This window comes from Balearica regulorum, chromosome 12 (genome assembly GCF_011004875.1).
Source record: "Balearica regulorum gibbericeps isolate bBalReg1 chromosome 12, bBalReg1.pri, whole genome shotgun sequence".
In the NCBI taxonomy this organism is placed as follows: domain Eukaryota; kingdom Metazoa; phylum Chordata; class Aves; order Gruiformes; family Gruidae; genus Balearica; species Balearica regulorum.
Genome location: NC_046195.1, coordinates 14,290,659 through 14,562,602, shown reverse-complemented (window position 1 = coordinate 14,562,602; position 271,944 = coordinate 14,290,659). Strand labels below are relative to the sequence as shown.

At 42.4% G+C, this 271,944-nt stretch overlaps 4 protein-coding genes and 2 long non-coding RNA genes across 26 annotated transcripts; 5 read left to right on the top strand and 1 right to left on the bottom strand.

The window, feature by feature from the left end:
- Nucleotides 1-11,523: 11,523 nt before the first annotated feature.
- ZFAND6 (zinc finger AN1-type containing 6) lies at nt 11,524-49,319 on the top strand. Of its 6 annotated transcripts, XM_075765002.1 has the most exons (8): nt 11,524-11,656; nt 14,569-14,661; nt 37,057-37,227; nt 38,442-38,553; nt 40,716-40,816; nt 47,640-47,753; nt 48,234-48,280; nt 48,363-49,319. In XM_075765002.1, exons 3-7 carry the CDS (start codon nt 37,077-37,079, stop codon nt 48,266-48,268), a joined length of 513 nt encoding a protein of 170 aa, XP_075621117.1. In that variant the 5' UTR covers nt 11,524-11,656; nt 14,569-14,661; nt 37,057-37,076; the 3' UTR covers nt 48,269-48,280; nt 48,363-49,319. The 6 variants fall into 6 exon arrangements, with proteins under 6 accessions (XP_075621117.1, XP_075621112.1, XP_075621113.1 ...); XM_075764997.1 differs by lacking the exon at nt 48,234-48,280 and having other exon boundaries at nt 11,525-11,656; XM_075764998.1 differs by lacking the exon at nt 48,234-48,280 and having other exon boundaries at nt 11,540-11,652.
- Nucleotides 49,320-52,442: 3,123 nt separating this feature from the next.
- Nucleotides 52,443-69,537, top strand: FAH (fumarylacetoacetate hydrolase). The gene is made up of 14 exons (XM_010304097.2): nt 52,443-52,612; nt 55,061-55,171; nt 55,820-55,941; nt 57,037-57,086; nt 58,563-58,653; nt 59,181-59,278; nt 59,532-59,584; nt 60,991-61,090; nt 61,805-61,935; nt 62,710-62,785; nt 63,385-63,431; nt 64,414-64,515; nt 65,507-65,624; nt 69,315-69,537. Exons 1-14 carry the CDS (start codon nt 52,532-52,534, stop codon nt 69,392-69,394), a joined length of 1,260 nt encoding a protein of 419 aa, XP_010302399.1. The 5' UTR covers nt 52,443-52,531; the 3' UTR covers nt 69,395-69,537.
- A 7,324-nt stretch (nt 69,538-76,861) lies between these two features.
- CTXND1 (cortexin domain containing 1) lies at nt 76,862-112,983 on the bottom strand. 3 transcript variants are annotated; one of them, XM_075764292.1, is made up of 4 exons: nt 112,729-112,978; nt 88,497-88,619; nt 85,399-85,576; nt 76,862-80,449 (listed from the first exon to the last, which is right to left on the bottom strand). In XM_075764292.1, exon 4 carries the CDS (start codon nt 80,393-80,395, stop codon nt 80,216-80,218), a length of 180 nt encoding a protein of 59 aa, XP_075620407.1. In that variant the 5' UTR covers nt 80,396-80,449; nt 85,399-85,576; nt 88,497-88,619; nt 112,729-112,978; the 3' UTR covers nt 76,862-80,215. The 3 variants fall into 3 exon arrangements, with proteins under 3 accessions (XP_075620407.1, XP_075620408.1, XP_075620406.1); XM_075764293.1 differs by lacking the exon at nt 88,497-88,619 and having other exon boundaries at nt 85,408-85,576; nt 112,729-112,983; XM_075764291.1 differs by lacking the exon at nt 88,497-88,619.
- An 8,998-nt stretch (nt 112,984-121,981) lies between these two features.
- Nucleotides 121,982-133,042, top strand: LOC142603470 (uncharacterized). 2 transcript variants are annotated; one of them, XR_012837408.1, is made up of 6 exons: nt 121,982-122,379; nt 124,620-124,791; nt 125,952-126,078; nt 128,910-129,024; nt 130,686-130,731; nt 131,630-133,042. It is a non-coding gene; the product is annotated as an uncharacterized LOC142603470 (long non-coding RNA). The 2 variants fall into 2 exon arrangements; XR_012837407.1 differs by having other exon boundaries at nt 121,982-124,477.
- Nucleotides 133,043-140,922: 7,880 nt separating this feature from the next.
- On the top strand, nt 140,923-246,100 carry ARNT2 (aryl hydrocarbon receptor nuclear translocator 2). 13 transcript variants are annotated; one of them, XM_075764139.1, is made up of 21 exons: nt 140,938-141,167; nt 166,830-166,941; nt 173,657-173,704; nt 176,810-176,854; nt 176,966-177,010; nt 179,481-179,694; nt 181,883-182,096; nt 201,239-201,341; nt 203,313-203,378; nt 203,839-203,924; nt 212,898-212,974; nt 214,879-215,013; nt 215,871-215,945; nt 220,003-220,154; nt 226,760-226,832; nt 226,972-227,095; nt 231,236-231,335; nt 233,926-234,064; nt 236,146-236,311; nt 238,904-239,040; nt 241,466-246,100. In XM_075764139.1, exons 1-21 carry the CDS (start codon nt 141,137-141,139, stop codon nt 241,562-241,564), a joined length of 2,241 nt encoding a protein of 746 aa, XP_075620254.1. In that variant the 5' UTR covers nt 140,938-141,136; the 3' UTR covers nt 241,565-246,100. The 13 variants fall into 13 exon arrangements, with proteins under 13 accessions (XP_075620259.1, XP_075620254.1, XP_075620261.1 ...); XM_075764137.1 differs by lacking the exon at nt 140,938-141,167 and adding an exon at nt 157,510-157,577; XM_075764142.1 differs by lacking the exon at nt 140,938-141,167 and adding an exon at nt 160,704-160,840.
- Nucleotides 246,101-250,549: 4,449 nt separating this feature from the next.
- Nucleotides 250,550-262,593, top strand: LOC142603425 (uncharacterized). The gene is made up of 3 exons (XR_012837351.1): nt 250,550-254,006; nt 257,154-257,317; nt 257,943-262,593. It is a non-coding gene; the product is annotated as an uncharacterized LOC142603425 (long non-coding RNA).
- Nucleotides 262,594-271,944: the final 9,351 nt, after the last annotated feature.

Sequence of the window (271,944 nt, the reverse complement as noted above, 5' to 3'; positions counted from 1 at the left end):
TTTTTTTTAAAAAAAATTGTATGAATGGGTTGGTGTTGGATGAAAGTCACAGTAGAGCGGGCTGTCCCCTGAGACTGCACTTCCAGCCTATGGCTGACTGTGCCACTGATTTGGCTTGGGCTTGGCATATTCATTTCATCTCTTCACCTTCACACAGCTTGGTACAGTTACACTGAATTTTCTTCTTCCAAACCTTCCCTCCTTTTTTCTTTTCTTGGTGTAAATTTTGAGCGTTACAGTGAGATGCTGGACTTTGCATACCCCATCTCCCAGACCTTCAGACTAAACACCTAGCTGGCAGCCATGTCCCTCAGATAAATGGGATTCTGCAAAATGATGGTGAAGCTTGTCTGGGTAGGGGATGGGCCCCATGCCCAAGTAAATAATGAATCCCCTCAGGGGCGCATGGCCATCACAAACATCACCATCTTCTGCTTCCTGTGCTAGATGCAATTCCTAGAGCTTGTGCTCTTGGATACAAAGAGAGCGCTAATAGTACCTGCCAAGACATGCGGTCCTTCCCTTGGAAAAAAGGACAAGAAAACAAACTACATATGATAGATGTTAGTCATGTTGCTTATTGCACTGTTGGCACAATCTCCACCTGGGGCTCCTACACTCACATCCAGGATCTGGGGATGAGTCACATACTGCCTATGTACTTATAGGCGATCTGAGCATATACAGAACATAATGGGAATTTCATGATGTCCCAACTTGCTTTTTCTTCCCTTTGTGCAAGATGATGTCTGTACATCCTAGATAGAGCCCTTTTTCTCTGAGACAAGGTTGCTGGATGGAAAAACATAGCATGCCTATAGGGATCTGATGTGCGAGAACATCAGTTAGTTTGCTAGAATTGACTAGACTAATGATGCTAAATCTTACAACGTAACTGCTGGCTGTGTGGCCTTGGTGGTGATTTTCTGAAATCTCTCAATTCTGGAGTCATGTTATCACTCAAGAATATCTATTAAACTTCCAACCTCCATATATGTAAAATAAAGCTGGTTTCATGTGATTCCCCAGCGCATCAAAAGTGAAGACGCATAAGAACACACTGAACTTGTATTTTGAAAACTCAAAGTCTGTAAGCCAGTCATGTGGCTTTGGGGGACCTGAAAATTTATTTCTGAACAGCTTGTGTCAGCAACTTTCTAATTTTCCTTTAATAGCTTTGTGCGATTTGGCTTCCTACACCTTCTGTAATAAAACTATCAATGTTATTTTGTATATATTAAAATTTGTTTTATTTTTCCTTCTGGTTCCTGAGTCACTAACAGGAGAGATAATGTTATATGCAAGGCAATTATTCAGGCATTACAAGATTAAAACGTGGAATATATTTCACTGGGAAATAAACTTTTCAGACGGCCTTTTCCACATATGGAAAAGGGATGAAAGCTTCCATACTGTCTGTTCTGGTTCCCTGCTTCTAGCAAGAGAAAGGGGCTTTTTTTTTTGTTTTCTTTCTTGAAAGCAGAAAGATTGTTAAAAACAAGGATCCAAAACTGGAAGGATAAAAAAAGGCATGGAGCTAACATAACATGTTGAAGGGAGAATGTTTGTTAGCCCTCAGTGGTAGTGTCTCACTGCCATGAGGCTGTTTTACTGCAGGCAAAACACAACAACACAGCAATGAATAAAATATTAAATGCTGCTGAGGCTCTTATAAGGACATTTTTATAGCTCTACCAGGTGCAGTGGCATTCTTTTAATTACCTGGACATGACGAAGGCTGCTGCAAAGCTGAAGTGTCGATTCTCTGGTATACATAAGGCAATAAAGGTAACAGCCAGGGAAGGGAACTCGACTGCAGGTGGGAGATTCTTCTCTGTGCACGGAAGTGGTTGGTGGTGGTGTTCTGCTCTGTTCACTGTTATTACAGGTGGAAATCATTTTAAAGGGTATAAAGCCCACTCATAAAACATGTCACTTGATTTAGCCATCAAATGAATTCAAAGTACTGGTGCCTTCCTAAATGCTGGCACTCTCCAGTGTCTCCCATTGTGCCTTCTTCAATTTAATACAATAACGCTGTAAGGTCTAGCATGCCCGGCCATCTGCTAATGCTCACCCCATCTTCTTCCATCTTTGTCACTATGTGCTTGAACTCTTCACCACCAAGGACCCCTATGCTGTTGCAGCCCCTGCACGTTTAATAACTACTCTGCTTTGCTAGACAAGCAAAGCTTGTGCAGTATTGTCCTTCATCACCCCATCATTGACAGGGCCTGGCACATTAGAAAATTTACTCAAATATTTCCCAGGACCTTACTAGGAACTCGTTCCTCAGGAGAAGAATCAGTCCTGACTTCACTGAAATATTTTCTACGAGTAGTGCCAATGAGAAATCAAACAATGGGGTTTTTTTTTTTGCAATTAATCAATTAGTCCACTGAGTATTAAGAGAGTAAATACCGTATACTGGTTAGGGAAAAGCCTCTTTATCAAGAGGCTGAGCCTGAGGACGTCTGAGCATCTGCCATGCTCTCGGCTCCCACTGACTCCAAGAACAACTGAATTCATCCCATTTCTGCCTGCCTTTTGCAGGCCCTCTCCCTTCTTCAGGGCCTGATATAATCCTATCTACTGAGTGCTCTTTCACACTCAGGAACCCACAACACAAGCTGTTATAAGGTAGGGAAGTATTATCTACCACCACGGCAGAGAGAAATCGCGCATCTTGACCAAGACCATGCAACAAATCTGTTGTAGCACTGGAGAAAAAAAAAATCCTGGATAAGAAGTAACTTTTTTGTGTTAGATATGGACTAATACATAGGTCTTCAATGTTTATTATTTTCTCTGCTTTCTCTGATTTACTCAAGGCTTAATATTGATTTTAAACTACACTGGAATGTTTTGTTAGTAGATAACCCTCCGTTTTATGGTTTGTATTTCTCCCAATTCCTCTCTTCCAAGAGCAAGGGCTCTGGCAGATCAGCTCCTGCACATTCAGCAGTTGTGTTGAGTGTTGTAACTGATCACTGCTTCTCCCAGTATTTTCTGCTGGACATTATTGACACCAGCATAAAAGTAGCACAAAAGGTTGTGTGTCTGTGCCGCAGTTCATAGTCCAGCACCTCCACCACTGCTTTATGCTGTGAACTGGGCCAGCTGAATTATAAGCTAGGTTACCGTCCCTTTCTCCCATCCCTGCTGTGACGATGGAAACTTCTCACGGAGAAGACAGACGGAGAGAGAGGGGGATGATGAACCTTACCCTTCTGCGGCTAAGCCCACCAGTCCTCATCCGCCAGAGCCGTGGCTCAAGGCTGTGATCACCGCTGTGTAAGTAGACACGTTGGGCAGGGTCTTTGTGAGCTGGCTTGATTACCAGTAGTATTCTAGTTGTTAAAAACGGAGTTTGGCACAGGCTAGTGACTCTAATATTTATTGAGTTACTCTGATTTTGCAGTCCGTGTGGCTCAATGGCTACACTGGTAGCAGTGTCTGAGTTTCGTTGTAAGGTGGTTTGAGTACATCTACATTACATAACAGCCACATCAATGCCTCTCATTTAGACATAACTTAATGTTGACATATTCAATATATAATTAGGTATGTCAGCAAATTAACAGCAGTATATTAAGCACTATTCTTTGCAAGTAAGCTTGGTGTGGTGCGTGTAAAAATTATTTTATACCAGTAAGGACAAGAAAATAGGTAAGATGAATATTCCTGAGCAGATTCTAGCGAATGCTACATAAGAAAGCAAAGCACAATGTAAAGTAGATTTTATTAAAGCAGTGTTTATGAAGAACTTGAATTACTTACACACCCCAACTTTCTCATGACTGAAGTGCACAGGAACCCATTGTATCTTCGCAGGTGGGACACTATATTCTAGGAGGTGCGACTTTCAGAAATACCAGGGTTTTGCTAAGCAAAGAAAAATAATCAACTGCAGTCTGGAGCTCTGTACAGTGATATGTTGCTCTCTTTCTGCAGAACTTGTTTATTGTGGCAAGTCTGATAATTACCAATTTCCCAAAGGAGGGAAAATTTTGCAAGCTTGGAAAATGTCAGAATATTTTCAAATGGCCATTACTGTGAAAATATCTGTATCATGTATTCATTTTGAAGATTGAGAGGGCATAAATTTATTATCACATATTCTAGAGATGGTTAAACAAAAGGATAAAATCACCCCCTCCAAGAGAGGTGATTGGGAGAAGATGCTTCTTTCTAATGTCACGATTTCCCTCTTTCTTTTAGGAGACTAGTAGAAAAGGAAGAAAGAAGCAGGGAGAAGAAAGCCGGGAGGGAGGTGTGATTTATTGCTTGGATGTCATAAGTTCCCTGTTTATCAACTATGTCATAATCCCACCAGTCAGTAGTAAGTACTTCATAGGGCAGCAGCAGAGAGGAATGTGAAGAGCAAAGAGGGAGAAAGATGAAGAGGGGAAAGGGTCATGGGGAAGAAAGGAGAAATCAGAGACCTCTGAAGTTCCAAGTCAACTGGTGTGCATTAAGAAACATTAGCTAAGCCATTTACAGCAGGATCCCAAATGTGCCTGTGAGTGTGATGTTAAGACAAAACTTCTCTTCAACCATAGACCTGTCAATGATCCAAACCCTCAACTTTGTTCTGCGTGTACTTTTGCTCAGGAAGTCCACCAGGCATTTACTATGCGTAACTGATAAGTTGCTAGTATGTGTTTTTAATGTGTCCTGTACAGTGTACAAGATGTTAAAAGATAGCATAGGGAATCGGGCTCCAGACTTTCTTCAGATTAACTTAAACAGTATGTGAGCAGGACCAGATCTGGGTTTATAAAATGTAGCAGGGATTGGGTGGGAATGAGATGAGGATGGGCAGGCCTTTGCTGTTCCTCGATTCTCTGTGTCACTGTGGTCGGTCCTCACGTAGGCTACAGCTGCGTAGGAGCTGCTCACATGTGATGGTTCCCACGGGATTTCCATCTGTTAGAGGAAAGCAGGAACACGATGCCTCTCTTTTCCTGGCCCTTCCTTCTCCCTACGTAGAGAGCACAGGCGGTGTGGTCTGTAACCTGTGTTCACTAGCAATTCCCTGGGAAACTGCCAGCATGGAAGTAAAAGATGGACTCTGCCCCTCCTGGTGCCATACAACAATGAGTAAAGTACACTTCAGAGAAGCAGTAAGGCTGCGTCATATTTCTGGCTAGGAAGATTTAGGGATTTCTATGACTGCTTTAGGATCCTTGAACGAAAGGAACTACCCAAAAGCAGACGCAGCAATCAATCTTCCAACAGGCTTCTTTCCGAAGGTAGAATACCAGGACAGCAGTCATCCCATTTCAGCTTGATGTCCTCTGCCAAAGTTTATGAGAGACCTCAGAGCTGATCGTGACAAAATACTTGGATGTTATTGGGCAAAAATATGTGCTCTAGGTATATTAAAAGTCTCAGCTCCAAATTTCCTAAAGCAAGCATACAAAATCTCAAATGCATTATGAACATCTGTGAAGCTATGGAAATGTCCTCTTTTATTATTTTCTCCAGTAAAACATTTTATTGTTTTTAAATCCACCAAAATCTGATGACATTTTGACAGAGAAGATTAATTGTCTCACTTAAGGAAACACTGATCAGATCTGGTTTGCTGTAAAACTTTTTATTGGCTGCAAATTTCAAGTCATTCCAGTATTCAAGACTGCTTTAGAAAAAAGACTTCAGGCATTATAATTTTACAAGAAGTGAATAACTGCTTGGAGATTTTTGCAAAACAAATGGCTTGCTTCTAAGCAATCAAAGCGACGTTTTAGCTTCTCTAATGAGGTAGTTCCCTCAAGGAGCTGGAGAACACTGACACCAGATATTCCCTCTGTTGCTGCAGCAGATTTCTCTGGCATTGACAAATAGCCTGTCTGAAATAGCAAGGTCAGATGGACAGTAACAGAACAAACAAGAGCGTCAAACCCGTAGTAGTCCGGTGCTCTCGGCATTCCTAAGCAGGCAGGTAGACGGATGAACAGACATTTTTGTCATTTGGAACATTTGTATCTAGATCCTTGACGGACGCTTTGAGCATACTGTTTGCTTTCTAGACACCAGGATGTGCCCAGGCACCACGATTATTTACACAGAACAGCCTGCTAAATCCAAGAATCCAGCGACACAGTATGAGCCGAGAGCTCTGCTACATGCAGTGGAGGCAACAGAAAGCTGCAAAAGCAAAAATTGGCCCCGAGCACCCTCAGGGATGCACTAAATTCTGCTGCCTTTTAAAGAGCTGGGAAGGAGTGCTGCTATTAAGGGATCACCAAGCAGGGCTGCCCTGACAACAGGATCTTTGCTCCCCTTAAATTGCAAGGGCTAGAGCAGAGTCAGGTAGGGCCAGCTTTCTGGTGAGCATGGAGACTTTTCAGTGGCCGAGGGAATATTGCTGTCCTGTTAGAGTATCTCTGCTCCCTTTATACTCACAATTTAGCACTTGGTTGCCAGAGCAGCTGGTAGCCCCTGAGCTTTCTGTACAGTGACCTATTTGTGCAAGGGTTTATGCAAGCATGGTATATGGATACTTTAATGTTACAGAATTTAGGACTCCAGATTATTGTTTTATATAGTCATTAATCCTAAACCCCCTTTTCTACAGCAGGGTGAAAGGCAAGCACATACAGAGGCCGACGTGTTAAGATGCTACTGTTAGGAGCACAGAGAGGCTCTCAGTGAGACTGGAGTTGGCTGTGTTGATGACTAGACACGCATAGTGTGAGCCACTCCTTCCCTGAAAGACTTTACTATCTACACAGACAAAGCAGATGCAGGAGAAGAAAAGGCACAGAGGTACAAAATAATTCCTTTGCCTAAAGTTACTCATCGGTGGACAATGGCACACTGTTCTCCTGAATACCAGGCCATGCTCAATGAACTATTTAACATGGATATTAAAAGCTTAAGTAGGGAGTCGTTAAGGCTTTAAAAGGCCCCAGCCCAGATTTCTAAACAAGGCTATCTAGAAGGAAGCTCCCAGATTTGTAACCGTGTGGCAAAATAATCTGCCTCATTTTGAATGATGCTGAGCAGCCCAATAGCTCCAACTAGAACCAGACCGGAGCTCTGCTCTGTGGAGGACTTCCATCCTACGCTGCTCCTTGCTCCAGAAAGATGCCGAGCAGCTGGTTTGCTCTCGGGTCCCTTTTGTAGCTCCAAGGGTATCAGTGAGCTGCTGGCTCTGAAGCAGGTGCCATCGCCCTGGACAGGGCAGCTCTGGCCGCTCGATGCTCTCAGGCAGCAGCGGGCGCTGTCCCGCGTGCTCTGCCTGGCATCCCACTTACCCGCTTTGACAGTTCTGATCCATTCACTCTTAACCTCTATCTGTGTTCTTACCCCTTGTCCTTGGTCATCACTCAGCTTTACCCAGATCTCCTTTCTCTTCTCCCACCCTTTGAGAGGCAGAAAAACATTCATTATTTTTAGGGACAGACTCGCGCCTCTAACTGGGAAACCAGTATACAGAAAATAAAAGCAGAGTATTGAACTTTTTGTATATTACGAGGCTTTTTTATTCTGACCATTTTCACAGCAGACTTGATGAATAAGACTCCAGAATGCCATACATAAATGCCAAGAAATGGGATTTTCATTTCTGCATTTATGATGAGAAATAGTCCCTGGGTTGTTTTCAAAAATGAATGCTGAAAGCTGGAAATACTAATGGTAATCAGTGTTTTTTCATTTCCATATGTGCATCTTTCTTGCAAACTATGTAGCGCCGGCACAGTAAATATCCTTTATGTAATTTAAAAGTAAAATGCATCATGAAGCACGCTGTTAGTTCTTGATGCTAACATCATATAAACAGAAGCATGAGGGAATCTGAAAAGATCCTGGGCCAATTTCTGCTCTTGGCTAAAATCCTACAACCCCCTTGAAGTCAGTGGCGTTCTGGGTTTGCAAATACAAGCAGAATTTGGACTCTAATGCTACAGATCTCTGACTGTGGGCATTGCAATAGAGAGCTGGCATTGCTGCTCTTGAAAGGCCACTGCCAAATGACTGCTGGGCACCATTTCCAGTAGGCCTGGGTAACTGAAACTCCAGCTTATCCTGTTAGGATAAGGCACAGAACAGAGGTCAAAGTGGCTGTGGAAAAAAAATCTGTGAGATTCAGAATCAAATCAAATTTAAGACTTGGTTGTTCAAGAAAGTCTTATGCTTATTTCTTTTGGATTTTTATAGGCTGTCTCTGAGGAAGTAGGGGCTGATTCTGCTCTCATTAAAGCCTATGGTGAAAATCTCAGCAGTCTCAGGGGCTGCATGCTGGGCCCCAAACAACTAGATTAGAAGAACTGAAATGATGTTAACACTAAACACCTGATCCAAAACCCACTGAAATGAAGAAAAGACTTTCTATTTACCAGCACTGAAGATAAATCTACCTCAAAATGAATACATTACTAAGATTCCTCAAGTGATTTCTAAAGCTTTAGCAAAAGATATAACAAGCGACTACAGCAGAGCAAACATAAAAGGAACCAAAGAAAAAGGTCCTCGGTGTTAGCAGATAGATTAAATGGATTTGGGAGAAGGGAGTACAAATTAGAAGAAAATCCTTTCAGAAAATTTGTGCCAAAGTTTTCTAGAGATATATGAATAGATGGCTCTTAAAATATGAAAAGAAGTTGTGCTGTGATATCAGGGTGATAGGAGTCTTAAAATATGACAGGCAGATCTAAATAATGCAGGTCAAGGAGAATAAAGACTGTTTCAGTTGTGATGTTATAAATGAGGAAGTCATGTTCACCGGTTGTTCCCTTTTGCCATACATCATCAAATCACTGGCACAGCTGGGAAACCTTTCACCTCCCTCTTGGGTGTTTCAGCTTGTACCAGGATCTCCTACTTAATCATCTGGAGCTTCTCTTGGACTGCTCTGTCGAAGCAAAATCATGCCTGGTAGAATGAAGTTGTTCCATGAGGATGAACATCCCATTGCTTATCAGGCTACATGTGGTTCTGGTGATCCTACGTTCTGCTGAACATTTGCGTACTCTTAAAAATCAAAACTATTCCTATCAACTTAAGGTGGACAAATAGTCTCTAAAGCCTTCTCTGCAGTGGTCTACAGAAAACAGGCTTCTGTTCTCACCTGCTGGCTCAGGGTCACTTTTGACTTCCCGTCTTCTTTAGATCATTTCTGACCCTTTCGCGGAGTGAAGGATGCCCTTCTCTGGGTGGTTAGCAGTTTAGTCATTTCTCCGATTAGACACTTCCCTCCTTCCTTATCCTACTTGAGTTCAGCAAGGTGGGGGGTTTTTTTAGCCTATCAGGTCCTCAAATGAGAAAACTGAATGCTATTTCTTCAATATTATGTCTTCCATTCACAGTGGCTCAAGATGTACATTTAATTTTTAACTGTGTCCTTTGTTCTACCCCAAGAATAAGCCTGGCCGTCTTGTTTATGAATTTTCTCTCTCGGAGACAGTTTGACTACTGGCTCTTCTTCTGCAGATGGCATAAAGCTTTGTGTTCCCTATTTCCCAGTTTTTTGCCCTTTTTGAGTTGTGGCAGCTTCTGACCATACCAAACATACTGATTCTGAATGCTTCAAGAAATCTACTTACTCCAGCATTATTGTAACTGAGTTTTCTCATTTTGGCACATCAGAAAACTGACGAGCTTCATATACAACTTGAGCAAGATCACATCTGAACATTCTGCTGCCACCCCCTTGACATTTGATGCCATAACTTAACATTTGTTCCACCATGTGTTGCTGGTCAATAACTCCTGGCAGGAGGTGTCCGTCTTGTTCACTGTTTGCATTTCCCTTTTTCTTCCTGCTGCTGTACTGCCAGCTGTTTCGCTGGTTCCTCACAACTGCAAAAGAATCAGTTGGCCTTTTTCTAAACAGACACCATGAATGTTCCACCCCACTATTCTGCATCTATATTTCTAATCATGAGATGAAACCTGGCACAAAGAAAGCAGTCTGAGATGAACCAAAGGGAATTTAAGGTTTTAAAAAAATCATATAAAAAAAGATGATCATCGAGAGGCTTGGAGGAATGTGATCATCACTCCCCACAGCTCTTTATGATTACTGCCAAGACCATGAAAGCACTCCAAATAATGTTGTGGGGAATGCTGTGATACCCACATGCAATGCAGGTCATCTTCTGTTCATGCAGCCTGGCATTTGGAAGACTTATTGCATCAGCAAAGACAGCCAAGAGTGAATAATCTCTACCAAAATAGCTGTAAAGCCATGTTAGCACTTCCATGCTGGTTGCACCAGCATTTTCTGGTGTTTATCCAAGCTTATATATTCAAAGAAAAAAAAAAAAAAAAGGGCCTTCATCTCATTAAGTTCTTTTGCCAGGTTTATGGATCTACCTACTTGGCTCACAACATTGGTGATAGTGAGCTCTTACCAATGGAAGATGTCTGCTTGGACTTTATCTTTGCTGAAATCTTTGTGTGTCCTCTTGCAATGCCTTCCTTAGGATAGTCTTGAGTTCCTCTGCTCAATAAAAGACCAAAAATTTTAAAATCTGTTCAGTGTTCCCCTAGGAAATGGAAACATGTTTTACCAATCTTCAGTTTCTCTGAGCAGTTGTGAAGCTCAAGGGGGGCCACTTTCTTTTCCTCCTCCAAAACTCAGCTCACCTCCTGGCAGCTCCTCCAGTCTTGACGTGCTCCTCTCCACTACCAAGAGATAAAATTCCTCTTTTATTTGGCTTGTTTCATCTCTCTGGAATCCTGTCCTCCTTTCCTATCTCTTTCGAGCTACCAAGTCACTCATCATCCTTAAATCTCACCTTTAAAACCTTCCTTCATGGTATAGGTTACAGCTGCCTGTGACATCAGGTGAGACTGCCTATAGCAGGTACAACGTGCAAACGTTCTGTATGAAAAAAAGCTGTGGTGTATTGTCTCAGAGTCCACAATGAAAAAAACCCAACCAAAAGCACCCACAAACAGAAACAAGTCATGTGACATATTGTAGATAACAAGAGATTAAAGATCAGCAGCTGACTTTTTACAGGGGATGTAAAGCAGGTGACCGGCAAGGGGCCCGCGGGTGAGGCGCAGACCTCCACAGAGCCCACCCAAGAAAGACCCGCTCTGCCAGGAAACCTTTTCCTTCACGGATTTAAAACACCTCCCCCGGGCAGAGGGGGAAGCAGTGGGCAGCCACACAGGATTTTTACAGCAAAATTAATTTATTTGTGGAGGGAGAAGGGCGGACGACGTGTCGAGAGACCGCGCGGGTGCCAGGGGGCCATCTCCTCACGGGCTGCCCCCCAACGGCCACCGCAGGCCCTGGTCCCCAGCCTGAGGGGAGCAGCCCCCCCACACCGGCCGGACCCCCTCGGGGCTCGCCCGCTCACCCTGCCCGGTGGTGGCGGCAGACTGCCCACGTTCCTCCCCTCCGTTCACCTCAATTATTTTTGGGGGTGGGGGGGGTGGAATATAGCATGGGCCGCTGTCCCTTTAAATAGCATTCTGTGGTTCACGTCGCCGCCGTCTCCGGATGGTAATTAGTCGCGGGCTGTAGCACCGCCTCCTTTTCCTCGCGGCCTCCCTTCCTCGGCTCCGCCAATCAGCGCCCGCCCGCGTCACTCTGAGGTGCAACGAAACACGGAGAAAGGGAAAAAAAAGTTTGGTGAGGAGCGAGCGGGGCCGGGCGGGCGGCGGCGGGACGCGGCGGGCCCGGAGGCAGGTGAGGGCAGCGCGGCTGGGTCGGGGACCGCCAGGCGGGCTGGGGGCAGGCGGCCCCTCTCTGCGGCGGGGCAGTGGGGGTGGCGGCCTCCCGCTCGCTCCTGGGGAGCGGCTGGGGGGGGGGGCCGAGGGGAGGGTGCCCACCACCCCGCTACCCCACCCCTCCCCCCGACCTCCGCACCCGGCGGGCCCGGGGCTGTGGGGCGACGGCGGGGCCGAGCTCGGCCCAGGGCCCCGGAGTTCTTTTTCTCCCTTTTTTGGTCGTTCCTTCCTCCTCCCCCCCACCCCCCTCCGGGCAGCTCCTCGCTGCGTGCGCAGGAGCCATCCCAGGGCAGAGGTGTTTGTACTCGTGTCCTTGGGTGGAAGGGGAGAGGCAGCCTGCCGGCCCGCGGCGCGCCGCCAGCCCTCCGCCGGGCGGGCGCCCGGCCCCCGCTCCCCTCCTTCCCTCGGGTTATTTTAGTTTGGCTGGGAGAGGCCGAGGGCAGAGCCGGCGGAGTCGGCCTCCCCGGCCGGCGGGTCTCCCAGCTGCTGGGAGCGATTGGACTTGAACTAGCGGCGGTGCCCTGTAAGTGGGAGGGCTTCCCCGTCGCCTCTGTGTCGGGGCCTGCCTTCCCCCGGGCCGCGGCTGTTGGTGGCTACCGCAGTCGGTGTGCGTAGCTGCACCTCGGATAAGTTCAGTGCAGCGGTTTTGGCTGTTTTGGGGACAGGAGTGTTCAGGAAGCAACATGCAGTTTGTGTTGTTGCACCCTTCCAATTAAAGCAAGGGTTTAAGCCTATGCAGTCTCATTCTTTTGCGTTTTATTGTACGAAAAGTTCTTTTTGTTGTTGTGTTCACCGAGGAGCCCTGTGAAATTTAACTAGTCTTACCTCCTTCTAGGCTCTGTCCATCTGGAGTGATGGATAGGGTCTACGAACGTCCACTCCTGTTTCCACAGGATGTTAGGATGGGGGAATCTTAAAAAAATAACCCCCACTAATTATCTTACTGCCAGTAACAACGGCAACAACGAAATGCAGAAGCTTCCACCAAATGTGCTGATGTAATGTGGAGGCATTCAGCAAAACCAACGGTAGTTACTTCTCCCCCAGTGTGGACTGACTTAAAGTACACCATTGTGTTCTGAAGTCCATTCCCTGGATGTTTGTCCAGACTTGTCCTATAATAGATGTCATTGCATAAGAGTTACAGGGAGTAAAGAGGGTGCTGGGTTTCTTTCATTCTTCTAAGGATCTATGCTCACATCTTAACTGTGCCAAACTGCCTGTGTACACGGAAGAGAGAAGGGCACAGCTTGGTAGGCTGCCCTATGAACTTTAGGGGGAAAAAAACCCAAACAAACTCTTCTCTTCCTCCTTCTGCTTCCAAACAAATGATTTTGTTTGTCTGATGTCATCTGAAATAATTCCTTTCACAGAGCGCTGTGATGATAGTAACTCAACAATTGAGGAAGCAAATATGTCAATTCCTTCCTTAGTCTCTTTCCTGTCTCTCCTTTAACTTTTATAGCTTTGCTCTTTGAATTCTGCCTAATTTGTTTATCTAGTGCTGAGGTACCTACACCTGTTCTTTATATTAATTATCACCTAACCTAAAACAAGGGGATTGGCTCTTTTCTGATCTGTTGTGTATTTGTTCAGGCCAAAATAACTGTGTTTTGGGAGGATTTTTGTTCCTTACGATATTGGATATCAAAATCTGACGTGTATCAGTGGCATAATTCCTTGAGGTTTACTACTTTCCAGATAATTTCTTCAGTAGTGAAAAATTTATTCTTCTCTATCTCTTGCATGTATTTCATAGGATACCTCTTAAAATATTTTGTCTTACACAACTATGAATCATGTTAAAATAATAACATATTAAAATAATTTTATTAACATAATAATTTTATGGCAAAAATAAACAACACTGTATGTTAAATAATATAACTTAAGAGTGTGATCTGAGAATGTAAGTTTACATTTCAGCTTGTTACTTTATGGTCTCAGATGGCACATTCAAAACCTTATACAAATAGTTTGAAAGAGATAGTGGCAAGTTATCGGGAGGAGAGTAGCATAAACACAAACTGCTGAAAAGTTGCCATGGTTACAGATAAAGGTAATCCCTCTTTCTGTGAAAGTTTGTCCTTTTGTCACAGCTATATTAATCAGTCTGATTTCTGAGAGAATTGTAAGTATACGAACTTTGGGCTTCATTTTCTTGGCAGCTTATAGCTATGCAGCTAGTTATATGTATATGTATTTTTTAAATACTGAATGGGCTATGACTTGCATTCAAGATGCTTGATTTAAGCTACAAAGAGTTTTATAGATTACATAGAAATGTACTTGGAGCATGCTGAATTCAGTGGAAACTGTAGTATATTTTTTCACCCAAGAGATATCTGATGCCAAGGAAAAGTCTTTTCAAATGTCTAGATCCTTTCTCAAGGACTCTGACTGAAGCGAGTGATGTGGCCATCTATCACTGGTGGCCTCGGTGGTGCAGCTGTACAAGATACTATTCCATGTCCTGATTTACAAAAACCCTGACAGAACAAAAACCAAACACCACCCTCACCTCGCCCAAGAAAACAAACATACCCCCACCCTCCCAAAAACAACATGGCAACTGCTGAGAGTGAGTGAGGCCTGTTAAGGATGTGCAGCTTGATAGGCCGGGAGATGTGAGGGGGAAGCAATTGTCTTAATAGCTTATTCCCTACATAGAAGGAAGAAGTTGGAAGTTAAAATGTGGATGAACTTTAATAAGTTCTCAGGTAGCTAAGCTTTGGGTAGTCTGAGATAGCTGCTAAAACTTGCAGGGAAATATGTTTCGGGCTGGTGCATCTGTACCGCTGTGCAGACAACTAACCAGTTTTCTCTGATGAAGACCCAGTATTTACCACATGCACCTTTTGTTGTTTCCAGATTTGATTATTGCAGTGCAGCAGTAAATCTTGGATTGAAAGCAGCAAGAGAAATCTCAAAGTTCATCAAGATTCCTGAAATCTCATCAGTCTGGTATGTTGTGCTCTCTAGACTCCTGGAATACCAAGTTAAATTCTTTGTATGCAAGGGCCTCCTTAGTTACTCCTAAGGATACTGAAGTTTTTAGGACCTTGTCTTTTCATCAGCAACTTCGTTGTCTGGAAGTAATATGCTACTAAGAACTATGTAACAATGTATTGCTGGGGTTGTGTAGACAACAGGTTTTGGTAGTGATGTTCGTGGCAGGACAATAAACCTTCAGTCGACATGTGCTCTGAACTTGTTTTCATCTTATCTATCCTACCTGGAAATTCCAGGTACTTTTGCCAGGCTTTTAAAACTCAAGTCAGGTTGAAAAGGAGCTATTGCTAATTGACTTTCTAGAGACTGCACAGATATATTGAAGAATGCATAAGAATATGAAAAGGAATGTGTTTTTCATCGCACAGGGAAATTTTTTTCCTCCATTTTTATGTAGATGTGGCCCTTACGATGTTTATGTTGTTTAGGTTTGATAAAGAAAATGATTAGTAATGTCTCAAAATAATTTCTCAAATGCCAAAGTTCTGAAATTCCTATACTAATGTACTTTTAAAATTGATATATTTGCAAAAAAATCTTACACAGCAAGGTTATGAGAACTGTTGTTTATAAACAAGACTGCAGTGTCTGAGGGTGAGACAGGAATGGGAAGCTAAATATTACTTTTAAAGCTGTTTCTAATAATAAAAAAGCTAAAAGACAGAGCTCTAATTGTTTAAAAATAATAAATAAATTCAGCACGTGCTATAGCGCTGACATAATTGACATCCAGAGGGTAAAGTCCTTTTTCTACAATGCAAGTTCAGTATGTGTATGCAGCAGTTCAGTTGCTTTGCTACTTATTAATGTGTACAGAATCCAGGAGGTATAATGTATTCAAGACTGTGAAAAACAGGTGCCAAATTGTGAAGAAAGCTCTTGTGATTCACACTGATCTGTTGGGAACTGGGCAGCGAGTAACCATGTCTTCATCTAATCCCTGAACAGCCATCACATGTAGCTTTTGATCGCTACTATTCTGGTCTCTGAACTGGTGACTTAAAGATGAAAGGCTCTGTTCTTGATCTCTTGAGCTGTCAAGTCCTCCAAACTTGCTGTCTTCTGTATATGCAAGATTACAGAACAAATGGCCTTTTAGCTGTTCCATGATTACAGTAGTCAAATGAGAGTCAGGTGCTTTCTCTTGTTACTGTCCTCAGTGCAAAGTTCAGTGGCAGCAAACTGAATCTTTTTCACGCTGCTGTCAGAGCTTCCCTGTGTAATGTACTTGCAGCTGCAATCTGCTATTTTGGTTTTTTTCTGTATTGCTACAGATATTGCAAGAGTAGCAAAGGCATAACTTGAGCCTTGGCCTTGACATGGTGCCTCTGCGTTTTCTCCAAAATGTGTGTGTGTTTACAGGGAAAATAGGTGGCTTATGTGCAGAAACTGAGCGTATAAATTAGGCATTTTAATGTCTCACTGGATCTCCTTCAGCTTCAGCATGGGATAGTAACTTGAATACCAATTTTTTTTCTGTCCGACTTACCAACATGGAGGTACAGATGTGTTTAACCATGACTTCTAGTCCAGTGAGGTAGGATCAGCTGTGAACTTAGTCTTGATACCCCACTTCACAGACATTTTGGGGAGGATAGCAAATTTTTCTGTGAGGATAGCAAATTACTCTTGGGACATTGTTGGTATGATAGTTTTGTGTTGTATGGGTTTTGGTGGGGTTTTTTTGTTTGTTTTTAAATGAGATAAGGTAAGCAAATCAAGGAAGTCACAGTGCTGAATGGAGGAGAATCTGCTTTGCCATTCCCCTTTTGCTCTGAGTAAGCGATGCTCTTGTTTATCAGAAACTGGCCGAACTTCTGCCAGATCAGTGACTCAGAGGCAGATGGAAGGGTCTGATGAACACCAGAGCTGAGCTAAGGGAGTGGGCCAGACGGCATGACAGGGAGGGGAAAGGTGGGGAGAAAAAGGGGTGAAACCTCTCCCTTGCAGTGATAAGGAGCTGCTGTGTAACAGAAGCATAAGCTGAAGTGTGGAATGTTTGATGATAAAAATTATTTTTCATCACCATTACAGTTGTGAGGTGGCTAGACTTCTGTGATGGCATATAGAGCTGGAGGGTTTTGGGATAATGTGTTTGGGTTTTTTTCTCCCCTTTCGAAAGTAGCCAAACAGTAACACAGACTTTGGGGTTGGCGTGTCGTCTTCTAGCACTAGGCAGTTTGGTTGGTAAGATTTGTGACTTCTGCTGTTGTTTTTATGGGCCTAAAGTTAATGTGCTCTAAATTGAAGCTTTCCAAGATTGGTTACTGAGATACTTAGAGGATGCTTTACTGGTATGTTTTATTTGCATGAACTATTTTCTTGGTTTTGTTGCTTAGATAACATTTGGTCAGAAAAGTGTCACGTAAGTGTGGCCTCACGGTTATCCTCAGGGGACCTGGTAAACTTCTAGCAGTACTGACTCTTGCAGGGCACTGAATTCAGGTGCAAGGGTTGAGGTCTGGTTCTTTCAGCTTATATTTTAGGTTCTGTAGGGGAAGTTATGTAAATCTTGTTAATTCTGTTCTTGTAGTGTTTCATACTTATTAACTTAGAACCGTACTAATTGCTGGTTTGCAGTCCTATTTGGGTTTGTGGCGAGATAGTTTGCTCTAAAATAGAAGGTAAGACAAATGTGCTATTGGGCTGTTTTATAGGAATCACATGTCCTTCCTGAAGGTGTTTTTAATGCTCTTTTTGGTGTGTGTATCACAGCTCAAGGGACTACTTAGCTGTAAATATTTTCCTGACATTGGGTGGTATTAGCAGTAAAGCAGTATGCTAAACTGTCTTGGACTTGATTAATCTGCATTAGGAAAGTTAAACAGATACCCGTTTTGTGGTATAGGCGGTAGGGGAAGGCAGGCTGCCGCAGCGCTGGCTAGAGGAAAGGTGGTAAGAACCAGAAACAAGGAGGAGTTTTTCCTCTCTCCCCCTGCACAAGTACAAAAACAACCCAAATGTGCTTATGCTGACAAGTGCTCTGTCTTTCTCTAGCTTAATATTTTTAGTTATTTTACACTAAAGACACAAAAATGTTTTATGTAAGGCAACCTTGCTAACCAGGTAAGTCTTGTGTAACGACGATGATACCTTGTGGGTGCAGGAGGGAACACTGACTGCGTTCTGGCTCTTTCCTGTGTTGCTTGTTGGGAAAGGGGCAAAGTTTTTCTCAAGTGAGGCGTCGTATCTGCAGTTGTGAAACATTTATTAAGCCTTGTTTTGTTTTTACTCCTCTTGCATGTTCCAGGCTCTTCACTTGATAGATGGGTAGGGAACTACATCAGTGTTTACGCTGAGGAAAAAGAAAACACTTTTAATCTAGACGACAGGTTTTTGCCTCTTGTGAAGAGGAAGCTGTGCTGTGAGAAACGCTGTTCGTTGTCAGAATGTGAACGGTATCTTGCAAATTTGTTCAGTCGAGTGAAGCCTGAATAAGCAGGAAAAGTTTCTGGCAGAAGCCATGGTACCTTGTGAGCTGGAGACAGCCACTTCCTGCGGAGCTCCTCTGCTGCTGACTCATCCTTTGCATTGGTGGAGGAGTCTTTGCAACTGGCAACCCAACGTATTCTTAGCCGGGGTTACTAATTTATATAGGGTGTCCGGCTTCCCAGGGTAACTCCAGTCACTCCTTACGAGTGGATGGGCTCAGAACCCACATCTAATTTTATCCTGGAAGCGGAGCAAGCGGCAGTTGTGTAATTGCAGCGGGAGAAGCGTCTCCAGCCCGCTGGGTGCTCTCCTCCCTCTCCGCCCTCAGCCCGTCCGGCTGGAGAGCAGCGTGCCGGCCAGGGGTGGGTGCCCCGCGGGGGCCGGTGCTGTCGGGAGGTGCGGAGGGGCCGCCGGGGAGCGGGGGGGTGTGTGTGTGTGTGTCTGGCCGGCCGCAGCCCCTCGCAGAGGCACTCGGCGGAACTCGCTCGGGGCGACGCGTCGCCGAAGGTTGTAGTTTGCCACAGCCGGGAGCGGGGTCCTGTCCCTTTAAGAACCAGCTTGCCCAGGGTGTTCTAACCCTCCCAGCCTAACCTGCTAGCAAGGAAAAAGTTCTTTAAATAATGGATACGCCGCTCCGCCAATCGGCGAGCGGAGCCTGGCTAGAGGGGCGGGGTTCCCTCGCATCGACCAATAGGAGCGGGGGAGGCGGGGCTCCGCGTCCAGGCTAGGTTGCGCCGAAGTACAGCTTCAAGTGAAGTTAATCTGGGGTGAAGCAAACAGAAAATTGTGGAGATTTTGTTGGTAGGAATTTTCCGGTTCTAATCGCGTCGTGTGGCGTTATTTCACCCTCTGGGGCAGTGAAGTTCATGTGCGTGGGGTATTTTTTTTCATTGTTTCGTTTTCTAATGATGGCAGAATATTAACATTTATGCAGGGAAGCAGAACAAAAGGGCTCTTTAGACAGGAAATAAGGTGTTGAGAGGCTCAAACTTGACCGAGTTTCTTTTGTCATCTGTTGGCTTGTACCGGGTTTTTTTTGCGGGGAAGGATCGAGTCGTTCCACCTTATCTTATGGAGAAATGTTAATTCTAAAATAGCGAGGATAATGCTGCTGGTTTGGAGTTACACAATGTTACAGGAAGAGAGCTCGATTTTAACTCTAACTTCTCTGATTCTGATGAGATTTGGGCTAACTAATTATGACAGCTGCTATGGGATTATTCAGTGATAGCATTTGCTCTAAGTCATTTGTCTTTAAATTGTCTTTTGTTGTATCACTGAAGACTGCTGTGCTGTTGTCTGTATATTCTTGATGAGATGAATGTCTCGCAGATCTCTAGCATTTAGAACAAAGATATGTGAAAACTATATGTAAAACATTGCAATTTTTCTCTTTTTAATGAGTTTTGCAGAATATCTGGGTCTGTCAGAGCTCTGATTACAAACACAGGCAGGAAAATTAAGTGTTATTACCCTGTGTTGCAGCTACTACCCTTCCAGTCATGTCCTGCCCCCCCCCCCCCCCCCCCCCCCCCCCCCCCCCCCAGAAAAAAGGGGGGAGCAGCAGATTTTTTTTTTTTCTTTGGAATTGGTCAGAATCTCTTTTGAATACTGTATTGCCTGATGATAGCAGATGTTTACTTTGAGGGAAAATTATTTTCAGTTTCTGTACCAGACTTATATATGGTATTTTTAGTTACACTTTCTGCATCTGAAAGGTCTTCAGGAAAAGAAGGATTTGTCATGGGTGGCATGGGACAGGGTGAGAGGGAGGAGAACAGGAAGTGGTGGGTCAGGAAGCAGAGGGTTTCTAATGAGAATGGAGACTCTTTTAATTGTTATCCTTTCTGTATCTTTGACAAGTATGTTAGATGAGACCACGCACAGAACAATGCTTTCAGAATGGTGAATATATTTTCTTACTTCCCTAAATATTTCCTGTTTTTTATAGAAACACTTGTGTCTATATACAGCTGCTCCTGAGAATTGGAAAGAAATACTCACAGCCCTAATACTTGTTGAGTTTGATGGGATTTATATGATTAGTCAAGATGATAGAAGAATGGATGTGAAAATTGAGCAACAGTCTCCTAAATGGCAGTGGAAAGCAATTGCTCAGACCTTTACTGAATGTAAACAAGTGTGGTTATTAAAGTATACCTCATTCTTTCAGTTTTACATTGAGACATTTTGTTTTCTCCCAACATTCTGGATATGGATTACTTTTATATATGTCAAAGTGTCTTTACACATTGGCATCTTGCCAGTGCTGAAGTGGCTTATAGGCCTGAATTACTAATTCACTCTTGCTATCTGTTTTTATCTGTTTATGACATTTGGAAAAAAAAAAGTTCTAGATTGTATTTAAACTCTGGAAATACTACTTTAGAATGAGCAGTGACTATAGTCTTTTAGCTGAGAGGCGGGCCAGATCTCATGTGTCAGGGGAAATATTTAAGACTGGCATATGTAAGTGTTTAACCTTAATTTTGATTCATTTCTTAACTTACAAACGATGCTAGGCCTAGAGTGAGTGGCTAGATCAGATGTCTGAGGTGAGGGAAAGAATAGTATTGTTTGCTGTAATTTCTATAGACTTATGAGTATTAGACTTTCTTAAACAAAAGGAAGCAAACTTAGGTGTTTGTGTGCTATGAAATATGTTTATGCCAAAAGCTAGTTTTGCTTACAACAGGGAAAAAAGCTGAATATGTGCGGCAACATATTGCTTGGTGACTGAGTAGCCATTCTTCTTGGGTCCCCTCTACCCCTCAACTTAGTTAGGAAAGATGTATTATCTGGGACCAATTTTCCTGATTTATTCAACACAGAAGTGAAATGCTCAACTCTCACCACATGTATACAATTCCAACGCAGGCTGTTTGTAGAAAGCAAATCTGCCCTAAAGGATAAACATACCACTTTGCTGGCACAGCTGTACAACTTCTGTATTCAGGCTACAGCAAATGTTTCTTGCCTGCATTCAAAGCCGTCGCTGGCAGGACCCGTGTTGTCCCCGCGTGACGATTGGTTGTTCCAGTGCTTGTTCATAAAACCTTCTCCTGCACATGCTCCATCTGCAGATCTTAAACACTGTGAATGTGTTGTGCGCTGTGGGATTTATGTGTCTGCTTCTTGTGCCAGGATGGAATGTACATCTCTGATGTGAATAGGAGATTCTTAAAGTGATTGTAAACCTGCATACAAAATGCAGGACCAAATTTTATGTCCCCTGTTTATGAGGCAAAAGGGATCTGTGCTCTGTGGTCCACTGACTGCTTGGTGGTATTTCCCAGTGTCGTGAAGTGGGTGGCCCACCGTGTGCTGGGACAGTAACCCTGTGCTCTGGTTCTGTTTGATACTGCTTGGAGAAGGCTGCATGCCTCCCATGGGATAATCTTAGTAAAACATGCCCAGAGCCTTAGGGAGGGCAGATGTCTGTCCTGCAAACAGCGACATGGGCTTCAGATCCCTGCTCGTGGAGTGCCCACTGCTACATCCAGGGGCCTCCTGCCGTGCTTCCAGCAGAGTGGGTCGTGTGAGCACTGGAGGCCAAGTCATCTAGGCTAACTCAAATTGTTTTAAATTAGTGGCTCGAGCCAACCCAACTGGCTCTTTTCCTCCTCTTCCTCCCTCTATTTCCCAAGTGGTTTAGTGATCATTTCTTCTAATTGCTGTGTGCCCAAGGCAGAAGGGAGTGGGGGAGAGGAATAATGTAATCTTGGAGAGTTTCAGCTATATCCAAAAAGGGACATGTGCCCATAGCATCAGATGTTGGGTTAGGCCTGTTAACTAGTTTGCTCGTAGTTTCTAGGAAAGACACGGTGAAGGGGTGAGCTTGGGAGCTGATGATGGTTGAAGCCGTGCTGTTGCAGGGCAGATCGGTACTGGAGGGACAGCCCTCTTGTGCAGATACACGCACTCCTCGTGGAGATAGTTGGCCTCCTGTGGTGTGGAGCTCAGTCTGGGTGGGGCAGGTGATCTGGCCAGTGATGTTTACGCTGTAATAAGGTTTTGTGAAAATAAGCAGTTAATTACACATGACCTACAAAGGAATAAAAATAGCTTGGATCTGTTCTTGCTTTAAAATCCATTTAAGAGAGGTATGAAATGTTTGGGATTTTTAAACCTGCTTATTTTTTTTTTTACCTTTAGAAATATCAGGAACATTAAGTCCTTCTTCCCTGTTCTTGCTGGATGTCTCAGATGTGTCATAAGCTTCTCAGCCCTTAATTGAAGGGGTGGGGTGATATATTTTTAACAGATCCCTTCTTCCAACTGTGTTTATAGAGCTTTTGAGCTAAATAGAGATTAGCAAAAACAAAGCTTTGACAGTGTAAAAATAATTTCTCCTTGATCAACTTGTGTTTTCTTGCTCATTCTCCAGTTGTTGACAGAAACTGAGAGTTTTTTCATTTGAAAAGTAACTTTTTTTGCTATTAAATTATGCGTTGAGATAAACTGAGTTAAATCCTACCTTGATCCATCTTCTGCTCCATTTAGATCAACTTAAGACAATCTTTTGAGTATTACTTATACAAATGAACACTCGTGTTTGAGTATTTCCTAAAAATAGCTCCTTTTTAAGCAGCAGTTTTATTCAATGCACAGCTCTTCCTTTAACTTAATGGTTCAGCAATCTTGCAGAAGTTGAAACTGTCTCCACACTGAAGACCACCCCTGCTCAGCCATTCTGCCCTGTCAGGATGTATTTGTATCACAGCACTCTGACCTTCAGGATATGGTATTTGTCAGTCTGAAACGTAATAATCCTGTATCTGGAGAACTAAACTATAAACAGTATGGCTGACTTGGCAGGCCCTGGCAACCACCTGAACAGTTTAACTAGCCCAAGGTTTAAGACGACACTGCGCTGGTGTGTCCTGTGATTCATGATGCTAATGCATTTTTAGCTATGTGAAGGATTAGGGAAACAAATATAAACTTATAAATCAAATTGGAGTGGGAACTTCATAGGAGTATTTTTGAGGACAGAAGTGAGATTATGTGAATTGTTGATCATGCTGGTTTTGAGGATGGGGTGGCAGGAAAGAGATGAGACTGTGAAGGAGGATAAAATTGTTTCTCTACTACCTACTATATGAATTTTTAAGATGTTTTTCTAAAATCATCATATAGAATCAAGGCCTGTAATGCAATGTAGTGTTATGTAGCAGAATGCTTTCTGTGCAACAGAATGACCTTGCATTGGAATCTGCACCATTATCAAAACTTTTTAGCAGGGCCTGTTGCAATAGGACAAGGGGTAATGGTTTTAAACTAAAAGAGGGTAGATTTAGACTAGATATAAGGAAGAAATTTTTTTACCACTGAGGGTGGTAAAACACTGGAACGGGTTGCCCAGAGAGGTGGTAGATGCTCCATCCCTGGAAACATTCAAGGTCAGGTTGAATGGGGCTCTGAACAACCTGATCTAGTTGAAGATGTCCCTGCTCATTGCGGGGGGGGGTGGACTAGATGACCTTTAAAGGTCACTTCCAACCCAAACTATTCTATGATTCTCTGTTCAAGGTGGGGCAAGAGGAGTGGCTGTGTTTTGAGTGTTAAACTGGAACATTTGGAGATTGTTCTTCCTGCCTAGCTCCTTCAGAATCAGGTCAGAAGCTTACAAGGTAGCTTTTTGTTGCTGATACAGGAGAGTTTTCTAAGTGAATTTCACCAGACTTCTTATGTTGGGGTTATCCAGATATCATGTATGACATACTGTTGGATATTGGTGTAAAGTCCTTGAATAAAGTGATTTTGTAGGTATTAATTAGAATTAATTATCAAATGTTATTGTCCTGGTGGAAAAGTAACTAGAAAAGTAATTATTTTAGTGTTTTATGATACCAAAACATTTGATTACTAACTTGCAAAAAAGAAAAAAAAACAAAACTGTGGCAATATGGAAGGACTTAACAAACTTTTTTAGGGAATAGACTTTAGAATTGCTCAATAAGATTGTTTTGAATCTTGGCATGTATTCATAGGGTTTGTTTAAAGTATCCTGGGAGAGGAGGAAGGCAGCATTAGTAACAGTAGGTCAAGGTAAGTGTATTATTAGTTACATAACAAACAAAGTGTCAGCTGAGTGTGACAAACCATGCAGGGGCTGAGACTAGTGCTGAGATCAAGGAGTGTTTGATTTGTTGTGGACTGGCCTGTCAGCTGTGCATGATTTTTTTGTTTGCCTTCCTAGTAAGTGTAGTCAAAGTTGACATAGTGCTTTGCGATTTAAAATTCCTATGCATAGCAGTGGACTAATTGACTGGCTTTAGAAATTTTTTTTGAAAACAACAGCAAAAATTTCACACTCTGGTCCTCAGTTGATGGTGTTGCCTTCTTGCATTTGCTTTTCTCTAACTTAGTGTCTATGAAACTTTTGACTGTTACTTATGGTCTCTCTTACTGCAAGAATTAGCCTGTTATTCTGCAAAGTCATAATGTGACTGTGACCCATGGTTTTAACTTCATACCTAGTCATTCTGTATATAAATAAATCCCTGATTAGTTGCTACCTACTTATCCTTCTATCTGCTACCTCATATCCCCCACTGCACAATCAGAATGCTTGAAATATCAGTCTGCTCTGTTGAGGAATACCTCTGTCCTTGCTGCAGCTCTGACACCCTAATTTCTCAGACTGTCAAGGCCCAAGATGAAGAATTTATTGAAACTTCTTTGTATGGCCTGATAGCTCTATCTGGTGAACTTAGGCAGGGTGACATGTACAGCGTAAAATGCTCTTTGCAATGTTGCTGGGGTTACTTAAGCAGCATCAAGTTAGTTATTAAAATGGGAAAGTCTTCTCTTGAAACCCAGGGTTATGGGTTAAAATTAGTGATTTTTTTTTTTAATGTAAGGGATACAAATATTCTTCAACAGTAGTGTAGGTTCTTTTATCCTCACAAAAGGAGTGTGAGATAGAAGAGATTTCTGGGAGACAGCATTAGGGCATTGAGCTTTTGTTTTTTCAAGCCATAGCAAGAACATAGTACTTGTGTAACGCAGAAGCTGCGGTGCCTGTGAATGCGTCTTTAGGCCAAGCTGAAGGGCATTGGTTTTGCTGATCTCCCTCTTGTTGCTGACCTTATACTGTAATAAAAGGGAATATATTGTGCCCTTTTTCCATTGTTTCCTGGTAGAAGCCCCATTGGGCTGTGTTTGTGAATGGAAGGGAATAAGCATCATGATAGAAAACCATACCTTGCTGACAGTTGAGGCTCAGTATTTTGTGAGCAGATTTTGTTCCCCCTTCGTCTATTCTAAACTGTGATACAGGCTTTAATATGCCAAGCAAAATAATTGAAGATCTGGCTTGTGTTTTCTGTGTTTGCCTACTTCTCCTTTATATCACGAATTTTCTTTTCTCTAGAAAGTGCTGTTACTCTGTCATGTGTCGATCTGTTCTCTAGCAGAATACAATCACTATGGCAAAAGGATAAAAAGAGAAGTCAAATGTACTTGAAGAGTTATGGTTCAAAATGCTTCTAAAAATGCAAATTTCTGTTTATGTGGCTTAAGGAAAAAGGGGGAATCCCATGGCACTGCTTAACAGTTTTGCCCTTTTGGATACAAGTCCCTCCCTTAGAGCCATTTATGGCTGTATTTTTCTATGTAGAATTGTAAAAAGAACTCTGTACAAAGGTACCATCGTAATAAATAGGGAGACAGTGGCATTCAGCCATGCTATTTATAGGCTATTGTGCTCTTGACTTGCTGATCTAAGTGCTCTGGGCAGTAAGTGGGGGAGACATTGTACTAGAAATGCATGCTCACATAGCTCAATCTTGTCTGAAAACAGAATGAATAGCAAACTTGGTTATCAGAAAGGCAGTTTACAGAGTTGTACCTGGAGTGTTAGTAGGTAAAAAGAATGCCCTAGTGATTAAAGCACAATGTTTGCAATGCAGACTTTTACTCGAAAGCTGTCAGCTCTGGCTTTCTCGTCAGTTGAGAAGCTGAAATATGTGCAGTCTGTTCTGTATGGGCTTAGGAAAGAAATATAAAAAAAACCCCAAACCTATTTTCTGTTCCATAATGGCAGTGGGAAGAATGCCAGTTGTCCTCAATCAAGTTTCTTCCAGTAGTTTTTAAGCTTTTTCTAGACAGTGTAACGACCTCTCCATCTGAGCAAGTGGTCTAGTTTTGGAAATCTTCAGAAAGGAGAGTGCCTTATGCTCCGCAAATTTCTGATCATTCCTTAACCCTTTATTTATGAATCTGACACTATCTTGGATAAGGCTAAGAAAGAGTTGCCTTGTGTCGATTTTTACTCTGACCTCTTAGTGATGCATGCATTTTTCCTTGGCTTTGTACTATGAGTGAGGCTATGCCTTAGAGTTCAGTTCTGATACTAACTAGGTAGTTCCACCTTCCTGCTGCAGCACACTGTTAACCTTGACTCTTCTGGCACAGAGCTGTAGAGCTGCACCATAAACCAGATACAAGAACCAGTCCAAGCTTTTGAAGAATGAAGTCTTTAAGATAAAGCAATTCCTGACCCAGAAACACTGTGACAGAAGTACCTAAAGCCCCAAATTACCTGCATCATGAAGTCATTGCATTGATTGTATATAAATATATATTGGATACATGTATATTGCTTGCACTTGGACATTTACACCTTGCAGTGTTTCAGGCAGTATAAGGTGATAGTTGAGAGAAAACTAAGGAAAGATGCAAAACTTCATAGTGTGACCAGTTGGTATTTTCGTATCTTCAGTGAACCCTGACAGTATATTAAAGTGATGGATAAATATCAGTTGCCCAGCATGGTGGCTGCTGATCAATTGTATAGTATTTTTCTGTGCTTTGTGCAGGATGATAGGTTTTAGTACTTAGACATCCCAGTTTGGGATCATGTAACCTGGCTTCCCCAGTGATTGAAATAATTAAGGAGAAAACAACAACAAAACCCCCTAGAATAGCATTAGAGTTAAAATAAAGTAGCACCTTTGAGTCCTTTGGCTAAATTTAAGTGCATTGCAAAAGATGAAGAATGCAGCTTTGCCACAGGGAAACATCATAGTTATACCTCTTCTGCTGAAAACTTGTCCTTAAATACCCTCTTTGTTTGGTCAGGCTTTAGCTTTAGGTTGAGTTCCCCATCAAACCACAGTAAGGGTATTGTATAATTTTGAACACTTAAATTAGACGTAGTGCATAATTCTAAATAGAGCAAGACATCATGCACGATAATCACAATGTTCTTGGAAGTTAAGTTGAATTCGAGATGCCCTAGCCAGAAATGATGATGATAGTTTTATTTATTAACAGCTAGGAACCCTGATATTAGAGCAGGACCTCCCTTAGCATTAGGCCCACGTAGAGCTGTAGCATTAGAAGCTAATTAAAATTCTACATAGTGCTGTTTACAAAAACAAATTATAATGTATTTTGTGCTTACTGTCGGTTCTCAGCAACAGGTGTTTTGTTAACAAGAAGCTGTCTATTTTGGGAACTTGTGTTAAAGCGGCTTTTATCTCTTCTGGGTTTGATATGCTTAAAATAAGTGAAACTTATGCTGTATTGAGGGAAGATTACTTATTCACTGAAGCTCAAAAGAAGCGATTACTGAATCTATATCTATTCTTTCAGTAATTATATGGGTAATCTTGTAAGTGTTTGAATCCTTCTTGCAGATTTATTTTTTCATCAGTTTGTAAAGCCAAACCTGTTTTAAAATACAGCATCAAAGATAGTTTATGGAGTTGCCCTCCTTCTGCATCCCTTAAACTTTGGTCTGGTATCTTAAGGGAATGTAAAGAACTTTAGAATCTCCTGATTCTAATTTTACGCAACCTCTAATTTCTGAAATGGCCGACTTCAATATATGATTCCAAAGAAAGCAGAATGTACCCTTGTCTTGCCTGTTTCAGAGTAGAAATATCTTCTTTTAAAATGGTCTACAAAAGATAAGTAATCTGTCAGATTTCAAGTAAACCCTAAATTTATAGGGCTGTGTAGAAATATGGTGAGCAACTTGAGGATTCCTGCAGTCTTTGGCTTAGGCACCTTAATGCTGAAGTACAGTTATGAGATAGCACAAACTCTAGAGGAAAGCAGAGGGCTCCTCAAGCAGTATCTGCAACTAGCCTAGCTCAACACCAGTTCAGCTACATGTGATGGAAACTGTGGTTTGTGCGAGTTGACGTAGCAAACTGCTGACAAGCAATTACTGAGATGGTTTGATTTTTCTAATGTGTGTAACTCCTGAATTTTTATTGAGCAGAGATGCCAGAGCAAGCACTACCTAAAAGTATGCTCTTCTATTAGTAGTTGCATGTTCTATCATAAGTGTAACTTCATGTAAGGTTTCTGTGGCGGTCTTGTCATAGAGACAGCCATCTTCCAAAAATGGACCTGCTGAGCCTGTCTGCCTCTAGCCTTAAGTGTTGAGTGAGCTGGCTAGGCTAAACTGAGTAAGTACAATGTCGCATTTTGGGAGAAAAACGCTTTGGTCTGTCCTCTGGCTTGTGTATGGACACGCAGTGCTTTGGGTAGGACAGTATGGCTGGTAGGTCAGCTGGCCAGTGTCCTCTCTGCATTCCTCAGATATGCCTCTTGGACTTGTCTCACCTTGACTCTCCCAGAGATACCAGTACAAAAACAGCTTCCTGAAACATGTGACATGCTGTTTTCTCATGTTCACTTTTCTTGGTCTGTAATTCACTCAGAAATTCTTTACTTTGTACAGAACAACTATAGTTACAGTGTTGTTCTCAGTGCTTTTAATGTTTAACTAGTTATCTTTATTGAAGGTCCTTGTTGTGCCTTGCTGTAAACAAGCGTGTTCAGCTCCAAGGGTTATTTGCTGTTTCTTCTCTTGAACCTTAGAACCTTGGCTTTTGTGGTGTGTGTGGGTTTTGGTTTAGTTTTTTTTTTTTTTTCCACTTGCATTCAAGTTGACCTCTCCAAAAAGGCAGCTTTGTCAGCTCAGATTTTCTGGTAGTCATCACTGAAGAGGTGGAAACTTAGAACATGCTAGTGGTGCTCTTTCTGAAAGCATCTATGTACTTCTTTGGGCTGGAGTTTCCTGGATTAACTGGGGTTCCCTACAAATGTATTGTGATGCTGGGGAATAAGAAGCAAATAAGAGGCTATTAAGTTTTTGAAGACTAAAAATGATGGTTTTTTCAATTCCAAAAAGTTTAGATACTGTCATATGCAAGGGCCTAATTCTGGTGGTGCTGCAGTGTTAGTTGTGAACAACTTAGTAGTCCAAATGTACATGCTTAAATGTACTAACAGTGGTAATCCTTGGCATCTTGAGTTGTATTTTGCTGCTTTAGGCTCAAACTGAAATATGTGATAAATAGGGGGAAAATTCTTGAAGGCTGTATACAGAGTGCTGCATTTAGTCTTTTAGGTGCTGCAGCAGTTACCAGATGCTCCAGTACAAAGTAGTGGTCAGTCCTGCAAAAAACCCAACCATCCCATAGTGAAAGCTGATAGCTCTGTGTGGCAGCTTTCTGGAATTCCAACACTTTCATGAAACTCCTTTTGTCTGTACCCTGCCTCTTTGAAATCCCACATAAACAAAACATGATTTCTCCTACTAGACAATAAAATGTACCTGTTAAATTGCTCATTATTTTTTTAGGATTAATCTTCAGTAGAGTAGTGAACTTCATGGAATCGCGCCCCCCTCCCTTTTTTTGTATGATGGCTATACTAAAAAGTTTGGAAATTAAATAAGAAAAACTTGCTTATACTTCTGGGTTTTGTTTGTAGACTTCAAATGGTCACTGCAAGTAATGTGACGCATTTGCATGAGATGAATGAGAGTTTCTGAGGTACCCTGTTTTACAGCAGTTAATCTTTGGTTCTAGTAATCCGTACTTTGCAAAGGTTGAACGTGGCCACAATTAGTAATTACAGTTTCAAAGTAACATCTATTAATAGTGTATGCAGACAAGCATAGAAAGCTGAATCCTTATTATCTGTGATCTTCTTGATACCAGTATAGAATCTGTATGTCTTTGTTCTTGCCTAGTAAAAGTGAAGAGGTTGTAGTGAAATGTTCTCTTGTTCCTCATGTAACCTTGAGTACAAGAGCAGACAGCTGTAGTTGAGCAATATACGTGCTTTAACACTAGAGGCTTTGTCTATACCAAGTGTTCCTGGGTTGTATAATGATGTAACATTGGTAGTATGATATTCTGGCTTAGATGAGTTATGAAAGTTGCTAATGTGTCTTCCCTTCCAAAGATCTGAACTCTTTTCTGTCCATCTGCCACTTCTGAGATTGCAGTTTCTCTCGTATGTGTGGCTTTTTTTCCCCACCAGTGTGATTTTTTTTTTTCAGTCTTTCTTCCCTATTAAATCTGGGATTCATACTGTACAGGGAATGTAGCTTTCTTGAGGGTCCACATTTGAGTTATTTGTTATTCTTGTACTGAAGGATTTAAACTTGCTGATTGCTTAGAAGTGAAGAAAAGACTTCTGTAACTCTCTCTATCTTTTTGTAAAGTTTCTCCTAGGAGTGTCTAATATTGAAGTGCTTGATTTTAGTCTAAAATAAGTCTATTCATGAAACAAAAATAAAAAGCTGTTCAACAGGAATAGACTGTAGATATTGGATGACTTGTCAAGTGAGTTGAGAGAACATCTTATGTAAGTCTTTGGTCACTAGTTTGAATATTGTGGTTTTGATATTAAGTCATTATATAAATTCTACTTCAGCAGTTCAAATTGCAACTTAAAACTGTATTTAGTTGTGAGCAGGAAGAAAACTGGAGGCCTACTGGAATGCATTGAAAGCTTTAAAATGCATGGATTCTCTTGGTGCTGAGGAAGTTGGATAACTCCTGTGTTTTGAAAAATGCAGCAGCTGTGTGTTCTGCTGCTCCAGTAACAAAGAGGTCAGAGCCCTTACAGATCTGCTCGCATAGTTGGGCCTAAACCATATTCACTTTTAACTCAAAGCATTCTGATGAAACTGGGTCAGAGTGTAACTACACATGTAGCTACGCTGGCAAATCTGAACCAGCTGTAGTGTTTTAGCCAGGGTGAGCTGGAGATGAAATGACTGCAACCAGCAAGCTGGGCTGAACTGTAGTGGCTGTGAGGCCCCTATTCAGATCTGACAGTTCTTGGCTCCATAGCAAGTTGCCAGGACATGGTAATGCGTTAAAGCAGCTACAAGTGACTGCTCAGTGAATGTAAATTGGGGTCTTTTGGAAGTGAGCGATGGAATGAAAACAGGACTGTTCTGTAACTTTCTATTAATTTGTGAGTCTAGTGCTTTATACCCTGCGCAGTATCCTGCTTCCAGCAGGACACCTGAGGAGCTGTGTCTCTGTAAATTCTTCTATGAAGCACTATCCTTGAACGTAGTTGCTGCTTTGGTAACTTCTGCAGCAAGATTCAACAGAGGTCTTTTCTTAGGCCTTTATTTGCCATTTGTTTTGATAAGCCTGTAGAGGAATGCATTTCCAATTTTTTGTTTATTGTTTTTTATACCAACATGCCTTTTCATATGGTGATACAAGTGGTATCAGATATCTGTACCAGTACATGCTGTAAAATGAAATGTATGTTTGTCAACACAACTTCATATCTTGCTTTTATTTTTGCCTGGGATGAAGCTTTATATTTTTAAGCAGCACAAACTACAATTTTTGAAGTTTCTTCCTTGCTTCATTAACACAAGGGGAAAATGACCATTAGTACTGGTGCTACTTAAATTAGTGCTGAACTGCTTTGTTACAAAGGTGATGGGAATATTTTTAATCATTTGTTAAAAATTGGATTCATCCTTTGAGGTGTCAGCTGAAATCTATCGGTTGATCTTTGACAGTGAAGACTGTAGCTTACACTAAATGCTCTGCTTTCTCTTTGAGAAGCATTTTCAAAGCTGGCATCAAGTATGGTTGAAACTGTGTCTGGCTTGGTACTGCAGCTGAAGCAGAATGCTATTTGGGTGGTCTCCTCTGCTTCAGTGTTAGCATTTGGGAGGGATCCTTCTCATACCAGTCATGAATTTTAGGAGTGTTTGCAGAAGACAGGACTGTACTTCAGTTGGGGGAGTGGATGTGAGGGTCTGCTCGCTTTCCCTACCACAACTTGAAGTATGAGGACAACTAAAATTCAAGAGACCTTTTTCTTTGGGGAAGACAGATGAAGAGAAGCTGGCTTCTGTGTGTGAATTGTTGGGTTTTTTGGTTGTTTTTTTCTTTTTGAAGCGGAGGGGAAGAGATTATTCCTAAACCTTGTGCGTTTAATCCTGCTAAATGCTGCTCTCTCTGATCTTACTGATTAACATTTGAAGCCTATAAAGCTAGGGTATCAGTTATTTGAAACTGGTAGCATATAAACATTTTAATTAAAAGGAAAAGTAGGAGGAGGGAGAAAAAAAGACTGGTATCTGTTCTGTGGGGAAGGGATATACACAAGTATTTTGCTACTTGTTTTGCAGAGTATTGGAAGAGGCAGCTCTTTTCACAGAGAACCTGATGTCCAAAAGACTTACCCTGCGTTAGCATTTCCACAGCTTCAGCTCTATATACATTTCATAATTGGGAATGTCCTTTATATGATTTATTGTGGTTGTTGCTTGGTACGGAGAATAACTTACTCCCTGATGATGTGCACCGATGAGGGGGGACCTGTAGCAGCAGCAGTAAGCAGGCCTTATAGATGTGTGAAGTTGTGTACAACAGGAGTAACAGGAAGGGGTAGACTTTAAGCACCAAATTCATAGGAAGAGAGGGAAGGGACTTGGCCTGCAGAGCTGTGTGCTACCATGCTTCTGGTGACAATAAATATTTTTGAAAATTATCAGATGTAATTGCAGCTTAAGCTTAGCAATTTTTAGGTAATAAGAGAGGCCATTTATTCCATAATCTTCAACAAAGTGAATGTTCTGAGGTTGCATTGAGGGAGGTGGTTTAAGGCTCTTGCCCTTCCCTCTAGTATGTTTCCTTTTCCTTAGTGCTTGTACAACTGGTTATACAACTGTAGTGTAAAGTGAAGCAGGGAACATGCTTAATGTACTGTAAATAATTTGGGTTTTTTTCTTTAAGATTAATCAATTCTGCATTCAAAGTGATGGGATGACCCTCTGAATGTTCTGCAAGCACAGCTCAGGGGGGAACAGGCAGAGCTTAGAGGTGTTTCCAGCAGTTTTCCAAGCTCCATGTTTGTTTTGTGACACGTCAAACCAAACAAGACATATATGTAGCCATGTTGATCCTAAGACCTTGTTGTCACTTCAGTTATGAAGTTTCTTCAAGTTTTGTACTGAAGCCAAGCTTGAAGACCAGTTTTGAAACTATGGATAGGGTATGCACTTGGGATTTGTTGTATGGTAGGCTCAGCAAGAGCTAGCTGCCCCTAAAAAGGGTTGTCCTATTCTTAGTCTTGTCACTTCCTTTGCACTGTGTGTCAGTTGTCTAGAGTTGGTCTTCTGTCAGATCAGCAAGCTCTCCAGTCCACCAGAATAAATATTCCTGTTTTTCCATCAGATGGATGAGCTGATCTGACTTTAGGAAGAGGCGGGGGCATGCAGCAGGGGCTGGGGCTAAGAGAGAAAGGCTCAGCCCTTTCACAGTGCTTCCAAGGCTGCAATTTCACTGACAGCCTGCCATTACTGGCTTATGTGATGGTTGGGCTCAGCAATACTGTAGATCTTCCTGCATGAAGAATTATGGGCAGTTCTGAAACAAAAATCATCTGAAGCTGAGCCAAGAACTAGGGTGGGGGGAGGTCTTCCCTCCCCCTCCAAAACATCTGTTCAATGATCTCTCGCTGTTCATGTTTGCTGAGATGGGGACAGAGTCTTGCTGCTCTGCTTGTGGCTGTTTGAGGCACGTCTGAAGTGCAGTGGCAGGAACTGCCAGCACTTGGATCTCTAGTCCCTTATTTTCATTACCTGGTTTTGGCTAGTGGTTCTCCTAATGCTTTAAGGCCGCTCTTGTGCTGAAACAATTGGTTCTACATGTGTCTTCAGCTAGATCCCCTCTTGTGCTCAAACAGCACACGTGTCAACCACAAGCTCGGAAACCAGTCTATGTTAAAACTAATTTCTAAGTTTGATCACTTCCTTGATTCATTTCAGTGTATGTGAGAGGGAGGGAACAGCACAGGAGAGGGAGTGAGAAGCTGTGGAGCAAGAGCTTATTGTACTGGTTTGGCATTCTGTGGCTTTAGGGTTCAGATAGAACAGTTCAGCCATCTCAGCAGCCTACAGGCTGTTAAAATGTGTGTTGTCCTCCCCTGTCACATGTCAGAAAACTTGCAATGGTGGTGATGGAGGGGTTGTTTTTTCCTTCCTTCTGGATCAGGGAACTAATTGGGTCAGTCAGTGAGGGTCTAACTGAGCACTGGTGTGGGGGAGTGTATGCAGTTCTCCCCCTCCTGAATGCAATGAGGTATTGTATTGGTTCAACTTCTTTCTCATTTGACTTCATAACACTGCATCAGTTTGATCCTATCCCTTCTCCATTTTATTCCCCAAATACTAGCAACCAATGAAGGATTTTCCGCTTCCTGTGGCTTTTATTAAAATTCTTCAGAAGAATCCGTGGCACTTCCCCTTGGAGATTTAAGTGTTCTGGAGCCTCATGCCAGTGGCTTGTGCTTTGGCTGGTGGCAGGATCCGCTGGTTAATGAACTTGAACTGGCTTAGCTGGAATTCAGTCCAGCTTTTCTTGTTTTTCTTCTGGGCATCTTTGTGCACCTTTCACAATTTGTTTATTGAATTGGAGCAGACTTTTTTTTACGTCCATGTTAGAAATTGTTATGCTGTGATTGCATTAGCACCTGGTCCCTTCAGCAATGGTTGTGTTGAGGAATAAGAAAATTAGCAGTAACTGGTGCTCTTATTGAGTTCCTGTGTGCTGCTTGAAGCTAACTGTTGAACAAAGGAAATCATGGTAAATTTGAAAGTTAGTGTGGTAGGGTTCTTTTAATGTGCTGCTGTCTAAAAGGATTAATACTTGTATTGTGATATTGAATCTATATTAGCCCTTGAAATATTCTGTCCAGTGAAGGTTTTTTAATTAGTCTTTCAATCTTAAATGTTCTGTGCCAAAAGTGACTTGCGTAAGGTTTCATCTTTAAATTGGTTTGTGTTACCAAAGCACAGAAAACTCATGTTCATTTACATTCTCCTGAAATGGCTTTGCTGGATGTTGGGCCCAGCATAAGAATTGAATTCCCACATGTGCTACTTGCAGTTTCATTCTAAAGGGCTGTCTGGAGAAAGGCAGGAATGAAAGTGCTCTTTCAGCTACAAGTACAGTACTTCAGCAAAATCAAATTTAGCTGTCGTTTGAGGTCAATGGGGGCTTTGTACGTGGAAAGTAAATGTGTCTATATTGGGGTGGGGGAGTGCAGTCAAACAGCTGAAATAAGCTTAATTGCATGTTGAAGCCAAATAAGATACTATCAGAGATATTTTTTTCGTCTTCCTGCCTGTATATCTTCCTTGTCTTGTATCTTGAATACTTTCTCATCCTTAGCGTACCTTTCTTCTGTTCACAGCAATCTTGACTAGTGTTTCTGTGTTGCTGTTAGCTTTGCAACCTACAGGTTTGCTTTTGAGGTATCAATTTCATGTGCTTTAGGGAAATAAAAACAAAATGCAATGGACATGGGTGTGAGAGGATATTTGTCTAAAATACAAAGGAGTCTCCTGTTATTTTGATTTGACTTCAAATACATCTTACGTAAAACAAAATCTTTTTACCCTGGTGTACTTCTTACTGAGGTTTAATCTAGTTTTATAACTTGGCACTTGGTGATGTATTCAAATATCTTGAAACCCCTTCCCCTCTGGATTTTATTTTCTTTGCTTTTGCAATATATACTGATGTTACTTGAAAGATTATTTTTTTCCAGTAATATTGCTTATCTTTGATTTGACTTGCAAGAATTAAATTTATCCATGCTTCAGCCTAATTTTTCACCAAAAAGTGTAAAATGGTAGACCTCAGTTGATCTTGAATGAAATAATACCTTGAGATACTTAATTTCTTAATGAGGAAGTTATTTTTCTTTCAAAACTGAAACAAAAAAGGGAGAGGGAGGGCAAAAAAAGAAAATTACTTTATCTCACTGAGTGATAGATGTCAATAACTGATTTACAAGTTAGACCACTGAGAATTGTTAGGAGGATCAGAACATTGTTGAAAATGGCCGTTTGCTGTAATTTTCTTGTATTAATAAGGTTTACAGCTCCTTACGACCTAGGGACAAAAAAATGTACAGTGTTTATGAACACTAAATCTAAGGATGTTTTATGAATTGCCTTGATATTTCTCTCATTTCTCATTTTTAGTATATTTTCACACAAAATTGATATATAGGAGGTATATATGCCTCATCTAATATTTTTGACTGAAAAGGATGATTTTCTTTTTGCATGTAAAAAATCATAATACAGGTTTTGTGGTAAGCAATTGTGTTGTCCTTCACTAAGGACATGGTGACTAAATAGTAACTTGTGAATTCATGTGACTGTTAATTATAATTATTATGCAGTAAGTAAGCATGTTACCATGCTTGTCTTTCATTTTATAGTTCTCATTCACAGTATTGGGTGTTGAAGTTTCAAGAAGAGTTAGTGTAGGTGTCCCCCTCCCTACCCATAACTTGCTGCTAGAAGCAGTAAGGCTTCCAATATTTTTTAAAATCACTTTTCTTTATGGGCTGTATACTGACCATAAAATGGTGGGGTTGGAAGGGTCTGTATGCATGGATCATGCAAAGCATACGTATGGCTGTATTTGTATCATTGGATGGACTTTATAGACCTTTTAGGTAAGGGCATTGAGTTAACAGGCATCTTTTCTAGAAAGTCTTTTTGTTGAGCTATAGGAAATTCCAGATTTTCAAATGTCAACTGCAAAAGAAGGGTTTTCTCAGGCCTCTAAATACATACTGGTTTGTATGTCTCAATTTCAGGTTTTGTAGAAGAAGGGAAAATGGCTCAAGAAACTAACCGTAGCCAAGTGCCTATGCTTTGTTCCACTGGTTGCGGATTTTATGGGAATCCTCGTACAAATGGCATGTGTTCAGTGTGCTACAAAGAACATCTTCAAAGGCAGAACAGTAATGGTAGAATTAGCCCTCCTGGTAAGTAACGCTAACGTACCTGTGTTTGAACAACTCGGAATGACACAGTAGACAGCGCCTTGCTTCCTGATCACAAACAAATACTAAAAGTATAGGAGCATTAGTGCCAACCGTCTTACCTTATGCGAACGAACTTGGATGAAATGGTCATAATATAATCGTGCTGTGACTATTGTGCTCAGAAGTAGACTCTTCCTAATACTTTTTGTGTTAATCTCTTTCCAATTTTAAGATACGAAAATGCAGAAAAATACTATACCAACATATTTTTCATGAAATTACTGACAGTAGAGATAACATTTAGCTTGGGGAATGTTTGTGAAAGGCATTTAAAATGTAGATACTTAATTTCTGCAGCCTGATGCTGAAAGATTATTCTTAAATGTCTACAGGTTAATTTCTCCTAACTTCAGATAGAGATACTTTTTGTTCTTTTTGGCCCAGTGCCCCATGTACTATGGTCTGTCCTACAAAGCAGATTTCCCGTTGAAACAAGTGCTGTCTTCCTACATTCGTTCTCTAGAAAAAGCTTGAGGGTTCTTCCTCCCTTAAATTAATGGTAGTGCCCTCAGAAAGACGAACCCTTTCTCTGCTCTGTTCACCCTGATGTTTTCAACTTCAGTATGTTTTGTTGGGGGGAAGGAGAGTTAGGGAGTGCTTCTGTGGAGCTTCTGAAATGTCTCTTCTGGCTTGGCTGCATACTGACAGCAAGGAATCTCATAATGCACTTTTGAACACTTCCCTTTTAACTTGACTTTTAAAATTGAAGCAATAGCTTCCATTGAAATCTGGGGATCTGGATTCTACAACTTAAAAATGGATCCTAAGTTGGCATTAGGATGCTACACTACTGTTTCTCACAGATCCATTTTTGTTTTTTCAACAAAAACCAAACTTACCATGTCAGAATACTGCAGTTTATGCTGAGAAAGCTGTTTGTAGATGCTTTAATTAGCAGAAAACAGTAACTATTTTAAAGCTCCAGATTCAAAATCTTGTGCTTTGTAACTTCTAGGGGCCTGGGGCTGGAACGTGATCAAAATGTGGCCAAACATAAATACTTTTTGTAAAATTATGTTACACTATGATATAGGTTGAGATTCAATTACTTTCCTGGCTGGTGTCATGAGGGTCGAAGAATAATTGCATTGTATAACTTGTGTAATCCCAGGAAGTAGTGTAACACATTTTTTACATTAGTGTCTTCCTTCCAGCAACTTCTGTCAGTAGTATAACTGAGTCCTTACCGGTTCAGTGCACAGAAGGCAGCGCCCAGGAAACTCAGTCAACTTTAGATTCTACATCTACTCCATCTATGCAGCCAAGGTAAGCTTTTTCTGTCTGTTACTGTGTTTTTATGTAAAAATCTGTATCAAAATGATTAAATGAAGTGTGCTGATGCTGCTTAATTAAATGCTAGAACCTCGATTAGGAAAACTGTAAGGTTTAACTGCTAACTTTAAAGCATGGGATCTCACAGTAAATAGTAGCTGATCTGTTAGCTACATCTTCCATTCAAATGCAAATTCATCTTTAGAATTTAGCTTCAAATAGGAGCATTGCCAGCTTCATGCTGCTCTACAGAGATTTGTCTGGCTAGTCTTCTGATTCCACAACATGCACTTGCTTGCACATTTACCAAAGGAAAGCTCTTCCCATCTTAAAAATTTGAGGATTTTGTAAAATGGTAGAAAGCTGCTGACTGGAGCTCTCATAAATAAATGTATGATAATGTGTTAACAAACTAGTTTTATCATGAAAAGTGGAGCTTACTAGAACAGGGGAAAGATAGCTGAATCTTAGTACAAGTTGTGCTACTGAACTGATTTCTTATTAAACGAGTAATTTCCAACTGGATTATTCAAGGAGACATAATGTCCTCTTGTAACTCACTCAGACTTACTAAGTGCTCTCCATTTGTAAAAGCTAAATATTTGTTTATATTCAGTGACTGCATTTCAATTTAGCATGACACAACAACCAACAGTGACTGAAGTGCTTTGGAAATTTTTTTGGAGTGAAAAGTGTTACTGTGGTATACTATGGAAGCTAACTTGCAGTATTCATTCTGACTTTCCTTTAAAAATCAGAATGTAGTAAAACACAGGCCAAGGGTGATTTCATCAGTTATTGTTGGCTGATTCTGTTCAGGCTGTTTTCTGCTCCTTAGTTTTTTATAGGAGGTGTTATCTCATGCTAGGATCCTGCATATAAACCGAGTGCTAGGTGCCATGTTTGGTGCTATATTTGGTCTTTCCATTCTGGAATTTCTAACTGGGGTAGAAAATAGGTATCTTACCCTGATGCAACTCTGCTGGTATGTGTTTTTAAAAAAAAAAATCATCCAGGCCAATGCACAGAGGTGAACCAATTACAGCGCCTTGGGTTTGTTTTCTCACACAACCTTTATAATACCATGAAAGAGAAAAAAACTCTCTCTTTGATCACTGGCTTGATTACTGGTAGCAGGAGAAATGAGTGGATGGTTACTCTTAGACTTGCACTTCAAAAAAATCAGTGTCACTTGTTCTTTTATCCAAAATAAAAGCAGGGATTCAGCTTCAGTCTCTGGTAATACCTCAAAGTTACAATACTCAGAGGAAATGCCTAGTAAATTGGCAATGCCCTTTTGTAGGTGGCCAAACCTGCAGTTCAAGACCTACATGCAATTCTTGAGAATTAACATTGCAACTCCAATGCCCTGGTTGTATCATGGACTACTGGTAGGGCTTTGCTGGTTCCTGGGCTGCTGGATAATACAGCTTATTGAATTAAGAGTGAATCCCTAAATGGGAAGGGAAAAACAAATTGGGCAAATGGGGTAGTGCTACCTCTCACTTGGTACTTCAGCTCTGTCTTGTTCCATAGTAGAGCTGCTGAATGAGCAGTTTGGCTGCAAGTGACTGCTGGTACCGAATCTCTCTCCCATAACTGTCCAGGGCATCTGAGTTTTCAGCCACTACGTGGTTTTAGCAGTATGGCTAACAGGGTTGGGAAGTTTGGCCAGCACCACTTTACACTGCAAAAATCTAAGGGGTTCTGTGTACAGCTGCAGATGCTTTATTACTGGAAACATTGGCATGCTGCAATTTTCTTGTTCGTATCACTAGAACACCAAAAGTAGCTCCTCTACAATTATCTCGCTGACTTATGTTATAAAAATCCTTGTATATTGAATGTTGCATTGTTGCTTCTGTGTGGAAGGATGGTATGCCAAACCACCCCAAAATACTGTTTTTCCTCTTTTTATAGATGAACTGGTTTATTGCATTCAATATGAATGCAAAAATGTTTAACTTTTTCATCAATTCAAATTGTCCAGTATTCTTAGACACTGCGACATTTTTAATTGGTTACAGAAACAACTTCACAGTGAGAAGTTTTTGGCATGCTCTTTCCTCAGGATGTACTCTGCCTGTCTTTCAGGAATGCTCTATAGAACATGGACGTGCCTCATAAAAATCGTAACTTCTTTTTTTGTCCCCCAGCCCTGTGTCAAGTCAGTCACTTTTAACAGAATCCGTAGCATCATCCCAACCGGATAGTACGGCTGTGGACAAAACAATACCTGAGACACAAGATTTGCAAGGTTGGTGCCTAGTTTTTAGAGACAGAACTTAGGAATAACATTCTTAAAACTTTGACTGTTCTTAATATACACCTGTTCAAGAAATGGTTTATTCTCAAACTCAGATATTCTATGAAATCAGAAGGCAAAACCAAGGATAAACTTTCTTTTCTTAAAAGGCACGTCTTAAACTGAAAACTCTTATTGTTTAACTGTCAATTTCAGTATCTGTCATAACAAATGTGTTAATCGGGGTTGGAAATGCACATCATAAATCAATCTGCTGTTCAGTCTTTATGCCACAGCTATTACATGTGAGAGTTTTGAGTATCTGTTACTTCTCAGAGTAGTCATTTTCAGCAAATGGCACAGAAGTTTATGAGCATATTTGTGATGGAGGGTGTTATGACATAGCTATTACAAGATACTAACACTATTCTTATATAAACATGAAACACCTAGAAAAGAACCTTTCACCTATGAACTGTAGTGGTGTAATATTTTGACCCACTGAAATTTACTTTATCAAATATGAAATTACAAAACTACAGACTCTGGTTGCTTGAAGGGAAATGGCTGAGTGATCTTAACTATATTGGCCTAAAATCTGTATTGCTGGTACAATGTAAAGGTTTTTTCTTTGATATTTTTTTTCTTTTTATGCGCAGGCTTGCAGAGCTTAAAACTAAAGAGTTTTTAATAGTATTTCTTAGGAAAGTGCAAAAATGCCAGATAGTATACAAAATTTGCTCAGACTTGTAATCCGTAGACATTATAAAAGGTATTTAAAGGTAAGTCAGTAAGAATTCTGCCTTTAGTTCTGCTGACACAGCTAAGGCTTTACTGGGTAGAGTTATGTTTCTGTAGACTACTTTAAATATAGGAGTTTGGGTTTTCCACAGATAGAACATGTAATTCCACTTTAAGATGCTAAATACAAGTTCTTTCATTGTACCTCTGGTATCAAAGTTCTGCTTTTCAGATACTTTTCTAAACCTCAGCTCTCCCTGTTTGTAGGGTGGAATAGAAGAGTCATTATTTAGCTACTGCGCTGAGTAAGGTCACCTCCTCAGTCACACAAACAGTAGCTGTAAAACTCAGAGAAAAGATTTACTCTTAAAAAGATATATTCTAGACATATGTTCTAATACCTGCCATTTAGTTTGTTTCCTGGAGCTGACAGCTCTTGTTGTCTCAGTTTTGAGAATACGTGCACATAAGGCATGTTCTTAGTACTGATCAATGATGTCAGACCTTACCCAGGTTGAGAGAAGCGCAAGTGCTGAAAAGGCTTATGCTGCTTAAGTTCTATGTATTTGCACAGCAGAGATAGGTTTGCAAGCTAGATTTTGAGTTGATATGCCTGAGAGTAGTACAGATACGGTTCTACTTTCATCCCTCTTCTGCACTATGGGGAACCAGGGATGTGCTGTGTGCTAGCTGTAACCCAGATCCCATGCAGGTACATCCCTTTCTGGGAACCTCAGAAGTAGAACACCTCAGTCAAGCACGTGAATACTGCACTGCAGGTTTATGCTGATATAGATGTGGCATATATCAGAGAATATAAAGGCAACTTCTTTAAGCTGAGCTTCCTACTGCTCTGTCTTGATGCTTGTACTGTGAGGTTACTTGGGCCTGTGAAAAGACTTTTCCCAGCAAGTTTTCAGAGGAACGTTTCTCTTCTTACCCATTCAGATAAATTCAAGCTACTTCTAATTCTTTACCTCTACAGCTAATTCTCCCTGTGAGAAGATAAGCTAGGTTTCTCAACTAGAAGCTTTGATTTCAGGGGTGTATTCACCTTTTACAGTATACGTGTCAAGGATCAACCTATATCAGGTGTTTAGAGTACTCAGCTGTGTCCTTTCTTTGTACCACAGTGATTTCTAAACTAAGAACACCACCACCACGTAATTGCAGTTCTAAATTACAATCCCTATTTATAACTCACTGTGGCAGGGTCAGCCTCATTTCCTGATGAGTTGCTTCTGTGCTACCCCTTAGCTGAAAATCACAGGAAATTTAGTGTTTCCAGTTTTAAAGTATTTTGCTTTGAAACTGTAAGTTTGTAAAGAAAGCAGCTTATAATGGATGCTAAGTGGATTTCATTGAATTGATGTCACAATTCTGCATCCTAAAGTGTGGGGTTTGGGTTTTTTTTTGTTTCTCCACATGATTCAGAATTTTAATTTTAGGCTGCTGACATGGATGTCATAGAAATGTGTGAATCAAGGTTATTTAGTATTGTCTGGCTTTGTAGCATTTGAAGAAAAAAGTCACAGAACTGTGATTGTTGGTGCCAGACTGAAGAGTTTATAATGCTACCTATGTTGACGTAGGGGAGGAAAAAAGTAATTATGTCTGCTTTGGTCATTTGTTCAGTATTATTCTGATAAAAATCTTGCTTCGTTGGAATGTCTGTTCTAGAGCAAATTGCTTTATGCTACTTGTATAATAAGTTGGTCTATTGTAGTTGTATGTAGTTCAGGTCCCCTTAATTTGCCATTTAACAACATTTACTAGGCTACAATAACAATGAATGAGAGATTGGGTGAGTAGTTAGGCTTTCTTAGATTACTATTATTATTTTTTAAAGCAGACAGATAAATGAGACTTGAGCTGCGTGCACACAGTCCTTGCTGTTTGCAGACAAGCTAAAACTAACAAAAGGATAAAAATCCCAAAGAGCAGTTCAGACTTGTGTTCTTTGGATTTATGCATTGCAAAAGAAATAGAGGAAAACTATAGAATATGTTAATAAATCTAGATTTTACATCTAGTGATTGTATCATAATGCTTGTAGGTTCTGAACACTGCAAAAAGCCCAGACACTAGGTAGTGGCTAATAGATATTATTTTGAAGTTTAATGTTCTTAAATATCATGAACATATTAATGATGCCCTAAAATGAAATGCATTAAGGTACAATCCAGCTTTTGTAGCAGCTTGCTTCTGTTTTGAGCATCATTTTAGGTTGCCTCATGGGCTGTTGTACCTTTTGGCCGACGTTACAGCCCTGTTAGGATTAGCCAGTCAGGATTCCTTATTTGCTAGCCAGGAGATTAACAGTACTGCCTCCCAGCAAGCCTGCACGTGGGTGAAGAGGTGCTTCGCTTCTTTAGGATTAATGACTGTAAAACCATCCAGGTTAGGATTCATGCTTTATATTTCAGGGAGGGTTTTAAAGGTAAATGGAACTTGTCATGGAAGGCAGGAACACTCTACCACATAAGTTATGGAGCTCTTGTAACTCAAGAACATAGGGCTAAAAGTATAATGGTGAGCTTTTAGCCTCTCTGAGGCTGAAAAAGATTCAGAGAATCAAAACAGCTGCTCTGATTTTGGGAACTCATTGCTGAATTGGAGAGGTCCATATATTAGCATTGCAAAATGCAATCAGTTGTGTAATGTGATGTGGTTAGTATTTTGATTCTTCAAAATAGTAAGTAAGATTTAGCTAACTAGCTCAAAAGTGCATGACTTCTAATGAACCCACCTGGTTTTGCACTCATCTAGGATTTTTGTGAGGTAAAACAGTTTAAAAATTCAGTCATTGCTGAGTAAGTTAAAAACCCTCACAATATTAAAACAATTAAATTGCTACAGAATTTTACGTGGTGATAACCTGGATCTAAGGTGAATGCTGTTGAACTAATGGCATCAACTTCAGTGGACCTTATCAGGTCTAGCTCACTAGACAAAACTAAAAAGCAATTGATGGATACTTTAGATTTTTGTGACAGTACCAGGGGCTCAGAGGTAAAGTATGATCACGATACAAGCATAGAAAATAATGTAGGATATCCTGATTTACTGAATGAACGCTCCAGGGAGGGAAGAAACATTTGTGAGAAAGATTTAAAACTAGATTCTGTAGGTAAGTGTGCTCTTATTTAATTTGCCTCTTCCTAACACTGAAGCAGTGTATTTTAGGCTGATTACTTCAATTTAGTATTAAAATGTTAGGAAGTAGTGATCTTCTGTTTAGGATTAACTGCACATTTCATTCCTCTGGAGGAGCATGTATTCTTCTTCCTAGGTCTGGTCAGATGCACTTCAGAGGTAGACGTAGCTGTTCGCACTCTTCCTGTGGGAATGAGGAACCTTTTTCTTTGAGAAGCTCTGTCTGGTAATACAGGGGCAATAAACATAAAACATCCACCGTAGTGAGAGAGGAGAGAACAGATGAGGTGTTGGGAGTCTTACAGCAAATGCACAGAGTTCTGTGGTGTGCCTGCAGGGATGCAAGGTCTGGAGTGTCTTTATCTCATGGGTGCTGTTTTCAGGGTCAGTCAGAGCACGCCAAGTTCAAGCAGAGTTGGCACGAGCAAAGCTGTAGCAAAAGCTTCTGCCTTTAGGAGGAAATCCAGGCTCTGCTTGTTTTGATCAGCTAAGAACATGCTCTGTAAAACTGGGAACTTCTAGCGGCCAGCTCAACTTGTCAGCTCCAGAAAAATGAGTGTGCGCTCATGTTTTATTCCTTTTTGGTTAGTTGGCAGCTTGTACTGGTGCTGCCAGTGCTTCTGTACTCTAGCTAACGGCCGGGCTGGGGGAAGGGAGGGAGTTGGTTCAAGCAAAGCAGGCAGCAGCATCCTGGAATCCAGACAAAGTATGGGAGTGGCTGCAACATGTTTCCTGCGAGCTCCAAGCTGGATGGTACTGCATTTTACCTGGCTTTTTTCGATTGCCTGTGTCACAGCTAGCTTATAGACTGAACTCTAAACACCGGCACTTTGTCATCTGAAGGTGGCTCAGTGGTTAGGGGATTCATGATTATTGTAGAGGATTTTGAGTCAAATCTCTGGCTTCTATGCCAAAGCAAATTGAGGTCTAAAATTTATGGTTACTACGGTAGATGCAAAGTGACTTGTGGCAGCAGAAGAATCTTCCCACTCAGTTCTACAGTGAACCGCATCCCTTAAATATTTTTAAACCTTTTTAATGCGAGAGCCATACGCACAAAGAAAATCAAAGCGTGTGTGTATTGGAGAGCCTTGTTATGCAGGGAACAGTGCCAGTTTTTCCAAAATTCAGCTAATAGTTGCAGAGGCTTGTAGCAAAACTTACATTGAGGTAACTGGATTTTGCTACAACAGGAAATACAAACTTGAGAATGTCACCTGCTAAAAGCAAATTCATGCAATGAAGCTTTCTTAATGAATTAGTAACCACTGCAATGTCTGTTCTGTATAAGACTTATTCGAATGAACATTTGCAGTGTTACCACTTGTGGTACTTACCTTACATCTTTTAATCCTTACTGTTTTTTATTCTTATCTTGCAAACCTTTGGATATTATCTGTCTACTCAGAAATGTGCCCTTTAACAGCCATTCAAAGCCATTGAACCTTTTTTGCAAACTATCAATTCTTACAAATTCAGGACAAAGAAAAGCTCTGCTTCTAACATAGATGGTGATTTTTAAAGGATTTAATAAACAATGTATAACAGTGTATCTCAGCTAGATTAACCTTTGCAATATACTGTCTACTTGGGCAAAGTCTTTGGTGGTGGTCAGGTATTTTGCTCCCCATTGATGTTGCTTGATAGACTATGGTGTTTTGATATATTGCAAAAGTGCAAAGTGCCCTTTCCTTTAAAAAAAAAAAAAATCTTCAGAATAGCAGCACAGGAAAAAAACTCCACCAGAATTGTTGTGCAGTATAGCAGTCGGCTGGCATAGAACTAGCACAGAACTGCATCTGACAGTCTCTGCCTAACAAAAGTCCAGCTGCACAGAGATGCCTGCAGCTTTCTCCCTGACAAACGTCTGGGCTTGCTGTTGTATTCCCTTCTTTACAGCATTGGTTCTAGCTCTGCTTCCGTTGCCACTCCTCCCGGCTGGAGCTTGCTTTCGGTCTTTGCCGCAAATACTCCTGGCTTCTGTGTACCGTACTCACTGGAGACTTGTCCCGCTGTGATCTAGCAGTGGCTGGTAGGCAGAGATTGGCTCTTAGCCCTTCTTGAAATTAAGTTGGGTTTTTTGGTTTCTATTTCTGTTCTGTAATGTAAGGAATGTGCAAATACTTGAGGAAAGCGAGCCAATTTCTATTTTTACCTGGGTCAGGCAAATACTACCACTACTTCTTTATGTTCTCCTACACAACCTGTAACCTATCCCTTTCAGATGTGTGAGAATAGTAAAGTAGGTTGAAAGTTGTCTTAGCAAAAGTGTCTTTAAAATGAGGTATTTACCTGCTTCCTTCTGGGTTTCAGGGTAGCGTACTCCCTCCCTGTAAGTCTATGTATCTTCAACTAGTGGTGTCTCACCCCAGGTAGTGACTAGCCCTCGTGTAGGCTTTTTCCAGGTGTGCAAGAGCAGAAGCATCATAGTGGTAGAGATTGTTCTGAAACACTGCATTTTGTGTGGCCTTAGTACTGCAACTTTCAGCAAAAATAACATTGATTCAGTATTTGAAAGGGAGTGTTTTACTCAACTGATTGCAACAAATATGATGCTTCTTACAAGCGGATTTTAGGAACCAGACTAGTAACTCTGATGGGGAAACACTTGGTGTTTGGATTCTCTTCCCAAATCTGACAGCACTGAATCTTACTCTTAAACCTAACTTTTTATTATTTTGTTTCATGATGATATTTTTGTATTGTGAACTTTGAGCATTCAGCGCATTCTCTCCTTAAATTAGATTGAAAGTCTGGAAGGAGGGAGTTGCAGTACCACTACTGAGAATCCATTCCACTTCTGACGTGGAAGCCACAGCAAAGTGGCTAACCCCAGAACCTAAATTTGCAACGTGGGCTTTAGAATAACTTAAAACAGAGGAAAGGGAGAGACAGACTTTTTTTTTCCCATTGTTCTTATTAACTGTTTTAATATTAGCTTCAGTGTCAGAGAACGCAGAGCCTACACCTGAAGAACAAGACAAGTCACTTGACAAACCAAAACAGAAAAAGAATCGTTGTTTCATGTGCAGGAAGAAGGTTGGACTTACTGGTAAGAAATTCTGATTTCACTTTTCTTAGATTTGTTTAGGCTTTGGACCTTGGAAAGGTTCTTCTCTTAAGGGGAAAATGGGGCATGGTCATCTTGATGTTGATTTGAAATAAAACTTGGCCAAAGCTGCTTTCAGCTTGTCTCTTGCTAGATTTAGTCATTCACGTATTATTTTGTTTTTCAACTTCCTGTCTTTAAGTGAAATGCATAATTCCAAATACTTCCCTTTGGAAATGTGCTTAGCTGAGGAATTGGATGATAGTTTGCTGCTGTTCACTAACCACCTTTGCAGTGGTTCAGTGAAAGGCCCAAGAAAACTTGAGTTCTGTGGGGTGAAGATTCATATACAAAGAAAAAGAGCAGGTCATCTCCAGGAATGTGTTTTTGTGTTAGTGTACCATGTGATAGGAAGGAATGGTCAAGTCAAATCTTACTGTAATTACTTAAGTGTATTATTTGTGATTCTTATGCTTTCTGCAGCAGAGGCTCTTTGGCTGATTGACACTGGTGACTGAGATTTATTGCTAGTGAGTGAACACATTCAGGATTTAAAACAAACCAGTATAATTAGGAATGTTGAAATATCTAAGCTAATATTTCTATCCACAGGGTTTGAGTGTCGGTGTGGAAACGTGTATTGTGGTATGCACCGTTATTCAGATGTACACAGTTGCTCTTACAATTACAAAGCCGATGCTGCTGAGAAAATCAGAAAAGAGAATCCTGTAGTTGTTGGGGAAAAGATCCAGAAGATCTGAACTGCTGCTTCTGCTGGAATACAAAATCCTCTGACCATCTGCAGATTAAATTGACTTGAGCTTTTTTCCTTAGTCATCAGGAATGTAGAGCAGTGTATCTTGCCTAGACCTTTTAATCATGCATGTCATCAGATTAATAGATCTTTTTGTTTTTTGTTTTTTTTTTGTTTTGAAAATGACTCTGAACATTTATTTTTCATTGCAATTTTCTGTGGCTGAAGACTTAAGTAAACTTTACAAGTATTATCCTTTAAGATCATTTTAATTTTAGTTGAGTGCAGAGGGCTTTTATAACAAACGTGGAGAAAATATTGGAGGGCTGTGCTTTTCCAGGATAAAACATGCATGCGTTAACTTTGCAGTTTATTTTCTTGTTGTATATAGCTTTTCTCTGCAGCACAATTTCCTTTTTTTGATAATGCCTTGTATGGCACAACTAGTTATCAGTAACTGAATGTATTTTAATCATTATGGCTGCTTCTGGTTTTTTTCCCATTAACGAGAGGTTATACATGTTCGCATATTAGCTTGTTTGCACCCTCTACCTATTTATGTATGAATCATTTGTAACGAGAGTGTGTGCTGAGATTGTCTGCGTGGTTTTTTGTTTTTGTTTTTTTTTAAATTGGTTTTTGTTTTTGTGTGCGTGGGGGGAAGGCTGTATGCACTTCATTGACTGCAGGTTTCATTGGGATTACATCCATCAGTCTGTCTGTACACGAATATGAAGAATGATCTGAAGTACCTGTGCTGTATTTATGTTTATCCACGTCTTAACTTTGATTAAATAAAATTTAAAAAAATTGGAGCCCCTGTGGCTGTCACTAGCATCTGTAACTTGGATTTCTCTTGCTTTATTTTCATGGGGACCTTTCATTGGTGGTTCCTTTACTTACAGCATGTGCATTCACAGAGACCGTCTATATCCCAATGCCAGCTAACTTACGATTTATGTTTACCTTTTCACCTGTAATTATCAGAGAGGCTACAGTTTCCAGAAGCGTTCTACATTGTGCATTGATACATTCTGCCCAAGGAGTTCTCTGTGCTTCCTGCGTGTGTCACTTGTGCAGGAGTTGGGGTCACTTGTGACAACATACTTCAGCTGGGGGCAGGCCTAGGGGTAAAACAGATGTGAGCAGGCTGTGCCTCTGTGCGTGTGATTCTGGTTCTAGGAAACACTGCTGTGGGGTTTGTGATCCAGTATCTGACACAGCACTGCACAGGCTTCCTTGAAGTTAGGTGAGAGGATGGTTCTTGAGACAGTTTCTCCAGTGAGATGTCCTTATTTCTGAGGTCTGAAATCTGTAGACTTCAACGTTGAACGCTGCCACAACCACCTCCCATGTGCTCCTTAGCTGATCTACGGGCTTGTACGTGATCCCTGTTTGGGGGTGGGAAGAATTATTCTTTTATTGTCTTGTAAGGGTGCTCAGTAACTTTCTTTTAATTAAGAGTGCCTATCTTGTCAGGTCAGAGTCTGCCTCAACCATTCAACCACCCTGGTCGTCCATATAATGCAAAGGCTGAGTGGTTTATGTAGTACCATGGTAACTTCAGTGCTGCTTATCACCACACTGAACAGTACACTAAAGTAGAACTAATTCCTCTCCAGATGGTACTGATCTGCAGTTGAAATTTCACTGGGTGACTTGCTACTGCTTTCAAGCATTTGTGAAATAAATGAGATTGCATGCCTTTATTTAAAATGTTAAATTTTTAATCAAAGCTGGCTACATCCTTTAAAATTCTGAATGCTCTTTAAAAGCTATGGCTGGCAATTAGTAGATAAAGCACTACATTTAGCATATAAACACTATGCAGCAGAAGGAGCTTTTTCTGTCAGATAGCTATGGAAAGTAATCTGCAAGACCCAGTAATAAATGAAGTATCTTGTGCTTGCAAAAATGGCTTAACCACAATCTATGAAGCGCACATGGTTTTTTTTATAGTAAGGGAGGGAATAAATAACTCTTTCTGGCAAGTTTCGGTAATGGTCTCCCTTTTTATGGGTCAAAGATCCTGTATTTCCTCAGAGCATTTGCTGAACTTCCTCTTACACAGCACAGTGTGGAAGAGCAGCAGCGTCATCTTTTGTGGGCGTTTCTCAGTTTGCTTTCTTTTTTTCTGCTACTTCCCTATTCTCTAATCCTTCTCTTCGCAGTTTGACTCCTCCCTCTTCCATGTTTCTGAGCTCTCTCTCGTCCTTTTCCTAGAAGTGTCCTTTTCTGTCCCCTACATGCCCTCCCCTCCAGCCTGCCTTTCATCTGACAGTGGTACTTGTGGCCAAGTAGAGGAGACACTGAAGATTTCACAATGGGGGGGAAAACCAGTCCTGTTTGTATTTTCTGGTGTCCCAGAAAAAAAAGGAATTAGGAAAGTGACTGCCTTGGGAATTCACATGCTCCCTTTACCACCACCCGTTATAAAGCAACAGCTCTTTTGGCCCTCAATGATACAGTAGGAGACGTGGCCATGCCAAGAGGAAGCTTTCCGTGCAGGGCTGTGGCGGATAGCACCGGGTAATTCCGCTTCTGCACGTATTGCTGTCAAAGCAATCAAATAAACCTCCTTTGCAGATTGCTCAGAGTTAAGAACAGTGAAAGAGTCTATGGCCCTCATGTTAGCTTCTGTTTAGGCTGGAACTCCACCTTTCCCTCACACTGAAGAGTTGTGTGTCATCTTTCTTTGGTGTGGCGTTGGCTCTGTGTTATCGTGGTGGTTGATCTCCTGCTTGATCTAGATCATCAGCGGAGCTTTGTATTTTGTGTCATCAGCTTGAGGTTAGCTGATGAACATTTTAATACCAGCACAGGCACGGCGCTACACAACACTTAAGTAAATCTGTCTTCTCAAGATGCACAGTGTGTATTTGAAACATGCTTTCAAGATGGTTTTGTTTTTGGAATAAGCAGGTTATACACCCAAGTCATATTACCTTGGCATGAAACCTCTACGTTAAAAACATTTCTACCAATTGTTGGAATTGATTTGTACCTTAGGTACAGGAATTTTACAGGACATTTTACAGAAGTTTGTGCTAGGCACTGTATTATTTAAGTAAAAACCCTTTTCAAATGGCTCCATGTGAGGAGCTGTCACAGATGGGCTCTTGTCAGTGGTGGTGTGTCATCTTACACGGAGTATCTGGCTCTACAGCTTGCTGCACTACTTCTAATGAGTCTTCTCTGCCAAAAACAAATAAAAGGAAAAAAAAAAAAAAGCAACCAACTGAGCAGGAAACCAGTTCTTTGGCTTTGGCAGTCACAAGCATCTAACCATTTTTTTGAAAAGGGGTGGTCTTTGCTATTGAGATCTAACTTCAAGGATATTCCCTCATTGGTTTCTACTTTTCCTGGATGTGGGTGAATTTTCTGCTGCAGGGGGGAGAAGGCTGGGGCTGGGAGCAGAAAGGCAAGCCTCCGTGCTCTTTAGGGTTGGTTGCACATATGTCTCTGCTTTTAAGATGCTGGAACTATCTGGAGAAAATGGAAGGACTCAGGTGCAGCATTACAGAACTAGAAAGCACACAAAGTTGTGCAGCATCCCAGAGGTTGCTGAGCTGCTGGAAGGACTGCTCGATGTGGGCACGATCGCCTCACCATTGCTCTGGCACGTAAGCGACCCCCAGAAGGTAAATGAGTGGAGTTACCTCTGGTCTTGGCTGTCTGCTCGGATCTTGCCCGCAGCCACGTACCTGTCAAATAGACAGCCCCGGTTTCACGTGAGGGTTTATTGAGCAGGACGAGCCTGTTTCTCCACCAGTCCCTACCTCGCTGGGAACAGTTAACAGCTGCTGACTCATGAAAAAACTCTGGCACTAATTAACTGGGGCCGCTGCCACAGAGGGGTGGGAGGGAGACAGGTCTGCCATTGGTCTGCAGCTGAGGATGGAGGGTGGGATTTGGTGCTTCTGTGCTCTGGGTTACAACATCTGGAGAGGATCTTCCTCAGGAAGACGTGCAGCACCTCGGGAGGAGGGGGCTCTCGTCCGTAAGCAGGGACTGCGCGGCGCTCAGCATGTCTTTCATCCAGGTAGACAAGGACTCGGATTTTCCTCTACAAAATCTCCCCTATGGGGTTTTCTCCACTAAGGAGGAGGTAAGTAACAGCAAACTTTGTCCTTGGGGTGTGTAATTCCTGAGAGGTTATGAAGAAGAGCAGAAATTCCTGGCAACCTGAGATAAAGGAAAACTTCCCGGGCTGAGATGTTTGCACAGCCTTTCTGACTTGACAGCAAAACCGTAGCTGCTGCATTGGCTTTTTTCTTAATGGGGTTATTCTGATGGCGGCTTCTTTAAGATTGCACAGAAGAAATGAAAAGCGTTGATAGTTACGAGAAGTACTTTGGCTAATACGTATCATAGTGTTTGTACTTTTTGACTGAAATCATTAAATCTGTGTTAGATCCTTTCACTCTAAGAGGGACGTCAGAGTTTACGCTTTTTAACTCGATCCCGCATTTTCTCTGTGACTGAGTGTAATCACACTGTCACCCTTAAGAAACCACATTAGATATTTATTTCTTCTACCGTTAATTCTGTAGTGTCTGGTCCCTCTTGCGCAGCATGAACTGACATGCAGGAAAAGTGGTATTTGCAAGCCAATGTCCTTGTCTGCTCTGTTAAGAGCCTGCTCGTGGCAAGCTGCTTTGGTGGCTGCAAAAGCATTAAACCAGGGCACAACATGTGGGTTTCGTTTCTGTCTTTGCAGCTGACCTGTCGTGTTTTATTTGGCATACGTTTATGCAATGCTGCATTAAACATCTAAACGTGTGTTATGTTCAAAGCTGTGCCCAAAGGCTATGGATTCAGCCAGCTTCAGGCCTTGTATTTTATGATCACATAAGAAAGTATGGTTCAACCTTTCTTCCAAGGAGGTAACTCCCAATTCCCCTTTTCCTGAGAACTGAGCCCAGCCAGGCTGAACCTCGCACCTGCGGGAGCCTGGTGGGACGGAGCCCCGGAGATGTGCCCCCCTGCAGAAAGCCAAGAGCCGCAGCCTGGAAGGAAAAAGCGGAGGATTTATTTATCATTGCTCGTGGAAACTTCATGATTATCTGCTGGTTTCTGCTGTCTCAACTTATCCATGCAGCTTTTTAAAAAAAAAAAAAGATAATTTAAACCAGAAGATTGTGTTTTCTGATCTGGTATTTCCAAAGATAAAACCGAGATGGTTTGTTTAATCTTTTCCTAGATGCGTGTGTTGTTATCTAGCTAGTTGGGATTATTTTTCCACCTTCTCCAGTAGCTGTTCTCTGAAGAAAACATCTTCCCTCAGACCTTATGAAAAGATAGGCAAGGACTTACTGAAACTATTTAGGAAAATAATGTCTAAAGCTAGGCCAATGTTTTAATGATTTCAAGCTAAAGTAGTTGATGTCCTTCTTGACTATTCCAGTTACAGATTAACCTGATGTGACCTTTAGTTTTCTACTGCAGGAATGTTTGCTGAATAAATACTTATTATCACATTTGGAATCTTGTTTAGAAATTAAAGATTAAAAAATAGGTTTAATAGCATGGATTTTCATAGATGATTATTCCCTTTTGGTAAGCTGGTTTTCATAATGACTGTAACTAGTTGGCCTTTATTTGCCTAAAGACATGAATAATTGAAATTTGTCTTTGAACGCTGCAGCGTTTTTATACCCCCGCTCCCCGTACAGCTGCAGCAGAGCTGCAGTGGGATCGTCCGTGCTGCTCCCCTGCCGTCACCGCCGGCTCCGCACGCGCCTGGCGCCGGCCCTGCGAGACCCGCGGCGGATGAACGGGGTCTTTGTGTCTTGGGTTGCATCTGCCCGGCGAATGCAGCCGCCCTCTACCCTACGTGAGGGAAGCTGTTCCTGTAGCGAGGATCTAGACTAGGGTTTGCATGCAAGCCGTGGGATCCTCGCGTGGCAGGAGGATGGGTTGCGTAGGGCAGCCTCATTCGACGTGGTACAGAAATAATGTGGTTGTGCAAGATGCACTGCGTTCCCGATATCATCAGTGGAGCCCAGAGCATCCTTCGTCTTCTGGGGAGGAACTGTGGTGCAGAGATGTGTATTGTTCTCTCCAATTACATGGTTACAGGGATGAGATCAGTCCCGCCCATAGCATGTGTATGCTTCAGTTCCCCACCTGTAGAAGGAGCAATAACATTTCCCTACTTCACAGGGTATTTCAGATGTATGGGCTTATTCTGCAAGGCTTGTCATTAATGAGGGGTGGGCAAATACTTCTGGGGGGTAAAGAGCAGGGAAAGAAACCTCTGCTTCTATTCCTATCCTTTCCCAAAAGCTGGGGATGAGGAGAAGGCTCCCTCCTGCCCCTCAAGGTCTGCAGGACGTCCGCAGTGATGCTCTGCCTCTAGGATCCTAACGTTTTTCAGCAGGCAGTCTCATCGACTAGCTTTTAATGGTGAATTGCTGTGATACCAGACCCTTGTCCCTGATGGATTAAACTCTCTGTGGTCGCCATCTTCCCCCATGCCCTTTTTGGAGGATTTATGGCTACTACAAGCATAAACTCTTCTTCTCTTCCTCCCCCTCTTCTCGCTGCTTTGCAGCCTAGGCACAGGCTCGGGGTAGCCATTGGAGACCAGATTTTGGATCTTGGTGTCATTAAACATCTGTTCAATGGACCAGCTCTTGCCAAACATCAGCATGTCTTTGACGAGGTATTTATCAGTGTCGTTAGTTCTAATTTCCACGCACATTTTAGAAATATTCCATAAGGGATTTTAGTAACTTGTAGTGAGATAATGAACATGAACTGGAAATGTGCCATCAGGCGGGCTCTGCTTCCAGGGAAAACTCATCACACCTGCGATAGCAAGGAGAGCAGAGGCATCGGGAGTCCAAAGGACATTTTCACTGAAAGTTTAATCAGACTTTGGCAATGCAGGGGTCTGACACAAAGCCTAAACATTACTTCATTCCCGCTTGTGCCTTCAACACTTTGTGGCACGGCATCGGATGGGATTCTAATGACAGGGAGGTTGCGTTAGGGGTAGAGGTAAATAGAGCTGACCTCTGGTTACAGCTAGCTGAGATATCAAAGCCACTAAGGGCTGAAGTAGTGTGTTAGGACGGGCACGATGCAGCCACGCAGCAGGTCCTGCTTGAGAGGACTTGTGGTGGGAGGACAGGAGTGTGGGCAGTTATGAACAGGGAGGACAGGCAAAATCTGGGCAGCCACCGCCACGTAACCCCGGCTGGCAGGCATTCAGCAGTGGGATGGAAGTGCAGGACATCTTCCATGCATGTGAAGGTTAAGCAAAATGTGGTCTTTTATCTGCCCCCCACCTCTCTGTGTCGCCTGTCAGCCTACCCTGAACGCCTTCATGGGGCTGGGCCGGGCGGCCTGGACGGAGGCGAGGGCTTGTCTCCAGAAGCTGCTGTCAGCCGGCGAGCCGGCCCTGAGGGACAACGCGGAGCTGCGGAGGAGGTGAGGGAGCAGGGGGTCGCTGCAGGCACGGCGACCTTTCGGTTGTGCCCTGTGTCACCCGCATCACGCGGTGATCCAAGGCACCAAAATCAAAGGTTGGAACGTGGCCACCTGCCACCTACGTGGGAATAAACTGGGGTTTGGGCATATTGAGAGCTTCCCGCTCTTAATTGTGTCTCTGATTAATCCTGTAACTGCCCACAGATCCGGGGTGTCTCCTGCGCCTGGGAACTCTGAGCTCTGCCCTGGGCTGGGCTGCCCAGGCAGGCGAGGGGACAGCCTGGTGCTCTGGCCACGTCCCCTCTTTGGTGAAGACATGGCTGCAAGGGTCTCCACTCCACCTCTCCTGCCTCCCCCAGCACTGCCCTGCCCATCCCGCCTGGAGCATCTGCTGGCATGGGGAGACCCCTCCAATTGCTCCTCAGAAACCGCCTGACTTTGCCAAACCCGAATCTCTTGTTGCAAATCGGCTTCAGATACGGGGCACTGCACTGGTGTAGGAGTGGGAGGGGAGGACTGTGCTCTGCTCCGTGCTGTGCTGGTGAAAAACCTGTCTGTCCATTAATCACACACCACCTTCTTTGTCCAGAGTGATGCTTTAAACACTACAACCGCCTGCCCCGAAAGCGAGCAGGAGCCATTCCTCCCTGTCTTGTGGGGTGATGTAGGAGAGGGGTTGAGCCACTGCTTGACACAGGGACTTTCCCTGAGCAGGCCCAGCAGCTTGAATTGGGCACCCCAAGCACTGCGTCCCATAAAATCATCCCTTCCATGCAGCAGAGGCAGTGGTGACCTGCTCAGCTATGGGCATGGGGTGTTTCTCTGTGCCCCTTGGGAAACCAGCCGGCTCCCCTCAAGTGTGCCTCCCTTCCTGCTCGCACCCCGACGGATGCTCCTTTCGGTTGTAACCATCCCAGTAACAGCAGCTTGTGCAGTCGTCTTGCTTTTTCTGCAAGGTTTTTTTGCTGCAAGGCTTTGCAGAATAAATTAAGGAAGGAGGTAGGAGAAAGAGTCAGCCCTTCGCATGCTTATAAACCACTCACGGGTGAGAGCTGCAAGTTTTCCGAGAGCTGAAGTTGTTGTTTTTCATTTCAGAGCATTTGTACCTCAGGCTTCTGCGATGATGCACCTGCCCGCCCGCATCGGTGAGTCTCCTGCAGCCGAGGGCTGCTCAGCGCTGCCCTTTGCTCCCGCCCGGAGAAGCCGCTTTATTTCCAGCTTGCTCAGACAGACAGATCATAGCTGTGACAGGGAATGGGGTTTGCAGGAGCCAGAAGTAGATTATTGTACGTAATGAAAGGTAGGTGCTGTCTGTGGCATAAGAATAAAAGCCTGGGGAAGCTCAGTAGCAGCCAGAAAATTCCTGGATGCATTTTTTCAGTAAATCAGCATTGTCTGGTGCCATATAACTCTTGTCATCAGATTGGCATCACCTAAGACCTTTGTGACTAGAGCCAGGGAAGAAACACTTGTTCATTTTCCAACATTTTCCCCATTTGCCATCAGAAAATAATTCAGATCTTCTAAAGTTTTGCAAGGCAGATCCTCCGGCATGGCCTCATAAATAACCATGAGTCTCCGCTCCCAGACTATTGCTCCGCATCCCAAATCTTCCTCCACTCCCATGAGCCCAAGAACTGCTTCAGAGTGAATGTATCCATATAGATACATAAATATTTTCCTGTTTTTAACAGAAATTTATATTTGGACCCAAAACCACTTGAGAGATGTGACCTTCACAGGAGCAGGGATGGGAACTTGCCCATTCCCCGGCCAAGCCCTGTTCCCGCTGGGCTTTTGGCTCTCGCGGGGCACAGCCCTGGTTTGGGACAATGTCTCGCCTGGCCCAGAGGAACCATGATGAGTTTCCATAGATGTGATACCTTCCTGCAAATAGTTTCAGGTTGAATATGTCTCTTGCTGGCTCCTAGCACCCCTGAGTGCTGTGAGTGAGAGCGCTGCCTGGCAGCATGGCACTGGCGGTATCACGCAGCTACAAGTTACTTAGGTTTCCACCAGACTTACGTTCGGCTCTGTCCTGTGCTTGATTCGTGCTAGTCCTGAGAGCAAACACTGGCTATATCCTCCGCTGGGGCTGCGAGATAACTTACCGAGCTTGCAAAACAACGTAACGTAAATGCCCCCTCCCAAGTGGAGGTTTTTCCCCCCAAACCCTCTGATTTGCCGTTAATCTGCAAGGTGGGGAGCTGTTTGCCAGGGATGGCAGCAGAGGGCAGCAGATGTCCTGAGTATGAGCCGGTTCCTCCTCCTGGGTACCACCGGTACCACAAAAAGAGCAGCGGGACTCGGTTTGCCTCTGAAAGCTGGCTGCTGCTTTATGTCCTTGTGCTTTTTCTCCCCCTTCTCCGCTGGATTATTAGAAAACCCGCCAGTTTTGTATGCATAATTTTATAGGCACTCTGTGCTAGTCACCACCTTTACGCTATTAACTACATCCCCGTACTAATAATATTAAATGTTGCTACGTGCCTCCGCTTAGCACTCTTGCTGTCTCCTTTTCTGCTCTTTACATTGCCAGCAGCATACTTTGTGCTCTAGCCCCAGCAGACGAGGGACTTTCCTACTGTTGATGCCTATTTTGTGGGTTTCTTTCCACTCAGGAGATTACACCGATTTCTATTCTTCACGCCAACATGCCACAAACGTTGGGATCATGTTCAGGGGGAAGGAGAACGCATTGATGCCTAACTGGTGGGTAGTTCAGGTTTTTCTCTGGTGCAGCATTATTTTGCATGCTTATCTGTACATAGGTATAATTTTTTTAAGATATGAGTAATCTTTCAGCAAAATACTGATGTCACTTCATAGTGGATGAGAATCTGTACCGTCAAGAGCGCAGTAACAGAACCGAAAACCACATTTCCCCAGCCTTAGCCGAGTCTGCATTTCGTTGCAGCAGCCACACCGAATACAATGCAGCCCTCTGGTTCAAAGACAGATCTACCTAAGGAATTGGGTTTTGCTGAGTGACAAGACAGCAGGGTTTAAGTTCCAAGGAATTAAGTGGAGCAGTGGCACAGAAGCGCATTTGCACAGCTACATGGCTTTGGATTATAGTTTGGTCACATTTTTATCTCAGAGCAAGTGAGGTGCAAATGTCCATGCCCATCTACGCAGAGCTCTCGCCTCGCACCCCCGTGGTGGTTCCACCCCAAACAGCAGCTCTGGACGGCGATGGATACACAGCTAACTCGTGCTCTGTGATGCTCTTTCACAAGGTTACACTTGCCTGTCGGTTATCACGGCCGGGCATCGTCCGTTGTGGTGTCTGGGACACCCATCCGGAGACCTGTGGGGCAAATGAGACCTGACAATGGTGAGTCCGTGGTAGGTTTTTAATGTGGCTTCTTATTTTTTATTTTTCCTCCACTTCACAGAGCAGTGGAGAGGAAGGATCTGGGAAGCCTTGTCTAGAGCCCAGCCTGGGGTCAGGGCATGAAAAAAGCCCTGAGTTAAGTCCATCTTGTGTTTCCATGCCAGGCAGCATCAGCTGCTCTGTTTCTTCTGGCTGTTACTTTTATTTCCCTACCTGCCTCCCTGTCGTAAAATACTTTTTATTCTACCCATAGATAAACCGCCAGTGTTTGGTGCTTGTAAGCGTCTGGATATCGAGTTAGAAATGGTAAGATGGGCTTTTTTTCCCTACCACTTGAAAAATATTAAAATAGAAAAAGGGAAGAAAAGGTAAGTTTAGCTGCTTCTAAAAAGAATCTCATAAGGTTCATTCCTGTGTTTCCCTCTGAGCAGCAAGTAATAACGATTTCTATGGGGGAAACTTTTCCTTCTCACGGCTTGCAGGGTGCATTAGCTCATGGAGTAGTTTGCTAATACAGCTTTCAGGCTGGAAACAGCTCGTCTGGCCAAATCTGAGCACCAGTGCAGCAGTCTGGAAGCAGGCAGACATAATTCTTTTTATCAGCCTGTTATCTGGTTAGCAGTTACCTCTGCACGGCAGCCAGGATCTTTTAATGGACGCTGGGGATTTGGGAAATACAGACTGTCTGCGCCTTGAGTCTAGAGCAGAGGAAGCCATGAGTTCTTGGCAGTGCAATTCAAACTCCTCATCCTTCTGGCTGGAAAGATGAAACCTGTGCTGAGGGTGTTGTAACAAAACATCCCTGGAAGGTGCATCTTCTCGTGGCTTAGTGTGGTCCAGAAGGGAGGGGTTTATAGGATTGTTCATCATGATTTATATGATTTATATGTATTTTTATATGATTTATTCCCCATCTCTCCCCTCTAAAAAAAAAAAAAAAAGTGGAATAAGTCTAATATTAAGGGAAATGGTACTAAAAATGAACTGAAATCCTTTAATGCTGTATGCTTTGCAGAAAAATGTTATAAAGCAAGGAGGCAGCCCCATAAAGTGGGGTACATGAAGTGCTGCCATACCTCTGCTCTGCAGCCTGAGTTTTACTGCCGGCTGCTGCGAGAGCGGATTTAGACTGATGAGGCTTTGGGAGAAAAAACTTCCATATTGTTGGTGGAAAGAGATGACTGAGATTTCCTATAGATTTCTCTGCCACATGCTCAGGCTGAACATTATCTAAGGGAGCAAGTGCAGGCACCCAGTTTATGACCTGTTTTAGTTAGTGGGCACATTTGTCCACCCGCCACCTCTTCCCCACCATCATGACAGGCTCCAGCCGCGTTCCACATTCCCTCGGATGACTTTAAACTCATTCCTGTCCACTGTCTGCAGCGAACAGTCTCTTCAGTGGGCAAACCTGTTGTGCATCTGAACTGTAATTAGGAGGGACCATTTTTGCTCCTGTGTTTTGACAACATCATGCCCTTGTTTAATGACTGTCTCTTAGCAACACGGTGCTCTTAAGTATTTCAAGCCTGGCAGCTTCATGGAGGGGAAGAAAGAGGGAGCAGGCTGTGGGTTTTGTCTAATTGTGTACGGGAGATGATGCAAAATCCCATCCTGTCCAGCCTCTGTTGCTTATGCGTGTAACCCTCTGTGCAGTAAAGATTTTTAGCTTCAAAAACTTCCTTAATCAACATTTCGCTTTGCAATTTCAGGCGTTCTTTGTAGGTCCTGGAAACAACTATGGGGAGCCGATTCCCGTCAGCAGAGCCCAGGAGCACATCTTTGGGATGGTCCTTATGAATGACTGGAGCGGTAATCGGTGCTGCGAGAGTCTGCCTGGAGAGGGGGTTACAGCGTCACGGGAAACCTTAGATAGGGATAAATTAGTTATTTTAATAGTAGAATAGTGATCATGGAAACCACTAGGTATGGTTGAAAGGGATGGAAATGAAATGCTGTCTGCATTTCTCACACTCTATCTCAATCCATCTTCCATCAATCAGTAGAACCAGAAATTGCTGCCTAATGAAGATTTATTTACTTACGAAAGAGCTAATACCAGTCTAGTTTCTTCTGGGCAGGGATGGAGCAGCCCTAAGGATGCTGATTCCAACAGCAGATTGATGTCAGTGTCAGGAGGAGGAAAAGAATTTGGCAATCAGAAATTCTTCAGTGTCTGTGTAGATTTAACTAGTTGAAATTGGCCCTACAACTGGCATGGACCATTAGCTGGGTGTAAAAGCATTAACTAAACTGGGGATAAAACTACTGCTTATATGAGGGTGGCCTGACTTGTTTTAATTATTGCTGACTTTTTTTTCCTTAATCTAGCTAAGATCTAGATTCTAGGTCTAAGAAAATTGGTTTGAGGACCTGGAAGGGATGGGTTTAAATCAGGATTTGGGCACAATGTCTAGAAAAGGGTGGTGAGAACATTTCCAATCCATGTTACTCTTTCACAGGTGTGCTGGCTGTGCAACTCCTAGGATATGTTTAACAGCATTGCTTTGAATTTTCTCTTCCTAGCCCGCGACATCCAGAAATGGGAATACGTTCCTCTGGGTCCGTTCCTGAGCAAGAGCTTTGGCACAACCATCTCTCCTTGGGTTGTCACCATGGACGCTCTTATGCCATTCGTGTTGCCAAACCCTGTCCAGGTTAGCAAGAGAAAGGGTTGAAATAAAGGAAAAGCAGTGCTAGGAAAATCTCAGCAGAACTGGTAGGTCCCATCAGTAGAAGTCACTGAGCTGTAGCAATGCAAGACAGTTCCTTCATAGAGTTTACAAGTGTGATCCTGCTTCCAAACATACGAAGGCATCCCGGGTTCTCTGAGTTCAAATGTTCATTCATGTCACTGGTGCTGGCACATGGTGCCCTGAGCTGTCATCCTGCCTGCTTGAGCAGAGCAGAAAAATCATCTCCTTTAACATACCTGGAAAATAAACTGATCACAGAGCTTCTTGTTAGTGTTTGGTAGCCCTTGGCATCCAGCAAGCAGTGGAGAGAGTGGACTCAAACCAAAACACTTTGTTCAAGCACTTCCAGTGGTCTGCGTTATGCAGAGGTATAGTTGAAATGGAAAAATAATAAAGGGTCCTGCTGAGAACTTGCCATCCTCTCGATGCAGGCACAGAGCAAAGGTGTGCTAGTGCTGTATTTGTTTTGGGTTAACATCCACACCGTAATGATGGAAAGGGCTTTGGGAGCCCACATGCAGAAAAAGCAATCAGATTGTATGGATATCACATCTGTTCTGAAAGATCTTTAAAAGGGTGTGCACGAGAGCAAGAAAAGCAATAATCTGAGCAGTAACAACCATGGAGTAAATGGGGTGTGCGGCACAGCCTGGTGCAAGAAAAAGTCGCTGGGATGGCTTGTGGAATTTTTCCTTTCTGTGTGTTTAGGCTGTGGTGCCTTTTATATGCTTTTAGGATCCCAGGCCGCTGCCCTACCTTCAGGATACAGAACCCTACACTTTCGACATCAAGCTCTTTGTTGCTATTAAAGGTACGGAAATGCTGAGTGGGTTAGAAAGCTGAAATTGCCTGTTAAGGGATGCAGAACCACCATGTATTTCAGACAATTTGCTCTCGGCTCTGTGGTCCTCCTTTTCCGTCTTTGCCCAGATCGCCTCTGTCAGAGCAAGAGGCAAAGCTCTTTGTGCTCTCCATGCTTCTCGTTAGCTGTGCAGCAATGTGTCAAGGAGGGAACACCTCCCAGATGACCAGCTTACGATGAGGAGGTCTGCCTGCATGGGCAGGTGTAGGCAGAGCACGGAAAGAGCAGATGTACGTCAGATTCAGATGTTAACCCAGCTCAGACCCCCAGCTCAAGGTCCTGCTGACTGGTAGGTCCAGGTGTTGGTTCTTTAGTAGAGCAGAGAGTAGGAAGTGTGCACCTTGATACTACCCCAGTACTACCCGCACACTTGTTTTCTGTGAAACGCTGGCCTTCATATCGGAATAGAAAATATTATTACTTGTTTCCTGCTGGGGATTACAATGATAAAAGAAGTCTCTATCCATCTGTAAAATCGAAAGACTCCAACATCATTCATCCAACACAAACAAATTGCTTCCCTGTTTCTTATTTTTTATTTTCCACAGGAGAAGGAATGAGCATGCCAACTACTATATGCAGATCCAATTTCAAGGTAAGACTCCCGTACGTTTTATTTGTTTGAAATCTTGCTGATGCCATCAGCTCCTGCCTTAGGCAATTTCAAACACTGACTTTTGCATTAGCTGAAGATCAAGCCTGGCGTGCGTTTGTGTCGGGGACAGAGGGAGAAGAGTGGAGGGTGCTGATAGCTCATCCCTTTACTGAGATGGAAACACCTGAATGCTGGAGCACCGAAGAAGGGGGCAGCTCCTTCCGCTGCCCAGCTTAGCATGCCCAGAGCATCCTAAGTTGTGTGCTCATTTGGCAGGGAGCGGTGAGAGCAGAGGGCTCGCAGGCAAAGGGAACTGCCTCTCGCTGTGCCGAGGTGCAGTACAGCTTTGCAGTTGCAGCTGGTGATTTAGTAGCAGACACGGCGCCGAGCCCGGGTCTGCCCCAGCCCCTCTGCGGGCAGCGCGGGGGGGTCTGTCCCTACGGGCTGATTGAAGCCAGGAGGTATATGTACCAGCTGCAGGATTTCTCTATCAATTTGATATTCATGTTTGGTTCTTTGCATAGTAATTACCTCAATCAGTAAATCAGTAGTCAGCAAATCAGTAATGAGGAGATTTTTGTATAAACCCATTAAAATACTGGACCTAATCATGGATCCTGGCTTAGCAGTGCTGGCCTTAAAGAGGAAGAAGAAGAGGAGAAATGACATCCAGCTGAAAGAAGATAAATTTTAAAGGATTAAATTACATGTTTAAGTATGTGTTTTATATGCACATAGCAGCTCCTGGTCATCATTTGGAAAGCAATCCGTCAGGCCACAGTACCTACTGAGAATGCAGCACTAAGTAACTGTGGAGGTTGCTTTTAGGCTGCTGAAGGTTCCTGATTAAATAAGGAAACTTTTCTTTAGGGACACTCTTACCAGCATCAGCCTGAGAGTGCAATATGCTCTGCATAGGCGAATGGCATGCCCGAGAGGTTTGTCCCTCATTGCTTTAGCCTCCTCTTCCTCCTTCCTCCAGCACATGTACTGGACCATGAAACAGCAGCTGGCTCATCACTCGATCAACGGGTGCAACCTCAGACCTGGAGATCTCCTGGCATCCGGAACAATCAGTGGACCCGTAAGCGTTTAAATAATGATAGTCACTGAGAACTGGTCAGCAATCCAAAACCAACCGAGCAGGGCTTTGGGTCTAAGCCCTGTTTGATTTGAGTAACCTTGAAAATATCTGCGGTTCTTCCCTAAGCACTTTGGGTTGATGCTTGGGTATTCCCAAAATTGCACTGAGAAGTGGTGTTTTTGTTGTTACTGTTTTTTGGTTTTTAATCTCTCCCATGTTCCTTTCCCTAAGAACTACTATTTTACTACAGATGCAAATTAATTTCCATGCACAAACATCCACGCGGCCTATTTATCCTCTATGAAATGCATCTTCGTTTCTAAGAATGCACAAGGTGCACGGGTATAACTTCTAGTTTCTCTGATACTACATATCTGGAACTAACTTCACAAGCTACTTCCCTTGTACTGCCATATGCACAGCTGTTGCAATATATGGTAAGGTACTGACGGTTTCTGAAAACATCAAATATAAATCCTGTTCATGCCGTCTGAAAGACAGCCTCAGGTAAATTGTTTCCAAGCTGGCATACCTATACTTCCATTCTGAGCTTTTCTGAAGTGCTTTTTGCTTCCTCTAAACTTATTGTGCTGCAGATTGACGCTAAAGACTTACAAACCTTTGCCAGCTTTGCTTTTCTGAAGAACAAAATGTAAATAAAACTCTGAAATGTGACTACATAAATGCACTGGATTTGTAGAAGTGCCCTCGATGTGTTTCCATTCTTGCTGCGGCAGACCCAAACTACTTTTACAGGGTTTAGCACTATGTTAAACACTCCAGATATCGGCTGTAAACATGACTGCTTATAGCGAGCAAGCAATTAAATGCAAAGGCAGGAAAACAAGTCAACGTATCCATGAATTAAATCAACAGCAAAACTCCGTTCTATAGACCTAATGTACTTGTGTGTCTACTTCCAGCAGCAAGTAGCTTAACAGTAGGGCAGATACTAAAAAGCTATTTATTTGTTTATGAACTCTTGCTGCAGGAGCCGGAGAGCTTCGGCTCCATGCTGGAGCTGTCCTGGAACGGAACAAAAGAAATCCCTCTTGGCAGCGGACAGTCTCGTAAATTCCTCCAGGATGGAGACGAAATAATTTTGACAGGTAATGGGCGAACAGCTGCTCCTGTGCCGCACCGAGGACGTGTTTCTATAGATTGACCCCAGCAGTGGAAGTGCCTGGCGGGGAGGCGGGCTGTTCTGTACGTACCTGCCACGCAAGCACAGTTGTTTCCATCCTACCCATCAAGAGGCAAAAGCAGGTGGATAGAAATTTCCCTGCAATAAATACTTTCTGGATTAGATTATTTTCTTTGCTAAGTAGTTAGTGATCTTGCTATGTGCGTGAGCGCTAGGGCGATGATGGGGGTAGGTTTGCCTTTACGGCCAAAATTATCCTGGGACTGGAAGCAGTTGATGTGCTGTTGCCACCACAGTCCAAGTTTGCATGTGGAGCAGAGCTTGGCAAATGCTGAAACTAGTTATTTTGCAAATAATATTTCATTTGTAACATGGGCATATTCAATTAAGTGTGTTGCAAATCAGATATGTGGGAAACAGCATGAAGCCTGCTAGAACAGCTGAGCAGCTCCCCTCTGAAAAGGGCTGTGCTTGAGAGCGGTTTCATGCTGGGCCATGGTTTTAATTTTCATCTTGAGAAACTAAAGGTTTTATGAATTAAAATCCACCATGATGTTCTGTGATCTAAATTCCACTCCTACTTCTTTTTAATCCAAAGACTAGTGCAAAGCAAATCTATTTTTTTCCTTTCGTCTCATCTTGTCAACCCCTTTACGGCTTTGAGGTGGCAAATATTTGGCAAGAACAGCCATGAGAAACTTTTGATTCAAGCCTGCTTACATCTTTGCTACGTCGCCTACTGAATTTTTAGAATATCTCGTGGGATGTTGTGCATCATCAGATGAGACCCAGCCAGTGCCACACCTGGCTCTGAGCAACTCCATCCTGCTGATGTGATCAGCGATAGTCTGCACAGAGAGCAAAACGGCTCAAGCGATGAGAAAACACTTACAAACGTGACTTAGGGCAGAGAAAATGTGACTGACTGATGCCTATGCAGCAACCTGAGGGACACGAAGGTCCGATGCTGGTATGTGTCCGCATGCCTGTGCCTGCTTAATCCAACCAGGACTTTTAGGATTTTTGCAAAAACAGTCTAAAATTTCTCATTTTTTCAGAAAGCTTTTTAACAAACCTCCAGACCTTTCCTGTGACGAAACCGCCCCCCCCCCCCCCGCCCCAGACAGGCATGTGTTCCAGTCTCCCAGTGACGGCTCTATAAGCAGTTTTGGTAGTGCTGCAGGCAGAGCCCAGTGCCTCCTGTCTGGCAGCCCAGGCAATACCTTTGAAAATAGTGTTTCTGTGAGGTGCTGCCAGTTTTGCAAAGGAAGATACTGAGACAACTGGAGACTGAGATGTACTGGAGAGAGCTGTAGATGATGAAACCAAGGAGGCCCCAATACCTCTGACATCCTTCAGCCTCCCAACAACCCAGCGACTACTCACGCTGCAAGTTGTAGGCATCTGATGCAGCTCTCCATAGGTTTCCTATACATTCAACGGAGAGAGACACTCCTCCCCCAATTCAGAGTACCACATTGCCCTCCAGAGTTGCAAATCTCCCTCCAGTAATATGCCAGGAGCCCTAAATTAAGGTACAGTTAGGTATTATGAACGTCCCTTTGGAGTTACATGCCGACATCCATATAGGCGATGAGCACCTTGCAGCTTGGGAGCTGCTGGCACGAGGTGACAGGCTGAGGGACAAATGGGACTAGACCATGACCCATGTTGTTCTTCATGCCCAGAACAAGCTGTGTTACTTAAATGAATACTTTAAATCCTGAAGGTCTTTAATCTTTAAAGATGTCATGGTGGCGTGGCTGTTAACCTGGGTGAAGGCACGGCCGCCCCAGCGGGACAGTCTCATGTTGCTCGGTCTGCTGTGCTGTTTTACACTAGCAACAGTTTGTGGTTGTAGCGATCAGGGCATCGGGCCATTCACGAAAGCCAGGTGCTGCTGGGGCTGTCTGCTGGGACAGTTTGGGATCTGCTCCTATTTAGTGATGTACGGCAGGTCCGGTGCCTTCAGGCACCCTCGAGGCCGGGCTCGTGCTATTGCATCCTCTCCCAAGGCTGTGCCATTAGCTCTTGCCAAGTGCCCAACCCATAATTTCTAGTCTCCTGTTTCAACTTTGTGTTCTTGCTCCCCTTGTGGGAGCTCTTTCAGAGCCCTAACGCATAAAATGAGAGAAATATATTTTTCCCAAGAAGTGTGTCCTGGGGAGGGAGCATTGCGAGGGAAGGTTTGCCGATGGTGCGCTGCAGCTGGCTGCAAAAATCTCTCCGTAGCTCCTTAGCACTCAGCTCAGGCCCATGCTGCGGGCAGCACAGAGCTGGCTTTGTTAAATGTGCTGCTCCTTGGTACTGCTCTAAATCATAGTTGACAGCGGAGATAACTAAACTGGACTGAAATAATAAGCCGGCGCTCAAAGGAGAGCTGGCAAGGAAGCCTAATGAGACAAATGGAAACTCGGCTGAGCCTTAGAGGAAGTGTCTTACCCAAGTATTGCTTAGGAATGAGGGTTACCTGGCAGATACGGGGACAGATACACCAGCACTTACAGACACCGCTGTCCTTGGAAAAGCTTCATCCCAGCCCGGCTGTGAGAGCTGCGCTGTGGGTTAGAGCTGGCAGGGTCTGTCCTCGTCCTGCCATAACTTTGGCTGCCCTGCAGTCTGAGCCCACCCATCCTCCTCGTCCTCGGAGGAGGTTTGCACTGCTCCGTGCTGAGGGTGGGAATTAGGGTTATGGTCTGTTCTGCTCAGCTCCCTCTTGGCTTCTCAAAGGCAGCTGGTTTTTATGACATGCAGGGAAGATGATGTATTCCATTATTTTAGGAAAATCCATCTCTAACTATGAAATCAGTCCTTAAAATACAGCATATGCCGCTTGTGTCCTTCCTTTGATCAGTTGTTGTAGCAGAGAGCTACAGTAGGTCTCCTCAGCTGTTTCTTCCCAGAATAGTCTTCCCAGATGGGCCAGAAGCCCCTGGCTGTGTCCCCTTTATCTGCAGCTTTGCTAATGGATGCTGTGTCTGGAGCGGCTCGGCTGGCCCGTGGCAGCATCGCTGCAGCATCCCCGTCCTAATGTCACCCCTCCGTCATGCAGGAGCAGGGAGAGATTGAATCGTCCTGTAGTTAGAGATGTTGTCACAGGCTGGTAACTTCAGCAGCAGTCAGCAGAGCTTCAATGTCTCTTTATATAACAGAGGATAAACGAATATTTTGAGTCAGATGCTGAGTTTCTTATGGAACTAAACTACTTGATTTTAGCGAGCAAAACAGATTCTGCAAGGGTTGGTCCTGCTGTTTGAGGGGTTTAATGATCGTGTTTCTGGCTATAAGCATCCCAATGTCCTAATGCTGCAGAAAGAGAATCCAGATTTACTTTATTAATTGCAAGGCTGGGCCAGGTAGTGAATCAGCTTGCCAGTGAGATTGATGATGATGCAGGTTAGGTTTGAAAACAGAAATACTGCACATCTTGTTTGCTCTTTGATCAATGCACTGAACTTGCATATTGCTGTGTTGAACATTTTGTGCTTTTTTTTTTTTTCTTTTTTTATATTCCTGCGTTACTTGAACTCTTCCAGGTGTTCTTTTTTTTACTGCTTATTGCATTTCTGAAATGTTTCCACTTGGTTTTGGTCTGTTTATTCCCGGTAAAATCCTGCTGTCCTTACAGAACAAGCTGTCTGTTTTCTGGCCCTAGGTTACTGCCAGGGCAATGGCTTCCGCGTGGGATTCGGCCAGTGCTCGGGAAAAATCCTTCCAGCCCTGTCAGATCCATGATGACTGGAGTAAAGTGACATCCGAGGAGGAGGATCTCTCCCCCCACCTCTAACAGTCATGCTGCTTCATTCAGATCTATTATTTTTATATGAGTGATTGGAATCTGATTGGTTTTAATTATCAATAAATATCTTAAAGATGAATGTGGCTCACTGGTGCGATAACAAGAGGATCTCAATGCTATCTCAAAATTCTCAGAATGATTGAAAGTGAGATTCTTAAATTTTCTACTATATTAATATTATTTTCATAATTATAAAAAGAGGCTTTCAAGTAAACTTAAATATTCAGAGTACTAGGTTGATGATAACAGCTGAGATTCATGCTGGCTTCTTTTTTCACAGTGTTAATATGCTGGAGGTAAAAATCTCGAAGGCAAGTTGCATATGGATGCTAAAAACTTGTAGACCGTGCTGAGTAAAAGGGAGTTACATGGCTATGCCCTAAACTAATTTGTAACAAAGCAATTTGCAAATGTGATAATCAATACGACTGAAAGCAGCAGGAAAGCAAAACAAAAAAGTACCAGACAAACTAACAACCTTTTCAAATAGTGAAAACAGAAATTGTACTTTCAAAAAACCCCCAACAACCCACCAACAAACAACTGATGATGTCCGAGAAGGCTCAGCACTAAACTCCTGCATCTTAGGAAGAAAATCTGTGCAGACTCTGGAGTTCAACCCGTACACTGCAGCACGATGAGTTCCTGGAAATAAACCCCAGCAGGCTGCAGCCTGCAGCTGCTGCCCTCCCCGTGCCCCGGGAGCAGGCAGGTTGTCCCTACTCCTCCTGTCCTTCCACGAGCAGGGACAACTCTCCGTGCCCCAGCAGAAAGATCGATGCCTGCCCTGAGATGGGAGCCTGTGTTGGGGCACCCCTCAAAAGAGAACATGGAGATACCTCGTGCATCTTGCCCTGGTTTTAGAGAAGGGAATGCCCCATTTCTCTCACCCTGTGCACCAGCTTCCCTGGGGTCAAGGAGGGAGGGTGAACTTCATGGCTGGAGTGGTGCCCAGGTGCTCACGGGTGGCAGTCACACCTTGTCACCTAACAGGGGCTGTGGTGAGAGGGGGCCGAGGAGGCAGACTGCCTTCCTGCACTCCTAAAAGGCATCTCTTGCCGTGGCATCCCCTGGCAGCAGGCAGTAAACAAAGCCACATGCCACTTTTCTCAAGTGTAAAGGGCATCTGCCGTCTCCCGCTGGTCTACAAATCAATTTAACTCTATGGCCGAGTGCCAAATCACATCAATTAGAGGATGTTTCTGACTGAAGGAGCTCAGGAGACCGGATAATGAACTCTGGTACAGTGTAAGGGGAACTTGTTAAATATTTGCTTGGTCCTCAAAGTGAGGAGCCTGATGAGGCTGCTGGCTTCATGCAGTGACACCAGGACGAGCGTGGGCTGCTGCTTTCCCACGGCTGCACCTTTGCTCCTCCCAAGGTCTGCCGGGTAGTTTTGCTGGCGTGGGCCATGCAGGTATTTGTCATCCTGGGGAGCACCTGGTGCTGATTGGAAATGCGAACCTCTTGGCCACGCAGGAGAGAAAAATGAATTTGACAAGAAGATTAATGAAAAAACGTGGCAGTGCAGATAAATCACTGCTAACGGGGCATGTTCACTGAAATGGGCTCTCTTCCAATGTGCAATAATAATAGTCCCTTTAAAGAATGATACTTGGAGGATCATCCCCAAATTAATTTAAATTTTTAGCCTAAGACATTCCACTATTACCAGGAGGAATGACCTGGCCAGGAAGACAGTGGCTCATTGTTTATCAAGGAAAAGCTATTTCCCCTTCAAGCTCTTGGGGAAACTCGGAGTTGAACTAATAGGCAGGTATTTATTTAATGTGCTCTGACTTGGTTGTCAATTTATAGGATGATTTGTGCTTTCTTTTGACCTCAGAAGACAACGGCAAGTTGACACCTTCCCTCTCGGATTTAGAAATAACTCGTGCAGTTCCTCCGAGCAGAGCCTGGCTTCACTCCTGGCAGCAGCAGGAGGACACAGAAAGCATTTATCCAGTGGAGAAATTTCTCTGCAGAAGCAACATCCACATCGCACCTTGCCGTATCTGATGTGTTGGAAATGCAATGTCTGAGGAGAGGGGTGCACCCACAGAGAGGACATCCACCCCCAGGGCTTCCCATGGGCAATCCCACTCTCCTTTCTTTGCCTCTTGCACAGTCCTCTGATGCTAAAGCTGCGGCAGCAGCACACTGTGGCTCTCCCACGGTGCCACAGCCCCAAGGAGGGGATTTGGTGTGCTGAAAGGAAGGATGTTTTGCTGAAAAGTCTGCGAAAAAAATCTCTATTGACAAGAGCTGGTGGAGGTGTCAGGGCAGTATGCTGTCAGTCGTGGGTTTTAACCTTGACGCAAGACATTTTGCGGCCAGGAAGGACCACAGCATCAAGGCTTTCTGGGTGCAGGAATGCTTATTAGAAACTGTTAAACCCACAGTGATCTCTGCTGGCTTTGTGCAGGGCAAACGCGAGTCTTGTCCTTGTGCAACGAGTTCCTCTCCCAAAAAGCCAACCTGACTCTGCAATCTCTGCCAACAAGTGGAAACTGGGTTCCTTGCTTGGACAGGCAGGAAGGTCAGTGGTGCCGACAGCCCTGCTGCAAACCAGACCCTGGCAGGACAGAGGCACCCAGATGTGAATGTCCCCAAGCTGGCTCCCGACCCAGAGCCAGGCTGTCACCCGCAGCCCCAGCCCCAAGGGAGGAGGGTGGTTTGTCATCTGCTGTGGCCACACTTTCCATCCCTGGGCAACAACCCCCAGTGTCTGTCCAAGCACCCCTGCACTGTGGTGGGGATTAGTGGGAGGTGGTAAGGTTCCCCCTGTGACCCTCACAGGTGACAGAGCTGAGCTTCTCTAGCCCAGGGCCATCTGGAGAAGTTCCAAGTTCCCAGAAGGTGGAGGTTTTCTGGAAAAGAGCTCAGATACAGCTCTGAGAGCAGGTTTCAGAGACGAGCTGGAGAAAGTCCAAAACCTTGCTCAGGACAGAGCTCAGAGACATCTGCTGCCTGCTGCATGGATGGGGGCCAAAAAGCCAGGAGATGCTAAACAAGGAGAGAAACATTTTTATATGCCCAAAGCCACTTTCTTTTCACCTCCAGGAGAGGGTAGTGGGCTTCGCTCTGGTGGGCACTGGGGAGAAGGGGGGCCCATAGCCAGGCTGCCCTTGCCCAACTCAGCAAGCCCAGAGCCACCAGCACTCCTGATCCTCGCCCTGCCAGGATACCCTGCGTTGAGGGGCAGATGAAGGGTATATCTATAGTACAACATGCAGTGCTGCCCTAAAATAGCATTGCTTTGCCTAGGGCTAGCAGCGCTACAGCCACAGCAGCACCCACTGCCTGGGAAGGCAGCAGCCTCCAACACAAGTTTTGGAGAAGACCCAGGTGCTTTGGGCACCTCTTGCTTGCTCCACCTCCGCTGGGGCAGCTGTGACCACTTAGCACCCTTGGCCTTTAAATTGAAGGTCATGGAGCACTCTCTTGGTTTTAGAGGAAGGTGTCTTACAGGGTGGGGGTGAAGTGGTAAAAGGGGTGGAAAGGTGAGGCTCTGGGAGTGGGGGGGTGTGTGTGCTTCAGCTTGGGTGCTCTTAGTTCAGCATGCAGACCTGGGGCTCAGAAAAGTTTATTTTTGAAGTTCTATTTTAATTGATTTGACCCTCTCTACAAAGAGCTTCCCTTCCACTTTTGGAAGTTAGCATTAAGCATGGCCTCACCTGCTTCTAGAGGTTAGTAATTTTAATTTGATTTAAATCTGTTTTCCTTAGCTTGTTTATATCCTGGCTTCCAGCACAATGGGGAAAAAAAAAATCAATCGGAGAGCTCCTTTTCCTCTGCCCTGTTGTAGTACCAGGTTTGTGACCTAGGTGTAGGACAAGAAGTTCCTCCTTGGTTCTTCAGAGGCCTGCAGGAAAAATAAAACACTTCTGCTGTGTCAGCTGCCTGGGAAACCGTGTTCAGAGTCATGCAATGCTGTGGAGGAAGAGAGACCCTGCTTTCCTGACTGGACGAAAGGGAAACGCATGTCCAAATGGAAACCATGACTCTGATGCTTGCCTGGAGCATCCTTCTTCCTGGATGGGTGTTTCGTTCCCAGCAGCGACCCATGCTCCAGCGCAGCAATCCTGGGCGTGAGTAATGCCGAGATGTTGGATGAAAGGTCTTGGGAGGGATGCGGGAGGTGCTTCTGTGTCATGCTGCCTTATTGCAGGGTGGTCATGCATGCAATGAATCATGCTGCCTGATAATATTTCATCGGGTTTTGTTATTTTGCTGGTAAGAAAACTAAGGGACAGCCTCTGTTTAGTACTGTTTGAGATGCATTTTCTTATAGATCAAAGCATCGTCTGGTTGGTGTGTAATGAAAAAGCTGGGTATAATTTATAATAGCGCTGTTGGTATAATTAAGTGTCAAAAGAAAAACATGGAATAAAACCCTAAAGCATATTTCAGAATTTAAAGGAAACAATGGATTTTCTGTGTGAAATGCTGGCATTCTTCACCAAAAATAGTTTTCTGCAGAGATTCTAATTAGAAATGGATGCAATAACATGGAAAAAAAATCAGTTTTGATGAAAACATTTGGCTCAGCAATATTCATAATTCCTCTATTAACCAGGCAGCAATAACTCGAAGTAAAATGCTCTTTCAGTAGCTATTCAGGGTCAAGGTAGTGACTTTGTTAAGAGAGACAGAGCTAGTAGGTGATACTTGCATTGGTTTTGGCTTTAAGCAGTAAGGCAGGAGGCCATTTCTCAGGCTTGATTGCTGCTTCTGTTCAGGATGCCCGCACAGTTGCTGCTTAGCAAGAAAGAGATCATTTCTGGAATTTTAAAACTGATTGAAGGCTTTGGAACCATGTGAGGGACATGCTGAAGCACTGGCACCATGCTGCCCCATACAAACCTGTTGTGAGCTGTTCCTCCTTCTGGTGTCCCCTCATTCCCAAGAACATCTTCACCTCAATGGTTTCTTTGTTGCACGTGTTTGGTTGTCCCTGAAGTTTTAATTACAGACCTGTGCTTTCGAACTTTTACTGTTTGCTCCATATTATCTAACTGGCAGCTGTAACAGAGCTGGGGTAGACACAGTTAATGTGTAAGAGAAATGTTGCAGGAGCAGAAGTCCCTGGTGGCACCTATTGGGTCAGCTTGTGGGATCGATGCCTTTGTTAATGAATATTAAGGGTCTGGTTGGGAGCTGCAAGCGCAGGGAGGGTGGCTCTGGGGTTTGCCTCAGGGGCTGGTGGGGTGCCCGGCTCTGGCCGCTTGCCCCTACCAGGCACTTCGTTCTGCAAAGGCAATACAGCTGCTGCTTGAGAAATCCAATTAGTCTTAAATAGAAAATATGTTTCGAATAACTTCACTTTCCTTATAGCTTCAGTACACTTAATGCAATTTTAATACATTTTTGATTGATTTCTGATTTCCCTTCGGGAGCTGCCTGGCCAAGTCCCAGTACAAAACATGGAGCTTTTTAACTAAGAAGTGTATTATTCAACATTTCCTAATGCCATTGTGGATTGAATTGAACCTTGAGAATAAACGCAACCAGGAATCTTAAACTGTGTATTGCTTTAAAAATGCATGTGTGAGCAGTGTTTTCCTCCTAGTTAGCAAGGAGTGGTGGCCAAAGGGTATCAACCATTTTTAACAAAAACAGTTTTTAAAAAAATAAAGTGCAAATGCAAAAGAATGTTGACTGAACTCAAGAATTCCCATTGCAGCACTAAGGCATGGTTAAAATTGGGGATTTAATATCCTTTATTTAAATCAAATCACCTGAGACGTAAAAATCCTGATACAGCTAAGACGAGTGGTTTAAAGCCTGGCAGATCTGGGTTGGCAAGGTCAGAGATGGAGGGGGTAAGGAAAGGGAGAAGATGATTTAAATTTTCCAGCCTGCACTTAGCAGGACATTCACCCCATGGGCAGATCAGCCGAAGCCATCGCAAGGGTGCTGCTGTGCCGACGGCTGGCGCAGATCCAGCATCGCCGTGGTCTGGGACTGAGCTGGGCACGAAGCGGGGGAGCTGGTGCGTGGGTGTCACCCCATGCATTGCTGTGTTGACCTCAAAGATGCAAAACTGCAGGGGTGGCTGCTCCTCCGGCTGGCTCCTTGCCCCAGCAGTAATGCCCAGTCCCCATGGTGTCACTGCTGACCTTGGGTCTCTCCAGGTGGAGAAACTCCAGGCTCTGCAGGCTCAGTTATCACCAAGCATTAATGGGGGACTGCATGAAAACTGCAGGTAGCACAGGGAACCAGCAGCAGCCTGACTGCATGGAAGTTTAATTTGGAGCTGACTTGAAAACTCACTGCCTTCATCTCTCATACACTCACTCTTTTCTGGAGCACCAGTTTCTGAAGTGAACCAGTTAAATATGTGAGGTCTAATGTCCCTGCCACCCTCCCTGTGTGCCATGGAGATTGCTGGAGTCCAAGCGCAGCATTTTCCCCATCTAAGTCCTGAGTTGACTTCAGAGCTGTAGTAACACGGGCTGAAGTTACCCGCCGAGACCTGTAATGATCCAGCTTGCTGGGTCACCTTTGGACTGCACCAGCTGCTGCAGCAACGCTTGTGCGATTCCCTGGCTAGCATTGGTCCCTGTTTCTTTCAGAAGAACCTTTATGCCCACAGTTCTTCAGGGTGTCTGCCCAAATTCAGCCACTGCTGGCTTCAGTTCAGGTCTGCTCTTATATTAGCCATAGTAGCTGCTCTGAAAACAGCATAAAGACTCCAGGCTCTGCTTCTGACTACGACGTGGTTAATAATCTGTCAGTGGGGTTTTGTCTTTGTGGCAAATTGGGTTTCAGACACAAAAGTCTTTCTGCTAGAGGACTCACTGCAGGGACAAGCAGATATAAAGCGCCCAGCTTTCAGGTAACAGAGTCCTTTGCTAATTCTTTCATCTTGTAAATTTGTCTCCTCATCTTTTTCAAGAGGAGGAGTTCCCTGGGTGCTTCTTACTCAGCATATCCCATAGTCTGTGGCTTCTTCAAAGAGACCCCACAGATGCTCCATGCTCTTCATTTTCAGTTGCTAGCAGGAGGGATTCCAGTCTCAGAGGCCCTATTTCTTTTGGTATGCAATGTGTTACTGGTAATGAATTGCTGCAATACAGCATGCTGCGGTCCCCCACTGAACTGAAGCTCTGCTTAGCTCAGTGCTCTTCCTGACCCAGGGAATAATGTGAAATAGCTACTTTGGAGGTACTGACCTTCCAGCAAAGCCACAGGAACACTTGGAGCTCCATCAGCTCTGTCCTGAGCTCCTGAGAGTCTGCAGTGGTTTTGCTATGCAGGGAGCAGTTCTCTCCTCACCCCCACCCTCCAAGGAGGGCTGTCAGGAATGTAAAACTTACTTGAAAATCATGGGTTTGCAACGTGGGTGTTTTTAAGAAGTCCTGGCAACTGGAAGTGAACCACAACAGAGACAACAAGAATGTTTTCCATGTCGAAGCTGTTTATTGTGTTAGATAAATACATTTGCAACAAGTTTGAATTATTTCCTCTGAGTGCAATTGCTGGTAGTATGGCATAATGATTAAAAAAAGAAAATTAGCAGAGGCACTTGTTGCATGCAGCTGAAATTACTACCAAGCCCAGCAATGCAGCCCCAGCTAAACCAGACCTTCCGCTGGCCATGAGCGCAGCGCTGCTGACAGGGCTCGCAGGATCGGCATCGGTGGGAGCTGCAGTGATGCACCTCGGGTGGGCACGTCCCGACTCCGAATGCAAGGAGAAGAAAACTTCTGCTTTTGGCATGATGTTTAGTATTGCTTTTGGTTAGAGTGGTGAGGTTGTGTGATTGTAACCAGTGGGGGAAGGCAGAAATTAGAATGCATTTACATTATCTATATAAAAACAATTGCATTGACTCTTACAGTCGTGAAAGGTTGGATGTGAATTTGTAGATGCTTATGGAGACCTTTTCTGTCAACAGAAGGATGAACTTGACAGGCTATGCCAGGAACATAAGTACCTTTTTATTACAAAATAGAACTACCCATAGGGATCTTTTCCTTTAGGATCTTCAGAAAATCCATAAAATGGTTTGTACAGCTGGACAAACAGAGGAAAAAAAGAAGTGGCAAACATTCTTGCCAAGCAAACTCATTAATTTGCTTCCCCCACATTTGTAACCCTTTGTTCTCACGCAGGCTTTGCTCCTGCAAGGACTATGTGTTGCTGTCCCTGCCCTGCCAAGGACACAGCACACGAGTAACCCTGCTCGCTGTGTAGTCAGGCAGCCTGCTCAGAGGCTTAAACTTAAGCACGTGCCTAAGTCCTTAGCTGAGCAGGGGCTTATCAGTGGCACATGACAAAGCCAGAGAGTTCTGCATGCAGATAAACATTGAGTGGAGTATTGGCACTGGGAGAAGTGATGACAAGCTCTGGTCTTGCTCCGCATCAGCTGTGAACCCAGCCAGGTGACCAGCAAACTGAAGGTGTCTCTAGCCTGGCAATAGAATTCATTTGGGGTTTTGTTTATTCTGTAAATAACCCCAGTTAATATCAAGGTGGGGTATGAGACTTGCTGACAAAAGATGGGTTCTAAATGCTACCCCAGGGAACACAAGCGATCTCCTTTGAGCTAGGGCATCCATTCCTATAGACACACTTGTGAATGAGACCAATGTGTTTGCTCAAAGTATGGTAAGCCATTAACATTCATGCTTGAAAAAGTCCTCTCACTGGTGATTAGCTGGCTAGCAGAAACTGAGGCTAAATAACAGCCTGGTGAGCCATCTGCAGTGGGTAATTGAAGCAGTGGAGGTCTCTTGGTAGAGAATAGCACGATTAAAACCAGTCCTTAAATCTCCGGGATCCTGAATGGAATCTCCTACAACAGAGATTAGCAAAATTGCGCAGTGCAAAAGATCCATGCAAAAACCTCCATGTGCCTCATAGCCTGCTATTTTGGGAACTCTGTAATCACACTGCCGAGCACCTTATATCCAGACTGTCCTCACAAATCAGTGGACTATGTAACAAAGCCAGGTGCTAGTTGGCATGACTCAAAACACCACAATCTTAAATGGAGAGTAAATGGAGGTCTGGACAAGTCCTCTGCCTGGGGAGAACTTCCCTCGCTGAATACTGAGATTCAGATCTTCCCCATTAGCTTCACAAGGAACAATTGTAAATCAATACCTTATTTCTGTATCCCTATCCAAAGCTCTCCAAGTGCCTTCTGGTATTAGGAGACAGACAAAACAATGTGAGACAAGTTAATATTGTTGTACCCATCTCCCCGATGAGTAGACTGAGGCCCATAAAGAAGTGACTTGTGCGATCATCAAACAAATCTGACAGCGCTGAGAATAGTAACCTGCAAAGTCTACATCTTGATTCCTTGTCCCAACCTTTGGCTCCACCTTTCTCACCCACTGTGCATCCCCTCGTGGCAAGAACCCAGAGGTCAGGTAGGATGGTAAGGAAGAGGAGAAACGGTGAAATGCCCTTCTTGCAGATTTGTGTTTTCAAGTCTTGTCTGCTCCTGATGCTTGTTGTGGTTCCAGTACCTTCTCTCTATTGCTTCAGCAACTTCTTACAATCCCTTAAGCCAAATGTGTCACTAAAAAAAGGCAGCTGTGAGCAAAGCTTAGAATTTGGGGGGTAGAGGACATTAGAATCCATCAATCACCACTCTTCAAAAGGTAAATAATAAATTTCTAAAGTTTCCCTGTTCTCTTATGCCTTCTTGCATAATGGCTGTCTTAATGAATTGAGAGAAGGAAATGTACAGCTATTCACCTTAGAAATTTGTGGAAAAATTCTTCTTTTAAAGGTGCTGAATTTCTCCGAGGTAGAATGCATATTATGGTGTGTTACTGTAACTGTTATGCTGAGGAGTCTGAGTGACAAAGCTAGGAGCAACATCTCCTTGCTTATTGTCTTTGTCATTCTATTTGTGTGTCATCCCACTGAAGTACACCTGAAACAAAAGATGAAGTTGCATGTGGAATCACTCTTTGAAAAATCACAAATTCTATGTAGTTGAAACCAGCAGTGTCCAAATTCTGCTCCATGGACTTCTGGTGGCTACCAAGCTCATCATATGTGGTCAACATTTGTGGCTAATCCATGGACTCGTGGCAGATGATAAAATGCCTAGTGTTTGCATGAGTAGGATAGAGCGAGGTGGTGCTATGAGGTCCACAGCAGTCCATGAGCCCCTTGGGATCTGTAGTCTGAGTGCTGCTGTGTCCTGATCACTGGAAATACGACTGCACTGTGGTAGGGAGTGTATGTGCCCAACCAAGTTTGTCGACAATAAATCTGCTTGTATGACCCTACTTAGCCAGGGCTAATTTAGTGTTTCTACTTAGTAATGCTATGGGATACAAAATTATAATATCTGTGCCCTTTTGGAAACACAAGTATAATGACTGAGGAAGATATTTGAAGCAATCAATTTCCAGGAAAGGCAAAATATTCTTCCTGCTTTTCCAAATTGTGATGGTTACCCTGGATTTGTGGGAGATATAGAGGGGAGGACAAACTGTGCTAGTCTAAGAGTTATATTAGGAAAAGTCTGGAGAGTCTTGTGCTACTTGAGTTGCAATGATAACTGTTTTCACTAAAATAAGGGTTGCTGCATAGTATTAAACTGTGCTGCCAGAATGGCTTGCTGATATCCTGATTGGTTGAGCAAGAATCATTTACACTATGTGCTCTTAGAGATATTGCCATTGCCCTGCACATCTGGAAATGGCTGTTTGTGTGTTGGCCTTCCTGGTAGGAGAAGACCTCATGGATCGCAGCATTTTATGGCTCTGTCTAGTGAAGTCCTTTCAGTCATCTAGATGCTGCTCCTCCCAGGTAGACGTAGGGATGGCACTGTAAGGGTCCATGATGACTTTTGCACAGCGAATAATCATCACAATCAAGAAGAGGCAGAGGAAGACAAAACAGGCTAATGTCAGTCCCTTGTCCACATCAACGTACACAGGCTCTGGGGTTGGTCCCTCCATTGCTTATGCCGCTCTTCATCTGGGTGTGTAGTTACTCCTAACATCATCAACCACCTGCAAAACAAACACTGTGTCAGACAAGTGATTGCTGCTCCTGGGTATGGGGAAACTTGGGGGTAGAACTGGAAACAGAAAATCTCTCTGATATATTCTTGCAGGGAAATAAACCTGCTGGAAATGTCATAACTTGGGTAACTGTGAGAGCTGTGAACAGGAGAAACCTCATCTCCAGCTTAATTTAGCCCATGAATGCTTCTTGCTAAAATATTAGCCAATAAAGAGATGTTAACAAAGAAAAGAGAAGCAGTGGTTGAACGAGCACTATCCACTTGAAGTATCGTCTCTTAGAAGAGGTACAGACACTGTTCTTGTCTCAGCATTTCCCAATCACAAAAATATTTCCTCTCCTCTGCTAGTGTGAAAGAGCAGACAAATGGCAGAGCAGACTGTTTCTATCCCAATTTTCCTATCTGTCCAAACATTCCCTGTCTCTCTGGCACAAAGCAAAGTGAAAATTATGTGTGCTCATTTTCCATAGCATCTAATCTCTGGTACTCAAAGGTTCTCCAGGCAATAGAAGATTTTTAGGAGCAATATAATTTTTAAGTGGGTATTTTATCACCCAGAGAGGTAAAGGGGATTATGTGATTAGTACAAGGATTATTTTATTTGATGCAGATGTCTGCATAGCTGAAGGTCTCTTCTGACCTCATCATCTGAATCCATAACCAAAATGGCTTCAGCAGAGATTGACTCCCTTCTGCCTCTGCAAGTTTGCCTCTGGATAGTTCCTTAGCTGCTAACACAGATTGCTTTGTACAATGATGCTGAAGGAGAGGAACTGACCTGACTCATGGGATTGAGTCACTGCCCAGGGATGGGGGAAACTTTTCCTGACATCCACCTTTGGTCAAGGTGGGAGGTAGAAGTGTTAAGGGTAACTACTGTGAAAGAGCAGGGACGTGGAATACCTCTTTAAAACAAGCAGCAACAAAAATTGTTATTCGCATCAAATGCAATAATCAATCAGAGAAGGGATCCCTGCTTCATTTGGAGAAGAGAGATGGGAAAGAGAAGATGTTGAACCATGGGGACAGTTGGGTGAAACTTGGGTATCAAATGGTCTAGTTGCTCTCTATAGCTACCTTTATGCAGTGAGGAGATCCCAGGTACGGGTTTTACCTACGCAGCCGAGTTTGCCCAGCTACATTTCCAGTGAGCTGATGCTGCTGGCAGGGCTAGTTCAGTAGTGGTTCACATCTGGCTGGAGCATCGTGTTGTGCCAGCTGTGAGTGAGTGTCCCAGTGACTCCAGAACTCCTACGCCCTGAGAATTTTTCTCAGGGTGAACTGAGGATCTTTTAAAAGTTCACAGTTCCTTCTCTGTCTTGTAATTTACTCCTCTTCAAGTTGTTTTCTAATTTCACCACCTCCTAGATCCTACAAGGCAAGTATAAATCAGCTGGGGCCTCTAGTCTATTTTAAGCACAAGGACAGCAGATTTTTTTTAATTTCCTGAAAGCACAGAAATTACTGTGACAGCCGGTCCTGCAGCAGGGAGATGAAAGAGAAGCTGATGACACGAAGTGAATGAAACCAAGCAGATATTGCATGTAGTTACCAGTCAGATCCTTAGGATAGACGAGCAAGTTTGGGCTCATGAAGAAATCACTGAGGAGTGGGGTCAGACTTGTGATGCTCTCCTGGCCTGATCAGAGGTCTGTTATTCCCAGAAGACTATTTCAAGCCAACAGCTTATAACTTCATTTGGTGAAAAGGAGTCAAGGCACTGTCAGCAAGGCTGACTATTAAGTGTGGATACTTTTTTTTTTTTTGTGAAGCAGAAGAAAAAAATGTTGTCAGAAGTACTAATGTAGCCCAGACCTTTCTAAGGTACTCTTGTGAAGGTTCAACAAAGATGGATTTGATTTTTCCCTCCTGATATTCTGGCTATTGTGTCACGTGATGTTATTCTACGCTGTTACCTCCTGCAGAATATCAGAACTACCTGATAATTTCCATGAGTACTGATCTCTGGAAAACTGCATTTTCAATCAGATGTACTTTTTTCTAAAAGATGAATCATTTACTCGGAAAATGGTACGAGGTTTCAAGTAGAGATCTATCCCTTGGAGATTTTTCTCTTCAAAATGAATCACACAATCTCATGGGAGTTGTGGTTCAAGTGCTGCATCCTTCTGCTTGCCTCTGCCCGCAGGACAGTGGATGGACGATGTTTCCTATGAAACATCTGAGCTATCATGGAGTCCTCCCTCCTACTGGAAGAGAAAATCATGTTATGGGAAGGATACAACAGGCAGAAAGCTTTACCCAGAGAGCAGAGTGAGAGCGTATGGTATCTGAACTGTAGATCACAGAGGAAATTATAATGACAGCTTGAATCTAATGGTTTCGGGTTTAGGTTGATCTTTTCTGCTAAAAAAATCATCATTTTCAGAGGCAATATAAATATTTTTTCCAAGAATCTGTATTCTTGAGGTTATATAAATCACATATCTTCTCTCCCTCTGCTCTCCCCATGAACTTGATAACATTTCTATGCTGTGACTGCTACACTGCGTTAAGTCATTAGTGATGGAGAATGTATTTCATGTGGTTGGCCAGAAGGACCTGCCTTTCCAAGCTGCTCTCCTCACTCACAGCTTGGCTGCTCACCTGAATCTGTCCGTGCACAAGCATTATCAGAGGGGGAAACCTCCTCTGGGGATCCAGCTTGTCAGAGCTGCACCAACATAATGCTCGTGCTCATCCGAGTGGCGTGGTGGATTAGGTGTCAGAAGGCATTTGGTAATGTTCTGCACTGTTAATTATTGCAATCGCATTTCAGCAGGCTTGGCCGTGCAGAGACAGTTATTGGCACTGAACAGATCTAGGTGCTGGAATGGGGTTGTCCAAGGCAGTTTTCTCCCGATTAATTTATTATTGCTGGAACATAATGCTGTTCTAGATCAGGTATCTGGGGACCAGCAAGAGATGGTCCCCAGATGTGAAAGGAGTTAATTGCACGCGTTCACTGGGGCTGGCTCCTCCTGAGAAAGTCCAGCTCCCTGGTTTTACCATGGACGTGCTGTTTGACTATTATTTTCTAAAAGCTTTTAGCACCGCTGCAGGTGGGGATCTGCCTGTGGATACACCAGTGCACAGGGAGGGAACGAGCTTGTTCCCACGTGAATATCCAACTTGCCTTGTGTCTCCCAGCACACGTGCTGGGCAATGATGTGCTCGAATATATGAGTGAGGGTACAGCAGCCACGTGCTGCTCAGGCTGTCTGCCAGGTACTTGTGGTCTTCCATCTCTGTAACAGCTGAACAACGTGTTCTGCTTATTTTCCGATTCCTTGGCCAGTGCCTCAACCTCCCCTTGGATTTTCTTGGTGCCCAGCAGTACAGCCAGGCTTGGAGGGGGTGTGGAAGCATCTTACAAGTTGAAGCAGAGCTGGTCCATGCTGGAGGAGGCCCTGCCTGCCCATCCTACCATCTATCTGAGCCACAGGATGATGTGCTGTGTGCGTTAGCAGAATGGTTTTGCAGGTCCCAATCTGGCTTGTGAAATCCATCAGTGTTATTGAAACTAACCATCGGTCCAGCTTGAGACTGGTTGGCTGGATGCTTTGCTCTTATTTAACCAGCACACTCAATGTAGACAGTACATGCGAGGCGGGGGGGGGGGGGGGGGGGGGGAGAAAAGATTAGCAGAAAAAATTATAAAGGTTCATGCTTGAATGATCAAATTTTCTCTGAATAGCTGAATTGTAGAAAATTACTTTTTTCCAGCTTGTCAGCACCCAGCTGTAGAATTATATTTTTTAATTTCTTCAGATTTGTTGAAAACATAATTTGGTTTAAACAAAGGCAACAGATGAAGAAGGGCAATCGCTGGTTCAGATTATTAGGCAGTTTAGCAGTCTTACGAGTGTCTTCTCTTCTGTAAATCCCCAGGTGCTTCAGTACAATCTCTCTCCCTCTAATGGCTCTGAGAATAGCTGGGCACTGCAGGCAGCCTCTTGGAGAGGGCTGAGGGACTGTCTGCTTCCCGGCATCTAGACAGGACCATCTAGAATTGCCCAGAAATGCTGGTGGCCTGAAACCAGCCCAAAGCTTTTGCAGAAGCTCAGCGCAGTATTTCATTCTGCGGGTGCAGTTTGGGAGCGGTGGTCAGACAGCGGCGAGTAGTAATAGTAATGGCATTTAAGAAATTGCAATCCCTGCAGCTGCAACGTCCCAGGGATGGAGCGGTGCTGGCTTGTGGTGCGCAGTGTAATTCGGTACCAAGAGTGACACCCTGCACTTGGCTCCCTGTGCTTGGCAAAGGACCAGGACGAGGCAGCAGCTGTATCGCTTCAGGGGCTTGGCATCATCGAGTTTTGATGCCCTGGTCCCTTCAGCTTGTTCTTGTCTGACCGTTGCTGCGGTTGGGAAACCCTGCAGCCTGGCAGTCAGGGACCGTGGCCTGGGGATAAAGAACTTGGGTACCTCAATGAAGAATTGGTCCTGAGCATTTGGTCTTTCCTCTGCTGTTTGTGTTTCCCAGTGCTCTTTTCATGAGAGATTGCCACAGAAGGGAGGATATAGTCATTTTTTATGACCTTATGAACACAAGCAGACCGAGGTATGTTGGCATCCTCTTTAGTATACCAATCTGTTACAGATTATATAATGCCTGTGCTCATCGGTGTGGTTGAATTTCACAATCATTCTTACCTATGCAAGATACTTTAAAATACGTGGTGGTTTTTTCCAAACCTGACAATCTTGGCACTGTCACTTTAAATATAAGGCAATAATGTACCACATATTACAGTCAGCTGGTCTAAACCATACTAGTTCCTATGCTGGTTAATCATGTTTCCGCTCACCTCAACCCATAGGATATATTTAAAATATTTTTTTTTTTCTTCTGGACTCCTTTCCCAAAACAATAGATATGCAGGGAGGGGAGGGACGGGAAACTATGCGATTTCATATATACAAGCAGATCCCTACCTTCCAGACCTGCGTAGGAAGCCTGTCACATCCCGGCATAGCAGCATTGTGGAGTTAAAATCCTGACTGTAGTCATATTTTAAAAGTTTTGTTAGTCAGTGTGGCTTTAACGGCGTTCAGGCTCCACTCAGGTTCATGTCCACCCAGACCTGGGAGCAGTTCTCCTCACCGGTGTGTTCTGGAAAAAAAAAAAAAAAATTTTGCAATTGCTCATCATGCAGGATGTGGGTGTTACGGATTCATTAAGCGGTTGGGAATTGCTCCAGTGACAGCCTGAGGCAATTGGAAACAGTCATACACAAGATGGATTTCTTTATCAGACATTCCCTAGAAGACCGTTTATGATACCAAGAACGATGCTTGAGTCCAAAGTCGTCCTATCCTTATTTCTTAAATAAGCAAAACCCCCATTTTTAATTCATAGTGAAAGATCAAACAGGTCTGAATTGATACTACTCAGGAGTCTGCATATTTCATTACTTTTTGGCTTTTTAATCTTTTTTTTTTTTTACGAAAATAGCCAGAATTAAAGTGAAATGTTTCAGTTGCTTAAAATTATTTGATTGATCTGAACTGATATACCTGGACTTAAAAACTATTAATTATTCGGATTTTTTTCAGTCTGATTTGGGATGATATTATTTCTTACACTCACACAAAATAATTTCAGCCAGACAAACCCTTAAATTCATTTCTCCACTCAATTTTAACTCTCTGAAACTTCTTATGGCCCAGAGTCCAGAACTCCTGCTCATCAGCATTGCTCATCAACTCAAAGCTGTGAGGTGGTGAGAGCCTGCCTGGTTGTTTTCAGGATGCTTACAGAGACTGTTACTCTGAGATGTTGGTACAGAAAGGAGTTTTAAGATGTAGGGTCTGAAGGCTGGAGAGAGGAACAAGCCAAAGATGACCCCAGACCCCAGGTGGGGGGACTTGGCAGGACGGGGTGTTGCTGGGGTGAGGGAGTAGAGGTGAATGGCCGGGAAGGAAGGTGAGGTGCTGCTTCAGGAACGTATCTTGTGTGTGCATTGAATGAAGTCACCTTCAGTTTGAAGTTCAAATCTATAAAAGAAGAGTCCGAACACTTAATCATACTCTAATATTCTTAACAATCTAGTTTCGATTAAAAACTCACTGCCTCTGAGCACAGAGTCAAATGCTGTAGATAGATATAGACAGATGAGCTGCTCTCTACATCCAGAGAGCAATAATATGACCGCTACCTTCATTTAAAAATTAATTGTCCTTTTATACTTACAGTTCTTTCAGCAGAAAATCAATACTTTATTTCAGTAACTCTGACTTCCTATGAGCGTGACTTCTCCTACGTATCTGTTGCACTCAGGCAAGTTTAATTTTTGGTTTTTATCCACTGTTTGGCTTTTTGGTTTGTTTAGGTTTTTTGCTTGCTTTACATATTGGCTTCAAATCTTTCCGCTCAGCTTAGTTTATGCGAACTCATTTATTCAACCTAGCCCGCTCAGTTATGGTCAAGAGACAAATAATCTTCCCTCAACACTTGCTTTTAGCCAGTCATAAATTACTGGATATCAATATTTCCTCTGAAGACTAAAGACATCATTTATGGGTGCCTAAAAAGTTGAAAACAAATAAACACATAAATCAATCTGGGGAAAGTCTTAAATTGCTGTTGCACAAATGTTTCCTTCTTACATAACCCCGTGGCAAGAATAACATTAATCTTCATTGAGAAAAAGATGCAACATACACTTAAAATAACTGTGGGCTGCTTATAATTTGAGAGCATCCTAAATCAAATAATCATTTCTCACTCACTTGAGGAGCATGTGGTAGTACTTGTTAATAAAAGAAAAAAAAAAGAGGTTGTGCTTAGGAATAAGTCACTGTTTAGAGCTATTGAGCTAGCTGATGGACAGTTGGGCTCTGGAGAGAAAGGTCCTTACAGTCTCCTCAAGTTCAACTAGCATGGATAATCCTTCATTAAACTGTGCTGAAGTGAGAGCCTGAGAACATCTGGGAACCTTTTTCAGAGGGGGGAAAAAAAACCCCCCTGGAAATGGTAGTTCAGAAGTAATGGGGTGGGTAGAGTCAGTGGTGGACTTGATGAATTTCTGGCTCCTGGGCACAGCAATGGGAAGTGCTAGGACCTCAGCAACATATACTAGCTAAACAAGGGCAGGTAAGCCAGGACCCAGATTGTAATGTCTTTGTATTTGCTGCGTTACAGTCCATAGGGGAGCAAGAGAAGAAAGGACATCCAGTGCTCCCTCAGACTCCAGTTCAGGGGTTTTGCTAAATCTCCCCAATACCGTCCTCAGCTGGCCAGGCTCTGAGCAAGCTGCAAGCCAACAGCCCAGCAAAAAGGAGAGCAGCATCTCCTGTGCATGCTGCAGGGACATTTCTTTGGTTCCCTATTTGCGTTTCCGCTGTGGGTGTGAGCTGCAGTGATTTTGTAAGGTGGTTCAACCCGTCCTCCTTGCAGTACTTGCTTCCACCCGGGGCGGGGGGCTGTTGGGAACACTGATTCAGCAGGTGCTGAAATCCTTTAATAGATAATGCCAGGAAAATGCAAAGCAATAGCTATGATATGCAAAGTTTAGATGGGCTTGAAAAGGAATGTCTGTCTGCAGCAGGGCTATCCTTCATTCAACACGTGTTTTGATAAGGAGCCTGAAGCTGCTTTTCTTATCACCCAGGGCTATGATGCACAGTGTGCGTGTCCCCTTTCATCACGGTGAGTGGCAAATGTAAAGGAGTCTTAGAGAAACAAATGGATTTGGCTTTTAAGCCAAGGCTTGTAAGGTCTGACTAGATATGATATGAACTCATTTTAACAGAGTATCTGCTGTTTAAACTCTCTGCTGTTTAAATCCTATGGAAGGAGACAAACATGCCTGTTGGTCCTGTCAGTTATTTTATAAATTAAACTGTGGCTGTTAGCCAGCAGAACTCTAAGCAAAGCTATGTGGAAATTTTTCACTGCAGCAAAGCTGACAGGGAGGAAAAAAGAGAAACATAATTTCTTCCACTCGGGCTCTGAAGATTTTTTTTTTTTTACAAAAACAAAAGATGCACTTTGAGGTAGAACAGCAACTCCTTTTTGCATGAATACTTACCTTGTGGTGGTTATTTCCAGTATTCTCTGGGAAGAGTATCTGCAGGATACTTCAGACACATCTTTTGCCTTTTCATCTTGAAAAGCTACATACGTGTGGTCAAAATGTTGATACAGCCTCAGTCTGATTTGAGGAAAAGTATTGTGGGTGAATGCTTATCAAAATAGCTGGGTTATACCTGCCACAAACGTTGGCATGAAAAAATCACGTAGCCCTGCTTAATTTCTGAATTCCTTATTTAAAATGAACAGTTAAATTCTCACTAATGAAGGAAGCTCGTAGTCAAGAAGGTACTAATTTTATAAGTCAGAGGCAAAACAGAAAAAAAAAGTTACTATGGCAAAGCTACCTGTAAAAGTTGTAGGTTTTGTGTATGCAAGTGTTCATCAATCCATACTGATAACTAATTCATGAACTTTTTTTAATACAAACTTTTTTCAGATACTTAGAAGCTTGTGGGGAGAGGGATTTCATCAAATAAATGTAAGCAAAAATAAAGCTCAAAGTCCAGAGTGCGTTTTGGTTCAACGCAAAACAACACAAATTTTACACTGGGCTCCTATCAAAGATGCTGCTCGTGTCTGTTCCTTTTCAGAACCAGTTTAGTCCGCTGGGGATAGTAAGGATGGAAGTTTGTAGCTTGTGCTAATGCATATAATTTACTGTGCTATTTCTCTTCTGTTTCTTTGTGGTGATCTAATCAGAGGTGTGATGCCAGCTGAACTACATCCATCATATCTTAAACTGAAAAATTTTTGCAAAGGAGTCTTAAAGATTGAATGAATAAGCCATGAGATGTAGAAGTGTTCCTGTGTAGGAACGTGGATTTGACTGCAAAGCAGGACATGACGTTATAAACTGTTCAGCATCTGTTGCCAGGTCACTGGGCAAAAACGGACCTAGAGCAGGAACAGCCCTAAAGCCCAGAAATGTTGTTGGGTAAGGATCAAAAACCCTTAGAAAACATTGGCAAAACCAACCCTACTTTTAAACATTTATCTCTCTTCACTGGTATGAGGAATTGGAGGAAAAAAATAATTGAAGATCTGAAATGAAAAGTTAGGGGCCCCGGGTGATCTGAAAGGGGTTTGGGTTCAGGTTGTTTCAGGGAGCAGTGCTTTGTGCTATGTGAGACATCCTGAGAAGCTCACTGCTCCTCATCCTCTCCAGCTGGAAAGCCAGAACTGTTGCAGCATGTTGGCTAATTTTAGTTATAATTTGCCAACAAGAGTAGAAGTATCATTACTAGCTTTTCCCTGTTCTCTTTTCTCAAGAGAACAGTTTTTCTCTTACTATAAGAACTGGGAGAATGAAAATTGGCCCGTTTTCAGAGACGCTGAGTGCCTGGAGCACCATCTGGAATCAGCGTGACTGGCCAAACAATTCAAGATCACAGAAAATCTTCACGTTTTCAGACTTCTCCCTTTCTGTACAGTTCTGCACGTGAATACTGCACAAAAGCTTCTTTCTGATGAGGATCCAGTTGGCATCCAGATAAACTATATTTTTCAACTGTCTCCCAGTGGGGATGGATTGCATTTTCCTTCAGAGAGAGGCCAGATGATTTTTATTACAAATGAACCAAAACCTTGAGGCAGGACATGCGTTACACTTCCATGACAGCACTGGCAGGAGTGAAGGATCCTGATAAGGATTTAAGGATAATTGAACTCTAGTCTCCAGCTCTGCAGGTAGATATCAAATATAGCAGCCTCCAAATTCTACATGTCACCGAGCGAGGCTGAGTGAAAGGATAAATGGCCCATTGCTCAGAAGAGCGAGGAGCAGTTGGGATCCTGAGTCTGTCCCAGCTGCTCGTGGTCTCTGTCTCTTGTGCTTCCTAGGGCATGCGGGCTATATCTGTACTAGTAAATCAAATGTGTCCAAGACTATTTTTTGGCATTGAGGCTGGCTGGCAAAAAGCAGCCCATGCAAATACTGTTAAAATTGCTTGACTTCTGTGGCAGGTCATTATACTGTAATGTGGTTATATAGAGGGATGACAAAACAAACTTGTAAACTTTGAGTATCTTTTAGTTGCAGAATATATTTATGAAGAGTGCCAGATGGATGGATCTAAAATATAGTTTGTATTTAATCAAAGATAGAAGAGTAAAAAATTATCTCTGAGAATGCTAAAGTGATTGGCCGGTTTCTGAATGGGCTTTGGTGGCATGAGGTGGGCAGAATACTGATTTAGTGACCACCAGTAGAGCCTGACGCTGAACGCTGTCCAAGTGGTGAAAAGCCACCCAACGGCTCTTACCCTGGTTGTCATTCCCGTTTCTGTGGCGTGCTCCCCGGACCATCTCCAAGCCTGTGATCCTCAGGCACCCCAGCCCTGGGTGCTGCTGCTAGCTAGGCTGTAATGCAGCATCCCTGAAGCAGGTCTGATCTGTGCTGGTGATGGCTTTGGCCATAGCTTTCTCTGTGCTTGGGGTTTTGGGGGTGATTAATGCCTTTTCATTCCCTCCTTCCCTCCCATCCCAATCTGTATTGGTGGTGTTACCAAGTACAGCGTATGACCCCAGTTTTACCTGTGTTTCTACATGGGGGGTTTTTTTGATCATACTCTAAGTACACGTGCAGCCATTTCATCACATCAAGAAAGGTCCTTTCCTCAGCCGGAAGCTCATTGACTAGTCTATAAAACTTGTAGTCAGAGCCACTCTTTAATTAAAACTTTACTGAAAGGAGCTTTGATTCCAGCCATGTATTACAGCTTGATGTTGTTTTCTTTGTCACCGCAGCAGATTGTTGGAAGTGTAGTCCTTGATTAAAAAGATTGTGTGCAATTACATTCCATCTCCACATCTTCAGCTAGATCAGTAGCTTGTCAGTGGGTCATTGGGAATCAGACTGCCAGAACCTTTGTACATGTTCAATTTATAAAAGATTGTGTTTCTGGCACAGCACTCGACAGTCCTGTACAGCCAATACCTTATTAATGTGCCATTAGCTGCAAGGAACACTTTTAAATGAACCTGATGTACAGGGAGTGACGAGGGCTTGCCTGAACTGACTCAGCAGTTTGGAAGGTCTTTTCTCCCTTGCAGGGATCGCACTCACTTCTGAATGTGCTCGAATATTCTGAGCCTAAATGCTTTTTTTCCCTTCTAACCACCTTTATTATTTTGGTTTCTGGTGGACTAGGGTCACTGTAATTTGAAAGCAGGTCAGTGTGCTGAGGAATAAATACCTTCTATTAGGGATACCTCTATAGAACAATTACAATGGTCAAGGGGATGATTAGTTGGTTTACAAGTGCCTGAACAAGATGGAACTCTTCAGTTTGGGGAAAAAGGTGGCTGAGGAATAATATGTTTGAGCTATACAAAATCACAGATCAGGTGGGTGGCAAAATGGTTTCCTCCTAATTAAAAAAAAATTCACCAGTTTCCAAAACAGGGAAACTTGGGGGCATTCAATGGAACTAGTAGGAAATGAGCTTGAAACAGGAAAAAAACCAATAAAAATACTTCTGCCACAGGAGACTGGAGACAGTACCAGGAGGCTCAAAAGGGGTTGCATGAGTAATGGACAACAGGTCCACAAATAGACTCTGAAAACACGAAGCAGAGGTCTTCCCTACAACTCCCCTAATACAACAGTCATGGGTGTTGGAGGACGGACTGCCAAACGTGGCTAGGCTTACGTGGCATCCCTAATGAGCATCTCCCTGTGACACTGTCAGAGACCACACTGGGCCGGATGGACCACTGGTCTGACCCAGCAACAGGTTTCTTAAGCTCTTATTTCTTTGATTGCTGGTGCTTTAAGGCTGACTCCTGGAAACTCCCCATTAAAAAAGAGAAAATATGAAAGGTCTGGTTCAATTTCAGCTTCAATCTCTATTTATATCTTTAAGTAATATAGCTCTAATAGTTTAAAACCAGGCACTGATCTTTGCTTCTAGTTTAACTGTCTCTTTATATTTACATATTCAGTACAAAAATGACATTCCTCAAAAGCTTTTCATGCATGAAAGGAAACTAAGCTCAAACAGCTCAGTCCTATGAATAATAAGGTGAGATGTGTCCCAGTGGGTCTCTGCCTGCCCCCGACTGGTACTTGTTTATTTATTGTCACAGGCTCATTTTACGTCTGTGCTCTTGGAGATTTAGTTAATTGCAAGTGCTGGCAACAGAGACTAGTTGTCTCGCAGAACGCTTGACTTTGGGCCAGAAATAAGTACACATCTAACAGATAGAAATTACACCCCCAAATCCGCGTGTCCTGAAACAGAATTACCTTTGAGCACCGTCTCTCCAGACACGTAACTCAGTACTGAGCATCCTGCCAATGATCTTTAAAACTACGCAGGGAGCAAGATATGATGATACTATTAGGATTAACTAAATTTTCCTGCCTCGGTTGGTGTACTTCTATGTTAAGATTTATTTAGGAACTAACTGGACAGCAGTCATACCTCAATACAGAGATAGCCTTTTATAAGGCAAATTTTTATATATGTGCAAATGCAGATCTGAAACTACTTGGTTTTTTTTTTACTAAGTGTTCTTTTCTTCCCCTTGGATTGTTTTCCCTGCAAAGTCTTCTAGATGGTCCTGGTGCTGTGTGGTGTGGTAAGGAACAACTCCACATCACCCACAGGCTCAGAGTCTGGGAGCATCTGGAAGGACAGGACCTTCAGCTCAGAAGCAGCACTTGCAGAACTGCAGCTGAGCAACAGCAAAGCCTGGTGCTGTTCCATCAGCTACTCTGGCTCTTGTGCCAGCAAGAGTCAGGTTTCTTAAAACAGGGTTTTGACTGAGGAGGGGGAGAGGGAAGTGGCAGAAAGAGCCTTTGTAACTCCATCGTGGTTCAGCAAAGGTCTCTTCTTAGAAGATGAACAAAGGCAACTGGTTTTCATCAGTTTTGCAGCGTTTCTGACATTAGCTGATTGGCAGAACTAACAAAGCCCGTTGATCTTCTCCCCTGACATTGCAGATTAACATGAAGAATTATCTGGTTGCAGTGGCTGGGGGAAAATGGTTTCCTCTTTACTAAAAAACCCTGTCCATTTGTTTCAGGTTTTTTTGTTGTATTGACACACAGATGGGACCTCTACACACGTACAGCCTGGGATGCAAAGGTGTGGGGGATGCTCAGGCTTCGTGCGGCAGGAGCTAACACAGACCACAGGGATTCTCTATGGCAGGACAAGGCAAGGAGCCTTGGTTTGCTTCAGGCTGGTCGTTTAGAGCAGGATGGTTCCAGTCACCTCTAAGACCTCAATTTTAGCAGAGTTTAAGTGTTAACACTTCTAAAGGAAGGCAAAAAAAAATCCTATGATCTGTTCTATTTTTCTGAATAAGCTGAAAGCAATTATTATCTAAGAGTAATATATTAAGCAAAGCTACAAGGAAGCTCCTTTAATAACAGAAACTCCATCGCTGCCTCACGGTCTGTAAGTCAGGTCAGTGCCTGGCAGCGCTGTGCTTTCAGTTTAAGCCTGCTCCGCAAATTGAACTTTGCAGATTGAGATTGAGTCAAGCGTCTCCGTCCATTCACACGACTGCCCCAACTGCACCTGCAGCCTTGAGGGGGGGCAGGAATGGAAAGTAGCCTGAGCCTGCTGTAAAATTTAGTTCTTACAGGTTCACCAAGCCTCCGAGTTGGAAAGAGGTGTATTGGCTAGTTGGTACAGAAGACAGAGTGTGGGGAGGGGTTGGAGAGGCTGCTCACAAACAGCCTGACGCACATAACGTTGCCAAGGTCAGCAAGCCCGTCGTGCTATCCAGAGTAAATAACGGGGCTTGTATGGTAGAGCTGCCTAGGGCATCTTTCCTGGGTTGAAGGAACATTGCAACCGCAGACCATTCAAAAGCAGAGATATACAATGTGAAGCTAGAAAATAGTGTTTTATGTCATGTTAAATTATGGTCTGCACATTGCTAGGTACCTTTCTTGGAATGACTTTCCCCAGCAGAGGACAATGTTTGGCTCGCATTTACTTGACTGCAAGCACCCTTGAACTAAATTAGTTTTGTAAATGTTGGAGTGGCAGTGGGCGGGTTGATTTCTAGAAAAGTTCTTTTAATAAAAATGCCTCATAAAAACTGCATTGAATTCAACCAGGAGGACTGCAGGCAGCTAGGAACTTCTGATTGCTTCACTTTAACCCAGTATTTTTTGGCTAACCAAAATACAAATGCCTGACAAATGTCATCATCTTTCTGGCAAATGTTCCTGGTGAGCAGGAAAATAAAGGGCGGTGGTATTCACACGGACATCTGGTCGGTCAGGTCTGAGAAGTTTGTGCTTCCAAGACACCTATGTGAAATCAGTGGGCCATATAGGCTGACAGCCTGCACTTGGCATTTCCCATATGCTGCAATATGACAAGCACAAACTTTACCCCTCCTCCTCCCCAACTTTTTTTTTTTTGCGAGTGTCACACACTGACTCACTACTGGCTATGCAGTGGGAAAGAGAGTGGTGTTTGTGCATTGCTGGGTGGGTCCACATGTCTGAAGGCACCATCTTGACATCTTCCAAGGCCTCCATAAAACCAGGTCTAAGAGCTAAGCAGGCTCAGGAAACCCTGCTGAACTTTGAGGAAAGCCTTTCTGCCAGAAAGGATGCTCTAACTGGAACATCACCTCACCTTCTCTGCCAACTAGCAAACTCCTCAAAGGGTTTTTCTCAAAGGGAAGTCCAAGCAGAGTTTTGACTTTGAAAAATATATGCCAGCAATTATCTGATATTTAGTATGGTCAGTTCTATTGATATGCAATTTTTAGTAGGAACTGTTTAGATTATAGTAGCAGCACGTAAACCTAAGCTTGACCACAAAGACTGGTGTTCAAATTATTCCTTTGGCAATTACTGAAGGTATAGTTTAACGTAACAAGTCTTTGCAGAAGTCTTTAGTCCTGATAGGCTGTTTTGTCCCAGCTTAAAACTTCTCTAGGCTTATGACGTAGTTTCCTGAATGCTACACTGGGGTTTTTTGGTTCTGGTTGGTTTTTTTTTTTCTTGGTGACCTGCTGCAGTGGATACCAATTAAAGCATTTGCCAAGTTTCTTATAAATATAACCTTGAAACTGTATTAGCAGTCTAATGGTGAAATGTAGCTAGCCTATGCATATCTGTCTATCAAATGACAAGTAAGTGCAGTGATTAAGAATGAATGCAGATCTGCTTTTAAGAAATTGGGGACATTCTTACTGCACACCACTCTGGTACCTGTACCTGCTGGTTTATGCTGTAGGGACTCCCCTCCATCCCTTTCTATTTAAAGTCTTCTGACAAAGCTAATTTTGGTAGCAAGCAACTTGCATCAATAGCATTTAGGGAATACGAGCATTTGTGTTTTCAGGAGTTCTCATGTGTTGCCCTGAATTTCAGATGTGGTTTGTCTGTTGTTGAAACTATGTATGAAGACATTTCAGTCACTGAAGTCAGATGCATTTCAAAGTGTAGTAACTTGTTCCTCCTGCAAGTTTTGCTTCTTCCAGTGGAAGTGTGATGGTTTGCTATATGTTTAGGAAAATTCCTTCATAACACATTCACCCTTTTTACCCATAATCTGTTGGATAACTGATAGTATCAGAGATTTGCTCTGTTATAGAAAGTGACTCTTAAAAACTGTCTTCCTTTCTGTTTTTTTTTTTTTTAATCTTGAGAACCTAACCCTGAAAACTTAGCCTGGGAACTGAGTCTAAGTTCTTTGCTACCTCATGAATCACCATCCTGGGAATGATTCTGCACTGGAACTTGGAACAGCCTAATAATTCAGGAGCCAGGAGACATCCCAGCTCCCCCACACACCCTGGCCTTACATATTGCATTGCTGCATTGCTACTGGATATAAAAAGCCTACAGAATCTGTTTCAGCCAGGAAGCAGCTGGGACTCTGAATGCAGATGAGAAGTAGACTTAATTCACTTGAGTAAAAAGAGGTCAATAAAAAATGAACATTTTTTTCCTGTCTATAATTGCATTTTAAGTACATAAGTAGATGATGGTAACCATGTGCTAAAGGGTCCAACTGTTCTTAATTGATTAAAATAGCTTCTGAAGACTGTTTCTATTAAGGATTTAACACAACATACTGTTATACCACTGCGCAGGATGGGTTGCAGTTAACTATGGCTCTCTTCTCTGGGTCAGGCAGCTTTGAATTCACGTGGTTTTCCTGGATCAGATACTTTCCCTTGGTACTGACAGTCACCCCCCTCTGCCCCGCTAACCTCAATAACGGGGCAATAGCAACGTGTCTGGGGTCTTTAGCACCAAAACCCCCGCTGTCTCCCACGTGAGCTGAAGGAGCCTTTTCCAGTGGTTATACAAAGTTCAGCTGCTAGAAAGAGGGAGAGGTTAGTGGTCAGCCAGGCTGAGTGGAGGGTATTGTGCTCAGCTGCTCTTTCCTCTCTTTCCTTTCCCTCTACTCCAATGCCAAATCTCTGGTACACAAACCGATAACTTCCCCCTTCGCGGCCTGGAGCAGGTCTGGGAGTGACTGTAAGGGTGGTTATGGTGGCAGGGGGGCTAGCAGGAAGGGGAGAGATGGATAGTTTTGGATGGAAAGCTGGAAATAATCATTTATCCCAGGTCAGTAGGGTGAGGAAGGTCATGTCCTGCTGTATCCTGGTAAATAGTGCATTGAGCTGTAGAAAAACAGACATAGGAATTGAGCTGTGGGATCTTCAGACCTAGGACTCCATCTGTTCTGATGCAAAGTCTGCTTATATTTCATTTCTTGGAGACAGGGGAAAAAAGTGAATATCTCCTCTGTAAGATGAGACAGTAAAATCAAGAGTCTGTTTTTTCTGTACATGGGACATTCTAGGAAAAGTCATTTTCTATAGGGTCCTAGAATGAAACTATTATTTATCCTGCCCTTGTCTAAATTAAGGCTTTTGTTCTCCAGCCAAAGAATGAGAAGTGCACTTCTGAAGTGTCTTGAAGTTGGCTGCAGTACAGGTTGCTCAATATTAATTAAAAATAAAAAACAAAAAACCTAGCATAATCATCATGGCAATACCAGCTCGGTGTTTTATCCCACCTCCTTTAAACAGACTAAATAAATCATCGACTTAATAATTTTCCACAAAGTAGCATGCCAACTGCTCCAGTCTACTAGCATGCAGGCAGACAACAGAATCCTGGCAGAACTTTAACACACACATTTGAAAGGCGGCATCTCTGGGCTTTGTCTTTTAATTGCAGAGCATTAAATCATACAATCCATCTAGCTCTAGGCTCTCTATCTCAGCCATGTCTTATGTTAACCTGTTGTCAAAATAAATTTGATTTGCAAGCATACAAGAGTCAGGATGATATTTTAATTTTAGATCACTTCTCCCAATGCAATTTTCACCTGAGGGTTTAAGCACATGCCTAACTTTAAATATGTACTTAGGGCAGCCCTAATTATTGTAAAGCAAGTAAGGCCAAGATACCTAATTGTGTTTGGGTTCCTAAGTTCTCATAGACTTTAATGAGAATGGAAGTTCCTAGGCAGGATTTAGGAGCCAATCTATTCCTATGCCTTTCACTTTTAACCTAAATTCAACTAAAACTATCAGACTTAAATGCATGCTCTAAGTATCTGCTTGTTCTGCTGGATGGCACCTGGACATTGCGGTCATTGTACTGGATATGGTACTTCTCTTTCCAGTCTCCACCTCTGCTACTGAATTTTAAGGCTGAAAAATTGAAGCATTGCTAATTACAAGTAGGAAGGAACTTTCCAACTTTAAAAATGAATGCATTTATCTGAAATTCTCCCTGGAACTGAGATTATTTCCTCATACCTCAAGAAACAGTAACAATCTCCTTCCTGTAGGTCAATGTGTATGCATTGATTTAAATCCATGTGACAAAGTATATCAGATTTAGCAGAAAAAACAACTCATAAATCTATGCTGACGAGGCATATTTGCCAAAAAAAAAAAAAAAGGCTAGAAATAACTTGCTTAGTAAATTAATACGCAGCCTTTGACATCACAAGTGCTTCAGACTAACATCCACACAGCTGGTAAAATGGAAGATTGTCATCTTGAATACTAAATGGAAGGAAGGTCAGAGAAATTAATTAAGCAAATATATAGCAAGCCTGACCTAGCAGTCACTAGAAACTCAAATCAATGGGTATTCTCCTTGCAGGACAAAAACATTAAAAAACTGTGAACTTGGACCAAGTAAATAGAAATTTATTGTGGCAGACTTTTCTTCTGAGCACAGAACCTTTTCAGAGCATTTTATTTACAAATGTTGGACTCTTCCATTTTGTAACTGAAACCAATTCAATGCTTACAGAGACCTCAGCTTCATATAACTATTTCATCAGCATTTGCCCCAAACAGCAGCTAGTTTTTCAGTGTCTGATCTTATTACACAAAAATCCATGCTGCTTACAGTACCCACTTTCATTGTTCATTGTATTGCAGCCTGCTTTTAGATCAATGAATGATTTCTCCCTTTGTATTCAAAGGGACATAATATTGGTAACTGCTGTTAGGTGTTTCAAGTGATAATCTTTTAAGAAGAAAAACTATTCAGCGCTCAGATTCATTTGCTTATACACTAAAATTTGCAGGGCTGTATTTGTAGATAGAGTTTGCCAAATGCTGCGCTTGGTGACAATAATACAATCTGGGAGTGTTACACTGGAAGCACTGAGCATTAACTGGGAATAAAACTTGGTTCTTCTCCATGGCTGATATGGTTCAGTTGTAGATAAATTTATCTCCCATAGCGCTGTGTGCTTTGTACGTTCCCTGTGCGTTCCGCTTCGGTAGTCCGCTTTCCGTTATTTTGATTTTATGCTGGCATAAACCTATGGTAAGACAGTGCTGTACAAACTTTATGACCTCAAGGAATTATTTGGGACATGGTGAACTAGGCATAATTCTGTCCTCATTTATCCCCAAAAACAGTGAAGTCCATAAATTGTCTTCCATCTCCTTTGGCATGCAGTGGCACTCAGGAAAATGCTATGCAGAGCTCTCCATCACGCAAGTGTAGGCTGGGACCCTGTGGCCAGTTAAGACAGCAATGTGAAGACTTGCCTCCAAACAGCAAGCAGAGAAAACCACAAGAGTAAATCTTCTTGATTTCTCCTTCCTTTTTTATTTTTTCTGTGTGTGTATAAAAAAAAACCCAAAACAAACCCTCACACAAAACAATTCACACAGATACTAGAGCATCTATCTGTGGATCTCCTTTTACTTTAGAAATGTGCTTTTCCTCATTTCACACCCTCTGAGCTTGGTGAATTCTATTAATCCTGTTTTAAAATATGGAAATATGGGAGAACTGAGCTGTGTATAAGGTCAAGCCTCTTTTTCTTTTTTTAAAAAAAAAGCTTCTTGTAAGGGTTTGACTCTGGATACTTAAGTGATTCTCCATTCTGTCTAGAAATGTTTGGTCCTATGCTTCAGCAAGATGAGCTCTTGCTGTCCCACCAACACTAGCTTTCCCATCGTACATTATCTATAACACTCAAAATTTCAGCTGCAAGCTATAATTTTTGGCTGCTAATATAGCAAATTAGGTGAGAAGGGTGTTGTATTGCTGCGATTCAAATGTTGTTTGGAAATGCTGAGGCATATTAAAGTACTTTGATGTCATTTAATGAATAATAAATGTATTTATTATTGCTATGCCACTCAAGCAGGGAAAACAACATTGGCTTGGATGGAAACATGTCAGCAACCACTATTCAGAAAACAGAAGTTGATTATATACAAATCTTTCCTCATATAGAAGTATTTTCTCGAGCGCTTTTTGCTCATCATTTCTTCCTCTTTGCAAAGGAAAATTGTGGGTTTTTTCCCCTCTGCATGCACTTGCACTTTCTTGCCCTTTTAGTTCCAGCAACTGGAAACTATTTCTTCATTCTCCTTTTGTGTAATCTGGTGAAAAAATGCTTTCATTCCTTTCCAAATTCCTTTTCTAAACAGTAACTAGCAATGACTTTACGGAGCAGTGATTTTTGCAGCACCCTCAGAGTCCCTGTAGTTGTTCTGCCTGTACAAGCAAATGCAGCATATTTTTGAGAAGGATTGCGAGTAAACGACCCCAGATTTTACGTTCTGTGCTGAGACTGGCGTCACATTTTTAAACAGTAGTTTCTCAGAAAGTTACTGAGAGTTGTCTTTGCTATTTTGAAGATGGGGCTATTACTTATTCAGATGTGCCCTCTCTTGCAAAATGTGTTTTTACAAGAACTTTACTAGCTATTTAATAATCTGCATGCCAACTTGTTTATGGGCTCATTGAATGACATGTTAATCAAATACAAGTTTATATTAGCCAGAGCTGTGTGAAGAAAAAAAAAATAGTGCTAATACAACCAGAAGAAACTATAAGAAATCAGAAAATTTTGCCTGGAAAATCTGTTTAGAAATAGTTTGTTCTTCATATTCAGTTCTTCAAATCATGGAGGGAAAAACTCATTAAGATAATCTTACAAGAGTGGAATCAATCGAGTGGAAAAAAGAACCAACAGTTAGCCCATATGTCATATGAGTAAACCCAAAAAGTTATAGAAACTTGACTGTTTTTCTCCTTTTACCTCTGACATAAAGTCATAGTTAGAGCATTTACTGATTTTTTTTTTTATGATAACACAAATACAAGGAAGAAAGTTGAGATCATGATTGAGAGCCTAGTTCTGATTTCACTTATCCTAGTAAGTACTAGATCGGATCTGTCTTTCCTCACCCCTACGTGTTTGACCTTCTAACTTTATTCCTTGTTTTAAAATTCCTTTTGGTTTGGCTTTAAAGGTGGGGAATATGCTTAATGGCAGCAGTGACACGGCATTGCACTCAGTAGAACTGGCACAGCCATCTGAAGCCTTGTTTGCAGCTGCTCCTGCTTTTTGCTCTCTTATAGAAGCATTTTGTGAAAATCCATTATTTTAGAGCGAAATGCATCAATAATGGAGGAAAAACAAAAATTTTGAATAGAAAGACGTTGTTTGCTACTATGAAGTAGGGTGGGAGATTAAATAATAGATCACGTACAAGAAAGGTTGAAAATTAGTTTAATCACTCAAAAAATTTTGAAGGAACGGCTACTCTTATTTTCCCCTGATGGTTACTACTCTGTTTTATGGCTTAAACTGCTCTAAAAAGTGCTGACTTTCTCAGTGCAGTAGAACTTCCAGATATTTCAGAAAAATGCTATTGGGCAGTTGCATAATAAAATTAATGTCTGCTTGCAATCATATACCCTGCTGCTGTTCAAAGATCCTCTTCTCTCAGGAAACCCAGTGACTTTAATAGAACCGGTGGAGAAACTTTTCTTTTCCTGATCATATTTTCCAGATATCCAATGAGTGTGCCACTTTGTTGGATAATATGATGAAGAGGGGGGAAAAGATAGCGAGGAAAATGTGAGAGCTGCAGCTCTAGTTTGGTGCTTTAGAAGAATTCTTTCCACCACAGCCCCTTCCTCTCTGAAGAACAGGGCACCGTGGTGGTACTGCTCTAGCTCCAGGGTGAGGCAATTCTGGTTTTGCTCTGCTAGAATGAGACTTGCCGCATCGAGGGGACAAAAACTTCTAAACTGTGTGGAAGCATCCAATTTAAATTGCTCATTTTTCAGCTTACACAAGCCCTACACAGGGAGACAGACTTAAACAAAAAAACTCTAGTGATTGGCATCTACTAAAAAAAAAAAAAAAAAAAAAAGATATTTTGTTCACAGAAAAAGGCAAAATACTAAATGTTATTAACCTTTTTTGAAAAACAGAGGGGTTTGTGGTTTTTTTCCCCTCCCAAGATTATCTGTTCAGAGGAAAAGTCAGGTTCTTGCAGAAAACAGATTTGAAATGCCATACTAACTCTTTTGGTTATCATCCATGATCTTTGGCCAGAGAAACAGTGATGGCAAAGTCCTTTGAGGGGTTCGCAGGGCTTCTCTGCTTCCAGGATCACAGCTCTGAGACAGGAATTTGGGGATGTGATTATTTCCTTGGGGTTCTGTTTTGGTGTGATGGTGATGCGATAGGAGAATGATTTGTACCAAGCATCACTTGTAAGGAGGGAGAGAACCCTTCTGCAATACTTCTTTGAGATGATCAGACTCTTGTGTTGCCTGACAGTCATTGGGAAATGATTCCATGGTGAGAATGGCCTGTCCAATACACTGGACTCTGTGCCCCAGTTGTCATGAAAAATCATCAATTGAAATTCTGTTTTCCCTGTAGCTGAAACCAGTTCCCTGCAGTTACTCCTTCCTCTAACAGCTGTCCGGCCGCTCGTGCCCAGAGGTGAGCTCGTGGCAGGAGCTACCCCTTCCTGAGCATCTGAGAGTGCCCAGGACATCCCAGTCAGGGCTCCAGACAAGTCACTGCTTGTTATTTCTGTAACTTCTAGCGTGCAGTTATTTCTGTCCAACTCTACGCTGCGATCTGCTGCTGTGTGTCCCCATTTCTGAGAAGGAGTTACCTAGAATAACCTGTTGTGTGATTTCTTAGTTAAGGTTTTGAAACACCATCTGCCTTGCACTTGAAAAGATGTTTTCAGCTGATTTTCAGGAATCCTACGCACCTCAAAACAAGGTCGCTTGGCCCATCTCAAACCTCTGCTTTGGTACTTTGCTATCCTGGATGCGCACAGACTCTCAACGCCCTCCAGTTGTGCAGTTCTGCATGCAGTTTGCGTGCTCACCGCTGTTAAATATGAAATATTTTCTTAGAACAGACCCAACTGTGGTGTAAACTAGTTTACATATCACAAACTCAGTATAAGCAGATGTAGCTTGCAAATGGAGGAAGAAAGAAGGCATAACAAGAAGGAAACAGGTTTGTTTTTTCTTTTAAAAAGGAACAACTAGTAGGTGAGGTAGTACAGATTTCCTATTGTTTATTGGTTTTCTTTCTTTGTGGGGTGACTTGCTCTATTGCCTTCTGTTAGGTTTACTAATGTCTAGCTTAAATTGCCAGTTAAGTGACCTCTCAATTTAGCCAAAGGTTTTAATGTAGGAGCATAAGGAGATTAAAGGAACAAATTGTCAGGAGAAAAGAGACCTATAGACAACTGTTCTGATCCTTTTGCAAATAAGGAAATAAGACTTTGTTTATGCAGAGTATCCCATTCTTACCAAATCCAATAGATAAAATTCTGCTAAAAGTACCAGTGTTATTTCCTTCTCTGCCATTAATTTTAAAAAAAACTGCTGTAGACATTAACATTTTGCGGATGCTTGCTTAAGCTACAAGTAGATGTCCACATGTAAATAAGAAAATGCAGTATTTTTCTTGCTGTGAGATGGAAAATCACTTGGAAAGTTCTCCTGCGCTGTGTCCAAAATATCAGCAAAACATTGGTGCACTGTGGTGTCCCAAGGCAAACTTCTGTGTATGATGCCAACCATCATCGATTGCCATTTCCGAATGATTCCTTTAAAAAAGTGCTTCAGTTTGAACAACCTAAAGCAGGCATAACGATTCCCTTTCTCAACACTCCCATGCTAATTCTCTGACAACTGTCCACACAAAAGCTTTGTCTTTGGTGGGTGGGTAGTAGGGAATGCAGAAAATCATATTAGTGCAAAAACAATGGGTTTTGGGGGTTTTATCTGTGTGTTTTCTGATAGTCTCTAAGACTCACCTGCCCACACAGAGACTGTGGTCTAAGCCACCAGCATCGCTCACGTCATACACCTGGGAAGGTGGGCTTCCAGACCACTGCAAATTCAGCTGGCTCAGAGTTAGATCTGGGATTACCCCTCTGTGACATAAAATGTCAATAATATATGCATCAACCTTGCCAAACCTCTCTCTGTCCTCTGCTTAGAAAGCATTGACTCCACAAAACCTCCTTGTAGATGCCAAATTAATTTTTTTTCAATTCCTGTGTAGAGTCAGCTTCCAAATACACTCTACAGCAGTTTCCCGTAGTCTGCTTCCAGTTGGCCAAGGCTTTGAAGTGCACTAGAAAGACCCACGTTTCCTGGAGATGAAAAGTTTCTCGTCATTTACCTGAAAAAGCAGCTTTCAAAGCTGTGCTAGAGCTATTTGTAGCAAAGTTCATGTTGATGTCTCTATTATTACTATCACATAACACATAACATGACAATAACTGCAGATAGGGCAGCAAACTTTTTATTAGAATAATACTTGCAACATGGCAGAGTTATGTTTTCAAAACAGCAAGCAACTGAGGTAATGTATCTTTAGAAGTTCCCTCTTGTCAGCTGAGACAGAGTAATAGACTGCCTACGCGCTTGTAGTCCATCTCAGAAAACCAAATGAGTTTAAACCACTAAATCATGGACTCCATAAAAAAATCTCAGCCTAGGTTGATTGCACCTGTGGTTCCCTTATATAAACAGTCTTTCAAATTTAGTTTTAAACTGTAACTTCTGTGAATTTTAACTAAGAAGAATTCAATGAGGTCCTCTGTTACCAAACTGCCCAGTGAAGTCACTGGAGCATATATAAATGGTTTTGAGGGCAGCGTGTTTACATACACACTTTAATTTTGAATCCATGGGACCAGATTGCTACGATAGCAATGCTAACTCTATTGTATATAAAGGTTGAGACTGATCCTTTGTATTTGGAAGTGATGTGTAGGTTGATGTGTTTCAGCTACTACATGTATAGCAAGTCCAGATATTTCAAACGTAGGGAAATATCAGGGAAGAGTTTGTTCCCTGCTTGGCACATTTATGCTTTAGCGCTAGCCAAAAGGAAAAAAGCCTAGCAGTCGCTTCAGTCACGAACAAGTGAGTGTTGGATTAAATATCACCTGAAAACATAACATCACTTTTAAAGCAAGGTCCTAGCCTCAGGGGAACCAAAAGAAAGCTGTTCTGTTGACTCCAGTTGCGTGTTTGAGCTCAATCTCTGTTGTATTTAATCTGCGGTTCCCTCACCCGCAGGCAGGGGTAGGCAGCAGCACTCCTAAGGTACTGTTTCTTCAGGTCTACCAGCTCAAGGAAGGAAGCCCAGAGGTGCCACATCTGTAGCTGAGTATTAAAAAAACAATAGAAAAGCTTTGAGTGTTCTTTGTTTCATAAGAAACTTAATACATTCCTTTCATGCTGTAGATAAAAGCTACAAAAATTTTGTGTTACTTGTGGAGTCCAGTGGCTCTCCAGCCCTTCTTAGCAGCCCTCGTAATGGGCAGCTGGTGGAAACCCCGAGGATGAACTCTAAGGTTTGCATCTGTGTGTGTGTATGTGTACACAATGACACAGAAAACGCTCTCTCTGTATTTTACTGTTGTTCAGCCTCTGGCCCTTATGGACAATGAGGGCTTCTGCATGGATTGTGCTTCCTAACGGTTAGAGAGTATCCTTTTAAATCGGTCATGGTCTCACAGAGTAGTTTCAGAAACAAATACTAGTATCCGCTATTCCTGTGACTGCTTGCTGTACAAGTCTTGTCCAGTGAGCTTGAAATGAAGCTGTATATAAATATCTTTCCCCTCAGCTGCTTTCATCAAGAGACAGGTAAATCCAGCTGGGACCCATGCAGGTGATGCTTTTTCTCATAGATTAAAGACAATAAATGATTTAGTACTAAATACTGTTTAAGGAAACTTTCCTGTGGAATATATGTTGCTTTCATTTCCTTTACAAATCTTGACTTATTGGTGGTTTTTTGTTGCTTTTGTTTCTTTCAGAGGTACTGCTTCATTTGTCTGCAGTTGTTATTTCTTACCAAAATCTTGGTTTTATGAGGATTATATAAAGTAAATGCTGAGAAAAAAAATCATATTCCTGTGCTGGTTCACTCCAGTGGGCTACATTTGGGGATCTAAGAATATCTAAAGGGCAGTTTAAATCAAATCCCAGGCTATGGAGTATTATACAAAACATTCTTTCTAGGCACGGTATTTTGTCATAAGAAAAGTTATTCTGTCTACTTAAATTCCATCTGTAACCAAATTTTATTTGTGCTTGTATTATGCTTTCATTCCACTTTTAAAATATTATTTCCTTTGTTCCACACATAATTTAAATAAACCACTATTAGAAAACAACCGGATGGCACATAATTTCATTGTCTATAACAGTCCCGTTATAAATATTTAATGTACGTGCAAGGACTTGGGCAAATAAAGCCCCGATGAAAGGCTGGCTATTTACACAGGAGAGGATTGCTCACAAAGGCAAGTGTTTGCAAGGTCAGGATCACTTGCACTCCTTTTTCTTTTTTTTTTTTTTTTTTCTGTGCTACAAGCAGAATAACTTTTGCAAATGCAAGTAGCTGTAGATTCCCAACAATGTTCTCAATACACCTTTCCCAGAAGTCTCTTAGGTTCTGATCCAAAGTCAGTGGGATTCTCCTCATTGCCTTCCATGGATTCGGGATCAAGACCAAAGTAGAAGGTGGCTGGGGAAAAATTCCTTTACAGATGCAATTATGGGTTAGACTTTCTTTTTTTTTTTTAAACTTGCTAGAATGTGACTACCAACCCGTTCCCATTCTCCAGGCAACTCTTAACAGAGCTCATTACTGAGATCTGGCAGAAGGAAAATGATAAGAAGTGACAGCAGGTGTTTTCTGAACAAGACAATCTGCTTCTTTCCAGAAAATACCCGCAGTGAATGTGAAGATGAGAACTGTAAATGCTGTCATGGTGTGACAGAGTCTGAACAGTGAGAGAATGTAATGGTAGTCATCTTCAGTGTGCTGACCAAACACAGCACATGAAAAGAGAAAGGAGAGATCTTTCTGAACACTTTTGCAAGTGAAGGAGGATTGGGTCGGTGTGCTTTGCTCGAGTATTTCCTTTCTGGCTGCCTTTTGCTTAGAACTCACAAAACTGCGATGATGATACAGTGAACTCGGTGGCAGAATACAATCCAGAAAACAGTATTTTCTGGTGGTTTGCAGATGCAGACAGTAGAAAATCCTTCCATTCCTCTTCCTAGGAAGCATTTCCACTGGCTGTAAGACACAAAGACAGGGATGCAAAATTGTAACAAAAAAGGAAAACAAGGTTTTGTAAAATCATGCTTCTAAATATAGGGGTCATCTAACTTTTAAACTTGTATGGTTTTTATTTGCGGTGATGTTTTTGAGGCTCTAGTGAGGTGGCTATGCGAGGATCTCAAATTCTTTTTGCTGAAATGCTCTAATATGCTCGTAGATAAAAGTCCTGAAGCATGAATCTTAAAGACTCCCCAAAAAATGGAATACAAAAATAATGTAGTGTTTATTTTTCCAGACCTCACTCTTTTCGGTTTGGGTTATTCAAGTTTCATGACTTTGAGTAGTTATGATTTGTCATTATTTGGGTTTCTGATAATGGGAGACACTTTCCTGACAAGTTCTTGCTGACAAAAATTGGTTCCTTCTGTGCTGAAGACTAAGGCTTTGTCTCCTCTTCAGCCTTGCTGTTTGTCATAGTCTCTGATGGGACTTCTGGCTCTGGCTCCCACCAGGCTTTTTAAAAATCAGAGTTGAGAGTGAGCAAGCGCTGCTCAGCCACTCCGTAGTATTGATATACTGTGTTCTTTCCCCTGGTTCCCCCCCATAAAGAAAGCACAAGGATCACAAAACAACTTGGGTAGCCCCACTGACCAGATGCTCTTTTTTTCTTTTTTTAGCAGAGGTAAAGGAATCAATATGCCAAGAGTTAGTGATACAAACAGTTAATGCCTCCAAGTGAGGTAGAAAAATTGATGTATTACTGTATCTCCTCCTAGCTGAATTATGCTCAGGCTGAGGGCTGAATTTTAAACTAAGCTGGTGAAAATCCAGAACAATTCTGCAACATATGGTGTGATACAATTATTTGGTAAGAAGTCGTAGATATATTGGTGATGCTGACAGAGGGAGCTTGAATTTGAATATGGAAACAAAAATTGGATGGGTGACATCAGCTACTTTGGATCAGTTTATAATACAAACTAAATCTGTGATGCAGCAAATCCTCCAGTAATCATGAAATCAATCAGACAGGGCAGGGAGAGAAAGGGGAGGCTTTTCCACCAGATAATTTAGATTTGGTTGAGCATGTGATTCTTTATAGCCATCAGCACTGATTGAAAGTCTAAAGCAAAGCAATAAGAGAAAATCTGTGATTTATGATAAAAAGAAACAAATCCTTTTTCTGTTTCTAGCAGGAGAAATGTGAGCATCTGTGTTTTCAGCAACCTTCTGTCTTGTTTCCTCATCTTTCCCTCTGAACAAAGTACTGACTGACACTGGGGATACGATGTTCTTCCCGTCTAGGAATCTCTCTGGCTGACTGCTATGAATTCAGAGTGTCTGTGGATAGGACCCCCAGAGGCTTAGTCTCGTCATGGCTAGATGAAATAGATTTGAAACTTAAATGCTAAAATAATGCTGAGGAAAGGTACGTGTCTCTGCAGCCATTGTTCACAAACCCTTGTTCAGTTCACATGCTGCTTCCCTTATATTTATGTTCAAAAGAGAAGAAAAGATCATTAAAGGTTCCATGAACTAACTCATGAAGATTCAGAACCGAGCACACGGCATTTGGAGTTTTCTCCAGATGTTTCAGTGAAAATCAGATATCTGATTTGCAGTCTGTTATTGATTGTCAAGTTTGTCAGGATACATGCTTTCACAGCCTTATTTTAAAGTTCAGTGTATTGAATTATCTTCCAAAAAGCCAGATGCCAGAATTCTTGCCTAAAGCTTTAGAGAACATGTACACAAGGTGGAGGAATCGTGGACCCGTTCTTCCGTATCTTCTGAAGGTCAAACTGCTTGACAGGTGTGCTTTGAAGGTACTTTGCAAAATGTAAAGCATGCTCTAATTCTGGATGGTTTTTGAGTACATATCTATGCCTTTTGAACAGTATTTGGAAGAGCCAAGTACATTATTTTTGCTCCTGTTTAAAACAAGAGCTCAGACAGCAGTATTTAGGGAGTACTCAGTCTTAGTCCTTTAATCCTCCTTGAATGCTACCGCACTGCTGCCTTACGCACAGTAGGTTCTGGGGGCTTGTGTGGATGTGGGAAGCGAAGATAGTCACTGTGGCAAAGAAAGTGTTCTGAATTGTAGCTACTACAGAGTATTAAGCAACTGCCCTTGGTAAGAAGTGATAGTAGCAAATAATAGCATGTTCATTTTGTTGTTGAAAATGGATTGTCTAGGCATATATTTGAAATTTTTTTAAAATTCCAATTAAATTCAATCTTGATGCTCACAGCAGATAAGTATAACGAAGATTCTAAGAGATTTGCTTTCATACATATGAATAAATTATTATGCAGCATATGTAAGTAGTTGGCACTAGAAAATCTACCCTTGAATAATAGGAAAGGAAGAAAATGTCCTTTCTTTTGTAGTCAGAAGGAAACTATGGACTACGTATGTGGCACACTTTGGATGTCACTAAGCTGTAAGATATTTTTCTTATAACAGCTCTGCTGAGCACGATACAGAAATTCTCTGCTCTTGTACGAATACAGCTAAGCTCCTCTCTTTGAGAATGTGCTGAATGTCATGTCTTCTAATGCAACGTTGTCGGCACCGTTGGATCCTGGTGCAACCATGACAGACCCTTGCACTGTGCTTTGGAATTATGGAGCATGTTTGTCCACCCTCTGTATATTCTTTTACACAGTTTTGTACTGGCAGTTTTGTCTCTGGTACTTAAATGACAAGACTGTGCAGTCATGTTTCATATTGTAGGGAAATGCCAGTGCTTCTACAGGTGAAAAAGTGGTAGAGATCGAGTGATGTGACTTTAAGCAGTTTAGGTGACTACAAACGTTGAGCAACTGCTGTTAATTAATTAGACTTGCAACTCATTACTAGCAATGTAGGATAAAATTAGTAAACTTCCTTTTGTGGGTACCTCTCTAAGATTGCAATGCAGTAAAGTGAACTTGACTTATGAGGCGAGGCTCCTGCCAGGATTACTTAAAAGACAGGATGAAGAAGTGAAAACATTTGTTTACTAATATGCTTATTCTAGACTGTTGAGAAATTAGATTTTTATACCTAATGTCCTCCATTTTAAATTTGACATGAACAATAGTATCTGGCAAATAATTCTAAGGTTCCAGTTCAGGAAACACATTTTGATTAGAGACTTAGAATTGCATGAGGGCATAAAACCAGCTATAATCTTCCCTTTCGTCTTGTGATTCTCATTATGAATCCAGTATCTTTCCAACATCAGCTCTTATTTGCATTTCTTTTCCTCCCCCCATTTTGTTCCTCAGAGAAAATAATTTGAAAACAGTAGCTTGTTAAATTACCATAATTAGTTTACCTGAAAATGTCTGATGATAATGTCATCAAAACTGCATGTTCTGAGTAGGTTCTAGTTACAGGTAAAAATCCCTCATGACAGATAAATCAATACTAGGTTTATAACACTCGTTCAGAGAGATATCTTATAATAAATCCTTGTATGTTCCAAATTCATTATTGGTTTTGCTGGATATCTACATAGAGAAAATGGAGTCAGATAGACGTACACACTGATTGTGAACCCGTTACTGGAAAAATTGCGCTGATCTTAGGTTCAGGTCCTTAAATGAGAGGAACTATAACACCTACCAAGTGCTCATACGCAGAAAGGGAGAAGTCGGGATAGGAGAGAAAGGGAAGAGGGGAGCACATCAGATTCAGATGCGATTCACCCTCCTCATAGATTTGTCCATCTTCAAAGTTGTACAGCTAACGAAGAATAATTCTTGCTTATTAATTGCTCATTATCTTAATGATTGCAACTCAATAACACCATATGTCACAAAGCTTCTCTTAGGCAAAAAGGAAAAAATTCTCTTGACTGCAGTGTCAGAGGAAATAGCTCTTATCAGCCCCTGAGTATCAATCTGAAGGAGAAAAGTCTCTAAGACAGGCATGTTGCATGTGAGAGGAAAGGTGCGATAACTTCCAGGGTATTTCTCAGCGTTGTTACCTGTGCCTGGGACTAAACGTCACACACATCTTTAGCAGCATCTCTGCAAAAACTCTTCCACCAAAACCTGAACGTCACTTGCCTAATTTCTGAGAATTATCCCTTCTGATAAAGTGACACTAAAAATTTTGCTCAAAACTAAAATGACAGACAAATCAAAGAGGAAATTTTTTCTTCATTATGCAAAGATTTCCTATATGTTTCCCAGTAGCTTACAATAATTAAACAAACACCAACTTTTAAACAGAAATTGAGTTGGAAAATTAAAGACCACTTTCATTAGTGCTCCTTTACAAGAGATCGATGGTTATTTAATATTGACATTTGACTGCACAGCAAGAAAAGAATCCCTAACTTTTGGCACTCACATGTACTGCTCTCTAAAAAATTTAGCACGCGTTGCCTTGAGGAGTTAAACACGCCTTGAAGCCCAAAATGGCAGTTATTCTCAAGGCAGGTAGTTATTCTAAAGCCAGTCTCTCGTAAGTCACTGAGAAAGCTGTATCAAGAAACCAGAAGAATGCAGCTTAATTTTAGTCCCTAAATCAACTGAAGGAAAACTGCATAGTGAAATTGGCTTTAAATGCTGCACAGAGTTTTTCCAAAGGCCTGCAATTATTGTCCAAACTCTAATTTTGCAAACGCTTTCAGACTATGTAAAAACCCCTCTTCTTATAAAGCAAACTTTAAATCATGCTTTCCCTCTCCTACCCAGTACAAATAGAAAGCTGTTACTGCAGAGTGCAGAAACAGAACCTTTGAATCTGAAGAAAACCACATTTATGCTATGATAAAGTACTGCTTATAAACATTTATCTACAAAAAAGCATCTGCAATTTCAGACCACATTGAGAAATTTACCTCAAACTAGAAATTAGCCATATCTGCTGGAGTCAAATAAAAGTACTATTCATCATCGAGGCACTCATTCACACAGTTGCAATCTACAATTTATCATTACCCAAAGGCATAGTCCCTGTAAACCCAGGATTAGAGTAATAGTACAGAAAATAGTTTGCACCCAAGCATAGGAAGCATGCCGTAAAATTAAGAAAGAGCACACGAATGTACGCTGGCATTAAGTTATTAAGCACTGTCTCTGTTTAAACACCGTCAAACATGACTATAGGAAGAAAGCTACAGACCTAACAGCACTAGTTCAGCACAGGACACACAGCAAGCGCTCCCCTGCAATACACACACATCCACACAAGGCAAAACGTTAGTGTCACTGCATATCGGCTCGATTCCTTCACTTGATTTAGAAACAACAACAAAAAATCATACAGCTCCGACACCGCTCCCAGACTGGAGGCTGCCTCTCTCCCAGCAAAAGCTGCAAGGCTTCAGCTCCTGCTTAACCCCGGGAACCGGTGCCTGCTGCAATATCCAAGTCACTTACTGCATTGCTTTTCAGCGGAGCGAAAGTGGCTGCTCTTCCTGGGCACACGTGGCTCTCTCAGCCGGAGGGGTTCTCTATTCAGCACAATTCAGCTCCAAAGTCTCTGTGTGGGGAGGGTGATCGCCTGTGCTCTGAACGGGGGTTTTCTGGCTGCAGTGACTGCTCACCCTATCCATTGCCTCTGGTGTATGCTAAGTAAGCAATCCCCTGGGTCTTCATAACCAAAGGATGAGGAGTCACAGCTTTCGAGAGCAGATAAGGTGTTCTGCTGAAAGTCTCCGTGCTTCCATGGCATTTTAAAGGCAAAGGGGCTGGGGATGCTTTCATCCTGCCTTATAGTTCTTTATAGTGCGAGTTGCTGTATTCTGTAATTTGTAGCTGAATTTGCAGCGAACGCTATTCTTTATGTTTCAGAGAGATCTTGAGTTTACATTACAAATTCAAGCCAATGCATTTTTAAATGTTGAGGAACGAACTCTTTCAATTGAACTTAATCTTCTATTTTTCAGAAGTGCAAGTGAAGGGGAGGAGTTTCCTAGCTCTGAAACGGACTGTACCAGCTCCGCTTACACAAAGGGTACAGTCAAAAAGTAGCATCCTAAAACTTCACGGATTAACATCCCAGATTTAACATGCTCCAAGCACTGTTCTAGCATTGAAGGAGGGACTGTCACCCCTGTCCGTTGTCTGTAGAGTGGCTGTCACTGCATGGTGGGGGGACTGGTCCCGTGGCATGCTGACGGGGTTGAAATAATGAGTAGTAATAAAAAGGCAGAAAGAGCAAGAATCACAGTAAATAATTTTTCATTAGGGATCCTAATTTTTTCACTGTGGTGACTATTTGATTCTGGCCCTTTGGGAAGCCGTGGGGGAATTGCATCGGCTTTCCCTGCGACCAGCTCGAGTGAGGAGTACGGCTGAGCAGTTTTGTGAAGCTGGGCTGCCACCCACTCCAACGCTGACCTTCAAAGGGACTCTCAGGAGAAAAGACCCATTCTGGTGCTGTGCTTGCCTGTTACCCAGGCCCCTGTGACCTGCTAGTGCTAATTGTGCCTAACCATGTGTGGTAAAGTTGTGAAAACAAATACATTGCAGTCTTGGAGGTAAAAATGCGATGCTTTCTCTGCATAGGTGCCCCAATATATAACACAGCAATTGTTAACTAAGATTTCTTAAGACTAGGTGTCGTGTAAGGTGTCGATTCGCTCATCCCCTTAAGGCTCTGGGGCAGGGGAGATTTTCTCAGCTGCTGACGGGAGCATTAAGACCTCAGGAGAACAGCAGCAGCTTGGTGAGAGGAGGCTTTAACCCCCTTAGTAATGGCTTTGAGGATTCCCAGGGGCCGATTATCCTTTCTGGTAGCGTGGGGAAATCCCAGCCACCAAAACAGTGCGGCTAATAAATTTTGCAGGAATATTAATTGGATCCTTCAGAAAAAGGGCAATCAAGGACAGGCATCTAGAAAGAGCGTGTCACACTTTTCCTTTGGGAGGTGTTTTATTAGCCAGACTTCAGCTTTTTCTGGAATTTCTGTTTCAATGCAGCTTACGCTACCCCTCAGCATCCTTGGTACTGTACCTATTGTTTTCAGTGCTGTCATTTCTGCCTGTGCAAATGCCAAAGATACTCAGTCTTCCCGGCTGGCAGATGTTGCTGGAAAGGTGCTGCTTTGCACTTTCACAAAAATAATATCTCAGAGGAGAGGGGAAACCAGCACACAATCTATCGGTGTCAGCATCAGTGGGCTTCTGTGAAATGAGAAGACATTCCTGTAGTAGAAAAACTGACCTTTTTTTTCCCCCCCCCCCCTCTCTTGTGCTCACAGCTGTGTTTAGCACCTCAAGGCAACAAATTTGTTGAGTCATAGAAAGTAAGAACCAACAAAGGTGCCTTGAATTTTAAGCTTGTTGTATATCGTAATTATGCATCAGGTGTGCGTGTCTTAACTCTTAAAAAGCAGAAAAGACACAGTCCCTGTCCCAAGGAGCAGCCAGTACAAAACGACGCGGACGTGTACCTGCCAGGGGATAGCCTTGTTCGAGAAGAGCAGGAAAACCTGGCTGGCTTTGGGAGCTGCAGCACCCAGTTAAACAATTAACTCGTGCTGAACGATCTCAGCTTTTGTAGGACCCTACAGAAAGGCACTCAAATTCTCCTCTTTATTCCTCTGTCACCTTTTTGGAGTATATTGATCCTTCCACTAAGTCCATTTACTTTCCTTGGTTGGGGGATAAGCTATAATGGATTTCTTTGAAGTTTGAGTTGGACAAAAATAATTGAGTCAGCACGGTAATTAGGTGTGGACCTTTTTAACATTCCAGTAGACACCAGCCCTGGCCATGGGCAGATAAGTAGTTATTCTAACAAGCATAATAATCTCATGTTCTGGAGCTGTGGTGAGGGCAGAGGGAAGGATTATAGATTTCAATAGATCATTTTCTTCTAGTTTTCTGGGCTCCTTGCCTCAGTTCGATAACACAGCAAACTGCTATGCTAACACATCACTTTACTTTCTGCTAGTAACAGTATTTTAAACCCTGAAAACAAAAAGAACCGAGCAACTGATTTATTGGGGAGAGGCAGAAAGGATGACAGCATTGACTCAAAGCCTTTAGGACACATTTTAAATTTAAAAGCACCGTTGCGCTCCCACTCAAAGAAAACTCCCCCAAAACCCACCCCAAAACTGTCTATGCGGTCATTTCCCTGAAAAATAAATATGTTGTAAAATAACTACCACATTTAAGGAACAGACCAATAAATACCCTGGAAGCGTGGGGTTGTCAGTTTGTTGTTGAGTAGGGAGATACCAGCGACTAAGAAGCAGTGGTGCACAAGATGATTTAATTGAAGAGCTTTTCCAAGCCAGCTGGAGAGTATATTATATTTGCAAACTGCAATAAAAGAGAATTGAATTTTAACCTTTCTGCTAGAGAAATATAAAGGGCTTATAATTGACTCTGGACGTATAATATTGAAGAGACCTGTATAGTGCGAAGTGCTTGTCCCTGAGAAAAGTAAACTAGTTCACTTATGAATTTATGTTTATTGTAAATTTATTTATTTATTTGTCATAAATATATAAAGATTTATATAGTAGCAATATAGTTGTGTCAAGAACAGATTCCATAAGCTTAAAAGAATTTGGGAGCAGCCTGGATATACCTTCATTGGATTCCTCAGTGTTACGCTACAGGACGGGTTTATTGTGGCTGCACTGAACAGCCCTAGCAATAGCCTGGGATAACTTGTGCTAGGTATTGTAGAGCAAGGTGAAGAGCATGGCCCGCGCAGCAGGTAGCTGAGCTGGAGGCCAATGTCTGCAGGAAAATCACCTTGTCATTCCTATTTCATGTGGGGAATAGAAAAATGGGGAGGAAGAGACAGAGCAAAGCCTGCTCAAGTCACTCTGAGCCTTCAGAGAACTCGGGGAGCACAACGTCAGGTTACAAAAAGCCAATGAGGAAGTTCTGTGCCTCCTTCCAAAGGCTTAGGCAAAAGATCATCCTTCTTCCTTAGATATTTAAATAAAGTAATTCAAATTTTAAATATTCTCTTGCCTCATCATCTTTCATCTGGCTTTGTGGTCAGCTGCTCACTGTGACCCATAGAGAGCAAGCACTGGAAAAAGGACTTCTTTACTATCTAATGATAATTCTTTATTATCTTATGATGATAGAGGAAAATCTGCCTGATATTGTGTCCTAGAAGAAAAGTGGTTATTTGCACATTAAGAGTTAAGACACCGATACTTTGATGTGTGAGATCAGATTTGTATACACACTGAACGAAACAGTTAAACTGTGTTTAATGTGTGGGATGGGCACCCGTTCATAACTATAATGCTGAGAATCTGTATGTTGTTCCAGAAAAATTTAACCTGACCTGAATGGCAAACACCTTAATTTTCAACATAAGCATTTAACTACAAACTGAACAGGACTGCAGTTTTTAGGAATCTGCTTTAAATACACATCTTCACTTATTTTGGGTGAGTTTTCCTGAGTGTGCCTATATAGGCAGACCTGTAAAAGTGAATGCAGAGGAGTGCGTTCCTCTACAAGGATGTTCCCAAATCTTTCTTAAACTGATTTCATCCTACTCCATTTGAGATACTACAGCCTGTGGAGATGAGGAGCAAAAGGAGCTGAGTATTTAGTTCAGCAAAGCATCTCATTTGAATTAGAGACACGCTTTCTAATTTCATGGGGCAATTAACTTTGGGGATCAATATCTTAATTGGCTTATATTTTTCTCTTAAATTAGCAGATTGCACACTCTTCTATACTCTGTTTCAGCTTTTCTTCTTTTGTTACTCTCAATGCTGTTACTCTTACTGACTTGCTACAAACAAAATGTATTATTTAATCCACAACTTTTCATCCGTCGTGTTTTCCATGTAAAGCCATGAGTTAAACTTTAATTTTCTTACCCTTCCTTATATGATCATTCTCTCTCAGGTCAAAAACAAGGGAAATGCTGCTGTCACATGGGAAGATCCAAGTATGTCCCCAGTAAAACTGAAAGCGGGACTATGGAACTTGAACTTGGCCTAACAGAATATTCAGGATCATTTTACAGAAATCGTAGTCCCTGTGCCCAAAAATGCATTTGGCTCTTCACAGGTGATGAAAAGGCAAGCCCAGCCCTAAAAATCCTTCAGTTTGGCAAGGACATGTGCTCTGAGGACATGCTAAGGAGCTGTGGGAAGCTATGGGTTTGTATTTCAGCATGAGGGAAAGAGGAGCAGAGCGTTACTGAGGAAAGCAGATGATGTGAACTGAAAGGTATGCAAACAGCCCCGATTGCCCATGAGGTCAGAGAATGTCTTTTCTCCAAACACATTTTTGCCTTTGGATCTTGCTGCTGTATTTTTGGGGGAACTGATTAATATTGAAATCTGAAGGCTTATGTGTTTGTTTCAGAGGTGGTTTTGACTTGACCAGAGATAATGATAGGCTGAAGGATAGTTTAAGTGGTGCGGTTTTGATTTTGCCAACATGGGGATGAGAACTTGAGGTGGTTGCGGCAAGAGCCAGGAGCTACTGAGAGTCCCGAACAGCAACTGAGGAGAGTGCTCTGACATTTTGGAAGAGAGCATTTTAGCTGTCTCTTGGATATGCTGAATTAAAAAGGAAGGTGAGACCTGGAAGCTGTGAAGAAACCACAGCCCCAGCTATCACATACTGTGCCAGGACAGAGGCTGGAAATTCACAACTCTGATACAGGTCATGGGATGAAGCTAGGACAAGCGACCAGTCTCTTTCTGCTCTTCTGCGACAGTTATTTATTGCACGGCAGTGAGAGCTAATGACATTCCTTTCCCATTTGAACAGAGTTAATTTTACCTATCAAAGTTTCTTTGGTATTGAAACTTCAGAGGTATAAAAAAAATTATTTTTATGTAGCCAGTTCCCAACAGCCTCCAAGAGAACAAAAATTGAACGAGCTCTTATGAGAAATGTTTTCTTCTCTTTCTCCTGCATCTTTGGGAAAATGTATGATCTGATGAGCTCCTTATCTGTGCATCTTTATTCTTATTCTCTTCAGAGCTGAAGCCAAACACTCAAAAGGCTGGGTCAAAAGTAGTATAATAGCAGAGAAAGCAATCTGGCTGCAAATGAAGGATTTAGTAAAATGGGTCTTTTATGCAGCCAGCTTCTACGAAGAGAAAGGCAAGTGCAGTGTCTGTGCTGTCCCATTAATAGTCCTCTGGACTAGAGGAGCTGGGATAAGAGAGAAATTCAGGTCTGAGGGTCCATAACTCTCTCTGAGGCTGCCTGATATGGGTAATGGTGGTCTTGTGCAAGCAATGCTTTAAAGAATCTACTACCAAATGTTTAAAATTAACACCTGTGAGTTATCTTAGTAGCCCAGTGTTTCTCCAGGCGAGAACTGGCTTGCCTTCCCATCCTTACAGGTTTTGTATGATGGGGCTGGCAGCGCTGAGCAGAGAGCTAACGAGCCCTCATGCAAGCAGGTAGGTCTTGTTGCTTTGCAGAAATGGATGTGCTCTGTCTCTCGGTGGAACCGAGTCAACGTGACAGTGTTTCCTACTCTGGGAGGTTGGTGACCTGGGACTTGGAGTAACAGCGATGGGAAAGATTCTGCTGTTCATTTCAGATGGCCTCTGAGGGCAGACCCAGACTATTACAATTTGTTTCAACATATGAATTTTAGCTTCTTAGCTAATGTCTGGATACATCAAGTGGTTGGGTGTGAATCTGCTTGTAATGCTTTGTATTAAGCAACAACCAAAAACTTGTGAATTAAGGTGTCCGGGAAACAAAACTAAATCAAGAAATAATTATAGTAAGTTAGACCTTCTTAAGAAAGGGAAACAATCTCAAACCCAAAATAGGTTATTACAGGATGGATCATAAGACCTGTGGGTAATAGGGTCATACATTAGGCCAGGCTCCCTTCAAATATTTACCACCATGTATGGCATGTATCCCCTGGAACAGTATGCAGGTAAAAAATGCATCATATGTGGAATGTGTAAGTCATAGATGAAGAATAACAGCTATGAACGATCTCATTCATCTGTGCATAATTTTCAGATTATGTTCTTGTTACTCAGTATCACAAGACACTTATGACTGGGAGAACCAAAACGAAAATATGGACTTGGAATAAAAAACAGTTCATCATGCCAAATGGAAAGGGTTTTTTTTTCTAGAGAGCAAATCATGTCTTCCTGCCATGGGTGCTTTGAGGTCTCTGTACAAGAAGCAGGCATCTTGCTGTAGTTCAGGGAACTGCAGGAAAAATATCTTAAAAGAACATAAACCTTCCAGTGTGTCCCATTGCCAAAGCGAATATATATAGGCGTGTTGGGTTGAAAAATGGTCTGAAGGCATTTCCAAAAAAACCCTAAAAGTCAGATTGTTGTTCTCTCTAGCTTAGCATGAAGCAAGGGAGGAAAAATTAAATATTTGCTAGGACGCAGGTTAAGAAAAGATTGGAATTGTCTGAGAGAAGTTATGATTGTTTTGTACAAAGACAACCTTGTATTGCTTAAACAGTGGTGAAAATATGAAATTAGTCATATAAATTGATGTCTGTTGGAAAATGTTCTTCTTCTGTCTCCATTCAAACATACCTTCAAAAAAGATTTTTGTTTAGTCGGAAAATGTCATGGCTTTCACACACCTTGTCTTTAGCACAAGGGAGAAGAAAGTCCCACCTGCACCCGGTTCCCTCCTGAGGTTTTGATTTGTGCTTAGAAGCAAACCACTGCATAAATGGTAACCAGCCCTCAAGTCCCCAGATTTCCTTTGCTAATGTAAAAAGCATGCCTAGGATCCAAATGGAGAAATCATAACCCCCAAACTCACTGCTTGTTTTGCAATCCACTTCAGTGGAGCTGATGCTCCTCTGGAAGTGCAATTAAGCTAGGAACTGGCCTTTAGTTAGTGAGCTGGTAGGTGATGGGCTTTGGGCAGGACACGTCTCTGTTCTGCTGTCATAGTCCTTTTCCTTCTGCAGAGCGTTTTTTGGCCATGTGAAACACAGCACTTACATGCTCCCAATTTTTTTCATTAGACAAAATAACTTTCCAGGCTTATCCTCTGTGATTTCCAAGGGGTGCTGTAAAACAGCATGCCAAGCCCAATTTAGACAAGAACTGTTCTCTCTGAGGTTTTCTAGCTGGCGTGCTTGGTGACTTGGTATTTAAATTGCACCTGTGGGCTTATTATCTAGCCACACCACAACCCTCACTGTGGTCCTGAGATGAAGCTGCATGAAGAGGATTTTTATTTTGCTCTTGTACCTATCATGCATTAGTCTGTTCTGTAAGTCAGTGCTTGATTTGGCACAAATGATCAGCCCTGATCAGAGCTGTAGATGTAGAGGGAAGAGTAAAGATACCCCTATATCTTGATTTACCTGCTACATGTAGCTCCTTATAAAACATTATAGCCTTAAAAATTAACGGGCAATGGAGGGAAAGCCTGCATTCAGATAATGATGAGTTTTCTGAGATACAGCTGACACATGAGGATTTCATTCATTGCACTGTCATAGCAAAAGATGCAAGAAAAGTTTCAGTTACTAGTTCCAATAAAATCAGCTCAGCTTGGTAACAAAATAAATCAGCCTCAGGCATACAATGAACAACAATTCCAGTTGAGACCTCCATTTCTTTACGATGAAGCTGTCAAACATTATTAAAAAATCATGAACACAATTTTTTCTGTAAACAAAGAACACTTCATTATAATATCTGCCATCTGATCTTCTATGCCCAGCATATATTAGCAATGAAAATTAAATGCCCTTCCTTGACAAAGAAAATAGAAAATAAAAGTAACAAAATGTAATTTTTTACACAGGTAGGAGGACCTGGTTATTCACATGCACGTTTATTCTGCTACAAGCATTGTTTTTAATGAGAATAAATCTCCATTTCTCAGCTGTTTAAGAAAAAAAGCTCTGCTCCAGTAAAGTTGAGCCCAATTATAACACTTCATCACAGCAAACAAAAAGCTCGGTTCCCTGGGGAGGAATAACATTAAGAATGACGAGTTGTTTGTGGTTTTATGACCAAGTGTCTGTGAATAGTCCATTGCTGAACTAATTTCTTTTAATTTTTGCTCCTATTAGGATTATCTGTCCTTTACTAAAATAGTTTTTATATCTCTGCCACAAATTGAAAGACCAGAAAAAACGTCCCTCTAGACTTCAGCCTTGTTATTGTAATATAATGGTTTTTAGGGTTTTGAGCTTTTAATTTTTTTAGTGACCTGCAACTTCTTTTCACATTTGAAAAAAAATAAGTGAGGCTTGCTATTTATTTAGTGCTGCTAGATATTTTAGTATCATGACAATGTAGAAAAAAATCTGAGTCCTATCTCAGTTGAGTGTGAGCCTGTTTGCACCAGAGAAACCATTCCAGTGTGACTGATGGAAATCTTTGTGGGAAACCCTTTGCAGACTTTCTCATTCACTATTCAACTAAAAAGGGAATCAGAGCTGCTTCTATCCTTTTCTGAGAAGCCTTACGTATTAATGATAATAAGTGTTACTTTTTTCTGATACTCTGACCACACTGATGGATTTTTTTTTTTTTCATCGTGTGCCAGGGAAAAGAGAATGAATTCTTCTCAATGAGTCCCATTGTCTGAAGACATAGGACAGATTTTTCCTCAAGGGCATCTCAAAATCTGTTTCCACATCCTACCCCAAAAGCAGCTGGACAGAAAGTCTTCAAAAGCTGGAAAAGGACTTTTCCCTGCCTCGGTGCTGCTGTTCTCATCTATCTCTTTTCTATCGAGACAGTGCAGTTCATCAAACGCGCAAGGCTTTCAACTGCACCGGCACCGGGTGTTTGAGGATCCAGCTCCTGGACTTCCCAGGAGGTGAGCAAGCCCTGGCAGCTGGCTGGGTGGAGAGCCACGCTTCGTTCCTTCTCCCACAGCTCCTGCCAGCCACACCGCACCGCTGCGCTCACACGTTCGCACTGTCTCTCGCGGTCACCCACTCCCTCTTTAGTGGATTAACGTTGACATTCTTCTTGGAAGGAATGTGTTCTTCAGAAGCTCGTGACTGCGATGTGTGGCTATTTATAAATACCAGCATGTTGAATAGTTTTCCTGCATTGCAAAGGAACATTTCCTAATTCTGCAGTGAGATGCTACGTTTTATGTAACGGTTGGATGTTTGGTCTGGGCGGGTTTTGCAGTGGCCCCAGCAGTTTCTTACAAACTACCACAAAACCTCTGCATTTGCAATTCCACCTCCATGCTGAATTAGGAGAAAACTGTTCGGCTCTTGCTTCACTAAGTGTGAAGAGAGCATTTGGTGTTGACAAGTTAACTCCAGATGGATCCAGGCTACTTTAGGAAGTAAAGGAGAGCTTCCTCTCAGTGCTGCTGTTGTAGTGTGTCACCTTGTTAGTGGCGACTGGGGACACAGGCGTATGCAAGGCATCAAAAGACACAGAAGATTTTAATACAGCGTTACGTGGACCTGAAGAGGATGGAGTTAGTGACAGCAGTTGTTGCAGCTCTGTCTCCTCTTTTGTTCCCACTGCAGCTTTTTGTAGCATCATGTCAGAGGTGTTCACCATATGACTTAGCTCGTTGTACACGTCAGCTGCTAAATCTGACCTACAGGCTGATTTAAGCTACATTTTTCCAGAAAACTGGAAATGGAAGTTTTTTCCACTTCCAAGTATTTATGCTTGTCTCCTTAGGTTTGAAGTGTATCTTATTTTAATTGTAACCAGCAGAAGTGAGGAATTAGGCAAAGAAGCAGGATGCAGTGTTTTCTGTTTTCAGTGCATTGCCCTACCCACAAATAGTGTATTTTAACAAGTCTTTCCATTTTATGCTGGAAGTTCATTTCTCCCCACTTCTAAAAAGAAATCCAAAAACGTAAGAAACCCTAGGCTATATCGGTAAAATATTCTCGGTATAAAATGGTTTATAAAAAGAAGTGCTATGAAAATATAGTAAGTTGAGGGGAGGGGTGAAAAGAAAGGTGAGGAAACAGAGGTGTTGGAAAACTAGAAAATGCTAAACAAAGAGAAAATTTTAGCAAGTGAACTTACAAAGCGCGAAAGCTCTGGTTGCTAGGATTTTTTTGAAAGGAGATACCTACTTATACAATACCTCAGGTGATGACTCGCCCCCTCACCCCTCATGTGAAGAGCAGAGCGCTGAGAAGACCTACAAAGGAAAGCAAATTCAGGAGTCAGAGACCCTGCGGCACAGGAGTCTTTTCCACCTATAATGATCTAACCTATAAATCTGGGAATTGTTAGTATAACGTTCTAGATAGCTGATCTTAACTACTGTGGTTTGGAGAACCAGGGGAATTAAGTATACTGTTTTCATGAAGAGTTTATATGCTTCTGCCTGTGCATGTGAAGACTATTTATAGAGTTAAGTCCAAGAAAGCTGTTTAGTCTGGGAGAAGATGGAAACCAATGGGCAACAAAACAGTGATCGAGACATGATACCTGGGGTAAACAACTCCAAGGGAGTTAAAATAACAATAACTCAATAATCAGTTGGGAAAATGCTATTTTCCAGGCCTTGGGCAGTTACACAGCTGGCTTGCCAAGTCTGAGAGCCCAGAGATCAAAAAGAATATGAATCTTAAAAAGGCATCGTTGGAACAAGAAAGGAAGGAGTGGGTTGTGAGCAGCTGCCTGGGGACGAGAGGAAGAGTCTGAAAAAGGAAGGGAATGCAGCCGAGCCCGAAGATGGAGATAACTGAGCAGACTGCGGAAATGTGGGCTGAAACGCACTCCTGCACAGTGCTTAGTTCAGCAGCAGGTGGAAGTAAATCCTAATGCACCGGGGCACGTGGCAACGAGAAATATCTGATCAGCGTAAGGATTTGCTCTGATAGCCAGGCTTTCGATGGGGTTTGGTTTTTAGTGGACAAGGAAGAAGGCAAACTCCAAAACCGGATTTCGGAGCTGAAATTCCCTCCTAGTTTGGAATTCTTTTGTGGGGTTGGTTTGTGGGGGTTTTTTGGTGCTAATATTTCCCTGAATTAGCTAGACTGTTCTTTCTACACAGTGGAGAAGTTTCTTTTCAGCTTTACTTATAAGGATCTGCAAAGTGCTAATACCTTTGTTCATCAAGTAATATCCATCAAGCTACTGTACGTTGGCTGAGCTGCAGTAATTACTGGTGTTTCTGTCCATGACTGGCTAGTGGAAAAATAAAAGTCTTCAAGGTCTGTTTAAGCTCTAAGTACAAGAATACATTGCATTGAAATTGTCTGGAAGGTAAGTTCCTTTAGGTTGAACTCCTCTAGAAAACACATTGTGTTTGAACATGATTGTTGACATATTTCCTTTTTCCTTCCCTTTTTCCTCTTTTCCTTTCCCCTTTTCCTCTTTTTCCTCTTTCTTTAATGCCGATCCTAAGCCCTACAGGCAAAACCAAGCCATACTCAGCCCTTTGGTAAATTAATTGTGAACTTCCTCACGCAGCGCTTCTCTGCAGTCAACATCACATCTGCTAACTCAACTCCCGGCAGCTATATTCAGACGCAGTAAGGTTTACTACTGAAAACAAAAGCTCGCTGAGCCAACAGCATGTGAGTACAAGCGTTGTCTGCGTGCGATGAGAGTTTATGTTCGGAATGACTCTTTTATCTCTGAAGCCTTGAAAACCTTAATAAATATTTAGGAAGCTGATTCCTTGGCTGGGGTTTGTTTGGGATTTTTTGGAATCCCATCGTGCCTGCCTCCCACCCCGTCCCACAGAGCTGTCTTGTCTATCTGCTATGGCTCCTCAGCTAAGCTGCAGGATCCATGGAGCAAGGGTTGTCGCTGCCGCCATGTCTCAACGAGTTGGCCGCTACGCGCTACAAAAATATTCGCTACGAAATAACAACAACAGCTCACCACATGGGATTCACTTAAGTATTGAATTATTGCTTTTGAATTTGGAATTTCTTGTTCAAATATTCAGGAAAATGCTAAGTTTTCTGAGAGGAAATCCCTCTGCAGTATAAAAGCCATAGCCCACAGCAGAACGGAGATGATTCAATAGTGACTTCCATGTTGGAGTCTGTGCAGCTGGAACACAAAGCCCTAAATATGCTTCTAAGCTGTGGCAAATGAATCACCATTTTGGATTGAATCTTTGGTAGATATTGGAATAAATATTGCATTTTTATGGGTGCTTAAAATTCTCCCAGTGGACCTTAACTATAATTCAGCTTGCTGAGCAGTTGCTAACAAACCCTTATGGTGTAGCTGAGTCTCTCCTCACTAAAACAAATGTGTGCCAGTTGTGTTACAGGCACACATCTGGCCCAGTTTGTGTCAATGTGGGCTCAGATGTCCAGGTCCACCCACAGATTAATGTTAGCACGAAGCACTGAGCAATGCAACGCTCATTTTTTTCCATCTCTGTAGAGAACTAGCTTGATGTTTCCATTGAAGATAAAACTATGCGAGCTCATACAGCAGAGGATTATAAAGTCTATCAGAAATACTGTGCCACAGGGTTTTCAGTGACGTATTATCCTTGTTCATCTGCTTCTTCAAAATTAGCATCCACCTAAGCAACCCTCTGCATCTTGGCTGAGGGCCAACCATGTTCTCAGCCCAAGGCAGAGGAAAGGAAGGCTCAGGACCGCTCCCAAGAAACTGCCATCACAAAGGCGGCATTGGCAGCCTTGAAAAACCCATGGGATAGGTTAGGTCTTAAATCCTCACAGATTTACAGTTCTGGTTCATTACTCAACAGCATCCTCTCTGGAAGAAACACATGGACGTGGAAAAAGTGAGTCTTGAAGGGTGATTGAAAAAAAAGACGACATTAATGGTTCTGGCTCTGCACAGTACTCAGAGAGCGTACTCTGACACCCTGCCAGGTATTTTCAGTGAGTGGGTAGAACTGGAGAGTTGTTTGTGAGCATGGTATTTTAATACTCAAATGCCCTGTACCAGCCATAACCCTCAGTGACCTTTCCCACAAAGACTTCTGGGTCTGGCAAGAAAAAAAAAAAACCTAAATGTGCTGCATTCAGAGATGTTTGTGCAGGGACTACAAACACAGGAATGCTGGTTTCTGCAGCACCTGTGGATGTCAGTTCAGGGGGTGAGAACTGGGAGCAGCACGTCTGGTTTCAGGGAAGTTAATTGTGTTCCATCAATAGTGATTTTCAGGATTTCTGATGCATTTTTGCTTTGGCTCCATCTACAGCTCTTGACCCTTTCCCATGAATTCTCTTGCTTTTTTTCTACTCTTCAGCCTAACAGAACCAAGCATTGTGTTTGGTTTTCAAATGTAATGAATCGTTTGAACTCACCACTAACAAAGCCTTTTTACTTGGGAAAAAATTATTACAAATAAATAATGAAACATTTTTAATGATCAAAAGCACTCAGCATCTCTGATGTCATTTGGAGTCTTCCCATTGACACCGATGTCATTTATAGCTGGATAAAGAACAGGAAGATACACATAGGGTTTAAATATACTTTTTTTTTTTAAAATCTGTGCCTTGTTGAAAAGTGACATGGAGCATGGGAGACAGACATAAGGTCTAAATAAATATCTGAATAGATAAATCAATGGTGATATGCTTAAATAGGTAGGATGGGTTGTCAAGAACTTCATAAGAGCTTGTTCTGGAGGTACTGAAGACTCTCAATCCACTTATAAAGTTCATTTTCTATTTGACAACAGGAACAATACATTGCTTAGTACCAGGAGACAGTATGTGAGTAGGATCAGGAGGGTCTGCTTCTATGTTTCTTTCACAGTACCTCACTGAACGTTGCACCTTGATACGGATGAAACAAAAATATCTTCATTTTGATCTATAATTTTACTGCTGGATAGAGGGAAGGCTGTCCTGGCTCCAATAAAATTGTAAAGTATCTTTTTACACAACGATCTACTACTACTTTCACTGAATATCAAGGTAAAAATGTATTTGCTCTGTCTTCTGACACCCATTCTCAAAGAAGATACTCCACAGAAAGAAATTAATTTCATCCACTTACTGGTTCCCTGTTTTTTTCCCCAAATTGTTCTAATGTGATCCATAGGACAGAAACGCAGTGCCCCTGTGTATTTTCTTCTTCCAGCACGTATTCCATCAGTAATCTTGTTTCACAAGTAAGTAAATAAAACCAACAACGTATATTATTACCTCTTGCTGCTCTGTGTCTGCTATCCAACATTACTTCATAACCCACTGAGTTCATTAGGGGATTTTTAAAAGACATTTCTGGAAATGCTGGTCAGATGTAATTCCGCTGGACTGAAAGAAATATTTTTTGACTTTGTGCTGTTCTTGTGCCAAAGCCAAATTCATGTCTGGGTAGATATTCTTTCTTATTTTTGCCAGATAAGACAGTGATACAACAATACCCCTGTCTCTGCATTCCTCATATTTAGGGATCATTGGTTTAGCAAGCTCTTGCTGTTATTTGTCTCTAAGAAGCGTATCAGAGATGACATAACCAATGCGAGAGTTTAGTTTTGTGGATCCTAAACTCTTTTTCATTACGAATATGAATTAGTGATTAGCCAGAAGTCTTTGCACTGGGACTGTATTTACCTTTGCATTTCAGAACTTCTATTTACCTTGTATTCATCCTTTGCACCAAGGCTGTATTTGCCTCAATGTCTCAGATTTTTTATTTCCATCCAAATGATGGTTTCCCTTATATGTATTGGTTTTGAGCTCTTCCATAGATCCAAAGTTAAATTTCTTATTTATCTAGATGGTAGTCTATAATGCCTTCTCAGGGAAACTGGATTCATGGACTGATTCTACTGGAAAATTATTATTGCTAATAAACTAATCTATATTTTATTTCTGACCTTACATCAATCTTTCACTCATCAATGCAGCAGACTCAGAAAAAAATTAATTACCTTGTGCTGAGCACTGCACCTACGTTAACAGCCATGCTATTCCTTCATGAACTTACAGGGAAGATGGGCAACCCACTCCATCCCTCTCTGCTGCTTCTGCCTCTGTGATCTGGACTCTTTGTGAAACTAAGGGTTATTTCTATCAGTCTACGAGATGTCTTCCTGGCTGCAAGCAGTGTCCTTAATGGAAATGAAGAATGCAAAACGTGATAGCTAGAATACCTCAATGCTGCCCAGTCACCACCCAGATGTCTGTGTTAACAGCGTGGGAACAGAGATGCAAAAATATTGAAGCAAATATGCAAGAGATCTTAACAGTTAACTAACGTTATGCTTTTTTAAGTGTTTTGTTCAGTTTTGGTGCTTTTTTCTGTGGCTTATACAGCACAAGTCTTGTACACTATCTAGAGTTGCTCTCTTGGTGATTTAAATTATATTCAATCCCTCAGTCTCATTTTACTGTTCATTAATACTCATTCCTTACAATGAGCAGGTCTTGCATCTGCATACTTCTTTAAACCACTCACACTAATGAGCACTTGCTTATTATGCAAGAACTGCAGAATTTCATTTAATACCAACACGAAGCGGAGAAGATACTTTAAGAAATACAATGGGAATTTGTCATCATTGTAGACCTTTTTTTAATAAAAGCAAGCTTGAATGGCAGGGGGGTTTACACGGTGCATTCGTCCCATACCTTGTCTGTTCATTGCTGCTTCTTTTGATTGAAAGCTTTGCGAGTAATCGAGCACCATGTTGACAGTGAGAAATTGATGTTATATGATTTGTGGAATAATTTGGTTTTCTCAGAACTCCTGGAGGTCCAAAGGAACTGATCCTGCAGACCTACTTGTTCACGAGTGAGGGACTTGGAGTCCAGCACATCTGGCTATTAACTCCGTTTCCACCCTGCTGCTGGCCATCGGTGAGTGTGAACTTCGGGAGAGCCAAACCCCAACTGGTAATGCTACGACTTGGCATTTTGTCCTTACATTTTATTTTTAATGAAAACATTTATTTTTAATGAAAACGTTTCAGGGTATGTGATCCTGCAAGCACTTGTGTTAACCTGCTATAAAACTGGTTTGTGAAGTTGTCTTAGTTAGCCCCTTAAAATGACAAGTCCAAGAGATTTTCTGGGACCTGATTCTTCTACTTACGCAGTTAAACCTTGTGTTCAGAGTAATACCCTTGATTCCAGTGGCTGATAGATTAATACACAGTCCAACCCGCACAACGAAAGCAGAATCGGAGCGTTCATTTACATCTGTAGGACATTTGTATAATTTAAATAACCTCCCATGACCCTTGTGTGAATGTTATTGTTCGTGTAATTACAGGCAAAAATTATCTTGCCCATAAACCAGGCGAACTGTGTATAAATCCTTGATGTTAGGGAGTAGGATTTTGAAATGTAAGTTACACCAGAAGTAATATAACATGCAGAAGAAATTGCTCTTGCCAGAAGAAAAGTTGATTCACTGAGTTCTATTTAGTTTTTAATTTATAACAAACTTGCCTAATCTCAATTTCTGTAGCTTCTGTTAAAATATTAAATAACATTATATCAAATACATCCCCTGTGACATTAAAGGAAATGGAAAGCTTAGGCACGCGTTAATTGCATTCCAAAATGTGGCATATAGCTTAATAAACCTAATTTAAAGAACCTTAGAACAATGACATTTATGCTTTAATTAGAGCAAATGAAAGCTGTGCTGCACACTTTTAGACAAACAATTTTTCTCGTGGGACCAGGCCTTTCTGACAAGGGGCGTATTTCCCCGCAGTATGCCACGCGTCAGTCTTGTTACATGGGCAAAATTGGCTTTCTGGTGATGGACACTGGCAAAACAAAATACAAGAATAAAAAGCATTTGTGAGTAGACAGTATAGGCAGCTTTACAGCGAGGCTTTCTCAAGAACAGATTGGACTTTCCCAGGAAAATGAAGTCATTTATTTGTCTTTAAGGAGAATATATTAAAAGGACCAGATACGTTCCAGAACCAACAATAACAGTTTAAGATGATAAATGTTATTTTAATGATCTCTGTCTACTCTGGTATTCTGATCACAACACATATACTTTTAAAACTGAAAACATCAAAACCTGCAAAGAAACAATTGATGTGAGATAAAAGCCCCATCCAAAATCAGAGATAGATTAATAGATCTAATTTACTTTAAAGGTATTCACAAACTGTTATAAAAACCAGATTGGTCATAAGACTTAAAGTTGTTACCATATGCATCTCACAGATTCTGCGTTATGTTCCTTATGCTGGCAAACTGACTAATGATTTCACGACTGTTCCCCAGACAAGAACATGACAATTTGTGTGTTGTGCATTAAAGCTCTTTGTGCTCTGCAGCAGAATGAAACATAAATTTTGCAGAAGAATGTAGATGTTCTTTCGCAATCTGGTCTGGTAAAAAGGAAATTATGTAGCAGCTTAATATATATTTAAACCTGAGACTCTTACTGAATGCAGATGAACGATGTAGTATATATAGTGCACTTGCATTAAAGTTTACTTTTTTTTTTAATGCTGCAACCACAATCCCAGCATTTTATTATCTTGCAGGTTTTTATATTGAGAACTTCTGCAGACCATTCAGCTGTTGTCTTAGGTATGTCTGGGTTTTGTTGCAATTAGAGTCTGGAGGCACTGGGGCTCATAAGACAAACAAAGCAGCCAGGTAGACTTGTTGAAAATAACAGCAATTGAACTGTTTACTCTGAAAGGTATTGGCACTACTTAGAATTGTCAATATTTTCAAGAATCTGATAATATTATTGACGCTAAGCACAGGTGTTTGGAAATATATCCAAGATATTTTTTTTTTTAAAAAGCACTGATCATAAAATTTCTTAGGGAGTTCTAGCATCTCAAGGCATTTCTTCATTATCAGTTTAAAACCACTAACTTTTTTTGGGGGGGGGGGTGTGGCAGATTTGGCAAAAATGTATTCAAGTCCAGAAAGCTGGGATGACTTGCTTCATTCGATAGGACAGAAGTATTTGATGCTGACTTCTGCAATTTATCCCATTTTGACTTTTGTACTAAAGTATTACTAAAATATATTATAAAAGTCTAAGCCAGATACGTAAGGATGGTATATAAAACTAAATGCTTTTTTTCTGGTTGAAATTAACTGTATTGATACGACTGAAATAAAATTAGTAAGTAAAAAATGCTTCCAGTTTTTTTCCAAAGTCTTTTTCGGCAATAAAAGCGTGTTCCAAAGGAACACTTTGATGAAACTGCAGATTCTGGAAAAAAACTGTTCCATTCAAGAAAAGTCAGCGACCTTTATCTTGGGGCTCATTCAGGCAGTTTAATGAATACGAAAGCTAACACTTTTTTTCCCCCCCACTCATAATCAAGAAGGACTAGAGACACATTTTTTAAAAGGAAATTCATTTTGGCAAACGCTAGGACTGTAGAACCGTAGGATGTGCGTGGCATCGGGCCAAGGGCTTGATAATAGCTGTTAATTGGAACTCAAATTCTTACCCCTTTTGCAGGCATGGACGTCTGAAAAGTGATAAAGCCAGGGCAGTTCTATGCAGGACTACATGCTACAGAAGCCCCTTAAACCCTTCCTATAGATGGTCGCACCTTGCTAACAAGAGGTGCGTGTCTAACTTCCAGATCCTGGTAGAACAGAAACTGAGAGATCATTCTCTCAGACTGTAACAGCCCCAAGTATTAGAGAAAGCCCAGTGCCTAGGGGACACGTTCCCATGCCCCTCTGCACAAGAAGGTGATGCTGCTGAGCTATGAGATGGGTGCCAGACCATCTGGGAGCGAAGCTCCAACCCCACGTGAACCGGTGGGGAGGGAAAGCCATGAATTTACTGAGTATTATTTCTTCTGCTTGGGAGTGAAGACAGGAATAAATGAGCAGTTACTGCTGAGGAGTTCTCCTCTATTTTAATCCTGAGACATGCCCCGCAGCATCACACTGAAGAATTCGACAACATTGAATCACACCATTTAATTGTGGGTACTTAAACCTTCATTTGACTGTGGCAGAGTTTTGGTTCTGAAGACACAAGACAGAGAAACAGAAAATGTAGAGTTAACCTGTACTTCTAATTATGGGGTAAATATAAAGCGAACACCAGAAAAATCATTGGTATTTTAAGAAATTACTTTTCTTCCCTGTTACTGCTATTCCATTGTAACACAACCCAGCGGAGTGGGTTTTGCATGTGTGGCTGTGTGTTGCCAAGTGATGGTTAGACGATTAGTAATTCACCATGACCTTGAATTCTGTCACCCACAAACTGGTAATCCCACAGTTTACGTCTATTTTGCTATTGCTTTGAGCAGGAGAAGATGGAAGGATTTGCCTTCTTCGTGAATATTTTAGCAGCAGGGCTAATCTGATTCCATATGGTATTAATAGAAGTTCACTTTTTAAAAAAACAATTCTAATGATGCCTAGAACAGCATTTGATATTAGTCATGACAGTATGAAAATATTGTGTCAATATGTTTTCCATGAAAAATACTGCAAGAAAAGATGTATTTTGCAGATGCTAATCTTCAGGATATATTCCTACTATTCGGTCACCTCTGCTCCTGGGGTAAGGCAGTACCGTGAATACCCCAAACACATACTGAAGAATGTGTTCGTTGGGAATGAGAAGAGGAGAATGTTCTTCATTGGGAAAATGCAGAGTACTCGATCCTGTTTTTAATGATCACCTTTCATTTCCTTGATCCTAAATTCAGTGAGGTAGCTGAGGGTACACGAGGGGTGCAGAACTTTCCCAGTTCTTGTTTAGGCACTGGACAATGTCAAAACTTTGTGGATATTTCTCACTACCATTCAGCAGCTTTCGGCCATCCTGCTCATGACTAGGAGATCTTCCCGTTCGCTCTGGAAATCACCTGTTTCAGGCCAGAGGGGCAGCAGAGGAAACACGAGACTGATGATAACATACATCATGAAAGGGGCAGTAAGAAAAAACAGCGTCCCGCTTACATCCCGCCAACAAAGCTTTAAAGGTATTTCCTTTCCACGTTTGTTGTGAGCATGCTGCCCTGGAGTCAATTCCATGCAAGCTTAGGGAAAAGCGTTGCTCTGGAGGGGTAGTACGTGGCTCTTCCAGAAGTGTGAACTGGTCTGCCGGCCAAACAGGGAAAGCCCCAAGTATCATCCTAGCCCTCATCACGTTGTGTTCTGCACTATGGCGACTGAATTGTGAAACAGTTAACTGCTTTTTCTGCTTTTTTTTCTTACACAAAGATGAGAGGGGAAAGGAAGGTCTTTATTTTCTTGCTTCCAAACCCCCAAAATGCATTTGCCTAATATTGTCCAGGAGCCTTATCCTCACCAAAGTGTTGTGGATGTGAAACAGTCCGGTATAGTGAATACAGACGAGATGAACACAGTAAAATGCATTTCAAGCTCTGGATACTCAGGATACTTTGTGATAGATTTCCCTACTATTTTGTCCAGTTCAAAGCACACACCGTAGGCATTGCTATTCCACAATCTTTTTCCTGTAAGCACTCACCTCGGCGTGCCTTTTGGTGCTATTTGCACTGTACCATTATTTCCTACCCCAAAAGATGCAGCTATGAAACAGGAATCTGTGTGCCAACTCTGTCACTCCACTGTTTAAAATCCTGACACTCAGCCTCCTGTTTGAGGGGATCAATACATGACCCAGCCCAGCTCGATAGAAATTAATTGATGTGACATCTTACAATTAATTCAGAACACTGGGTTAATGCTAAGAGGGGTTTTAATTATGCAGATGAAACCTTCTACTTCATGAATTCCCTTAGTTGCAGCTTGCTGGAAGCTGCAGGAGTATAGCAGAGGGAAGTAAAACTCAGTATTTCCCTTGTCTTTACCCTCTTTTCTCAAGCATTGCAGAGTTAGTGGACGCTGTCAGAAACAAAATGCTTGGCCAGGTTGATCTTCTGATTAGTTCTTATATATTGGCAACTGTTTTTAACATAAGTATATTAATACACTTTTATTTTTATATGTTGGCAGATACAGTAAAAGCATTAGATTATATGTGAGGTGATCTGATAGGATGGATAAGAAAGAAAAATGATCTGTGGCTATATATGCAGCTATTAAAATATTCAAGATGGTTGTTCCTTCTCTGTAAATGCAACTGCAAGAACCATAAAGCATATGGTGAGGGATGCTCCATCACTTTTAAAGCACACTTTTGCTAATGTAGAAATGAATTATGCTGCTTTCCATAATTCAAGGATTAGATTTTTGAACATAATTAAGCATGTACTGTCTGGTCTTTGAGACAGAGGTACATGTGTTCAGTTTGCCTATTTCAGAAATAAAATCAAGTGGGAAGCTACCAAAAATACTTTGTATAAGCTTTTAAATGAAAGGGTCTGCTGAGAATTTGCATAATATCTTACTTGTGAAATGTAAAACCTGTCATAAATCATAATTCAATTTATAAGACAATTAAATGCATGTGTTTCTGTTCTCTTTTATGGTTCTTGGAAATTGTTATCTTGCGTAGCTGGCGAGAGAGGCACTAAAGAAAGCAGAGAAGGAGTACATTGGAACAGAGGGCAAATATCAGCTAGCCACTTCCTTCACATATCTGTTTTTTCCAGCTGTCCTGTGCCCAGCTGAAAGAGCACAGCATGCTTCAGATTTCTCATAATTTCTTATTTTCCCTAGGACACAGATTGCCTTCTGTGTCTCATGGGACTCAGACGGTTTTGTTGCAATTAACTGTGAGAGATTTTCTGCCTTTTCAGTCTTTTTGCAGCTTGTGATGCTCAGTAAATCTCTCTGAGATAAAGAAAACTCTGTAAAGAGGATAAAACGTTGATTATAAAACTTACCAAAATACTCTTCGTGCATTCTCATTTCAAACAAGGCAAAGACCTCCACCGAGTTGGCAGCAGTATTTTTCTAATATACAATGTTCATAAAGTATGCTTTTCAAACTGCATTGCCATAAACGTAAACGCGTCCTAGTCCTACCGTTAGTTTTATTCTATGTCAGAACATATCAATCTTTTGCGGATTATAGACAGACCAAGTCTAGAAATATTGTTGTAAACCTAGAAATCACGAACCAAGAAATGAAATACTTTTGTCAAGATGTGTGAATGTTACGTTTCCTGAATCTTTACACTTTATTGCTTTACACTTTATCCACAGGCTTTGTAACAGAGCAGATGGGCAGCAGGAACCTGGGAACCCGGCTGTTCGGTCCCACCCCGAGCAGTGAGTGAAAAACAGTCCTTTTTCCACGCAAATGAACAGCTCTGGTTTTTATTACACTGACTAATTTTTTACTCCAGCTAGTATTATAGGGCTAACGAGTTGGAGGGATGTCACACAGCGGCAGAGTTGTTAGAGAAAGCCTTCATCTTGCTGGAGGTGATCGTAACGTGCATGTTTGTTTCTGCAGAATTTAGCTCCAGCCCTTATTTCTGAAGGTGGGATAAAGATGTTTGGGACTCTCTAGGGACTTGGAACTCCATTTCTATGTCTCCAACCCAACAGGTCTCACCCACCTCATGCTTTAAATCGCAATATCCTGATTGTAATATACCAGAAATACATCCCTTCAAATGAATAAGCTTTTATTTTCTTTCAAAGTAAAAAACAAGGCATTTTGGGGTAAAAGGCTTTACTCACGTAGTTCTGATCCCTGTGGCAGTTTGCTGATTCAGTGACATTCCTGAGATCTGTCTTTTTGTTCATGTCTTGGGGTTCTGGTAGAGCAGACCAGGATCGTTTATAGCTTTTTGTTTCTTTCCCGGTTGCTTCACAGAATGGAAAGGAAAGGAAAACAAGTTACGTGTTAATGTGTTTGCACCAGCCATTCCTCTCTTAGGCTTGATAATCAAGTTTCATTATTCAAATTTCGGTTGTCAATACATGGTTAAATTTATACAAATTTAGAAGCGTATTGAAATGCTAGAGCCAAAGTTAAGAGGGGAAGGATGCCTCCGCATTTGGTTCCTAGTCCATACTTTTACTAGCATAGGAATACTTGTCTGATCTTGGTTATGTTTCTTAGGTAAGAGGACTTCTGCCACAGACATCTCACCTTTAGGAGGGTTTCTCTAACACTCAATGTCATTTTCCCTTAAGGAAAAGCACTGCAGAATTTAACAGCAATAACTGTAGAGAACATCATAGAAATTACATTTCTATACCTCCAGGACTGAATAGAGATTAATATAACTTCCACATTCTTATCAAGGTATTTTATTGCATTTTATAGGAAGAATACAATTTTCTTTTAAATTATATGGGATAGTTTAAAGAACAAGGTTGTAATTTCCTTAACAAATGCTTTTAAGACCTTCCTATGATAGTTCATGTTTTAAATTTCATCATTTTCTCTATGGCTTATTTAGGCAACTGTGGTCATCCATATGTGACGAAACAAATTTAAAAAGGGCACGTAACGTTCCAGTTCCGAGTACTTGGGCGGATGCTTAATGCTTAATATACATATATCATAATCGTTCCAAACTATCCAAGACTTTTGGATGAATTGGGTGCAATATATTAACTCAATTACAGTGGAAACACAGATCAAAGAATGTAGCTGGGAGGTCTTATTAAAGTATGAGACTTTATTAAAATGTCCCTGGTTTTGATTATACAGGATTAAAATGTCTGAAACTTCACTTAGCTGTTTCATGTCCCCAGAAAAGAGAATTCTTTCTTTCAGGGTTTCAGACCTTGATTATCAATTCTGTTAAAGTGGAATTGTCATAAATTGGTAAGAAAAGCCAGAGACCATTTTTTTATCCTTTTTTAACACTGAACATATATTCTCATTCGCCTCAATTTATTACTTTTTTCTTTTGTCATTTTTGTTTCTGGACTTTATTCATTCACATGGAGTAAACCATTCTGGAAAGACTTCATTTTTTTTCAAAGGAAATAAAAAACCCTCCAACTTTTCCCCATTTAAAAGAAATGAAAATCTTTTAGAAATTACTAGAGCATGGCATGGGATGAAAACACATGGAGAGGTCCAAGTTTAGGTTTTCCAATTTGCAGGCCAGTGCTGAACTTTGAAAGGACAGGCGTTAATGACAAGCGGTTGCAGTACCCGCAGCGCTCAGCGATCTGGTTCCAGGGCCAAGATGCAGAACACACATGTATGCTGAGCGCTCGTATGAGTGGTAATGGCCCTCTAAATTGGAGACAATCAGTGTAAAGACACCTAACAGACATTGTCTGGTACGTAACAACAAGATTGAGATAAAAACCGCTTTTCTTAATTCGTTTACTTTCCTGTTGCTACACATCATGTCAACACTTGTTTGTAATTCTATTAACATGGTAAGTGAAGCACCCTGTTGTGCCACGTGAACAGTACAAATTTTGCATTTCGCTGTCTTGCACGTGCATTCTGTTTCGTGCTCGGTATTGACACAATGCTGTTTAATCTCTCGGCGACTGCAAGCGTAGAGTCCAGCGCTGTCCCTGCTTTTGTTGTGAGGAACCCCATCCCGTAGGAATTAGGCTCGCGAGGTGCACAGCTGGGCGTGAACTTGGAGAAACATGAATTCAGTAACTAGATCGATGTCGTGCTCTACCCGTGCTCTTTGTATTACAGCAAAAGTAAAACACAGAGTCTGCATTGCAACCATTACAGAGCAGTGATAGTTTCTCTCTTCAGTTACCGGTGTTACAGGTCTCACCACAGATATGGAAAGGCTCAGAATGAGTTAGCGAGGAAGCAGTTCATTACATATAAACAGAGAATCCTGTTCCATTCATTTATGGATTGTTTCAAGGATTTTCAAAGACCCTGCTAATACTGCCTATTAATATAGAGAATGTGGGGAAGAGAGAAAAATCAATCTCATTTCTCAATCTCTTTAAGTGAACAAAGAATTGCGTGTGGAACTGAATAGAGCGAGTCAACAAAGCTCACACCAAACAAAAAAGAAAAGCAGCTTTATTTGCATAATTATGTCTGAATCACAGTAGATTTGACAGAACAAGTTCCATTCTAAGCCCTAAGGTCTTATTTAGGTGGAGCACAATATCAAATATACCGGCTGTAATGTGCTCTTTCTGGGCTAATCTAATGTCCCATGGGATATTACACAAGGGGACAGCACACACAGTTGAATGGTTTCATTGGTTTATATTGAGTTGTTGTTTGGCTTATTCCATACATCTGTCAAAAGCCATGATAGTGCGCTCTCAGACTCCTCTGGGTTTGTTTCTTTCACGGTGGCTTCCTTACCTCTAAAATAGAAATGAAATAAGAAATATGAATGCTTTACTGGTAAAAGAGAGATAAGGTTTAACCCATGTATCCTGGTTTTGGCTGGGATAGAGTTAATTTTCTTCCCAGCCGCTGGTTAGTGCTGTGGTTTGGATTCAGGATGAGAATAACGTCGATAACACACTGATGTTTTCAGTTGTTGCCAAGCAGTCAAGGACTTTCCAGCTTCTCACACTGGCCTGCCAACGAGAAGGCAGGGGTGCCCAAGAAGCTGAGAGGGGACACGGCCAGGAGAGCTGACCCAGACTAGCCGCAGGGATATTCCACACCATATGACATCATGCTCCGTGTGTAATGGGGGTTGGCCGGGAGGCGGTTTGGCTCAGAAACTAGCTGAGCATCGGCTCCAGGTGGTGAGCAATTGTGCTGTGCACCACTTGTTGTGTATATTCTATTATTATTATTATTATTGTCTTCCTTTTCTGTCCTACTAAACTGTCTTTATCTCAACCCACAACTTTTACCTTTTTTTTCTTTTCAATTCTCTTCCCCAATCCCACTGGGAGGGGCAGTGAGCGAATGGCTGCATGGTTGTTTTAGCTGCTGACCAGGTTACACCACGACATCGTGAATACTTGTAAATGCCTTCAGAGAACACTTCAGAAGTGCCTAATGCTATAAATTATGGGTTTATAAGGTATTTTACTAACATTGTATGGCCGTTTAACCTTTATGCATGTATACAACCTGACATAATGGAGGCTCATGGAAAAGCTTTCATGAGCAGGATTACCTGTGCAATTCCAAGAGGAGACTTTACAGAAAGCTAAAGGCTTTGAGCTGTGCCGTTTCCTGCCACAGGGTAAGCTACTCCGAATGTTGCTTTCCTCATTAAAGGTAAGAATCCAGAAATACTGTGATTGAGGTTCTCTAAAATCACAAAAGCATGGTTTTATCTGAATGAAAATAAGCCATATTTACAAAATCACTGATATTAACACAATCTGCTAGTATTAGCAGGGTAAATGCCTTAAGAATTAAGAATGCATGCTGAGCATCCAAAACTCCGCAGCATCAGGCAGCACTAAAGTGGTAAGATGCTTAGAAAAACAGCTCAACATCTGATAGGCAAAAGCACAATAAATCAAAGATAAAGTAAACTTTCTAGATAAGCTGGAGCATTTAATGCTACTCTGATTAAACTCATCTACAGGAAATGAGTAAACACAGCCTCCATGCTTTCTCCATCTTTCTGCCGATTTACATCTTAATGGCTAAACTCTTCCAGGTTACTTATTCAGCAAAGCAAGGGATTGATTTGCAACTTTTCATTTTGAGTGCTTCTATTAACTTCTCAGGGCTGCTCAGAGCAACTGAGCACAGCCATGGGGAGGTGTTTAAAGATTAACAGGCCTTCGCAGCATTCCAGAGGTGTGAAAAAGCCATCAAAATATATTTTTTTTTCTTTAGTATTACGTATGTACTACACGTGACTGCTGCAGCTATTACGCTGGTGGCTCTTCACAAATCTTGCAGTTTGTTTATTCCGTGACAGTGTTTTTTTTTTTTCCCTTAAAGACCCGAGTTATGCGATGATGAGAAAAATCTCAGATTTCATTGAAAGTGTATTTTTAGTCCTTGTGCTTGTAATGGAAAGCCTTAAAATGTGAGCTGAGTTACAAAGGATCCGTTGTTCAGTTACACTGCTTAACTTGAACGTGAGCATAGCGTGAGATAAACCACCATGTTTAGAGGGATATAATTCTTACACTCCACCTGGAGGAGCACAAAATGATCTGTCTCTAAATTCTTGGATTTTTTTTAAAGAGTTCCAAGAGTTATTACATCTTCCTTTGTAATTCCAGAAAATTAGCATTATTAAGACAGGACTAAGATGTTTCTATATAACACTATCCACTTGAAGCACACAGCTCTCCATCTTACAGTCAGGCATAGAGTATTTGTAACATGAAGATGACACCACGGCTGCTCCTTTCCCCCTAGAAGCTCTAGGGCTCACTTCATGATGACCACCAGCCCACGTCAGCGTGTGTGTCGATCCCGGGGACCCACTGGCATGCCTGAACCCCAAGTGATGGAAGCATTGGAGGTGCAACAGGGATGGCGGTAACGTTTAATGGTTCCCCTTCCGCACCCCCTCAGGGGGCCTTCAGGTTTGGGCGGAGGTAAGGACCACCCAAACCTCCCCCTCTCTGTTTCAGGTGGTGATGGGCAGCACCCCAACCGTGCCCCCCTCAGTTTCGGGGGTGGCAGGCAGCACCCCAACCGTGCCCCCCTCAGTTTCGGGGGTGGCAGGCAGCACCCCAACCGTGCCCCCCTCAGTTTCGGGGGTGGCAGGCAGCACCCCAACCGCCCCCCTCGCCAGCCTGCACCGGAGACCTCTCCCTGCGGGGAGTTCGCGCCCTGTAAGGAGCCGCTCGCTCTGGGGCCGCGGGTTCGAGCCCCGAGGGGGGCGGCTGGGGCGGCAGCGGGACGACGGGCACCCGCACCCCCGTACTTGCGGGGCGAGACGCGGGGGGGCCCAGCGCACATGTGCGGCCGCCCGGCACATGCTCACTGCGCGCGGCGCATGAGCAGACGCGGCGCGGGGGCCATCGGACATCTTGGGCCGCCCCGCACGGAGCGGGGAGCGCCGCCGCCGGGCCCCGGGGCGGGAGCAGCCCGCCGCCCCCGCGCTTCCCGGCCCGCCCGCCCTGGCGCCTGCGGCCTTCCCCGCCCCCGCCTCCCCCGGGCCGTTCAGAGCATCCCTCCTCCCCTCTTGCATTTGTCTTAATTCTTCTCAGAGACAAGATGGCAACGCCGGCGGCGGTAAACCCTCCCGGTGAGTAGCTGCTGCTGCCGTCGCCCCCTGTGCTGCAGGGAGTCCGTCTCGCCCCATGTGGCCCCGCCGCACAACACGTTCCCCACCCCCGCCGTAGGCACACATCCCTCCCCGGGGACGGTGCGGTCTCCGCAGCCAGGAGGGCGGGCAGTCCCCGCCGCTCTCCCCTGCGCCCCCGGGCTCGTCGCACGGGTCGGCGGGGGCCGCTGGCTGCGGGCCGGAGGGGGCACGACGCCGCCGCGGGGAGAGCCGGGCCGGCCCGGGCGAGGAACCGCCCGCCCGCCCTGGGACCGCATCGAGCCAGAGAGCTGGGAGCCCTTGGCGGGTTTCTCGGGCTGCAGGAGTCCGGCTGCCTCCTCTCGCTCCGGGTTGCTGCCGTTGGGTGTAGGCGCTGCGGAAATGAACAGTTTTGCATAAGCATACGCGGACATACGGCAGGGAGAGAGGGAGCCCGTGTTCCCCGGGCGGGAAGGGCGGCACTGGGGCGGCGGGTTTTGGCTGAACCGGGCAGACCTGTGTCTGCCCTGGGTGTTGGTAGGAATGTTTGGTTTTCCTGCCTGTACGTTGGCCGGGTTTATTGTCGGGAGGTAAAAGCGGCTTGGGAAGCATTGCTGGGAACCAAACGGGGCGTCGAAACTCACCGAGGGCACCTGCGTGCCTGCGGGGTCTTTGCCATGTGTTCGTTTTCTGGCCAAAGGATGAAATAAATACTTTCTGTTAATACCACATTTATTAAGAGAAGAAACTTACTAAAATTTTCCCTTTCATTTTTTTATTTGCAAGGGAAGATGCTCCCTGATGTTGCGTTACGTGTCCGTGAGGTGCAGCATCTGTTTTGTTGAGTGTGTGATGGGGTGAAATGGGTTTGGATGAAATGCTGTAGTACATCATTTGGAGATGTGCTTGGATCAGCTTAGTGTTGGACCAACAAGTATCCCGCGATAAAAATAAGTGGGACAATGGATCTTGCACTGGGCTCAATACTAATGAAGAATATTTTTATCAAAGGTGGATTCCAGTTTTACTTGTTTTAATATGCAATCACATTTTGTCATTTTTCAAAGAGTCGAGTTCAGTTCTGACATTTAAGGGCTTGCTTGAGTAAATGCCAACTAATGTTTAAAGGCTGTTGTTTAGATTAAATCCTGCTGTAGTTGGTTGTGTAGTTGTCATACTGAAAGTAAATATTATGATATAAGCAATTAATTTGGTTCAGTAAGTGTCAATAAAGTAAGCGGGAACAGATCTTTGCCAATCAGATTAAGTTTTAATATCAGAATTCTACATATTAAATGAAAATCAATATTTAATGGAAGGTTATTAAATGAATATTATTTAGCTTCCAGGATACTGTGGCATGCATGACAAGGGAGAATTCCATTGCGTGCACCCATAGCTGCAATCGGTGAGCTGTTTTGTGGACAAAGCAGGATACAAACAGCCTTTTTTTGACTTAGGCTTGGTTTGCTATTCTCATGGCTGCTCCCCCCAGCTACGCACAGCAGGATCAGCCCTGACCGCTTTGAGGTCTATGCTGAAACCGCTGAATTATGGTAGAGCCTGGTGGCCCTTTTGCACGGGCTGTTTCTGCCTGCTGTTTTCACCTGCCTGCAGCTGAAGCCACAAAAAAGCTGTGGTTGCAGGAGGAATGGTATGCACGCACCGCAGAGCAGCCTCAGAGTAGAGCTTCACAGTTGTTCTCCCGTGACCCAGGGAACACGCTCGCTTTATAAATGTAGAGAGTGTTATGGCATTATTGAAGAAACATAAAAAAACCATGAGGGAAACGAGAGCCAAGTGTGTTGGCTGTATGCATCTCTGTGCAGCAATCTGACACAGTTGAAGTTGACTTGCAGCGTGGTCCTCAAACTCTCCTAAACACAGATTGCTGGTCCACCGGAAGGATGAGGAAACGGGTTGGTTTCCTGAAGTGAACCAATGCCTGCTTCTGCACGGCTGAGCTTGGAGGGCATTGTTTTACTCCTTGTCTAGGCAGTTGGAACAGATCTGAGCTGAAAGACAAATTCACTGGCTGTTAATGATCCTCCCACGTTTTCTGTGCGTGAGTGTTGCTGTCAGACAAATGTAGCTACGCGGGGATGAAGTCAAAATGAGGAGGTTTTGAGCTGTGAATTGGTGAGGAGAGGAGACCTTCCACCCGTAGTGCAGTGCTGTGTTTGCTGTACCACGGACAGCAGAAGATAGAGCTGCACGAAATAGCCTTGATTTATGCTGTATTTTTGTTAAGTCATAATCTGTTATTTTTGTTATTTTTTGGATTAACTACAAAGCAGTGCAGAGAAACAATTGAAAGCTGTAGTGAGAGAATTTCAATACTGCTGGTTTCTCTTGCGGCCAGATCCTTAGCTGGAGTAACGTGAAAGTAGCCCCTATTAGTATTGGTGAAGCTGTGCCGCCTTACGCCGGTTGACTTTCTGATCTGCGATGTTAAGGGAACACAATAGAGAGATTAACTTGTTAAGCATCTTTAATGATGATTAGAAATTACAATATGATTAAATTTTTATTAAGCAATTGTCTGGGGTTCTAATAACAGTTGATAATTTAGGCAGGACATTAACTTGCAGCTACCACAATACAAATACATGTGATTTTACTCATCTTCTAGATAGTGGAATGGGGATTAGCAGAGACAGAAAAGCTGATTGTTCTGTAATTCTGGATGTGAAAGTCCTTTCAGTGTGGGATCTCCTGGTACAGAACCACGGACTGCTCTGCAGCATGATCTTCTCTCTCACGTTAGATGCAGATTTATACATTTTCCCACCGATCTTTTTTTAATGGAGAGTTTGAGTTGGGAAAGTTCGCGGGAGCAGTTTGCAGCTTGTCCTGGCTAGGGCTCACGGGAATTGCAGTGTCAGGGGCTGAGTTGTGGGGGTAAGGCCACCTCTGTGGGGTTCCTGGGCTTTGTTAGATCTAAACCGATAGTTCTTTTTGGTGAAGGTGTTTGGCCATAGCTGCAACTAGACATTGCACTGGCAAAACTGGGGGGTGCTCTGTGAGATGGTCGTCTTTCCCATTGCTTAACCTTGGGAATGGGATCTGGTTAGAAGTACTCTGTTCGTTTGTCGTAATCTGGATGACTAACTGAAGTGTGAAACACAATACAGGTGTGTGGGAAGCTCATCTGCATTGGCACAAAGCATCAGAGTTAATTTATTTCCTCCTGAAATAAGATTGGCATATTAAATGGGATTTAAGAACAAAAAAATTGTGTAGGTGTAACAAGCATTTCATAAATTACTGCTTGCAGCAAAGTAACTTAGTGCCATGTCTGTTTTAAATCTATGTATTTTGGGAATGCAAACTTGTCCATAACTATTGCTACTTTGGGGTCAAATTTTGCTTAACTTGAGTGCAGTACCTGATGTGGCCATTCTCATATTAGCCAAGTTGGGATGAAAGCATAAAACTCGTAATGAATTCAACACTTTCTTTTCCTGAGACATTACTTGGTCTTGGGTGACGAGTTCCGATCTGTCTCAATCTGATGGGTGGTCCCAGAGCAGCAACTTTCTGCCGTGATCAGATGATGTGAAATGAGCTGATTGTATCCTTTCAGCTCTTCCCGGTGAGGTATCCCTAGATGGAAGGGCCACCCCGGGTAGTACCCAGAGATGTGTTGCCAAATGCCACAAACTTGTAAGTCAAGTCAGAAGAAATCATGAGATTTCAGAGATTATCTAGAGTTACACTAGAGGGCAGATCCCTTAGGATGCATTTTTGGCTGTGTTTTAAGGTTTTGTGAATCCTTAGGATTGTATTCTTATATTTAATTGAAAACCAAATAGTAACTGGGTTGTTCACTTAATCACTAAAGCTCCTGTAATGATTTCTTTCTAAGCAGAGAGCCCAAAGTGTAAAGGTATGGTGAACAATATGTCCCTGGAAGGGCATCTACTGGAGATGTGTTGAGACAGAGAGAGGTAGTGGGCCATGAGAGAACGGAGTTGCTGTGGCTTAAGATGTTACTATTACAACCACAGTAGCTGACGGGGTACTTTTAGCATGTGGCTAATCCCAAGATACAAAAAAAAAAAATGGGGTTGAATCTTGAAGAGTTCAACTTGAACTCTTATTTTTAATAAGTTCTCTTTACTTTCAGTTTGTAATGAGTTAACAGCAAATTTTATGTCGTATCAGTGAAAACTTGTCACTCAGCCCTGCATCTGGGCTCTTGTTTTAGGCAATTGCATTGGGTTCTGGGAGCTGGTTTTGTTTGTGTGTGTTTGTTTGACCTGGGAGTTAAGTGGAGATAAATCATTCTGCTGTTTCAGCTGGACGTTCTGAGAACCAGATCGTCTGTTACCCAGTCTTACATTTGCACTCAAGTTACTAAGATATTAAGTGCTGTGGATGAATTTTCTGGATGCTGCCCGTTCCATATTCCCAAAAGGTATTGGCTTTCTGAAGTTGACAATCTGGCCGTTCTGTTCTTTAGCTTTCATACAGCTTTGAAGTTGATGATTAAAAAAAAAACCCACACAAAACCCAACTACTTCAGCATTTTAAATTTCAAAATTGTCTATTCAACTCAGAGCCCAAAAGTTGTTGTGTTTTATTGCTACAGTAGTAACAGCTTTGTCTTTTATTACAATATAGACTATCCAGTAAACTCCCAAATCAATTTAACAGCATCCTGAGGAGTAAATGGAGTGTTCTAGTGATGGAGGTTATAATGGGCTCTCATGTTTCTGGGATGCAAAAAAGTCAGTCTTCCTTCTAAGATAATGTTGAAACAAAGGTCTCAAAAATGGAACACTCATTAGCTAATGGGAGGTTTGAATTGCAGATCTTTTTCTTCTTGTATTTTCATATCTTACTGCAGAATACAGTCCGTATTTCAGTCAAACTATGGTACGAGGTGATAGCGCCTCTTGAATTGTTCTGCGATAATGTATTCTCCTTCAGGACTGTGTACCGAACAGTAACTTGCATTGAAGAAATGTTATTTTTTGATATTTCTAATATATAGGGCATACAAAAGATTTCATTTCAGGATACCTCTTCTATCACAGAATATTTATTTAAAATTTGCATATGTAGCTTGTGGTTCGTTCCCAATATTTTTTCAAATAGAACGATGTTTCCCGATGCCTCTTAATAAAAATGCAAACCAAAACAGATATTGCTGATTTCTGTAATACCAGATGGTATTGCTGATTTTTCTTTCCAGTAAGAAAAATTGCCATAGAGATTAGGTAGCAAAGGAAAAAAACCCAGCCTTTTCAAAACAGTCAAGGTAAAATAATGCTGTTGATGTAGTGATTATTGTTATTAAGAGGACAAAAATGAGGCTGTCATTATGAAGATGTATTCGGAGATTATGCTTAAATGGCTTGTGAAGATCACATATGTGTGTTGTTTAGGGTAATTTCGGGGGGCTTACTGCTTCATAACTGACAAGTAAGAATGGAAAATGTCTTAATTCAGTGCTACCTGCAGAAAGTACAATGTTATTAAAATTTGCAGTAGAAAAGGGAAAGAGAGGTCTGAGTTTAAGATGTGGGAATTTAGATCTCAGGTCTTCTTGTAGCTCTCTGGCAGATTTTTCTGGTCTATCTATAGCAAAGTGTCTTTGGGTGGCCAGCAGGATTTAGAGAGATGAGTCAGCTCTGGATGAGCTGTTCTGTCTAGCCAGCGCTGTGGCGCGCAGGCATGCTGCCCTGGGTGCACAAGCGTGCAGATACCAACCCAAGCTGCCGTCTTTTCTTGACTGTAGGAGTGTGCTCAATAAAGGTTATGTGGGCAAGAAATCTGCAAAATAAAAGTGCTCCTTCACCCATTCTGTAAGATAATCTGTGCAAAAAAAATTAGATTTGCTGGACAATACAGGCAAAAATTTGAAATTTCAGAGATCTTGAGTGGGCGCTTGCTGTATTATCAATTGGTACAGTTCACTTCTTGCTAGCAGTATTTCCTTTGTTCGGATATAAAGCATTTCCTGTCACCTCATCCGTATCAATCATTCTGTCAAGTGAGGAAGAGAAAAAATTCATGAAGCTGCGTTTGTATGTTTTAGTTAGCTTCTGATTATAATCCATATACGATAGATGCACAACGTTAGCAAAGAAAAAATTTAAAATTCATAATTCATCATCTTCCATTGTTTAAAATAAAAATTTGTATGCAAATTAATTGATTGAATAAACCCACATGGACCAAATATGGATGGGTACTCCTGAAGGAAATACTTTGTCACAAAATGTTACAGGATTTGAGCAAAATCTGGCCTTTGAAGTGCCTAAGGTACATGATTTGAAACTTCAGTACCAAACGTAGAATGCCAATTTTTTAATGAGAGCTGATTCAAACTTCACTTTGGATAGTCAAAATTTCAAATGGATCTTGGTTTTATTGTTTAAATGGATTAATGGCTTTGGTCATGCAATGGGTAATGAATTGGAAGCTGTTTTCAAGATAGATGTAATTTCCTTTTTTTGTACCCAAAGCACGCCAGTCTTCCTTGGGCAAAGCCATCTGCACACGGAGAAAGAGAAATCCTTTGTTTTGCATACTCTACATATTGATAAACATTTCTAAACTTTCTGCTGCTTCTCTTTTGTCAACTTTTATTTCCATTTTGCCTATCTCTAGTATTTCTGTCCTACGGTTTCAATCCTGCTTTCCACTTACGTGCCTCCACCTTTCTCCCCTAACTTCGTTATTTTCACTGTGGTGCTACGCTGAGCCGTGCGTTGACTTCTCAGTTACCGTTGTTTAAATGTAAATGAATCCTGGCGTTGTACTGGTGCTACTCCGAAGCCTTCCAACAGCTTATAAATTCAGATTCCATTCTGTAGGTACTATCTGAAGTCCCCTTTAGAGAAAAGTGATACTTCTTCTGTTGTAAGTAGGAACTGTGCTGCCTTCCCATGTAACCCAGCAGGTACTGTAAGGTGTAATCAGTTGGCTCTAATTAGGAGCCTTTATTAGCTTACATCTGCCCTAGATGTATATATGTTGCTGTTTTGTTCAAGGACAGCTCATAACATTCATTTCAAATGTTTAGATTTGGGCTGCTGCAGTTATTCTCATCTAAATGTCAACTGTATGTGAGAAATAGAATAATATAAAATAATTATAATTTTTTTCTCTAATCAAGCAAAAAGGGTGTTGAATTGTTTAATTATTGGCTTTGCCAGCATGCAGATGGGAAGGCTTTTCAGGTAAGTTGCTCATACAAAATGCCTGAAATGGATAGTAATTAACAACTGGCTCTTCATTGGTATGTTAATTACAGTGCCATTTGTCCTGGTGCCTGTCCTTGTTGAAATGCTCAGTTACACTGAACTGAAGCGTTCATTTCCTGGCAAACACAGAATGTATCAGAACAGTTTGACTCTCAGATATATGCAAATATTTTATGGGAAGAGGCATGCCAGTAAATCACTGAGCTGCAAAGAACAAAAACACTGCATATTTGTATTCCTCAGAGGTAAAAGCAAAACCTGTTTCTGTGGAATATACAGGCCTGGTTTTGAAAAATGGTCTCCAGTACTTTCCCAGTAATAATCCAGAACACGATTTCATGAAAGTAGGTAATTTTAGGGACTTGTTACTGCCGTCTGTCAGTAAAGGTAGGTGGACATCTGGGTGCTGTTAAATGCCCTTGCAATGCATGTATTTTTAAAGCTATTGCCTGTCATATCTGGATGGAAAATCAAACTCAACTGGAAATGGTGTTAAAACTCAACATAAAACAGATTATTTTGAACGCAAGGAGAATTAAAGTAACTTCTTATGAATAGATCACATCAATAGTCTCAGATCTTGTTTAATTTAGTTTTATTCTTTTAAGAATCTAGATTGTCTTCTGTTATTTGAATGGAGCTTTGCGGAGTGCATCCCCAAACTCCAGATACTACTGCAGTGAGTAAAACCAGACTGCATCTGGTGTGCCTCTCCGTTAGTCAGTAGTGTCCTGAAGAGGGGCCGGCTCGTAAAGTTCTGTGGCTGACCAGCATGTCGGTATCAGGCTAGTATTTTAATTTCCTAAGTTTGTGTCACGTGGAAAGCGGTTAATCTGCCCCACACGTGATGACCCTCAACACATGGCAGAAGTCAGCCTCTGAAATTGGGCGCCGATTGTAGGAGTAGCTGCGGGAAGTGGATTATAGTCGTAGTATTAGCTATAAAATGGCACTGGCTACTGTGTGTCACTGCCCCCTGAGTCATGTTTGATCCGATTATTGACAAAAAACTTTATTGCTGTTGGTACTGCAGAGCCAACACGACCACGGACGAGCTGCATTTCCATTGTTTCGTGTCCAACAGGCAAAGTTGCTAGCTCAATTTTGCGTCCAACTTTAAAGACTTAAAGTACTGTTAACTGGAAAAGCTTGGTTTGAAACACTGAATTCTTGTGTTCCCAATCGCTGAGAGGCAGCTCACTGAACAGCAGGCTGCGGTGGCTGGCCCTGGAAGAGAGCTGGGGAAAAGAGAGGTCAGTCTGATGACTCCTCCTGTGAGTCATGTTCGTGTCGCAGTATATGGGGACACCAATGGTTTCCTCAGGTTTAATTATTTTTTTTAAGGCATCTTTAAGAGATTGCCTGGTCTTCTGCATGTAGCTCTGTCACCCTGAAAATGCTCTGCACTTTCTGTAGTGAGTAGTGGTTTGGCCAGCAGAAAACAAGGCTGTATAATGAAAACTTCCCTTTATTTTTATGAGATTTTTAGTGGCTTTAGGAATACATTGGCAAATTATTGGAGCTATGTAAGGATTTCAGAGTTTCTGGGATAAACGTTCCTCTGCTGTTTTGTTTTCTTTATGTTTTCATGTAAACCAGACAATTTTTCTGGTTTATATTAAAAAAAGAAAAAATAAAAAGTTTAATTCGCTCTGCAGTCGGGTTTGTGGGAACAGCAGTTGTATCTTAGCTGCATTATATTTTTGCTTACCAGTGAAGGTTTGAAGTATGCATTTTCATTGTTGAAATTAAAGTAAATGAACCATCACTAAGAAAAATATAGAAGCATTTTCAAACTCTCTTATGAGGACTGGAAAATAAGAATATTTTGTGGATGCATGGGCACATTTAAAAGGTGGACTACAGTCCTAATAATTATTGGTCAGCTCCTTTCTTGTAGACATCTGACCAAAGGTTCTGTGAAAATAACTTTGGGAGTATTCAGACCTTCATTGACTGTGAAGCGTAGTTTAGATGGAAGAGGTGTCTGCCTGCACTGCAGGAGGACCGATGTCTTCTGTGGTGGCCGGGACCTCCTACCTGCCAGGTTCTTGGAGGTTTCCATCCATGGTGATGAAAGGGTGCCAAAGTCTGCTCCACCTCCCTTGCACCACGGCCCTGGTGTTGATTAAAGGCTAATGAAGTGGATTTGAGCTACATCTCTGAGCGATGACTGTTAGCAGTTGAGGTGTTGAGGACATGTTCTGTTCTCCTGGTGCTCTCATCATGGTAGTGATCTCCAGCAAAGAGGACAGTGGACTGCTGGAATTAAGAATGTCTTAAATGAACGTAACAATCTTCCCCAAATGCCACGTGTTGAGGCCTGCAGAATCCCAATTTCAGAGTTCCTATACAAGTCCTTAAAAACGTGTAATATCTCTGTAGATTCTCTGCCAGGAGCTCTCTGCATCTATGAGTTAGGGTTGTTCCAAGTGAGACTGTTTCTCTTGTTACTTGGGTAAGGCTGGATTGGATTCTCAAAGAGCAAAACATGCTATATCAGACTTGTGCTACCTGGAACTCCTATCCAAAAATAGCCCATCACAGACATTTTAGAATAAAGTATAGAATTTCCATTGTGGATACTTACAGAATAAGACAGCAGTGGAGAATTTTTTTCCTCCTTTGTTGATGATGGGCACTGTGAAGTACTTAGGTTTATGTGAGTCTTTGGGGTTCCTTGTAGTTTATTCAAGCTTGAGACTTGGTTCTTGAATGATCACAGCTGTTGGGTTTATTTCATCTAAATTAAACTGAGTGTTTCTGTACTTGCTGTCCTCTGTGATGTCCTCCTGATACAACAAATTAACCTGTGCCTTTCTGAGATGTAGTAGTCTTCTGGTTAAATATTTCTCGATACTCTCTAACTCTTTAAACAAGTTAACTTCATGCATTTCCAAATTGTTTCCTGACTCAAGACTTAATCTTATTTTTTAATGGTGTCCTCCTCCTGCTTTTTAAGCCCTTTGGTTCTGAGCTGTAAATGGGATTGAGGTTTATGATGATTTTTAACATTTTGGTGAATGCTGCCAGTCTGAATCTGTTGTTCTCTCCAAAGTTTTTCCTTTTGTGACTTGTGTTTCTCCCTCCACATTCCATGCATGTTTTAAAAAAGGTGACCATGTAAATATGTAAGTAATGTTTGAGGTTAGGCAGCTGTAGGATGGCACTGTAAAACAAAATTTTAATGCTGCAGTACAGTAGCTGAATTAAAAGATGGGTGGTTTTACTTGTTGGCATTTTGGTTGAGTAGCATCAGTTGGAGATGTGTGAGTGGGTGGAAAGAACATTAACATGAAGTTCATGATGAATTATGTTTTGCTTGAGGAAAACTATTCATTAGTCTCATAGCTGGCACATGCCTTTTTATTCCTTCTCTAAAGTAGTATCTGACTATTTTGATGAAAAGGTTGATATGACATTAAGGAAGTGGTTCTGCCTCATCTGCTGATGATGTGCAGAAGACTTTCTGCCCTTGGCAGAACTGAACAAGACATAGGCAGCATGCCAGTCCTCGCTTTGCGCTAGGAAGGGCATATAGGTGTGGTAAATGTTTCAGGGCACACAGAGTCATGGCTCCATCTCTTCATTACGTGTGGAGGTTAATAATGTTGTCTCCGAGTGCAGCTCCAGAGCTCCTTGTGTCTCCACCTAAACCACTTTATCGGTGTTGGGTTTTCAAGGTGGTTTTAGGACAAAATGTTCTTTCATCATTGTTAAATTTAAAATGACTGCAGTAATTATGAGTAAGAATTTCAGAGACCAATAAATTCTCACTGTGCAGGAAAATTCTCGGCTGTTACAAGCTGCCTACATTTTTCAGTTTTAACACTGGCTGGCTGAGTATCTCGTGTCTGAGAACTGACCAGGGAAAGACGGCAGTCTTGTGGCACTGGACACGGTTCAAATTTACTACAGACTTCCTACTTAACCTCTGACGAGTAATATCCCCGTGTGCCAGTTAAGTCATCTGATTTTTGTTGCCATTTCTCTTACCTCCAGTTTGCGTGTCCTGTTTATAAGACTGTGTATTCTGGGATGCTTTTTTCATGTGCGTCTGTTATAAAATGACATATTTGTAGGAGGGTGGGGAGTGCCTATCCTGGAGTGAGCAGGGAATTTTTTTTTTCATTGCGATGTACTAATTGATAATGTTTTAGTAACGAACTTTTAGTGCAAGCACACTTATGTTGAATTAGCAACGATTTTTTCTCCTTTGGGAAGAAGAGAAGATAAAAAAAAGCAGAATATGCTTCTTTCTCCTCAGAAACAGCAGATATTATTTATTCCAGGCACATGAATAACCATTAAATTGTATTTCCTTTATACCATAGATATGATGTTGGGATAATGTGCTTTTTAAGTGTCTTGGCAAAATACACACATGAGCAGAGACAGATAGCTATTTCAGTGCTGAATTACCAATGATCTACCTAAAGTCTTAATAGAGGCTTTACAACTTATTTTTTGCTATCTTGACTTATGGTTGCTTTTGCCACTTAATTTGCCTTTGAAAACACATCAGTTTGTTCTCAGCCAGTTACAGTCTGAATTAAGATTGAGAGCAAAATATTCATTGCTTCATACACAAAAGCAATGATCAAACTATATGAAAAATGCAGTTACACACAGTGAAAATAATGAGATAGTTTTCAAGTGTTTGTTGTGTTTGAGAGTTGAATTTAAAAAGTAAGAAAACGCATTATATGGGGGTATTTGGTTAGTATGTTAACTCAAAATGCTCTTCAAATCCAGCCAAGGAGCTCTCGCTGGAAGTAAATACATTTTCAAAAACCAAATCATGATTCTCTCTAAAGTTAAATGTAACGATAGAGTATTTGTGGTGATTTCTTGGGAAGTGCATTTGGCTGCCACTGGGTGTTTGCTTTGTTGCGTAGAGTCCCTGTCGTAGCTGGAACCTGCTGGCCAAGCTTGGCATTCAGACTGATTTTATGTGTCCTTTGTATTTGTCTGTGCTGCTCTTCAGTCAGCAAATATCAAAGCAAAAACTTTGTTTGGTCAATATTTACAGACAAATACTCAGCTTGTTTTTTGACAAACATCCAGTTTGTTTGTAGCGAGGGTTTTTTCAGTATCGTTCTTCAGTTCTGTATTTGATGTATCCACAGAACTGTCTGTATACTTTTGGGAACAAGTGACTTGTAATGGATGTCGAATCATGTTTATTATGAGTATGGGGACATGGGAAAATAATGTTTTGTTGTTCTATGTTTTCATTTGTTTAGTAGTTCACTGGTAGAATATCCAGTGAAGTCTTGTATTTTGTAATTCTGAAACAGCAGTAAGGGCATGGCCATTACAGCGGATCACTTCTGACAGCCTAGCAGAGCTTACCTGGAAACATAATTTTCTCTCTTACTTTAAATTTGGTAATTTTAAAACGCAAAGTATGAGATTCAGTATTATAAAAGCTGTTCAGGAAATAGCTCTGTGAAGAAGTTAAGCAGAAGAAAGTATTCCCAAATTCATGAAAAATGCATGGGTGTGTAGAAAACCTAAAGTAACAGTAAGGAATCTTCTGCAGCAGAGCATAGCAGTGTTTTGTATTTATTATATGCCTATGAAGGTTTCCCTTATGCCATAATGTTGGGGTGTGCTATTTGGAGCATTTGTGGGAATGAAAAATTCTAGAAAGTAATGCAAAAAATTCAAATGCAGCTACCTTTGAACTTCTGAAAGCCTATGGGCTTTTATTATTTTTTTTTATTATTTGCAGACATGAAAGATAAAACATGTGAAATTACCTAAAAGGCAGAATGTTTTGAAAAGCCTAATTAATGATCCTGAGGCAGTGAAAGGTAGAAAAATCACTAAGACCTTTATTTGTAACTTTTTTTTTTGCTTGCAGAAAAATTCAGGTTTTGGGAAACTAGTCTTCAAAGATGAGGGTAGCCCCTAATATGGGTTGGTATGTCAGAGCAGTTAAGACTTCAGAAGATGTTCTGGAGGCTGTCCTCTGTGGGAGGTTAAACTGACACATCCGGATCTCCGATAGGTGCCAGTTGAATGTCGTGGGAAGACTGGTGTACCCTTTCCAGGTGGCTTTTGGAGATCCAGTTTGATTTGAATCTGGAATTTTCTTATCCACAGTTTTTTTCCCTGGTCTGAAGGCTGGGCTAAAGTGCTTCATAAACTGGGCCTGGAGTTTGAAAAAATAATGGTTTGGAGTAATAGATTACGCAATCAGTCTATTCACTTGTACACCTCGTTTGAGTCATGGGAAGATTTTGATCCTTGTTGCTGCCATGGGAATGTAAGGTTAGCGGTTTTCTCCCACCTCCAGAGGAAAAAAACCAAAAAGAAATGTTAATCAGAAAATCTCCTTTGACTTACTGGAAGTTCAGCAAGGGATGAATTGAACTGAGTATTTAATATACAAGGCTCAGGCTGCGTTTTCAAAATGGACTTAAATGTGTTTCTCCCCAATTTTTAGATAGAGAACATTGCATTAGAAATTGTGAGGAAAGGAGAAGTACTAAACCACACCCTATTTTTACAACATGTTTTGTGATGCATAGCGATATTCTTTTTAGGGTGTTTCACATAAATATTCTTATTCTTGGTAATAAATTGGGACATGGAAACACCTGAAAGGCCAATTAATTATCGTAACATCGAATAAGCATCATTTGCTTGTTGATCAAGCAGAACTGAAGTCATTAGTGCTATCAATAAAATACTGTTTAATGAAAACAAGAGCATTCTGATTACCCAACAGTGCCCAAGGACACTGTAAATATACTGATAATTAAGTATTTGGTGATGCAAGTTGCTGTTCTGAATGAAATGTAGAATTAACATACCCTTCTGAGGCACACTTAAAAAAAAATCTTTGTAATAAATAATAAAGGCATTTGAAGGACATGAGTAAATAATTTTCAATGAATAATTTAAATCAGAGTGGTCTAAATTTTACATCTTTGTAGTTGGACTGTGTTGTTGCTGAGTTTTCCGCAGCTGATGAGGGGTGGATGTCTCTGTATGTGTGGGTGCATCAGAAAAGCCTCAGGTCTTTGACCCCAGCTTGGTCAGTGACTTGCAGGGCAGCTCGTGGGCCACCACCACAGCATTAGTGGTCTGTTTAGTCCGATGTACTTTGACAGTCACCACTTCCTCAGAAATACTTTGTGCAGATCTTTCACGGTCTTCCTTACCAGCGTCTCTGTGACTTGGCTTAAGAAGGTGACTACCAGAGATTATTTCTCCTGGGGACTGACCCATGCTCTGTTGTAGTAGGGAGGTCAGCTGCAAGATACCACTTCTATCTCAGTCTGGCTCCTTGCTTTTTCAAATTTCTAAATTTAGGGTAAATTTTATAAGTGCTTGCCCCTGTGAACTTCGACAATGCTTACTGTGCTTGTCCACCTCAATGAAAATGGATTATAAGAATATTTATGTGAAAGAATTATAGGAGGGTACCAGAAATACATTCATTCACAAAAACATCTCTGCTCGTTATTTAAGAAATACCTTGTCAAAGTTCTTCCAACTTGAACCAAAAGTTACAGTCACAAATACTGCCTTGAATGCTCATGAAATCTGATAGCTGACTTCTGTTGTAGTTAACAGAAAATATGGACAAGAATCAAGTGATGTTGGCCCTCAAGTCGTATAAAATGACATTCATTTGAATTCCGTGCATTTCTGGCTAGAGAGGAAAAGTAAAATAGTCAACAGAAGGCTTTGGGTTGCTAGGAAGGCTAGGCTACCCCGATCCGCATTTGGTTAAGATCAGTTTTGTTCAACATTGTAGGCAGATTTGTAACGTGTTACCTTTATTTCATTGCATAGTTATAGCTATTCAGTATGTTTTATGTAGCTGATAGGAGCTTAGAGCACTGTCACCTTGTTTTGATGTAAACTCTGGAGATCCACAGTATGGATTTCAGTGGGGTTTTTTCTTGTATATACTGTTGTAGGTATTTTAATAGCAGTTTCAAAATGATTTCTGCAAATTGACAGTTGAACTTGTACATGAACAAAATAGATTTGTGATCAAGCACTGATATTTGGTTGAAATCTTAACCAGCTTCTATTGCTGGAAAAAAATTGCTAGATAGATAGTAAAAGGTTGGACTTCTTGATAGAAGATAATAGAAGTATTATTTTAAAATAAATAATTTGAAGATGAGTGAATAAAAATGAAGTCTACAATGATGACATAGTAACCCCTCAATAGTTTATCTGCACTCGTTATTTATTTATCATAAAACAATTGCACAGGAATTTATTAAAGGACATTAGCTTGTAAATATCTTTGGATAATTATCTCGTAGAACAGGGAAATGAAACAAGATGAATTTGGGGAAGAACAAGTAGCAATGATGATGTAAAACTAGTAATCGGTGATCTAGAGCAAGGGCATACTAGGGAAAATGCTTGATTTGATTGTTAAGTAAATAAATTAATAGTGGTAGTTGGCTAATTTCTTAACTTTGTAGGAGAAACACACTTGAGAAAACTTGCATCCCCTGCTCGTGATGTAAAAACTGGTTGTCCTGTCCCAAAAGAAAGATTTTTTTTTTTTTTTTTTCAAGCCCAGTATGCCTTTTCCAGCACTGGCCAAAAGCAGGTGCTTGAAGGGAATAAAATCCGAGCAAGCATGTGTGGTGCTTCCCCTGGGTACCTTCCCATGCTCCAGCCACGCGTGACTCAGAGGCTTCTTGAGCCAGGCATGACATTTGAATTTTGTAGCACTCAGTGGATTTCTTTTCCACAATTTTGGGCAGGCTCTACTAAAATCCATATCAACTTCTTGCATCCACAGCTTCCCATTGCAGGGAGTTTGGGGCATCCAGAGGTAGTAGTGACTGGTCAGGAAGGCTTGGCAAAAGTAGTAAGGGTGTGGGAAGGTGAAAAAGGTGAAAAGGGGCAAGTTGTAGGACAGTTTGACAGTAGCTGAAACAGTGTCATGTTGAGGAGTGGACAGGCTTGGGGTGGCTCCCAAGAGGGGACGACCAACGCAGTGGGAGAAGGAATCTAGGTTTAGCTGTTCTGGTTTATCCATACCGTCATGACGGTGGCCAGCAAGGGACGTGACATTGATCAAGGCAGGAAATGAGGAATGGTTGGATGAGATGGGGTTTCTTTCTGTGCAGACGGAAGCCCAATCTCAGCAAAGTCGTAGCAATGCGGACAGAACTCGGCCGTAACTGGAATCACAGTCAAGCTAATGGTATGGTGTTGTGGGTTGTTTTTTTTAACTCACACTGGAACAAATTGGGAGTTACCCAGTTGGCTTTTTGCTTTTCTGCTGAGCAACAAATCTTTCCAAGCCCTTTTAGTGATAATCTTATGGGGCAGGGCCACGTGCAGGTGTTTTGCCTAATTCAGTATTGTTGTGCTGGGCTTTAGTGTAGCTTTTGCTTGTCTTGCAGCTTCCTCTTAACCTCCTGGTGTTGTGTTCTACTGGATGAAATACAGCAAGTGTTCTGTTTTACAAAGGGAAAAAAATGTCCTGTACATGAATTTCTAATGGAATGCCAGCCAAAATAAGCTAAATGAAACAGACTTGTTAAATGAAGAGTTAATGGGCTGAGCGTGATCTGTCTCTGAGAAACTTGAAGGAAAGTCATTACAGTTTATTATTTTTTCATCGTGTTTATTTGCCTGGGCTGGGCGTGTGCTTCTACAGTTTTTGTGAGTTCATTAATGGTTACCTTTGGCCACTTCTGCATAACAGAGCAGCCATATACGGTATTTGCTAGTTCTGATGCTAAGTAAAAATTATGGAAAATAACTTTGAATGTTACCTTCTGTTTCTTGCACACAACTTATAATTATGCAGTTATTTTTGGCAAATACAAAATGTCAGAGAAGGAGGGAGGATCACCACTCATTTCAGATGGAAATGATGTGTAATTTGGGGAGCCTAATTTTTTTGTAACTTAGTACTTTTGCCACGTGTCACTAATAATATCAATAAACCCAGGGCAAATTAAGGCAGAAAACAGTTAAGTGATGAATTACGTTATATCAGTGCATGATCATGTATATGACAGCCTAAGAGCAGGTAGGATCACAGTCAAACAGCATAAGTGATCCTGCTGCTGACTGCAGTTTCACTGTGACCCTTCACGGAAGCTAAGGACTTGCTTCTCTTCTTTTAATAAAGATTCCGTCAATCCCGAAATCCTGATTTCAAAGCCATATTTTCATCCTCTCTGCAAATTGGCCTTTTGCAGTGGCTGTCCTACTTCCCTGCCCAATTTGCATGTACACTTTCCCACTTGTGACTATTTCTACCTGAGACACATGCCAAGTGTTGGCGGCTCGGGTTGTGTTTTCAATGCAAGGCTGGTCCAGGTCCTTGCACTTGCTTCTAGGTTTTGGTGCATTTCCAAACTTTGGATGCAAGAAGTGCTGTTCTTCTAATGCATCTGTCCGTCGTAATCGTGGTGGAGACCTAGGCGGTGTTCTGCTTGAGTTAAATTCCCTGCTTCTGCAGTGAGAAGGATTTTTCAAATTTTAGAGGCAGGCTAGGTGCTTAGGTTCAGGTGACAGTCTTCAAGTTCATTCTACGATGAAGACAGAAGCCTTCTTTTAATTCTGAGGGTGGTGGTGTTTTCCAGGACTAGAGATGTGCTTTCAGAAGAAGAGCCATTAAGGCCTCATTTTTAATTTTTCCTCCTTATTTTGAATTCCAGCAACCTCTTTTGCTCGAGGGGAATGGTCATAGTTTGGCAGGACTAGTCAGCAGTTGGATGTATTGGCTTATTAGAGGGAGTACAAGAAATAATTCATCTAAGCCAGAGGCTGAATAGGTTGAGAAGAGATAACAGAGATTTATGAATGAGAAGTAGAGAATTAGTCAGAGAAAAATGCACGGGCCTACTTGAGGAGGTGAATTGGTGCCATGCCATTTGTCAGGAAGATAGGAGGAATGAAGAAGCAGCTACACTTTCCCTTCTTCCCAACCTAACCTCAGGTAGTAATGTGTGTCTTCTGTCTGTGCTTCAAGTTGAATTTTTAATCTGTAACAATCTCTGCAGTAGGTGCAGAGCTGTGACTCCAGGTCTTCCAGATCATGCTAAAGGCCATTCTGAGTTTATTCAGTTGTATATGGGTCATCGATCATTCAGGCTGAGAAGGCATAGGCAGCGAGCATGAATGTGGTCCACATCCTTTTCTTATGCCCTGATGTCTGTGGAAATTGTTGTGCTTCAACCATGGGGTAGATCTGGATGAATGGAATTGCTGGACATCACTGGTATGAACAAGGTGATTAGCATGAAAATTGGAATTAAAAATAAGAAGTATTGTCAAAGTAGTATTCAAAATCACTTAGGAGTACTGTATGAAATAATTTTTGGTGTTACAAATCATAAGATTGACATTTCCACAACAGTTTTTGGCTGCCGTGCTTTCTGCATGCCCAGTTTTAGATGCTTCAGAGGACCCTGACATTCAGCGTTGGCTGCTCATCCTGCAGGCATCTGTCTCGCATTGTCCCTCAAGCTCAGCACTTAAAGCATGAATTCCCCTAAGGTAGACCAAAACTCTCTTTGTGAAGGTCTACTTCTAATTCTGTGTCTGTATCCCACCTTCTTTTGCACATCCCCGTGGTGTTGTTGAATTAAGGGAACACAACAAAGTGTGGTTTGTACTGAGATTCCGGGACTCAGCAAATGGGTTGTGTGGACACAACAGTCAAGTGTGGAGGCACCGTGAAGGATTTCACCTCTTTGGCTTCAAAACCCGCTCTCTCAGTCTACTGATGGGACGTATGGTAGATATCTCTTAGATTTGTTACATTGCACTAACTTTGGCATCTCCTCCAGAGTTGCGGCAGAAAAGGCAGTGGGCAGGATAACTGGATCTGGCCTCTAGACCACCAGTTAGGCCACTCTCTGAAATGGTTGGTCACCGTCTCTGCTGAACAGTCAGTCCCCCCAGAATGATCAGCTTAATTGCTTCATCTCCCCCACCCCTTCATGTATACTTAACATTCACCTGTGATGCAGATGGATGATAAAGCTCTGATTTTAATTCTAAAAAAGGGAGCGTTTCTCTTGTAACTATTTAGAGTATGCCCTAAATTTGTCTTCAAGATTATGGGGGGGACACCCTACTCCCCCTGCAAAGTACGGGGCATCTTGGTGGAAGGGAAATTTTTAAATTAAGTAGAATTTATGTGTGATTCATAAAAGCCCTCCCTATCTTTGTAGCTGTTTCCAGAACCTAAATGGTTAAAGTAGAAAATGTTAGTAATTTTGCTGCAAATAAATTGATCAGTATGCAAGACGGTTGTCACCGGCTGAATCATGGTCCACAGTTAAGGTAAACAGATCTGTGATGACATTTTCTGAGCAGAATACCAATGCTGCTACATTTCTTCCCAGAGGTTTCTGACACTTCTTATATGCGGATAAAATTTCTCTCCAAGAAGGTTTTGTTCTCAGGAAAGAAATAGCATCTTTGTAAGAGTCTTCCTTAAAGGTGGGGTTTATTATATTTCCTGATTTATTTGTTATCGTAATTCTGTTAAGAGCATGGAAAGGAATGTTTTTGCTTTTCTGCATATCCTCTCTGTACAGTAGATCTTTCTGATGTGGAGTATCTGGCAATGGAATGCAAGTAAAACAGTATTAACGGAGTTATCAGAACAATGAAAATGCTTTATCTTTGATATTCTCTGAGAGTGAGCTCTGTTTAGTAATCTCTGTAGTTAACATGTAAAAGCAATGACTGAATATACAGCCAGATTTTAGCATAGGTGTTTCTGTGAAATATTTTTGGCTACATGACGGCTTCATATTTTCATTGGCATATTCTAAAGTAAGAGATATGATTTAGTTTATTCTTAAATGTCTCTGTGCTAGGCAGAAAATCCCCTTTGCAATCACTGCAATCAAAACCTTTTTGCTGAGACGCATCTAACTCCTGTATGACTTCAGGGTATGGAAAAATACAGTTTCCAAAGAAGTTTTTGAAATCTGCTTTCTTAGAACATTTAAAATCTCTGTGTATGGTACTGTTCACGGGAGAGAGCACGCTCGTTATTCTGTATTTAGCCTTAGATCCACATTTACTTGGAGGTGATTGACATCTCAGTCGTTCTATGGATTAGCAGTTGGAAATCTGTCGCATTTGTATTGATAAAAGTAGAATCTCGTTCTTTTAATCAGATGCTGGTATCTGACTTTAATCCCGTTTATTACGGTAGATACTGAAGGATAACAGAGCCCTGTGGCGAACATGCTCAGTGGTACCTGACGTGTGATAGCAAACCTGCAACTGGTCGTTAAAGTTAATGTCGGGGATTCAAAGTCCGTTGAAGTCGGCGAAAGCATTTCTCCAGTAGGTTCCAGATTTAAACCTGGCCCCGTCTGTGTCCGGCGCATGTGGGTGAGGGGAGTGTAGCCTGGGGTGCCTGAGTGGCTGAGGATAGCCTGCTCAATAGGACCTTTTGTAAGATGGATTTACAAAGTCTTGTCATGCACAGCGTCTGGTTGTATTTCAAAGCTTCACAGCGAGATGTACGGCTGTGGTTTCTGGAGAGGAGCAGAGCAGGAAACACCATCTCCGGAGCTGTGCGATGCAGGCTGTGGAGATACCTGGCCAAAGAGCTGCGCTTCTCCGGGGGTGTCTCGGCAAGTTGCAAATTCCTCTCAGAGATGAGTTAGCGCTGCGTTTCAGGTGGAGGATCTGGGATGGGGCTCGAGATTTGAAGTTGGGGCTTGAGAGCCATGTTTAATAATTCTCTGCTAGAAAGAGAAGTCCAGGTTCATCCTGGGGTGTTGCACTGTCCAGTAATTCTTGCTGTGGTTGCGGTTCACGCGCCCTTTCAAGGCGTCCTTGTGCAGCATTTAGCTTGCTTTTTGTGGTTTGCTTTGTGAAGTGCACGGTAGCTGGTTTTTGTGCAGATCTCTACGAGAAAGTTTGAGATGAACATGGAATTTATTGGGAATAAATCTCTATTTCATCCCTATATTTTTAATGTACATTTGCAGATTGTCTTTTATTTCAAAAAGATCCCTGAATATTTTTGGGGGGTGGCCTACATGCAATGCTGGAGGAAAGTGTAATATCCAAGCTTGGAGTGTTCAGCAGTGAAATTAATTCTGGACAGAAATGGAAGGACTAATTCTTCTGCTTTTATATTGAGCACTAACATTGTCCCTGGATTAGTGTGGCTCCTCAGGGATCCCCAAGAGGCATATTAGTGGCAGGATCAGGCCCGCGCCGAGGCATGACAATGGTGATACGAGAGCTGTTAGGTCTCATCTGACTGGAAGGGTATCCACTAAAGATTGTGAGTGTTCTGCTGGATTTTATTTTAATAGCATTTCAGTGTTCTTTGGCAGATCTCTAGGTAACTTTCTAACTTTGAAATTAAATACTGCCTGTGTTTTTACAGCAGAAAAGTGGTTTTATGTGACACTAAGGAACTTTTTAAATTATTTTTTTTTAGAACACTGCCTTGATGCTTATAGATGATTTTCATCAACATACAGCCTGACCTTGTTTTACTTTCTGAACATTATACCCTTATGCTCATGTTTTAATTTTGGGTAAAGTAAGCAACACTTGTTTTATTTCTGTTGGCAGAAGGAAAGTCCACTCTCAGAAAGTCCAATCTCAGAAAGAGAACAGCTTGTTTTCTAAATGTTCATTGCTGCTGAAACACTTCTGTGAACATCAGTGTTAACATCTGTCTGGGCGTGGGTGTAGATGAGCCTGGAAACATGATCTTTATGATTGTTGACCCAGCATGTGTCTTTTTTTTTTTTTTAATATATGTAACCAGCTTGACACCTGCTCTGGTTTATGCTACAACAGAATAGCTTCATTTACTTTCAAGGGGATGCCCTAAATTCATGTTGATGTAACTTCACACAATTGCAGGTTTTCCTTCTGATTGTTTTTTTTTTCTTTAGGTCTGTGTCTCATGCAGACTGCTTTTTTTTTTTTCCCCTCCTTTTTTTAATGGTAGTAGGCTCCCTCGAGTACCTCTCTACCCCAACATTTCTGTCTGAGATTCAAGTCTATGTGTCTTTTTTTCCTCAGTCTTTCTTGTTTTCTTCCCAGAGCACGCACAGACAGGTAACTTCTCAGGTGCTTAGAGAAGCAGCTGACTGTTCCATCAGATTTTACCTCTGTCTTACCAGGTTGGCCCTCATTTTTTGAGATAACGTATTTCTACTTTTCTGACCAGCCCTTTTTCACAAATGTAAAAATACCATCAAAGATCTGGTCCTTTTAGATGATTGTGGATGGGTAGAGACGGAATTAATTTGGGAAGCAGCTCAGATCCGTTCCATCGTCTCCGCAGAAGTTCCTGCAGCTTGCAGCAGGGAGCTGCTCCGTTCCAACCTAGCGCTTGTATTTCTGCGCAACCATCCGACTTTGATACGGCTTCCAACGCCCCGTTGGTTGCAGCTGAGCAATGAGGTCACCATCAGCTCCATCCCCGAAGTCCTCCTGTAGTGCTCTGTTGTCGCTGTTTGTACGCCGAGACTGTGTGAGAGGTGCTCCGCTGCTGCTCTGGCTGGGGCAGGTCAGGTTCTGGGTGTTCCATGCTCCGCGATGGTGTGTTGCCCTTTGAGTTGGTTTCTTTGCTGTATTTGCCATGGGGTTTGAAAGAGACCCAACCTTCCCAGTTTCTCCATCTGCAGAACTCTAATTCTGTTGCGTCAGGAAAGGAATTGTGGAAAGCTGACTGCTTTTGTTAGCAGTGTATGTCCACCCTCAAGGGTCTTATGAAAGCTGCAGTAGGTCACGCAATGACTGGTGTCTCTTTGACAGGAGAAACTCTGAAGTGGAAAGGTAAATTGAGTATCTTACGCATTGATATAGGTGCATGTCTGTCACACCTTCAGACAATTGCATAAAGGAAAATCTTCTGATTTGAAGGGCCTGAAGCTTTCCTCCCTCTTAGCTGAGCTTTCACGTGGATTAATGTGGGTGGATCCCCTGATTTTTTTTAGTTTTTTTTTCTGCTTGTGCTTATATCTTAGAATGGAAATTTATGAAGACATCCTTTTGGAACAGTCAGCTCAATGAGCGTGGTTTCATTCTCCCAGGACTGTGAAGACATATTTGAAGGCTGTTTATGTAAGAAGTTACTTCATTGCTCTGGTTTTGAGGTCCCATTCTAGAGATTGAAGATACCTACACAGTAGCTCTTCAGCTTATACCCTGATAGACAGATGATCTGTTTCTTGCAGAATGTCTTCTTTCAGGTATTTTTGAACAGTGGTTTGGCCATTCCTCTAGCCTTTGGGTGTTTTTTTTCTTTTTTCTTAGAAGAAATACACAGTTGCTGTTTTTCCTTACTACTAGAAACTTGCTAACTACCCTTGCCTCTCATGTCTTCATACGTTAGAAGCTGAACATAAGAGCAGAAAACCAACTCATTCTGCCCAGGCACAACCATCTAAATTGGACATCTGATCCGAACTATCTGTCTAGGTCTCCCTGAGTTGTCAGTGGCAAGAGCAAGGGACCTGTAGAAAGAGGTTTACTCACCCTATTTTGCATGGACCTCTAAGCATGGGAGGTACAGTAGTGCCAGGATGGTTCTTTCTATAAAGTTACCTTAAGTAATTAGCTTTAGAGTTTTAAGAGTAGATGAATGCAATCCTAGGCCTGGTTTTTCATCATTGTTTCAGATTGAGGAAAATGAGGTTACAAGAATTTCTCATCACAACTACCAGTACAGTATTGTTTTCACTCTCTTAAAATACTGCTCAGAGTTGATCTGAAATTGTTTTACAATTACTACTTTTTAAAAAAAAAAAGTTATCTCCTTGATGATCTATACTGAAATGTGTTTCTGAGTGACAGGGATGCTTTGCAGGTAGATTTATTATGGATTTTGCGATCTGCTTTAATAAATGAGTGAGGAGAGTATTTCAAAATGACCTTTGGTTCTATCCGTGAAATATGAGTTTGAATGTTCCAAGTGAATTATTGGCATTAGGCTGCTAAGGGTACTTATTCTGGAAATAGTAATTGACTAGTTGTTTGGATGCTCATACTTTCATTTGTATGAAAATAGGCTACTATACATTAATTTCCACATAGCAGCAGCTTTAGGCACAGCAGGACTTTCTGTGGTGTGGTGTTGTAGGCACAGGTCTCATTGTTTGTCCTTGCACACTGTTGAAAAATATTGAATGTTTACTTTGCTCTGTTGCTTTTTAGTTGAAAAGGAGTTAATAAAAGTAAATGTACTAGAAGAAATTCATGAAATCAGTGAACAGATAAAATGTTATTATTTGAAATGCATAATGTTGCATAATGGATTTATATAAAGTGTGGCAGAGATGAAGTGCTGTCCAGATACGATGAAAGAACATGGATTCCTGTTTCCGTATTTGAAGTTCTTTTGTACTTATCTGTTGGGAAAAAATAGCAGGAGTTTTTAACAGATTTGCTTTCCATTAGTAAATATATTTCTCTGTAGCTCCAGATACCCTGCCAAATTTTAAAAAAAAAAAAAAAAATAGTTGGAAGGAGGATGCATTTTCTTTCAAGATAATTAAATGTTGTGACTGTAGATTTTACCTCCAGAGTGAGTAAAGTATATCCGCATTAAAAAAGTTTTAATTGCTTGCATAGTTTACGAGAGTTGCACAGAGGCAAAACATGCTTAATCCATGGGATAGGAGAAAAGGGTATAAATATATTAAATTCCTCTTTTCTTTGTTGAAGTGTAATGGACTGTTATTAATAGGTGGTAAAAATTCTTGCCGTTAGGGGTCTGAAAACTGTTGCGTAAGGTGTGCTCTTGCTGTTCCTCAGATCAAAGTTTTGAGGTTTGAAGATCTCATTAACCTGTGGCGATACCCAGAGCACTGGCAGAGGGATGAACATCAACCTGGATTTCGGGCTCGGTTCTGGTCTGCAAGGCACCACGCGGAAATGCAGAAGCCTTGGAGCTCTGCTAAGTTCAGTCTTGTCCTCTGAATGCCACCAGAATATAAATAATAAACCCCAGTGTCACCTAATAATTCATCCCTGCTCTAAACTCTTGACCTCACTGGAAAACTGAGAAGTTTTTGGAGTTTTATTTTTCTTGGTGCCTTGGTACCATGATCCGCAGCCTTCATTCTCCTTGGGAATTCAGCTCTGCGTTTCTCCACAGGGCAGTTTAACTGTTGTAAAAGGTTGTTGGCCTTCATCTGACGGCCCCTCTGAGAAGTAAAATTAGAATCATTAGGTAAATTGAAATACAGAGGTACCTACCCGCGATTCTCTCTGTCTCCTGAGGCACTTGTAATGGCTATTGACAGAACTGGGATTCTTTAAAGGGAGCTGTGAATCTGCTGGTCTTTGATAGGACAGCTTTGCTTTTCCTTAGAAATAAAAAGTTTATTTTTGAAAGGACCTTTCTCTAATGTTGTCATCCCAGGTTTCTCCTTGAAGGTAATGGATTAAAGGAATTTTTTTTTCCTCCTCTTTCCCTACCTCTGCATTACAGAAATGGCATCAGATATTCCTGGCTCGGTGGCCTTGCCGGTGGCACCAATGGCGAGTGGACAAGTGCGAATGGCAGGATCCATGCCTTCCAGAGGAGGAAAGCGCCGCTCTGGGTAAGCCTTTTTCCTTTTTTCCTTTTTTTTCCTTTTTTTCCTTTTTTTCCTTTTTTTCCTTTTTTTCCTTTTTTTCCTTTTTGCTTTTTTTCCTTTTTTTCAGTTTTTTTCCTTTTTTTACTTTTTTTACTTTTTTTCCTTTTTTTGCTTTTTTTCATTTTTTTTCTTTTTTTCTTTTTTCTTTTTTCCTTTTTTCCTTTTTTCCTTTTCCCTTTTTTCCCTTTTTTCCCTTTTTTCCCTTTTTTACCTTTTTTTTTTACCTTTTTTCACTTTTTTTTTCCCTTTTTTACCTTTTTTTCCCTTTTTTTTTTCCCTTTTTTCCCTTTTTTTTTTCCCTTTTTTCCCTTTTGCTTTTTTTTCCCTTTTTTTTTCCCTTTTTTTTTCCCTTTTTTTTTCCCTTTTTTTTCCCTTTTTTTTGCCTGTTTTCCGTTTTTTTTTCCCTTTTTTGGCTTTTTTTTTTTTTTTTTTTTTTTTTTTTTTTTTTTCTTTTTTTTTTTCCTTTTTTTTTTCCTTTTTTTTTTCCTTTTTTTTTGCCTTTTTTTTTCCCCTTTTTTTTTCCCTTTTTTTTCCCTTTTTTTCCCCTTTTTTTTTCCCTTTTTTCCCCTTTTTTTTTTCCCTTTTTTCCCTTTTTTTTTCCCTTTTTTCCCTTTTTTTTTTCCCTTTTTTTTTTTCCCTTTTTTCCCTTTTTTTTTTACCTTTTTTCCCTTTTTTTTTTCCCTTTTTTCCCTTTTTTCCCTTTTGCTTTTTTTTCCCAGGTCTGAAACTGGAAATGACTGGTATTGAAAAACTGAAAATGTACCTATATGTGTATGTTTATTATTTAATGTTTATGTATTTAAGCTACACTGTGGCATTCGTCACTGATGTTTTGTTTTTCTCTTCAATGTATCTGCTCTTCCTGCAAGATCAAACTTGCTGATAAGCATGTTGTTTGTTGTTTTGCATACTTCAAAAGACTTTCAGGTTTGGCAAAGCATCCAGAAACGGAGTCTGGATCCCGATCCCGTGGCTGTTGTACGTGTAATGAACGCGTGTTGCCTACATCTGTTTGATCTCAGAAGGACTTATCATGTGAATAAAGGTAGCAAGATGTGTTCTTACTTGCACATGCAGACTTATCCAACTTCATCTGAAGTCGGGGCTTGGAATCTCTCAAATAGAGGCCTTCTGTTAAAAATGCTTTCTTTGTAGTCCCAGGTACAGAAATAGCACAAGCAGTCACTCTTCGGAGGTCGCGGTCTATGATATTCTAGGCCATGCTGGAAATGCAGCGTAGTCTCTCCGGTTCTGGGAGGAACGGCCTAAATCAAGTTCAGCCCTTGCACTAGCTGAGGGTTTTGCTAGAAAGAAAATTTGTTTTATCCAACTGCAGAGGTCGGTGTGGTGTAGGGATGGTTTTTCCACATCGGATTGTTCTGTGGCAACTCGTATGAATCCTCTGTGTTAGAAGAAAAGTGTGGGAAGAGCTGCAGAAGGGCAGAAAGCTGCTCTAGTATTAACCAAACCCCCCTGTTTTTATCCAAGGCTGATCACAAATAACGGTCTTTAGGTCATCCTTTCTCAGAGATCTTTCTGATCTGGGAGTGCCTGCAAAAGAGATTCACTAGTCTCATATTTAGCCCTAAATGTGACAGTGGTAGGGCTTCACAGGATCAATAGTGTGAGTAAAATCTTCACTGATGGACACCTAAGGAGAAGACATTACTCCTTGTCAGAGCTGCTCTGGGGTTGTTCCCCGAGGTGTGTTGCCTGTTCTAGGTGTCCGCTCAGGTAACAGTGCTGGCGTCTCAGTCCTGAACTGAATTAAGGAGGGAGAAGGTGGACCTTGCCTTGGATGTGGAGTGACGTGAACACTCAGGATGGTGGTTCTGAGGGGGTTCCTTTGGACAGGACAATTTGGAGATTATCTCCACTGAGTGTGCTTCCACATGCTGAGCTAACTGTAGGAAATTGCTCTGAGAAACTCCTGAAGTTTACCTTTGACAGGCAAATTTTATTTTGAAACTGCTCAGTGAAGAGCCTGTTCAAACTTGCACTCAAAAGAGAAAACAAAGGGTTAACACCTTTTTGTTGCTACATAGCGAATATTACCGTTTGTACTTTTGAGTTGTGGGATAGGTGATCATAAACAATGTAAACGGTGAATGCCAGTTTGCAAGTTACTGTTAGAAAGTTTGATGCTGCTGACTGTGAAATCTTCTGATTATATTGAATACTGATGATTTTAATTGAAAACTATGCTTTAACCATTGCATTTTAACTATCATCATCTATCTGCAAGAAAGTGGAGAGGGGAGAGGGTGGGAGGAACATAAAATCAAATTATTGTATATGTATTGAATGCTGATTCAGTTAGCAAGCTAGTGTAGCTTTGCCGTTATACCCAGACGGTGGTATTTTATCTGTGCACCATAGCTTTAAACTAATAGCCCTTCTCCAAGCCTGAACTGAGGGTGCTTTTTTTTTTTCTCTTCTGTTCAGTGTGTATTTATTCAGACCTTGAGGGAAAGAATGCCTGCTGTGTCTAATTCCTCTTAGCTTCTCTTTGAACAAAGTTGCAACTAACACTTGGTCCTTTCATTACTGTCCTGGTGATACATCTTTGTACACCTAAATCCTTGGGCATTTTAGAAATGAATGCTTTGTGTCAAACATAAAGGAATGTAGCTGGTGAACACAGTCATCTTTTCCAGCTTCGGTTATCTCTGAAAATTGTTTCTTTTCTCATAATTGCTGAGGCAAGCTGGCAGAATAATTGCTGTATGGATGTGAATGTAGATCAGTTTAAACTCATTGGCTATCCCGAAGGTGTTTCTGCCATGTCGGCATTCAGCTTCATTGACAGCTTGTAAAAATATTTTTCCTTTCTATAAGTTATACCAAGTACTTTATAGAAAAAGGTGATGGCCTAGCAGCGCGTAAGATAATGTGCTGCAGTGGTCAGTGACTACCTTAATGTAACGTCAGTTCTTTCTTTAACGTGGTTTTTCTTTAGGCTTTGCCGATTTAGAGGATATGGGGCTTTTTTACCTTCCTAAGTTATCTGTACTTGGAGAGGGAGGGTTGGTGGGCTTTTTTGGTTGGTTTACAGATGCGTTGGGTTTGTTTCAGTTCAGCCTATGGTCTGGTCTTTTCTCTGACCCAGAACTGTAAGATATGGGGAGGAAGAGAGCAGAGCCCACCAGCCTCCCTCCCCGGTGTACCCCCCGATATTGCACGGCACGAAGGGCTGTAGTACAGATCCCCGTCTGCCTCTCGGCTGCTCCTGCTCCGTCCTGCCTGCCCCCTTCCTACACTGCATAACCGTGGCCAGCCATCTTTTGACATTTCTTGGGCATTTTGCATAATCATTTTGGTGCAACGTTCAAATCTTCTCCCATCTCAATTTTTTAACCTGTGCAGGACTGACTTGTCGGAGGGTTTTTTGGTATGGAGGTGTTTCTAATTAAAAATAAATATTCTTTTAAAAAATATTTTTGTCATGGTGTTTATGGTACCCACACATCTTTTGAGGAAAATATATTTTAATAAGTACCTTATACTTCAGGCCTTTTCATGATTGACATGAACAGTATGAAAGAGGAAAACAAGATTTATGCTGTCTCTTCAAAACAAAAGAGCATAGTGCAGCTCTTTTTTTAAAGTCTCTTTCTAATGGGAATTTTAAATGAAGATAAAAGATATTCTTTCTGAAACTTCTGAAATGATGTCATTTGTCGTCTTGGAGGCTGCCTCTACTGTTTTGCTAATGTGCAATATATTCTATCTGAACAGAAGATCTTATCTGTCAGGGTATGAGGAGTTTGTTGGAATATTATTTTTATGTGTTCTGCTAAAGGTTACAACTGACTCCCTATCTTTCACTCTGCCTTGCTGTAAAGCCGACACGGTGGTTCAGGCAGGACATTGGAATCAATGACTTCAGACCCGAGATTCTTTTTTCAGGTTTTGAAAGGGTTTTGTCATTTTGCACAGTGACATGTGAAATTAAGAAACGTGTTTATTAACAACGATGGGACAGAGATGTATTTGCTGTTACATTTTTACAAGTATTGACATTTTTAATGAATTTTATTTTCAGTTTCTTAATTTTTTTTATAATCTTGCATTTGGAATAAAATCAAGGTTTTGAGGTAGCTTAACAAAGCAAAGTTGTTATTTTAAGATTTAGTTTGTTCCAGTCTGGTGTTGCACCCTAGGCGCTCAGGTTCTGCCGTGATGAGCCCATTATAAATGGGGTAGGTATCACCTATGGATATTAACCCATCAAGATCTTACACGATGAGAAGCTAATAGCCAGCCATCTAGATAAATAGGTGCGCTAGTCCCACTTGTTCCTCTGGGAGTAGGTGTACAGCGCGGGCAGCAGGATCAGCCCTAAACTGTCATCAGGTTCTCTGTAATCCTCTGCATTATATTCCGGCTATAATAAGCTAAATGCAGTAGAGCTAATATTTGATTTTGGGGGGGAAATCCATCTCTTGGCACTCAGGTGGAGCATTTGCCTGGAAGCTAAGAAAATCCACCAAGGCACGAGATCTCAGTGTATCGGAGAAGAAAAAAAGGAATTACAAAATTAATCCATCGCAAATTAAAGCAATGTCTTATTAAATCCTTGAAGAGGCAGCTTTTCTCCACTGTAGGCGTATGTATTTTCTTCTGCCCTTATCCCCCAACTTTGAAACTGGAGGTTTTGCTCAGCTGCGTTTCAGTTGCCAGTGAAGCCGGTGACGTGATGCTTTTGCAGAGGTTTCAGGTGGAGCCAGCCCAGAGCTGGCCTGAGTTGTAAACCAAACAGCTCTCCGGTACCTTTGGCTTTCACGTTTTCGGTGTAGGTAGAAACACTTGCAATTGAACCGACTGGGAAGTTTGTTCTGGGGTGTCACCTACAGGCACGTCGTTATATGCGGAGAAGCAGCAGGTAGGTGAGAGGAGACCTTCGGCTAGGTGGTAATACACGAGTATTAAATTGCTGGGGGTGTTGAATGTGCAGCGGGTCTGGGGAAATTCAGGCTGCTGGTGCCAACGCTGAAGGCCACGTTTGGGGTCGACAGGCTGGGTCCTGGCTTAGCTGCTGGCCCGTGGCGCTGGCCGCTGGAGGTCGGTGGTGTTCTGTGCAAGTGCTGAGAGGTCATGGACTTTGAAACGGGATTTGGTGAGCAAAAATTAATTTATAGTGAAAATGACAATTGCAGCAAACTTAACCAATTAAATACTCATCTTTGGGGAAAATGCGTTTCTCTCTGGTTATCAAAGGTAGGAGGCAAGGTGGTATTGCCTGCCTGGCACTCATACTTCTCTATGCTGATGTAGTTTTAAAGAGCGTTTTTACGTCATTGCTGCCACGCTCTGAATGTACCAATCTTAATTTTTAATTGGCAGGGGTTTCTTTTAATACTGAGATAAATAATGTCAACTGTGCGTGGGTTTTGCCTTTAATATGACTTGTATCTGTAATTAATATGAAGAGTGTTAGAAATGTGGAATCTGTAATTGTAGAAATTTTTTACACTGAAATACTAGAAAGCTTAGAGTGCTAAAGCACCTGACAAAATTGTTTTCAAAACAAAACTATGATTTTTCTGTCTACACGAATTACATTTGAGTGACTGATCGAGGTCTGTATATCATACTAATGTTTTTTCTTATTAAATACACCGATACAGTAATTGTATATGATAATTTTATATCAGCTTGGTTCTTAATTTGCGTTAATGGCAGAGTCACCCCCTTATTATTGGGCTATGTATTTGTCCACCTCTTTTTAAAGGTATAAAAATGTATAAAATGCTTTGGCAATTATACTATTGCATAACTTTGTAGTGACTTAATATCAGTGGGAAGGAGACAATCACACTAATTTAGGTGGCTAATTTAGGAAGTTAATCTTCCTAGTCTCTCTGTGTTAGAAACGAAGAAAGAGGTTCCTGCATTTTGTGGCTCCCTGGAGGAGCCTAACCGGAGGGCTGGGATTTGGCCCAAGGAAGAGCTCGTCTCTTCCGCTGACTTAAGAAGAAGGTCTGTGACATAAACCAGGTAAGTTAGGTGCACAGTAGACCCATAGGTCGTTTTTGTAATGGCCACAGGAATATTGCAAAGTAGTTGCCATCTGCAGACTGGCTGGTGATTTGTGTGAAATGATTGGTAATACAGGGCAAGTCTGACGAATGTACCGCAGTTACAGTCAGTGGCGGTGATGTAGATAATCCTCTTAGCCCCGAGGCTGGGGCTTTATTCTGCTCTGCCTCTAGCGTGCTTTCTTTAGACTGGGGCAAAAATAGTGGCCTGGTGTTTATTATCTGTACCGCTTTAGAACTTTATTTTCTCTAGCCTGAATTTCAGTCTTCTAATATAGAGTCCCCGCTGACTTCTGTAAACTTCTGTCGAGCCTAAGAGATATTACTTCTGACCATCTCACGAGAACTGCATTTGTTTAATATTTCCTTTTATTTATTAATTTTAACAGTGCAGATTTCTGTGGAGAAGAAGAGTCATTTATTATTTCAATTTTTAAAAAAACTTGTATTCTTTGTATTCCTGGCAGCTGATGAGCTACTTTTAGGGGATCTGGAGAATATGAGCAAGACTGGAATCTGCAGTTGTTAACACCTCCGGTCAAAATATAAATCAAACAAGGTTGAGAACCGCTGGCTTGCATGTTCACATCACCATTGCCATCATCATGGTTACTGATTCGGAAATCTTGCTTTTACAGAATGGACTTCGATGACGAAGATGGGGAGGGGCCCAGCAAATTTTCAAGGTGAGCATTTACAAAGAGTTGGCCAAATCGCTGACTTCCTTCAGTGGAGAAAGACAGCCGTCTCATTGCTGATGTTTTCAAGTCAAAATGAACATGGGCTGAAGAACTTGCCAACAACGTGACCTAAATTCTAGTTACTGTTTTTATCGCCTTCCTTTGCAAATTAGGCATCCTGGCAGAAATCTGCCTAATGTAGTTATTGGCTTACAAAGCTGACAGTGCATGTGTCATGATTTCGCTCTGCAAACTATGTCAAATGAGAAAATTTGTGATTTTTAGCTATAAACTGCTGTAGATCAACTTTGGTTATTTGATATTGCTGAACTTGTCTTTCTCCCACTGAAAATGAATTTTATTTTGAATTTATTTCAGATGTTAACTGCTTGTTAAGACAATATGACAGATCCTAGAGGTGTGGATTGTTTTTTTTCAGATTAAAGCTCATTATGTACCATTAGGTGTGACTGAAGAGTAAAAATTGCCAAAATAAATATTAATTAATGTGGAATATTCTAGGCTAGAAACAAAAACAAACATTAAAGCGTCATTGCCATTTTGTCACTTTTCCTTTTTTTCTGGTCACACTGTTTGCATTTTTTTCATGAGAAACTGAGCAGCTGCAGTGAGGGGTAGATGCTTTGAGGCCTACAGATAACTGCTGGTTATCCAAATTGTAACTGCAGCTCTGTAGCCGCAGCTGTGTTCAAACACAGCTGTCACCATAGGGTTTTAACAAGATCTTCCTAGTCAGGCTGAAGGATAAGTACGCCAAAGGTGTGTCGTAGCACTGTGTTGTAACCTGCTGGACAAGACCAGCAGCACCCCGTTTAGCTGATGTCATTTACGGAAAGGATATTCCCATCTCTGGGGTTAAAACTGACGATCTGAGGGCTAGTCCTAATGTTTGTTGGAAGATACGTGTTAAGGGAACACGGTCTGTGATGAATGTGACCCGATTCGTGCCTGCATAAGCATCAGGGTTTTGAGGTGCGTGTGTTGGTCTGTCTCCATCCTGGCTTCAGCCTTTCAAAGTTTGATGGTGGAGTGAGCCAATAGTTCCATTATTTTTACTGGAGAAGTAAGCTATGCTGTGCTTAAACTCAGTTAATTTTAGATTTCAGATCAAAATCTGATACTTAAATCTTAAATGCTGTAAAACCCCAGATTGTTCTGCTTTTAGAGAGTACAGAAAAACAGTGCAGAGATGCCCAGGGCCATGTTCAGGCATCCTCTTCTAGTTGTACCCTCTTTTTAGGACTTTTCCCTTCTCCAAATTGCTCACGTGTCTGATTCCTAGCTTGTCTTGGTCAAAATTACTTGGTTAGCAGAGAACTGCTGTTTAAATGTTTAAGCTAACCCAGCTGGCTCTGACTGGAGTGCCTGAAGAAGCGTGCATGCGGAGAGGTCAGCTGGGAGACTGGAAGGGCGAAAAGAGTAGATGGAGGCAATAACAGCTTCAGCCCGGCCAAGCAGACAAGGATGAGTAGACAAGTCCCAAGGTAGCGGGAGCACAGGAGGTAGTGGTGTTAGTACGGTGCTCCACGTGAGTTAACACACCTTGCTTCTCAGGGACTTCCAAGCCAGCTCAGGTATCTTCTGCATGGCATCTCATCCTCACATGAAGGCGTATGCATGTACTCCCCACATAACGGCATGTTGCCATTCCTCATTGAATCTGTCTTTTTGTTTACAATTTTTTGGGCTCAGGCTGTTCTCTGGGCAGAGTCAAGTGGAAGAAAGTGGCGTTTTCACTTGAATGTTTTGAGGGTGCTGGTGTTGAACGCAACGTAGAAAGAAATACCGCTCAAGTCTTTCTTAAGCTTTCTCTTCAGAGTTTGAATGAGTCTTACTGGGGAAGGAAAATATGAAGCCTCATAGAGGAACTGGCACAGTTAGGTACTTAAAATTAGTTTTAATTCATTTGAAAAAAGGAAAAAATGAATTACTAGTTCTTTAGAAGAAAAAAGATGCTTAATTATGCTGTATTACCTTGTTGGCTAATACATGGAAGCTTCATAGCTTCGTAGGCACTTTGTTGTAATGTTTGGAAATGCTAATTCTAATACAAAATATCGCTTGACTATTCTTAAGCATTAATAATCTTAAATTGTAGAAAAGCCACTAGCCTTATTTTTGTATTTTTGGAAACCTACATTTTCTGTTTTGGAACAAGCATTTTGGTTTCTCCAAAAGTAACATCTTTTTCAAAAAAAAGTGTCTTTTTGTAACTATTCTAGCAAAATCTAATTTCAAAGCATTAGCATGTTTTTAGGAAAGGGAAAGGAGGAGCAGCATGCCATTTTTTAGTAAAAGGTCACGTTGCTGCCTTTCTCTGGGACAGTGCTTCAGAAACAGTGAAGCTTTAATCCCGTGGGGCGAAAGCATCCCATTGATCAGGATTTCCTCCGTGAAGTTGCTACCAACGTGCCACATGTACCTATTGGGGCATCTGAGTTCTGTTGATTTGGATAGGAATGAGGTACCTGTTTACTTCTAGGGATTTAAGCCAGTTTTAATTTCACTTCTATTTATCTGGCAGTTTCATCTGCCTGCCTGACTTTTGCCAGCCTTCCCAGCAGCCAGTACAGTGTCGGTACCCACTAGAGCTTGTGTCCGAAGGCGTCCTTATATAAAGCGTTGCACTTCAGCGTGTGTCTCTGCCCTCCCGTGTTATCTGTAGACCATCAGTGCCCTCTGCTGAATGGAGTGAGTTGCGGTTGCAATCTGGAAAAGAGACAGCTCTTCCACTTCCAACACAGCAATGAATATTTCATGGGCTGCTGTCGATAAAAGCTCGGTGGTGTTTTCTGTAATGGTGCTGGTTGTTAAGTTTCCCAAGCAATGAGTGTATGTCAAAGTGTTTGCATAAATCCACTGAAATGTGTCTACAACTTTTTAAAATATACAAATGAAGCTTTTGAATCGGCATGGCTTGGACGTTTCGTCAGACTCTGCATTTTCTTTGCTTTATTGTTCTCATGCCCCCATTTTTCTTGCTGTTATTTGTAATAGTTTGCAGTTGTGAAGCTCTTTGCTTTCTGCTGTGTGTTGACTATCATGCAATGCATAACCGTTGTGAATTTACTTACTATCTTTTGTTTCTAGGTATGATGGTGATCAAATCTCTGGTGATAAGGAAAAGTTTGCAAGGTAGGCGTGTTCTGTAGAGCTCTTCTGCTGAGAGAAAAGAGGGGGATGTTCGTGTCCAAAAAATCTCAGTACGTCTGCTTTAGCTTAGAGAGCTGGTTATTTTGTTTCTAGGTGGGACGATGATCAAAGTACTGCTGACACAGAAAGGATGGCCAGGTAGGAAAAAGGAAAATCAAATATGGTTTGCCCCCAGTTTTATTTTATATGATGCCATTCTGACTGATCAAAAGTCAGGAGGGTTGGCTGATCCAAAAATGCTTGAAATCAGAAATGCTAACCCTGGACCTAAATGGGTTTGGATCAGCTCTCACAGTCTCCCAAAATTTAACATCCCTCTAAAATTTCCATATAAAAACAAAGTTAGAAATGACAGAATTAGGACATCATTCTGTATAGAAGTTTATGAATGCCAGGCTTCCCAGGGCAGACACTTTTGCAAGAGGAACACGGCCCCTCTTTTTATTCCAAGAGTTCAAATTTGAACTAGTTTCAGGAAAGTTTCAGGGTTTTGTTTGCTTGAATGTTTTAATGGCCAGTTGATTAGCATACTATTACTTTTTAGCTTTTATGATCATAAATGAAATGGACTGTTGGATATTCTTCTCTTTCTTCTCAGGAAGTTTTGCAATCTCTTTGTTTACTCTTTACAATGATTGTTTTTAATGTTCAGGAGTATTAAAATACTTTAGTGGCAGACAATGGAATATGTATTTATAAATATAAAATATATGTTGAATATGTGTGTTCTTTGTCTCTCTCTCTCATTTCTTGATCACCATTTCTGTGAAAATGCTGAACTTAGAGCAAGCTTTCATCATGTAAAAATGCATTTTTCTTCCTCTTGTCCATATTTATCTTCATGTATATGCTGACATGTACACAGACATGCTCTTATGTACATGTGCACCGTCACACAAGCTGTTCTGCTGGTGCGTGTGTATGCGATCCAGCTCCCACGGGCACTGTTCTCTCCCACATCTGTGCAGACCCACACAAAGGCTGTTAATGGAAAGGTTGACTGGTACGGTGTAATGGACAGTTAAGCAGTTAGTGACCTTGACCAAGGGGCTGCCTGTCATTTACAGAACGACCATGGGCTATCATTGCAGGGACCCGTAGCTGGATTTCCTGAATATCAGACAGTAAGCATAGGCATCAGCAGGAATAACAGCTCTGCATGTAGCCCGAACAAGTGGTGTTTCTGCAGACAGTGCCTCATGCGTAGAACACCTATGCGAGCAGGGGCAGGATACGCATTGTAAAGCAGGGCAAGGCCATGCATTCCTCTGCTTCAGGAAGCAGCATACTACAATTAGGATTCTTACCTGCATTTTAAGAAAAGGCTCCATTATTAAAAATAGCCAAAAAGCGTGCCAAGCCTAGCTTCTACTGTCATGATCAGTCTACATAACAGTCAGCTTCGAAGAACGTTGTGGTTTCTTTTAACGTCGCATTATCGTACCGGTCAATGCTGGCGGACTATCCAAGTGATCACCTTTCGCATCTTGTTGGATCAGCCAGCGATCCCACGAGAAAATGCCATGCACAGCTCATTGAAATCAGTGGAAGATGCTGCTTTGACATCTGAAGCTCATGTACCTGTTGTGTACTTGTATTTAGCTGCCACCTGACAGGTACAGTATGGGAGAAATAAGTGCAAGGCACTGAAGTATTCTAGGTCTGCTTGGACCATCTCCGATGTAAATATTGGTGTCATTCCTTAATAGTGATCAAACAATGGTGATTTATGGTATGGGAAAACTGAGCTACCAGATCTTCAGTTCTGAAAAATTTTGGTGACTATCCATGTTGAGAATTCTCAAATTTGACTCACCACCTCAGTCATATGTTTGCTGTAAAGGCTGAGAACATTGGAGCTCAGCATCAACTACTGTCATTGCTATTTCCCTGCTGTGCTAGATTGTTCTCAAACATAAATTCTGATCTATGTCTGACATGTTTACTTGCTGTCTTACGTAGTCATTTCATTTATTTACTGGGGTTTTTTTGTATGTACTGTTATACCATATATGGTCCCAGTCCCGCAGTCTGATCCTGTAGGCATGTAGCATCTCCCTACAGGGGTGCAGAACGTTCCACACAACATTATAGGACTGGAGATCTGTGTTGTCATTGAGTGGGGTTTTTTGTAAGTCAGCACTGACACTGCTGACCTGGTCCAGCTGTTAGTGAGAGGTTTCTGCTAAAAGAAGCCTTTTATAAGCAGATCCAACACCTTGAGCAAGGACTGGAAGCTGTGAGATGCATCACAGCTCTTGCAGATTTGGGAGTTTGGCTGGCGTTGGCAGCCAAACCTTCTACTTCATTTTTTGTCCTTAAACCAAAGGAGATTAAACTGGTTAAGAGATTAAGGCCAGGAGCCAATAGCTAGAAATTTGGTTTGTTTTCACAGCTATACGCAAATCATATTTATCCTTCTGTGACCTGGATTTTCTGTCTATAAACTGAAGGATAATAGTGCTTAGCTTTGTAAAGCACGTTGCTCTCCTGGGGTGAAACAGCAAAACAAGCGTAAAGTATTATTATGATTCGTTACGTCCAATTGAAATTCTTACACTGATCGTGTCTGCTTTTCTGTTGGTTTGGTGTTTCTTTAAATGTTCAGGGAGAATCATAGTGAAATTGAGAGACGCAGGAGAAATAAGATGACCCAGTATATCACCGAACTGTCTGATATGGTACCCACTTGTAGCGCGTTGGCTCGTAAGCCTGACAAGCTAACAATTCTTCGGATGGCTGTTTCACACATGAAATCAATGAGGGGCACTGGAAACAAATCTACTGATGGAGCTTACAAGCCTTCGTTTCTTACAGAACAGGTAGATTTTTTGAAAATTATGTGGTTTCTTTCTGGTTTGTGGTCTTAAAAGATGTGAGGAAACACTGAGAGGAGTAGAGTCTCAGCTTGATCTTTCGCTGTCCTGTAGTAAGTGGTACAAGCAATGTATCCAAGATGTGAATACAGACAATTTTTTGTGACTGTTCGGACTTGATCTTAACTTTATGACAAATCTTTCTCTCTGAAGCAGCAAAATGGGCATTCTTATCATTCAAGTCTGTAAAAAGCAAGCCACTTGCTGTCTCTCATCACTGGAAAGGAATTTTCACCTCCAGAACTGGGTTCTTCCCATCCTAATAAAGATTCTCTAAAATAGGTAAAAATGAATCTGGAAAGACCTGCTTCTTCCTCCTGGGTATAGAGGAAGCTTAAACACATTGTTTAGTCTTAATGCTTAAGTTCCCGGTAGCTGAACTGGGCAGAGATGAATCCTGTCGGTGCTGGCTGAGGTACTTCCTTGGTTACATCTGTGATGGAAGAAGGAAGATGCACCCAGTGCTCGAAGGAAAACTGTGTTTAACTGAACGCACTGGAAATTCCTACCACCTTCATTGTTTTTGAAGTCCTCTGGGTGTAATGTGCATTTTTGTGGTCTGAACGATTTAAGCACTTACACATGTAAGTTGTGGCTTGAGGCAATACTTCTTTCTATTAGAGAAACAGCTGCTGCTGACCTCGCCATGTTCATATCTCTGCTTATTCTGGTTGTCCTGAAGTGTGTTTCTGGAGGGACGGTGCCGTTCAGCTGGTTGTTGGTAGGGGACCCTAGTCACTTCGCATTGCACCTTTTTGGTTTTTTTGAACCTTGCAGAAGACAGAGTTTATCCTCATCTTTGTTAATAACGTATGCAAAACAGGTCTCATTATCTTCTGCATAGTGCAGCCAGCTATGCAGTGAGGGTTTTTTAGCTAGTAAGTGGTTCAGAATTGATGTGTTTTCTCTACAATAGAAGTTGATGGTCTGTTAAGTGTTTCTTGAGATGAGTTATCCATTTCTTTAGTAGAATTTACCAGGTTGTGATCCTCACCTTACCAGCTAATAGCTGCCACTTGCACACCAGCCGTGCTGAGCTGTCTAACCTGGCTGAGACCCAGGTTGTCCAAAGCTCTCTGAGTTCCAGACGCAGTATCTTAACAAGTTCTGATGATCGCTGGAACCAGCAAGCCAAGGCTGTTTGAGCTTGCTTCCCAGGAATTGGAGTGGTAGTTGTCATCCTTTCCTGTGAAAGGTTTTCAAGCTCTGTTAAGCAAAGGTAGCGTTTCTGTGCGATGCGTGCAAAGAGCTGTTTGCCTGCGCAGTTCAAGGTATTGGGCGTCTAGACCCAGTGTCTGACAGCGAGGGACAGAAGTACCTTGCTTTAAAGGCAAGGTCCCCTTCCAGTCCCCAGGTGGGGTCAAGGCTCTGGGTGCTGCGTCTCACGTGGATGCGGGTGTCTCAGGAGAGAAGTACCCAGGATGATGAGCAGGGGACTGTGTAAAGAAAAGGCCAAAGACAGGGATGTTCCAGACCTTTTGGATCTCTGAGGCTTCATGTTCACAGGCTGGAAAAAGAAAGCAAGAAGTGATACAACCCTCTTGTGTAGTGGCTCGGGTCCCCTAAGGGGAGGGGAGGCTGGGGGCTCCTGTCCTTGTTCCCATTACACTTTCTGCCTTTTATCCAGGGACTGTTTGATTTACAGAGCTCATCCTGAGGGGGGAAAAAAAAAACCCAAACAAACCAAACCCAAACAAAACAAAAAAGCCAGAAGGACTTGTTGGGTTCTTTCCAATTAAATTATTCAGGACGTTTAATTAAGGGATGAGTTTACCATATGAGTTATAGCTATTCATTTCCTTTGTTTGTACTCTTAAATAACTTTTTATTTTTTAATGTTAGATGCCTATCACACAGTATGCAGTGAGATTTAGTTAGTTAATTTTCCTAAAGTGCATTGAGATCACCAGATGAAAGGCAATAAAGGAAACCAAAATGTTGTTTGTTATTAAGATCAGCAATTTATGGCTTGCTACAAGTTTGGTTGTGTTATATCAATAGTACAGCGAAAATTTCTGCCTACGTTGCAATCAGCTACTAAGATGGCAGGAAAACAATATTCTTTGGCAGTGACAGATGTGTTCTTGAATTCCCTTTTCTTGCTGGCATTCTAATCAAATCCTTTCTTTGGAAGGAACTGAAACATCTTATCCTGGAGGCTGCAGATGGGTTCCTGTTTGTAGTTGCAGCTGAGACGGGAAGAGTGATCTACGTATCTGATTCTGTGACTCCTGTGCTGAACCAGCCACAGTCTGAATGGTTTGGCAGCACTTTGTACGAACAGGTTCATCCAGACGACGTGGAAAAGCTGCGAGAGCAACTGTGTACATCCGAGAACTCAATGACAGGTCAGATATGGCTGATGTACGATTCTGCGTGTCGTGGATCCCCGCAGAGTTTTTCTGACATTCAAAATGCCTAGTTTAAAAATCTGGTAAAAAAGAAATTTGGCAAGATTAAACGGCCTTTTTCTTGCAGGCAGTGCAGTAATATAAATCTTGTTTTGCTTCCTATTTGTTTGACTTCAGTCAGACCACCTTCACGTAGCTCTCTATTCAAACTTCTGGCTTGGGTAGGTTTGGAATCTGGATTGTTTTCAGGCTTGGTCTGGAAATCTAGATTGTTTTTCTTTCGTCCTCACTGAACTTGTGACTTCTTTACAAATATGTGTTTCTTTAGAGCAGTGTTTATTGAGCAGTTGAAGGCAAAAATCATACTTTAGACTGTTCCATTTTCATAAAAGTTCCTTGTGGTTTGCTAACGGGAATCCTGGGGAAAAAATCCAGTGTTTGGCAGCTGAAAATCTAGTGGATTTTAAATGGGAGGCTTGCCTCTGTAGCAGTGGTGTAAATTAGCTGTAAGTTGACTACCTGTTATTTTGCACAGTAAACCATATTCATATCTTCAGTATAACTCTGGCTTTTACAGTTATTCATGCTAAGACTGCTAATAAGAAGCTACTTTTGTCTTTAATAGGGTACGTATATGTTAGAGCTATGAGAATTGGCTAAATCCTGTTTTAACTCAAACTTGGAAAGGAAGAAACCCAACTTCTCTTTTGATTCTTCCATGCAGTGTGTTTATAGCTAAAGGAAAAAAGCTAGGGGGAAAATATTTATAACAAAATCCTGATCCATGCTAAAGTCACGTAATTTCTCCTTGCTTTACTAATTCAGAATTCTGACCTGGTTTACCGGAACTTTTGTTGTGTTTCAAAACTCGAAGGACAGTGATACAGTTTCGAGTGAACCTGCTTCCATGTCAAAACAGTGCCAAATTCATGATTTCCTGTGGTTTGAATGTGATGTGGTTTTGGCAGAACTTTGGTGTATTCAAATTGGAAACTCAAAACAAAATTGTGTTGAAAATCCAGATGGATCGAAACCAACTGAACAGTTAGGGGAACCTGTGCAGAGCAAAACAGCTGAGTTTCATACCACAAGACTTGCAAAAGAACACAACCTCTGCTTTTATTATGTAGCATGTAATACACTTTAACGTATGTACCATCTTCCTCCAAGATGCAATTACTCCTCAGCGAACAGTTGTTTCCACTTCCAAAAGCGCTCAGTTATGGGACTTAACCTGCTCAAACTAGAGCAGGACTAGACAAACGCAGAGCACTTCTGAGAACCCAACTCTGTATTTTTTTTCAGTTTTAACTATGTTCTTTTCTTTTACACTGAATTCATCTGTAGCCAGTGGAAAGAGAAGTTCAAATAATAGTGTTTAGAGGGCTAAATCTTTTCCCTGCCTGGATCTTTTGGAGTTGTCAGATTGACACAGGGGGCTCATAAATCTGCAGTACATGGACAGCTGGACGTTTTCCCGGTGTGAGGAAAGCATCAGTCTGTTTAGAGCCAGGGGAGCCTGCTTAGCTACACTCCTGAAGGTGCAGAGGCTTGGATGTAGGAAGGTGCTTTTTAAGGGACTGGAGAGTGTGTGTAGTTAAAACTGTTCCAAGCAAGTGCGAGGAAGAACAGTGCATAATTGGCCGTAGCTATACGGGGCACATTGTGCGAGTTTTCCTTTACAAAGTTATTGTCGTTCCATGTACAATATTTTTTGGCCAGCTGAACATCTCACGAGCTATAAACATGATCGTCAGCCTGCTTCTGAATCAAGCATAGGCATAGAGTTGTATGTATATCATCTCTCATAAGATCATCATAGAACAGATTTTTAAGGTGTCTCCTGCATTCTTCTAGCTTTTTAATAAAATTAGTCCAGTTTTTTGGATAGTTTTGTTTTAAAGATGCGACTGATGAAATGCATTTAGTAGTATATGAGTAGCTTTGTCAGTCTGAGGAGCATATAGATAAACACAAAGCTCTAAATTTGTTATGTTAAACTTGCATTTCCTTGACCCTGTAAGGTACCATTAAATAAGAGAAGCAGTCTTCTACAAGGACTGGCAGTCCAGCATCGATTTGCTTGCAAACAGCATGCAGCAGGCCTTCAGCAGCATCACTCTCACTCCTCTGAGATACCTTTCTGGGAGCAACGTGATTCTAGAGCCCGTTCAACCAGTTACGCTTTCCTTCCTGTAACACAAGCCATATTAAGAGTAACTGCTTTGTAACAGGTAGGAATAAAATGAAATAGTGCAGTGAAGAGAAATAATAGGTGCCTTAGTGACATTTTAAAAGAAGTCAAGTAGGCAAATGCACTTGATTTAAGTCAGTGTTTATCAAACCATTTGGGCAGCCCCCAGGTCTCTCTTGGCTTTCCAAAGTTAATGTTTCATGCAGAACAAAGGGTAATGCAGAGCTTGAAAGATATGCAAACCACAAACCAGCCAGCTGCCTTTGACGTTTTTCCTGCTCAAAGTGAAGTTCACTGCGGGCAGCAGGAAAATCCTCAACTTTTAGTGACCTCTGGCCATTGAGCACAGGATCTGCGTAGGGAAGAGACTTGCAGGTGAAAGTGTAATGATATGTTATGATTTTTAATTTTGCTCTCTTCCTCATCTTCTCAAGGTCTCAACCCCATAGCCTACTCCTTCAGCCCTTGAGCTGGGAAACAATGACAGCATCTTGACAAAGGAGAAACTTCACTTGCCTTGCATCAGATCAGAGCAGTGTCCTTTGGTTGCATTTGCTGGCCCTGTTACAAGCACTGATCGTTAGCACTGCATTGCTGGGGTTTTCCCAGCACCTCTCTGCAATCCTGCTACCCAGAGAAGCTGCTCCCGACCCGGAGAACTTGGGAGGCTGCCACTACCAAAGGGGTGCGACAGAGAACAAGTCGGTGGAGAAAGCAGGCTCCCTCTCACATTTCTGCCCCCAGGAGTAAGACTGGGACTGTGGTTGCGTGAGCGTTTCTTTGGCAGTCACGCCAGCTTATGCAATTCTCACCTCATCTCACCCTCTCCTCCTTTGGCATTCATGTGGTACTACAGTGAGTCACATGAAGGGGGCTGACCCAGCCCAAAGCTAAAGCTAAGGGAAAAAACCCCTTGGTTTTGGTAGAGACAGCTCTTTGGCCCGCCTTGTCATAGGGTCACTTGAACTCTTGTGCTAACACCAAGGAGAAGTGGGGAGTGAATAGTTAAGGGTAAGGAGAGGACAGGACTTCAGGAGCAGTAAAAGCATGTGCCAGATTGAAGTGGCTGTTTAACTATGGCCTAAACCACATAGGGTGTTTGGGGAGTTAATTGCTTGCTCTATTTTTAATTCTCAGGGTATGGGGAAGGATGGATAGTTTCTATTCCATTTTATATCCTTGGAGATTTTATTCCCTGGAAATGGAACAATTGTCTGCTTGTTTATTGTACATTAATTGCTAACACATTGTAGCAACAGGAAAGCTGAACTGTGGAATGTATGTATGGTTTGAAATGCTCTAGAAAAGACAGCAGCTGAGACTTGATGATAGCAACAAATGGTGCTCCCAAGAAGTCTTTACATGCGTCGTGGGCATGATTAATCATAATGGGGCAGACATTCAGAGTAGTAATTTATTTTCCGTCTTTGTTCTTGGAAATCTGCAGATGGGAAAACAAATCACTTCAAATATGGATGAAGATCAGATCTCACAGTAGGATCCGTTAGCAAAGACCTCTTTGCCCCTAGGATGCACTGATGAAACTTGATGGATGTTGGGTTCAGATGCAGGTTCAGGGTTGGAAGTTGTGAAGAGTTGAGTAACACACAGCATGGGGGAGTCCTAATGCAAGCGAGAGCCTCTGAATAGCTGCACACAACAAATCTCTGATAGCACAGAGGACAGACAGAACTTAGATTAAAGTGCAAAGGAAAACAACTTTTGAAGAATACCTCTGCTACATTTACTCTCCAAAAAATGACTGAGCAAGTACTGTAGCAGAGTGCCCTTCCATTAAAATCTAGTGTTCCAGAACACTTTGCTGGACTGATTTCTACCAATCTAATTCTCCCAAAGCAGTTCATGAAAGAGTAAAATGAGGAATATAGGTACCTCTGTATGATTACCTGGCAGTACTCCAAGTGATTCCATGATGTGTCTGAGAGATGCTTGTGAAGGCTGTGAGGTCCCTGTTCTTGCAGCCAACATCTCCAGTGGTGCAAATGGGAAACACCCAAGTTTATTAAATAGTTAAATTCTGAGCTCCAAGCAGCACAGCACATAGTAATCCAGCTATAACGTCTTCCTTCAGCCTCACTCTCTACAGCTAAGGTGAGGCAGGGAGCAGCATGTGTAATCCCTTCGTGGCACAAAGCCTCCTCAAGACATCCGGGATCAGAAGGAGTCCTTGCAAACTCTTCTGGTGAGTAGTTAAGGGGTGCTGAAACTGTGGACCTGTGACTGCGAGAAAATGATGAGAACCAGAACCTCTACAGCTTTCATTTTCAAGTGATTTAAAAATGACTACATCAATTTACTTGCTAGCTGAAAAAAGATTAATTGAGGTTACTTCTGGACAGAACTTGTATGCCAAGTTTAATCTTGGCATGATATTTTATTGCCATATTTTATAAGCAGAAAAAAGTAGAACTTTATGATGGAAATGGTGACTGACCACAGCAAAAGTGTTGAGCTGATAAGTACTTTTTTAGAAGAAAAGACCATTGTGTGACAATTCACTGTGGTTCATGAATATTATGGAAACATCACTCCATGTTATACAAGCAGAGATTTGGACTGTGGGACCTGTCTCACAGAACCTTCAAAGAACATGTTGTCTTGCAATGATGGTTTCAGCATATGCCGTTTTCTGTCCAACTGCAAAGCTTTCTGTTACCAAGCACAGTGTGTAGACACAGCAACAAAATCCAGATGCTGTAGATGATAGACTCAAATCATCTGTTAAAATGAGAAAAATAGTGTTAAACTCAGAAGAGGGCAGTGCCAGAGTGCCAGAGACAGTGGAGAAACAAAGTAAAGCTTTACACAGCACTGAACAGATGGGAGGTGCTCAACCAACAGTAAATAACCATGTGAAAGAGAAGATTAGGAATAACTTCTTTCTACAACAGATACTCTTCCCGAGAATCAGCACAGGATTTTTTGTGCTGTGATCTGTCTTATACTCCCGTGTCAATTTTCCAACTCCAATTTCTGTATGATCTTTCTTAGAAGAAAGGGGATTCTCGTACACGCAGCCAGCCAGTGAATGCAAATGTGGCTCTTATTCATCGTCGCTGTTTTGAACTCTGATTTCACTGAATGATTTAGGAGAGGCTCCAACTGATACAGAGAAGAGCTGGATGAGACTCCTATTTGGCTTCATGTACAAAATCCTCCAGAAAAAATTGAAAGACTAACTTGAGGCATGACCAGAAATTCAGCCCTGGCAAATCTATTTCTGTTGTGCCTTAAATGTCATCACCAATAAAACTCATGTCTAATGAAAAAGTAATATATTATCAATCAAAAAACTTAATTAATGGGATGACTTCTGCACTGTATTAGGGAGCTTCTCCTCATCCAGTTGAAAATTGGATCAGCCTATTTACTTTAAAAAAAAAAAAGGGTAAAAACCTCTATTTTTTAGGAATTGGTGCCAGACATTTTATACCAAAAATGTGTTGTCAGATGCTTTGTCTTCCCTGTGTCTTTTGTAGAAATTAAGATACTTGCCAAAGATGGATGCTTTTCTACCCAGAGCTCTTAACTCTCCTTGGGGAAAAAAAAATAAAAAATCCTTTTTGTTCAGAGAAGTGTGTCCTTGCTGAGACAGTCGACAAAACGAGGAGCTGTAGTAAAGCTTCTTTGGGAAGCTCTTTTGGAAGTTCTCTAGCCTTTGGTTCTGAAGAGCACGTTTATCAGAGGTTTATGCATTGCAAAGGTACTCTGTGTGTAAAGGGCTGTTTCAACTGACAGCACTTGATTTCTTTTTTTTTTTTTTTTTTTTGACTTCAGTCTGTGAACTCTTTTGAGTACATGAACCCTAAAGAACCATCTGTCTCTGAAACGTGCCCAGCCCAGCAGCTTAGGAAGTCAGAGTACAGAGAATTAAAACCAGATCTCAGTAGTTTAGATTTTAACGTCTTAGCACAGGATGACTGACCTAGTAAGACTGTTAGCCTCTGGGCAGGTAAGGACTCAGTTCTGTAAATTTTTGTTTATAGAGAGAGTTAATAGCTACTTGTGCCTTTTATCCCAGGATAAAACCGTGGTTCATCATCAGCTGTTTGCGTTGAATGTCCATGGAAGGTAACAACGACCTGTAGGTTGAAGACAAGCGGGCGTCCAGTAAACAACACATGGCAAAGCAGGTGGGATGGGGAGGAGAGAAGGTTTCCATGTACATGATATGAGATGTCCTGAAATCTTTTATTTCTCTGCAGGACTGTCTGAAACTTGACTCTTAATATTTTATGGGATTTTCCACCCACACACGCACATACCCACACCCCCCCACACTTTATTCCTTAGGAGGGTGGAGGCTGGAGGGAGCTGTGCCAGGATTGTTGCACCTGCAATGGAAGGGAACAGAGAGATTTTTGAAAACAGAAGCTTCAAGACTGAGGTTGTCCCCTCTTTTTCAGGACATGAATTCTTGAAACATACTGCCATGTATAGAATATATATGAGTGATTCATGTGAACAGAGTATTTCAGGTTTCAATCTGTTTTTGCTGTAGAAAAAGCCAATTTTGGCAAGGCATCTTTTCCTATTTTAAGTGTGAAATCTTGGAAAAGATTTGGCTCATTGCTGACAACTACCAAATCACCATGTGATACCTGTTTTTCAGCAAAGTTATGTGATCCCACCGGCATTGCGGAGAGAAGAGGATGTTTCAGATGTAAGACTTTCCATACACACCAGCCTGTTGCCCTGCCATTGTTCCAAAGAAAAAATCTGCCCATGTTTTTGTGGACTGTTTGTTCTCATAGCAGGAAGGTCACAGTGCCAGCCAGAGATTGCCTTTGAACTTGAGCAGTGCCAAGCATAGGAATTTGTGAGGTTTTCAGCTTTAGTCTGGTCAGCTGGTGAGGTTTTTACATGTAGGATGGAGGAAATGAATGTTCTGCTTCCCCCATCCCCATGCTGTTTGCAAGCAAATGAATTGGTGCAGTAGATGCTTAGGAGCAGGAAGCAAGGAAGCTGTGCCTGTATCCCATCTATGTCTTGGCTGTCCCAGTGACGTGCGCTTAGAAGTGATGCCCAAAGCCTCCGAGTCTTCAGCTTCTCTTCTGTCATCGTTTGGTTTGATCAAGCACAGTGTGGTGGGTTGACCCTGGCTGAGGGCCAGGTGCCCACCAGAGCTGCTCTATCACTCCCCTCTTTCATTAGACAGGGGAGAAAAAGTACAATGAAAAAAAAAACTTACGGGTCGAGATAAGGACAGGGAGAGATCATTCTCTAATTATCATCACGAGCAAAACAGACCAAACTTAGAGAGGGAATTCATCTTATTTATTACTAAGCAAAACAGAGTAGAGGAATGAGAAATAAAACCAAATCTTAAAAACACCTCCCCCCACCCCTCCCATCTTCCCGGGCTCAACTTCACTCCTGGCTTCAACCTCCGCCCCCCCCAGCGGCACAGGGGGACGGGGAGTGGGGGTTACGGTCAGTTCCTCACGCAGTGTTTCTGCCGCTTCTTCATCCTCAGGGGGAGGACTCATTGTTCCCCCGCTCCAGCGTGGGGTCCCTCTCACGGGAGACAGTCCTTCACGGCCTTCTCCAACGTGAGTCTCCTCCACGGGGTGCAGACCTTCAGGAGCAAACTGCTCCAGCGTGGGTCCCCCACGGGGTCACAAGTCCTGTCAGCAAACCTGCTCTGGCGTGGGCTCCTCTCTCCACGGATCCACAGGTCCTGCCAGGAGCTTGCTCCAGCGCGGGCTTCCCACGGGGTCACAGCCTCCTTCAGGTGTCTCCACCTGCTCCGGCGTGGGGTCCTCCACGGGCTGCAGGTGGAATCGCTACACCCCCTCATCCTCCCTCCATGGGCTGCAGGAGGACAGCCTGCTTCACCATGGTCTTCACCACGGGCTGCAGGGGAATCTTGCTCCGGCGCCTGGAGCACCTCCTCCCCCTCCTTCTGCACTGACCTTGGTGTCTGCAGATGTTCTTACATCTTCTCACTCCTCTCTCTGGCTGCAAAAGCTCTCTCTAACTGTTTTTGTCTTTCTTAAATATGTTATCACAGAGGCGCTGATTGGCTTGGCCTTGGCCAGCAGCGGGTCCGTCTTGTAGCCGGCTGGCATTGGCTCTATCAGACACAGGGGAAGCTTCTAGCAGCTTCTCACAGAAGCCACCCCTGTAGCCCCCCCGCTACCAAAACCTTGCCATGCAAAACCAACACACACAGGTTGCCAACTCTATGTGACAAAACAAAAAAGCTTAGCGGGTGAGCAAGGGCCATCCAATCTGTGAATGTACGGGGCTCCAGAAGGCAGGCGAGGGAAGTTTTAAATATTCTGTGTGTTAAATTACACGTATGGGACTTAATGTTTCCTTTGCAGGCGGATCGCCGTTTTTCAGTTGAGGTGAACGAAACAAATCCTTCATTCAGTTGTAGCTGTGTGACCAGTGGCTGAGGTCCCATGATCTTACAAGGGTAACGTGGAGGGTGGAATTTGGCTTTTTCTGTTGTTTATGTGAGAAAGAGGACTTTAACGCCTTCGAGGGCCATTCCTGCCTTTTGACTCACTAGACAATACCACAGAAATAAGAAAAACCCAGTCTGCTCTCAAAAAATAGGTACTTTCAAATGATTGTATTTTAAACGTATGGTACATTCAATCTCTTTAGCTTATTCCAAGAGAATTTTGTTTTGCTTTGGTCTCTAGGGCTGGTTCTGGGGAAAAAAAATCCCAAATGTTGGGAGAAGCCAGCTATGTTTAAAACAGTTCATAAAGCAACTCCTACAGAAACACAGTGACCCAGTGGTCTCCCTGCTGCTGAGACACTCCGTTTGGGTGGATAGTACTGGAAGGAAAACTAGTGATAATAAGTTGCATTTTTTAAAAATTACTTTGGTAATTATAATGGTGGCTTAAAGAGGTCAGTACACGTTTTGAGCAAAATAAGGATGCAGCTTTAGCCTAGTACTCTGAGGCAGACTTATTACACCTGATTAGCATTAGGGAATGCTTTTAGGGTAGATTTTCAGGTGTTTGGGCATGCATGTGCAAGTGGGGTTTGCGGTTGTTATTTCTCTTCAGTCTTCACCATGAGTTTCTTACTTGGAAACTGTTGTGTACTTAGGTCTGTTATCACAGATGTTTGACTGGATCGTTTTCACTTGCTGGGTTTCCAGGGTGGTGGGGTTTTTTAATGTTCAATGTTTATTCAACCTGCTCTGTTTTGTTAAACATGATGAAATATATGGAGTTAGTGATTTATTTTTTTTTCTCTCCCCTTTTAAAAAATACTGGTGTTTCACAAATATCTAACCAATTTCTTTGGTTAACACATTGCCAATAAAGCAGTCCGTGCGTGCCTCTCAGAACCTTTTGGCACTGGCCCTGTTTGCAAAATCTCCGATCTTTCACTGCTTCGATGGGAACTCCACAGATGCTGGGAGAGTGCAGTTATTAGCCTTGACATCTGCCCGTAGCCTAATTTAAATGTTGTGTTATCTCAATGAAGTTAATAACAATGCATTAAAATATTTTGTTATTACGTGACGAGTTGTAGCAGCAGACTAGGGAGGCAGAGGGAGGAGTGGTGGCTTGGAGTGACAGCACTCCACCCCGCGTGTCCGCTTGCTTCAAAAGGGGAATAACAGACTTACCTCGTGCCGCTGTCATCTCTCCTTAGCTGAAGCTCTTCTGTTTCTTAATACTGGGACAGCAGAGGCAGGACTTCCACGGTCTTTGTCCCTTCCCTGGCTTCCCACCAGCTTGCTGGGACCACGGTACCCACTCGCTCCTCACTGGTATCCTGCACGGAGCTGCGTGGAGGGAGATGCCTCCTGTACAGCATCACGGAACCAGAGTGGTAAACATGGCCCGCTGTCGGTGTTCTGTGGTTTGATCTATTGCATTGTCGTGCCTTAGATCTGAACTTGCGTCATCAGACATTCTTCTTTCTATTTTCATAGCATGGAGACTTTTGCATGTAGTTTCTAAGTGTTTTGAGTCTTCAAAAAGAGAATTAAAACCTATAATAATGTTTTGCCCCACACACCTTGTTTTAATTGAACTAAAGGAGTAGCCTATAAAAACAACCAGACAGCATCCTTGGTCCTTTTGTTCTCCTCCCTCTCTTTCTCTCCCCTTCTCCTCTTGTGTTGAATTTAAATTCTGTCCCCAGCAAAATGTCTCACAAAGTCATGTTGCAGTCATTATTTATTTCCTCCACTGGACTATTCTGTGGTGTGTCATTGGCTCATGTGGAACAGACCGTTGCCCAGTTTCAGAACCAGATGATAATAGTATTTACTAATAAAGCATTTATCCCAGTTACTTGAGTTTGATAATGAAGTACAAGTAATACAAAATGTCAGGAGTTGAAGTTTTTTTGGCAGAAGTGTTTTTTTAGTAAAGCTTCCTGCTGAGCATTCGAGTGAAACAAATAGGTTAATTTAAATGCTACTTACAACCTTTATGTATTGATTTATTATGCAGCTGTGAATGGTAAAAGAATAAATTATATTTTACAGAGTTATTTTGGATAGCTGTCCTGTCATGGGAGTCTCTGCTGATGGTGCTTTGGAGTAACTGTTTCTGGGGTTTTCCATCCTTTTTCTAGGTGTAGAAAGTCTGCTCTGTCTTTTGAGGAGCTGTTTGTATCTTGGATCATTGGCAGGCCTTAGCATAATTTTCTCAAGCTCGGGCTTTCCTTCAAATACATCTAATAGTCATAACAGAAGTGACACCACAACTTCCCAGCTCATGGAACTGTGAACTTTGGTGATACTTGTTTGTTTAGTGACCGAGCCTGAAAGTACCTGCGGAGATCAGAATGTGGCTGTGTCAGGACTTATACAAACCTATAGCAAGATAAAGCTTCTGCTGCCAAAGTTTAATGGACAATGCAAGGATGAAAAAAGAGAGGATCCTCATGCTGCTTCACAGATAGGGAACTGGAAATGGAGATAGATGCGGTTGTATTTATGTCTAGGGAGAGCTTACACATCTGTATGGGCTTCTATAAGCTATCCTGTTCAGTATGCTGAAGGTTTCCCATACATAAGATAACCGTTGTTGAGGGTTCAAAATACATTTAGTCCTTGAAATGTTTTGGGGGTTTTTCTGTTACAACTTAACTTTCAACATATGCTTTGAATTATTTGCTTGGGTTCTTATGTCCAGTTTTTCCAAGTCCATCAGCAGACAGACTTGCATGTGATCTGTAACACTATCCCTTCAGATAGTCCCTTAAAAGTAACTCAATGGCAAGGCTCAAAAGCCCACATAGTTTCCTTCTTAATTTAATTAAAATGATGCATATTTGCCCAACACTGTGGAGAATTACATGATGCAAACTGGTTAGTCAAACATGAAGGCAGGAACAGCAGAGACCTTTTGGCCTCATGAGCTTTTATAAGAACAAGTTGTATTAAGCAAGCAGCTGTGTAACGTGAGGGGTTTCTTATTGAAAAACAAGAGGGGGTGAGAATGCTTTTCAATTCAATGTCTCCAGTTGGTAAGTAGGGGACAGACAGATATTTAAAAATAGCTACATTTCAATTGCATTACTTCTTTTTTATTTTTTTAACTTTGCTTTTGATTGGATCGACTCTTCATTCTATTGTAAGAATGTCATAACTTGACTCTAATGCTTATACAACGCCTTTTGCAATTAGATGATGTAAACCTTAACATATTTAGAGAGGTTCAAATAGTCCCTCTGAGAAGCTAGGCCAGTGAGGAGAATGAGCTTTGATGGTTTATATTTATAAGTGGAATATTATCCATCGTTATGTGATAGGTAGTTCAGGAATTTCTTCATGAGTGCTGAGGGAAAAATGAGCAATAGAGAGCATGTCCTGGTTCTAAGTAGCATCGTGAAAGTGGTGTATTCGATTCAAGTGAAATTTCTTTTCCTTATTAGGGCTAATTCATTTCAGGCTCCACATTTATATATCAAGAGGTTATTACAGGATATAAAGAAAGATAAATCAGCTGCCCAGCCTATAGTCTTCTTGTGGAAGCATAATCAAGTTTGTTTATCATTTAAGCTGATTATGCCTTGATAAGCATATAGTCATCATGAGAATTTTATGGACTTTCTGAGAATCACTGTGGGTTATATTATTGAGAATTTTCATCTATAGCTACAGTGCCTGGAGAACTCGTATTGCTTATATGAGCTTGGACCTTGTTCCTAGCTGCACCTCTGCTGCTGGCTCACCGCAGGCAAGAGAAATCGTTCCTTTGGGCTTCAGTGTCCTCATCGTTATCGGTGTGTTAGCGATGCTTTGCAATGTATGTGCAGTGGGGTAGGGATACGGTGCTGCTTCCTGCTGCACGATAAAACACACATGTGGGAGCAGCGAAGCCCCAGCCTGCGAGAGCTGAAGCAGTCTCGCAACATTTGGGTGGAAGGCACTGCCAGCTTTGGAGCAAGAGCGACTGTGTTTTATCCCTGCCATCCCACGAGCTTCTTGGTTGCTATGTGTGCAGTATAATGACAGCTGGGAAGTCCTGTGTGGTCTCTGATTTTGTTCCAGGCGGCGTGAGGCTGACCGATTTTACGGTTGTACTGTATTCTCGAGGGGTATTGGTAGACCAGGGTCCCCATGGCTTCGTTCTTCTGGAGAGGTTGGCCCAAGGCACAAAATCCTCTGCGGCAGAGGACGGAGGTATGAATGTTGGCTCGCTGTAGAGCCTTGCTGGTTGGGTGCAGTCTCCTGTGGGGAGTACGGTCAGAGCAGCTGGGAAGCAATGGTGGGAAGTGTGCATGGGGAGACCTTGTTCCCACCCGCGGTGCTACCTCCCTCAAAGTCCTGCTGACCCACTCCTTGAAAGATTTGATAGGAACGTGATTTTAATATCAGCAAAGATTTACATTGCATCAACCATCTCAACCATCTCCACGTGATCAGGAACACGTTTCCCCCCCCCCATGTTCTGAGCTTCCCCTAAGCCAGGGACTGAAGCTGTGATTATGGTCCCTGAAGACTGTGATACCAGTAAGGGATGACCTGTGCTACCAGACACCTTCCAGGCAGAACCTCCACAGGGCAGATGGTCTGGGGAACAGACCCGTTTCACAAGCAAATTAAAAATATATGTGCAATGCTAATGATGCAGTTATGATACTTATTTTGCATGAATCTGAAGTATGAAAGAGAAAAGCCTGCTGCCTGTTACGAGCCCATCTGCTCTGCATCACCGCGAGCCCTGGCAGCCGTCCCACGTGGCGGTGCTGTGTCTGAAGCTGGGGAAGGCGAGCGTGTAGGAGTGCCAGTGCCTGCACGCTGGGGTTGTTTGTGAATGAGCAGGGGTTTTTGGTGAATGAGTTAAGCATCACGAGTTAGCAAGTTTGTTCTGTAAAAACAACCTCATCAGGCACTTACTTTCTAGAACTGTGCATTCTTTGTGGCCTCTCGGTGTGTTTTAAAAGCTATCAAGAATTGGTGTCTTTTTTTGTTGTAGATTTAAAAGACCATTAGTTACTCTGAATATGAAGTAGCGGTGTTAAAATAAACAACAGGTTAGCGGCCGTTGCCTGAGCGAGCTGCACACTAACCTCTGATGTGAGCGAGGGGCATGCTGTAAAATCTTCGGGTTTTTATCGCAAGCAGTGACCAGTGTCTTACATCTGTTCAAACTGTGGTGGAGAACCAGTGGTCCAACCAGTAATGCTGTCTTGATGCACATCTTTCCTGTCCCGAGGTACAGTAACAGAGTTGGCTTTGGATGCTACTCTCTTGAGTGATACTTTTCTGTGCTGCCTCCCTACAAATGATAAATAGTTTGTTTGCAGTTTTGCACTTCTGTGTGATGGGCTGGCAGCTAGTAGTTTTAGTTAAAAGCACGTGTCTTTAAGCTAATCTCTGCTACTACTTTCTGAAAACTTAATGTACTAATAGAGAACATCACCGTAGAAGTCGTCGTTTGTTCTCTGACCCTTCAGTCTGGGGGTCAGCTTACGTTTGGAGCTATGTACAGAAGCATCAGTACCTTGACTATCACTTCGCTTTTATTTTTAATTATTTCCTGTTGTTTTCCTGCATCCCTGTCTTGCTTTTTCCATTTTCATAGTAAGATTAAGAAGCTTTTAGTTTTCATAAGGATTTCTTGGTGCAGTATTCCTGTGTTCTGTTTGTCTTCCCTGAGTAGCCTGTGGAGTATTTTTGGTGAGCACAAAGTTGTCTTTTGTTATCTTGTCCAAACCAAACGTAGTTTATCCTTTATTTTATTTTGCCTGGAAAGAAATATGTAGACAATCCGGTGGCTGAGAACAATTATGAAACATCTAACTTGTTCTTTGTAAGACAAGAAACTATCGTCTACAACACGAAGCTTGCTGGGTTGTTAGAGGTGACTGTATTGAGGGCAAGGTGAGACTCCAGATATTAATTCAGACTGTTTCCTTATCAGGTTCAAGATTCTGTGCAAGACAGCAGTCCATCTACTGATGAGTTAGAGGGAAACGGAAAATTGTGTCATGTACTTTGCCAACAGTATTTTTGTGTGCATGAGGCCAAGGCAACTCTCTTCTGATTTTTGTAAGCAGGTAGTAGCCTTTTGTTGCAAAAGAGGGGCATTTCCGTGCTGCAAACTGGATGTGGATACCATATGATTGCTTTTAGAGACAGACATTTCAACTCGCTCTGAAATTTTTGCAGAAGAATGCCCTCATGTAACAGCCTGTCTTTCTAATTACAGACTGTAGGATTCTTAGGGAACTGGAAATCCAGCAGAGAGCATTTATGGTAGAATTAGGTGTTGAAGCTTATGAAGTTTTGAATTCACCAAAAAAAAACCCCAAAACCTGAAGAAAGTAACAAAGAACAGACTGTGTTTGATTACCAGGCTATAACCCTTAGCATGCAGTGCTTAAACATGGAGGAACAAATTTTCTAGCAGGCTGGTGCTATTGCGTGAAGATGGATTTGAGCCAAACTCCCAGATTTGAAACCCCATGAACTTCAGCAGGTCAGGCCAGTCCTTGGCTTGGGTTCATCTCAAACACTGCAGACACAGGAAAGGTATTTGAACGTTCACAGTAGCAATTGGAGGTCCAAAAGGGGAAGGGTCATGCGTAATCTCTCCACTATTTGCGCACACGAGGGGTATTTTAGTGCCAATATGAACATTTGTCCCCTTGATCATTATGAGAATATTTTTAGAGCATCTTTGAGAACACGCTGCGGCATAACACAAAGGAAATGTTTCTGGCATGTATCCTCAGTACTTGAATCTGTTACTAATCTCTTTACTGGGAAGAGCTTTGTATGGCTTCTCTAAATTTACCTGAATAATTCATCTCTTGAACATCGTCCTCACCTCTGTGGTCCCCTCTGACAGCCCCGTCCTGTAATGACAGCTGACATCAGGTTCCTGGGTCACACGGTGGATTCCTGCTCAGAGGACAACTGGTTTATTACAGGTTTAAGCAATACTGCCTTCTGAATGGGGACTGTAGTGGGTAGATTTCAACGAATTATCAATTATACCCAGACCAACCGGAGAGATTTATGTGCTGGTTTTAATAAGCATTGTGCTCATTTATTTGCTTTCTCTTTTGGAGCAGAGTAAACTCTGGTTTCCTCTGAGCTGTGCAGCTGCTGTAAATGGTAATGAGACAGCAGTGGCAGTCACAGAAATGCTGTGATTGAGACATGCACCCTGCACTTGCTGTATCTGAGGGTTGTGTCTGGAGCTGGAGAGGGGAAAAGTTTTAACACGAAAATGCACTACATGCAATTACCAATTTATGGGGAAGCTCATAAGGATCCAGCTGGTGGTAGCACTGGGTTGTTAGAACTGTTCTTCTGAAGAAACTAGAAGAAGAAATAAAAAAAAAAAAAGCACATGTGCACTGTTCAGTTAGCAGAAGTTGTCAGAGCATCCTAGAATATTTCTCATTAATAAGAACATACTTGCCAACTTTTACATCAAATGTACTTTGTGTGTGTTTCCTGTCGAGAAACCTAAGTGAGTATTTAGCACCAAGATAGCAGCACCAGTGTAAAAGATGCAGGAGCACATGGAGATACGAATATTTTATGGGTCTGTGACAGAACTATCATCAGAGCGTGCCACCTCTTTGAACTGAGCTGTCTGTACGACACTGAGCTGCGATTTATGCCAGTTTGCTTGGCTGCAGGGTGGGACCTGCCAAGGTCCGTCACATGAGCAGCTGCAGCGAACTGTAGATATTAAAGCAGGTAGAAGATGATTTTGCAATCCTGTGCTAGCAGAAGCGGAGCGGTGTGGGTCCATCCCCTTCTCAGAGTCAGGTGTGGAGTGGTGAGGAGTTTTGTTTGAGACACAAGCCCTGGTAGTCCGTGTCTTAGGAGATCCCTCTTAGCCCAGGGAGTGCACCATCAGGCTTGTCTGAGCTAAATTGCAAGCTTTGTCCTTAGTCTGTTCAGCTATAATTCTTCCTCTTTTTACTATAATTTGATTATAAGCTTCTAACGGTATGAGACACAAGCTGCTTGTTCTTTCTCAAAACCTGCACTGTGGTGTTAGAGCTCTGTAAGGTTAACACACGCACGATGGACTATTGAAACAAGCTGCTGAGAGAGCTTTGTCATAATATCGATGTACCAAGCGATTCTCTGACTCGTATTACCACATACCCCCTGCAGTGATTTTGTAAGTCAGGGCAAAATTTAGACTACTATTTGTTATCTGGTACATATTTCTAAGACATTGCTAAACAAAAAGCTAAATTTAAAAACTGTGACTTTTTTTGTCAGGGGCTCCAGATATGCCAAAGGAACATGTGTCAGCAATTTTAGGCGTAGCAGCCATGTAATTGTGAAGTATACTTATTTTTGTAGATGCTCTTGGGTGATTAAAAACTCAGAAATTTCTATTAGCTGAGTTACATTTACTGTCACTGCTTTTTGATTATTATGTGTATGACAAAGTTATTGTGTCCAAAGAGAAAAAAATGCTTTTAGTGGTTTGATTTGGCTTGCCGGCTTATACGGACAGCCATTGGGTCCTGCACATATATTCTGTCTTTATGTGCTTTGTTATGTAGCGCCTTCGTTTGTGAGTCAGTTTGCCTCCTGCCTAATGATGTTTTATTTCTCTACATTGTGTGATTAGTTGAGGGGCTGGGGAAACAGTCGGTGGCTTTGGCTACAGAAAATGAGACCGATGGAGGGAAGGGGAGTGTGTGTGAGGCTTAGATCCGTCCTGCGTCATAGGGTCAGCATAACTGAGCTGGGAAATGCCGTGGTACGATTTCTTCCCAGCTCACACCTGAATCGTACATCAACATTAACATATAGCCCAGTGCTGTAAATTGAAGCATCTTTAGGAATTGTTCCCAGGCTTGCTAACTTCTTAACCGTGTGCAAATATACCTTGGAGATATACCAAGTGACATCTAACCTTCTGTCGACAAGGATGGCTTTCCTCCAGGAGTGGTTATCTTGAGTATACCTTAAAAATAAAATGCTGCTGCATAGTTCCTTCTCTAAAACACTAATCTTTAAACTGGTTTGTAGTGATTTTATTCCCATTCATGGGTGGTGGTAAGTATTTTCAGTTAAAGTAATTCTGAAATTAACGTTTGGCGGTGGGATTATTTCAGAACTTAATTTTTGGACAGAGACTTTTAAGGAAATCCAGTGAGGGAGACTTTGAACATATTCTGCATGGTTTCTTCAATTTAGTACAGACAGAGTATGGTATCTTATGTTGCTGTAAACTTAGGTAGTTATATCACAGTAAAGACTTAGGCTTATATAGTTTCAGTTATTGAAAGATACCCACTGTAAACACGTAGGTTTGCTCATGGCCACGTGTCATCAGCACTGGTGGCTGTCATTTAATTGTCTGGCAGCTCTTCCACTGCGTTTCTCTTGCCCACTGTCACTTTTGTGGCTGTATCCAGCCCTGAAGCGTCGTGGATCTGGGCCAGTGATTCATTTCTAGTCTGTGTTGTTAATGTCCAAGATTTTATAGTCATCTGTTAGCAATTGAGCTGTAGATGCAAAAGTCCATTCTGTTAGTTCTTTGGGGATAAACAGTAGAATTCCAGGTGATACGCGGTACCCTGCCATCGCTGATCCAAACCTATCTGTAGTAATCACTGCCTTCTGTTTTGTCTCAGGAGAATGGAACGATTAATGTTAACCGCTTTGCTACCTTTGTTAATTAAAAAAAGACCTCCCTTGACTTACTGTAGGAGTGTCAGCTCAGCGCTCCCTCCGTCCTGTCCCCTCTTGAGATGACGTAGTAGCTGTCATCCCTTTTCAATGCTGTATCTGTGCGGGGAGATTCTGAGGTTTGTAGTCAGCTTATGCTGATGAGCAGGGTCCAGCCTTGGACCTTGCATAGTCTCATGTTGCTGTGTGGTGAGGCAGATCATCTCACTGATCCGGCTGAAAATTAACTTGATAAAAACCTGACATGTCAGCATGTTTTTAAATTCTGAAAGGGCCCCACCACAAGTGCTGCTGTGACATATCCTGTGTCACATCATCAAGGAGAAAAGCTTGGTCTTACTTGTTCCTCACCGTTGCTGCAGCTCTGGATATGTGAGGTGGCATTATGGTGAGAGCATTCTGGATAGACGTGAGAGCACAGGGAAAGACGAACGGCTGTCAGGGGAATGATGCATGTTGCTTTATCCACAGTTCTGGTAAAGAGTGGAGCAAGCGGATCGAGTCAAAAAGCTATGTTTGCTGTCATTGTCTTCTCTGCCTCGAGACGATTGACCTTGCCTTGGAAGTTGGTCTTGGGCCAACCGAGAAAAGAGCCATCGCTGTTGTGACTCAGAGTCAGCTTCGCTGAAATCATCAGTTAAGCCAGCACATAACTGATGTGAGACGGGGAGCAAGATTCTCTGTTGGTATTTTTCCCCCTAACTGGGTTAAAGGCATTTAGCTTATGAACCTACTGTCATCTTAGTTTGTTGTCAATTGAATTAAATTTATGTACTGAACATCAGTTGCTCTCCCTGGCTTTTCTAGGACGAATCCTGGACTTGAAGACTGGAACAGTAAAGAAAGAGGGTCAGCAGTCCTCGATGAGAATGTGCATGGGATCAAGGCGCTCTTTCATTTGCAGGATGAGGTACGCGTTTACCTTGTATTCCTGCGATGGTTCCAGTCCTGTCTCAGATTAGACTTCAGACATTTTGTTGCACTAATTTGACCTTGCTTTAAAAAACCGAAGCTGTAATGACACGTTCCCATTAAGCATTTCTGGAATGCTTGCTTTTGGAACTGGAGTAAAACTGAAACTTGTCTTCCTTAATGATTAATGACAAAACAGCACCTCAGTTGTGCGTTGCAGTTATTTTTATCAGTGTGGGGTGTAGGATGCTTTTCCCAGAGAACTTCATGACAGCTTCACCCCTGGAATGTAAGCTATTGTCTTTTCTAGTCAAATTACTCGAATCAATACTTTGGGAAAAAAGCTTTCGCAAGTGTAATGAAAGCCCAATGCTGTGTATTTTTTCAGCAAACCAATAATATTAAAAGAATCTTGAAGACAAACAGGAATTCAGTTGTAAACTTGCCAGCTATGTAGGAATTAACCTTAGCCTGGTATAAATTAACCAAATGTCAGCTGGTTGGTGCTAGATAAATGACTAATTGTTAGAGGGTTTTTATTTTGCAATTTTCCAACTTCTCCTGCATGGCTGAGGTGTCTTTAAAGAGATCTGCCTGCCCAGTGCTTCTGACGAGGGCTTGTGGGCACTTCTGTTGTTGTAGTACTAATGGGATAAAACGCCCGTTGCTATTGCAATAAATTTCTCTCTGTGTGGTTGGGGGGGAAAGTACATAATTGCATCTGCAGCCTATATCCAATATACGCGTTGAAAACAGATGATGCACGATTTGTTATGGAATGAAACACGCAAAGCAAAATAGTTGTCACATTAAAACAGGTCCCTGTGCTTTGGTTATGTGGTGGAGCTCTTCCAGTCATGTGAGGAAGCTGAATGTATTGCTCTTGGGCGCCTTTGTAAGGGGTTTATATACTTCACACCTGCACGATCAGACTTCAAAGCTGTAGCTCCTTTTTCCCCCTTAACTGAGAGGAAAGAAATACAGCCTTGGAACACTGCTTTCTTGTCCTCCAAGCTGCACATACTGGTCACGTGAGGAAGACTTTTTTTGTGCAGAGAAAGCCAGGTCTAATGTCCTGTTTACGGCTGTTCCCAGCTTTTAAAACATTTCAGATTGCAGTTGTAAACTCCAGTGCATGAGAGTAATTTTATACATGCCAGTAGCCCCATTGTTTTATAATTCTAAATCTTCTTTTAATTATTCATTCCTTCTCCTTGGCAGTGACCGGTATTAAAAAAAAGGGGAAAAAAAGAATAATAATAATTAAAAAAAACCTTGTGGGAAGAATGAGCTTCAAATAATGCGAACTTTCCTTGTGATTACTTTGTTCATTGTTATTGTTCTTTTTTCCATTGAAAATGAACTGGTTTTACCCTTCAAAATATTTACTTAGCTTCAAATGGATTGTTAAAACTATACAGTTAGGCATAGTTAGAAACATCACAAAATATACATGAACGAGTGTTAAATAAAGTTACTTGACAGTGTAAATAGTCTGTTCTTGCAAATATTGGACTAGTATCTACTAACATTGTAGCTGGTGTATGGCAGTCGAAATGGTCTGTCCAGGGAAGCTACTGGAACACTGAGATTGTTTTGTGTGGAGATTTGGGGGCCTGACTTACATTCTTCTCTAGTTTTCACCCTTGTTTTATAGTATTTTGAAGCGTGTCTATTCTTTAGCCACTCTTGGAATATCCATTTCAAATAGCCTTTAGGTTTGGAGGGGTGGGAGGGAATCTTTTTGTAGTCTCTTCTATTTTTTAATAAAATAAAGTATTTGTAGCACACCCATAAAGCTCAGCCCGTGGAAGCAGTAAGTTCTAAGAAAACATGAATCTGTGACTTTGTCAGAAATAAATATCCATTATTGTCTACTTACATATACTAATAAAGATCTTAAAATGCATTTTTATCTTGGGTATTTATATTCATTTTTGAGCTCTTTCAAATATTAATTTACTCGTAGGTGTGGAAATGCTCCTCTGGATCATTTACCTCTGAACAGGATAACCACCATGAGAAAAAGATACAGGTACTATTCCTTAATTTACTGCAACACTTACTTGCCATAAGCACTCTCATCTTCCCCTGGGCTAATGCTCCATCAGGGAGTATTGCCTGGACAACCGTCTGCATTAGCACACCGTGTAAAATAGCACTGGGTCTCAGGAGAGGAGAACTCGCCACTAAATTCAACTGTGGCGGAGTCACTCGATCTTTTTGCAAGCCTTGTGCAAGTCGCTTCTTTGTCTTAACCAGCTCTGTCCCTGAAACAAGCTTCACTATCTTTCTCCAAGAGGTATTAGGGAAAACAAGTAAGGCTTGAACAGCATTGTAATGGAGCTGACGTTGTACAGAGCTCTAGGTCGACGTTTGGTTGTTTCTAACATAACTTACAAATATCAGTAAATTATTAGTAGTCGTAGTTTAAAAGCATAAAGCTATTCTGCATGCCAATCAACATGATATTTTTGTGTTTCCTTTTAATTTAGGAATGGCCTTGGCCCGGTAAAAGAAGGTGAAGCACAGTATGCTGTTGTCCATTGCACCGGCTACATCAAGGCTTGGCCCCCCGCAGGTACGTATCATCTCACTGAAGGCGCTCTGCACCACACTGTCTGCAACACCATTGGAAACTTGGCTCAGGTTCCTTTGCTGGTACAAAACCAGGCTGAATTTTGGTCGGGTAACCAGTTCAGCCTCATCTTGAGAAGCTTTTGATATCAAGAAATCAGCTCTTGTTACTCACTCAGAGCCTCCCCGGTTTTCCACGTGAAACTCCTCGATTTCGTTGGCACAAAGAGCTGTAGGAATTGTCAGTAATGTGGGATTCCAGCAACTGGGGCCAAAAGTTTTCAATCTGATAAACCAACATAAAAAATGGCCTGATTTTAAGAAGGTAACCCGAAAGCATTTGTACCTCTGGAAAACACCAACTAGTGCTTTTATATTTACGTACTGAGTTGCAAGCACCTACGTATGAAAATGTGTAATTTCCATTTAGGTGCATAGGTCTTCACTTCAGAGTGGTGGTGGTAGTGGAGAATGTTCAGTCTTTGTGTTCAGTTCTGTTTTGAGGCTGTTTTTCTGGGAGACAAGCCTTGGCACGTTGCTTTGAACTACAGAGAAAAACATTTACCTACCGTAACTCAGTACTGCATGTGGGAATATTTACCTTTGAAAAATTCGAAGAGGAGACAGTGGAGCTCATCCAGACATCATCATGAACTGGATTAGCTGACCTTGGCGTTTGCAGTAGTTGAAGGGGCTGTTTGCAATGTGACAGCGCCTGCTGGCATGAATCAAACCATGAGTTGTCCTGCCCTTTTGCGGTCGTATACCACAAGCATAAATCACGGTTGTCACGGGATTATGAATGCTAAGAGGTGGTTTGCACCAAGTCTGTGCAGCGGTGCGCAGACACCAGCGTGCAGATGCGAACTTCTTGATTTTCTGCTGAATGGCAGTTTCGGAAGAAGAGGAAAGCCTCCCCTCTCCTTGCTAATAGGACTTAATATACTTCAGTGTGCTGTGGGAGTCAAAATGTTTCAGCTTCATTTCTGTCTCAAAAGAGTGAGAGCCCAGTGTGTGTCAATGGCTCTATGAAAATGAAAGGGGTTTTTTTGTTTGTTTTTCTTCCACAAACAGATTAATTTTTCTATCGGTAATCCCAAACATAACTGAATTCAGCTTTGATATACGGGATGTCCCTTCAGGAAGGTGCAGGTCAAATAAGATTTCTTTCAGCTCCTTGCTTGGCTTGAACGAAAAGCTTGCTGCGTGTTACAGGACGTTTAGAGAGATCTAACCCTTCAGGGGTGTACGTGGCTAACGCAGAGCTGCAAACGCGTGAACTCATGTCAGCGCTAGGTTACGTCGTCAGCAGTATGTGACTTCCAGCCGCCACTTCTGCAGGGGAGCGGGCACTGCAGCGCAGGCGCCTGGGATGGAAAGCATCTTGTGCCTCTTGGAGTGCCCCGTTGCCAGGTATCACGTTGTGAGCTCCATGTTAGTGAGGTGTTTTCCCCGTCTCCAGCTCTTCCAAACCCTCGCTGCTTTCCCATGCTTAACCACCTCTCTGATTCCCAGTCCTCATTAGCTTATGGGAGGTTTATTTCACTGAAGATCGAGTGGGAGTTTTCCCGCCCTGTGTCTCTGTCTCTCTCCAGCGTTCTGTTGCGTTTCCAGGTCATATCCTGCCAGCCTTGACTTTGCACAGTTAAACCAGCCCACTTCTTCTAATCTTCAGTCTCACAATGCACTCACTGCTTTATCCTTGTGTCTTTTTTCTGTACTTGTTCATGTTTTCACTTAACTTTTCAAAATGTGGGTCGCTGGCAGTATACGCTCTTGTTCCAGATGAGATTGTAGTGAGGAATAACAAAAGTGATATTTCTGACTTGACTGGCAGTATACCAGATAGCATACTTCTCTTTTGTGTAGTGCATCCTGCTGGCATCCTAAATCACCTGATATATATATATATATATATAGATCAGGCTGCCTTTTTCTCAGTTGTCAACTCAGGATCTTTCAGTTCACAGCAAAAATAGCTTTTAATTGTGTGATCTTTCAATTAGTAATACAAAGTTTCATCCCATTTCTGTTGCTGTAGTTTATGACTGTTATTAGTCCCCAAGTGCATGCTTATGCATTTAGTAATGTTGAATTTTGTCCCATTTCTATTACTCCACTCCTCAAAATCACATGGTGCTCTCTTATGATATCCCAGTGCTCCTCCGCAATGTTAATGCCTCCAAACTATAGCACAATCCTAAGGGATGTTTTCGATTTTGACAGCCTTATGTGGAGTTTCAATGGTCTTTTATGTTACCATGCAAATTGTTACTCATAGTAGTCATCCCTGAGTGCCTTTTTCAGGGCATATAGTACTGAACCGGGGCCTCTTTCATGAGTGCTTACTTGGCCTCCCAGTCTTCCTTACTTTGTGTTGGTAATTGTTATGTATCCATTGACTTTCGGAGTTGAATGGGAATATCCGTGGGCTGAATTGCTTCCCAATACATTTGTGTAAATAAGTGGCAACATCACTGCATTTGTTCTCATTTCCAGTGGTAATTCAACCATAATCTGCAAAGCAAATGAAGTAACTGCAGCAGTAATTGAATTTGCTAAGGCTTTTCTACCCTGTAATAAAATTACTTTTGTTCAAATCAGGTAGAGAGTAGCAAGCCTGTGGCATCATTTCTGGATTCTGGGCAATAAATGGCTTTGTGCTAAATTGCAGCTGTTTAAAAATTCAGCTATGGAAAGAATAATTTTCATTTATTTTTCAGTTGCCAAGTGGACACTTTATATATATAAACTCCATATCCTTTTCTTTCAGACCATGTGGCATGTGCATTATACAGCTAATATACAACACATAAAACATGCTTTCATAAACGAAATAACAAATATTTAGCAAATGCACTTAATCTGTACTTAGTCTAATTTGCTTAGCACCTGGTATTTTCTCTTTCTGGGTTGTATTGCATTGTCTGTGGCCAACGTGTTAATTTTTTTTAGTCCCACGCTGAGTATAAGACAATCAGAATTGATGCAGACCCATCAAGACAAGAACCGCCCTGTGATCATTATTAGTGCGATGGACTATCAGGTTTGACAATGCTGATGCTGTGAGTAGTCTGTGCTGAAGCTCTTAAGTAATTCAAATACTTTAAACAGGTGAAAACAAATGGCAGCTGGCATCAGTATGGTGGCGTATTTTAAGGACTGGGTTTGGGGGTTTTTTCACAGATGTAAAGTAGAAAGCAAATTTTCATACGGCTCAGGTCTGTGGTCAGTGTGAGATCACTTTTGCACATCTAGCCTGACTTTTTTGTTTTGTCTTTATCTTTAATGGAGCAGCAAGGCTCCCTTATTGTCAGACTGCCCTTTTTCACCGAGAAATGAGAGAGAAAACGCAGGAAGCATCGTGCCTCATCTTCTGCACAGAACTGAGCTCAGAGCATGCAGGACCCGCGGGCAGCACCTGCCTCTCCCGTGTTTCCTAACAAAGCAGACGCAGGAGTGCTGCAGCCTGGGCGCTCTCTGTGCTCCCCTGGAAAAGGAGCTGTTTGCCTGTTCCCTGGATGTGTTTGCCTCTGGGTGAGCGGGACACAGAGAGAAGACCGAGCAGCTTTGAGGAGCGCATCCGTTCAGGCTGGGTTTGTTAATGATCCGTTCCTTTTCCTACATTGTGCCTGCAAGAGAAGGGTAAAGCTAAGCTCAAGTACAAAACCCGGCATGTGATACCTACACATTTATATCCCCATAAATTGTATGTTTGCCTCAAGTACTTGGGGTAAAGTTTGCTTGGAAGTCAAAGGAAAAAGGAGTCAGATGTTCCAGATGGATGTTCCAACGGGTTACGTTGTATGTTAGATTAAATAGTGACAGCGTAGTGTTGGATTATTTTGAATGAGGTAAAAAGACCCCTTGTTCGAAACTGGCTGAGCACCAGTTCCAGCCTGCGTTCCTGGCAAAGCAGCACAACTAGGAGAACTTGTGATCCTTAGCCTAGACAAAGCTTCAGGTTCATAACCAGTCACGAAGCTGAGAAATGCTGACCTTCTCCTGGTCATTCAGTTTTCAACTTAAGCAAGCATTTGTTTTTCTTCTTTTTTTTTTTTTTTTTTTTTCTCTTCTTAGCATCTCATTCCTGGAAGGAAATGAATCTTATGTGGTCCATATGATGTTTTCCTAATAGTTTTTTTTCATGCCGTAACAATTGGTGGAAAATATTTGGTGGAGAGAGAAGATACAGTCTGTCAGGATGTTGCTAGTTTTCTGCAAATCAAAGCCAGGACCTGCAGAAAAACACATAGTGAAGAAAAGGCTTAGATAGATACTTATTTCGAAAACTTCAAATAAAAAGTCCCAGAATAATGTTAAATAATGTTGAAATATTTTTTTTCTCCTTAGTTTTTTAATCTTAAAAAAGAAACATTGTAGTCTTCCAAGTCAGACTTACGGTAACGTCTTAACCGCAGCATGCCAAAGCTGTTAGGTTATGTTAAAGTTTTGGCCAGAATCTGGCTGCTTGTGCAAAGTACTCCATCTTCCAATACAAAACAAAATAGTTGCTTGAATATTCTTTGCAATGCTGTCATTTTCGGGGCTTTTTTTTAAAAAAAGAAGAATTTAGTTTTTGTTGGAATTTTTCAGGAGATTTATCCTTGGTATGCTGTAAACATCCACAACTTTTTTTTTTTTTTTTTTTTGTGTGTGAAAGCCTTTTTCCATTGTTGCGTATGGGAGATTGTTACACGGTGCAGTTTCGTGCACAGGCGTGTAACTGTCAGTAATGGTTCTGATGGAGGTAGGCATTAACAGGGGATTGCTAGTGACCACTGGACACTTAAATTACATCCTTCTAAAGACTCATAAATCATTTATTTTTAAGTGTAGTGAAGCAAAACCACAAATCTACTAACGCTGTTCTGTGTCTCGCAGAAAATACAGGGCAGAAGGATAGGGAAAGGCAGCAGAAAATGAAGCTGTTCTGTTGTTAGAGCCAACTGGGAGCTCATTGGGAAAACTAAAAAGTTCCTTATGTCCACACAAGCACATGCCGTTACCCTGTGGGAAACTGTTTGCTGGCATAAAGGCACTTGGAAATTAAATATAACCTCTAACGGCACAGCATTCTATTTGCGATGCTCGGTTGCAGGCTTAGCTTTGCAAATTGTTGATATTAACTTGAACCAGCATAGCACTATATTTGTTATTTGAGAGAAGTGTGTATTTGGTATGGAGAAATAAAGCCTCTCTCGGGGTCACACCTAAAGAATGTCAATAACTAATGTATGTTTATTTTGTTGATGCCTCCTAAAGATAGGTTTCATGGCTGCTTTCCTGGAGGCTTTTGCAACTTTTTTTGGAGATAGGGAGTGATGTTAAGGAGCAGCGTTACGTTATATTACGAGCTGGACAAACCAGCATTGAGCGCAGTACACAAATCTTTATTTAGGGTCAGTATGGGAGGATTTTCAATAGGAGGTATGCTAAAGCACAAGTAAATCTCTCTACCTGTGTGTCTCATATATAAACTCACCCACAGTTGAAATTTGGTAACTGTCAGCAAGAGAGTAAAGAAAACGATTTCCTCTATGGAATGCTGTCAGCAATAGCACCTACATTGCAGACCAGCAGACAATCATTTTAGTGTATTTTTACTCCAGGCACTTTTAGGGAAGGTTTAGCAATTTACTGGGTCATGTATTGATTAATTCCAGGCAGATTGGTTTTTATTCATAGGGTGTCTTGTGAGATAACCCAACTAATACATTTTCCAGTGTGTTATACAGACCAAATGAATTCTGTCTTGCAAAAAAAAAAAAAAAGAAAAAGGTGAAAATTAGAACAGCAGCCTCCCTTGCCAACAGAGTGACATCAGAAATGGTGTTTCTTAGCAAGGTTTAATTTTGGAGATTGTTTATGTTGCTTTGAGTTTATTTGGGCAGTAGCAAGCACGGCCCAAGATCCTAAAAAGGAAAGCGTTACTGAATACTGCAGAAAAAAGATTATGCGAAGTGGAAGCCATCCAGCTGAGTATCTTTGCTGTCCTTTGCAATACGCTGCGCCACTAAAGAAATGATTAAAAAAGCTTTTGAAGTCAAGGGAAAATACTTTAAATATGTTCTTCTCAAATGGAAAATTCCATTTTAAAGGGACCTTTTGGTTAAGGTTATCCAACTAGAATGCCTAGAATTATTTCCTTAGAGAACAGCACTTGGGCCCCTGTGTTGAAGTGGCCTAATTCTCAGAAGTACCAGGCATCCACCAAGAAAAGCCTCTGAAGGTGGAAGGACCTAGAATCCCTCGCCATCTTTGAAATCAGACCAGCCGCACCAAGCTGTGTGAATGTCACCGTGATTGCTTCAGGCACCAGCTTTTAAAATGTTCCTTCTTTCAGCTGACAGTTCAACTCATAGGTTTTGGAGTTCAGGACTGAGGAGCGAGAGACTCCTCATCCATCTCCTGAAGGGATGCAGTCCTTGCTGCCATCTTCCAGCCCAAGTGGCAGGCTACTTCTGCTGCTGCTCCGCTGCGTCCTTTCCTCCCGTGGTTGTTTTTGTACACTGCTGCATTTCTTTTGCAGCAGAGTCAGCATCCTCGTGCTCCATCCTAAACTGCTGCATCATTTAATTTGTCCTGCTCTCAGTTCACACCTCTAGTCACCGCTTTGTAAGGTGGAACCGCTGGATTCCAGTTACCATCCCCTGCAAACTGCACGCGATTCTCCGTTAACCGTTTTCTACCTATTTAAAATCAAAATTGCTCTGTGGAGGAGTCTAGGTTTAGTTTTGGGAGCTCGCCCTTCCGGGCACCTCACGTGCATGTAAGCAGATAGCAGCTGTCTAAAGTGGACAAAATTTTGAGTAGATACGTTTGCCACTGCTTTTTCAGGGTAATTTTCTCTCTTTTTCTCAAAGGCAGCCAGATTCAGTTCCTTTGCCTATTGGAGCTGTCATTAGCTAGTTACTACATCTTGTGTTGGAGAAATAACTGTGTGTAAACACAGCAAGGAAGGAAAACAAAATACTTTGTAATATGAATCTCTTAACTAGTTTCGTGTCAGTGGTTTGTGCTCTCCGTGGTATGCTGGTGTCTCGGAGCATGGGACTTATTTGTGTTTGGGATCTTGTTTGTGGTTTGCCTAGTGTGTAGCGGAAGAGAGACTGGAATAGCGGTGTGTGAAATAGCAAAAGAGGGCTCTAATTTAACTTCCTGAAGGACCTGATAAACTGCGGGCAGTGCAGAACGGTCCCGCAGGGAGGGTGAATGCAGGTTGTCTTCATTTCAAGGATGTTCTAACTCAGGTGAAGGATCTCCAGTGAAAGTTTGAGTCCCTAGTAACCTGCAGGAGGGACCTTTATTGGAAGCGCAAAATAAATGTTTAATTGGAAAATAACACGTGTCATTTCCACCCAATGTTATTTTCAACCTATGTGTTTAATGATGGATTTCTTAAAATGTACTCCTAAGGTCACATAACGCCACCTTGATCTTCTCGTACAGCTTCTAAGAAAACATTTCAGAGGAGTATCCCAGCGTTTGGTGAGGGATATCACGTAGGTCTAGAAGCTAAGGAATGATTTAGGGCCAGATTTGTAACTCTGGATAGCAAGATCATTGTGTAGAAGACAACGGGGTTTTGCCCAGCTGTCGTAGTGTGTGACGTTGAAATTCGTACTGCGCCTCAATTTCCCCCTTGTTAGAATGGGGGACGATAGCACTCCTCCTTTGTAAAGCTCTTGAGATCCCCTGATAAAATCCTAGTAATCTGTCAGGGGCTGCAAATGAAGTTACACCCCCAAAATTGTGAATTCCGTTGCAAATAGAGTTTGAAATATATTATACAAAATGTAAGGTTTTTTCTTTCATACTTTGTGTGTTTTATTTTATTATATAGCTCAATGAGAACTGAAAAATACCTTTAGAGTGCTATTTAGAAACTGATTGTCAGATAAGATTCAATTATTTTGGTACAAAATACCTTCCTTCAGGGACTACTTCATTCAGCAGCATCTATACTCATTTTTCAGAGGTGTCATTTAAGAAAGTTGTATGCTGTCATCCTCTGCACGGTCCAAAGATTGACTTACACTGGGAATTACAAATGTTGAGAATAAATCGGCTGTTGTTTCATAATTGGTAGCTGCTTTGCAATTAATTTCATTAATGCTTCCAGGTGCCTTTTAAATGATTCACTGCCTGTTGTGACTGAATTCCTTGAAAAAACTTGTGAAAGAATTTAGAAATCACTTAAAATAAGTCAGCAGTGTCACTCTTGGAAGATGTTTTTTCAAATGCTTCATAGGAAATTGGTACTCAAAACTGGAGTTGGGAAATAGCTTTAACTGAAGGCTTAGCCAGCTAGCAAGTAAACAGAGCTAATCTGAATGTTCCTATTTGTGAAACACCGCCATGGAAAATAGCACACATGTATGTTTTGAAATTATTCCTGTGTTTATAATAGTTGCTCCTGTTACACAACTGAAACAAGTGCTGTTAGCAAAGCATCCGCATTTTTTCAATCTTTCAACGTAATGACCCAGATTTAGTCCATTATAGAAAAAAGTAAAACCGGCTGTTAAATATGAGCATGAAGTTAATGAATAATCTAAGCTGTGCCTTGGTTTTAAGCTCATGATAATATGTTATTCACAAAGAAAACGGAATACAGTGTGCATTCACTGACGATATTAAGTGACCATGTGGTTCCAGTGACATGCTGTGGAGCAGTACTCATGGAAATTTAACTGTCCCTCTCGGTGTATAATGGAATTTTTGTATCTGCTTTGTCTGCGGCAGCCAAAAGTGCTGCTGCGGGTACCGTATATGCATGTGAGGTATGTAGGATCAAGCACAACTGAGAAAGATTATCTGATCTAAACCCAGAGATAATGCCTGAATCCTAGAGAAGACAATAAGGTTATTTTGTATGATTTAGAGCATCTAGAATAGTATAGAACCAGGCCAATAGCATCTGGGCTCATCCAAATTTCCTAATTATGACAGTGTTTGTTGTCTTTTGCTCTAGGAATGACTATACCAGAAGAAGACGCTGATGTGGGACAAGGTAGTAAATATTGCCTCGTGGCAATAGGAAGGCTTCAGGTAATGCCAGTTTTTCCTTATATAAACTACTTCTGAAAGTATAATCAGTCTTGTGCTTTGGTTGTAAAGGCCTTGCACAAAGTTCTGGTATGAGACTGTAACTTTTAACTTGCCAGCAAAATACGAAGCACCTTGATGTCAGTGTGCAGCCAGTGATTTATAGAATCATAGAATGGTTTGGGTTGGAAGGGACCTTAAAGATCATCTAGTTCCAGCCGCTCTGCCATGGCAGGACTTGCTTAGAACATGTCAACAGAGCAAAATGAAAATGTGATTTTGGTGCATATGTGTATTTAACCCAACAACAGCAGCAAAGATGCTCCTGGAGCATGAGCGTGTACAGACTTGCCATTCTCTAGGGTGCACAGGGCTGGGATATTCTGGACTGCGAGAAACGTGGGAGTACCGGTGCTGCAGATGGTAGGTTAAAGCGGCTCCCAAAGCCAGTGACGTGCTCCTTGCTGTTCTTTCCTTCTCTCTCTCTCTTGCTAATCAACTACTTGAAAAACTGATTTCAGGAGCTATTCTGAAAATGGTAAAGATAAGGCAGTCAAGAGGCCCTTCACAAATAATAGCTTTATTCTCAGTGTGTATTGCACTGTGCATTCAGATGTGATATCAGCCGAGGGACCCGAGAATAAAATTTTATTTCCTTTTTGTCCAGATGGTTGCAATTGATGTATTACATTTTCTTCCTTTGTCCATTGCTGACGAGAGTTCTGAGCGGGATCTAACCAGTTGCGGTGAATCTCCTTCACTGCAGCAGGGAGGCTAATTTTTATCTTCCCGGTCTGGGAATTCTGCCATGGGTGAATGTGTTTGAGCCTCCTGCATGATCTCCTGTTGGCTTGCACTCGTTGCCATCTGCTAGGATGGCATCGCTCCTCCTTACAAGGTAGAATGACCCTTTTGTTAGAGCACAGGTGCCAAACCCATCTTATCTGAGGTGAACAGCCTGCACGTTACTGCAAGTGTTAGCACTTCTGCGGAGCGTGTCCCCATTGTGATGGCAGAGCTACAAGAGTATTGCATGATGTTTTTTAGGTTAATCATGCTTTTATAATCAAGGGTAATATATTCCACTAATGGAGAGAAGGAAGTTACGGGGATTCATGTGTTACAGCTGCCAAAGAAAGATTATTTCCGAGAAAATCACTTTAGTAACATGTGGAGTGTCAAAACATCTGTTATGTTAGAAAAGCCAGCAGGGTATGTGAGGGAGGCAAGAGGAGGCTCTGGGATGGGTTTAATCACAAAGGAGTCAAGGTGCACAAATTATAAACTCTGCTCTGTAACAGCAAATTGAAATCTTGCATACAGTTAACTGGCTAATGTGCTTCAAGACAGCAATAAATGAGATTTTGCTGCTTTTGCCTTGGGACCTTGTTAACAGAGATGGCTCTGAAAGTTGTAAGGAAAACAGTGGTCTCGTTTGTAGCCCCAGTAGGAGTGAATGAACATGAAGTGGCCCGCTTGCACAGGTCTCGGGCGCAGAGCTGGAAATGCATCGTTCTCTCTGGTGAGCTTTGAATTGTCCTCTGGAACAGTCTGTCCTTGGTTGACAAGGATAGGAACCAAGATACCAAACTTTAATGTGGTCCCACAGAATGAGATGAATCCAGCCACACTTGTGTCCTCACCATAGCCCTCCTTGTTGGGAACTTCTGGTGTATTTGTTTTCCTGCTGTGCCGTTAAGCCTAGATATGTGCCACGGGCTGAGATGTTTGCACTGCAAACTAGACTAAAGGCTGTTCTGTGTCATTTATTCACACTGTTGTTTTATTTATGACTTCCTTCAGTAGTTAGCAGTCTGCCAACAGATTTTATTCTTTAGCTATGTAATCAGCTTTGACTTAAGGTGACTGTTCTGCGGACTAAATGCTGTGGACTTTATTGGCCCTAGGTAACTAGCTCTCCAGTGTGCATGGACATGAACGGCATGTCGGTCCCCACTGAGTTCTTGTCTAGGCACAATTCTGATGGAGTCATCACCTTTGTCGACCCAAGGTGCATCAGCGTCATTGGCTACCAGCCCCAGGTCAGTGAGTCGCTGGAAATGCGGAGACTGATTAGAGCTAACAAAGAAAATTCTGTTTCCACATTAAAAACAAAAGCAGCCAACCATGAAATACTTGCAGCTGATAATTCATATGTCGTGCACCAAATGCTGTTCATTTTTCTTTACCGTCCACACCTCTGTAAATTATAGTTCTCCCCTTAGTTATGTGGGATATCTTTTTATACCTTTTAGATCCAATTAGAATGCTAACAGCAAGATGCTTTAAACCTTGCACAGCTTTTCAGTGAAGACATTTCTGTGATAGAAAGTTAACAGTCCTGTAGATCTTTACTTCTGCCAATCTATTGAACAGTAAGCAAACATTATTTATGGCATCTATTTTCCTTTAGGCTTACATCTGCTCCTCTGAATAGGAGGCTAGTCACAGAACTGGGTAGAATAGTAAATTAACTCCTGACTACCACAGCTCTCCCTCAGATAACTCTCAACAGTTGCAATTTACAGACAAAAATAATTTCTTGCTCATTAGATTTTCCCATTTATTTTGATTTTAGGTAGCTTTATAGTAACTGTTTTTACAAAATTTAGTGCCATAAAATGAGCGGTAGTAGAGGATGTCACTCTCTTCAAGACACCATTTCACAGGTATTAAATAATCACTTAAAATTTGTTTGTAAATATATATGTCTGTGTAACAACAGAAATATAATGTGGGACATGATGCCTACAAACCTTATTTGTATGATTCATCCCTGATTAACTGAGTAGTCCCAGTAAGGGTGGTAGATCTAGTGTCTGCAAGGATTACTTGCAGATCTGCACGTGGATTTTTGTTGTGGTCTGGGTTTTTTACACAGCTTTACGTTTTATTCTAGGATCTTCTGGGGAAAGATATTTTAGAATTCTGCCATCCTGAAGATCAAAGCCATTTGAGGGAGAGTTTCCAACAGGTGCTGCGTCCTGCTCCTTTTCTTCTGCCATTTATTTATTATTTTTATTACTATTTTGTTCAGAGAAGTAGCTTTCATTTTCCATTTCAAGGTATTTTTTCTGTTATACAGGAGAAGGAGTGGCAAGATATGAAACAATCTATTGATCAGTTACTAATCAGTTAAGCTGCTTAAATGGTAGTTTAAACTGCAGCATCTGTTTGGTGTGTTTTCAGAAATAAGTCAGCTAGTTATATGTTTTGTTTTCTTTTTACAAAAAATTAAACGAGTGTTCGAGTGCACAGTTAAAGCTGTTTTGGAGATGCCTGTATAAATCCCACTACGTTAAGTGGCAACCAGAAGTATTTACCTTCCAAGATGGGCTGTTGATTTGAAAGTAGTTACACCCTGCTGTTATGCTGGATTGTTCATGACCTAAATTCTCTGCTAGCATAGATGACGTGCTTCGTGCTGTAATGGAGTTACACCACTTTACATCAATAGAGAATTTGGCCCTTCTCCCTTTTAGGAATTGAAATGCAGACAGAAGCAACAGAAGAAATACAACATATGAAAAGAGTTACTGATCTGGATTTGTTTTTACAGTGAGCCACATTTGCATCTGCTGTATCAAGGCATTTATTCCGTTGTAGAGCTGATTGTTTCAAATTGATCTGGGACATACAGTAGGAGTGCTTTCCCCACGCTTTCTGCCTGTTGCTGGGCTTTTCAGCACCTTCCCTGCCACACTGGGAAGCTCGATGTAATATGTTGAACCGATCACTGAGGTTCGGATGATCTAAGTGGTTCCAGATATTCTGACAACAGCCTATGCCTCAACCAAGCTTTGTTGATCTGTCTTTTGTTGCTGAGATGTAATTTCAGCTGTGAAACGTGGATATGAAGTGACTTCTAAAATAATTTGTATAGCCAACTATTTGTTCAGGCATGGCGTGCAAAAACAGGGCTTGGGGAAAACAACTAAATGCTGTTCTGTGTCCATAGTGTAGACTGTGAAACTGAGGTTATAGTCTCTACAGAAGTGTTTGAGATAGTGTAAGATACCAGTACTCTTGAACTATTTCTCGCCACCCCCTCCTCTACTACCAACCCCGCTGCTGAGCTAGCAGAAAAGACTGTGTGAGCACTCTGCATCAATCTCAGCGTCCCTTGAACGGACTGAGTTCAAACAGCAGCTAAAGACCTTTTGAATTCAAGATGCTGATTCAGAGGCAGGAACCTGTGAGATCTGATGCTTGAAATAGGTCGCACACTCAGTCATCTTCTCTGCCCCACCTTGCCTGGGGGTGTGATGCTGCAGCTGCACCTACCTGGTGGGTAGCTGTCACCGGGAGTCAGGTCCTACTCCCTCTCTTCTCCCCAACCTCCTCCCCACCCTTCCACCTGTCCCGATACTGGCACAGAAGGACTTGCCGGGTGGGCTAGCTAAGGGACTAATCGCTTTTGCATGGGACTGGCTTTCAGCTGGTTCAGCTCCCTGAACTTGTGCTGATCGCATCGGTGGTGCAAGAAGAGCAGCGAGAACGCATAAGCTGTTTTTCACTAATGCCCAAATGATTGATTCCACTAATTTATCCAAGAGACAATGACAGAGAGCTGCTGGATAATAACACGTCAAACACCCGTCTCTGAAGTGACTGCCCGGGGCTCAGAAGGGCCGACTAACCAGCGTTCCAGTTAATGACTTGGTCCTCACTGTGCTCGCGCACGCGGAGGCTGCCGGCGTATCCCTGAACTCGGTTTCTGGGGACTCGCTGTCGCTACTCGCCATTAGGCGTCTGCATAAGTGATTCGCTGGATCAGGGTCCTACATGATTTGCTTAAGTTCATACAAAAAGGCAGCAGGAAAAAATGCAGATTCGAAGTGAAAGTTCCTGTTCGCTCGACCTGTGTCCAATCTATGAAAATATTGTGCTGTTTCTTTAGTAGGCAATTCCTTTTTCGGTATATTTTTGTTCAGTACAGTAGCAGTGTGACTGGGGCTGTTATTTCAATCATGCAATAAAGAACTGAAGTAAACAGTTAAGCTAGGCACCAGGTGGTTTTTATTTCCAAAGAATGCAAGAAAGTAGAGGTTAAACATTAGCCTTGAAATTTTTTGTGCTTTCTTGTTTGCGTGCACTGTTTTAAGACAGTTCAGGATTTTCCCACCAGCGATCTCTATGCTTTATATGTTATTACAGAATTAGTGTTTCCTTAATTCAGACTTAAGGACAATAGATAGCTGCAGTTTGTTTTATTATTGTTAGCTTGGCCTTAGAAATCTCTTCATTAAAAAGGTAACTGTGATTTCCAATAAACTCTCTTTTTTCTAAAACCCTCTGAAAACTTGACATTTCTAATTTGCTGACAGTATCAGAACCAGGTTGGTGCATAACAGAGGAGGGAGGGAGGGGTTTGCAGGTTTTGGTAAATTGCCAGTATCCATCTCAAAGCTTTTACTTCCTTGGGAAGATAAATTCATTCATCAGGGTGGGAAAATCAGGCCAGAATGAGATAGTCTCAAGGCCAAGATCAACAAATAGAGTTCAGTATCAAAGGATCCAGAATACAGCTATTTGATATCTAGTAGGATGCTTTTCAGATTGGACACTTTTACACAAGCTCTGTGGTTTTTACCCTGGGTGTGGTAGTAGAAAATTGCTGATAAAAGAATGTCGCTCGCTGAACTCAAACTACAAAAGCATTGGGGGGAAAAAAAATCAAAAGGCATTTACCTCAGTATTATTTTGAACTTTCCTGGGGATTGCTAAAGCTTTTTGCTGCTTCTGTTTGCATTCTTTCCATTTAATCCTGTATCCACTTGATCAACTTGAAATGCAGACCTTTTGCAAAAACAGGATTGGAGCATTTTTCCTAATCCAGTTGCTTGTCGATGAAGACAGAGGGTAAATACTGGGTTTTCTACTTTTAGAGAATACAGGCTGCAGATAGCTAATAAAAAATAAATTCCAGTGGATAAGGATTAGGAGTCCACAATGAGATGTGGCATTTATTTGCAGTAGACCTTCCCTTTTCTTCCCTGAGGCACCCCTGAGATAACTTGGTGGAAAAGCAATAACAAATAAACACAGATAGCCCAGGTAAGTGCCAGCTGAATGACTTGAAACCATATAAATTTTCTTCTGACTTAAACCAAGATTGTTAGATAACACGTAAAATGCAGTTACAGTGCCAGTGTGCCAGTATTGTGTTGAGCATGGTTTTTAAATCTGGCTGCTGCTTACTTCTCAGTTGATGCCCTACTATTGACTTCAACAAAACTTCAGCTACCAAAGACAGAATTTGAACTGAGTGTTGCCAGACATCTGAATTCTTACTCATAAACAAATAGCCTGTCTAAGCAAAGAATTTCCTCTCTGTTTTCATTAATACTATTAAAATGGGCAGTGGCTTATTGGTGCTCTCTCCATTCAAAGACTGGCTCACTCTTTCTTGTTTTGAAAGTCAGAAGCAAGCATTCCTTGTTAGCGCTTTGCCATCCAAATGGTCTTATAACGTGTTTGGGGGAAAACCCGAAACAACCATGTATGATTTAAAAAAAAAAAAAAACAATCTTTCTTAAATATTATCCTAAATTTTGATACTGATATGTGATCTGGTATATCCCATGTATGAATTGTATAGCAAAAAGGCAGATAGTGAACCTCAAAATGTTTTTTCTTGTGGGCTTTTGTTTCAGCTACAATGTTTGGTTTATGGTTTCCATATAAACGTTCAAAAGAACCTCAGTTTGGTTTCTGTCAGTCTCTCTTGATAAGCATTCCCCATTAAAACCTTCTTAAAGCTTCCCTGTTGATTGTCCTGAATTTGTATTCTTCTTATATGCAGACTGGAAAATGGCACTTTATACAACAAAGTGTAAGAGTTTCATACTGAAGGAAATAGCTGCAGACATGAATCCGATTTTGCTTATTCTCTTCAAATTAAGAATCTCCCTGCTGTGTCCATAGCTTTCTGTAATTCAAGTTTAAAACACACCAGTTCTGCTGGTTACTATTCATTTGCACGGCAGGTAGCTATCTCCTTTTATTAACCTTTCCAAATGGTTTTGCAGGTTGTGAAACTGAAAGGTCAAGTCCTGTCTGTGATGTATCGTTTTCGTACCAAAAACCGGGAATGGATGCTGATCAGAACCAGCAGCTTCACATTTCAGAATCCTTATTCCGATGAGATCGAATACATCATCTGCACCAACACTAATGTAAAGTAGGTGCCTTTCCAGATGTCCCCATATGTGGTTTTGAAAAAATTTAAGCATTGCTTTTTGCTGTGAAGCCTGTTTCTAGCTACATTTGTTTCTCTATAACAGGGGATTTCAGCATCGTGAGATCTAACAGCGTAGCTGTTTCTCTGTGTCATTATCCTGCGATGCTTCCAGGGCCTGGCTGCACTGGGGGAGAAACGTCACTTATCTGTTATGTCATTAGACAAGGCCGTTGATCTCAGTCCAGGCTGCCTTAAACCAGCACAGAGCTGCCAGCAGCACACCAGCTGCCTGATACTGGAGGAAGGTTCGCCTGATTCCTAAGCCAAAGAGAAAATTGTGTGTCCGTGTTCATTGCGATCATACCATTCCGTAGTCCTGGGCTGTGGATACTCTTATGGCCTGTGAAAGCTGGCAAGATGATTTCCTAGTAGGCTTGAGTGGGAAGGGTTCCTGATACGCAGTTAAGATCTTGTGGAATATCCTCAAGTACGGGGACAGATCCAACCCCTTATCCTAAGAGGGGAATTAAATCATCCTGTCTTTCAATTAATATTTTCAAAAACCTGTCATTGGACCTCTTAGGAGGACGTCATCCCTAGGAGTATAGTGGAGGGTCGTCACTGTGTAACTGAGCAGAGAAGCTTTTGGAGCCTCCTGAGTTCTGAGCCAGTAACTGCAGAAGCTAATCTGGCCTTCATAAAGCCATTGCTTTACAGTGTGGGGTTTTTTTATAAATATTTCTTCTTTGCAGTATAAACTTAATCTGTTTCTAAAACAAAATCTGCTTCTGGTCTAACCAAATATTTTTTGCCAAGTTCTTTAGCTCAGGGGAAATTATTGGTTTTAAGATCTCAACCTGTTAGACTGTAGAATGGAAATGCTGAAGGAGCAGTCTGGTAGAGGAGATGCATGCTGAGAGCTCCACTTGCAAAACCAAACCCCTGGGACTTTGGCATTTGAACTTAGAAAGTTAATAAGTGTCTCTGGGTGTTCCTTGTTGCTCCTTTGGACATGACACATAACTGGGCTAGAAGGGCTATGCTTTCACTCACTTGAGTGAGTCGTTTTGCTCAGGTTTTTTTCTGCAGACCCAAAAAGTTGGGCTTAAACAAATGAATAGTTAAGCTCATTGAAAACAAGCAAATGTGTCTTGAAATCAGACAGCTAAATATCTCCCTGTCTGCACTGTGCATCAAATAGGTATTTGCACATTTCTGCTGTCCCATATTTCTTTCCCAAATAATTTGTATATGCAAAAACAGCCTGCAAAATAAGAAGCGACTTCTGAAATCTGTCCCAGGCTGGCTCAGTTGTGCTTTGTTCCCAAGAGTCCACAGATCAAAAAGCGGGGCTGGAAACTTACGTTGTGTTGACTCTGGGAATGTTTTTTTTCTGAGCCTCCACTATACTGTTCAGCTTGGCATCGCAGCACTTACTGTGATGAATAGGAGCGTACCAGCTTCTGGCTCTTGTTATATCTCTCTTGCTGGGTTTGAATAACAACCCAGAAATGTTGACCTAATATGGAAGTTGCCTGCTGCTGCTTTGACAGAGGATGTTCCCTCTTTCCTGTCATGTTGAAAATGTTCTAGTCTTATGGCAAGATACAGCCCATTATACGTCGGCTTTTGAATAGGAGAAAGAATGCTTTATTCAAACTGTTTTCTGTTTTTCCCTATTCTCTCCCACTTCTCAGACAGATTTCCAAAGAGGACCTACTATAAAGTATTGCTGTTCCTGCCTGTTTCTGGATTTTTTGGGGTTTGGGGGGTTTTTTTTGCACATTTGGGGTCATGTTTTGACTTCTGATTTCCTAGATGCCCTGGCGAGTTGTACCGTATGGTAACTGTTGATGTCCACCTCCTTGTTAAGCTCCTGCTGGGACTGGTTGTTCGGCACCGACCCCAGTGTGCGTGGCCGCCTTTACGTGTCGGTGGAAGTATCAAATGCTCTGAGTCCAGCAAAGGGCTTCACATGGAGACCAAGCAGGGTGCCTTCCACCGCGTGGTTGTAGGCAGTTCTGCATGAATTTTGATTTGTCTATCACTGTGATAACGCAGTCAGCTCTGTAGAATACAGATGTGAGGCAGTTAAAAATTCAGTATGAAATTTGAGTCAGAAGATGTAGGTTTAAATCAGTTTTTAATTTAGGATAGTTTAAAGCCACAGTATGTGTGTCTCTGTTGACGGAATAGCTCTCATTTTGCGTTGGTCAGTGAACAGCATTTTTGCAGAAGACTGTAGAGGGCAGTGGTGGTTCCACTTGTGGAGGGATTAATTGATTTTTTTGTTGTTGGTTTGTTTGTTTTATTTCTTCTTTTTTTTTTTTTTTTTAAAGATATTCCTTTGGAGCTTCAAACAGTCAACTTTCCAAGCTTGCTTTTGGTGCAGAAGGATAACGAAACATTAGGTTCAAATGTTCACTTAGTTCCTTGAAAAAAAAAAAAAGAAAACTTCTTTGGGTTTCACTTGGGTGTAGTCATCCAAGAGAAACTTCCTGGAGAAATGAAGCATTTAAAGTTTAGCATTTGTGCTGGGTTCGGCTGAAGAGTCCCCTGTTTGACCGCATCTTCCTGTGTAGCTGGGACTGTTTGATTTCCAAAAATAAATAATAATTGTGATCACCGTTTATTTAACATACACATAGAGCAGCATTTGAATAAAATAATCTGTCATGGTGAAAGAGAAAACTATATAAAAGTCTTTATATATATATATATATAAAAAAAAGAAAGATATTTTTCAGACCTTAATGGAAATTCTGATGTTTCATTTTTGTAAGCCCCAAAGTCCTGCGTTCCCCTGTGCGCATTTATGAATCCTACAGTTGTCCTGAGTCGCAGGAGCTTTGTCTCGGTGTGAGCTGGCACAGGTCGCTGGTGGAGGCAGCCTGCCGGAAGAATCAGCCGCACTTCTGGGAGAGAGATTTTCTGTTTCTTATTCTCATGGGCCAAAATAATAATGAGATCAACTATTCTGATAAAATTCCAGTCGATGGTAGCGGTGCTAAAGCCTTGCTTTCTCATGATCCCCCTGCGATCTGATCCCTCAAGGCCAGCGTAAGACAGAGCCTTTCGCAGGGGTGACTTTGAAACTGTGGGCTAAAAGAGAGAGATTTTGAGAGTTTCTGAGGATTTTACAACGGCAGCCCCAAGGCTTTTATTACTCCCTTTTTGTCCAAACCAGACACGGGAAGCATGTGTGCCTGCATTACATAAAAATAGCTTGGTAGGGATACAGTAGTATTGTTTGTCTCCCACCATAGAGACTGTTCATTTTAAAGTTCAGATCCTTTTTTGTTTACTCTGATGCCTGGAAAAGGAACAGGTGACTTTGGTGTTCAGAGACGGAGATTAATTCAGCTGAAATCCTCTCCAGTGTCAAAGCAACTTTCACAGAATCTTCCCTTTTCCTCCAAATACATTAATTGAAATAAATATGAATTAACTATCAAAACCTTTCAGATTCGATGAACCATTCCTTGCTCAAGCCCAGGGCTTTCCCAGTTTCGTACCGAACCTGTGGGTGAGCCAGGAATTCCTGCAGTGTGGGCAGAGTCCTCTGCTGACCCAGACATTACCTGACCTGCTGTGTTGGTACCCTGCAGAGCCAGGAAATTTCCCTTGCGTTTACTCCTTGAAGCTGTGAAACTGAAACCAAGGATAGTTTGGGGTTTGGTTTCGAAGTCAGAAGGCAGTTTTGCCCAAACTGATAATAATCCCTTGTTTCTGTATCATCTTTACAAAAGCAGCCTAGGAGTTGGATGACTGCAGGGACCTGTATGTCTTGACGACAGCAGCGCTCAGCTCTCCCTGGTCGGCGGGGCCATGAATTGCTGCGCAGTTTCTTTAAGGTTTCAAGCATCATTTGAACTACTCATACAGTAGCAGCAAACAGCAGCAGAAGATGCTAACCTGCTTTACATTTCCATCTTAATTAAGTGCAGCATAGCTTGTGCAGAGTTGAGTGAAGATACACTTAAGTATTTGGGTTTTATAAGAAATAGATTTGGGAGGTTGTTCCCAAAGTTCAGTGCTGTTAACACAATGTGGTATTTATATTGTACTGCAGCTTAACGAGTATTAGAGATGAAAGATAGAGAAGGGCGAAGGAGCACTAAGTTAGAAGTGCCTACAAAACAAATAACTAGTAAGTATGCTGTTTTGTTTGGCTCATTTGTATGTATATGGCTGAATCAAGAAAACATACTTTATACGGAACAGAAGAGACCTAATGTGCTGTTTATTGACACACGCACCAAGTCGTTGGTAATAAAAACAAATGAAACAGTGTAATTAGCTTTCACGTTAACAACAGGATTTAATCGGTGTTTATTGGCCACAGGGTGGTATTTAGAAAAACTTCCCCATAGATTTGCCGTGATTAAATTACCTCCCGTAGTTCTGTTGCAAAAGTATGCATTTTATGCTTGCAAACAGAATTTCTTTGCATTCCAGAGGTAATTTTTAGGAATTTTCTATTGGCTAAAATAATGTGGACGATCCATGGTGCTCTAATGACCTGGAGGACTGACTTTTTTTTTTTACATGTTACTCATAGCACAAAACTGATTCTGTGTGTTATGGGTTCTTACACCATGAGGCTAGCAGAAGGCTTTTGGCCATCTACTCCAATCTTCTGTTTGTTGCAGGTCACAGATTTTTGTCTAATTTGCTACGGAGACTACTGACTGGTGTTTGAGCAAAGTGTCTTCTGGAAAAGCATCAAGGGATGGAAAAATCTGTTACTTCAGTAGCTTCTTTGAGTGGTCCCTCACATTCCCATCAGTTTGTGCCTAAGTTTTTGTTGACCTGGTCTGCAAGTTTGTCTCTCAGTACCTGGACATTTGAATCTAGTTCAAACTTTAATATACGATTTGGATAAAAATCTAAAAGTCAAGCCTGCGGCCAAAACTGTATCCTAATTTTCCAGCGTTTCAAATCCATGATCTTGCTGTTTTGCAAAATCTCATCTATTACTGCCTGTCACATTATAGTGTCTCTCTGGGGTTGCGGTGTGTAATTCCTGTCCGTTAGGTGGTTTTTCTTCAGAAGGAGGCCAGAAACGTACAGAAATTGTGACTGCTGTCAGGTATCATTTGCAAGGATCCTTTTTACAGGGAAATCTCAAGTTGTTGTGCCTGTGCATCAGCTGGCCCGTTGGCTGGAAGCTGCTTTCCCCAGCAAGTTGTGGAATGAAGGTGATGCTGTGGCCATGCTGTTCAGGGCTGTTGCTTGATCAGGCTAAAGTTCGAACCCAGTGCTGTGCTGGCAAGACCCCGTGGCTCTCTGCTCTGCCATCCCAGCTTGGCGCTGGGACAAAGCCAGGTTTGTCTGTCTGCAAACAATCACATGAACCGATGCTCAGACAAGGGAGCTTGTCTCCGATTTTTTCAACTTTTTTTTTTTCAATTAGGAGCTTTGAATTTGTGTCCCTTCAGAATTAAAAAAAAAAAAAAAGCAAGCAAAGAAATGGTTTCAGAAGATCACTGTGCTAGATATATTACAACTATATAAAAGATCTGTACAGTTTTATAAATAGACGATATTTGCAATGTAGACTGTGAATATGCCTGACTTACTACCACTTGCATGACCTTGCAGGTCACCTGTCAGTTAATTCTCATGACTTCCGATGAGTTTATCTGTTGATATTGGCTAATTATTGTAGTTAAGTAACAGCGCCTGACACTAAACACAGATCAAGTGCATTTCAAGGATCTGCAGACTTTTCAACACTTAAGTTCTTCATTCTGGCATATAGCCCCTAACATTTACTAGTTCTGGCAGTTTCTTTTGAAGTATTTTTCTATTGCTGCTGCACATGTAATTTTTCCTAAATTCATATAATTGGATTAAGGCTATTACTTCCAGTGATTTTTATCTCATTTAAACAATGGATATTTTTTGTTCAGTTCTGATTAGCATGAAAAAGACAGTTGTGTTTTCTGTAGCATTTGTCATCACAAATTGATTTTACATAATGTCTTGATTCTATATAGTCACACAAGCAGGTTATTTCTGGACATTCGCTGCCTTAAAAGCTTTCAAAAATTGAGTAGAATCTGGGCTTGGGTCCTGAGGAGAGTAGAACCAAAGCATGTTAAATCAGTTTTATTACAAGGAAGGATTTATATGCAGCTCTTTCTAGCTCAACAGGTTCTTCCATTTGGTCTGACATGCTTCAGACAGAGCTTTGATCACTTTTTCTTATTGACTGGCATAATTCTGTGTTAATGTTACTGGAGGTTTCCTGCTTACTTCAGTAGGATCAGTGAAGGGGCCTGGTATATTCATCGTTAACACGAGGAAGACGTTCTTGGTGTCTTAGTAGTGAATTCTGAAATCCTTTATAAAGAGGTTGTATTCCATCCTCCATTACTTACCCACCTACATTTTTGTGCTATTACAGCAAAACTGTCTATGTGCCCTGTTACATTCCTGTGGTGCAAGCTTTCTCATTAAAAAACAGATGAATCTCACAGGAAAGGATTACTAAATCATCTGAGAGATGTTTTGCTCAGAGTATAAAATGGGAGACCATGGCTGTTCCTTTTTGTGTCTTAATTGGTTTTTGTAACAAAGTCATTTTGTCTCCTTTGCAGACAACTTCAGCAGCAGCAAGCAGAACTTGAAGTACATCAAAGAGATGGGCTGTCATCCTATGACTTATCTCAGGTGAAATTTCTCGAGTTTCTATCTTTTCAAATGTAAAGCAATGGCAGATTCCAGCAAAATTAAAAATACAATACTGTCCCTGAATTCCTTTTTGTCGAATGTGATGGAGGGAATTATCTTCCTCTGTGTATCGCAACAGGTGCCTGTTCCAAGTATACCAGCTAACGTTCATGAGGGTGGAAAGTCTGTGGAAAAGCCTGATGCTATCTTCTCCCAAGAGAGAGATCCTAGATTTGCTGAGATGTTTGCTGGAATAACTGCTTGTAAGTGAATGTCTGTGACGTTTAATTTTTAATATTATGTTAAGCTTGGTTACGTGATGTGGAGCACAGCTTTGAGCGAATGAAGGGAAACTACGCGGCAGAGAAATTTCCAAGCAGCATTAGTCTTCAGGACATTTCCTAGAATTTACCTTTAGTTGATATTTTCCCTAAAGATGGTGAGGAGTAAATTCAAGGAAGGAAGGACAGCTTTCATGTCACTAGAGCTACCTATTTTTGATTCTCTTTTCATTTCACAGGGGCACCTTAAGCAGTGTTCATAGACGCTAAATGTACTGAGTAGAACTTGCTGTTTCTAAGTACATATTTTCTTTCTTAAACAGCAGCTGTGAGTTCATCTCTCTAAATAGACAGGATTAAGAAAGTTACCGTGTAGTCTTAAGATAGGCCTGCAGTTTTTTATCAAATCACCAGCTTTTGCATCAATGCTTTCAGAGGCATATGCTGCCTTGAAGTGTAATAATACTTGTTTTCTGGTCACTTGAGGCATCTCCAGTCATGTTACCTGTCGGTGAGTCCTTGCTCTTTTTGCCACAACTTTTGAACTTGTTGGCAAGTTCTTATAAAAGTGATAGGAGTCTCAGAAATAGTATGTTCTTCTATATTTTGTGAAAATTACTATGAGGACAGAGTCCTTACTGAGTGCCCTCACCGAAGGATTTCCCAGCCCTGTTCCAAGAGGTAGCAGCCAACTTGTCAGTCGGACAGGCGTAGCTGACTCAAAGTAGCCCCAACCTATGCTGCCTGTTGTCCGAACAGGCAGAAGTCATTGAGAAGACTGGCAGCTGAAAGGGTCATCCGAAATATATCTGTAGGAAACCAGGCTCATTAATTCCCCTGCTCATGGAAGAACTTGTTAATTGTTTATTGTTCTTCACTGTCCTCACTGAAAAAGAGAAGATTTTACATTTGTTTTAAATAAATCAACGTGCAAGTGTCACGCAGTGCATGAAGGAAGCGACCCACAGGGTTTGACTCCAGGGGTGTTGGGAGATGACCTCAGTGCATTGGTTTCTTATGTCTGGCTTGGCCTTTTCAAATGGAGAAGGCATTGTAACTGCAGGAGAGACTTGATATTCTGTCCTCCTGTTGCTAGGACTTCTCCGTTATTGCTTATCTGTCTACTCTAACAGTGAAGTCAACAGCTGAGGCCATAAAAAGGGTCTATTAGAAGGTAGCAAGCCTCCAACCCTAAACACCGGAATATGTTTTTCCAAGCAAGAACATCCTGCTTTTTGGCTGCCTTATTGGCTCTTTTTCAGGCAGCTCTCAACTGTTTGCGGGGAGGGGTTAGGGTTAAGGGTCTGGCAAGCTGTGAGGTTATGTTCTTGGAAATGCCATTTCTCTTTTCATTCTTATCAATTTACAGGCTATGCTTTTTTTGGGACGTTCACTCTGTCTGAATTTCTCATGGGAGCTGTGATCAAGGTCTTCTCTGAATGATAAAAAGAGATGGTTCACAGTTAGAGACGAGATACACTGTCCAAAACCAATATTGACAAACCTGCATGCTGCCTGCAAGACATTTGCATTATGTTGATACCCGATCTCATTCTCTGCTACGTTCTGTAAAAATACAGGTTTGACATAGGGAGATTGTTGCCATAATTGCATGCAGTGGCCACATATAATTAAAAAGCAAAACTGGGGAGAGGTAGCCTGGCTTCACCAATTCACACAAGTGCCTTGAAGCATGGGGTGATGTGGTTCTTACAGAGATCTTCGTTCTGCAGGCAGAAGCACTGGTCCTGCTGGGAGAAGGGCGTATCATTGACCAGGACAGTGGTGGGGTTTAGAGGGAAAAAGGTCTAAGGATGCAGGTAAAACACCAAAACAAAATAGGTTTTCAGTGCTGGACCGAAGGTGAGAGCAGAGAAGTAGTGCGTAAAGTCCTCAGTGGGAATACAGCTGGGAGAGATGTGGGCCAGATTTAGAGGCTAAAGAGCGTTCGATGTAACTCAGGAAAGAGATTTTAAAGCCGATTTAGCTGCTTGCGATTAGGTTAGCCGTTCCCTTTGTCTTGGCCTCATCCTGCGGCACAGACCCCGGTAGCTGCCATGGCAACTCTGCTCCACTTGAGGAATTCCAGTTCATTTAGGGCACTCTCCATTTTGCTGGTGAATTGTTCTGAAATATCTAAAGTACCCGCAGGATTTTGGCTCAGTCTCTTCCAACCCTGCGAGTTTGGTATCCCTATAAAGGCTGGCCTTAGAAAATCTCATGCTAGAATGAAATTACTGCAAAAAAAAAAAGGCAGAATCATCTGTCCTTCTCAGAGATATCCCAACCCATTCGCAGTTCTTCCTACTACATACGCAACCTTCTCTAGACCTTGTCCTCATTTCTCCTCGTTTGTTTTTTCTTTTTTTAATGAGAGCGTAGGTTTGCAGCCCAGACTCGGAGTCTGTGCTGGGCAATATGTAGCCAGTGAGGAATTTCTGCAAAATTCTACATTAATGAGGAAAAGCAATGACAACTTCCATCAGTGGCATATGTGCTCCTCCTCTGAGGCTCCTGTGAGGTAATTTGAGGTGACTTTTTTCTTTGGGAAGGTGAGCTTAGGGGGTTTTTTTTAGGAACATAATGTAATGTGAACTTAGGTAACGGAGAAGAGCTGGTATGTGTTGGAGGCCATTGGTGAGCCACACTCACAAGGTCTCTAAAAGCTAGGGAAAACTAAAAGATACTTTTTGAGTTACTTGTGAGTTGGGTGGGCCTTTTGTCCAGGAGAGCATCTTGTGAAATGAGTGGCAAAGGGGAAAATGAGGAGGCAGACTTGATTTCTAGGCCAGTCTGAGGTGCATAGCAACAAATAGTTGCAAAGCCTTCAGTGAGTTGTGGGTTGTTTTGCTTTGGAGGTAGTAAGGAAAGATGAGGAAAGTGAATAAAGGGTGGTAGAGCAGACCTTTAAATTATTTTAAGAAAAGGAGGTTTCCCTGGGCTTTGGAATAATCCAGTGCCAGAAAATTAAATTAAGGGACCGAATAGCACTGTTCACCCAATCTCGTTTCATCCAATTAAAGATTGATCTCCAGTTGCCACATTAAGAGTAGACTATAAAAGTTAATGGCATCTCCGTGTGTGTGTTATTCCCTCTGCTAGTCTGTCTTACACCCCACTGGGATGCTTGCATCCTGCCTCATGGCTCCTGTCAGCCACATAGAGGACAGCAAAATCCGTGAGAGCGCGGTGTTTTGCCTTGCCACAGCTCAGGCGTGTAAGTCTTGCAGACACTCAGAAGCGAAGTGCCTCCAGCAGCCACCCGTCAGATGGAAATGCAGGTACGGGCTGCAGGATCACCCGGGTTTGCAGGGGGTCACCCCGAGATCCGCGTGGGAGAGTCCGTACTCCTCTCCGGCTGTCCTGGAGGGAAGCAGGCTGTCAGCTGATTAGGACAGGGGATCTTTGATGCCGTTCCTTGGGATGTTTAACCCAGCGGGGTGTGGGCCCTCAGCTGCTACCTCAGTGCAAAGAGGCTGCAATAACAGCAGGAGCCCTGGAGGGCTTCTTTCGGAGCCAGAAATGGCCCCTGCCTGCGGCCATCCCCAGGCAGGCCACAGAGGTTCACGTGCATCAGACCTTCTTCAGACCAGGCTTGTTTCATGTGGCATTCCTCCATTCCCCTGGGCAGACTCTCCCATCTTTCTTCCAGAAAACCCTTGTTCCCCTTTCCGGTCTGTAGCCGAGACCCACGCACCCATCGCTCCCCGCCTCGGCCAGAGCCGCTCTCCGTCTCCCGTTCCCCCTCCCCGTCTCCCGTTCCCCCTCCCGCCTGCGTGGTCAGGAGCAGCTTCCAGCGGGCACAGAGAAGGTCTGGGCCGCGTGGCTGGAGGGCACGTACCAGCGTTGTGTTCCATGTGAACAATAGCATTAATGAGGTACATCCTGGGATGAGGGTATGAAGTAGACGCAAACCAGCTGTGCCTCTTGTTTCATACTGAATTGTCATATAGCCCTTTTGTGTCATTCTTAATGTGTTCCACAGGGCTGCTTCATAAATCTTTAAGAAGGAAAGAAAAATCCCTGCTGCGTATATACATTGCAATTCTCATTAAATAATTTTGCCTTCATTTTCTCATCCCCTAAACTTTTCTCTTTCTGTGATTTGTTTTTCTTTTGTAGCAGATAAAAAAATGATGGCCTCAGCATCCACAGCAGGAAACCAGCAGCTTTACTCACAGGGAAGCCCATTTCAGCCAGGACATTCGGGAAAGACTTTCAGGTACTGTAGTCCAGATGCTGAACATATCAGTTTCTGTCTGAGTGAGGGACTATTCCCCTTCCATCTGGTGGAAACAAAACTGACCTAAGGTGCGGGGGCTTTCTTTACATGAAGGAACTTTGCTTTGCACACACTTCACTCCTATGTGACATCTCAGCGCTTGGGCTAGGCTTACCAGCTGAGAAGATTTGGGTATCTCTGTTAAAAATAGTGGCTGGTATGTAGACGCTTGTTGCTGTGATGATGTAATTGGACAAAGCTAAGAAGCAGCAACAGATCATGAAGGGAAAAAAATCTGAGAGGTGATGGGGCAGGCTCAGAGATCAGAGGAACGTTCAGCCTAGGAAGGTGCGAAGATTTGTTTTGCGCTTACAGCTGTCCAGTACTTCTGATGGCTGCATTGAAGGGCACCAGTGTGGACGCCTTATTAAAGGGAGCAGAGGGATGCTTCTTCTATAGTTCCTGGTGCGGGCTGGGACATGGGCATGAACAGTTTTCTAAGGCAGCTTCCAAATACACATAAGGTGGTGGTCTTGCATTTTCTGAGGCATTTTTGAGTTATTTGGAGTGCATGTTGTCGCCTACCAGCTGGCAACACAGATTTGGCTAACGTCAAGTTTAAGAGTTTGCCTGCATTTCCAGTCACTTTTTGAGTGTGGTACAGTGACTGTATTTACCTTAGTGCCCTTCATCTCCCCCTTCTGGGACCGTGATACTGAAGTTGCATTCTCCTGGTTTAGACCAACCAAGGTTGTGAAAGTGAAGGGTCAGTCAGTCAGAGGCTGTCAGTTCCAGGAATTAGAAGACATCTGCAAACTGTAATTTTATTTAAACCAATGTGTTTTTAAAGTTATAATTGCTAATAATCTCAGTGGGAAGAAATAAAATCCCCGTCCGTGTGTTTTGTCAAATTAAAACCAAGAATAACTTGTGGGGGGGAAGACAGTAAATTAAAATGTCTTTTAATTGGATATTGTATATTACTGAATAGTTGACTTGCCATCTTGGGATTTGGCGTGTGTTTTGTTCGTTTCCTTTGTTAATTCCTGATGTTTTAACTATAGCTTTTTTCCTACTGCTGTTCTATTACATCAAGTAATGACACATCTGCTAGCATTTCCATCCTCGGTGAACTGTCCTCCAGGCTGGTGTGTTTGGTCACTGAGCCTGGGCAGCCTTTAGGCACTATTTTGCAGACTCCTGGTTTCAAAGTCTATATTCCAGATGCCGTCCAAGCCCCTTAGACGATGGCACTTGCCAGTCCAGCTGGGAAGGTGTGGGCAGCAGGGCCAGCGCTCCCCAGCAGCTGTTGTGGGCTTCCGAGTTCAGCCAGATTTAGATGGACTTTGTGGTCCACATTTTCCTCTTTGGAGATTCTGTGGTAGTAAAAAATAAAAATAAAATTAAAAAAAAATAGAAAACAAACTCTACAAAGAATTTAATACACACTTTGCTTTTAGGCAGCTTAAGAAAGAGAGAATAACAACTCCCATATTCAAATGCCTGCCACGTTTTGCTTGCCACTCTGGGAGGGATTTTGTCCTGCTTCCTCTCCGCTCAGCCTTGTTTACTTCTTTTCCCAATCTGCTCTCTTCTTTCTCTGTAAATAATTGTGAAAACAGACAATAGGGAAGGGATTGGAGAAAAGAGCAAACTGTTTCAATTGACACACAAAAGCATTTTTATATGTTGTGTCTTTGTTTATATATATATAACATGTAAAATAACAAATATATATTTTAATATATAAAAATATATAAAAGCGCATTCACAATGTATGATTATGTAGATTCAGTTGCTCAAGACTTCCATGAGAATAAAATGGTAAAGTGGAGTAGTCTTTCATAAAATTTTCCTTCTAATTAGGAATTTCTGGGAAATTTCTCTGTAGTGAAATTCAGTAATTAGGAAACAGCTAACAAATAACTAAGTATTTCAAATAACTTTGAAAATACTGTTGTGTTGGGTTTTGGGTTTTTTTTTAATTCCAAAGCTATTACATCAGTTTAAGTTTCAGTCTTGATTATTCTTTTGCCTGGGTATATAACTACAACCTCTTCTTTAGTATCATTTGGTGAAAATAGGAATTAAAAGCTCAATTTTTTTTATATATATAACACACACTTCTTCATTTCCCAGGCAGGAAACAAATAAAGAAGTACTTCTAAGTATCATCTTTTTGTGCATCTTCATTTAGGATGACATTGAAGCAAATGCTTAAATACTGTTGACTCGAAGTACAAATTTAAAATCACATACCTGATTGAATAGTCTCCACAAGCAAGTTATTTTTAATGCATTGTATATTAAACTAGTATGGAGCTAAGTGTTTATGCAGTGATTTTATTCTTACAAGCCATTTCAAAGAGATTATAGGAATAATTCAAATTAATTTCACCCTCTGTGTCTATTTGAACTGACATTTTAGAATGATAATATGCTTCATAGTTTTGTGATGATTTAAAGTCATTTTTTATTAAGACAGATGGAACAATTACTTTTAATGTGATTATCAAAATTTCCATATCTGGAATACTATTTGTGCATTGAGAACATATCTACAACTGAGGCACTGTTTCTGTTCCTTTAGTTCATCTGTGGTGCATGTGCCTGGTGTGAACGACATCCAGTCGTCTTCATCAACAGGCCAGAATCTGACACAGATATCTCGCCAGCTAAATCAGAGTCAGGTTGCCTGGACAGGAAATCGCCCACCATTTCCAGGACAGGTATTGATTAAAGGTGTTTTATTTTCATGGTCATTAAAGATTTGCAATCTCTGTGCTTTTTACAACAGAAATAGTAAAGTCCATTCATAATGAGATTACATGTACTTTGTCATTATCATTTGTCATTGGAGAGAAATCAGTTCCCCCACTTCTGTTCCTTGGTAGGTTATAATAATTTGAGGCAGCTGGCCTATGCGTAACTGCATTTAGCTTGTCATAGTGTTCATAATAGTGGCAGTCGCTACACTGACACAAATCCCAGTGGAAGGTCTCGGTCCTGCACTTATTTTTATATGTGCACTGAATGAAATAAAAGAGGACAGCTGTTACGCTTTAGTGTTAAGCTCATGCATTGAATCTTTCTTGGACCGAGGCCTTGCACCCAGCGATGTTACCCACAGTTAGTAATGTCATCAGAAAGGGGCACGTACAAATCCAGGCGTGAATTCAGAGCAGAGGTTACTCAGCCTGTTGCCCCTCCGTTAGCGCTGCCCGGTGTAGCTCACGCTGGCACGTGCTGGAGGAAACTGTGCATCCCTCCATCAGATGTCCTGCGCTTGGCAGCGTTAGCCCGGAGATCACCTCTTGTTCTTGTAACAATAAAATAAACCTGGTTTGAAACTCTGTTAAAGAGAAATAATATGAAATAATCATGTTTGATCTATCATTAATGCTGCTCTTAATCACTTTTGACTTTCCATTGTTCAGTAGGCTAGAATGGCACGTTGGGGCGGGCACTAAATAATTTCAGTAACCGAATTGTTTTCCACATTAATCACTGATTCTTCCCAGCCCTCAGTGTGCCACAGTTATTCTGTCACACCTGTTTAATGAAATCCAGTTGTAACACTTTTTTTTTTTTTTAAATTATATGGAGGATGCTAAAAATTACTAAAAAAACCCCCAAACTCATCCCTCTTACTGTCCAAAGGGTGTATGTGAGTGTAAGGAAATTGGAATTCATTCATCCATCGTAAATAGGGTTAAGCCTTGCAGAAGTGACACATCATGCTCTCACTGTCGCTGTGGGAAGCTTTAGAAATGCATGATTTCTTAGCTTGGAACTGAGCTAAAGACTTAACATCTTCATCATGTTATATGCCTGTTGGGATCTGTTTTCGTCCCCCGGCTCCCCTGCATTTGTCCAAGAGAATAGCTTCACCTGAGTGCATTGATTGTCAATAACAGTGCACGGCGTTATCCAGTGCACAGCGTTAATTTCTGTTTGTGGAATTGGTTAGGCAGTGAGTTTTTCTTGGATCTGCTGATTTGTTCATAACGTGGGGAATGATTTATAAGCAGATTCTGTCCGTAGCATTATACATTGCTGTAGCCCATGACTTTGGATGAGACACTTCACCTCCCTCAGGCTCAGCGTACATGTTGTACATGTCTCAAAGCAGTCTTGCAGTGTTTAATCATTTGTGTAACATTCTTGCAGATCCTATGACGAAGCCATTATGCAGATGAAAATGACAGCAAGGTGTGGTTTTAATACCCTTGAATTAATTCAGCTGCCCAGTTAAAGCAGAGTTAGACTGTTTCTTCCCTCCTCCCAGGGCTGGTGATTCACACTCCCTCCCAGGCCTTACACAAGGCAAAATAACTTTGCTGCCTGTACTTTTCAGGCAGGGAGAGAAAGCAGCTTATTAGCTTTGAAACATCTTTGACCATTTACCCCCCCACACTGGAGACTGATCATCTGAGAACCGCATATATTCTGCAAGACATTCAGATAACCATGATTTTACTGTGACACTGCAAAATCAAAATATCAGGCAAATAAAGGTGAATTCTTTATACCTGTTCAGTTTGAGATTCGTCCTTGTAATAGAGGTGAAGGAAATCATGTTTTTCCAAATAGCTCTGATATTGAGTACATGTGTGTTGGTTTATAGTCTGTTGTGTTCCTTATGCAGCAATAAGTTGGCTTTGACAGAAATGAAATATGGCTGAGACAGGAATAACATGCCTGTTCGCATCTGCAGGTTTTTTTAGTCTTTACATTGTTAAAAATTGAGTCTGCTGTGCTGTTCCTCAACAATAAAACTCATCCCTTTCTTTTACCCCTTATTCCTCAGCAAATTCCATCTCAGTCTGGGAAGGCTCAGTCCTCTCCCTTTGGGATTGGAACAAGTCACACCTACCCAGCCGATCCATCGTCATACAGCCCCCTTTCCAGCCCAGCCACCTCTTCTCCGAGTGGGAATGCCTACTCCAGCTTAGCAAACCGAAGTGCAGGGTTCGGTAAGTTTTAAATGACTTAACACAGAAAGGCACATAAAAATGAAGCTCTCTGGTGTTGACTTCCTTAAAAATCCTCCAGCCTGTTGTTTTGGTGGGTCGGTTGGGAAGCCCAGGGGGTGATGAAAGGGTTTTGCTTTCTCCCATTGAGCAGGGGGGACTGAGATGACCTGTTCCCTCCATGCTGCATCTCCTCCACATCCCACACACTTTAGAACATTGTGGCATTTTACGGTGTGAGGGCTGGTTTTTTCTTTTCTTCCCTTCAGTAAATAGTGTCATGAAAGATTCAAAAGTTGCTTACATCACTAGTACGCGTCCTCCCAAATTGTGGTCAGCAGGTTCAAGTTCTTTTCGCTTCTCAGGAGAATGCTTAAATGGCACAAATTTACATTCTTTTCATTTTTCAACTTCCCTGACTGCATGCTGGTATCCCCTTGCCCAGAGATGGCTTGGCTGGAGACAGGATTTTTTTTTGTACCCACACTGCTACTAACTGAATCGGAGTAGGTGCCATGTTTCGAAATGGCTTTCTTTTCCTATTACATGCTAATTTAGGGGCTTTCAGACTGTGACCCAGTGGATGACCCCTCGATAAGTTTTCTCCACCAGCAGAATAATATTCAAGAGTTTAAAAAAAAAAAATGAATCCATCAGTGATAAACACACGTGGAATCCATGAAAGATGTTGCTGGCTGATGATAACGTGCAATTCCAAAAAGCATGCGTAGCAGTACGCTAATGTGTGTCATTTTTCCCTTATGCCTTGAGACTAAAACCGGCACGGATCAGCGGCGGATCAGCCTCCCGGTGCGCAAACCTGCGCTGCCTTGCCTAGGAAAAGTGCATTGAAACGGAGCTTTTCCCACAGGGCTTATTCATGCCTCCGTTTCCATTTCCACTGGGCTTTGTACATTTGTTTATGAGACAGCCTTGCATTTCAGGCCTAAGCTACTTGGCAAGAACCCTTTCACCTAATGAGAAACATTTCCTGACCTACATCAGTTGGGATACTATTAATAACACAGCCTTCAGAGAGACGAATGTCTTGAACCTCTGGCTGGCAGGAACCGTTTTGCTGAAAAAAAGCATCATTTGCCTCCCTGAGTTAATTTCAATGTATTGTTCTGAGAATAAAAAAAACGACTTGCAGCTTTCTTTTAAAGGGTAACTTAGACGAATTTTGTTTTGGCCCATAAAATGGCTGCAGGGTTTCTGAGTCAGCTGAATTATTGGTTGTGGTAATGTCAGTAAGGGAAGAGCTGTAATTATCTACTTCAGATGTAATAGCAACACGTCACTGCAGCCTGTTTACTTTCCAGTAAAATGTTCACTTTATCTGTTTTGCACGGTTTAGCTGGTAGCCAAAAGGATTGGATTAAGCACGTGTTTCTGTATTTTCCGAAGCCATGACTATGAGTAGTGACTGATGTGAAATGATCGAGTCTGGTTATCGGAGCCCTGACATAGCACGTGCGTGGAAGTTTGGCACAGGAAATTTGGTACCCTTGGCAGAGGGTGCTGCCAGTCGGGGAGAACCAGATCTACCCAGCTTGGCGCTCTGCAGTGAGGGGAAAATAGCCAAAAATAGTAGGAGCAGTTATATGGAAAAAAAGGGAAAGGGGGAAAAAAAAAAAAAGGAAAAAATATTTGGAGGGAAAGCATAAGCCTTGTGGCAAGCTTTCTAAAATGCTAATTCTTGGGAGACATTTTGGATAATTTTTCTTCAATTATTTATAAATTTTATACATTTGGGGCCAGTCTGTAGAAATACAGGGTAAAATGAGTCCAGCTTAAGTGTGACCTGTGATTGTACTCCTGAAAAGTGTATGTGTAATAAGTGACCAAATTAATGTGTTTGACATCATGTTTTTTTCTGGTAGACTATTTAGAAGAAATGAATCTCCCTGAAATTATCATTTACCATAAAACCTTGCCGTTCATGTTATTCTCTGTGAAATTTAAACAGCCTCAGACTTTTAAGAAACCATCACCATACGAACAGAATAATAATTTGCTATAAGCTGCATGTTAAATAAATAATTGTGCAGCTGTAATATTGGAGAAGAAGATAGTCCAGCAAACAACTCTCTGCAATGAACACAGCAATGTCTGTTGATCTTACTGGTTTTACATCTGCTTAGAAAATCCGAAAGCATGCTTCTTAGATGAGAAGGTGCACCCACTGCTCTCCAAGAATTGGACTTTTAAGGAGAAGGAGGATTCAGATGATGCAGTTTGATTTTTAAGTGAAATGGCAAATATTCCTCATTGGTGATTAAAAAGTGGTGAGGGGATTCTTGAACACAGTCTTCCAGTGCCTGACTTGTGGTGTCACTGTGCATTTTGCTGTGAGCAATTCACCTGCCGTGACTGTGCAGCCACAGCAAAGAACTTCGCTCTTGGGTTGGCCCCCACCCTGCAGTCAGGGCCGAGACTCCCTTCGGCTTCCACCCACGGGGGCTGGGTGTCACGCAGGGTCTTTTTTTCCAAAACTTGTTTGCAAACACGGGCACTGATGGATAAAGCCCCAACAGCAGGCAGGCATTTTGAAGGAGCTGCTCTCTGACTTCTGCCCTTTCCCGCCCCATTCAGCTGAAGGTGGCCAGAGCAGCGGCCAGTTCCAGGGGAGACCTTCTGAAGTCTGGTCCCAGTGGCAGAGCCAACACCACAACCAGCAGAGCGGCGACCAGCATTCGCACCCGCAGCCCAGTCAGACCGAGGTGTTCCAGGTGAGGAGAGTTCAGTGAGCCCAGAGTCCCCCTGACAACTTCTCGCTGCTGAGTTGAAGAACCGTGGCCCTCCATGACCAGGGTGCTAGCAGGGCTCGGAGCAATTCCCTCTTGCTGTGTGCTGCCGGAGGTCTGCTCTGCTTTTAGCTGGCATTAGCTCCAACTGAGATGGTTCTATTTTCTGCCGAGGAACAGCATCTTTGCTGATTTAAAATGCTGTTTTCCCTTCTCTGCACCCTATACTCACAGCTTCTGTGTTTTGGGGGAAAGCCGTTAAATAGTCTCAGTCTTATCCTGGTACTGGCCTCTAAAATCCCCGTCAAGTCCAATTAGACATCATGTAGACATCTTTGATAGTTCAAGCAGGAAAGGAGTCTGATACTGCATAGAAGTAACTTTTTAAGGTTAAACTCAGTCAGATAGCAGATAGCTGGTAAACAATCCTCTTCAACTACCTAATTTTGTAGTATTAAGTATAATTTTGGGGCCTTCGCTACAGATGGAGTGGGACTTTATAAGTTAACTAATATGGTCTCTGTCCTTGTATAACTTGTTTTTAAATTAGATCAAGAAGGCAGTTTGCAACAAAGCAACGCAGATAAATGCAGAAAAGACAGTTCAAGCCCCAAGCAAGGTTTAGAAGTGGGGCACCTCATTATCTTTTAGAAAGTAAATTCACCTGCAAGACCGGGCTCGTGCTCAGTTGCTCGCAGGAATGCTGCAGAAGAGACGTTAGCCTGAAAATATTCCTGTGTGAAGGAACCATTGCTTCACATAGGAACGAATAACATCACTACAGCTGGACTAACTACCTGTCTGCATGCTCGTACCCCACGGCCCAGGCAAGATTAATTTGTTGCTTCTCTGTTAGCAAAGTTTAATTGCTTTGCACGTACTTTAACACAAAAGCATATTCAGGGTTGCTCCAGTGGAGCCGATGGCAGCGTGGTTCGAAGGCCCACAGACATGCGGGGCTCCCGGCAGCATCTTGCTCGTGTCTCAGGCAAGTGCTGCATCCCAGCAAATGTCTTAGGAAATTAGTGGGCAGGAGGGCACGGGAGGACTGGGCTCACCTGCAGAGCTCTTGGAGGTGACTCTGCGTTTGGAGGGAATTAGGATAATAGCTGGATGTGATGAGAAACTTGGTTCAGAGACCTCCGAGAAGGCGCTTGGCCTGTTTGTGCCTGAAGCCAGCCCTGGGTTAGGTGGACATAACGAGAGAGGCAGATCGAGAGGGGAGCTACCCTGCCGGGTCTGTACCTGAGGAGACCTTGCCTCAGAGGCCCCAACAGCAGAAATGCCGTCAGAGGTGGAAATTTAAACAGGTGGGGCAGCTGCAATTTCCTCTTGGCTGGGGAAGAATGTGGGAAAACATAAAATAAATGCAAGTTTTGGTCAGAAAATGAAGGCTGACCCCGGCAGCTGAGAAACTGCCAGTTGTGTCCACAGCCTCTTTCACCACCATCTCAACAGGGATGCTACAGAGACCTCAGAGGGATTTTAATCTGTCTTTATTTTGGGGTAACTTCTCAGTACACAGCAACTCTCAGTAGTTACTCCTTCACAGAGCAGATCTGTGAGCTTTCTTATTTGCTCTTTAGGTTTTATTTTATTGTAAGAATAGTGAGCCATCCCTGGCAAAACTTGGCTTTGCAGTAAGAGCTTATTATTGTAAGGACTGACGGGAAAAGCAAGCGTAAACTCTGGTTTTCTCAGCAAGGGATATCTTTTCCCTGTGGCTTCGGTCTCCGGCTGAGAGGAAAGGTTGAGTATTTTTTGAAGCCTCCTGCAGGGACCTCACTTGGCTCAAGACACGTGGGAGCAATTACCATAAAATTCCATTTCTCCTGAGAAGTTCCTGCTATTTCTTCTGCCTTTATCCATGCATGAAGGCTGCTTAGGCATCTTGTTAGCTGGGGTGGATGTCCAGTCTTTAGTGTTCCTTAGAGGTCAAAGAGCAGTAATACGTTCACTTACAGAGTGGTGGTGAGGAGGTGAGACCTTCCCCAAACCCACGCTTATACAGCAGGAGCTCCTTTCCGTAGGGTGCAGGAGTGTGGGGGATGTTGAATACTTCCCGTATGGTGAAACCAGAGTTTGCTTCTCTCCGTATGTAGCTGCCCGTTCCAAGGGGAGCTGTGTCAGCCTGGGAGGAGTACGGGCCAGCTCAAATGTGCCTTATTCAGCGGAGTAACCCAAAACTTCTGCCCTGCTAAAGTCCCACTTCCTGTTCAGAAATGCTCCAGCAAAGCATAAGCAGCACATAAAGCTTAGCCTAACCCCCTGCACAGGTCTGGTTTTCAGCTTATTTATCTAACCTTTGGCCTTTTCTGCTTTTACACTGAAAAGATGAACAGGAAACGGTTTGTGTCTGGATAACGTGTTAGCAAGTGACACTTCACTTTGATTTTTCCTTATCGTGCAGGACATGCTGCCAATGCCGGGGGATCCGACGCAGGGTACTGGCAACTACAACATTGAAGATTTTGCTGACCTAGGCATGTTTCCACCATTTTCTGAGTAGCTTGCGAAGCAGAAATGGAAGTTCTTCTCCAAGGCCATTTCAGTGTAATTTTGGCTCTGCTTTTTCTGTGTTGCATTTCTGTAGAAGCTACTAAACCAGAAGACACATTTCTCATGTTTCAGATAGTGGTGTAGGGCTTGCTCTCTCCTCCTTGGGATGCGTCAGTGCCGAAAGAGGAGCTTCAGCACTTGTTAGTGTTCATTGACAGCTCCATTTTTATTTTTTTTTTCATTTTATTGTCAGCTACCTCAGAGATGAAAAACTTCGCTTGATTTAAAAAAAAAAAAAATCTCTGAGTCTTAAACATTTGAATGTGAATGATACATAATATTTCCTTTGAATGGTAATTTTTAAATAGATAACGAAGTAACAAAGACTAACAGAGAAGAGGTAAGGTAATGTCTTGTTACAGTGCCTACCGCTTAATTTCGATGCCTTGCTTTAAGCTTAAGTTTCTGGAAGCAGACACAATATTCTGTTTTCTTTGATTCTTGTAGTTTTTAGGTGACTTTAAATGTAAGATTAAGCAACATAATGTAGGCCTCTCTCACCAGAAGATTCAGCTCCGCCTTTTCTAACTTAAACTTGAATGTGTGTACATTTTGGTACTTTATGTATATCTTGTGCTGTATGAAGTGATTTCCTGTACTGGTTTCTTTTGCCTTTACAAAGGGTCTGTTCTGGAGTGTACTGAAAAGGTAGACGACATACATGGAGGATTTAGATATTCTAGGAGTCTCCATCGCTTCACATAGGTGTTCTCACTTTTAATTCAGGTGGTTCTCTATTCAGAACAAGCATTTACTTACATAAGCTGTTAGTCTGTTTTTGCACTGAATTGAGGCCTACAACTCTACACATTTCTCACTGGCTGCTTTAATTTCTATCGTTCTTGCTTTCCCAAAAATATTGCCTCTTAAAAAATGACTGTAAACACATCAAGATTGCATTTTCTATATTAGCTGCATTTCCTTTCTGTGAAGTACTTTTTTATACTGTGAAACCTCACATTTTAACAGTGCAAGGTGGTGGCCTATTACTAGGAAATCATTTAAGCTCATTTGCTGCAAGCAGTGAGATGGTTTTGTAGTGTATCATTTTTTTAGAGTGAGTTGGTAGTAGATATCAATTGGACTATAGTCCACTGCGTACACAGTGATAACTTGAATTTTTGCTTGGATTCCCAAGCAATCACTCCTGTTAAACCCTGTTAACCCTATTCTGTTAAATATGGGATTTTCAGCTTACCAAGTACGTGGAGGACTCTTGACGATTCCGAATGCTATATGCTTTTCCGCAGAGGTAAGTTAATCACCTTCCTCTTGGGCAAGTCACCTACCATATGTCATCAGCAGAAATGTGGTAGAAAGCTTTTTATACGGTATTTCATATGCATGACGAGTTACAGAGGCTGGGTTATAAGGTCAGCGTTTTTACCCAGATCGTTTCTTCTGGGATGGGAGCAGAAGGAATCACTCATGAAGGACAAGGAACCCAGAGTTCTCGCATGCAGGTTGTTCATAACCTTTGAGGTTGGATGGTGGTGGCCAGCCTTTGCAGAGGAGGAAGGGGGCAGCTTCACTCAGCCTTTGTGTATTCAGGGGCCATCACGGACCTTGAAACAGCAACCCCAGGGTGTAGCCCCCATCTAGAAGATCTCAATGTCCGCAGCACTTCTTAGCCCTCACTAAGGTCTGCCTTCTGGTAGCTACTCTTGAATTCTGGGGTGCTTCTGATGGGAGGCACCCTGCACATCACTGCAGTCCATCTTGTTGGGATGCCCCTGGCCTGCAGCCAGCTCTGGCCACCCAGGTTTCATGTTGAGAAGCAATGCAGGCGGCTGGGCTGCAGCAAACGAGACCCAGGGACGTGGCTTTAACAGTGAAGTGTATGGTGGTGTTCCCATCTGACTTTGCTGTCCTGGCCTTCTCCGAGAGCAGCATGTAGTTTTCAGTGTCCAGGAAGAGTCCTTCCCACTGTTTCTTTCACTAAATCTGGGACCAATCTCTTGCTCTACATGCAAGTGGGGCTAGGGACTCTTTTTTTTAGGAAATTTTTGTATGTCTGTAGATGCAGTACTGGAGAGGTCTCCGATCTCCTGGTCTGTACTTGCCTCACCAAAATCACGCTGAGAACAAACAAAAAAACCTCCTATCTCTTGTCTCCCAGAGATCAGGAAAATACCTTCTTAGGTGAGCAAGCCATGCACTTACGAACTATTCTTTTAAATACATGGAAGTTTATTCACTTGGAGCCTTCTCTCTTTCTGCTCACGCTGCTCAGACAAATGACTGCTCATTGAATTAGATAAGGCAAAGCTCTGCGGCTGAGTGAGGTGGGCAGTGTCTGTGCAGCGGGACATGCTTTTAACAGGGCCTAATCACGAGGGAGAGAGCAGTAGGTGAGCAGTTTGTATCCCTGTGCAGAAGATGCTTGACATGATGAACGTCAGTTTTTCTAAATTTTTTAAAAAACATTTCTCCATAAAGTGAAAAACAAATTGAAAAAGTGCTGTTCCTCTGTTTTATTTTACCCAGCAAACTGCTCAAAGTGTATTTTTAATTTACGTTTGTTCCTGAATTCAATCTAAAAATAAGGTTTTTAAAGTAATCTTTCTCCTAACGTCAGTGATGATAACTTCCTCAGTGTGTCATGGTTTTTATACTACTGTAGAAGGCTTCTCGTGTACAGAATTTGGTTGTGCAGTTAGAAGTGCACTGTTAGCAGAATTTCAAGCACATCTCTCTGTTGTTGTTGTTTTTTAAATACAGTATTATTTTTTTGAAGCCAATATGCCTGAGACATCAGAGCATGGACTGCTTCTCACCTTGTAGACCACTCCGGCCTTTCTGGTTGGGAAAGGGGATGGCTACCCTGTGAAGGGGCAGTCCGGATAGTGCCAGGTTTGGGTTTTCCCTGTGAGCCATCATCCTCCCTCGTTTCTGTTCCGCCATCCCGAGCCAGTGCTTTCTTCTTGGCGTTTCCTTACCTCCCCTCCCGTTCCCGGCCATCCCATCTCTGCAGCGCTTTCCCACGCCCGGGTGGGAAGCGTTAGGTTGCCGTTCCTGAGCCAGCGAGGAGGGAGCGCTTAATGAGCTTAAAGTTTGGCGACTTTGTGCTTTTGACTGAGTGAAGGAGCATGTTCAGCATTTGCTACCGCCGCTGGGCATCCTGCGCTGCCCTCGCCGCCTGCTGCTGTCGTGTCAGTGGCTTGCTCCTCTGAAACAGCCTCGTCCCAGGTCTTGTGGCCAAAAAACCTGCGTAGCGGTGGCTGTGCCGTATCGTTTTGTCATGTGTTTTGTTACTAAAGCGACTTACTTATCCTATAGGTGCAGTTATAAAGCGCATTTGGAATGCTAACATTTTTATTACGTGCCCTTGGTGTAGCTTTGCTGGCACTTTGGCTGCCGGTTTCCAGAATTGCACAGGTGGTGGATTTCTTGGTTTTTTTGTGTTTTTTAAGCTGGAAATAAAGCTGTGATTTCGGATCAAACTGTGTTGCAAACACAGTCGTTCTTGGAACTGAATCTTTCGGGTTTTAAACTGATGGAGCAAGAAACTGCAGATAGTAGTGGTCAGGGTGAGTTATTTCAATGAGCGGGCATATAGACTGAGAAGATTTTAGATACTAAAATAATGACATTCGTTTATTGAGAGAAGCAATCCTGTTTAACAAGAGAGACTCCATCAGATTACTTCTTATAAGTGCTACTGGCAGTACCTGTGGTGATGCTTTAACCAGATAGTTCCATTTGTAGCTTTGTTGCCTTTTTTTTTCTCTTCTTTTGAAGTACAGTAGGAAACTGTAAATACTTCTTGCAGTACTGCCTTTTTAACTCTTAATTACTTTTGGCACAGTGTTAAATAGTGTTGGATTTACCCAATTGCTATGACATATATTTTTATACATAGGGTGTACTCTTTTTTCGAGAATAATACAGCCATTTGGTCATTAATGCCTTATCGGTGTCATACTGCTGTTGCTCTTTGTTTGCAAGGTATCGAGTGGACTAATCTCTAGTTCAGTTATTTTCACTTTTCCTGGCAGTGCTCAAGTTTGGCTTCAGGTGATTTTTGCCAGAGTCCCATTTTTCACAGTTGTTAGCTGTGAGAAGAGGAGAATGTGGGCTTGGTTTTGTTTCTATTAATGGAGCAAAGAAAAGGTGATGGCATCTAATTCTCTTTAAAAGGTCAGTCTTTTCCTACTCTAAACCAGAGTGCATTTCAGGGAACTGATGACTGTGGGCAGTGATTGCTTTGTGTAGATTAATGGTCTTTAAAAAAAAAGAAAAAAAAGAAAAAGAAGAAAAAGAAAACAACTCAAAAAATGGGCTTCTGTCATTGTTAGGCACTTGGTTACTTATCTGTTTAAACTCTTCATATTGATGTGAAATTGTGTTGTGGATAAAGTGTATTTTGTACTTCTGAATGTTCTATATTTATGACTAACAAGTACAGAATCAGTTGTGTGTATGTATAACTAATAACTGCCTTTTTAAATTTCATTAAAATAAAAATATCATGAGCTGTTGTTAATTCCTGTCTTTCTGTAAATAAATAAGATATGCTGTTGGGAACTGTCAAGTAGGAAACAACCCTGAATGATAAGATTTGTGCCAAAAATCAGAAGATTAGCCATTGATCTTTGTCTTTGAAATCTCCTTCTGTGCTGTGTGGTCGTGGACGGGAAATTCCCCTTTTATCTGCCTTGTATAAAGGCTGTCCAGAGGGAGTGGGAGAGGAATGATAGTTTGAGATCTCAGCTTTTAAAAGAAGTTCCAGAAAAACATTCATTAACAGCCCCGTTCTGCTGATGACGCGGAGGTGTGTGGATCGGTATCTGTATTGTAGAGGGTTTCATTACAGCACAATTGATTTGGAATTAATTCATAGTCTCTGGCAATTTTTATTCACTCCCTGGGGTGCTAACACAGTCGTTTCTTTGTCCACCTTTCGGTCTTGTCGTTCAAAGTTAAAAAATATTTGTATCCTTCCCACAAACATTCTGGTGACCTTTTCAGACTTTTTTATGTAAAGCGCATTTGCCTTTCACTGCAGTTCTTCATTGTTTTTATACTGTATTTCTTTGTGGACTTGATAGTTTGTGAGCAGTATTTACCTTGCTAATAAATCCCAAAAGCTGACGACTGGACCGCGGCAGGAGCTGAAGACTCTGTGCCTTAGGGCGTGCGTTCCTGGTGCAGGGTAGGTGGTGTTTGCACAGCTCAGGGCTCTGCCTGGGGAGAACAGGCATGGGCTCTGCTGGTTTTGCTGTGAAAATTGGGTTTTCAACAAAGTGATGGTCTTCTGGCATTTCCATAGACACTTCTGAAAATCTTCGGTGAATGGATGTGCCCCGGACCATGAAAACCGTTTGGAAATGCAGTGTACCTTCATCATACCAGCTGTTTGGTGCTTTTTTGATGCATTTTAATAGACTCTTAGTTGCTTTTGAAGAACATTATCCAAACAGAAAGGCGCACACTGACGCCAAGCAGGGTATGGTGTGGTTGGGCTGTTTTACGATCCCTCCTAGCTCTCATTTTAGATTGATCATCATTAACCTGTGCTCTCATGTGCTAAATCAAGTGTACTTCTGGGCACCAGGGTGAAGACTGGGCGTGGAAATGTTTGGAGCTATTAATTTTGGTGTGGAATCTGGCTTTGGAGATGCTGGAAGTGAAATGGAGCCAAATGTTTGGTGACAAATAGTCGCTGGAGCTCGGCATGGCAGGACACCATGGTAGAAATGCACACACAAAGGCTGGTGCACAGGAAAGAAATGCCGTTGAGGCTCACTGTATCCCTACACTTAGCATCTTTGGCTCTATAAACTGGCACTAATGACTAATAGCAACAGCTTAAGTCTTCATTACGATGATAGAAACATATTTTTCTTAATTTTTCCATGGGAGCTAATTCTTAGCCACATTTCCATCAATATACCATCATAGTTCAGGAAGTATTACTCATTTAATTTTCCCGGTTTCTCTCCAAGTTGGATGTAACAGGGACAGATACAGGATGAATTCTTCCATCCTTTTTCACCAAGTTTCAGCATATTCCCGATTGGAAATACTTGGCAGCATCTTTCTGCAAACTTCTCAGTCTGTCCCACGTAAAATGGAATCACTTGAACGGTTTTAATGGATTTGGGATCAGATCCAGAGGTTGCTAGGGCATCTGTTCATTAGCTCTGGAAAAAATGATCTTCTAATTATAGACTGGCACTAAATACTAATACACAAAACGTGCCATTTGGGACTCAACTGAAAAAAATGTCAACCCAAGGCTCGCACATGGAAGATGCAGCAGTGCTTAAGTGCAATTACCATGGCTCTTGCAGGCAAAAATATAACAGCTGTCCACACATTGCTGTAATTACAAATAGGCAGCACAATGCTGAGGGACAGAAGAAAGCCCCAACCACAGCTTGAAAACCTGCTTCGACGCACGCACCCTAGTAGAGAAGACTAAATCACCCAACGCTTTGGCGTGCTGCTCTTTTATAAATAGCAAGTTCCTCTTCTTAGCTAAGAAGGTGAGGTTTTAAATACTTGAAATGTTTTTAAAAACAGGACTTGAAGCATAGAAGCAGTGCAAGGGTGGACTACGCTGGTGCACCCTATCATCCAAACGATTTGGGTGGCTCACAGGGCCGTCCCCCCAGACGCTGCCCATCCCTGGTACCTTCCCTTGGAGTCCACAGCAGTTCTGTGTGTGGCCCTGACAGGAGGCAGCTTTGGCCTGCAAAACAAAATCACAGTATATTTTCCACTTAATGGTGGAATTACTGGCCAGATAGTCGGACACATTGTCACAGAGGAGCAAAGATTTTGAAGGCCTGAGTTGCTGCTTGCTTTGTAGTTTTGAGACCTCCACTTTGCTAAATAAACACACATGAGAAAATGCTGCCCTGGCACATGTACACGCAACCCACACGCTCTTCTCTTCGGTGCGTGTAGTGGGAGGCGAGGGCTGGGTGGTAATACTTTCCACTTCACGAAGGAATTTGTACTGTGGGCTTTGTCTCGAAAGCAGCCCTCCTCGCCCTGGATCTCCCTTGTTGCATGTAATCTCAACATGTCCTGGGCCAAACGTGTGTGAAGGCACAGGACGAGGGATACCAAAACATGACTCACAGAGGAGATGTAAACGCTGTGGGATTCCTTCCTTCATGTAAATCACACTCTTTCAAACAAACGTCATGACTTTGTTCCTGGTTTACGTAATTCTGAGCAAAAAACATCGGGAGGCAACGCTGTACAATGCCAGTGACTGAAGACTTAAGTGAATATATATTTTTTTCAAAGGGACTCTCAATGGGTACGGCACATCTTCCCTCTGTTACCTGCCACCTTCTCCAGCCGCCAAGAGAGCGCAGAGCGCTTTTGTGTGAAAGCATCCTTTGTCCCTAAGAGAGGTAGTTGGAACACCCAGCTCTTGGCCGCGTCCCTTTGGCACCAGCTTGTGGAGGAGGACTTGCAGCCCTCCCTGTGTCCCCCCCCAGCACGCTCCAGAACGTGACTGCTCAACGCCCCCCCCCCCCCCCCCGAGCTCCTGCAAGGCTCTTCAAAATGGAACAAATTAGCCTATAGTAAAAGAAAATCTGGGTTTGGACATGGATTTTAGACAGCGCCAACTAATCAAGGCTCTTCCTTTAATACCAAGCACGTGTGTCATCATGGCTGTCTTGTGTAGTCAGGAAAAGTTCTTGCCTGATGATTTATTCAGTGACGTAGGAAGGGGCCTTTGTCATTGCACCCCTGGAGCTCAAACACTGAATGCTTGCATCTGTCCTGGTATGGCGTGGAAAAGTGTCAAACCCTTTAACTGAAAAACGTTTTGACTTTATTCTCTGCAACCCTGAAACTAGACGGTTACAGCTTAGTGAAGAATTTGCAGAACTGGTACTTTGTTAACTTGCAGTGCTTATCTTTTCCATTGTCTTTTAAAAAAAAAAAAAGCCTTTGTTGGGGTTGAGAAAAAAAAGGTATGCATTGAAATCTGTTAAATTCCTATGAAAAGTTTTAATCATTGAGAAACTTACCAAGTGTTGTACACTTCCTTCAAGTCATACTGATGCCCCCACTGCACAGAGATGCTTAATCTAAAGGGGTTCTGAATTAGAGTTTATTTGGATTCTTAACATATTTTTTGTGACCTCCATGATTTAAGGTCAGAGACCTCAGCGGGGTGTCAATGGAAGTTGTTACTTTAATCATTTTAGTTCTAAAGATTCATCAAAGTTATGCGAATTGACCTAAATTTTGAGATCCTGCTGAGGGAGTGGGGTTCTGCACTAACCTACCAAGGTTGACCTGGATATATTATCTGGTAATGAAATACTGGAGCAAACCACTGAAGCAAGTGTCAATTATATAAATAAGGCTACTAAAAGACAAATGCCCTAATTCAGGAAATGGTAATATTTGATATTTATAGGCCACTATAGATATGCATGACACTTCATCACAGACCATACGCCCACTCCGAGCTCGGGCAACAGATTTCCTTTGACAGGTTTGTAAAATCCCTGTTTTATCCCTTGCAGCACTGTGTCAGTAAAGGGTGGGTGGGTAGATTTTTTTGTATCGATGTTAATAAGGTGTCAAGGCAATTTTACAAGACTCTTTTAAAACCAACCAAGATTTCAGCATTGAAAAAAGAACTTTATTAGCAAAGGGGGGAGTATCAGATAACAGATTCCTGGTTTTCTCTTGTTTTCGTGCTCGTTCTCCGATCAGGAGCATGTTTCACAGCCATGTAAAACACTGGAGCTGAGCTTCCAGCAACAAGTCCGTTAATAACTTCTACTTCCAGGAGGTTCTAAAATTGGGTTAAAGATACCCTGAAGGCTCAAATTTCTTTGCTGTTAAAGTCTGCCATCCAGAAGAGAACAATCTCTCTCTGGGAAAAAAAAAAAAAAAAAAAAATGTTTCTTTCAGTTGTTTCTCATGAAGAGGGCATGCACTGAATGCTCTGTTACCTTGGTGGTAATGGAGGAGAAGGTCTGATTGTCTGATTCCCGAACCGCAGGTCGCAGCTGGGCTTTGCGGCCGCAGCCTGTGGCTCAGGAGGTTCAGTTTGGACATCTGGAAGAACTTCTCCACTCAGCTTGTGCAGTGTGGGAACAGGCTGCCGAGGGGTCCTGCTGTCTCCAGCCTTGGCTGGACAGAGCCTTGGTTGACCAGGCATCGAGCTGGGGAGAGCCCTGCTTCCCCGGAGGTGGCCGAGGTGGCCTCCGTAGGTCCTGCATCTCCAGCGTTCCGGGGATTCGGTGGGGTCAGCTCCAGCCCTCAGCACAACCGTGTGGTCAGAGAAGGCACCAAGACCCCGGATTCAGTTGAAAAGTCCATCTGACCTCCTCAGCAAGTTAGAGCAGCCGCAGGACTGAACACACCCGGCCGCAAGACTTTCTCAGTCTGTGGACGCCTCCAGCTCTGTCTCCTTCACGGCTTGACACATCCTTTCCCCATACCCAGAGCCCTGAGAAAGTGTCTGCACCACCGTGCCTGTCAGATGTTGTGCCGCCTAGCTGTTCCCACACCCATCCTCCTTTGCACAAATTTGCTTTACAAAAAGCAGACCAGTTCTCTAAAATGACTCAAGTTGTTGACAAAAATCCCCTCAAGCTGCTGACAAAACCCCAGAGATACAGTCTATCAGCAAGTTTTGCAAGCAACTTTTCCTTTTTATTACAGGCCCTGAGAAACTGTAGAGAGGGAAGAAAGGAACCAGAATGAAGCAACAAAATAGTTTTTGCCTGATTTGGAGCATTTTTTGCTGGATGTTCTCCAATATTCCATCAAATAAAATCGTTATTAACAGCAGAGTGAAACACAAACACGGCAGTTACCAGACGTAACAACAGTGGGAGAAGTAAACGAGTTTGTTTAATGAGTAAGATCACAATTTAGCTACCAGCTAAAATATCTTCCAGTAGGATAATTTCCATCATCATCACCCAGAAGCGATACGGATTGGTGTGCATGCAGGTTCTAGGTCAGATGTGAAGTCTACTCAGTCATCTCGATGCTATGGGAAAAATATCCTGAATTGAAGGAATCTAAGAAGGAAGGCTGTAATTTCAAATGGTGTCACAGTATAGGCCCTAGTTCAATATCAATTAAGGTTTTATTTGATTTTTTTACTGTCTGAGCTAGAACTAGAGGCAGTCATTTCATGGTACTTACAGTCCCATGGCTATGCAAGCTCCTGTTCAGATATAATATTTGGTGTATTCATCAGCTTTTTGGAAATTGATGCTTTTTTATCATTAATGTTCCTGGGCTGAAAGTTAGCACTTCTACTTGTTCACTTTTTTACTTCACTAAGGATCTGCAAAGCCGTGGTGGTCTTACCGAGAAGGCTTGTGTTCCTTTACTGCTAGGAGAGGTGACAAACTGCTACAGCGTGCTTACAGGTAATCTCAATTTGGAGCAGAAGGACTTGCACAAGACCATGTCAGATACATCATTTCTGATTCAGAGGCTGGCTAACCCAAACCGACAAGAGGTGAAGACAGAGAAGAAAGTTGGAGCCAATGAACCTCTCTGCTGTCTTTTTGGGGGTGTTTTTGGCCCTGGGTACCACATCAGGATCTCTCCCACCCCAGGATTAACGCATTGATCCTCAACATCGAGCTGTGACGAGGAGATGTCTTTTGGGGATGCTGAAGCACAGAGGGGTTAAATGACTCTGTGCACCAAGGCAAATCACTGGTGACCCAAAATTACAACGTGGGAGTTCCTGACTCCTAGGCCCGTGCTCATTCCACTAGACCACACTGCCTCCTGAGAAAATATGTTTTAATGGTATCTGGCCAGCTGTGTAAACATGTCAAGAGACAACCATGTAAAACTGAACTGCTCCCGTTATGCAAGTTATAGTCTATTTTATTTGTAAGCACAAATCCTAAATCCCTCCTCCAAAATTCTATTTTCACAAACAAAAAAGTAGGGAAATGAGGAAAAGCAAAATAATTCCAGAACATCTTGATGTTTGGGTCTATGGGTGACATGACCAAGTTCATTTCCCCTTGAACAGTGAGCCTCTTCCCCTCTGCCAGACTCTACTTCCCGACATGGCTGCTTGTTTGAGAGCTAGTTTTGGGGAGGGGTGGGCTGATGCTGATGTGGCGGATGGGGAAGGCACCTCTCTTTTCACCTTACGACGTTTCCTCAGCCATCGAATGACAACCTCTCCCCTGCTTGAAAATATGTGGCTGTAAGAATCAAAGCTATCAATTAATGAGTCCTGAAACGCATGAATAATAACGAGGTCTGACGCCCTCAATGTTCAGTATTACGTTTTCTCATTTTGCTTGTATTACCAGAAGACAAGACTTTGCCTGGAGTAGGAGACATTCAACCACCCAACAAGAGATCTTTACTCTTTGATTAAAACCCCCCCTTTTCTGCCTGCGCACTGCAGGGTACAGAAGAAAAGTGACGAGTTGTATTTAAACCAATGCGACGCATCCTCCCAAAGACAGTTGTAGCAACATCCAATACACTGATTTTTTGCTGGGTTTTGTTATAAAAAACAGAGGATGGGTCACCATTTGTTACCACTCTAAGAGCATTAAAAGCAGCACTTTTGCGTAAGTAAAGTGCCCGGCGCTTGCTTGAGCTGATTCCTCTCTGACAAAATGTTTCAGGCTTCAGTAGGACTTGCGTGTGTCTCAAAAAAAAACCCGCTGTTGTACTTGCTTCCTAGTTCCCCATCAAGGGCCTTTCTCTCGGCTGTGTAGGTGGCACAGGACACAAATCACTTCCCTTTGCTCCAGCGTGTGGGCACAGCTGCATCAAAAAATGAAATTTCTCACTCCCAAACAGTTCGGTTCGGGTTCTGGCGTTAATGCAGTTGCCAAGTGACAGCATTTCCCTGATCCCACCGCTCCGCGCTCTGCTCTAAAGCAGCGGAAAGCTTTATCCCCAGGAGCGGGCTGTGACAGCGTGTTTCAGCTCTCAGCTTTGCTCTTAGGCGTGTACCACATTGTTTTCGGCAGCGTTTATCAGGAGTATTTTCTCTGTTCCTCTCCAGCAGTTACACGCAGAGCCGGGTTCCCCAGGGAGCTCCACCCGTGCAGGGCTGGAGATCTGTTCCTGTGCTGCTGGCTGCGTGGCGACAGCGTGAAAGAGAAACGTTCACCTTCTGTGTCACTTGCAGCTTATCCCACAGGGTCTTCGAGGTCCACAGGTCTTCTGGGGCTGGAGTCTGAATGACAACAGTAGGTAACAAGCCGAGCACTGCAAAAAGGCTCAGCTCAGGAGATGGCTCTGATTATTGATAATGTATTATTTTATTCTTTGTTCAGTGGGATGGTGTTGGAGCCCACCAGGCCTGCTCATGCTATCATTTTCAGCAGTGGATAAGAAAAATAAAAAGGCAGTCTCTGTCCCAGTGAAATAAGTGAAAGATGGTTCAGAAATTCCAGGTGAGTTAATTAAGTAGGATTGCCGACTACAGGCAGGAAGAAAGTTTGAGTGTTGGATGCTCAAGAGAACCTCTGCCTTGGCGAGGCTGAGAGCAGATATTTCTCACAGAGCAAATCGCGGGTAGGGAGTTTTCATGGCTTATTTCTTATCTGGGTTTCCTGCTGGGACCACGACTTCCATGATTTTCCCCTTCTTCCTTGCCCTCCCCTTTCCCATCCCCAGTCCTTTCTGGTCTGGGTTTGTCTCCAGGGGGTAACCCCACCCGATGGGTGAGAAAATGCCTCTCTGGATGCGCTGAGTGAGATCTGCGTACACTGCCCGGGTGGGCAGGTCTGGGCCTCTCCTGTACGTCACACCAGGAATGAAGGTGAGCTTTACACGGGCGTGAAGCCTCGCACGGTGCAGCCGTGCGGCGGGGAAGCTGTGCCGGGTTCACGGGGAGATGCCGTTCGGTTCACCAGCCCCATCCCAGCCGCGCACCTCTGAGCAGCTGCATGACGTTGCTGGCGGGTCTTTCAGACCTGGCTTTCTCATGTGAGGCTCCTCTGCTCTCCCGTACACCGAGGCTGGAGGAAGAACACCCAGCTGCCTCATAAGCTGTCCGAGGCGATGGACTGGCTCTGAATTTTGCTGACGAGGACTGTGGTGGAGGGTTTTCATAGAGGCCCCGGCTCAGGGCAGGATTTTAGCAGGTGTTGAGGTCTCCCTGAGGCCAGTTTCCGGCAGGCTGAAAGCAGCCTTTCAGCGGTACCAGTGATGACATTGGATGAGAAAACATTTTTTTTTAAACAGTAGTTTCTTCAAAGCAAGATGTGAAAAGCAAAAAGTCCTTCTCAAACTAGAATTCGCTTCTGAGAGTAGAGCACCGAAAACTAATGAAAGCCAGATGCCTTGGCCTGTCCCAGGAACAGGCAAGGGAAGAAAAGCCGAGCTCAGCAGCCTGCGAGTCTGCAGTTACAGGAACCTGCTCCTGGACCCAGGGTCTCCCAAGCAATAGGGGAGTCTGGGAAAGGCATGCGTTTGTGGCACCCAAACACGGTGCCTGCAGGCAGCCGAGGGGACCAGGACTGCTGACACAAAGTGAAGCAGCTTCCAGGGGCTGGACTGCTTCCAGGGCTTGCCCGGAGCAGAGGGAGGATGTTTAAAGCTGCTTCAGGGCGCTCAGCACTCTGGTGCACTAAACAAAGCACCGAAAAGCCGGAGAGCCTGGCCTGAAGGGCTGCTGTTGCAAAAGCTGTGTAGGTGTTAAGGGTCCTTCCTGGATGGAGACAGCAATTAGAAGCTGGGCTGTGATGAGCTGTGTTACACAACCGTCAAGGACAAGCCCAGCTTGGCCTTTTGTTGCCCCCACTTCCGTGGCTGTGGTGCCAGTGTGTAAGGCAGTGCCAGGCTACGCTCCCACGGAGCGTTCACCCTACCCTTCTGCGTCATTGTATTGCAGAAAAAGAGGTGGAAGTTGTATGTTTGTTGATGGAAATATATGAGCGTGGCAGAAATGAGTCTGACACACTTTCCAAAGGGCCAAGGTCACCATACAAGTGTGTGTATATGCAGGAATATATGTGTAAAGTAGGTGTGTGTGCATGTATAAATGTACACACATGTGTCTGTGTATATAGACACTTGAGGAAAACATATATGGGCTGGAAAATACCTGAAAGGGCTACAAATAATCAATATGGTGAGCAAGAGAAGAAAGTGCCCCCCTTTCCCTGGGCTCCCACAGCTGCCCCACCTCTACCAAAGACAATGGCAGGAAGCCAAGGTGAAAGGAAGGGATGGGGGGGAGCCGAACCAGGCTGGGCTTCCTCTGTTTCACACTGAATGTACGGAAACTCAGGGGCTTAAGTCTTTTTTCATGAGCATTTCATTTGGACTGAAATGGCTCATACAAGCCATGCTCACCAACCATGCCCCTGGGCTCGCACACAGACCTCTGACTGTGGATTTTATCCAATCCTGCTGACTCTTCTGGGTGGGGATGAAACACTGATTTCCTCTCAGGAAAGCTCATCTCTTCCTGGGAATGGTTAAATAGTGCTGACTGCGCGTATACCTTCTGGGAGGAACAAACCCAGCCAGTTCCAGGATTTGCAAGTGGCGCAGACATCGGAGAATAATCTTTACTAATGAGAGACTGATAAGCACTTTGTTACAGCCACTTAATGCGTATGCTTGACTGATCCCCAGGTCAGATATTACTGCCCTGGTGTCCTGGTTCAGACCAGCGAAGGATGCCAGGTCCAGGCAGCCACAGGTCTCTGCATGCTCTGGATCGGGCTCACACTAATGCTGCCTGCAGGCAGCACCTGGCACGGGGAGAGGCTCTGCCTAGTCCTCTGCCTGTCCTAGCCGACTCTCCTCCCTGCACCATCCTGGGCTCAGCTGTCAGATTTTGATTGATGATTGATCCACGCCAACACCACGCAGGTCCTCCAGTTACAGCTGACTTCTAAATGGCCCGTAGTCCAGCAGACACATGTATGTTATTAGCATTGCGAGGCAGCAGAGCAAGCAGCTCTTCATCATATACGCTTTCGCCAAGATATTATAGCACAGTTTCCACTTCCTGGCAATTAACTCAGTCTTTCCCATTCAGCATCAAGAAGCACTGCACTCACAGATAGATAGGTCTGCAGAGTTTGGGAGCTTCTTACTCCTCTTTGGAAACCCCAGAAAATTATTATGACAATTTTTTTTCCTTTCATTTAAACACAAAGAAAAAGAAAAGACTTCAGGAATATTCCACAAATGGTTAGTTTATCTCCCCTCGGTTTTCTTCCCTGTTATCCCTTCTAAATGTAACACAAACCTAGTATCCTGCAAGCCAAGCATGTACCAATGACTCTGAAATTAGATAAAAGTGGGATTGGTTATTGATGGTATCGATGGATACTGATGGATATCTGACAAAGCTTCTCCATATATCTTTTTTTTTTTTTTTTTTTGCCATTTTTGTCATAAATGAAGTACTAACTGAAGATGTTGCTTTAGATGGAGAGATGAAATGCAACTGAACCTTTCCTGGAAAACACCGTCTTGTGTACCCTTGTACAGGTTTGAGGGGTATAAAAGATATGAGTAAGAGGGGGAAGATCTGGAAAAACCTAAATCAAAACTCTTTTCTTTGCCTTGTATCTTACCAGGAGAGTTACTGGACCAGATGCCTGGATTTAATGTGAAATTTTTGTTAAGCCTTTGTTTGAAGAAGCTGCCAGGAGCACAGCTACAGTCAAATAACTCTTTGCAATGCCATCATTACCAGCAACAAATATTTATTGGAAAATCGAGTGAAGCCTTTTCTAAATACGTAAGTAAAAGACTTGCAAGCTGGTAAAGCATGAGAACTGGCATTGCTTGGCTGACTGGGCACGGGATTGAGTTTCGGATGACCTGGGTTCAGCCCTTGGCTGTGCTGGGGACCTGCATCCTGTGACCTTGAGTTAAAGTCCTCCTCCTCTCTCACCCAGCCCTGGTGTTTGTCTAGCTTTGTTATCTGTGGGAATTACTAAAGATGGTAAGGTTAAGCATCAAAACCATAAATCAAATAAGGAGCTGTTGGGGAGGGCTGGAGGTGGCTGGGTTTCCTCCAGCTTTGCTGACGTCCTTCCCGGTACTGACTCAGTAGCATCCTCCATGGTCGGGGATGGGTATGTTGGACTTGGACTAGGCTGGGCAGGTGGCACAGATACAGCGAGCCCTGGTGGCCCTGGCTAACTGGGAAGAGCCAAGCACCTTAGCTGTAGGTCTGTTGGAGGGGCTGGCCCTAGTTATTCATGTAGGTGGGTTCAATTGCAAAGTCTTTGCGGCCAGGACTGTTTTCAATCTGGTGGCTGTGCCCAGAATAACAGGAGCAGGATGTCAGTGGGAGCCTCCAGAGCTGCTGCAGCACAAATACTGATGAGTCCCTAACAGATAATGTTTCCTGTCTCCAGCTTTTAAGAGAGCCTTGTGGGCCAAGAGAATGGAAATCTTCCTCTCTGTTTTACTGGCTGCGGTCTCCAGTTCAGGCAGGTATAACAGGGAAGCGCCTGTTCGCCACTCCATCAGCTCTGGATGTTCTCCAGATGCCACTGGGGAGACCTGGTGGCTCCTGAGAAAGCAAATATGCCCACGAAGGCTCATCGGAGTGATTACTAATTATCCCACACCTTGGGAAGCCAGTGCTATCTCTGGCTCTGCCCTGAGGAAACTAGGTACCGACTGGATAACGGCCAGGCCTGGGTGAAATCGCCGGGCAGAGCGCAACAAGGGAGCCAGGAGGAAGGAAATTAAGTCAGCCCTGTGATCCACACCAGATGCACACTCATGCTTTGCTACGAGCTCATTACCCCCTGACCACACGCTGCCCTGATCTGCAGCTACAGCTGCCGGGGGAGCTGCCAAACTTGGCACGGCTCCGTCCCATTCCCGAAGTTCTCTTTCAGGCACGAGGCTGCCCGCTCCCCCGGGCTCCATGCGGAGCGGTGGTGGCTAAACGAGTAATACAGAAATCTCCCTGCACAGCCGGGCATAGCGCAGTGCCGAAGCACGGTGGTTTGCAGGGACCGGTACGATCCCTCCCGGGCTTGCGCGGTGGCTGGTGGATGGCCAAGGCTGAACATGTTGGGTGGGTAGCGATTGCAGAAAATATTTGCATTGTTTATCAGGACATGAAAAGTCATGGGGTTTAAAGGATATATCCACTGAGTACAACCAGTAAGTAGTTGCTTAAGACAGCCTGCTGCTGGGACAACCAAATCACGGCCTCAGGGCTAAGAGGGGAGAAGATCCTGTTCCCTGCAGGTCTGCTGGCAGCAGCCCTGGCTCTGTCCTGAACTCCTGCAGGACCGGGATGGCTGCGGCTCCGATCCCAGGGGCCACAGCCGAGGAAAGAGAGGCAAGCTCAGAGAGACGGCTCTGCGGGAGCTTCTGACACCAGGAGATGAGGTGAAAGAGCTGGAGCTTGGCCTTTTCGTGACTCTTAGTAGCACTGATTTGTTTGAAGAAGTAGCAGTTGGAAGGAGAGGGAGCGGAGCAGACACAGCTGTGGGGTAGGAGGCCGAAGAAGAAAGAGGCAAGATGAGGGAAGACCATTGCTAGGAGACTCGTTAACCAAGCCAGCTGCAGATCTCGTGGTGTGTGGTGGTTTTTTTTTTTTAATTGATTTTTATACTAACAGGCAATTAAGCTGATTATTTATTTTTTTGATGTTTCTCTAGTAATGAGTCATTTCCTGGGGGGTGGGAAGAAAACAGCATTTTTCTCAAAGCTTCAAAACAGTGTTTTAAGGTTTGGGTGGAGGATTCTTTGTTTCTTTCCTTTCTTTCAATGAAGCAGCTACATTTTAAAAAGCATGAAAACAAAACCTAGAGGTTGACAACCCCTAAACTTCTGCCAGGGTTGCTCTTTGCTCACAGAAATGGCTGTCCACAATGGGTAGCCCAAAGCAGCGTGCAGGGTGAAGGATGAGACCTCCCAAAGCAGCCAGGCACCAGACTGCCTTGTCATCAAACTCACCCGCAGAGGTTGATGCTTTTTCCAGCTCCTACACACGTCACTGGTGTCAGTGCCTGTCTGCTTTGCAGCATGCTGACCTTTCTTCTGGTTTATACATCAAAACAGACTGTTCTGGCAGTGGTTTCCAGTTCGGTAAGCCACATGCCTTTGCACTGTAGTGGACGTAGGGCAAAGCTGGCTAAAGCCCCCAAAGCTTACGTGTTAGTAAATGCTGTTGGTCTGGGGAAGCCTAGTGTGAAACAGTGGTGAGTCTGGATCTTTTTTTGCCAGAAAGCTATCAGGAAAAATGTGTTAGTTAGATCTTTGACTAATAAAAGTGGTCATCTGCAATCAAGCTAATTTGCTAGAGATTAGAGCCTAATTAAAACAAAAAAAAGCAAAGGAGCTGCCAGCCTCAAAACACCCGCACAGAGCAGCATGCATTAACTATGAGATGCACTGGCTTTTTGCAAATAGGCAGCATTTAACCACCCTGAAGGAGAAGCCACATCACCCCCCAAACTCCCAGGCACCAACTTCACTCCGTCCTCTCTTGCCTGTGGGTTGGGGATGGGAGAACCCCTGGCCACGGTGGAACGAACAGCAAAAACTTCCATTGACATCGGTAGGTCCTGGACTCATCTTGTGGCCTTTTTCGTTTGTTTGTTACACATGTCATGTAGTACTTGGTGTCAGAATGTTTTACGCATAGTTTCTCAATGGAGAAGGAAGAAAACATACACTTTCAGAGTTATTCCTTGTACATCGCGCGGTTGGCACGAGAGGGACCATTGTTCTTGGTTGAGCATCGGCGTGATTAAGCTGGAAGTGAGAGTCAGTGCAGTTACCTCAGATCCAGGGAGGCTTATCTCACTGCGATATTTAGCTGGTTATCCTCCCTAAATAGTATGCCATGAAGCCAGAGGTGAGAGGAAAGAAAGCTTTTAAAGGTGTGCTCATTGACCCAGTGAATATGGCAGGAAACCACAAAAGGTATGTTGGGACCATGCACAAAGCAAACTTGATCCTGCCTCTACCCCGGTTTCTCGTGTCTGTCTTTCACGGTGCTGATGCTTGCTAGGAGCCTTAGCACCATGCGATGTGCACTAACACCTGGAATTCAGTGCTAGCCTGCAGCACTAACCCTTGGAATTAACAGGCACATAGTCAACATCAGGCGCTTGTAAAATACGGCCTGTCTGTTGCAAACAGCTTGCTTTCTCACTCACAACAGATTGCATTAACCCATTCTCAACTAAATTGATGAGGGACGGTAATGTAACGTTTTAAAACAAGAGGATACTGGTGACTAATTTCCTCCAAACAACGTCATGTGGGTCATCTTCCTCATATGTTGTTTGTTTTGCTGATTAATCTTTAGGTAGATATTCATGTATCAACTATTATTTTCCGCTGTGAATTGTGGTTTTCTGCCCAGCAGCAAGTCCAATTTCCAGAGTAATTGGGAAGCCAACTCCTTTCTAACTACGCAAGAGATGAACTGTGTTTCCTGCAACTTTACTGTCTTTAATGTTAGTGGTTGAGTAATAACCGGACACAACAGTGTCTTCTGTAAGGAAATATGCCAACAGTTGATGCTTGGAAGTGAATAAAATTTACTTTTTTTTTAAATTAAAAAAAAAAAGTGTTTTGAATGATTTGAAGCTGCAATAACAATCCTTTCCAGTCAAAGCTTACCGTTCACAACAACAGGATGCATTACTCTATTTAAGCAAGTAATAATATTGGTTTTAGTCACTACACACGCTTCGCTTCCTGTTGGGAGTATTGCACAGAAAACTAATTCATTGCATATCAGAGAACTAATTCATTGCGTATTTACGGATTTTATATACAGAGATGTTTTCTAATACCATCTGTGTATAAAGAAAATACATCTTTGCAATAAGCTAGCGTGATCTGTTTATTGGCTGTACAAGCTACAACAAAATTGAGGAAAGCAGCCTCTAAAAGACTGAGTTGCTCTGTTAGCATTAGCAAAGCCATGTATATTTAAGGTCTCAATGCTTCTGAGTTACGGTCAGAAAAATTTACTGTCACTAAATGTTCATTCCGGTTGTACAAGACCTTTCACCTACAAACTCCCAGTTGCTTAAAAGGCAATTACTGGGAGCAATGGCAAGATTTAGCCTAAGGACTTCTGTATTTGCCCCCTGCTAATGATCTGCTGGGATTCTGTCATCTCCCAAAACATAAGCACAGCAGCAGTAACTCCAATGTCTGTCACTGCTTCCTTACTTATATTAACAGCTTATTTCATGGCTGACTTCCCATCTTGCTAAGTTAGCTTCTCCATGTCAGGCTGAACTAATGAATAGAGAACAGATTCTGAGCGCTCTCTCTTCCAGGGGAAAAAAGCACAGGCTCTGCCGAAATCAAGGGAGTTGCTCTGCTTTGACCCCGGCGTAAGGAGGATCCTCGTCCGCCTCCAGGTAAATGCCCTGGGGCTTTTCTCTCAGCCAGGCAAGTGCTGCCGCTGACATTCCCCTAGAAGCAATTAACATTTCCATCATCTTTGCGTTTCAGCAATGCAGTTCCTGTCATAGTGCCGAAGCAATAAGACGTGACAGGCAATGCCCCCGAACCGAGAGGCCGTAACGAGATCTGGAGAGGTTCCCTTAGGGAGGAGGGCAGGCTGGATCTCTGCACTGCACATTTAGTGAGGTGCTGGGGAAGGAAATGTGTGTCAAAGCTGGTGACTTTGGGGCAAATCAAGGCTGTGCTGTGGTCTCCATTTTCTAATAGAAATATATATTTTTTTAATCTATCTATCTGTATTGCAGTGGAGAGCTTTTAATCAGAAAGCTATCAACATTTGCAGATCCGGCGTTTCATTCATCCTCTGAACTCAGACTGCACATCTGCTAGCCCAGCCGATTGTTTTACCATTTTCCTGCCAGTGCTGGGAAGAGGAAGGGGGTGCTGCGCCACCATCTAACCCCAAGGGCCAAGTCTCCTTGTTAGTGTAAATCAGGAACCTCCTTTCAGTCCGGCGGAGGTAGGAATAAAACCATGATCAGAATGGATCGTGCTTTTTCCCAATGCCAACAGCCGAAAGGGGAACTGGGTCACACTAAATAGTCCGCAGAAAGGGAAAAAAGAGGCTCGAGGGGACCCTTGTCATTGAATTTCACCTTTATCCTCTTGCCACATGCATTACGGTCCCTGTGAACGCTTCAGCTCAAGCTGTGTTTAGTTCTTTTATCACTTACACTCCTTTTCCACCCCGTTTGTTCCTTTGGCCAGATCTTTCACTGCGGTTAATTGACCTGGTTTCACTGATTTCTGCGAAGATCGGCCAAGCCTCCCAAGCTGGAGAAGTGGGTCACCATGCATCGCGTACACCGAGGCTTCGGAGGGAGCTTGCCTTGACTCCTCCTCAAGTGAGGAGCCTTTCTGCTGACGCGTGAAGCTGCATTTTCACCTCTATTTCACCAGACTATGACTGGCTTCCGTAGGATGAACGCCTGGGAAGTGGTGTGAGGAAAAGGAGGGTCTGGTGACTCAACATCTGTGCGAACCATGCGTATGTTGGTTCAGATAAATTTAACTTGGGACTTGCTCTGTTTTAAAAGCTTCAGAAAGAAAACAAACCTGGCAGATTGTAACTCTCCAACAAGGGGGTCATTGCCAAATGGATGCAGCACATCAAGCGCTTACAAGAAACAAATGTATTCAAGAGGGAGAAATAATCCTTCTGTGAAAAATTACTGCAAACAAAACTGCAAATGTTGCCATCACTGTTGAAATTTGAACTGTGACAGAGTAGAATTTCTATCCAAAAACTGCACTTTGGCCCAAAGTGGGAAGCAGAAAGCTTTCCATTTAAAAAAAAAAACCAAAAAAATTAACAGAAGCCATAGGATCTACCCTTTAAACTCGCTTTCTTTTTAGACCAGGCTAAAATTATGCTTAGAGTTGTATTTATTGAAGTAAATGATCAGCTCCAAAAAGACCCAGTCAAAAAAACCAGGAAAGTAACTTAGTGGTTGTGGACAATTTTATTCATTTCCACGGAAGTACTGGACTGTTTCAAGTAAAGCACCAGATGAAGTACTTCATCAGTTTAGAGCCAAAATTCATCCAACTTGTGTAAGAAAAAAAACAATTCCATTTCGGTAGAACCAAAGAAGTGTGTTGTACCACTTTCCCTTTTGAAATATAGACAGTAATAGCAATTTGTGGAAACAGGCACCTCCCGGGCTGCATCACAAAGATCCTTGGAAATGAACAACAGACATCAGGTAGTGATATGTGCTGTAAAACAAAGGACCCCAACTTCACCCTAGTACTCCCATGTTTTACGGTAACACTACTCCCTAGAGTACAGTTGCAAATGTTTTTCTTAGCATAGTGCGAATGACCCAGCCCAAACGGGTTTTTTCCTCTGTTCCCCCTGAGTGACCCATGTGCAGGAAGAGGAAAACGATGTGTTTCACACGGGAAGTTTTCCAGTGTCTCTCTGAACTTGTCAGACCTTCCTCCTCTGCTTTCCAACTCTGCAATACTTTTACTGCAAGCTGGTAAAGGCTATGGTTAGACTGAAAAGGGATAGCTAAGCGGACCAGCCGAGTACCATTCCGGGTCCAGCAGTGCCTTCACTACCAAATATAACTTCTGTGTCATAGAATCATAGAATCTTAAGGTTGGAAAAGACCTCTAAGATCATCAAGTCCAATATGAAGCTAGCAAGACCCTGGTCTAGAACACAGCTCTGGCATTTAATGCGGTTGCCGAAAGCCTTGCTGATGGGAATCAGGCTGATAGCCGGTGGGAAGGAGGTGTCTTCTCTTCATAACCAGTGCACAAAGATCTGTCAGCCTGGTCACCACTCTGAAGGGCCGTGAGGCATCATCTCCTATGGCATTTGTAGAATCCAGTCTTTATTATCTGCTGACAGATGTGAGCACCAAACTCCCTTTTATTATTGAACAAAGTGAAAGTAGTGAGATATTCAGATTCTCGTGGTTGTGGGAGAATAAGGATTGTGGATGGCGCTCAGCAAATTGTGGCCATCACAGAATTGTTCCAATTGCACCATCATTATATATACGGTTAATACGTGAAAGCCAAGGCAGGCAAACATATGCTTTGGGGTTTATCTCCTGCACAAGCCTCTAATCTTTCCTCAGGAAATTACCATGTAGTTTATCAGTACCTTGGTGTTAATTTTTAAAACCTCAAGACTTCAACCAAAAGGAACTGGCCATTTACTGGTTTTCTTTCTTATAACTGCAGTTGTTGCTACCTTACTAACTAGTTAGCATCCTGGCAGATGATTACTGCAGTGAGCTGAGCTTGGCAGAACCTCCGAGTTGTAACCCCTGAAGGAAAATGTCACTGCTCTCCGTATCTGATAGATTTTGGTTAGCAGAGATTCAAAAGCAGCAATAACAGACCCTTAATAAGATATGTTTGGCAAGAAGATACAAAATAACTATTAAGCTGGTTTACATCTGTTCCCTTTTGAATTCATTTTGCCGTATCTAATTGCATACTTAACATTAATCTGCTATCACAGTAACTTGGATTATTTTGTTTCTGGGTTTAGCCTCCGCATCACTGTCGTTGACTGTCATTCCTGCTGCTTCACCAGAAAATAATGAGTGTCTTTTTGCCTATATACCCAGACTCCTGCAGTCAACGTGATTAGCAGCGCGTCTCTTTAAAAACCCCTGTCAGACAAAGGTATGAAGAATGACGAGGCTAGCTCCCGTCAGTTCTGTATTGCCAGAGAGATCCTACGTCTGATAATTATACATAAAATTATATGAGATTTTGGAAGATCGGGGACAAATCTGTGGAAAGCTTTATGCACTTCAGAAAGAAACTATCTTTTGAGTAAGCACATTGTCCCTAAAGTACCTCATATATAACAGTGGATGTTGCACAGCGGGTTCATAAAAAAAAAAAAAAGGCGGGAAATAGTTATTTTTTCATAGGATGGTAATTTATGGTTTTTTTCTGGCAATGTGAGTCAAAAAGAAGATAAATGTTTCTTCTCTTTAGAGAAATGTGAGAGTTTGCTTCAGCCAGCCATTTTTCAGTGTTGGGGTGCAGCGGGCCGACTCGTGGGGTTGGCACGTCAGCACGCAGTGGTGCACCTGGGGCCCACCCATGGCCAGTACAAGGGGCTCTCAGAGAGACCCCCTCAGCCATCCTGGCCGGCCAGCAGCCATACCCCTGCGAGAAGAAGAGGTCTGAAAATAAGGTTATTAAGTGCTTCCTAAAAAAGCAGGGCTGACCTGAGCCTGGCCCCTGTCCTCAGCACCGTATTTGTTTGCAACTCTGCAGGTGCCGAGTGTGTTGATTGTATTAGAAGTGGATAGATGCAACCCGATAAGGACAACTGTGATGTTCTGCGTGTTGATAGGAATAATCAGTTGCAAAGAAACGGGGTCAAGAGCGAGCACGAGCAGCAGTTGGCTGGAAAGGTGTGGGGGGTTAGAGTGGACTGCAGGCTCAATGGGAGCCAGCAGTGTCATGCAGCTCTTAATTAAAAAAAAAAAAAAAAAGAAGAAGAAGAAGAAGAAAAATAAGGCAAACATCATACTGGGTTAGATCAGTGAAAGTACAGTGTATAAGCTGTGAGATCATCCTACTATTCTACTCAGTATGAGTAAGGCCACAGCTGGGGCCATATCCAGCCTGGGGCTACGCACTTGAGGACACTTGTGGGTCGGATTGGGAGAGATGAAGAACAGGAATGACTCAGAAGCAGAAGTTACAAAGAAAAGTTGAAGGAACTGCATTAATCTGAAGAAATGACTGAATAGAGGTAATGATAAATATGTAAATAGCTGCTGTGAAGAGGAAAAGAGACTATTCATAATGTTGATTGTAGGAAAGGTAGTGGTGGGCTTAAATCATAGAAACATACGGCTTGGAAATTAAGAAAAATAATTGCCAATAGGATGAATGGAGACACAGTGGAATCAGTCACCTGAGGCTGCCTCACCAGCAGTGTTTAAGAACAGATTAAAACATGTTAGTTGGGCATGGCATGGGTTTGTGTCAAAGCAGCACTGGGAGACCTCTTAAAAGGTCACTCAGTTCTGTTTTTTGATGCTTCTGTGCTTGGATGTAACTGTATTGCCTTTTTTAGACATTAGGGACCAAATATAGAAGACTTTTCTAAGAAACTTCCCCTAGACTATGAACATCAGGATTTGATCTTTCAGAAACCACAATGACTAAAAGGCAACGTGTGGGAATTCAGTTAGCCAGCCAAATGACTCTCAGACAGCACGGGGCACGCTCTCAGCTCAGTGCCCCCTCTCAGAATGTCTTCTTGAGCTAAAAGGTGCAATATTTGGGTTTAAGTAATGGCAACAGTTGTAGGGAGGTGGTGAGGAACACAGTCAGGATGTGTCTTGTGTCTCTTTCTGCTGCCTCCTATCGCTCTTCTCACAGCGAGGAGCATCTCTGCTCATCTGCTTCCACCCTAAACAGTTGCTTCTTCCCTTGGTCCCGCATGCCCAACCCATTCCCCATGCAGAGTATACTCGGGTTTACTGCAGCAGTTTTGGTAGCTTCACCTCTTCCCTCCACATTTATTTTGCCAGGCTATCTGTTCACTCCAAGTTTTCCCCTATTTGCTGCCAAAACATCAGAGTGGAGAATTCATGATGAGTATTGCAAAAATGAAGAGCAGGCTTGGGACAGGCAGCAGTTCTTGATGTCTTACTGCTGTTGCCATAGGAGGCATAAAGAGTGTCACCAGACACAGTGACAGGTAAAGTAACCCCCAGCAGCACCTCCAGTGAAGAGGGAATATGTTTCACAGTTTGGTTTCCCACTTCCACATACACTGATAAAAGCATGTTACCAGAACAACAGGTTTTATCCCAGCTTTCTAGGTAATGCTTGAGAGTTGGGCTTGGGAGAGTTGGGCTAGCGGGTTTCCAGCCTCAAATGCATGCTCCAGGTGAAAACATGTGACCTGCTCTTCAGATTTACATCTCTTTCAGTGGGCCTAGGGATTGTCTCAGACTAATGGCATTTTTGGGTTTGTATAATTTGAGAAAACCGAGTTTGAGTGATGTTGTGAAGAAAAAATTGATACACCTCCCATAAGAAGTTAAAAACCACCTTCTGTGCTTGTACTTTTAAAAAATGAAATTCAAGCTGATTAGAATAGGTTTATTCCAGCTGAAGAATATGGTTCAGAGTTTGGATGTGAAGACTGTCTTCGTTTGACAGGCAGTTGGAAGGGCACCCGTGCTTCAATAAAGCACTGCTGATTTCTGACAGCCAGTAGCATGCATAAGCCTAAATGTACTTTTCTCTTTTAATTACATGACCAGTACTCGTGAATAGATGCCTGAGCTTTATCTCCACTGACCTTAAAAATCCCCTGGAGGTTTATGATGAAACAAAACATATGTTTTCTGGTGATTTCTGGACAATGAGGAAACACAAAAACCACTTGTTCTAGTTTTGATTTTTTTCAGGAAACAATCTGATACACCATCGGAGCTTCCACATTATTGCAGGAGAATTTGGAAGTTCTCCACGGAGTTCCTGTGACATACATGGGATTTGGCAGTTGCATGCAGATACTCGCGTCGGGATTTCATACATCACAGCCTCTCCCCTGAATATCTGCACGAGTGAAAACCACACGAACAGGAATTCCGGCTCTTGCCAGATCATCTTAATAGATGAATTATTGTAATGAATGAAATGTATGTCTACACCTCGGTCACATTAATGACTCTATAGTAGTGTGGACATACACAAACTAGCTTTTAATTGACAGCTTGATTATTGGTTTAGCCACAGCAACACAGAGCTCTGGCTCTGTCCAGATTTTGTTGAGTAGCAATGCCTCAGTGCTTACTCCAGTTTCAGACCTGAAGGAAAGGACCAGTTATAGCTTACATATAGAGGTCCTAAAGAGTCTTTGCAGTGCACTTGTTACACCCACGCTGAATGCATGGATGGGAGTGGAGGGTCAGTCAGCTGCTCCCTGAAGGTCATCGTGGCTGCCGGGAGCCCAGCTGGAAGCCAGAGCTCCTAGTGAGCATCCTGGATGTATCAGCAGAATAAATTCTCACCCAGGGATAGGATGGAAAATGGTGGACAAGGACATGAATACAGAGAGAAATACGTCTACGTGAATGTGCTCAGCAGGAACTAATTTGCCTTTCACCCCAACTATTAGGTCACTGCAAAGTAGAGAGCTGAAGTGGTTTTGATGTAGTTTTCTACAATTAGTATTCCTTTCTTTTTTCTTTTTCCTATGGGTTTTGTATTGTTTCCCTCTTTTTTTTTTCTCTTTCTCTCATACACTGTCTTCACATCCATGCCTTTTTTTGCACACTTCTTTTCCCTAAGGCTTTCACTATGCTTCATCCCAGTTCTTCCCGATATAGCTATGCAGATTTACAGCCCCTTTCATTTCCCATGACACTGCTTACGTTCACAGGGCAAAAATCAGCTTTTTCTCACTAGAGTATGCAGCCATCCTCCCCAACACTCCTGAATGACTCTAGACTGCCATTCCCTTGAGGACTAAACTAGATTGGGATTTATTAAACCCTTAGCCCCCTGTTTGAATGATATATGGCCTCAGGCAGTGGGCACTAAGGTGAAGGCACACTGCTTCTTTGTAAAGGCACAGTAAACCCTGCTACAGAGTGCACCGCCCCAGGCATTCCTAAACTATCTTGTCCTGTGTCAGCAAGATGCCTTAAGAACTCTCTATAGAGCTTTCACTGCTCCATTCGCCCTCTGCTCCCACCCTGTGCATTTCAATACAGTAAGGAAAGGATTTCATCCTTAATTGAAATTCCTTTCATCAGCCCAGATATAGCCTGAACAAAGCTACTGACATGAAAAAGCAGTCGAGAACACATCTTTAAAATGTCAATTTGCCAGTGACAGGCATAAAATGCAGTCACTGCAAATCAAGACTCTACACCCTCATTGCTGCCACCTCCTCCCCCCCCCCCATCCCTCCCATAGGTTTTGATGTTTGTACATCTTTGTTTTCCTTTCCACATTCCTCTCATACTGTATTCACAGCAAATCTGAGGATAGCTTGGTCTTGATTAAATTCCTGCAAACCTTAGAGAAAGCTCTTTTAAACCCTGAATAGTGTCATTTATCTTAGACTGATACTTCTGAAGAAAGCAACCATTCAACCTCTGTGGGTTTTCTCTACTATTTTTCCTTTCTTAATTCATTCTGGTAAAGTAATTGATGCACTTTTGTCCATATAGACCTGTAAGTTTAATGCTACGTGGGTTTACGTGGCAGGAAATTGCTACAATCTTGCTCAGCTGCATAAAGAGAAATAAGAAATGAAAGTTCTTTCCACTGGCACAATGTAGGGAAGGATACACCCAACAGAAAAAACATAAGTATGGGCCATCTACTGAAAGCTATATTTAGCTTGCTTACCCCGGTGAGTAATTTAGGTGTTACATCTTAGAGTCTTGACTATACAGAGACCAGGGTCTGGCACCCTGGCACCTTGCGTGATCGGAAACATCCACCACCCTCTTGAGCTTCAAGGCCACGCTAAGCGCAGGACCAGCCTAAGCTATCTGCAAGGACGCCGCTGTGTCCGACTGCCAGGGGTGGATGAAGAGCCACGGCCCCAGAGCCTGCTTTGTTTATGGCAGCATCTTGGAAAGGAACACGGTGCGCTGCTGCCAACAGAGAGGCTGGTCTCTGTGGGGTGGAGGACCTGTCATGTCCCAGGCGTAGCAGTTACTGCCCTGACTCTCCCTTCCTCCTGGCAGCAGAAGCAGCAGCAGGGCGAGCCCTCGGGGGCTTGGTGTCTGGCTCTCCTTCCTTGCTCCATCCCTTCCCTCTACTCTCCGCTTGCTCTGCCAGCAGTGGTTTAGCATTAGCCTGGCACCGGTTTGCTGGGGGCAGCAACAGTAAATTTTATGTACCTGAAAAACCTGGAACTGGTTCTATGTTTCTAAAGAGCTGTTCACTTTAAAAAAACTTATCGACACCTTTAGTGCCTACAGTTTTAGCTGTCAAGCTAAGAAGAAACAGATCAAAAGCTAAAATCTAATTATACAACTACGGACAAGCAAGTGGAAGAATACATGGAAACAACGAGACACTGCTGGTCAAAGTGCATAATGAAGGTATCACTTTCAAATCGTGATCCCCTACCAGCTTTGGCTGCACTGTGGGTTCTTTCTTGAGGCCTCCCTAACACATCCCCATCATGTGATGCCTTTTTGGTATTAACTCCACTGGCTAATGCTGTGCCTGCAGCACATCCCATAGAGCATTCCTGACTTCATTGACAAGATTTTCACCGTGTGTCCTCACACAACCCTTCCTCTTCTCACCAGCACAAGAGCGATAAACGTCTCCAGTAAGCTCTTGATGCCACCATCTGTTGCCCATGCATTGTCTTTTTCAGACACACCACTTCGCACTACATCTGCTTCTCTTGTGTTCGGGAGGATCCTCTTCCATCCCCAAAGCAAATTAATTTTTCTCTTTCGAATCCTTCCTTCAAGCACGCTTATGCCCAGAAAGTACAAAGAACTTGTCAGCGACTTGGCTGATGAGAACACAGCCAAGCGCGCTGATTAACAGGGCTTTGTTATTTCCCCTCCACCTCAGTTTGGTGGACTCCAGTGTGATCTCTTGCCTTGTGCTTCGACTGGGGACGGACATAGCCTTTCAGTGTGGCTACTGCTTTAACATATTCTACAACAGGGCTGGGATACACAGATACTAACTTATACGAGCAGCAAGAAATAATACTTGCCCTCTTCATGCACTGTTTGTCTGGGAAATAAGCAAAACTGCACTGAGGAACTTCCTAGTCTGAACTTGGCATTTGTAACCAGTCCTGCAGTCAGATGATGGTTGCACGTGTGCAGGTATTAGATGTGGACTGTTTATCCAGCTGTAAGTCACACAGTTCGCAAGCGGCAGCAGGAAATCAGGCATGGTTAATGTTTAAGATACATAATCTTCACAGTGCTGCTGCCAGGTGTCTTCTTTGGCTTCAGTCTCTCTGTCTTCTCGCCTATTCTTTTGTCTATCTAGTGTTCAGGAAAAGGAAGTGGAGTGCGAAGTGCTCTGCCCTTGTAAGAGGCACGGTGAGACTCCAGGATACGGTGGAAACAATCAAGACATAACCAACCACTGTGTGCTTTATTTGTTACGTTTACCTTTTTGGTAGCTATTTGAAGATTTTCCCTGTGTACCTGAGGCATCTTTCTGGGTCCATCAACAGTTAATTACAGGCTGATAATAAAAGCCTCACAGATGATACACATTTTCCTGTGGGTTACTTCCCAACTCTTAGTGGGCTTCACAATTTGTTTATTATTACATGCTTGCATATTCTACCCTTGCACGCCATATATTAACATTTAGTGAAGAAGCAGGGTGCTTCACTGAGTCTTAGTGTCATGTTAGTTACAAGGCACAGCAGTAGGGACATCTTTA

Bases quoted from the DNA above. Each gene is read 5' to 3' on its own strand.
- ZFAND6 (XM_075764997.1), top strand. From the start codon at position 37,077: ATGGCTCAAGAAACTAACCGTAGCCAAGTGCCTATGCTTTGTTCCACT. The intron at 40,817-47,639 runs GTTGGTGCCTAG...TTTTAATATTAG, and splicing joins TGAGACACAAGATTTGCAAG to CTTCAGTGTCAGAGAACGCA. The intron at 47,754-48,362 runs GTAAGAAATTCT...TTCTATCCACAG, and splicing joins GAAGAAGGTTGGACTTACTG to GGTTTGAGTGTCGGTGTGGA.
- FAH (XM_010304097.2), top strand. From the start codon at position 52,532: ATGTCTTTCATCCAGGTAGACAAGGACTCGGATTTTCCTCTACAAAAT. The intron at 55,172-55,819 runs GTATTTATCAGT...GTCGCCTGTCAG, and splicing joins ATCAGCATGTCTTTGACGAG to CCTACCCTGAACGCCTTCAT. The intron at 58,654-59,180 runs GTGGGTAGTTCA...CTCTTTCACAAG, and splicing joins AACGCATTGATGCCTAACTG to GTTACACTTGCCTGTCGGTT.
- CTXND1 (XM_075764293.1), bottom strand. From the start codon at position 80,395: ATGGAGGGACCAACCCCAGAGCCTGTGTACGTTGATGTGGACAAGGGA.
- ARNT2 (XM_075764135.1), top strand. From the start codon at position 161,940: ATGCAGGCTGTGGAGATACCTGGCCAAAGAGCTGCGCTTCTCCGGGGG. The intron at 203,925-212,897 runs GTACGTATCATC...CTTTTGCTCTAG, and splicing joins CAAGGCTTGGCCCCCCGCAG to GAATGACTATACCAGAAGAA. The intron at 212,975-214,878 runs GTAATGCCAGTT...TATTGGCCCTAG, and splicing joins TGGCAATAGGAAGGCTTCAG to GTAACTAGCTCTCCAGTGTG.